General features: G+C 41.9%; 2 protein-coding genes across 8 annotated transcripts in view; both read right to left on the bottom strand.

Moving 5' to 3' along the window:
* Positions 1 to 8,769: 8,769 nt before the first annotated feature.
* On the bottom strand, positions 8,770 to 164,937 carry GTF2IRD1 (GTF2I repeat domain containing 1). 3 transcript variants are annotated; one of them, XM_083349393.1, is made up of 27 exons: positions 164,106 to 164,937; positions 102,775 to 102,903; positions 93,432 to 93,573; positions 88,607 to 88,753; positions 86,973 to 87,156; positions 82,722 to 83,032; positions 77,357 to 77,446; positions 74,190 to 74,273; positions 71,769 to 71,952; positions 71,156 to 71,181; positions 69,355 to 69,475; positions 67,912 to 67,949; positions 66,764 to 66,844; positions 58,713 to 58,766; positions 56,362 to 56,427; positions 54,886 to 55,069; positions 53,694 to 53,752; positions 52,250 to 52,309; positions 47,345 to 47,428; positions 45,635 to 45,818; positions 41,524 to 41,552; positions 36,910 to 36,957; positions 21,586 to 21,663; positions 19,979 to 20,171; positions 17,102 to 17,139; positions 13,709 to 13,848; positions 8,770 to 9,412 (listed from the first exon to the last, which is right to left on the bottom strand). In XM_083349393.1, the coding sequence occupies exons 1-27, from the start codon at positions 164,262 to 164,264 to the stop codon at positions 9,344 to 9,346; spliced, it is 2,982 nt and encodes a 993-aa protein (XP_083205519.1). In that variant the 5' UTR covers positions 164,265 to 164,937; the 3' UTR covers positions 8,770 to 9,343. The 3 variants fall into 3 exon arrangements, with proteins under 3 accessions (XP_083205519.1, XP_083205521.1, XP_083205520.1); XM_083349395.1 differs by lacking the exon at positions 164,106 to 164,937 and adding an exon at positions 163,932 to 164,085; XM_083349394.1 differs by lacking the exon at positions 36,910 to 36,957.
* A 30,851-nt stretch (positions 164,938 to 195,788) lies between these two features.
* CLIP2 (CAP-Gly domain containing linker protein 2) overlaps positions 195,789 to 250,591 on the bottom strand; it is a 99,472-nt gene continuing 44,669 nt past the window's right edge. For 2 of the 5 annotated variants that reach the window (XM_083349389.1, XM_083349388.1), the window contains exons 4-16: positions 236,798 to 236,922; positions 230,387 to 230,600; positions 228,881 to 229,078; positions 227,135 to 227,238; positions 225,832 to 225,892; positions 218,525 to 218,635; positions 215,780 to 216,724; positions 212,757 to 212,814; positions 212,265 to 212,348; positions 205,825 to 205,981; positions 204,329 to 204,488; positions 203,320 to 203,505; positions 200,381 to 200,533 (exon numbers count right to left, since the gene is read on the bottom strand). In XM_083349389.1, coding sequence (XP_083205515.1) covers positions 200,411 to 200,533; positions 203,320 to 203,505; positions 204,329 to 204,488; positions 205,825 to 205,981; positions 212,265 to 212,348; positions 212,757 to 212,814; positions 215,780 to 216,724; positions 218,525 to 218,635; positions 225,832 to 225,892; positions 227,135 to 227,238; positions 228,881 to 229,078; positions 230,387 to 230,600; positions 236,798 to 236,922 — 2,526 coding nt within the window. In that variant the 3' untranslated portion in view covers positions 200,381 to 200,410. Of the gene's footprint in view, positions 198,432 to 200,380; positions 200,534 to 203,319; positions 203,506 to 204,328; positions 204,489 to 205,824; positions 205,982 to 212,264; positions 212,349 to 212,756; positions 212,815 to 215,779; positions 216,725 to 218,524; positions 218,636 to 223,667; positions 223,773 to 225,831; positions 225,893 to 227,134; positions 227,239 to 228,880; positions 229,079 to 230,386; positions 230,601 to 236,797; positions 236,923 to 250,591 lie in introns of those variants that run through there. The other 3 variants (XM_083349391.1, XM_083349390.1, XM_083349392.1) reach the window with 3 other exon arrangements.

Here is a 250,591-nt window from a genome sequence, read left to right as displayed (position 1 = left end):
CTGCACAATGAGAGAATCTTGCTGCAGAGGCCGGAGATTCGGCGAGGGAGAGGAAGGCCTCAGAAGGGAGGTCCTTTCACGTCCTCCATTGATCCACTTTCTTCAGGATCACCTTTTCTCGTCGCTGATTAGGGTTGCTCTTAATGAAAACGACAAGGGCCGCAACAGTAGTAGTTTGCCCCATCTCTGGCTATCGTCGAGTTACTGAAGAATGAAAATAAATCCAAGCATTTTTTTTAAAAAAAGCCACTGCCCAAGTACAGTATTTTTCTCAAGGTCATTGGGACTGGAAGCAATTTAGACCCACTATTTAGTTTTTTTGTAATGATCATTTGCCTTACACTTTGAGGAGTCACCCATGTTAGGACTGCAGCTTTGCTATGCTTTTTTAAATCTGATTTATCCGATTTCTGGATATAATTTAGATAAATGCATAATATTTCATGTTCTATTTAAAACAAGGTAGAGAAATGCATGTCGATTTTGAAACATGATAGTGGACTGCATGCTGATACAGTGCTTCGTATTAAAAATAGTGTTAACATAATGAAGTAATTGTGTCAAGTGTGACTCCACACTAATACTGTAGTAGTGTGATAGCATTGATTTCAATGTACAATTATTACGCATGTTTCTATAATTTATTATAATTTATAATAAAACTTGTACCCTTACACTTAATATTTAGTAATACTTTTGTTAACAATAAAACCAACCATCCTGATTTAACCAAATCTTCAGTACAAATCTGTTGACAGAATTTCTGTTAATTTCATGGGGGCTGACCTAAGCATGGCAATCTGGACCCAACCTCGTAAAAATTAAAGTATATTCAGACTGGTAAATCAGAACTGTTACTGAGACCCTCCATTCTATCTGGTTTATCACGCTTGCCATATTTTGTCTTTTATTTATTTTACTGTTATTTATTTTTATGCTGCCTTTATTATTTTTATAAATAACTCAAGGCTGCAAAAAATATATGGTATGTACTATTTCCTCCTATTTTCCCTACTACAAGCCTGTGATGTAGTTTGAGCTAAAAGAGGGTCACTGGCACAAAGTCACACAGCCAGCTTTATTTATTTGATGGCTATTTGTTGCCCAGACATTTTGAAAGTCAGGCACTATACTAGTTTGATACATTATTATTACTATTATGGTTGGTCACAATCAGATGTTTAGACTGGATTTAGCATTTTTATCCACCTACCCAATCCTTCCCAAGGATCTGAGATAGGCAGATGTTGTTTGGTGATGTTAACTGTACAGAGTCCTAGGATGTAAATTGTTCAAAGTAAAGCTGCCTTTTGCAATTGACTGATGGTGATCAAGTGGTGCTCCAGATGTTTTGAGATTGCACCCAAGGCATCTATTACTATTGGTACTATCTTTGCTTTCTTTTGCCACAATTGTTCTATTTGATGGTCTTTGTATTTTGTTATCTTCTCCAATTCTTTCTCTTTTATTCTGCTGTCTCCAGTGCAGCTTGCTGAACAGTGGTGTTACATGTGGGGCCTCCAGAACTGTCTGTGCCGCAGCATTCTGAACCAATTATAACTTCCAAATACTCTTCAAGAATAGTCCCTTGTAGAGCGTGTTGCAATAATCCAAGTGGGAGATGACCAGGATGAGAGTGACTGAGCACATGGCCTCGTGATCCAGAAAAGGATGCAATTGGCGCACTGCATGAAGTTGTGCAAAGTCTCCTAACCAAAACTGCCAAATTAGTTTCAGAAATAAGAATGACAAGCAAGAAATCGTTGTTTTTTTACTTATAAAACAGCTGTATCCTTTGAACATCCTACTGTGGTTATAGTGTTGGTTATGGACTTAAGGTTGTAGTATATTATTTTTTGGAAATGATATTTTGATCCTTTTTTCTCTAGCTAAATTAGTGCTTTGGAGCAATCCAGATCTCAGAATTAATTTTTAAAAAATACCCACTGTTAACAATACTGATATCCCAGGTGGACGTTACAGTCTCAGCCACCATCTTTACATTTTTTTTGACATTCACACACCCCACACGTCCCTGGACACAGCTCAGTTTCCTTTTTGGCAAAGCTACTGTATCTGCTGCTTTCCTACGGTCCCCTGGGTCCTAGAATGCGCAGAACTGATCGAGTACAGGAGACCTGGATTTTTGTTTTGATCTGCATCATGGCTTGCCCTGGAGCAAACTTTAGCACTTCTAATATGTTCATCTACTTGCACCCTCTGTATTAACCACAGTCAATAAATTAAACTCTACGGACATCTTTTTTGTAATGGAATTACTTGGCTTGCTGCAAAGGTTGGAATCTATTGACATATCAATGTGAACTTAGCAAACATTTACTGTTGACAGCAAGGCCTGGTAAATCTGTTGTCCTCCTGTGGTTTTGGATAGTGTTATATTGCATATCCCGGATTTAGACTCTTGCCTGATAGGTTTGTCATGTAGCTTCATTGTAAATCAGTGTTTCCTTTTGCCATATTAAGATGATGGAGTGCAAGTCCACACATCTTAAAATGGCAAAGATTGGGAAACACTGATTTACAATGCAGCTAATTATAAAATGGTGTTTGGCTGTTCTCCACACAACAGCTGATTGCTTTAAAGCTCTTGTTTAGTCAAAACACTTCAAAATTCTTGAAGTTCTGTGACAGAATTATATACAGGTAATCCCGAGTTCAAAGTTACGTGATGAGCACCCCCTAGTGCTTACGAGCAAGTCCCAAAGTTACGAATATTGCAGCACCACAGCAGTTGTTTGCCCTTACAAGCGACTGCAGTGGTTCTGTAACATTCACCCTGGTTATTCCCCCCACCCACCCTGGGCCTCCCTAGGCACCAGGCCTTCAGTACTCACCCTGTGAAGATTGAGATCCTTTGCTTTCTTGGCTGCTCCAGGCTTCTGCGTTTGCAGAGAATGGAGGCCTAAAGTAATGCAAGATCACGTGAGATCAGTAGGGCGAGATCTCAAACTACTGATTTCGCGTGATCTCATGGTACATTAGGCCTCTGGTCTCTGCAACAGAGAATAGAACCGAAGCTGAGGGATGCTTCCATGTGCCTCTGGAGGCTGGATTGGGGTTCTGGAGGCCTTTTCCAGGCCTCTGCCACCCAGATCTGAGGCTGGGGAATGCTTCTGTCCCCCCCCCCCCCCCCCGTGGCCCAATCTGGGCTCCGGAGGTGTGTTCCAGGCTGCTGCGGCCTGGAACAGGCTGGGGATGCTTCCACGTCCCACCACAGCCCGATCCTGGCTCTGGAGGCATTTTCAAGACTGCTGCCGCCTGAACCTGAGGCTGGGGAACACTTCCAGCCCCCCCCCAGCCCCTGTGGCCTGATCTGGGCTCCGGAGGCCTTTTCCAGGCTTGATCGGACCATAGGGGGGCTGCGGAAACGTTTGCCAGCCTCAGATCTGGGTGTCAGTGGCCTGGAAAAGGCCTCCGGAGCCTGGATCGGACTGCAGAGGGTTGCGGACCTCAAATCCAGGTGGCAGCAGGAACCGCGGCAGAGAGGAGACGGATCTTTTCCAGGAGAGTCCTGCGCGGCAGGAAGAGAGGGGGAAGCATGCAGTATCTTAATGCAGGGCTTTTCAACCAGTGGTACGCGTACCACTGGTGGTACACGAGCACGTGGCTGGTGGTACACGGCGTTGCCTTCCTCCCCCCTCACCTCCCCCCACCTCCCCCCTGCTCCTTCCTAGCTTACTTGCTGCCAGAAAACATGCTGCTGCAGGAACCTACCAGGACGTGCAAAGAACTCAGGTGCAGAGTGAGGCCCCGCCCTCCCCTGGGACTCATTGTGCAGCAACCATATTGTCCTTCCCCCAGAAACAAGCGCGAGCCTGAAGGGGACAGAGCCATCCACTCCCTCGGCAGGTAGGTGTTATCGTCCACTCACGTCCATCTTCTTTTCCTCCCCCCCGCAAGCTTGCGATACCCCTCACAGCCCTCACATTGCCTCCCTCCTGGGGCTCGAGAGATTTCCCCCTCTCCTCTTCCCGATGTGCAATGCAAAGGGGAAAGCAAAGTGGCCAGACGGCGTGCGCCCTCCTCGAGGATTCATCCTGTGGCAGCAGGTGGGAATTGAGGCCCACGTTTGTTTTCCTGATGCGCGCCAGGGCAGGTGAAGCCATCAGAATGTGGGTGTGGAGGGAAAAACGCGCCCAACTCCCTCCCCCCCACTGTTGGCAACTCCGTACAGCTGGCCCTGACCTCCACTGACCAGAGCCCATTGGCAGAGGTCAGGGCCAGCCGTATAGAATCGCCAGCTGATCCGTATGGCCAGCCCTGACCTCAGCAAGTGGAAAGTGAGGGAGATTGCCAGGAGCATGAATCAGCACATGCTGAGAAACGCCGATCTCGCGCTGCTGCAATCTCCCTTGCTCGGTTTCAGCTTGCCTTGCTGCAAGAGAAAGCAAGCTGAAACGGAGCGAGGGAGATTGCCAGGTGCTGCTGCAATCTCCCTTGCTCGGTTTCAGCTTGCTTTCTCTTGCAGCAAGGCAAGCTGAAACCGAGCGAAGGAGATTGCAGCAGCGCAAGATCGGAGATTCCTGGCAATCTCCCTTGCTCAGTTTCAGCTTGCTTTCTGCAAGAGAAAGCCGGGCCACAGGGCCGCCTCTGCGAGTGCTGCTCTAGCATGGAGAGGGAGAGGCCGGTCCCCATTCGGCCTGCCAGCCCCGGGAGAGCTCCGGGAGAGTGGCTCGCCAGCTGCCGAATCCTGTCTTTCGAGCAGGAGCAGCCTTCCCTGCTTGCTCTTAGTTAGCACCGGGAGCAGCCACCGCCACCCGCCCCGCTTTTCGCAAGCCCTGCTATGCCGCCACTGCAGGTTTCCAGCAGCAGGAGGCTCCGGGACGAGGGCCTTTCGGTGGTGAAGGAGTTGGGGCTGCTCTGGCGGGCCACTTCTGTGGCAGTGGGGCATGCTGGTGCCCTGCGCTGCGCTCCACTGCAGGGGCTACCCTGGGAAAGGTGGAAGCACAGCTGTAGTCCAGGACGGTCAACTGCTCTGAGCCCTGTCTGGCCGGCTTTGTGCCTCCGTCCCCCAAGAGCAGCTGGTTGTGAGTTGCTAGCGTGCACTTCCCTGAGTGTGCCTCAGCCCCGGATCTCCCCCCACCCGGGACTACGGCCACGTCTGCAGAAGGCGAGTGGGGCAAAGGGTGCTTTGGTGCATCTTCCATCCCTCTCGTGTGAAGGGTGCCTTCCTGCCCCGCGGTCCACAGCAGCATTGTTGGTGTGCGTGGTTTGACTGAGCGAATACAAGGTATTTCTGTTGCTGGAATAAAGCTTATTAAATGAGCTAGCAACCTCCAAGTATCATTGATAGATCTTCCCCAACTTTCCTCCAGTGCTTCATAAAGAGTTAAGAAGTGGGCGTCAGGTTTCTTGGTAAAAATGGATTTGGAAGGAAGGAAGGAAGGAAGGAAGGAAGGAAGGAAGGAAGGAAGGAAGGAAGGAAGGAAGGAAAGAAATGACAATGGGAGGGAGGAAAGGAGGAAAGGACAAAGAGGGAGGGAAGGAAGGAAGGAAGGAAAGGACAATGGGTGAGGGAGGGAGAAAGAAAGAGAGAAAGAGAAAAGGAGAAATAGAGAAAGGGAGAGAGAAGGAGAAAGGAAGAGAGAAGGAAAAAGGGAGAGAGAAAAAGAGGGAGAGAGAAATAAAGAGGGAGAGAGGGGGAGAGAGAGAAGGAGAAAGAAAGGGAGGGAAATGGAGGGAGAGAGAAAGGAAAAGAGGGAGAGAAAGAGAGAGACAAGGAGAAAGAAAGGGAGGGAAATGGAGAGAGAGAGGGAGAGGGAGAGAAAGGGAGAGAGAGGAGAGAGAAAGAAAGGGAGTGGGAGAGAGGGAGAGAGAAATTAAATTAGTAACATGATTGTTAAGTGAATCTGGTTTCCCCACTAACTTTGCTTGTCACAAGGTTGCAAAAGGCGATCACATGACCTTGGAACAATGTGATCATCCTCGATTGCCAAGCATCTGAATGTAAATCACATGACCCTGGGGATGCTGCAACGGTCATAAGTGTGAAAAATGGTCATGTCACTTTTTTCAGTGCCGTCATAACTTTGAACAGTCACTAAGTGAATTGTTGTAAGTCGAGGACTACCTGTACTTTATCATATTTTTTTCCTCTTTTTTTTTTGGTCAAGTTTTTGACACCTTGCTGGGCGACTGGTGATACTCGGACATTGCCTTGTCCTAAAAGTGGTACAATGGATGAAAAGGTTGAAAAGCCCTGTCTTAATGGGTCGGGGAGGCCCTGGGGGCCTGTTCCATCACTAGGCCCTCCATGGCTTTCCCCATGTTTGCTTAACGAGCCACCTGCGTTTTAACAAGCAAAGGAGTGATCTCATTCGAGGTCCAAGGTTCATTCTACGAGTTTTCAAGTTACGAGTGGAAAGGGCAGGCTCCATTACACTTGTGACTTGAGGACTACCTGTATACGTACAGTAATAAAATTGTGAACCGAGATTTAATTTTCAGAATTGTTCATAAGGTTGAGAGTTAAACGCAACTGTTAGTGGCTTCTTTCGGGAATGCAGCCTTCCTGCTTTGCTTAGCCCAGGGGTGTCCAAACTTGGCAATTTTAAAGACTTGTGGACTTCAACTTCCAGAATTCAACAGCTGGCGTGCCTGGCTGGGGAATGTTGGCGGTTGAAGTTCACAGGTCTTAAAGTTGCCACGGTTGAACACCCTAGGCCAGGGGTAGGCAACCTCGGCTCTTTTATGACTCATGGACTTCAACTCCCACAATTCCTGAGCCAGCCAAGCTGGCTCAGGAATTCTGGGAGTTGAAGTCCATGAGTCATAAAAGAGCCGAGGTTGCCTACCCCTGCCCTAGGCTTAGACTGAGAAAGCCTTGCAGAAAATAATGAAGATTGTCTGCTGTTCTGTGTGACCTTTGTATTCCTGATGGTCTGCAATGTTCACTCATTCAGCAACCATATGAAGTTACGATGGTGGTGAAAAAATGGTCTTGTAACCATTCCTTGAACTTTTGATCATTGCAAAGCCCTCCCCCCTCCCCAGACATATGATAAATATTCAGACTAATCCTCCTCCTGCAGACTCTCATAGCTGGCTTTCATCGTTGTTCCCAGCCACACATGGAAAGCCCCCCCATGGCTCCAGGGCTTCTTACTGCACAACAGCCCTGGGGTTGTCTGCATCCCTGCAAGCTCTCCTTCACCCAGCAGCAGCCACTCCCAGCACTGCCACACCTAGCCATCCAATGCACATCTTCACAGCCTCCCTCAGGCTGGCTACACTCACACCCTGCCTTGCCAGTCTCTCGTGTACCCTCTTTCACCTGACAGCAGCCACGTACCTGCCTGCTAGCCTGTCTGCAAGCCACCTGGGACTTGCCAGGTTCCACTAACTTTGCTTGTGAGAAGCCGTTAACAAGTTGTGAAGAAGTCCTCACTTATTGACAGCAATGGAACTGCTGTGATTGTGGTTGTAAAAACGATGCAGTGACATGTTTCGCTTTATAAGTTCAGCATTTAGTGAAGGACATTCCAGTCCCAATTATGGTCATGAACTGAGGACTACCTGTACCTGTTAAATTTGGGTTTGCTTCGATGGGCCACACCACTTTGCTTTAAAGAAATGAAACAGAATTTACAAATAAGATAAACGGACCGCCTTCATATAACTTGCTCAACTCCATTTTCTGGGTTCCCACGATACGTTCAGTTGTACCTGAATAGGGCTGGGTCGATAGCGAGTTTAAACAAATACAGCCTAACACACTGCAAGGTGTTTCCTAATCACTGCAGAGCTCTGCTAATCCATAATAACAGTAGACACCCAATGATGTGACACATTGTTAAGGCACTACCTATTTTCTTAACACATATGTAGTTTCTGACAGGCACCTGGTTTTCTTCCCACTATTCCTTGATAAAGGAGAAGGATGGACAGCCAAAGCAGGGGACAGCAGCATCAAGCAGACTTTGAAAAATCTAAGCAGGATTGGATGTATTTAATCCTTGATGGGCAGCTTACAAAAAAAACCCCGAAGGAAAGTTAAAAACCCTAGACTGGAAAGTAAAAAATACATTTTGGAAGAAGGCAATGGCAATCTGTTCTGAGCTATTGCCAAGAAAACTTAAATGTCCCAGAAGATAAATTCAATGTTTGTTGCCTCTTAGCAAGATGGGTGCCATGCAAGTTTAATAAATAAAATAAAATCTTGTTGTCTAACCAGACTGAGAGCCAACGACTTGTTGGTATAATGTTGACTACACAGAATTCTATTAATAGATTCAGATTTGCCAAAATCATTTGATATTACCATGGTTAGGGACGGGACAAAGGCCCAGAGACAGTGACAAAAGTTTAAGATAGAGAACAAGAGCAAGGTGAAGGAGAAGAGAGGTTGTTGGTCATGAGGTGAAAGTTTGGCAATTCTAGGATAACACTGAAGGCTACCTGAACTTCTGGCAAGTTGTTGAGTTGGGCACATACAGGGTAGATGAATGTTTCTGAACGTTGGCAACTTTCAGATGTGTGGACTTCAACTGCCAAAATTCCCCAGCCAGTCCGTGCATCTGAAAGTTGCCAAAGTTGACAAACTCGGAGCTGAATTAGGGGAGACAGCCCCCTTGCCTACATAGCTGACCCCCAGTCCCGTTTCCCAATTGGTATCGTTTTTCAGGGATATAAAAACAAGAGAGATTATGCCTCCAATATGCTGGATGCACCTATTTATTATTTTTTTAAAAAATCTTTCAAAATCCAAAGAAGACCCTACATTTTCAAGCACAATCATTGCCTTGCTTCCTTCGTATATGCCAGGGGTAGGCAACCTTGGCTCTTTTATGACTCGTGGACTTCAACTCCCAGAATTCCTGAGCCAGCACGTCTCAGCTTGGAAACCTCTCCCTTTCCCCTCAGCATGGCTGGCTCAGGAATTCTGGGAGTTGAAGTCCACGAGTCATAAAAGGGCCAAGGTTGCCTACCCCTGGTATATGCCTTTCCCCTAAATAAGGTTCACAGTCACAGTACCTCCTTTATCTGGGATAGATGTACCAGCGAGTTGGTTGGATAAACATTGTTTCTTTGTTCTTAGCAAATAACCAGTTTATATTTTGATCTTAAATTCTTGACTCTATGTGTGTTGAAGTATGCAACTGTGGTGAAGAATAACTTTAAAACGTTTTTTTCAGAGCAAGGCAACACTTCCTTTCTTTTTTTATTCAAAAAGGCCCTGGTGGCAGGAATATAGTGTAAAAATCATTGGAAAAACTAAAAGGCATTGTTACATATTGGAATATACACTTTGTACAAAAAAAAATTACACATCACGAGCAGTTCTTTCTTTTTCTTTGAGGTTCATCTGCAGAAGATCGAGGGCTCAATAATTCATAGGTCCTGGGATCTGAACATTGAGACCCCCATAGTCCAACATGTACATCGGCCATTGCTGCAGGGACAAAGGAAGAGGAAAAAGGCATTACAAACTGTCTATTCAGAAGACATTTAAAAACTCCAACACAGAGCAACTGCTGCCCCGAGCAAAGACTCTGCATATAGCTACATTTAGGAGGCCTTTTGTTATTATGAGTTGCTTACGAGTTGGGCTGAAAAATCATTCAGGTTTTTTTTTAATCATATGTTATTAAATAAACTTGGCATTTTTAAAACAAAATAACCTCCTCCCCAAAATTAATCAGTCGAACTGCCTTATTCTGCCCTGTTATGGCCACCCATCTTAGAGATGTGGCCCTGCCTAAGAACATGTTCAAAATAATACAAAAACACTAATATCGATGACACATTAAACACTTGCAATCATTACTGAGAAGAAACCCGCCAACACTCTCAATAATATGATTTTATTTCACAAGCCATTTAACCTCCTAACGCCCAGGCCTTGGAAAACATCCAGGTCTTCAGTGCTTTCCCAAATCTAATCCTGGTGGGATGGTGTTCCAGAGGGCAAGCGCTGTGACACAATTAGATCCCAGGAGATGGCATTATTTAATTGAATGGACCTTGTCTTAGGTTCAGAATGATATACACCGTCTACTTCCCATTAAGCTCTCAGGTGAAGAGGTATAGATGTGATATTATGTTATGTCAGACATGTCAAACTCGCGATGTCACGTGACATCGCACAACGTATTGGGACAGTTTTGCCATTGCTGGCAATGGGGTGGGCGCGGCTTCCGGATGATGCGTCCGGCCCACCGGCCGGCAGTTTGACACCGCTGTGTTATGTGATCATTTTAAGGATTTTACATGGCTTCCACAAACTTTCTTGGAGGGTGTGATGGAATGTTGTCCAGTTCCCCCCGGGAGGGAGGGGGTGAATTCCAAAGAAGCAAGAGACATTGCAGTTTTGATAGTTTGTATGAGAGAAAGAGAGTGAAGACAAGGTAAAGGTAAAGGTAAAGGTTCCCCCGCACATGCGTGCTAGTCGTTTTCAACTCTAGGGGCCGGTGCTCATCTCCGTTTCAAAGCCGAAGAGCCAGCGCTTGTCCAAGGACGTCTCCGTGGTCATGTGGCCGGCATGACTAGACACCAAAGGCGCACGGAACGCTGTTACCTTCCCACCGGAGTGTTCCCTATTTTTCTACTTGCATTTTTACGTGCTTTTGAACTGCTAGGTTGGCAGAAGCTGGGACGAGTAACAGGCGCTCACTCTGTTACGTGGCACTCGGGATTCGACCCGCCAAACTGCCGACCATTTGATCGACAAGCTCAGCGTCCTAACCCACTGGGCCACCACGTCCCTTAGAGTGAAGACAGCTCCTCCCTAATAGCTCCCAGAATATATGGTTCATGGTGCAAGTCACCTGATTTAGTTGGAGAATATTTCTATTAGTGAGGAACTATAAAGAAAACTGCTTAGAAGAATTTCAGTGAATCTATCTTGGGTTTTGGAGCCTTATAGGTTTCTCTATTCTTTACATTAGTTTTAAATTGTTATCCTGGGTGATGTTTTTACTTGTCTTAGCCACCAGGGGGCAATATATAATTTGTTTTATTTGGAACTCAACAAATGTAAGTAGGCATTGACCCTACTATATGTCATGGACAACTGTAGACTATGTCCACCTCATCAGTGTCAAATTTGTTCTAAACCCAAATGGGTTTTGCCTTCTGGTCTAAATACCGGAATTCTACTTTTCAGACATTTCTTAATGTACAGGGTGTGCATTTAAAGTTTTGATACTGAGCTGCTTTGCAGCATTGTCCACAAGGAAGTGATCAAAAAAGTCAAGATAGCAACTGTATACAAAAAAATGAACAGGGCCTTGGCTACAGTCACGGCTACCATCTTGACTTTTTGTTACCTTCCCCACAAACACCTCTGCTACCTTTGCCTTGTAAGCAAAGCAGAAATGTAAAGTTCTCTTGCCCGTTCTTCTAGCGATGTAGGATTCTTCTCTTTCTTTGGCATCGCTCTCTTTCTTTGCTGCCTCTCACTGGGATGAACCCTATCCTGACCTTTTCACTTGCTGGGCAACACTGCTGCCTTTGCTTGACAGCCAGAAGTGGTGGCATTCTCCAACAAGCAAGGAAGTATAAAAAAGGAATTGTGGCAGTAAGAGGCAGCAGAACCTACTATAGGAATATTCATTTTGTAGAATACCTTCTGCAAGGTCAGCCTTCCTACTGGAGCCATACATCCGCAAAGAAAACATTGGCTGCCAGGCACAGTTCTGCCTTCTCTGGTAGCCAAAGGAGACACGGCCACAGAGGTACAAAGCCCCACGGGTGGATGGGAGGGGCAATCCAAAGAAGGCCAGCTAGAGTCTTCTCTTAGGTTCTTGTCTCATAGGTGTTTTTTCAAAAGGCAACTGGACTTTTTTTTTTCCTTGAGGAAGAAGAAGTCGTTTCGCTTCTCATCCAAGAAGCTTCACCCTTTCATCCCCAACCATCCAGTCACAACTGATGGAGCTTCCTCAATGAGACGCAAAACAACTTCTTCTTCCTCAAGGAAAAAAACCCGTCCAGTTGCCTTTTGAAAAAGCACCATCGAGACCTGGATGACTGAGAATCTCTATAGACTCTCAGGTCCTTCCTCGAAGGAAATCTGAATCTTCACATACAAGAACATTTCCACTCGAAAATGCCAGTTTCCTAGTGGGTCTTTTTGATCCGGGTGGTCTCCCAAAACGACCGTCAGGCAGGCCATTGGGTTGGGTTGGGGCAATGAATCTTAAAAGGTTTGCCCTGGTCTACTTTCCCCTATATCCCCATGAGCGTTAAGAATCATCTCCATCAGAATCAGTGCTAAAGCCAGGGGAAACGAGGAAGATTGGGCAGAACTGCTCATTGTGATAGGATATATCTGCACAATGATTCTTCTCACTTAAAAATGCCCAGTTATTGCAACCTGGCATTGGACGGGTGATTCCTGAAGACTCGTCATCTCAGGACTTTCTGTTTGACATGGAAAGAGATATGTGTATGACGCTAAAAATGTCTATGGGGATTCTCAATCATCCAGGTCAGGGTTGTCCCAAAGGTGCTTTTCCCAAAGGCGACTGGACTTTGTTGGGTTCTTTTTCTTTAAAAATGTTTCACTTCTCATCCAAGAAGCTTCAGAATTGAAGAAGCTTCTTGGATGAGAAGCGAAACTTTTTCAAAGGAAAAAAAAAACCCAAGAAAGTCCAGTTGCTTTTCAAAAAAGCACCTTCAAAAACTTATTTTTCAAAATTTATACTCGACCTTTCTTTGGGGTACTCCAGGTGGCACGCACAGCAGTATCCTCTCCAATTTTTCACCACAGTAAAAATCTTCTCAAGTTGGTCTAAGAAAGCCTGACTGGCCCCAAATAACCAAGAAGGCTTCCACAGCAAAGGGCAAACCTGAAACAGGCCTTCCTAGATCCTAGTCCAACACTTTAATCATTACACCACACTATGTTTGGGGCTAGGAGGATTGTTTTGTGGTCTGTACTCTGTTCCCAGGATAATCTATGCTCCTTTTGGTCCCAGAGTCTTATTTAGGTCCAGTTCAAATTAAAAATGTCCTTGTTCTTGGGTAGAAGGCAGTCCTTTCTTTTTGTCTTTAGTGTTGGCTAGGACCTCATGTTGGGTCTCTCAGAATATGGTTCTCAAATTAGCACTCACTTGAAGTCTACATCCACGCCAGCATCTGCTCAAATATCTGAATGTTGGACAAGAAGGAGAGGAAACTAGGTGCTCCTGTTTTTGTTGGATGACCAGCTCTCTTCCCCTTGTGGTAGCAACCTAGGCTTCAACCCTGCATGACTGTCTGGAGGTATAGGGAGACAGTGAGTAGGATTGCAATCTGATTTAGCTGAGGCACACTATATCCAGTTTTCCATCCTTCCTACCCCCCAGAGTTTGAATGATCACTTGCATAAGCCTGATCCATATTGGCTCAATATGAAAAATTATGGCCGGCTCTCGGAGTTTCTGGGAACAAAGGCTGATAGAGTTGGGGGGCGGGGGGGGGAGGAATTACTTGGCAAACCCAGTTGAAAAGATCAGAGGCTGCTGCCTCTGGTCCTGGTGACCAACCCAGATTGGATCCTCCAGATGAATCTTTGCCTGCAATCTGAAATCATATAGCTTAGACCAGGGGTAAGCAACCTTGGCTCTTTTATGACTCGTGGACTCCCAGGATTCCTGAGTCATAAAAGAGCCAAGGTTGCCTACCCCTGGCTTAGACAATATACAGTAATTCAGGCACAGACTGATGCCTTCCTCCCTCAAAGCCAAGCTGCAGTGATTGTATTTACCACAAGTGAGATCTGATTGGTTGATGAGGTGGACTCTAGATTTGACAAGGAGGAGGATGACGATGATGACGAGGAGGAAGAGACAGAATTCCCTTCTGAGATCCTCTTCCGCTTCCGTTTAGGAACGATGCTGTTGTTCTCTAGTGGCATTCAAAGGAGAACGAGAGTTTTAACTGGGATGATTCTTCTTCTTTGTCTCTAACATCTTCTCCATAAATGTAATGGACAAGCCTCCAGAACATTAACTATGGAGAAGTGGTGTGCTAGAGGAGAAGTTACGAATCCCTCTCCTCTACTTCAAACCATACATTCCTCATACAACATTTTAGCAGAGACACATTACTTCAATGAGGCTTCCCTAACCAGCTACCATACCTTCTGGATACATGGGATTGCAGCTTCCAGAATTCATAAGTCATTTGGCTCAGGAACAATAGGAGCTGAACACTTGGTTGGAGATGGCATATCTGGGATTTTGGCCTCTACCACATAATGACTGCAAATGTCTCAGACATCCCAGCCTCATATGCCAGTTGTCCCCAGGATGATGCTGGACATCATCCATTCCCACAACATCTGCTGTGCGCTCAGGGTAGTTGTAGTCCAATGCTTCTGAAAGCAAGAGGATGGTGAAAGCTGCCAGGTAGGTGCCCTCAGAGGACAGTCTTCCTGGAGCAGGGAATTAAAGACTCCGTGGCTGCCGTGGTTTGTTTCTTTGTGGCTTACCATATTGCTATGAGCTCAACACAGTTGCCTCAATTATGGATTGTGCAAGCCAAGGAAATGCATTTGGTCAATAACCAAGTTAAGTAGCTTGGTTGAACTGATTTGTTAATGACCTACCACCTTCTCTCTGGCTGAATTCATATAACACACTTAACTTGGTTACTGGCTTGATCTGCTTTTGCAGAATACATTAGACCATGAATTACCTGAGTAGGTTGGGCTTCTGCAAAAACGTAACTCACCCCCCCAAAAAAACCTAACCAAGGTTGAAGCTAACTAAGCTTAGCAAATACTGCAAACTCAGCCGCTGTCTAACTCAATGTTTCTGCAAACACAGCCAGCAAAGATCCACAAAAGGAAGGACTTGTTTCTCTTGGATACAAGCCTGTAATCTAATCAGACTTATTCCCAAGCAAATGGGGTCCACTGGAGTAGTATTTTATCCTGATTTCCAGAAAACGATCCTCTGTCTAAAGGGCTGTCAAAGTCAGCTTTAAGATGAAACAGAAAAAAAAGCAGGCATCTGCAGGGAAGGTTTAAAAGAAGTCAGAATTTTAACCATAGCTGCAGAAATGAAGCCCAGCTCCTTTTTTTACACATGTCATCTGCTCACAACTGCCATTTTGGCTTTTCTGACTTCCCTTGAAGATATTCCTGGCAAGAGGCCCTTATCTTGATCCTGGTCAGAACGAGAGTACAGTATTGCCATTTAAACCCAGGATGGTCCTGAACCTCCTTTTTATGGCTCTTATGCCCAAAATCAATAGTATGGTTTCTCACTGTTTTGAGTTGCAGAATGCAGAAAAAACTCTAATCCTAGTGTGACCCAGGTCCCACGGGAATGGGACAATTCACCACATGACAACTCAATGTGGCCAATTTGCCACAGGACTTGCCATGGGACAACATGCCATGGCCAATTCGACAACGGGACTCGACACGGGACAACTCGACGTGGCCACAGGAAGGCCACTGTAGAGCAGAAGCGGAGCTGCAAACTTCAGCAAGCTCGACGATGGCTGCAGCGGTGCTGGGGGAAGAGAGAAGCGCCTGTCCAGGGCAGCCAATATGGGGGAAGCACACCTGTCCTTTGTTGTGGCAGCATCATCCTGGCTTGCGCTCCCTTCTCTACTGGGAGAAGCTGGAGGTTGAAAATGATGCTCAGTGGGGAAGGAGAGTCCCCATGGCTGTGCAATGCCAAGGCTGCTCCGTAGCTGTCTTCCCCTCCGGCCTCGCTTGTGCCAGATGAACTACCCCCGTCCCGTGGCTGAGTCAAGTTCCACTTTGAGTTGTCCTGCAGGAAGTTGGCATGTCGAGTTTTTCCCACGATGAGTTGGCCATGGTGGGTTGACTGCAGCAATGTGGCCATGGCAAGTTGTCCTAGATCCCCTTTTGGAGTCACTGCCCTTCAGATAGATCCTTTGGGTTAAGTGTAACCTGTCCCTTTGCAAAGGTTGCCTGATTCTCTTTTAATCGGCCAGAATTATTTTCTGCTAAAGGTAAAGGTAAAGGTTCCCCCGCACACGCGTGCTAGTCGTTTCCGACTCTAGGGGCCGGTGCTCATCTCCATTTCAAAGCCGAAGAGCCAGCGCTTGTCCGAGGACCTCTCCGTGGTCATGTGGCCGGCATGAACTAAACGCCAAAGGCGCACAGAAACACTGTTACCTTCCCACCGTAGTGGTCCCTATTTTTCTACTTGCATTTTTACGTGTTTTCGAACTGCTAGGTTGGCAGAAGCTGGGACGAGTAACAGGCGCTCACTCTGTTACGCGGCACTCAGGATTCAACCCGCCAAACTGCCGACCTTCTGATCGACAAGCTCAGCGTCCTAACCCACTGAGCCACCGCGTCCCACTATTTTCTGCTAGACATGTCCATATACAAATCAGGGTCTACTGTACTTGTATTCAATTTTCTCTAGACCAAAACAGACTTCATCCTGTAAGTTTTCCAATCCTCCCCGTCGTGGCTAAAGTAGCTTTAGGAATGGGAGCAATTATGAGCAAAAATGCAGCTCAAGGGGAAAGTTAAACATTCATTCTTGTCTTACCCTCCCCCCACGCACTCTGAGGCTTTCCTTCAAAATTAAGCAGCCAATTTATGAAGAGTCATTCAGACTGCAGGGTTGTCTGCCTCAGACATTAATCAGACATTAATGCAGAACAACTGTATATCAGTCCACGAGTATAGCAAAAATGTTATAAACAAAATATATGCCCATTATAAATGGATTAAATCTCATGGGAGTTCATATGATTAGAACACAAAGATCATTCAAGATGTGGCTTATCTTTCCATCTTTTTTCCTTTTCTTTTTCTTAAAAAAATCAAGAGTCAGTGGGCATCATGTCATGGTATTATGGGTGCCTTATGAACATGCAAGACTTACATCATTCGCCCTTACTTTAAGCAGATATTATTTTTAGAGATACAGCAGAAATGAAATCAGTTATTTTCATTCCCTTTGCCCTGTCCAGGATATGGGAGCTGCTTTCTTCTATGAGTAACCCAAATCTTTAAATATCTCATTGGAAGCTTCCTGAAATGTGGACCAATCCTACATAATTTGAAAAGAATCATAAGGTTCCTTTTACATGATTATGAAGAAGAACCCAAAACATTTTTTTTTTTAAAAAAAGTCTCCTGTTTGCCTATTTTTCACCTTACCTGGTGGTTTGGCCTCAGGACCTACATCTGCAAATGGCCTAAATGGAAAAAGAAGGGTACGAATGAGATGGCATTTAGAAATTAAGGTTGATGACAATGCTTAAAAATATCTCCACCTGCTACCAGCTAATACTGATACTCCAGATGAATCGATCAATCAGAATAGAGCCGGAAGGGGCCTTGGAGGTCTTCTAGTCCCACCCCCTGCTCAAGCAGAGTGCCTGGAGTTTTGGAAGTTTGTATGAAACATTCTTCTAAATCAGGGTTATGAAACCAGAAAGCTAATGATTATTAGCTCTGGGCTTAATTTTCATTCAGTTCCGGCACTGATTTCAAAAGCTTTTGCAAGACAGTAGCTGAAATCTGTTCTCATCCTCTGTGCCAGCTGGTTAGGGCAAAAAAAGAGGAAGAGAGAAAAAAGGATACCACAAAGAAAAGGAGTTTTGTCACCTACAGGTAAGTTCTCAACTTATGACTGTTTGTTTAGCAACCATCCAAAAATTATGACAGTGCTGAAAAATGTGATTTAAGACCAGCCCTCACATTTTTGACTGCCACAGCCTCTCTGCTATGATCACAATTTGGGTGTTGGGCAACCAGCACGAATTTATGACAGATGTGTGTCATTGCCATTTACAATCTTCCCAGGGAGCTCCTGACAAGCAAAGTCAATGAGGGAAGTTGGATTCAGTTAACGATTGTACAATCCACTTAACGACCGTAGCAAGAAGGTCATAAAATCGGGCACAACTCACTTAATATCTGTATAACTTAGTGACAAAAGCTATGTCTCCAGTCCCAATCGGGTTATAAACTGAGAACTCTCTGTATTCTGACTCAGGTTCTGTCATTGATAACTTATCCCCATCTACCATGTGTGCCCCCCCCAATATACATCTCTTGTCCAAAAAAGTTGGCTAAACATCGACTATTAAAAAAGCCTCCAAAGCTTCTAAAAATGCCATGCATTTGAGATTAAGTTAGGTTAGCAAAATATAATTAGTATATTGTACCCCAAACAAATAAATTATATTACAGCTTCTATTTGTTAGTCAAACCTAGTACAGGTGGTCCTTGACCTATGACCACAACTGAGCTTCAAAGTTCCATTGCTGAACAAGACAGTTGTTAAGTGAGTTTTGCCTCATTTTACAACTTTTCTTGCCACAGTTTTTTATTTTTTATTTTATTTTAATTCCATTTATATCCCGCCCTTCTCCGAAGACTCAGGGCGGCTTACAAGCTTAGCAGTAGCCTTCATTCTATGTATATGCCTGCTTATTAGGGCTTTCACACACACACCCCCCAAGCGGCATTATTGCAAAGTCAGCTTAATTGCCCCCAACAATCTGGGTCCTCATTTTACCTACCTCGGAAGGATGGAAGGCTGAGTCAACCTTGAGCCTGGTGGGATGCCAACCTGCACTAATTGCAGGCAGCTGGTGTTACTTAAGGAGGCATCAGCCCACTGCTCTTGTTGTTAAGTGAACCACTGCAGTTGTTAAATCAGTAACACAATTGTTAAGGGAATCTGGCTTCCCCATTAACTTTCCTTATCACGGACAGTGGATTAATATTTATATGTTACTTACTGTATATGTAAGGGTGTAGGTGTGTGTGTATGTGTGTATAGTATATAGTATGTTTAAATGTGTGTTATGTATGTGTACACTTTGAGAGCAGGCAACTAAATTTCATTTTTAATGTGTGTCATTGTGCCCACAGTAAAAAACGACAATAAAGCTTATCTATCTATCTATCTATCTATCTATCTATCTATCTATCTATCTATCTATCTATCTATCTATCTATAGGTTACAAAAGGTGATTACGTGACTCCAGGACACTGTAACCATCATAAATATGAGACAGTTAACAGGCATCCGAATTTTGATCACGTGACCATGGGGAATGCTCCAATGGTCGTTAAGTGTGAAAAATGGTCATAAGTCACTTTTCTCTGTGCCATTGTAACTTTGCATGGTCATTAAATGAATGAATGTAAGTCAAGGACCACCTGTATGTTGTCCAAATCCAGTCATTAAGTAGCCAGCAAGAGCAGACTGACAGTAGAATCAGTGACCTGCAGAGGAGATGGGTTCAAGCCCTGACTAGACAAAGATATGTCAAGAAGGCTTGGGCTGTTGCATTGAACAGAAGGTTAGTCATTGAATGGGGGGATGGGGGGGAGTGGAGATGGTTCCTTTCAACTTGAGGATTCTGTATGTGAAACACTATTTGGGTAGCTTAGCCTTGGATATGCCTAGCATTAGTAATATGCTGATGGTTCCAGAGTCAGATCACAATATTGAAACTGAAGCGAGCCTTGGGGAGCAGGTGATGGAAGGAGACCTCAGCTCAGCCTTTGCAGATCAAACCGTCAAGCACAGTTGCTCTGTATTATGCTTTTTTAACCTAGACCAGGGGTAGACAATCTTGGCTCTTTTATGACTCGCGGACTTCAACTCCCAGAATTCTTCAGCCAGCCATGCTAGCTCAGGAATTCTGGGAGTTGAAGTCCACGAGTCATAAGAGTGTCAAGGTTGCCTACCCCTGACCTAGACAGATAAATGGTCTACTGGTACAAAGACAGATTTAAATATTAAACGTCTTACTTTTGCTAAGGTAACCTTTGGCAAATATTTTGGCACAGCAATCTCACAATTCTCTTTGGTGGGATTCCAGGAACCGCTGTCCTGGAAGTTCTGGTATTTGGGGGTGGGTGGGTGGGATTGTTGATTCAGTGAATTGTGTAGTTATATTTTAATGCCAGTAGAGGGCACTGTGACTTTACAGATCAATTAAACCGGCATAGTAATATAATTGCAATAAGTAAATTCTATAAAATTAAAAGGAAGGTTGGGAATGGAATCCTACTGGAGCTGGCTAGTAATTGCCATCCGGATCCGGTCACGTGCTTTCAGAATCTTCTCTAGCCGATGGATATCGTAAGTATTGGGATTCCGAAATGGGATATCATCCGGCAAACCAGTCACTTCGATAGCATCAGGTGTGTCCCTGATCAGTTTGTAGGGTACCAGAACAGGCCGGTTCAGGCCTAAAGCTTCCCCTGAAACAAAAGGAAAGAATTTCACAATCACAAAACAGAAGAAAGCCCACCTTGCCTCTCAATCTTATTCGTAGCTTCTACAATGTAAAATGAGACACAGGTTGTAGTCCTTGACTTACAACCACAGTTGAGCCCAAAATCTCTGTTGCTAAGCAGCGCAGTTGTTCGGCGATTCACAGCCCACTTGGTGGCCTTTTTGCTACAGTTAAACGAATCACTGTGGTTGTGAAGTGAATTGTGCAGTCGTGAATCTGTCTTCCCCCCCCCCTTTGCTTGTCGGAAGCTGCTTGGAAGGATTACAGAGGGTGATCACATGACCCTGTGACAGCACAACTGTCATAAACATCAGTTGCCAAGCACCTCACCAGAAGGATGCTGCCGTGGTCGTTAAGTGTGAAAATTGATCCTCTTCCTTTTTTTCAGTGATGTTGTAACTTCAAACGGTCACTAAACAAGTGGCTTGAGTTGAGTACTATGTTTGTATGCTGAACCCTAAACTAACTGAATAGGCTGAGTGTGGACAACATGATAAGTCGCAGATAACTGACTTATCAAGGTCAGAACTATTAAAGCTAAATTAGTGGTGCCAAAGCATCCACTAGATCTCTAACTGAGCTGATTAAGCACACTGTCAGATGAATACAGGATTTGAGAAGTTTTTTTTTCTTCAAATAAAGCAGGTCACAGCAAGAACTGTGCTGGGAGGATGGAAGGCTTAAATCTGGCTTCTTCCCAGGAAGTCTTTATATAAGGTAACAAACCACTGAAAATGCTGTTCTTTACAGGTAATTCTTGCTTACTGCCCACCTTGTTTGAAGCTTGAAGCTAGAAATGGTTGGAAAAACAAAAACGAACTTTGCAACCAATTCTCACATTTACAGCCATTGCAGTATTGCACCGTTATGCAATCACACGAGCTTTACAACCAACTTCCAACCAGCAGAATTAATGGAGAAAGCGGAAGTGAAAATGCAAGTTGTGGCCACAGGATGTGTCACTTAACAACCATGATGATTTGCTTTATAAAGGAAGTGGAAGCGATGTGATGAGTCCAGTGTGCTCTTGTGGGGGTTTTTTGTTTTTGTTTTGCTTAGCAGCTGTAGCATTTAGCGACACCGTTGCCGTTCCCAATTATGGTTGGTATATGATTTGCACCCTGACTTTCGATCACAGAGTTAAAGGTAGTGCTATCAGCAGCTTTTGCATTAAGTCTCAGAAGAGCCCTGTGGAAAAGGTGAAGCAGAGACGTAGCGACCAGCCACCCCATGATTAGGGGTCAAGGAACCAGAAATTCAGACTGAGAGATCTGCTTTGCCTTTGAACTATGGATCCAGAACTTCCAGCTGTGCTTTCACCATTTGCCCCCCAAGCCGACAAGACCATCAAGCCCTGTATTCAAAATAGAGCAACCCACCATATTTTTCATTGAACAGTTCTTTCACTTGCTCTCGGAGAATCACCTTCTCGCCCAACCGGTTTGCATCATCCTCATCTGCCGAGGAAGAAAAGGCCAGGTGTTTAGTAATTCTTTCTCATGAGTATTCCAAGAGAACCAGAAAAGCGTGGCAGAGAAGATGTTGGACCAAGAATGGCGGGTCCAAGCCTACCCTCACTCATTGGAAACTACCTATCCCACGGGTCGGGAACCCATGGCTCTGGAGCCGCATGCCTTTCAGCCTTCTCCTGCGTCTCCCAGTCCTCCTCTGCCATTTGCAGAGAGAGAGATAGAGAGAGGTACTTGCGCTTCCCTTTCTCTCTCTCTCTCTCTCTCTCTCTCTCTCTCTCTGTGAGAGAGAGAGAGAGAGAGACAGTGTGTGTGTGTGTGTGTGTGTGTGAGAGAGAGTAAAAAAGAGAGTGGCCTCACGCTGATCTCCAAGAAGCTGACAAGCTTATTGGGTGGGCCTTCTGCCTTTGCTGCGTCTCCACAGGAAGCAGGAAGCAGCAAAAAGCAGGGCAGGAGAGCCAGCCCAATAAGAATGTGTGTCAGCTTGTCTGAGAACAGTGTGAAGCCAGCTTGCTAGGTAAGCAGAAGATCGGAGAGAGGGAGAGGGGGGGAGGAGAGAGAGAGAACTCATGCACAGCAGCCTCTATTTCTTTTTAATTAAACTCTTCAATCAAGTTTCCCCCCTTGCATGTGTGCACGTGCACACGCAAGTTTTGCGGCTCCCCGTGTTTTTTCCCCTCTGGGAAACGGGTCCAAGTGGCTCTTTGAGTGTTTAAGGTTGCCAACCCCTGACCTATCCTATAGGTTTCTGGCGGTGAAAAATTGAAGGAAAATGCATTACCATTTTGTGCTCTAAGTGTCTTCAGTGGTTGAGACAATTATACAGAGCAGGTACTGCAGGAGGATTTGGGGGTGTTCCTGTGTTTCACGTGCTCAAATATGAATTGAAACATAACTCTATGAACACACGCTACAATTTGCGGGTGTTTCCTGTCTCAAACAGCAAGAAAACCTGCCTCTGATTTTCAGCAAGTCTGCTTTTGAAGGTACTGCTGGAACTGTAGGTAGCCTTGGGTCTTGGATTGCCACAGATGGACTAGAAGATCCTTCTCCAACCTGTATCCTGAGTCTTTAGGATTCAGAACTCTTAGGCAGCATGGGAGATACCGAGTAGCCCCCTATGGAGGGCACCACAGGAGTGTCTGGTCAATGAATATGCAATCAACAAAACCATCTTCCTGACATTTAAGCCAGGAGTCCGCCGACTATAGGGGGAGGTCATCCCAAAGATGCTTTTGAAAGTCCAGTTGCCTTGTGAGAAAACATCTTTGGGATAACTATGACCTGCATGACTGAGAATCTCCATAGACATATAGGGGGAGGTGCTCATCTCCGTTTCAAGGACACTGAGCCAGCGGTCTCCGAGGACATTTCCACAGTTATGGAAGCACTGTTACCTTCCCGCCAAAGTGGTACCTATTTATCTACTTGCATTTGCATGCTTTCAGACTGCTAGTTTGCTAGCAGCTGGGGCAAGGATGGGAGCTCACTCCATTGAGTGGCGCTTGGGTCTCGAACCTGAACTGCCGACATTCCAGCCAAAAAAATCCAGCATCTTAACCAATGGGTCACTGGTGGTGGGTTCTTGTTTTTGAGTAGGGATTTGGTTAGAGTGGTTGGCAACCTTGGCTCTTTAATGGAATAAAAAAGGGAAATCATTCCAGACATAGCTAGAGAATGATCGTAAATGGAAGGAAAATAAACAGCTTTTCTCTAGAGGCCTGTTGCACTAAGGGCCAACATACTCCTGGCAAAGATCAAGCATTCTACACCACCTGTCTTGATAGAAGAGAATAATTGTAGCTCTGGGTTGTAGCTTTGGTCTCTCTGAGCTTGGTTGTTTTCTTGCAGGTCTTTCATTACCCATCTAGGTAACACCATCAATGCTGCCTACTAGCACTGATAATGTTATCTAGTTTGGTAATAAAACGTCTACAAGAAAACCACCAAACTCAGAGATCACAAGGGACTCTGCACCATCTCTCTCTCTCTCTCTCTCTCTCTCTCTCTCTCTCTCTCTCTCTCTCTCTCTCTCTCTCTCTCTCTCTCTCTCTCTCTCTCTCTCTCACACACACACACACACACACACACACACACACACACACACACACACAGCCCCCTTAAAGCAAAGATATTCAGTTCCTCCTATAACCAGCTCTTAGGTCAGGCCTCTGCACATTAACATCCTTATCTTTGGGTGATGAATTTATTCTCAAAAAATCCTAGAATTGGAGGGAACGGTAAAAGCAAGAAGGTTCAGGGCCCATTTGGGGCACCAGTTTTACTACTTCCCCCTTGGATATTTTTTCCCTTACCCTGCAAGAAAGTATGGTGAGGCTAGGGGAACAAAAAAGTGAAGGTAGCCAGGATAAAATCTAAGCTGTATTTACTTTTTCCATTTAAACTTATTTAAACGGGATTCTTATTCACTTCTAATGAAACATCAACTTAATTAAGAATAATTAACACGATTACTCCCAGGGTATTTAATACATTTCCTCTTCTGCTTTACTAAAAATTAAAATTCAGTGGCAACTTTCAATTTCTGGGGATTACATTACAGAATCCCTTACAGAAGGACTCCATTGTCTGATCCTGACTCCATTGTCTAACCCAGGGGTAGGCAATCTTGGCTCTTTTATGACTCGTGGATTTCAACTCCCAGAATTCCTGAGCCAGCATGGCTGGCTCAGGAATTCTGGGAGTTGAAGTCCACGAGTCATAAAAGAGACAAGGTTGCCAACCACTCTAACCAAATCCCTACTCAAAAACAAGAACCCACCACCAATTAGATCACTGGCTGTATTGAGCTCAAAACACATGCAACTTCAGATATTCCTCTGTAAAGGTAAAGGTAAAGGTTCCCCCGCACAAGTGTGCTAGTCGTTTCCGACTCTAGGAGCCGGTGCTCATCTCCGTTTCAAAGCCGAAGAGCCAGCGCTTGTCCGAGGACGTCTCCGTGGTCATGTGGCCGGCATGACTAGACACCAAAGGCGCACGGAGCACTGTTACCTTCCCACCGCAGTGGTCCCTATTTTTCTACTTGCATTTTTACGTGCTTTCGAACTGCTAGGTTGGCAGAAGCTGGGACGAGTAACAGGCGCTCACTCTGTTACGCGGCACTCAGGATTCGACCTGCCAAAGTGCCGACCTTCTGATCGACAAGCTCAGCGTCCTAACCCACTGAGCCACCGCGTCCCTGCTATTCCTCTGTACCCCATGTGAAATCTTATCTGCTACAGGTACTCCTCAACTTACAACCATTTAGTGACCATTCAAAATTCCAATGGCACTGAAAAAAAGTGACCCATGACTGTTTTTCACATAACCATTGTAGCATCCCGTGGTCAGGTGAGCAAAATTAGGATGTTTAGCAACTGGTATGCATTTATGATGGCTGCAGTGTCCCGGGATCATGTGGTCACCTTTTGTGACCTTCTGTCAAACAAAGTCTATGGGGAAGCCAGATTCACTTTACAACCATACTACTAACTTAACCACTGCAGTGATTCACTTAACCACCGTGGCAAGAAAGGTCGTAAAATGGAGGGAAATTCGCTTAACAACTCTCTTGCTTAGTGATGGAAATTTGGGACTCAATTGTAATCATAAGTAGAGGACTCCCTGTATACCTTAAGGTCCTAAGATCTAGTCTTGTGACTCAGGCAGCAGAGAAAAAGTGTTTGTTCTCACATTCATTTCTCTCTAGTGTGCTACCCTAGAAGGAAGGGAATTGATAAGGGCTCAAATGTATACTGTGAACAGCACAAGTTATCTCCTGGTCCCCCAGCAATGATGGCAAATATTTAGTTAACATTAACTGAAAAAGCTCTGCTGTATCCTATTGAATCAGTGGCCAATGAGCCATACTACAAGCAGTTTAAAAAATGCTTCTATTTTATTAATGGATCTTTTTATTCAAGGAAAGCCGATGTGAGATTTAACACTCCTTTTACCCGGTTCCATCATGACCTTACAAACTAAATCTTTAAACTCTCCCTCATTTTATTCTTTGCAACAACTGAGATAGTGACCAGCCCAAAATTACCAAGAAAGCTCCTTGGTCAAGCAAGGATTTGAATCCAGATTTTCCTGGTCTTAGTCTAATACTTTAACTACTGTAATGACATTCTCTCTTGAGGTTCAAGTATAAGATTTTTTTCCAACACAGCTTGAAAACGCCAGTGATTAAAACCTGTTTTAGGAGCAATTCTAAAATTAAGAGGGGTGCCAATAGTCAGGCAAAGCTTTTGAAAGCATAAAAATATGCATCTGTTTGGCATGGAGTAATGCAAGCTATCTTAAGGAAATAGGTTAAAGAATAACTGAACATTTTAGTTCTTAAAATGTGGCTGTTTTAGAGAGGGTGACAATGCATAATAAAAGTATTTTTTATTACGATCACAGACAAGCATTACAAATAAGGAGCATTAAAAAAAATAATAGTAATAGGGTAAAAAGACAAGAGAATATATTACACATTGTGGTGAATTATCAATGGGCAATCAAAGTCTGCCTAATTTTGCAGGCAATATAACATTTACCTATATTCAAAAAGATTACACTGTACTGATATGATAATAGCAGTTGTATGTGAAAAAAAATCGATGTTCCCCAGTTATTTTATCAAGTGAGGTGTTAACAAGTGGTCTGTGAGCCCTATGGAAGATATAGTATAGTAAGATGTGAGCAGATGGCAATGCAGATGGAGTACAAGGACAACCTATTGTTGCTTTGGGACCATGATGGGACAAGAATGGGATTCAACTTGATTTAGAAATGGGATTCTATCTATGGCAAGAAAGCGTTCCTGCACTGTACTGGATAGTCTATAGGGGGAAGATCGGTTGATTTAATGAAGAAGAGCCTCAAATCAGAATGGCACAAGAATAAAAAGTAACATGGATGGGGAAACAATCAGACTGGATTTGAACAGGGGCATACTCAGAGGGTCCAAATGTCAAGATGGCCATCATCATGACCACGTGAATGAAACCCCAGCTCCATTTAAAGTGGTGGGATTTTGCTCACGTGATTATGGCGTCATCTTGACTCTTTGGACTCTTCCCCTTGTGGACACATTTGGATCAGTGGCGTTTAAAACAAACCATCAAAACTTTTATTTCTCTCTTAACCCAATAGTTCTTCCATCAAGATCCTCATACCTTACCTATTCACTAAGCCCTATCGTCTACGAATGGAATTAATAATGTTCTCAAGAGCGATGGGTGTTTAGAGAAATGCTAATGGAAAGAACGACAGTCTCATTAAGGCATTTGTGAGGCTCTCCCCAATTGCTTTTAAGTGACCAATTAATAAATAGATAAAATTAGAAATACTGATTGGATTCATCACAACATTCTCTTGTTTGGAATCACAAATTAAAGCTTTTGAGAATTTCAGAAGATGAGCTTCTTTCTGGTCCTTTCTGGACTGCTTCTCCCAGCGCTGTTCCATGGAACTCACATTAAAGCTAACATAAGAGATCTTATCTGTCTGGTTTCCAGGGGCTGGACAAGTTGCAGGGATGGTTTTGGGAAAAGAAGTGTGAACCAATCGTACATAACTCAACAACTTCTTTTCTTCAGTCAGCCCTACTCAATTCATGCTCATTTTGGCAGAGTGTAGGTGGTAGCAGACAAAAGCAATGCAGAATAAAAATGTAAAACTAGGCATGTTACTGAATTTCATACACTCAGGCCAGTTACGAACCATGAACCATCAATTCATTCTAGCCAAGAATTCGAAAATATTCTGGGTTCATAAATATTACATATGGATTCTTGCAAGGATATGGTTTCTAAAGTTTATCACAATGGACCTTCACGTACAATGGGATGTAGAACATAAGAGTAACACGGGTGGAAAGGATCTTGGAGGTCTTCTAAAGGAACCCCTTTTGTCAATCAGGAGACTATACCAGGGGTAGGCAACCTTGGCCCTTTTATGACTCGTGGACTTCAACTCCCAGAAGGCTCAGGAATTCTGGGAGTTGAAGTCCACGAGTCATAAAAGAGCCAAGGTTGCCTACCCCTGCTCTATACTATTTCAGACAAATGGTTGTCCAATCTCTTCTTGTAAACCTCCAGTGCAGGAGTACCACAACTTCTGCAGGCAAACCATTCCACTGATTAATTGTTCCCACTGTCAGGAAATTTCTCCTTAGTTTTAACTTAGATCTCTCTTTAATGATCTTCCACCTGTTACTTCTTGTCCTGCCCTCAAGTGCTTTGGAGAGTAAGTCGACATCCTTATCCTCTGTGACAGCCTCTCAAATATTGGAAGACTGCTATCATGTCACCCCTAGTCCTTCTCTTGAATGTACAATCATTCTGTTTTAATGTGATACTGCTCCTAACCAGCCAGGCAGTCATGCCTTCTTCCAGGGTGTGTCATTTCATTCCTCCCCAGTTTTCTACTCCTGTTCTGCAGCAACAAGCAATCAATCATTTCATGGCCATGTTTTTTGACATTTCTCCTTCTTTGTCTCACTTCCAAACATCAAGCTGCAGGGAATGAGGAAATAAATCTTCCCTAACGTCTGAATTGAACTTTTGGATGAAATTAGCCTAAGGGCTGCCCAGAGCCCCAGCCAAATATTGCCAACCTCTGCACGATATAATTTTTCTTTGTTCTGGGCCTGTCAGGGCTTGATAAATGGAAATCCTTGTCCTTACTAATTAGTGCATTGCAACAAAGAAGGTGGGGGAGAGAGAAATAATTGACAAGTTGCTGCCTCTAAAAGATCCTGCAGCAACAGTCACCCAGTTGGGTATGTTTTTTGTTGCTCTGTAATTTTTCAGGTTGCGCTCAAGGCTTTGGAGATACATCAGCGCATGTGCTCAGAAAGACTTTACCACAGTGCTTTGTTTGTTTTCCGTATTTCATCAAGCCTAGGAAGCTTTGTGACAAAGAAAAAGAAAAAGAAAAAGAAAAAGAAAAGAAAAGAGGCCAGGTTGCTTCAATATTAGCCCAACCTTCTCTAACTGGTGCCCTCCTAAGACTCTCATGTTTTACAACAGTTTTGCCAAACAGCAATATTTACTTCTGGTTTTCGGCAAAAGTGACCCATAGTGAACCATTGGTTTGCTTAATGGCCGCGGTGTTCACTTTACCACTGTAAAAAAGTTTATACAATCAGATCAGTTACATGGGTGAAAAGATTTATGACCACCCTAACTAGGATGAGCAGGATCAATTATGGTCATAAATCAAGGACTACCTGAGGTATAAAGTATGGTTGGGCTCAGAGATGTACACAGGGAGGGGTAAACAAACGCCAAGATGGCAGTCACAACCATACAACTGAAGTCCCACTCTTTTTGGCGGGTCTTCAATCACGTGTGATGGCTGCCATTCTGGGTTTGATTCTCTTTCTCTCTTCCATCTTGGGGGAGATGGGGAAAATAATAATAATTAATAATAATAATAATAATAATAATAATAATAATAATAATAATAATAATAATAATAATAATAATAATAATAATAATAATTTTATTTGTATACCGCCCTTCTCCCGAAGGACTCAGGGCGGTGAACAGGGCAAAATGGCAAGAAGTGGGGCATAACATGTAGAATTGACTTCAGTGTCAGTGAAATCCTTAACCACAAGGAGGGCTTTCTCATAGAAAAGGGAGCAAAGAAATATGCACAAAGAAAATTGCCAACCAGAGTTACTACAGGAGTTGTGATAAACGTCAACTTGGCAGCTATGACTGCACAATCAAACCCCTGGCTTTTGCAGCACACATATAAAAAGGGGAAGGGCTTTGATTATGCCATCAAAGCCAGTATCTTGACTTTTCCCACTCCTTCATCAGCAAATGCCCCTGCTACCAAAGCAACTTGCCAAAGATTCAATCTTTGGTCAAGAGAAGGTGACTCCTTCCTCCCTATACCAAATGGTAGATATCCCAGCAGGAGCTGTTTCCTTTCCTGGGAGTGTTGCAAATAAAAGAAATATTTTTGCCCCATGATATTGATTAGTGATCAAAGCTCATGCTGTTGCACTTACTCACATCTACTGTACTGTTTCTTGTAAAGCAGAGGTGTCCAGCCCTGGCAACTTTAAGAGTTTTGGACTTCCAACTCCCACAACTCCCACAACTCCCAGCAGTGTGCTGCAGCTGCCAAAAAAGCCAACACAATGCTAGGCTGCATTAACAGAGGGAAAGAATCAAGATCACGTGAAGTGTTAATACCACTTTACAATGCCTTGGTAAGGTCACACTTGGAATACTGCATCCAGTTTTGGTCACCACGATGTAAAAAAGATGTTGAAGACTTCCGGTGGCTGCGCGGCGCCGGAGACAGCCTTCCTGGGCTGCCCGCGGCTCAGCTGAGTAATTTTCACCCGAAACAGCGCCGATCAGCTGTTCGGGTGAATTTGAAGCCCCCTCCTCGGGAGAAGAGGAGGGGGTGAGGCCCCAGGTAGGGGTCGAGTTCTCCGGGGCCGCCTGAGCTTGTAGCTTGGGCGGCTGAAGGATCGAACTCCCCCGTAGCCTGGGTCACTCCCAGCTGGTCAGCGTCTCTGCTCTGGATTTCTTGGAGCAGAGCCAGGCGTTTGCGACCACCCCTGCCTGAAGGAAGGACTATGGAATAAAAGGAGCAGGCAGAGCGGTACAAGAGGAAAAGGTGAAGAGGATTATTATATTTTACTCTCGAGCTTGATGGATTTTCTAAAGTTAAAGTGAAAGTGCGCCACAAGTGAAAGTAAAAGATGGCGGCTAAACCTCCCCCAAAAACTCTTCGGAGTGCTGGAACTTCTCCGGTGCAACAATCATCATTGCAGGCGTTGCATCCTCCTGATGTATTGACACCGAAGGATTTACAAGATGCTCTTGAAAAACATGCCCAGGTAATTCTGGAATCAATGGGTGATAAATTTGCACAGATGGAGGAGAAATTGGAGAAATTGGAGGAGAGAATGGAAGAGAGGATGGAACAGAAGTTCAGTGTGATGAAGGTAGACATTTTGTCTTCAGTGCATAAAGTGGCTGAATGTGTGGAAGATCTGGATGAAAAAGTGGAAGATTTGACTCAAAAGAATGCCATATTAGAAGTAAAAGTATTGGAGAATGAAGATTTAAGAGACAAAATGGACAGAGAATTGAGTCTTGCTCAATATTACCAGATGCAGTTTGCTGTTAGAATCAGAGGCTTAAAAGAGAATATTAAGGAAGATCTAAAGCAGCTGATTTCTGAGGCTCTGGAAGTGGTATTGAATCAGCCAGCATCTGAAATAAAGGGAGGCATGGATAAAGTGTTTCGTGTGAATTCATGGATTGCTAGACAGAGAAAGCTGCCTAGAGATGTGGTGGTTTATTTTGCTAAGAGGGAAATTAGAGATGAAGTTATACAAGCTGCCTATGATTCTAAAGTTGTGATTGCTGATCAAGAAGTTTTGGTTCTAAAAGAAATTCCTCCAAAGATTTTAAGGAGAAGGAAGGATTTTACATTTCTTGTGCAAGAGCTCAAGCAACGAGATATAAGGTTCAGATGGGAAATTCCAGTTGGGTTGATGGTGATGCATGAAGGTAAAAGGTACCGTCTGGTTACTGTGATGCAGGCGCGTGATTTCTACAATAATGTTTTAAAAGCAACCCCATTATCACTTCTGGAAGCTGCAAAGGGATCTGGAGAAGGAGAACATCAAGAGGCTGAAGATGGACAGACAGAGGAGAACGGTGCTGGAGGAGATCAAGCTACAACTTCTTTGGATGATCCTAGAGAGCAGAGGGTGACGCGTGCTGCTTTAAAACGATCAAAAAAAATAAAAGAACAAGACCAGCAGAAGTCTGTGGAACTTCCACAACGTACTTACAGCCAAGCAGTGGGAGGAGCACAGCCTAAAAAAGATAGTCCTATCAAAGCAGTGCTCCAAGAGCTTTGGGATGATATGCATGGCAACTAAATTTTTAACTTGGAACGTTAATGGACTAAATTCACCACAGAAGAGGAAGAAAGTTTTTCAATATTTAAAACAATTCAAGATAGATGTTATATGTTTGCAAGAAACGCATATTAGGGTTGTGGATCAAAAGTATTTATCGAATTCAAGACTGGGTACGCAATTTGTTGCTTCTGCAATGAATAAGAAAAATGGAGTGGTTGTTTATGTCAAAAGTGCTTTAACAGTAGACTTAATTGAAACAGATAAGCATGGAAGATACGTTATGATAGAGCTGCTGCTAGAAGGTAAAAAGACGCTTTTAGTTGGATTATATGCTCCTAATCAACAACAAGCTGACTTTTTTAGTTTACTTCATACAAAGCTTACCCAGTTGGATTATAAATCTTTTATTTTTATGGGGGATTGGAATGGTGTTTTGGATGTACAGATGGACAAGGCTGGAGCTTTTAAGCGCCTCCCAAGTCATGCTAGACTGCCTAAATCCTTTTTTGAAATGAAGGATGACTTGGAATTGCGAGATATTTGGCGCGAGAGACATTTGCAGGAAAAGGATTATACTTTTTTTTCTGACAGACATCAATCTTTTTCCAGGATCGATTTTATTTTGTTGACTAATGATTTTTTTTAAGGACTAAGAAGGTGAAGATTTGTGCAAGAACTATTTCCGATCACAGCCCAGTTTGGCTAGAGATTGATAAGGAGAATAGAGATAGGCGCTCGTGGCGCGTAAATGAGAATTTGTTTAGAAATCAGAGAAATGTGGAAGAATGCAAACAGCGGATGAAGGATTTTTTTGAAATTAATATGAATAAGGGCACCTCTATGGACATGGTTTGGGATGCTAGTAAGGCCTATATGAGAGGGGTGTTGATATATATGAATAATAAACATAGACGTGCTGTGGAAGCTAGGAGGAAAGAACTGGAGAATGAAATAAAGGAAAAAGAAAAGGCTTTGATTTTGAATTCGGAGGATGTGAAGATTAAGGAGGCTATTAAACTGTTAAGAGGACAATTTGATAAATTAATGGCTGACCAAGTGGCAACCAATTTGCAGTTTGCCAGGCATAATACCTTTTGCAACGCCAACAAACCAGGTAGATGGTTAGCTTATAGATTGAGGAAAAAGCAAAGGGCTTCTAATATAGACAAAATTGTGCACAAAGGTAGGGTTGTGTTTCAACAGGACCTTATTAAGGATGCTTTTCTGGATTTTTATTCTAAATTATATGCTAAGGAGAAGATTAATGAAAAAGACATTGATATATATTTGGAGAATGCTAGCATCCCGGTTCTTATGCAAGCACAAAAAGAAGGGATTAATCAATTAATTACAGAAGAAGAAATTTTTACAACAATTAAGGAATTGAAGAAGGATAAAGCACCAGGTACGGATGGTTTGTCTGCGGCTTATTATAAAAACTTACAATTAGAGATGATAAAACCGTTAAAGGAACTGTTCCAGACAATTCAGAGGGGGGGAAAGGTGCCACCGTCTTGGAGAACAGCTTTTATTTCCTTGATTCCGAAGGAAGACCAAGATGCTACTCAAGTTAAAAATTACAGACCGATATCGCTTTTAAATACAGATTACAAGATATTTGCTAAGGTGTTGGCTAATAGACTGATGAGGGTTCTGCAACAGGTGATTCATGGGGACCAAATGGGGTTTATTAGTGGTAGGCAAATGAAAAATAATGTGAGGCATATAGTTGATGTGTTAGAGTTTTTGGAAAGGAACAACCAGATCCCTGCGGCGCTAATCTTTCTAGATGCTGAAAAAGCTTTTGATCAATTGAATTGGCAATTTTTGATGAAAGTTTTAGACAAAATGGATTTTGGGGAAAATTTTTTACAACCGATTAGGGCATTATATCAAAAACAAACTGCCCGAATTATAGTTAATAATAGTCTGACAGAAGTATGTAATATTGAGAAGGGCACAAGGCAAGGGTGTCCGTTATCGCCCTTGTTATTTGTGTTAACATTAGAGATATTATTGGTTAAAATACGGAATTCGGAAAAAATTAAGGGTATACAAATTAGAGATCAGGATTATAGATTGAGAGCATTTGCAGATGATCTGGTTGTTACAGTGACCCAGCCAGAGAACTCTGTTGTGGACCTGATGGAGATAATAACACAATACGGGAGGGTTTCTGGATTTAAAGTTAATATACAGAAAACCAAAATTTTGGCCAAAAATATGACAGTTTCGCAAAAGGCTCTCTTAGAAGGATTAACTGGATTTGAGATTGTTAAAAGGGTTAAATATTTGGGGGTGCTTTTGTCGCCCTCTAATACAAAGTTATATAAAAATAATTATGAAAAACTATGGGGGAAAATTCAAAAAGAATTGGAGAGTTGGGGAAAATTGCAATTGTCCTTGTTGGGACGGATCGCAGCAGTGAAAATGAACATCCTGCCTAAATTCCTATTTTTATTTCAAATGATACCGATTCTTAAGAAAGATTCTAATCTGGAGGAATGGCAGCGAGGTATCAATAAATTTGTTTGGGCAGGGAAAAGGCCACGAGTTAAACTTAAGATTATGCAGGATACTCGTGAAAGAGGTGGTCTTAAAATGCCTAACTTTAAATTATATTATGAAGCTGCTGCGTTAGCAGGTATAAGTGATTGGATTAATTTGACACAAGAGAGATTATTAAATCTTGAGGGCCACGACTTGTTGTTTGGCTGGCATGCATATTTGTTGTAGAGACAAGAAGGTAGATAATGTGTTTAGAGTGCATATTTTAAGACAGGCTTTGCTGAGAGTTTGGAAGAAGTACAGACATAAGTTAGATTGTAAGATACCATTGTGGGCAATTCCAAAACACGCAATAGAAAATATACATGCTGGTTTCAAACATGATGTGACTACGTATAAGGAGATTTTAAGCTTGGAAAGAAATGTTTGGTGTTTGAAGCCATATAGTCTCTTGCGAGACGAGAAGATTGTTCAAAATTGGTTCCAATATACTCAGCTACGGGCCAGGTGGAAAGAAGATCAGAAAAATGGTTTTACAATGACTGATGAAAATCTGATGAAGCAAATTAGAAATCAGGGACCAGCACATATTAAACGGATATACCTTGCATTGATAGAGATTGATTCAGAAACAGAACTTGTTAATGATTGTATGATAAAATGGGCCCAAAACATCCAGGAAGTTATCACAATGGACACGTGGGAAAAGATTTGGGTGAGGAACGTAAAATTTACACAAGCTCAAAACTTAAGAGAGAACTTTTATAAAATGTTTTATAGATGGCATTTAGATCCTAAAAAGCTTGCAAGTATGTATCCGAATTATCAGCCAAAATGCTGGAGATGTGGAGATGAAGATGCAACATATTTTCATGTATGGTGGACTTGTAAAAAGATCAAGGTTTTTTGGATAAAAATTTGGTGGAATATGCAGAAGATTTTTAAGCAAAGGATAAAGTTTTGTCCGCAACTTTTTTTGTTGTGAATAATTATGGACGCTACGGTTGTGGACACTAAGTTGATGTTAAATTTAATTACGGCAGCAAGACTTTTGATAGGTCAGTATTGGAAGAAAGAGGAACTGCCGACCATAGAAGAGTGGACTTTAAAGGTCTCCGACCTGGCAGAGATGGCGAAGATTTCGGCCTATTTGAAAGATCACTCGCAAGAACGTTATATTATGGAATGGAGAAAATGGATTGAGTTTATCCAGAACAAGTATAGGGTTAAGAAGTTTCATGTAGCATTTGAATGAGTCTTCTTTCTTTTTTTTCTTTTTCTATTTTAGTTTTTCTATATATATTTAATATTACTAAGGTTTGTCTTATCTTATATAAGCTAGAGAGTGATGGATTTTAGAGTTTATGGTTGTTAGTATATGGTTGTTTATGATTGTTTTTCTTTTTATATATACCTTGTATTTAGCTCTGGGAAGTCGGGGGGGGAGGGGGGGAGGGGGGAGGGGTAGGGGGGAGGGAGGAGGGAGGGAGAGGGGGGATTCTTAAAGAAAAATTGTATGTTAAAACTTTTCAATAAAAAAGATGTTGAGACTCTAGAAAGAGCAACAAAGATGATCAGGGGACTGGAGGCTAAAACATATAGGGAACGGTTGCTGGAATTGGGTATGTCTAGTTCAGGGGTAGGCAACCTCGGCTCTTTTATGACTCATGGACTTCAACTCCCAGAATTCCTGAGTCAGCTGACTCAGGAATTCTGGGAGTTGAAGTCATAAAACCAGGGGTAGGCAACCTCGGCTCTTTTATGACTCATGGACTTCAACTCCCAGAATTCCTGAGTCAGCTGACTCAGGAATTCTGGGAGTTGAAGTCATAAAAGAGCCGAGGTTGCCTACCCCTGGTCTAGTTTAATGAAGAGAAGGACTAGGGGTGACATGATAGCAGTGTTCCAATATCTCAGGGGCTGCCACAAAGAAGAGGGAGTCAAGCTATTCTCCAAAGCACCTGAAAGCAGGACAAGAAGCAATGGATGGAAACTAATCAAGGAGAGAAGCAACCTAGAACTAAGGAGAAACTTCCTGACAGTTAGAACAATTAACCAGTGGAACAACCTGCCTCCAGAAATGGTGAATGCTCCAACACTGGAAGTATTTAAGAAGAGACTGGACAGTCATTTGTCCGAAATGGTATAGGTTTTCCTGCCTGAGCAGGGGGTTGGACAAGATGACCTCCAAGGTCCCTTCCATCATCATCATCATCATCATCATCGTCATCATCATCATCATCATCTTCTTCTTCTTCTTCTTCTCCTCCTCCTCCTCCTCATTATTATTATTATTATTATTATTATTATTATTATTATTATTATTATTATTATTATTATTATTATTATTATTATTATTATTATTTTCCCAACCAGCCATGCTGGGTGGGGAATTATAGGAGGAGGTTGGACACTTCTCTTTTACTTTTTACTTCAAAGGGAAGTGAAGATGCGGCCTAATCAGGACTGAGTCACAAAATGGTAGGAAAATAATTTTTAAAGGCCTTTTCACCCCATAGTATCCCCCAGCTTTTCTCAGCCGACCAATCAGTCTCCCTTTCATTCAGCATTTGCTTCAAAAATGAGAAAAAGAATGAGGAAAGAGGAAAGCTACACTTCTGTGAAACAGCATCCAGACCTTCTTGAGAATTCCAAATTATTGAATATTTTCTGCCAGACCGTCATCTGGACTTTATAGATACATAAATAGAGTTTGGAACATACAAAGGAACGTCAAATGGACCCCCAATAATCATATTATCACAGCAACAGCATAATACAATGTCTTGTCTGCTACCATCTATTAGTGCCTCATCTAAGCAACATACCGTTCAAAGTGGCGTAAGCTTTTTCCAAGGTGGATATCCGTCTAGGGGCTATGTTGTACATCAGGGAAAGAAAAGAGAGAAGGGGCAATAAGTGAGTAGGATTTTGCTCTTTTTGCAAGCAAAAAGAAAAAGAAAAAAGTAGAAAATCAACGTGCAATGGTGTGGCTGACACGCACACACATAAGCAGAGATTCTGGAAAATTCTGGGATTGGGCCTAACTTACAAAGCTGAAGAGAAACTCAGGTTTAAGCAATTAAAGATTGAAATGGCAGAGGCACAAAGCATCCACTAGCTTCCTCGGTGTTATCGTGGACTAGGGCTAAATGAATTTTTCTGAAGAACTAGGGACTAACTTGGATACAGAATGCCCTGATATGTCTCTTTAAAGTGGGAGCTGACAACTCCACCTAGCACCCCATTTATGCCACAGCACTAAGATTGCACTCTTGAAATACAACCCCCAAATGGCCAAATTATGATAGCTTCACTTCTACCTATTTTGTTGGTTTGGGGGTAATGGGCAGACTCAGCTAGCAAAGAACTTCTATCCCCACCCTTAACATACCAACAAAACACCAGAATTTTGGCCACACCTTTTCCCAATTTAGAACATCACAAGATGGCTTCTTCCAGCACTTTGGAAAATCAAGAGACTGAGTTGTGCTCTCTCCCACCTACCCATTCCCACTTTAGTTTCCCAAATCAACAGGCATGGCAGAGATCCTAGAGAGCTATAGTTAGTCAAAACAAGTAATACAAAGACTAAAGAGACGTGGTGGCACAGTGGTTAGAATATAGTACTGCAGGCTACTTTTGCTGACTGCCCACTGCCAGCAGTTCAGCAGTTCAATTCTCACCAGCTCAAGGTTGACTCAGCTTTCCATCCTTCCAAGGTCAGTAAAATGAGGACTCAAATTGTTGGGGGCAATGTGCTGACTCTGTAAACCGCTTAGAGAGGGCTGTAAAGCACTGTGAAGCGGTCTATACATCTAAGTGCTATTGCCAGAGCAACTTTCAGTATTTTTAGGCAAGAGATGATAATTATGAAGGACCCTGTGCTTTGCAGGCAAAAAGTCTCAACTTCATTTCCTGGAATCTCACTCAAAGTACAGGTAGTCCTGAACTTACGACCACAATTGAGCTTAAAATTTATGTTGCTAAGCAAGACGGTTAAGTGAGTTTTACCCCATTTTACCTTTCTTGCCATAGTTGTTCAGTGAGCTACTGCAGTTGTTAAGTTAGTGACACCGTGGTAAAATGAATCTGGCTTCCCCATTGGAAGGTCGCAAAAGGTGATCACATGACCCCGGGACACTGCAAATTTCATAAATATATGCCAGTTGCCAAGTGTCCAAATTTTGATCACACAACCACAGGGATGCTACAATGGTCATAAGTATGAAAAACGGTGATACGTTGCTTTTTATCAATGCCACTGTAATTTTGAACGATCACTAAACAAAAGGTTGTAAGTCGAGGACTATCTGTACTTTGATATGGTGAAATAGGACACTGTGCCAAGCAACGGGGAGTAGCGTAAACTGAAGACATCAAGCCAAAGAAACACTTACATCTAAATTACAGGTGGGCAACTAGGGCCCATTTATGACTTGTGGACTTCAACTCCCAGAATTCCCCAGCCAGCTCAGAAGTTGAAGTCCACAGGTCGTATAGAGGCCATAATTGCCCACCCCTGATCTATATACAATAAGCCATTTTTAAATCAGTGACACTGTTGACTTGGTGGCAGCAACAGCAGCATAATTCAATTGGGTATGGCACCAGCATTATCCTGAGGTGTTTTAATCCGCTTAGGAGCTCATGCTGGAAGGTTCTGTCATCACCACTAATCCCTGGGGCCTCTGTGGGAAGGGATCAAAAAGTCATCTGACACTCAGGGAAAAAAGAGCCTTGACTCTATGGGCATGGCCACTCTCTTGACTCTTTTTTAACCTCCCCTGGATGCACCTGCCTGATCCCATTTCCTATTTCTTCCCCTTCTTCCCATAAATAACTGTTGAGCAAAGGGTTGGAAGATTACAATGGCAATCTCCCTTATCCAATTTTCCTCGGTGCCGGAAAATATGTTCTTTTGATCAAGCAAGAGGTGTCTCTCCGACAAAGAGCCCATTTTTTAAAGTTGGATTTATATCTCACCCTTTTTCCCACTAAAGCTCTGGAAAGCGTACACAGCATGTATCCAAAGTCAGGTCTCTGTAGACAGAGTTAAGCCCTGTAGATACTTTATTATAGAATTTACATTAATTGTTCAAACTGATACCCATTTTCCTCTAAACACTTCTCTACTCATTTGACACATGACTTTGGAACATTCCTAATTTGAGTAATATTTTTTTTGGCAAAAAATATATTGAAAGAAGAAAGGAAAGAAAGAAGTGAATGGCAAGGGAAGGAAAGGGAAAGGGAAAGGGAAAAAAAAGAAACGGAAGGAAAAGGAAAAGGGAAGGGAAAGAAAAAGGGAAAGGAAAGGGGAAAGAGAAGGGAAAGGAAAGGGGAAAGGGAAAGAGAAAGAAAGGGAAAGGGAAGGGAAAGGGGAAGAGAAAGGGAAGGGGAAAGGGAAGTTGGAGGGAAAGGGAAGGGGGAAGGGAAAGAGAAAGGGAAAAGAGAAAGAGAAGGGAAAGGAAAGAGGAAAGGGAAAGAGAAAGAAAGAGAAAGGGAAAGAGAAAGGGAAAGAGAAGAGAAAGGGAAGGGGAAGAGAAAGGGAAGGGGGAAGGGAAGTTGGAGGGAAAGGGAAGGGGGAAGGGAAAGAGAAAGGGAAAAGAGAAAGAGAAGGGAAAGGAAAGAGGAAAGGGAAAGAGAAAGAAAGAGAAAGGGAAAGAGAAAGGGAAAGGGAAGAGAAAGGGAAGGGGAAGAGAAAGGGAAGGGGGAAGGGAAGTTGGAGGGAAAGGGGAGGGGGAAGGGAAGCAGAGCTACGACTTTCTCATGGAAATCTATTGTTACAAAAGCTCTTTAGGCTTGCTTCATCCTTCATATATATGAGGATTTTTTTAAACCCTGCTTTTTGCATAAACCAAGAGTCCGATTTGCACATCACAGAGCCGATGTCTCAGTTCACATCACGCTAGCTCCCAAAATAACCAACCCCATTACGGTTTAACTTTACCGTATGACGTGACCACTGTGGAACTATTTCCTTTTTAAATTCATAATACGCTTTTCTTCTGCTATGCCGGGGCAGCAGTAACCACAGGGAACTACAAATGGAAGAGGAAGGCCACTGCCTGAACTTCCTGCAAAGCTCTGTGAGCCAGACAAAGAGTTTCCTTACTTAAAGAGCTTTCACTTTACAGCAGAGGTGGGGAACTACGGCCCTTTTATGACTTGTGGACTTCAACTCCCAGAATTCCTGAGCCTGGCTGGCTCAGGAATTCTGGGAGTTGAAGTCCACAAGTCATAAAAGGGCCGTAGTTCCCCACTCCTTCTTTACAGCATTCTTTAAGAATCCCAATAAGCTGCTTCTTTACAAAGAACGACCGCAACTGAGCCCAAAATTGCTAAATGGGACATTTGTTAAGTGAGTTTTGCCCTGTTTATGACCTTTTTTTTTGTCACAGTTGTTAAGTGAATCTCTGCGGTTGTTAAGTTAGTAACACGACTGCTAAGTGAATCTGGCTTCCCCGTTGACTTTGCTTGTCAGAAGGTTGCAAAAAGTGATCACCTGACCCTGGGACACAGCAACCCTCAAAAATGCGAGTCAGTTGCCAATTTTCTGAATTTTGATCACATGACCATCGGGGTGCTGCAATGGTCGTAAGTGTGTGAAAAACGGTCGTAAGTCACCTTTTCCAGTGCTCTCGTAACTTTGGTCACTAAATGAACTCTTTGTGAGTTGAGGACTATCTGTATCAAAGTTAGGGCTATCGTGCTATATCCTGGTTTGGAGGGAGTAACATCAGCATGTCTGATCACCCTAGGGCAGGGGTAGGCAACCTCGGCTCTTTTATGACTCTTTTATGCTGGCTCAGGAATTCTGGGAGTTGAAGTCCATGAGTCATAAAAGAGCCAAGGTTGCCTACCCTTGCCCTAGGCCAGGGGTCGGCAACCTCGGCTCTTTTATGACTCGTGGACTTCAACTCCCAGAATTCCTGAGCCAGCTGGCTTAGGAATTCTGGGAGTTGAAGTCCACGAGTCATAAAAGAGCCGAGGTTGCCGATCCCTGCCCTAGGCATATCAGGTCATTCAGCATGTAGCCTTAAAATGAACAAAATCCATGAAGCAACAGAACCACCATGGAAATGTGTAATAATTAAACAACTGAATGTGTTTAAACAAGAAATAGGGTGGCAGTTGCATTAATTGTTATCCCTTGCTCTCTGATTCTAGACTGGCAATTTTGTCCTGCTATATGACAGCACAACCAATCCAGGGGGACACAGCTATCTATCTTAATCAAACCCACCACGAACCAATTCTGGTAACTCTTTTATCATTAGGGATTAATGATATACATTATGGTGATAAGTAGCCCTAGGATACAAAGAGACCTATAAAAGTGAAACAGCATTTCTTCCATAAACCACCCTGTTAAATTGAATCACAAAAGGATGGCAAAACACACTTAGCATTTCACTGTTAGGACTTTAAGCACTTACCAGGTTTAGGAATGAGTCCTTGAAAAGGCCTGAAAAGAAAAAAAAACATACTGTTGACTATGAAACAGAAGTAGGCTTTAAACTGTCCTTTGCGGCAAATATTAGGATCTAAAAAGATTGTGGACACCCCCACCCCCACCCCCCAAGAAAGATTGACACACAAAAAAGAGGATCTGGTTGTAGCTGATAAGAAATAATTGAGAAATGCAGGCAGAGCAGGCACGTCTTTTATGGCAGAGGGAATCAACCTAAAGATCCCAACCTAAGATTTCTTTTAAGAAAAGTCTGAAACTGCAAGCCAACCAATTCAGACCATAAAGAGTGTGAGCTTTTTGTTCAGTCAAGAGTTGGTTGTGAAGGCAGAGAAGGAGAGGAAAAAGAAGCAAGTGTATCTTTTATTTCCAGGCGAGCTTGGGTGGGTACTGGATTGAGTTGAAGGACGACCAGGAAGCAGCAGGCACAGTTTAACGATTTATTTTGAACTCGTTATACACAAAACTTTGTAACAAAAAACCAATCAGCTGGCGGCATTCTCCCACCACGCGGCGGCAGCCAATCAGGCGAGATCAGCTGTGGCAGCTGCGGCTGTCAACGAGCTGTTGCTGTGGCCAGCTGGCAGCTTTGACAGCTCCGGATGTTCTGCGCATGCGCGGCCCCAGCAACTTTGACAGCTGTCAGTGAACTGCACCTGCGCGGCAGTTTGACAGCTGTCAAAGTCGGCCGCTTGCTGCGCCGGCGGGGGTGAGAGGCGGCAACCCTTTTGACAGCTGTCAACGGGCTGCCGTGTCTTCCTCAGGAACGTGTGAGGAGATTTAAACCGTGTTTCCCTCACGAACGTGTGAGGTGAATAGTTAGTTTAACAGCCGATATATAACACCTACGTCTTCCACGTGATGCAATTGGCCCGTGGGCCGGCAGTCTGACACCCCTGCAATAAGGTATACTGTATCCCTCAATAAAACAGAGGGACCCTGTTATAGGCATGTTAGAAGCCATGATGACTTGGCATCATTTTGTTCAACATGATATCTTTGACACAACTCACCTTTCCTTATTAAGCCTATATACATAACCTCCATCGCCTGGGCTGATTTATCAAGATAAGTGAAGGTTGCGTGTAAGATATCTTGCCTTCGGAAGTTGTGGATGCTCCATCACTGGAGGTTTTCAACAAGAGATTGGACAAGCATTTGTCTGCAATGGTATAGGCTCTGCTGCTTGAGCAGGGGGTTGGACTAGAAGACCTCCAAGGTCCCCTCCAACTCTGTTATTCTGTTAAGATAATGCTTTCCTTTCAGAAAGATTTTTAGAGATATTTTGCTACCACCGAAAATGATATGTATTAACTGTTATTGTTATGAGTGTTCAATTATTATTAACCTATGAAATAGTTGTATTACAGCAAGTTGGAAATTGGTTCGTGAGGTAAACTCCCGTTTGACAGTTCAGCACGTGGCAATTTGACAGCTGTCAAATTGCCGGCAGCCAACACGCAGGCGCAGCTTTTGACAGCTCCACACGCGGTCCCTCGCTGTCAAGAACCAACGCAGACGATTGGCCCTGCCGTCAAGCGGGAAGCTGCGGGTCCAGTGATTGGGGGAACCAACATTCTGTGGACTATATAAGGGAGTTGTAACCCCACTGTTCTTGCCTTGGTGTTCCCCAATAAACCGAACAGCTGAACCTGCTGTCTCCGCGTGATCCTTGGTCAGACAAACCAGAAAACAAGCTGTCTCAGTATTGTTTTGCCTTTGTTTTACCCTGAGGTGTCAATTTTGGATAGAATTCCCCCCTCTATGCTAAATCTAATTTTCTTTCATGCAGATTACCAAGGGAGAACTCATAATTTCATAACACAGGATATAAGGTATGATAGCAGGTATAAAATTCAAACAGCAACATTTTCAGTAAAATAGCATCTAGGATAAGAAGCAACAGGAAAGAAACTGGTTATACTTCATCTAAGCATGGGATTGTACAAATCAGCTAATATCTCACCCTAAGTCACTTTTATATATGGCTTTTATGTAATCCACCATGTCCAGATTCACACATAATGCTAAGTCACAGGTCAGGATTTTCAAGCCACAGAAGCTGGAAGCCAAGCCCAAAGTAAGAAAACCATATTAAGGCTTTAGAAAATGTTTGAACATACCAAAATTCAAAACCTATGTAAATCATTAAGAATTTTGTAGGAAGAAGATCCAATTGAGATATCCAATGTCTATGAACCAAGAGCCCAGAAAGTCACTGAGGATCAGGAAAGTTTAACTCAGGGGTGTCAAACTGCCGGCCTGCAGGCCGGTTTCATCATACTGAAGCCGCGTCCACCCCATTGCCGGGAATGCAAAAAGAGTCGTGATATGTTGTGACACGTCACGTGGCGAGTTTGATAACCGTCATTTAACTAATCAGTCTGACTTCTGCAACCCTACACACTGATGCATTTCTCAGCTGTTTTGGTTTTACATACCACATTAAACCAGGCCAATTACAAATCAAGCAAGCGCATTTTACAATGTGCAAAGTTTTGTTAGCATCTAGATTTGTACTTGTAAGTCTTAGCTGGTTGTACAGATAGCATAAACCTATCCTGCTTGCTTATAGTTCATTGTACTGTGCAAACTCAAAGGGTAAATTTAGTTCAGTGCGCTCCCACAGAGAGGGCCTCCTTAGGGTGCCGTCGGTCAAAGAGTGTCGACTGGCGACCCCCAGGGGGAGGGCATTCTCTGTGGGCGCGCCAGACCTTTGGAACCATTTACCGGTTGAGCTCCGGATGGCTCCCGACCTTCGCTCCTTCTGACGTGACCTAAAAACATACTTATTTGAACAAGCCGGCCTGGTCTGATGGGTTTGGGGTATTTTAAATATTACTGTACTAATTTATTGGATTTGGGCTGCAGTATTTAATTTTTTTAACTTTTGTATATTGTATTTTTATTGTATTGCCCTGTACACCGCCCTGAGACCTTCGGGAGAATGGCGGTATAGAAATAAAATAAATAAATAAATAAATAAATAAATAAATAAATAAATAAATAAATAAATAAATAAATAACCAGATTAAGTGAATTGTATAAATGCAACCACCAGATGGCTGCTGAGATCATACAATGGTATTCTAACATACTTTCCCCTATTGAATGCCATTTTATACTAATCTAGTGAGCTGGCAGACCAAAAATAAGACTTCTTAGTGGAAACCCTTAAATGTCTGGGATTCTCTCACCAAAGAAAGACATTGGATGGTATTGGGCTGTCTTTTTGCATATTGTTGTTATATTATTCCCAGGCTTCATTGATTCCAATGCTTTTACTGCAAGGCATCCATCAAATAAATTCAACTTTCTGATATTTTTAGGTGGCCATTTTAAGGTTTTATCAATTGATTTTTTTTTTAACTGATGACTTCAGTGTTTAACTGTTTTTAGTTTACATTTTTAACTATCAGAAGCAAAGCTTCCATGTAACAGACTAACTGAGTGGAGGGGTGTCCATTTTTTTCATCTATTAAATGAGACAGTACATCAATCATGGTAAATGTCAGCAGGCAAACAATACAAATTATTCTCATCATTTATGTGATGTGTGTAATAGCGTATTTAGGTAAATGACACATCACTGCATACTGTCTACAATTATGCAAATGATATAAATTCAGGGAAAAAATGTTTCCCTTGCATGCATAGTCTATTGAGGTGAAGTCCATATTTGTCCAAAAGGTGCATTTATCCAAAAGGAAGGCTATCTTGACTTTAAGACAACATCTCTCAAGAGACAATGAGACTGAAAATCATATTTTATTCCAAAATCTACATGCCATACTTATTGTATTCCCCATGATAATATCACAATCTTTTTAAAAAATAAATTATCTGGAGGAATGGAGAGACCTAGCTGTGTATTCAAATGTAAGATTTGACTACCCTCCACTTTGGGAAAAGTTCTTTTGGAAGATAGGTTAAAATATTAGACAAATAAAAATGATATTTGGAGAAATCCTTGAAGTATCTACTTCAGATGAAAGACTTAAACATAGGTGAGAAAGCAGACTAACACCCCTACAGATACCCACTGCTGCAACCTGATGCGTATTCCTAAGGAGAAATACCTTGTAACTGTGAATTTGATCTTGTCCGCCACGGCTAAAATCCTCTCCAAATTCTGAGACCCGAAGGTGCAAGGTTTCCGGAATGGGATTCCTGGTGGCAACCCTTCTATGATCACTGAACCTGGATTGCTTTTGATACGCTTATATGGCACTTGGACTGGGTATTTGATGCCCAAAGCCTCACCTGAAAGGAAGGTATTACGAGGAAGGAGTTAGTCTTTTGCCACCCCTGATGTTGTTCTTGTTCAGCTTTGAAGAACACTTAAGCAGGTTTGGAAAAGGTGAGAACAAACATGTCTGTCTTCAAACCTCCCGTGTCAGATGGTAAACCGCAAGAATTTAATACTGAAATATCTATTTTTCTTAATTTCATCATTCCTATAAAAAGTGCTCGTTAAAGGAAAGTGCCAAAAGCAGGAGTGTGTATAGTTTGTCCACTGTACAGAAACAGTGATGGCAAGGATCACTCCCCCAAAGACCGTATGCTTTTAGGTTATGTAATCGTTAAGAAAAAAAAACCAATCAAAAATTCATGCAGATGCTTGCCTGTAAGTAGTTTGCAAACTAAGGACCAGTTTCACACAACGTGATGTGATAGATAACACTCTGCTCTGTCTGGCCCAGTTCTCCTACCAACTGGGGCCTAATGCCACACCCAACTCCCCAGCAACGGGCTCTGTCAAGGTTCTTACTAGGCATATTACCTGAACTCCAGCTACACAAGTGAGAGCTTACTCTTGGGTCCCCACAGGCTCCAAGGAAACTGTGTCTCCTACTTTTACTTTCTGAATTTTCCGGTAGAGATGGACTCCATCTCTTACCCCTGAAATAAACCATACCCTCCTTTGGGGCCTTAACAGGGTGAATTATATATATCCTTTCAAATTACAATTCCTCATGTTGCAGGCAAACCATAGTTAACCCAATCTAGAAATTACTGCCAACTATAATTTGCTCAAAACAGGAAAAAAGACTATTAGAGGCCATGGAAAGCTTGGCTCTCATTTATCGCACCCAGCTTGGAAGAACTAATAAAACGTCTAGGCTTGGTCAGTGGCCATTTCCCCAGAGAATCTAAAGTTTGATGATTTTATGGCTACAGACGCTGACAAGAATTGCGCTGAATTGTTTTGAAAATTGGCCAGAAGAACAGAGACACACTTAAGAATGACTCAATTCAAAACATCTCTTAAGGCAGCGGTTCCCAACCTTTTCTATATCCCGCACCCCTAGAACGTTTCTGATATATTCTCGCACCCCTTACAAAAGTTCAAAACAACGGCAATGAATTATGCATATAAACTACAATTTTGAAATTTTAAACCCAAGTTTTCGCACCCCCTGGAATATCATCTCGCATCCCCGGTAGGGAACCCCTGTCTTAAGGCATGTACAGTTTCTTTTTTAAAATGTTTACATTTTAATCCAATCTATTCTGCAGGCATCTGAACATAAAGCAAGACCAGTAAAACACCACCTCTACTTTAACTCCATAGGTGGTGGATCCTTTAAGAGAAGCCTGGGTAGCCACATCTCCTGGATGGTTTAATTGATTTTCCTTGTAAAGGGTTGGACTGGATGATCCTTGGCAACTCTTCCAAGTCTTCAATTCTAAGATTCTATCATTCTGTGACTGCTAACAGCCAGTCATTTTCTCAAATTAATGGCTCCTCTTTGTGCCTGCTAGTGACTTTACGCAAAAACACTTACCATACTTCTTGTTGAACAAATCTTGAACCTGTTCCCTGAGTGTATTTGCAATGTCTATTCTTGACAGCCGAGTATCATAATTTTCTGTAAAGAAAGATGGAAACCATAATAGATTCTGTCCTACGTAGATCACAGGTTTTGCCAAACACAAAGAAGACCTAAATACAAATTAGAATGTATTGGACTCTCCAAAGACTGTGCTTGAAAGGGTGGACATCAGATTTTCTGTGTTGGGTGACTGTAACTTGGTAATCTTTTAAAAATAAAGAAAAACATTGGGGAGGTGGCAATTCAAAAAACACATATTTCAGCTTTAATATAGCCACAGAAAATTCTTTTAAAAGGAGAATCAGCAACAATTGGACTTTTGTAAGAAGCTTCTTGGATGAGAAGTGAAATGTTTTCAAAGAAAAAAAAAACCAGGAAAGTACAGTTGCCTTTTGGAAAAGCACCTTTGGAACAACCATAACCTAGAATGATTGGAATCTGCATAGACAATTGGACTACAAAGTAATAAAAAGTTTTAAAACTATTTTTCATACATGTTTATTTTCATTTATTAGGAAAAATGAAATCCATGAGCACCAGGTAAACTAAAGCTTAAACCAAGCAAACTAAGTCTTCCCTGCCAAGTAGAATTAGGATCCATTACAAGCCACCGTTTGAATGCTTACAAAGGGACAGGAAACAACGGTTTCCTCCATTGAAGTTGTGAGCAAGGAATAATTTTTTCCTCGTTTTAGGAAGAAATACATTAAAAAGTACCATACAAAGACCTTTCTCTTTCAGCAAATATTTTTTTCAACTTACTTTTTTTTGATAATTTCCTGCTGACCTTTTGTTGTTCTGAGATTATTTTTGCAATGTGCCCAAGAGTTTTGCCGGTTGAGTGGCACAGAAAGCCAGGCCATTAAAATTAACAGAGCAAATGGGGAAGGCTTTTGGCAACTAGGTAAAGATGTTAATATAATGTCTAGTTCTCCCTCAGATGGCAAATGTTGCTGTTGTTAGTTGCGAAGTCGTGTCCGACCCATCGCGACCCTATGGACAATGTTCCTCCAGGCCTTCCTGTCCTCTACCATCTTCTGGAAGTCCATTTAAGCTCACGCCTACTGCTTCAGTGACTCCATCCAGCCACCTCATTCTCTGTCGTCCCCTTCTTCTCTTGCCCTCAATCTTTCCCAGCATTAGGCTCTTCTCCAGTGAGCCCTTCCTTCTCATTAGGTGGCCAAAGTATTTGAGTTTCAACTTCAGGATCTGGCCTTCTAAAGAGCAGTCAGGGTTGATCTCCTCTAGGACTGACTGGTTTGATCGCCTTTCAGTCCAAGGGACTAGCAGGAGTCTTCTCCAGCACCAGAGTTCAAAGGCCTCAATTCTTTGGCGCTCAGCCTTTTTTTATGGTCCAACTTTCACAGCCATACATTGCAACTGGGAAGACCATAGCCTTGACTATATGCACTTTTGTTGACAGGGTGATATCTCTGCTTTTTAGTGTGTTGTCTAGATTTGCCATGGCTTTTCTCCCAAGAAGCAAGCGTCTTTTAAATTCTTGGCTACAGTCTCCATCTGCAGTGATCTTGGAGCCCAGGAAAATAAAATCTGTCACTACCTCCATTTCTTCCCCATCTATTTGCCAGGAATTGAGAGGGCCGGATGCCATGATCTTGGTTTTCTTAATGTTTAGTTTCAGCCCAAGTTTTGCACTCTCCTTCTTCACCCGCAACAAGAGGGTCTTTAGTTCCTCTTCACTTTCTGCCATTAGAGTGGTATCATCTGCATATCTTAGGTTGTTGATATTTCTTAATTCCAACTTTTGATTCATCTAGCCCTGCCTTTCTCATGATGTGCTCTGCATATAAGTTAAATAGGCAAGGCGACAGTATACAGCCTTGCCGGACTCCTTTCCCAATTTTGAACCAATCAGTGCTTCCGTCTCCAGTTCTCACTGTTGCTTCTTGGCCCACATATAGGTTTCTCAAGAGACAGATAAGATGGTCTGGTACTCCCATCTCTTTAAGGACTTGCCACAGTTTGTTATGATCCACACAATCAAAGGCTTTAGCATAATCAATGAAGCATAAGTAGATGTTTTTCTGGAACTCTCTAGCTTTCTCCATGGTCCAGCGTATGTTGGCAATTTGATCTCTAGTTCCTCTGCCTCTTCGAAATCCTGCCTGTACTTCTGGTAGTTCTCAATCCACATAGTGCTGGAGTCTAGCTTGTAGGATTTTAAGCATAGCTTTACTAGCATGAGAAATGAGTGCAATGGTGCGATAGTTTGAACATTCTGTGGCACTGCCTTTCTTTGGAATTGGAATGTAAACTGATCTTTTCCAATCCTGTGGCCACTGTTGAGTTTTCCAAATTTGCTGGCAAATTGAGTGTAGCACTTTTACTGCATCGTCTTTTAAGATTTTGAATAGCTCAGCTGGAATACTGTCACCTCCACTTGTTGCTGCTCAGCTTTTCTAAGGCCCACTTCACTACACATTCTAGGATGTCTGGCTCAAGGTCAGTGACCACCTCATTGTGATTATCAGGGATGTTAAGCTCATTCTTGTATTGTTCTTCTGTGTAATTTTGCCACCTCTTCTTAATCTCTTCTGCCTCTGTTAGGTCCCTGCCATTTTGGTCCTTTATCATGCCCATTTTTGCATGAAACGTTCCCTTCATCTCTCCAATTTTCTTGAAAAGATCTCTGGTCCTCCCTATTCTATTGTTTTCTTCTATTTCTTTGCACTGTTCATTTAAGGAGGCATTCTTATCTCTTCTAGCTATTCTCTGGAATTCTGCATTTAATTGGGCATATCTTTCTTTTTCTCCCTTGCCTTTTGCTTCCCTCCTTTCCTCAGCTATTTGCAAAGCTTCCTCAGACAGCCATATTGCTTTGTTGCATTTCTTTTTCTTTGGGATGGTTTTGGTTGCTACCTGTTGTACAATGTTGCGAACCTCTGTCCATAGTTCTTCAGGCACTCTGTCTATCAGATCTAATTCCTTAAATCTATTTGTCACCTCTACTGTATATTCAACAGGGATATGATTTAATTCATACCTGACTGGCCTAGCACTTTTCCCTACTTTCTTCAGTTTAAGCCTAAACTTTGCAACGAGAAGCTCATGGTCTGAGCCACAGTCAGCTCCTGATCTTGTTTTTACTGACTGTATAGAGCTTCTCCACCTTTGGCTGCAGAGCATATAGCCAATCTGATTTCTGTGTTGACCGTCTGGTGATGTCCATGTGTAGAGCCGTCTCTTGGGTGTTGGAAAAGAGTGTTTGCTATGACCATCGTATTCTCTTGACAAAATTCTATCAGCCTGTGCCCTGCTTCATTTTGTACTCCAAGGTCAAACTTGCCTGTTATTCCAGTTATCTTTTGGCTTCCTACTTTAGCATTCCAATCCCCCATGATGATAAGGACATCATTTTTTGGTGTTAGTTCTATAAGGTGCTGTAGGGCTTCATAGAACCGGTCAATTTCATCTTCTTCAGCACCAGTGGTTGGGGCATAGACTTGGACTACTGTGATATTGAATGGTTTGCCTTGGATTCGAACTGAGATCATTCTGTCATTTTGAGGATTGTATCCCAGTATTGCTTTTCCTACTCTTTTATTGACTATGAAGGCTACTCCATTTCTTCTGAGGGATTCTTGCCCGCAGTAGTAAACCTGATGGTCATCTGAATTAAATTCACCCATTCCTGTCCATTTTAGTTCGCTGATACCTAAGATGTCGATGTTCAGTCTTGTCATCTCTTGTTTGACCACGTCCAGCTTTCCTTGATTCATGGATCTTACATTCCAGGTTCCTATGGAGAAAAAATCTTTACAGCATCGGACTTTCCTTTCACCACCAGACACATCCACAGCTGAGCGTCCTTTTGGCTTTGGCCCAGTCGCTTCATTCTTTCTGGCGCTACTAGTACTAGCCCTCTGCTCTTCCCCAGTAGCATATTGGACGCCTTTCAACCTGAGGGGCTCATCTTCCAGCATCATATCGTTTTGCCCTTTGGTACTGTCCGTAGGGTTTTCATGGCAAAGATACTGGAGTGGGTTGCCATTTCCTTCTCCAGTGGATCACATTTTGTCAGAACTCTCTGCTATGACCTTTCCGTCTTGGGTGGCCCTGCATGGCATAGCTCATAGCTTTATTGCAAGCCCCTTCGCCACGACAAGGCAGTAATCCATGAAGGGGAGATGGTAAATATATATATTTAAATACAGTCCAGAACAGATGGGAGCTCAGACAAAAGAAAATTCCCTCACGCGAAATAATTACATCCCTAAGTATAGATTAGCATGTGAAAAGTACAGCCAGAGAAATACTGTCCTTCCTCAGATAACTAAATTTTCCACTTGCAGAGTGATTTATTCCTTTTTTTTTTAAATGGAGTCGTATTCAGTCAAGGGACCTTTATTTGAAACAAAAGAAATATAATACAATCTCTCTCACGCTAAAATTTCTAAAACAAAGCACACCATCTCCACCAACAAGGCAACAGCTGCACATTTCTACAAACTTTTTGAAAGAATGGCAAATCCTACTGATTGGCAATCCAGTGGGAGTGCCTTAAAGCAGGGATCCCCAACCCCCGGTCCATGGACTGCTACCGGGCCGCAGCATGCCAGCAACCAGGCCACACAAACAAGCAAAGCCTCATCTGCAAGATGCAGGCAGCACATAAAACCTCGCACCCTCCAATCTGCGGAGAAACTTCTCTCCATGGAACCAGTCCCTGGTGGCCAAAAGGTTGGGGACCTCTGCCTTAAAGAGACAAGAGAGCTAATATGCAGAAAACTGTCCTGCAAGTTACACAATCAATTGAAACCACAACGTACCCAAAGGAAGGAGGTGTCAAAAAAGTCAACATGACAGCCACAAATCCTACCTCATCCCCGTTCTCACCTTGAAATCCTGGTCTTTTTACAGGTTCCTCAACAGGCTCAATGGAGACTCTATCATTGGCTGCCAACACAAAGGAAGGGTGTTTAGATTTATTTTCACTTTTTATTTTCCATCTTAAAATTTAGGAATTAGCCATATGGCACCTGCATGCAGTTAAGGTACCCGTGGTACCACCAGACTGTGTCCGACACTGATTATGTTTTCAAACATTAGAAAGGGGTGAAAAGATTACAAAATCACCAAATCATAGGAAATTTAAGTGCTGGTTTAAGGTTTTAAATAAGAACAGGATCATTTTTGTGTAAATTGATAGAAAATGCCGAATTTTTTATGAGGTTTTGGTGGGCTCACCTCAGATTATAATCTTTTCACCTGAAATTGCACCAGTGTGAGGTTGCCAAATTCTTGCAACACTTGGCATTTTGAAGATTGATTATGTGCCATCAAGTCATTGTTGACTCTTAGCGACCACATATTTTCTCCATCGGCAATTTGAGGCACTCTTGATAAGTTTATTCTATCTATGTATCTACTTAGCTGCCTACTTGGTGTACAAGGCCACAAAGGCTGCCCACTCGTGCTGAACGCTTCTTCGAGAACTATATATTTTTAAAGCAGAAAATGATGTTACAGAGTTAGTTTTGTCTAGTGCAGGGATCTCAAACTGCTGGCCCGCGGGCCCAACGCATCATCTGGAAGCCGCGCCCACCTCATTGCCGGCAATGGCAAAACTCTTCCGATAAGTTGCACGACATCCCGTGACGTCGCGAGTTTGAAATGTCTGGTCTAGTGCTTAAAGCACCAGCTAGAAAGTGGGTGACAGTAAGTTCAAGTACTGCCTTAGCTATGAAAATCAGCTGGGTGACCCTGGCTCAGTCATTCTCTCTTAGCCCAACCCACCTCACAGGGTTGCTGTTGTGGGGAAAATAGGAGGAGAAAGGTATGTTTACCACCTTGAGTTATTGGTAAAAATAATAATGGTGGAATATAAATCAATCAATAAAAATAAATATTAAATGATCTTCAATGCTTGGACAAAACTCTTTTGTTTCTTTTTGGCTTTGCATTTGATAAAAAAAAAACAATATAGCCTTGTGGGTGGCTGTAATTCTTTATTGAAGCTTTAATGTAGTGATAACAGTCAGCATTTCTTGTATCTTGTTTTCTTTTGTTACCACCTTTGGATTCAAAGGTGAAAAGGTGCTTTGGTGCATGCAGGGAGCCCTGCATGGTGCTAATATACATGCCATGCATTATATATCATGCACATATAATCACATGGGTTCCAGTGCCAATCTAGGCTAATATTTCATGCTTATGAGGGAAAGGACTCTAATGAACAAAAATGTAGGCCATAATAAACTTGCCTATTTTTCAGTTGATTTCTTGATTCTCTTGATTTCTTCAAAGACAATAACCAACTGCTAGGAACCCACATCCTTACCTATTGCTCCTGAGCTATCTGAAGTCATCTCTTTCATTCCTTCTGTAAGAAGTTCTGGCCTAAAAGACAATATCAGAGAAATAATGCATTAAAATCAGTGGTTTTTACATTGGCTAGCAGCAGCAGCAGCTTTCTGGGTTTACAGAAAGAATATTTCTCAGTTCTACCTGGGCATTTAAGGGACAGAAGCTGAAGCCTCTGAAAAGACTTTACTATTTTGCCCTCCTATTAAAAGTGTTATTCCATCAGATTATCACTTCTACTGGCTTGTCATTGTCTCTAGCAGAATGGAGAAGTCCTTTTTTTTTAGACCAAGATCTGTACAAGATTGTAACCCAAAAGGTCATTAAATAACTCACAGGCAGCTAAATTTAAGTCATCTTTAAATCTAATCCAAATTAAATGTAATCAATTAAATAGGCTGAATTTACTTTCCATAAATTTCATATCTTTTCTTTTCCTTCCGTCTCACTGAAAATTAATATTTGGTAGCAATTTTAAAGGGACCTTCTGTCAGGTACATCTAAGAGAATCCATGGAGACAAAATTCTGCTGTCAGAAACAGGCAATATTATAAGATTAAGATTTTTACTTAGGGAGAAAAATACTGAATAATCTCAAGGCTTGGGCTTAGAAGATTTTTCCTGCTGCAGATTTTTCAGGCAGTGCACAACAGACATTTTCATGCTGTTATGAACTCTGGCAAATATAACATACCGTAGTTTCAGAAACTATACATTTGAAACTCCAGAATTTTGGGGCTGGTAGAATATCTTCCTGTCCAAAGTGGAAAATATATATTGCCTTATACTAAATCAAAATGCAAACCTTTCTGGTTTATACTTATTTCAGCACCTAAAACAGAAAATTCTGCACACATTCATTCTTATGTTCAACAATAAAAATACAGTAATAATGGAGAGTAAGCAGCAAACAATTTGCGAATATTCTATACCAATGAAATCTTGCCATTGAAGAGGCTATTTTATTCTGTCTCTCAAATAAAGCCAAAGCTATTAGATTTTTAAAAGATCACACTGAATTATTAACTTCCAGCAAGTATGTCTGGGGATATTAGTTGCAAGACGACCATGATATCATGCTCTCATGCTGCAAAAAAAATAATAATTTAAAAAGCGGCGGGGGGGGGGAAGACAAAGAGAAAAATCAATTCTGGCAACATTCACCTTACCTCTTGATAACAAACCGAATTCTGCTGCTTGCTTGAAGAATCTTCTTTAGCTTTGCAATCCCAAAACAGTTGGGCCGTCTGAGTAGGATGCCATCAGGCAAGCCCACCACAAAAAGGTCTTCTGGGTACATCAAGAATTTGGAATACGGGACTTTGACAGGCTCAGAAATTCCTATGGCTTTTGCTGCAGAGGCAAGCATGTCACTTCAGAAAGGAACATTCCCATGGTCTCCGTTAAAGAAAAGTCAAAGTGGAACTGGGGAAGGAATCTGCTTTGGAATGAACTGCTAAAAGTAGAGGTCCATTGCTTAGGAGCTCTCCTAGATTTATGTCCATGACCAGAGGATCAAACCATGTCACTGATCTCTCCACACTAAGGAATCATTATCAGGAAAGAATTTGGTCAGTTGATGAAGATCTGCATCCCTCTCTCCCATCTTCCATTCAAAATCTGACTTGCTAACTGAACAAACATGTCTGACTTACAGTTCTTGGCATCCCACTCCACTAGCCATGCTGGCTGGGGTGACTAAGGAGTCTGGAAATATAGTTTAGCAACATCAGCACCATCTGCAGATGTAGACTATGAAAGGAGTCCAGTGAATTTCACAGCTCATCAATGTGCCAGTGGTTGCCAATTCCAGTTTCCTTGAGACAGTTTCTTAGATCCTGCTTGTAATGATCTATCCAGAGGGCCATTAAAATCAGAGCACATGGAGGGGGAATTCAAATTTTGTGCCTAACCCCTGTGCTTTTTGTATCTTGGTGAAGTGGTTGTGGAGAGGAATATACCTGAAAGTTGTCACAAGGAAAATGGGAGTAGATTTGTTTTCCCTAGCAACTGAGGGTAAGATAACAACCAATGGGTGAAAACTTTACAGAGAGGTGTCCAAACCTGAATTAAGGAGGAATTTCCTGACTGGGAGAATTATTAAGCAATGAAACAGATTGCATCCAGGTGTTGTGGGGGCTCCATCACTGGAAATTCTCACGAAAAGACTGGGCAGCCCTTTGTTTGGGATGATCTGAGGACTCCTGCACAGGGCGAGAGGTTGGCCTAGAACAGTGTTTCTCAACCTTGGCAAGCGTACGCTGTATGGACTTCGACTCCCAGAATAGGTTGGCTGGGAAATTCTGGGAGTCCAAGTCCATACAGCTTAAACTTGCCAAAGTTGAGAAACACTGGCCTAGAAGATGTCTAAGATCCCTTCCAACCATATGATTCTAAAAGACGAATTCCATAATCTTTTTAATGAGTCCTAAGATTGGGAGGGAGCCATTAACTCTATTGAGTCCAATCTCCTCATGCAGTGCAGGACAGGACAATCAGTCAACTATCCTTTGCTATCCAGTAAAAGAAAACTTTCGAGCAATAAACTCTAGTAATAAGAATTTCAGAATGACAGGTAATTGAACCCACGTCGGTTGTGGTGGGGATAGGATTCTTAACTTGAAAAAAAAAGTCAAATAACTCACCATATCTTGCATTAAATAAAATTTCTACTTGTTTTCTCAAGTGACTTAAAACGTCATTGACACCATCTGGAAGACAAAAATAACAAGTGCAGCAACGGCAAGAAAAGAAACACTCATACAGAGGATGAAAGTATATATGCGACCATATATAGGGCAGCTCATAAATAATGCGTGTTTAGTAACACTGGAAGAAAAAAAAACCAGAAGATCAAAGCAGCAGAAAATCCCAACAGTCAAACCAAGAAACTTTATAAGGTCTGGAAAAGAGAGAAAGAAACATAGGGCTGCTTAAGAACGAGCCTTTCTGCGTTCCTACATGAAGCTAATAAATAGGCATCGGTTGGACCAATATATTGATTGGAATTAATTATTTGCTGATTTTGCACTTTTCAGGCAAAGTGCTCAGTAATTCAATTCTATATTAGCATACCATTAAATGCTCTATTTCCCAGAACGGAAAAGTATTTCAGACACGCACCCCTCCCAAAAGAGCTCTTTCATGGATTATTAGTTCATAGTAATCGAGGGGCTTTTGTATTCAAATGACTATATGAGCTGCAGTGCTGAGAGTACTGTAGTGTACATTCCCCAAAGGGTCATCCATTACTGGCAGGTCATAGATAGGAAATCAGATGAAACAGGACCCCTTGGAGAATGAAATGGCAACCCACTCCATTATTCTGTTAGAATAACCCGAAATGGGCATTAAGAATCAGGATATGGTCAATGTGATACTGGAAATACCCATCAGGGTAAAAGATATTCAACAAATTATTATGGAACAATAGCGGGTGACCTCAGCTATCGTGGTGCTCATGAGGTGGCTAGCTGATGTGTCCAGTGGCAAAACTGAACCTAATTCTGGAAAGATATATAAACACACACACACACACACACACACACACACACACACACACACACAAACACCACTGCTATGTGGAATGTCAGGAGCCATAAACCAAAGCAAACGTGAATGTCAAACTGAAATGGACTGGAATGTAGTTCTCATCAGAGGAACATCAGATCTTCTTCTGCGTGAGGAAAACCATTGAAGATATGGAGTAACTATCATTATTAATAAAAGGATGTCAAAATCAAATGACAGAATGATATCAATATCATGTCGAGGGCGAGCCAAATAACTTTATGGTTATCCAAGACCATGATCCAAAGGAAATAGAAGGGGAATTGTTATGTTGACTCAAAAGTTAGAAAAAGAGATGTCATACTAATTAAAGAAGGCTAGAATGTTAAAGACAGAAATAAAATACTCCTCGACTTACAAAGGTTCATTTAGTGACCAAAGTTACAACAGTACTGAAAAAAGTGACTTATGATCATTTTTCACACTTACAACTGTGGCAGCATCCCTACTGTCATGTGATCAAAATTTAGACACTTAGCAACTGACATGTACTTATGACGGTTGCAGTGTCTCAGGGGTCAGGTGACCCTCCAACAAGAAAGTCAATGGGGAAGTCAGATTCACTTAACAACGGTGTTACTAATTTAACTGTGACAAGAGAGGGTGTAAAATGGGGCAAAACTCACTTAATTGTCTCACTTAGCAACAGAAACTTTAAGCTCAATTGTGGTCATAGATTGAAGACTACCTGCAGCTTCTGGAATAATGTGAAAAGTTGGCTTCAGTTTACAAAAGAAAGCCCAATGGAATATTTATAGTAAATTCAATGTTATAGTAAATAACTTCTTTCTTCAAAATAACAAAATGTCCCTACATATGAAGATTACTGGATGGAAATCAAATGGATTATATACATTGCAAACAAAGTTGCAGAAACTCCCTACACCAAGCAACACCATGACTTGATTCTGGTTTAGATCACCAACTCCTCCTTTAAAAAAAATCACAATAAAAGAAAACAGAGATCCACAGCAGAGACGTTTGCAGTTATTTACACCTGTGTTGAATTTTGAGTCTTCAGAATAATCTCCTTTTCAAATAGATCCCCAGCTGTTCACAGGTAATTAAGGGAAATCAATAGAAGAATATATTTTAAGAAGAATTTAAAAACAAACTCAACCAAAGAGAGAGATATATACATACAAGGAGAGATTTTTGGCTATCTGCTGCTGAAGTTGGGTAGTATGAATTTTGAGATTTTTAAAAGCTAAGAAGAGGCCCAAGGGTACAGTTATTGATTTATTAAACATATATGCTGCCCATCTCATTGATAGTGACTTTCCATTCTCCAGCTGTATAAAGAAATCAGCAGGATTTTTTAAAAAGACAAATCCATTCCCCTTTTCATACTAATTTCTCAGACACAAAAGAGATTCACTGAAGTTGCAGGTGACTATTTTGGTATTTAAAAACCAGACAAACTCACCTTTGCCTTCCATTTGCTTTTCGTCATGCTGCAAATCAATGCTGGGGCCTTTATCTGAAAATCAGAGAAGGCTGATATTGAGCGGAAAACAAACCCATAATTGTTTTTTTGAGAAAGTACTCTGTTACATTGAAAAGATGCGTATATTATAGTATGGAACTTTAGATGGTTATAAAAAAAAAACTATTTACTATCCCAGGGAACTATTGGTTATTGTCCCCTGCTATGTTCACATAACACACTTATCCTGGTGACTTTTATAGAAGCAGGCTGTCTTAGCTGTGGGAGGCTTTAATCACCCCAAATCAGCAAGAGACCAAGTCTTCAAAACATGTTCTTTCCAGGAAAGTTCTGATTTGTTTTACTAAAAACATTCTCATTCACAGAGTGGACAGCATAGTGTCCAATGTGTCAGATTCTTTTCGCTTCTAATCACTCTTTTTTAAATTACAACTACAGATATTACAATATATAACACTCTTTACATAGTACTAATAAGATGGTGCTTATTCCAAGTCTTACACAAGACTATTCAAACACTTCCTACTGTACGCCATTAAGCCATTCTGAGCTTAAACATCTAACTGCACCACTCTGGAGGAGTATTTACCCATTGGATTACTATGGTTATATTTCTGCAAGCAATTAAATGACATTTGAGGGAAAGAGCCTTTTTAGTGGCAGCATCCATTTGTGTTTTTTTTTTCTTGTATGGTACTAAAATACATGTTTTTCTGGCATCAGAGGACATTTTCATATTTGATTTTGTAGCTGTTTTTTTTTCCAACAGAGAAAAACAGGAGAAGAGAAAGAGGAACCAACAGGCCAAAAACAAACAGGTCTATTCAGAAGAGAGAACTTGCCACAACCGACCCAGTTTCATATCATTTATGGCAGTATGGTTTTTATCATATGCATTCAAAATTATTATTTATTTATTTGTGGTCACAGACCAAAGTACAAGTACAACAAAAGAAAAACATGGGGAAAGTAAAATCATAGACAATTGGACACCAGAAGCTTGGTTGAAGGGAATTGCAACGTTCTCCTCTAACAGTTACAGCTCTTAAAAGAAATTTAGAAACCTGAGAAGTGATGTATGAGGAGCCATCCCCGCCTAGACAATATAAGACTAAATTACTAGCATTGGGACCAGAAGGGTCTATTTCAAGGAAAGACAGTAATTTAGTTCTGCCTGCGTTATACATAGGGCAGTATAAAAAGACATGCTCCACAGTTTCAACCTCAGCCCTATCACAGGGGCATAGACGCTCGCTAATCGGGAGCCTCTTAAATCGCCCGTCGAGTACTGCTGAGGGCAAGACATTGAAATGGGCTAGGGAGAAGACTCTTCTATATTTGGGGATGGTTAGAGTGTAGAAGTATGAAGCCATCCTCAGTCCATAATTATTAGATTGGCTGAAGATCAGAGGGGAGCAGGTTTTGTTAGCTCTGGCTCTTAGATATTGCAAATCTATGTCCACAAGCCGTTGGACTACCCTAGACTGGGCGTCCTTGAGGCCATAATCTCCCAAGGCATCCCCCGTAAAACCTAGCAAGTGGAGTTTCTTCGTCAGCTCCCTCTCCCAATGAGAGATATGAGGGTCAGCAAACACCAGGGAGAGGTAGCTTACCAGGGACTGCCGAAAAGAGTGCCCGACACCACCACATTCAAAATTCAATATACGAATAGCTTTGACAATGAATGTCTGAAGAAAGGAGAAAGGTAGATACAAATTCACCCAATCAAAAAAAAAGAAAGAAATTGAAGATAGATTTATCTTTGAATTAGAAAATGGTTGTTTTCATCTAAGCTCACAGCTGTTTCTAGCCTATCTTTTGTTTTAATTTATTTATAGCCAAATCCTAGACTCCAGAATTGTTAACATTTGGGAAAGACCTGGAAATCAACTACATTAACCCAACCTGCTGCTTAAGGGAGAATTTACAATCTAGCATGCATTTATAACCCAAGTCATCAGGTTAACCCACAATTTCAGTTTATTCATTGGACACAGCATGTTATATGACACAGCAACTGTTTTTTGTTTAGCACAAAGTTATCAAATCTATTTCTTATCCTATTAAAAGTTCTTCAAATCAGGCCTTGCCTCAAACTTCTCTTCTTCAAACTAAACCAACCAACTCCTTCAATTATAATATTCACTCTGGAATTTAAACCACATTGTTTCATTAGGCGTGTTCTCATGTAACTTATACACGAAGCCTGAATAAGTTAGTCAGTTCTTTATCACAGTCACAGATCAGAATTCTGCAGAACTTTAATCCAGGAGTGGGCAATTTTATGACCTGTGGACTTCAATTCCCAGAATTCCTGATTCCGCATGGCTCTGCATGGAGAATATTTAATTTAATTTAATTTAATTTAATAATATTTCTATACCGCCCTTCTCCCTGAGGACTCAGGGCAGTTCACAGGGCAAGAGTAAAATACAAAATACAAATATTAAAAAGAAATTAAATGATTGCCCAATTTTAAAACAATTGATATACAATTATAAAACCCCAAAGATAAAATTAAGAATACAAAAAATAAAAAACCCCACCAATCCCCATCAGGCTAGGCCGGCTTGTACAAACAAAAACGTCTTGAGATCGCGACGAAAGGAGCGAAGATCGGGCGCCATCCGGAGCTCTACCGGTAACTGATTCCACAGCTCTGGAGCGCCCACAGAGAAGGATCTCCCCCTGGGGGCCACCAATCGACATTCTCTGATCGGTGGCACCCTGAGGAGGCCCTCTCTGTGGGAACACACAGGGCGCAGGGAGCTCGATGCCGGCAGCATTTGTAGCTCAGAGCTGAAATGAAGGGTCCTTGTGCAGCACTGATGAAGTTACTTAGAATGAAACATCTGCAAGAAAACAACTAAGCTCAGAAAGCACCAAGGAATCCCCTAAAGTGATCTCACACTGCAGTAAAAGTGTCAAAGGAGACTAGATATGACGAGAAACTATTAAGCACCAAGTTAAGGTCAAATTCCCAGCTTATAATGCCACTACGAGCTGTTGCCAGGAGATCCTAGAAAATTCTCTTTTCTTAATTTGGAGGCATCTACAGTATACTGTTTTTTCAGCAAATTTCTGTATAGAATGCAAAGCTGGATCTATTTTGAGTTGCCTAACTAGTTCTTTCCTAACTTCTTGGCATTCGGAATCAAATGAAGGCTGAGTGGGCTAAGTCTTGCTCTCAGCTTTTGCTTTTTTATTTGACCCCAGGTTTGGCTTAGGAAGCTTAAACAAGTTTGTTATATTATTGTAAGATGCCATTTCTAGGCCTACCTTCAGCTATTGTAGAAAATATCTGCAAAGCTGTATCAGGAAAGAATAATTCACTTGTCTCTTCTCACTGTGATATCCATTTAGGACTGCCTAGCCTTGAATCTGGTTTCTCAGTAACTGCAGGGTTTAATTCACAGAAGAAATTATCAAATACTTTAATTACTACAATGCCATGAAAATGATCACTTCAGGTCAGCTACTTATATAACATTTCTGTACAAAGGGGACTAGATTCCTTGAGTGTCTATGGAGATTCTCAATCATCCAGGTCATGGTTGTCCCAAAGATGCTTTTTCCAAAAGGCAACTGGACTTTCTTGGGTTTTTCCTTTGAAAACATTTCACTTCTCATCCAAGAAGCTTCTTCAGTTCCAATGTCTAGAGCACAGGTCGGCAACCTGCGGCTCCGGAGCCGCATGCGGCTCTTTGAGCCGTGTCTTGCGGCTCCCAGCCGCCCGGTGCGCGCGCACCTCTTCCAACGGGCAGTGGTGCGCGCGCACCTCTCCAAATGGAGAGTGGCACCGCCCGTTTGGAGAGGTGCACGCGCACCTCCCCGAATGGGCGGAGGTGCGCGCGCACCTCCCCAAACCTTTGGAGAGGTGCGCGCGTACCTCCGCGCGAATGGGCAGCAGTGTCGCTCTTTGAGGAAGCTGCTGCGGCCCGTCTGCGAAGCTGCCGCTTTCGGCAGCTTCGCAGACGGGCCGCGGCAGCTTCCTCAAAGAGCGGCGCCCCTGCCCATTCCGAGAGGTGAACGCGCACCTCTCGGAATGACCGGAGGTGCGCGCGTACCTCCGCGCGAATGGGCAGCAGTGTCGCTCTTTGAGGAAGCTGCTGCGGCCCGTCTGCGAAGCTGCCGCTTTCGGCAGCTTCGCAGACGGGCCGCGGCAGCTTCCTCAAAGAGCGGCGCCCCTGCCCATTCCGAGAGGTGAACGCGCACCTCTCGGAACGACCGGAGGTGCGCGCGTACCTCCGCGCGAATGGGCAGCGGTGCCGCTCTTTCAGGAAGCTGCCGCGGCCCGTCTGTGAAGCTGCCGAAAGCGGCAGCTTAGCAGACGGGCCGCGGCAGCTTCCTCAAAGAGCGGCGCCCCTGCCCATTCCGAGAGGTGCGCGCGCACCTCTCCGAACGACCGGAGTTGCGCGCGCACCTCCACAAACCTTTGGGGAGGTGCGCGCGTACCTCCGCGCGAACGGGCAGCGGTGCCGCTCTTTGAGGAAGCTGTCGGCAACCTAAAAAAGAAAAAGAGCCACTGGGAACCGGTTCCATCACAAATTAAAAAAAGAGGGAGCCGCGTGCGTGTGTCCATGCACGCGCATGCGCAAAAAGGTTTTTTGCGCATGCGCGGATGCACGCGGCTGCCATTTTTTTAAAAATGAGATGGAACCGGTTCCCGGTTGCCCGACGGCGACGGCCCGTCTGCAAAGCTGCCGCTTTCGGCAGCTTTGCAGACGGGCCGCGGCAGCTTCCTGAAAGAGCGGCACCGCTGCCCATTCGCGCGGAGGTACGCGTGCACCTCCGGTCGTTCGGAGAGTTGCGCGCGCACCTCTCGGAATGGGCAGGGGCGCCGCTCTTTGAGGAAGCTGCCGCGGCCCGTCTGCGAAGCTGCCGAAAGCGGCAGCTTTGCAGACGGGCCGCGGCAGCTTCCTCAAAGAGCGGCACCGCTGCCCATTCACGCGGAGGTACGCGCGCACCTCCGGTCGTTCGGAGAGGTGCGCGCGCACCTCTCGGAATGGGCAGGGGCGCCACTCTTTGAGGAAGCTGCCACGGCCCGTCTGCAAAGCTGCCGAAAGCGGCAGCTTTGCAGACGGGCCGTCGCCGTCGGGCAACCGGGAACCGGTTCCATCTCATTTTTAAAAAAATGGCAGCCGCGTGCATCCGCGCATGCGCAAAAAACCTTTTTGCGCATGCGCGTGCATGGACACACGCACGCGGCTCCCTCTTTTTTTAATTTGTGATGGAACCGGTTCCCAGTGGCTCTTTTTCTTTTTTAGGTTGCCGACCCCTGGTCTAGAGATTCCTTGAGATTATAGTACAGTCAAGCAGGAATTTCATCGCACAAGCGTAGTGTGAAAATTCAGCGGGATAATTGCTGCTGATCCTCCATTCAGTGGACATAAATTCAACCTGTTACAAGTAGTCCTCAACTTACAACCATTCACTTAGTCGCCATTTAAAGTTACAATGGCAATTTTAAAAAGTGACATGACCATTTTTCACATTTACGACCACTGTAGCATCCCTTTATGGTCCCCTATTTTGTCCTTTGATAGCTGAGTGAGTAAAGGGAAAGATGTATTTGAATGAGGAGGATGCTGATAGAAAGGTCTTCTCATCTGACTCCCCCCTTGCATTGAAGTCACCATAAGAATAAGCTTTCATTTATCATGAAGCAGGTGGCCTTTCGCTCTTCCTCTGATAGGCTACATAGAAAATGTCCTTTCAGACTGAAAGGTGAAATACTAATTAAATAACAGAAAGAACAATTATGGCCCTAAGCCAAATCCCTTAACTGCCTGGCAGCATTACAGGGCTCAGCAAAAATAACTCAAAAGAGAATGTGAGAATTCAAAAGCTAACATACTCTTTCGTGTTATTTTGATTCATCACCCAGCTTTTGGATCAAATGAATATCTTTCTTTCATCGGAGTCCCTGAAAATGCCACGACCCAATTGCATGTCGAAACTTCTGATGACAAGATGTCTTCCCGTGTAACAGCAAGCCAAAGTGTTACAGTTGGTGCTTATCACCACTTCTCCAAGTGCAAGTCTTCAGAGATGTCATTTATTCGGGATGACAAGTGGCAACTTGTGGCAAAGAGTGGCAAACAATTGGCAGTGATCCCAGAGGGCAGGATCTCTTAATGAGATGGAGGAGACGTAGCAATCTAGTGCCAGCTTTTATGTAGGTTGGTGATTCAGCTCTGGCCCAAAGGACCGAACCACTTGAGGCAGCAGGTCTCATTTAAAACCTGTAGCATCACTGGTATTTAGATCACTGCTGGGACAGGAAGAATTCCAGAAGGCTCACATGTTGCTTGGAAGCTGCCTCTTAGCCCTTCAAGATAGATATTCCATCCCGAACAAGATGCTTAAATGGAACTGCTTATTTATTTTAGATTTTTTAACACCCACCTTTTTATTATTGTTATAAATAACATAAGGCGGCAAACATATCTAATACTTCTTCCTCCTTCTATTTTCCCCACAACAACTCTGTGAAGTAGGTTGGACTGAGAAAGAGTAACTGGGTCCAAAATCACCCAGATGGCTTTCATGTCTAAGGCAGGACTAGAACTCAGTCTTCTAGTTTCTAGAATGGTGCCTTGAACCACTAGACCACGGGTCGACAACCCGCGGCTCCGGAGCCGCATGCGGCTCTTTGAGCTGTCTCCTGCGGCTCCCAGCCGCCCAGTGCACGCGCACGTCTTCGAACGGGCAGTGGTGCGCGCGCACCTCTCCAAATGAAGAGTGGCACCGCCCGTTCCGAGAGGTGCACGCACACCTTTCCGAAGGGCGGAGGTGCGCCTCTCCAAGCCGCCGCCGTCCCGTCTGGAGACCTGCCGCGTTCGTCAAACATTGACGAACACAGCAGCTGTGCAAACGGGATGGCGGCGGTTTGGAGAGTGCGCGCGCACTCGCCAAACCGCCGCCATCCCGTCCGAAGACCTGCCGCATTCGTCAAACATTGATGAACACGGCAGCTGTGCAAACGGGATGGCGGCGGTTTGGAGAGTGCGCGCGCACCTCTCCCAAGCCGCCGCCGTCCGGAGACCTGCCAACATTTGGGGAGGTTTGGGGAGGTGCGCGCGCACCTATGGTCGTTCGGAGAGGTGCGCGCGCACCTCTCGGAATGGGTAGCGGCGGCGCTTTTTGCGAAAGCTGCTGCGGCCCGTCTGCAAAGCTGCCGCTTTCGGCAGCTTTGCAGACCGGCTGCGGCAGCTTTCCCAAGAAGCGGGGCCGCTGCCCGTTCGCGCGGAGGTACGGAGACCTGCCGACGTTTGGGGAGGTTTGGGGAGGTGCGCGCGCACCTACGGTCGTTCGGAGAGGTGCGCGCGCACCTCTCAGAATGGGTAGCGGCGCCGCTTCTTGCGAAAGCTGCTGCGGCCCGTCTGCAAAGCTGCCGCTTTCGGCAGCTTTGCAGACGGGCCATCGCCGTCGCGCAACCGGGAACCAGTTCCATCACACATTAAAAAAAAGGCAACTGCGTGCGTCCGCGCATGCGCAAGAAAAATTCGTTTTGTGCATGCGCAAAACATTTTTTGCGCATGCGCGTGCATGGACACACGCACATTGCTCCCACTTTTTTTTATGTGTGATGGAACCAGTTCCCAGTGGCTCTTTTCCTTTTTCGGGTTGCCGACCCCTGCACTAGACCAAACTAGCTTATCTAGTCTGGTCGACCAGACTAGTTTCAGAACGACCAGCGGTTGCCAAGGCAGGGCCCCTCAATATCAAGACACCCGTCAGGACTTGAAGAGGCAATCACAATAAAAGAGGCCAACTTTCTGAAATCTTGCCAAACTTACTTACTCAAATCTTACTCATCTTTTTTGAGAGTACCGTTAACGTTTTACAAAAATCCAGATTTGGTTTGAGGACCAGGCCTGAAAAAAATCGCCAACTCCTGGCCTAGATTTTTTTAGGGCTCAACCTGTCAACCTCTAGTTATTTGGGTGTAGCAAAATCTAAAAGAAGTCAGGATAAGTCTGAAAAGAGAAAGCCCTAGGGAATCTTCTGTTGTGTTATGTACTGACCTGGAACAGTGATCTGAATTATGTCCACTTCATCGGGTTCTATTTTGATGCGTTTAATCCCTCCCAGTTCTCCTGAGGTACCTATCAAGGAAAGCAGAGCAACAGTGAAAATTTGGAACAGAAATAAAAGAGAAAGAGAGAGACAGAGACCCAGAGACAGAGAGCAGGAAGCTTCTTAGACAAATAAAACTATGAAATCTGTAAGAAGAAATGATTCTTTAATATCTTTTTCCCTCTTGTTCACTACTGTGATACTTAAAGCAGTGTAATCAATTAAAATACTACGTTGGGCCATTTATTCTTCTCTCTCAGTTTCCCTTATTGATTTGCAACTTTGTGTAACTTCTTATTTTTAAAACACCTAAAGTAGTTTATAATAAAGGCTGAAGATCTCAGACAGGAGCATTTCCAAGTCCATTGGAGATGCCAAGGATTGAACCTAGATCTTTTCTACAGAAGCATATTTATTTATTGAATAAATTTATATAGCATTGCATCTACTGAAGGGAACTCTGGTACATATGCTCTACCACTGAGTTAATAGCTCTTCTGTACAAAAATAAAGTAAGACTCTAGTCCTCATGGTGCTGAATAAAGGATTTATGTAAACAGGAATGCAGAAGCTGCCTTAGAGTAGGTTGAGATCATAGCAATCAATGGTAACTGCCTGTAGTTCCTGCTAGGAGCCTTACTTACCTCTTTCTGAACATACACAAATTGAATCTGGAACCCCAACCCATATATCAAGTTCAAGAAGGGCAAGGATATATATCAAGGGAAGAAGCTCCTCTCAACTCCTTTAGAATTCTTCTCCATAATAGTCATGAGGATCAGAATCTTTGTTCTAGGCAAACCAATGCTTGGCATTTTTAAAGAGAACCTGAACTTTATGTTATTGGTTATCTACTACCCTAATGAACTTAATACATTTATTAGGTCACATGTTTATAGTTATGTGATTTGTGAGCTCAGCAGCTATTTAAATTGGACAAATAAATAAATAGATAATAGTACATAATTCATTACATTACATCATGAAAACTACGGCAATGCTACATAATTAACTCATTATATTCAAATGCAGACAGTCTCTACTATCTTCTTCTTACCATTACTTGAACAAAGCAGTGATTGCTGGTAAGTTTTACCTGGTTCACAGTCTCCAGACATGGGCCATTTTTCAGACCTAGCAAATGAAAGGAGGGTCAAGCAGGTTTTGTGATTTACAGATTACAGGTAATCAACTTACAACCATTCATTTAGTGACCATTTTTAGTTACAACGGCACTGAAAAAGTAACTTACGACCATTTTTCAAACTTACAACCGTTGCAGCATCCCCATGGTTACGTGATGCTTGGCGATTAGTTCATATTTGTGACAGCTGCAACATCTTGGGGTCATATGATCCCCTTTTGCAAAGTCAATGGGGAAGCCAGTTTCTCTTAACAACCATGTTACTAACTTAACAACCACAATGATTCACTTAAAAACTGTGACAAGAAAGGCTGTAAACTGGGGCAAAACTCTCTTAACAAGTATCTCACTTAGCAACATAAATTATGGTCTCAAATTTGGTCATAAGTTGACCAAATGTTTCAGTGTGTTACATTCTTTGCATTCTTTTTGCATTCTGCATTCTTCTAAGTAACATTTGGATCTGGAATCTGTCAGTCAAATAAAGTATTCAAGGCTGGAAGATGGGAAAATACTTCATCCTATTTATATCAACCCTTTAATCCTTCCTTCACATCCTTCTCAAAAGAATAAAGTCTTCTAAGATAGAAGAATGCTTCCTGTGCTAAACTGCAATGAATCTTAAATATATTACTATAGTACCTTGTCTTTATGCTTGGCAAACTGAGATGTGAAATTGATTTATTTTATGAGAGATCAATAGAACTGACAAGGCAATAAATGTACATAAATATCCCTGTTCAGTGGTTTATGGAATTACGTCTTTCTCTTAACTTAATCATGTCACTGGGCCCTTGTATCAACAAAACAGCTTTCTGGGGGAAAAATGACATTGAAATTTAAGTAATACGGATGAACATTTAGTGTAATTCTTTTCTTGATTTTATCAAGAACAACGCTGCCAAATCTAAGCTGACAATATGACCATTAGATGGCAGCAAAGAGGGGATGGTTGTATCTGCTGCCAACTAGTGACCTGAACATAGAAAAAAACAAAATGGTGACAGAATATCGCTGACAAAGATATTTCTAAGAAACACAGGTATAGGCCAACTAAGAAAGAACACCTTTAATCAAGTAACAAGTATTTGTGGCTTTACAACTCATGCTGTTAATAAAGTCACTGGAATCCCATTCACTTTCCATATAATGGCTTGATACATTTCTTAACACAAAGTATAATCAAAGTATGCAACTCTTGTCCCAATATATCATGATGGCTGCTGGACTATTTGGTTTAAAAAGTAATACAATCATGGAAGAAATTTATAAATATGTATCAGCTATGTTAATTAAAATATAACCAGATGCAGTATTTTATCAGCTACATATCCCAGCAATGATACACCATGGTCTTCATGCTCCACCATTTAAACAAGATAAAAATGACCTTACCTGTGATTACCTTGAGAGGTCCCTGCTAAATCAAGAAATGCCATTCTATGTGGTTCTGGGGAGACTTCCCCAGAGGGGCTTGTTGGCTCAATCTTGGTTGCATCTTTGGTAAATTTATTTCCTGGTAGCATGGGCAGCATAGGGAAAGAAAAAGAAATATATTTTGCTATTGCCCAGTTTAGAAGAAAAAAGAACTATATGGTCTAAAAGACACATCAAGGCCTTTGAAAGTTTTACCCTTTTGGCATCCATCAGCAACAGGAAGAATGGGCGTGGCTGGATAGTCAATCTATCAGAAATGTTTTTGTGGAGGCTGCTTTGAACAAGGGGTAGGACTGGATGATCATTAAGATAGCTTCCAACTCTACAATTCTATGACCCAGCAGATTATTCCAAAGAAATGCCATCCTCCAGAGAAAGGAAGAAAAATGTTCCCCTTCAGAATTTCTTAAAACCAATATCAAGCCTTAGAAAACGTAAAGGACCACACTGGACTCTGATTGCTCTGGGGAAAAAACTATGTAATCACTATGAGTCAACAGTGACTTGACGGCACATAATTAATCAATCAGTGCTAATGTCACAGCATAATCTCATCTCATCCAATTTGCCATTTGGGGAAGATGTTTTCATTATTGGTAGAGCTTATAATGAAAACTGTTCCATAGGCCTTTGGGAGAAAAATTTGGGCATCCACTTCTCATTAAAAGAAAAAGGCCCAAATCCTTTCCGATGGATTTGAAAAGCTTCATCACACTCAAGGGAGGTTCTGAAAATTCCATTTACTTACAGAACTGCTCTATGGAGCAGAAGAATCATATATGGTATTTGGGTCAGAAGATAGAGATGTTAAGATCTCTTACCTGTTCTGCACTAGATAATTTGTTCTTAGCAGAATATCTTCAGTCATTGTTACAATTTTGAATCAAAATAAGTCTTAATTTTTAGTTTTCCCTCACATGACCAAGTGTGGAAGATTTCATATTCATTTCTGACTGAAGATTTCCCTCTTTCGACCTAACCTAACACCAACCTAGTTTGAGAACACCTGTTTTCTACTGTGACCCCATGATGTTGCCATCAACTCGTTCCCAGTCTAGAAGTGAGTCAAGCTTATGTCATTCTTAGAAGTTCCAGTATTAAAATTGCACCTTTTTATTCTAAAAGCATTGAAGAGCAGTCTCTAGGTATGCAAAATCTGTTCCTCTCTGTCACCTGTTACCTTGGAGGGAAATCAGGTGACTGACAATGACTGGGAATAGGGACAATGAAGGCAAGATAGGGTTTGGCAACAGGGGAATCTTTATTCCTTCCAATTTGTTCATCTCAATATTGTTTTCTTCCACTTCAACCATGGGTGGACAGCATTTCAGCTAAGCAATCAATTCTGAAAAACTATGAATAATTTTATTATGCATTTTAATTACTTTACTAAATGAGACAGATTGAGGCCTTGGGTTATAAAGTGGACTGCTTACAACAAACCACAGGTACAGTTAATAGGTTTAACACAATCTTATCCCATTCTCCACATTGAGTCAATTTGCTATGACTCAAACTAAACGGCAAATCACATTTCAGTGTCACATGAAGAATTCTATACTAGTATACGTGACGTGTTGCGACGTATCACAACTTTTTTTGCATTGCCGAAGTTTGGGTGGGTGCGGCAGTTTGACACCCTGCTCTAGTACAGATAGTAGTAGTAACACATCTTTTTTAAATTCAGAGAAAGAAAGAACTGCAAAGTTTCTAGCTGCATTCTGTTTGACAGGATCTTTGGGGGAAATGTCTGACATACCTGTAAAAATTCTTTCATCAAACATCCTGTAGAAGAAGGAGAAATAATTCAGATGCAAAGAAGGGGGAAAATAACAATAAAAAAGCAACTATCTGTAATTACTATGCGGATAAACCTCACCACCCTCCAATCGGCAATTCATGTCACAAACTTACCAAAATGACATAGCCATTTTTATTCTTTCTCACATGGAAAGAGAGCTGAACTTCTTTACGATTATTAGAAAGTGACTTTTAAAATTTATCAAGTCGATAGATAACTAAGATACTGAATCTCATTGCTGATTCCCAGATTTGTGGGACCATAAACTGAGCATGTTTTTCTAATGTAATACAAACTTGTGCTGCCTTTTTGGGTGAACACTGACAAATTCTGAAATGCGCCTCAAGAAAATAAAGTTGGAGAAATGCTAGATCCATTTACAAAGCCTTATTTCCACTGGAATCAGAAGTGTGTGGGAGGATTGTGTGTGTGTGTGTGTAAAAAATCAAAATGGATAGAGATAACACCTTTTTTTGACCTATCCAGGGATACTACTGATTGGAATGGAAGGTCCCAAACTTCCCAGTCCCTTCCAACATCCACTTATGTGAATGCTCAAGCAATGAAGTACCTTTTGATCATGAAGTGGATATTGTGCCTTTCTTCCAAGATCCGCTTGAGTTTGGGGACCCCATAGGTGCAGGGCCTCTTGAAGGGGATTTTGTCTGGAATTCCAATGATTTCTACTGCTTCCGGATCACAGGCAATTTTCCGGTATGGGACAGGGACCATGTGATCCAGCCCCAAGGCTTCAGCTGAACATGGTAGAACATAGAATCTTTAATATAAGAACAGGCAGAAGAATAAGAACATAAGACAAACCCCACTGGATTAGACCAAAGGCCTCTACAATCCAGTCTTCCGTGCCACAAATTTGACCCCTCCATTTCTCTGGAATACCCTCAAACCGGACATCCTCTTGTCCATATTCCCCAGTGACTGAAACTGAGAGATATGTTGGCTGTGTACATTCAGCACGGTTCAGTTGAAAACATAAGTCTCTCTACTTGCTTATTTTTAACCTTGGTTAGTTGTTTATGGCTTAATGTACTGTACAAATCCACTGCTTAATTGAATGATTTGGTGATTTGGATATGCCCAGAAAATGAGATGATTCAAGTTAAGTATGTTATGTAAACCCAATCATTGACTGTCTTCAAACACTGCTTAAGCTATGATTTAATTATTTATTGAATAAACCACAGCAATTTACATATCATGATAAACTAAAATTATTAACAAACTAGAATGGCTAGCTTTACAAACCACATTCCTCCTAAGCCAATCTACAGTGTAAGCTTAGTATTTGCGTATTCCCCAGCTCTGCCTTTGATATCTAAGGTAATATATAATTATAACTTCAGAGGCAGCTGATGATCCATATTGAGGTGAGCCCGGTTTTGCAAACAGGTCTTGACCACTGATGCTGGGATCACAACCACCCAGGATTACTAGGAGTTGGGCAGCATATAAATTTATTAATGATGATGATGACAATGATTATGATGATAATGCATTGGCCCCTTTGAAAACCACCCAACATTAAAAAAAAACTCCAAACAAGTCAGAATCCCATTAAAACAAAGATTTTTAAAAGTGTAATCATTCATGCAGGAGGTCATTGTATAGAATCCACAATCTGCATGTGATTAAGTACTATTTTTCATTTCCAACCCAATCTGCCAGAAATTATGCACTTAAATTTTAAAAGGAAATTGCTAAGAAGAGCAAGGGATTCTCTTGCTAATTTAGATGCAAAACAACATAGATTTGTCAAATAAGCCTTTAACTTTAACTCTTCCAAAGTTGCTTTGCCCAATGTAATCAATGGTTCCCCCACGACATAAATTGCATAAGTATTACCTACTTTGGCCATAGTATTTCATAGATCAATTGATATATCAGAACATTCCAAATTCAAATCACCCTCCCATTTTGGGCTTATCCCAGTTTCTTAGCCTCAGCAATCCAATTTTAAATGTGGGCATAATTGCACTGAACTATGTATTAAGGTCAATGCTTGAGCCTTTGTTGAAAATAGATATTTTTACTGCTGTGTATACCAGTGCACTTTATACAAAGAAACACAAATCACTTGTGCTATCCCAAAGGTATTCTTCCTGTTTATCTTTTAATGTTTAACCCAACATAACCTTTAGAAATGAAAATACCAGAGGAAAAAAGCCAGAGAAGGGGAGGAAGGAGAAGGGATAGGAGGAAGAAATAGAAGTGGAAAAGGGAGGGGGAGGAGGAGGGGGAGGGGGAGGAGGAGGAAGGGGAGGAGGAGGAGGAAGAGGAGAGCTAAGAGAGAAATATTTGCAAAAAATTCACACAATTCAGAAGGTAACCATGAAGATAATCATGATGGATGATGCCATCTTAGTGGCAGAAAGAAAATTGTAGCAATTAGTGTCTTTCCTAAAACTGGCAAGTTACAGATTCAAAAACCCAATTTACCACAGGGTGGGGATAAAAGAACAACTGCAAAGGGGCAACTATCATCATGGTAAAGTTATTTATAGAAGACCAAGCATTCCTTGTTATATTCACATAACAGGGATCCTGTGGTCTTCTGTTTTCTGTTGGAAACCAGCTCCCATCAGCCCCTCCCAGCACTGACCAGGAGTGGCAATCCAAGCAACATCTGGATGGCCGCTGGTTTTCTGCCACAAATATAACTGCATCCCTCATAGATGACATCCTTGCTGTTTTGGCTTCCAAAGGATTTGCCACTGAGAACGGCCAGTTTAGAGATTGATAAAAGCTGACTTTTCAAATGGAGTCCCCACCCCCTCCTGAACTTCCTTAAAAGCTGTATCACCCTCCAAAAAAGGACGTGTTAACACAAGCCATCTATTGCAGTTGCAGCGAGTAGAGGTTTTGTTTAAAAAAGCTCAGGATCCAGAGGAAAAAATTGCCTTAAAATTGCTTTGTAATTATATGCCAGCCACAAGCACCACAGATGATAAACAGGAATTTCACACCCACTCACCATATCGACTGTTAAACAGAATTTGCACACATTCCCTCAGGGTGTTGATATCTTCGGTTTCTTTTATAAAACTGTCCCATTTATCTAGGAAAACAAAAGAAGATTCTGTGCTGCAGAGACCAGAAATCTACTCTCTGTGAAGCAAGGTTTGCCTTCCTACCCCATGGCAGGCGCTTTTCTTTTGCAATGGCTAGATCAGATAGGAACCCTTACTACAAATAGTTTCCAAATCATCACAAAGCAAGGCAGATACAGCAAGCATCATTCAAAATTGTAGGCCTTAATTATCCGTCCAGATACATTTAGTCTGCAGTAGTGTGGGGGATTTTTTTTTTTTTGCATTCATACAGATGTCTCCACGGGTGACTTTTTCAAGGGTAAAAAGATTTAATCTTTTTTCAAGTCAAACTTAACTTCATGAACAACTCCAAGTCCTTTCTCAAACAGCAATATGGAAGTGATCCCAGGGTAGTATACAGCCCTGGGATTTTCTGGTGGTCTTCCATCCAAAGAATAACAAAGCAGCCCAGCCAGGTCACCCAGACACTGCTACCGGCTGTATGCATCATTTTTTGCAAGTGAACTTTACTTTTTTTAAAATTTATACAGGTCACACCCAAGCAGTGGGAGGTCTGTGATGCAAAAATGGGCACTGAGATAATATTAAAGCCATCTGCCCAGGGGAAAGAATTCATATAGAGTACTGAGTCCTTGAGGTTTGAGATCCATCTGAAAGTGAGATCCATCTAAACTGGAGTTGATCACTGACCTAGATATTTCTCAGTTCAGTTCTTTCTCTTCTATCATAAAAGGGGGGGAAAAATCAGTTTCCTGGATTGAGAGAATTTGGGGGATGAGTTGCAGGGGCTGTGCCTCTACCCCATTTCCGTTTATGCAAAACCATGGTAAAGTGATTTGACATTCTGTTGCCTCACACTTCTGCAGGAGGTGGGGCTGACAGAAATCCATCTGCTGTCCTCCAAAATAAGATCGGCCTGGCAGCAACTCTTGTGACGCCAACTTCCTTGACTGATTTGACTTTGTTTTAGTCCCTGTCTTTTTATTCAAGTGAATAGTCTGGGTGGCCTAGGCGCATAATTTTTTTTTGAAGTTCCTGGCAAGCTCAACTGTATGTACTTGTATTATAAAAATATTTACATTCCGCAATTAGACTTGGCATCTATAGAAAAGAGTTAAACTAGAGCTGCGTATTACAAAAAATTTATCATCGCTTTAAAATGTGTTATAAAAGCTTGTAAGAAACTATCTCAAGTCAGAAAAATGAGAAGAAGCCAATGAGAAAAGGGTAAGACACTGGAGTGCTGTCAATTTTGAGCAAACAATATTCCTGTTTTAAATACGATAGGGAAATTAGTGGAACGCACATGTTTAGCTCAAACAACCCGCTAGATTGATCTCCTTGATATTTCTAGTGTAGAAGCAGGAAAACCTCTGGTCTGAAAGCTTGGGAAATCACTGCTAATCAGTGCAAACAATATTGCTCTAGGTAGTGCACAGAGAAACCAAGAGCTCAGTTAATGCTGAGGAGCTTTGGGGTAGAATTAAAGTGAAGATGGGAAGGCATGCTTCCCATATGCTACTGCTTCCATTATCAGCTTTAAAAGCCTCCCCAAACGGGAATAGCAGCAAAAGAATTGGCCCCATGCCTTTTTGTGACCCCATCACTATTGCAGTGACATGATCTGTGAACTGCCAGATACACTGGTGTAGGAGTGGTAGATCAGGTGTGTTTGAATATTAGTACTGATATTAGGAGTGGTAGAACCTGGAGGTGGAGTCAAAAGAGGGATCAGCCTAGAATCTCTAGGAAGCCACAAACAAAGTCCAATTCCCTTGAATTCCATTGACCCTTATCTAACTTCTAGCAAGTGCTAATCTTAGTTGAGAATATTCCCGTGCATAGGCATGAGTAGCAATAAATCAGTTTAACTGGACCTTCACATGTGGACCTGATCTTTTGCGCCTGACAGGAGGCAAGTTGCAGACCCCCAACCCAATGGTCTTGCATTAGATGTGAAGAAAGTGTACATTAATGTACAGCTAATGTACATTAAAGGAGACAATAATACAGAGAATAAACATAGGATTCACTTGCAAAAGCTTGCAAGCTTATTTGCAGCATCTCTGTGCAGGCGTGAGAAACTCCAAAGAGTTCCTGTCACTTAAAGCAGGCAGTTTTGATCACCTTAAATCAATTTCCTAGATGCCAACATGTACAGTCCTCAATTTACAACCATTCATTAATGGCTCAAAGTTACAATAGCACTGAAAAAAGTGACTTAGGACCAGCCCTCACACTTACAACCATCACAGACTCCCCAGTCACATGGTCAAAATTTAGGCGCTTGGCAACCACTATGTATTTACGACAACTACAGCATCCCAGCATCATGTGATTCCCATGTGCGACCTTCCCAGCAAGCTTCCGACAAGCAAAGTCAGTGAGGGAAGTTGGATTCATTTAACAACTGTGTGATTCACTTATCAACTGCAGTGATTTGCTTAACAACTCTGACAAAAAAGTCATAAAAATCAGCAACGACCACCCTCAACAGAACAGAAATTCTGGTCCCAATTGTGGTCATAAATTGAGGACTACCTTCAGTTAGTTACCTGGTCTAGTTTATTTAGTAAGGCTGACTCTACTTCTGTGGAGGAGTGCTTCCATTGTCCAACTGTTCCTATTGTTATATATATATATATATATATTACATTCAACCAAACTTTGTCTTTCTATGATTTAGACTAGGGGTCCCTAACCTGCGGTTCGTGGACCAGTACCGGGCTGCGGCATGCCAGCAACCGGTCCAAATAAACTATCAAAGCCCCTTACACAAGATGCAGGCAGCACACAAAACCACATGCCCTCCAATCCACAGAAAAACCTCTCTCCACGGAACCGGTCCCTGGTGCCCAAAAGGTTGGGGACCTTTGATTTAGACCAATTATTAATCCATTTATCTGTAATCCCAAACCTAAGATCAGTCACTTATGGCTTTATCTTCCTTCCACATGTTATTTAGTGTTACCTTTCTAACACTTTTTTTCCCTGATAGAAGTCCTATATGAAAGAACTCTATAATCTGAATTTACACTCACCTGTAAAATTTTGGGGCAGTTTCTAGGACCAGAGAATGCAGCCTTACCTGATTTGTCATGGACTATGGAGAAAAGGATGCGCTTGGAGGAGTGGACATTTTGGATGAGTGGACCACCAGGAAGGATAGATTTTTGTCCTGCACATAAAATAGCAAGGAAACCAACATGAGATTGAGAGTGGGGAGGATGAGTGAAAAAAAATCATTAAAACAAGAGCGAAGGAAAAGAGAACTCTTGGACAGTTTAAGCAAAGTGAATTCTATAGCTCACCAACAACCTGGAAACTATTCATCCTGACCCACATGCACTTCACTTTGATCACACGTGTAAAGATCAGTTGTGACAAGTTCAGCTGCAAATAAAATGTAGCACCAGTTCATAGCACCTTCAAGCAGTTTCTTGAGCCTCTGCGTTACAGTGAACAGGCATTATGCTCAACTGTATTCTACAGGTATTCTAATCCTCATTTATTAACCACAATCGGGACTGGCAACTCTGTCATTAAGCAAAGTGGTTGCTAAGAGAAACTGTGATTGTGCTTATATCTTATTTCAATTTTCCCGCTTTACAACCCTGGGAAGGTTGTAAATACAAGGATTGTTTGCACGGTTACTTTTCCATCACCATTGTAACTGCAAATGGTTGCTGTACAAGACAGTTTGCTAAACAAGGACTATCTGTAGTTTGACTGAAACGTACTATGGAGAAGCGTTTCCCAACCTTGGCCTCTTTAAAATGTGGGGACTTCAACCCCCCAGAATTCTCTGACCAGATTTGAAGTCCACAAATCATAAAACTGCTAAGATTCAGAAGAACTGCTTTAGAGACCAGATAATGGTTTAAGTCAGAGAGTCTGGTCCATTGCCTAAAACCATGGCTTGTTCCTAGGCCTACTGCAGAGAGGACCAACCATTTGATAAAGAGGGGACATAGCTGAAATTGGGGATGGGGGAAGCTTTGATGTCCGATTACTTTAAACGATGGTATTTGTGAATTTCCTGTCTCAGTGTTCATTTAGTGACCAATCGAATTTACAACGGCACTGAAAAAAGTAAGTTATGACCACTTTTCACACAACCGTTGTGGCAAACCCCATGATCACGTAATCAACAGTCAGACACTTGGCAACTGACTCATATTTATGACGGTTTCAGTGTCCCAAGGTCATGCAATCGCCTTTTGCAATCTTCCGACAAGCAAAGTCAAGGGGGAAGCCAGATTCACTTAACAACTATGTTACTAACTTAACAACGGCAGTGATTCACTTAACAGCTGTGGCAAGAAAGGCCGTAAAATGGGGCAAAATTCACTTAACAAACGTCTCACTTAGCAACAGAAAATTTGGGCTCAATTGTGGTCGTAAGCCGAGGACTACCTGTACCATAATATCTGATGTGACATCCACAAATATATTTTTAAACAGGGCTAATCCTGCAGAGTTAAGCGAGTTGCACAAATGTGCTATAATCCTGTGGCCTGGTTCCACCTGCTTTAGAGATGGAGCTGTATGCTTAGAGCAGCAGGAGCAAAGAGAGCTACCCTCAGGGCTGTGTAAAGAGAATCCCACTGCCACAGATAAACTATGGTATAAGTAGTCACTGACATGACTGTGAATGAGCTCACAATCACAGTCCTAAGTTATTGTGATTCTAAGTCAAGGCATCACATGACCGACCCTGCTTTTGCATTTCTTGCAGCAGTTAAATGTATGCTGCAGTCATTAAGTAAATCCATTTCCCCCAATGGACGTTTTCTGCTGGAAACTGGAAGTAAACGCCAGGAACCTGGCAAAAGCTTTGCAAATTATTATTATTTTTTTAAATTTTAATTCCATTTATATCCCGCCCTTCTCCGAAGACTCAGGGCGGCTTACAAGCTTAGCAGTAGCCTTCATTCTATGTATATGTCTGCTTATTAGGGCTTTCATACACCCCCCAAGCGGCATTATTACAAAGTCAGCTTAATTGCCCCCAACAATCTGGGTCCTCATTTTACCTACCTCGGAAAACGCTGCAAAGATGAGCCACTTGCCAAGCACCCAAAATGTGATCGTGCGTGTGTGTGTGTGTGTGTGTGTGTGTGTGTGTGTTTGTGTGTGGTCATCATAACTTGGAAAATGGGTCACAAGTAGCTCTAGGGAGGTCTGTCATAATGTCAAACAGTTGTTAAGCAACTGGTCAGGAGTTGAGGACTATCTGTAGAAGGAATATTGTCTGTGTTGCTTTTTGTTGCATTTGGGATTTCAGTTCAAAAATTTCAGCAGCAGATGTATGGTTTTCCTTACCCAAAGTTAATGGCTACCGAAACAAACTAGGCTAAGAGATGTAATTCATGGGTGAAGGCTAGTTATAAAAGCCACAGTTTTATTTAAAAATTAGTATAGGTTTCCTCATTTTTAAAATAATGCTTTCACCTGCTTACATGACTCTCATAAAAAACTGTCATCATCAAAAGCCCTTGAGTAAATTATGGAATAAGAAGAATTGTCTTTTTGTTAAGGGCTAAGTGACTGAAAAACAGGAAAAAAAATGTATGGCAAAATGGGCAGTTTTCTAAATGGAGGTATGTAAGAAGTGGAATTTCTTAAGCATCTGCATTGGGACTGGCACTTTTAAATAAATGATCTTGACTTTGGGGCTAGCTGTGAGGTGGTAAAGGTTGCAGATACTACTGAATTATTCAGAATGACAGCGTAGAGGTCTACAAGGATCTCTTCAGACTGAGTGAATGGTCAAACAAATGTCAAATGTAATTCAATTTAAGTAAATGTAAAGTGATTCTCACTTTCCTTATGAGAAGAGGCTAGCATATTTGGGACTCCACCGAGGAAAAAAGATAAAACATGACTGAAATGTATAAAATCATGAATGGCCTGGAAAAAATGGACAGGGGGAAGTTTCCCCCCCCTCTCTTAAAACGCTAGTACCAAGACATATTCAATGAAGTTAAATGGGAGGCGACTTAAAACAGAAAAAAAGCAACCTCTTTTCCAATGCATAATGAACTTGAGGAATGAATTATCCCCAGACACGGTGATGACTACTTACTTAAATGGCTTTAAAAGGGGATTGGATAAATTCATGAAGGGCAGGTCAATTGGTCATGAAGACTCAATGCTACATTCAGATTAAGGGCAGCATGTTTCAAGAGAACAGCAGGGGGACAGGAGCATGTCACTGTCTCCTCTTGTTTGGACCCTTGAGACCAAACTGATAGGCCACTATGAGAAGCAATATGCTAGACGTAGCCCAATCCCATTAGCAACAGTTCACAGTTATGACAGTGATGAAAAAGTAACTTTATGACCAGCCCTTGCATTTACTATCTTCGTAGGTCTTTAAAGCAAAGGAAAGATAAAGTAAGATTATTACTGTGCTTCAGTTTGAGATTCAGACAGCAGAGACTCATCCCCAATAGCCTGTCTTCAACAGTGAAGGGACAGAGGGCAGAAAAGATCCTGCAGCCAAGAAGGCTCCACACTCATTTGCACTACTCAGGTGAGTCTGAGGACACAGGTAAATCTCCAAATGGCCCCAATGACTCTCTAAAGCAGGGGTGTCAAACTGCCGGCCTGCAAGCCGGACGCGTCATGCAGAAGTCCCGCCCACCCCACTGCCGGCAATGGCAAAACCGTCCCAATACGTTGTGCGATGTCACGTGACATCACGAGTTTGACATGTCTGCTCTAAAGGAATTTTAAATGACCATCTGTCTACAAGCAATATCAGTCCTTCCACTCCCCACCATCTAGTCAGAGCTGAAGAAGCTTCTTGGATGAGAAGCAAAACGTCTTCAAAAGGAACACAAGAAAGTCCAGTTTCCTCCTGAAAAAAGCACCTTTGGGACAACCATGAGCTGGATGACTGAGAACCTCCATAGACATTAAGATTATAAGTGCAGTTGCTGCTTATAATTAGTGACTGCTTCATTTAATGATTGAGTTGCAGGTCCCAATTATGGTCACTAAATGTATTAGAATGGATCTTTGTTTGGAAGTTGTCGAGATCTGTCCTATGCTTTGTTTGGACTTTGGCTTTCTCTTGCTGGAACCCAAACTTTCTGCAAAAACCAAGAGTAATAAAAATTTGAGAACTCTGGGAGAATTGAAACAGAGATGCCTCTAAGATTACACTGCTAGAATCTTCAATGTCTATTCACCTGAGGGCAGCATCAGGCTCAGGCATCATGACTGACCACCACTTTCCCAAACTAGGACAGTCCAGGGTCCATTTGAGGAAGGACATTCATGAGATTTCAAGGTTGAAAACAGATGCCTTAATTACGAAACAAGGCCCCTTGTCTTACAATTTTAGCCCTTGCCCCTCTGGAAAGGCTCCGGGAGACCACAAAAGGGATGCTGGTAAGCTGCATGTAGCTTAGATACTGACTTTGCAGTATGCAAAATCCTAATTTACTCTTTTATAATGTCTGAAAAGGGACGCGGTGGCTCAGTGGGTTAGGACGCTGAGCTTGTCGATCAGAAGGTCGGCAGTTTGGTGGGTCGAATCCCTAGTGCCGCGTAACAGAGTGAGCGCCTGTTACTCATCCCAGCTTCTGCCAACCTAGCAGTTCGAAAGCACGTAAAAATGTAAGTAGAAAAATAGGGTCCACTACGGTGGGAAAGTAACAGCATTCCGTGCGCCTTTGGCGTCTAATCATGCCGACCACATGACCACAGAGACGTCCTCGGACAAGCGCTGGCTCTTCGGCTTTGAAACAGAGATGAGCACCGCCCCCTAGAGTCGGAAACGACTAGCACACATGTGCGGGGGAACCTTTACCTTTACTTTTAATGTCTGGAAATGCACATTATTCTCCTGATCACCTTCATCTCAGAATGAAAAATAGTCTACTTTCAACACTAACAGCACTAATAGTTGGGTCAATTACCTTGATGGCGAAGAGAGGGGAGGGGAAATCTGTTGTCCATTATAAACTTAATACATCTGATCAAAAAGAAAACAAGATGGGTTTTCATTCAATAATGCCCTGAGAATATTTGTAAATAAAAAGATAACTCCAAATGGAGTCAAGACTTCACCCCTTAGAGTCCAAGGGGGCATTCCATCCTCGCTCTAAAATAAGCATCATCAACATACCACTTACCTGATCCCAGAATTTGAAGATGAAGCATATCTCTGACTCCTTTGTCCTTCCTTGGCTAGCACCACGATATAAAAACCCAACTATGGTCTTAACCACATCCAGCGTCCAGGAATCATACCTGGTTGACTAAATACTACTGTCCCTTCCTACATAAGGATGGCCTTGTCAAAACCATCATCAGTAATCCAATCAAAGCCATCATTACACAATTCCTATTCCCCCTCTATTTTACTCCAAGGCTACACCAACACCTTTCCACCAGCTTTGGGCAGCCATTCCTGGGTCAGCAAACATGAAGGCCATTACCACAGCAGTCACCGAACTCCTGTGGCGAAGGCACCTTCGCTTCTCCTGATGGACGGGGCCTCAGCATCTCGCCGACTGCATTCATCCCATGACGACTGGCTGAACCTTCCTGCTTTATCTCCATGGCAATCTGTGTGGGCAGTGATACGCCATACAGGAAACTGCCGGTGGTGATTCCAGGAAGAGTGTCTTGATTGGCCTGCTTAACACACATGTTATTAAGGCCCGGCTCTCGGTTCCCCTTGGAGAGGAGAGCAGAAGAGTTCATCTCAACCGAAGGGTTGGGATCCCTGATAGACTCCTCTGGTGGCCTAAGAGGAGGAGGAAACAGCACATGAGTTCATGTTTATTCTAAGTTGGTGAAATAAACTATTTACTACAACAATGAAGATCAAAATATTGGAAGCATGCTGTAAATTCAGAAATGGGTTGCTGAGCATCAGTCAACTGCTCAAGACATATAATAAAACTGTCTTCCTGTCCTGCTTATGAACTTCCAAGAGGTATTTGGTTGGCCATTCTAGGAAAGAAAAACCCTGGTCTAGGTGGAGTTTTGGCTTTATCTAGCTGAGCTCTTCTTATCTTCTTAAAGAAGAAGACCTTCAACCTACCTCTCTCACCCACAATCTGGACTAGCAACACACTCTCTGCCTGTATAATAAATATATACTGCTCAAAAAAATAAAGGGAACACAAGATAAGGCATCCTACTATTAAATATAGTACATTGTGTTGTTTAAGTGTTCCTTTTATTTTTTTGAGCAGCATATACGTATAGCATATATACTGTATATACTGTGTGCATACAGTATGTGTGTGTGGAGAGAGAGAGAGTGCATATATACATACACATACCTCAAATTACAATTACAACGTCTAAAAGATTTTAATGAAGGAATGACAGATGTGGAAGACAGAGAAAGTATTGAAATTTAAACAATAAATGACAGACCAAGAGACAAAATTGGAAAAATACACTTTGCTGAATATACAAAAGAAACTGGCTGGATGAGCATCTTTCAACACCTTTTTTCCTGGTGCAAAGGAAACCAGAGGTGAATGACAGCAAGTGAAATTACTAGGGAATGTTAAAATGATGAAGGACAACGAAACCAAGGAAGAAAGGGAGTGAAGACAGAAAAGAAAGCATTATAGTTCCTTCTTCTAGGTAGCACTGAAGCCATGAAATCTCAATCCAGTTGCTCACTAGGCAAAGTTCCATCCTAAATAGGAAGTATTTATAGCCCTTCTGTCAGGCTTTTCATCAGCCATGGCTATAAATCTCAGTACTCCAGATACTTAACTCCTTATTCAGACTTGCTTTTCTCAGCAGAGGCTCATGGCTATGACTTGGCAAGATTAGTTTATTGCTGACAGGAATGAAGACAGGAGATTTGCCTACTGCAATACGCAGAGGTCAAAGCCTATATATAGGTTTAAACTCCAGGGTTTAAATTGTAGGCTTTTCCCTCCCGTCTTTCCAAATCAATGGATACCTGGTCGCTCTGCTGATGGCTTTGAAAGGCACCTAATCTATGCTGACATATTAGATCTCTCTAGCCTGGAACTGCTGATTCCTACTTCATCAGCATCTTTCCTGATCCTTTCCCAATCAGGGTCAGCCAATGGCTGGCTTCAATCACTCAAGAACACTCAATACATTTTGTCAGTGTATATCTACCATGTTTCCCCGAAAGAAAGACCCTGTCTTATATTATTTTTGCCTCCAAAAGAGGCATTAGGTCTTAATTTGGGGGGTGTCTTATATTTTTCGTGACACCTGCCTGGCAGATGGGATGGGCGGGGTAGGCCCAGTCCACCTCCGCCATTTCAGAGCCAGGAGGGAGTGACGGAGAATGGCTCTGCTGCTGCTGTGCGCCACTGGAGGGACTTTCTTTGAGCTTCGCCCCGCAGATCACCTGCCCGGGTGCAGCTGTCACCTCGTCCTCTGCCAACTCTCCCATGGCTTGCACCGTGACCGGGCAGCACAAGCCTCCCTGGCCACCTGCCTCCGCCAGCCCTTTGTCACCTGTCTCATGGAGAACGGAGAACGCAGCAGCTCTGCGCAGGGATGCAGAGCAGGGAACAGCATTTGCTTGCTGCCCTGCATTGCCCCGCGTCTCCCTTCTCCCTTCTGGAAACAGCAGCCTCATTTCCTGCTGTTTCTCCTCCCGGCGCAGCTCCTCCCTCTTCCCGAAAACATATCTTTGCTAACCTGCTTTCCAGCTCTGGCGCGTTTCTCTTCTGCTGCAGGGAAATGGAGTTTTGGGGACTAAAAAACGTTTAGTTAGACCTTCCAGCTTCTTGCGGGGAAAAAAACATACCCCACCCATCCCATCCGCCATAGCATGGCAGTCCAGCTAGGAAGGGGAGTGAAAGATTGCCAATCAAGGAATGGCCTAGCCTGGAAGGTGGGGGGGCTGAAGTACCAGTAAGCGGGTGCGGGGCGCATGGGGCAGCTCCACCCTCTCCCCCACCTGCCTCACCTTGTTGTGGCGGCAGTGGCACAATGTCTGCGCGGCCTCCTGCCCCACTGCAGCAGTGAGGTGGGACTGAGTGGGCAGGATACTAACTAGGGCTTATATTAGCCCCCCCAAAAAAATCTGGGTAGGTCTTAAGTTTAGGGGAGGGGCTTATTTTCAGGGAAACACGGTAGTTATATTCCAACAACTGCAAGCAGGTAGAAGCACTTTTGCAGCCCCGACATAAAATATCCTTCTCCTACTGACTCAGTGGGTGCGCACATACAGCATATTATAACTTATGTTGATCTTAGACCATAATAAATATTTGATTTGATTATAGTTTCAGGTAGTCCTCGACCTATGACCACAATTAAGCCCAAAATTTCCACTGCTAAGCAAGACGGTTAAGTGAGTTTTGCTCCATTTTATCACCTTTCTTGCCACAATTCTTAAGTCAATTGCTGCAGCTGTTGTTAGTCATGTGATTGTTATGTAATTCTGTCTTCCCCATTGATTTTGCTTGTTAAAAAGTCACAAAAGGTGATCACATGAGCGTGGGACACTGCAACCATCATAAATGCCTACCCCCTTGCCAAGTGTCTGAATTTTGCACTCATGACCATGGGGATGCTACAATGGTTATAATTGCAAAAACAGTCATAAGTCATTTTTCAGTGTCATTGTAATTTTGAATGGTCACTAAACAAATGGCTGTAAGTCAAGGACTACCTCTACTCCATAAGCCCAATTTTCCGGGTGCATATGAATTGCTACATGAATATTCACTGGCTGCTTTCACTAAGACAGTGTTTGTTGGACTAGAGTCCTGAACTGCATAAAAGATACATAATATGAAAACTACATCATTAACCCTAACTACACCTTCATATCATGATTAATGATGTGATACTAAGAAATACAACTGGCTCCCATTCCTTTCCCTCCAGCAGAGCCACAGTGCAGAAATTCCCCAAATACTCTTTTTAAATTGAACAAGGTCCAGAACAGAAAGATCAAAGAGGTCCTTCCTCTTTGTGGGGATCGATGGTACCAGTTAAATCCATGGAAACCAAAGAGTGTTTGACCATGAAAACAGATCAACAGAAATAATGCCCACCCTCAGATTACATCTTAGCTTTTGAGAACAAAAAATCAGTGTTAACATGTGGGTCAAATCCATGTCAGACAACATGTCTGAATTGCAGTTTAGACCTGTTGTCTGTCATGGATTTGACCCACAGAAAAGCAGAAGCTGGAAGTTCTAATCCTATCATCACAATTGCACCAAAACAGGGCAGAAAGGTGTCAAGGTAATAATTTAATAGCTAAACATCTTATGTAATAATGTAATGGAATATAAGGTGGATGATGCAATGATGGGAATAACTCAGCAGGGTCTGTGTCTCTTTAAGAGCCTGAGTATAAAAGTGAAGGTTTTTGCTGGCATGTCTCTTTCTCGTCCATTTCCTGCTGTAACTGCTGTGTTTTGGGAGATTGCTGTATTAACGGGTGTGTATGTTGCTCCTGGTGTATGATATTGTAGATAGTGAAAGATAAACCACCATTTAATATAGACCACTGTTTATTGTGTTTACTCCTGGGTTATCTCAGCACAATAAGACTGTGCATGCTCTGACATGGTGGTAACCCTGAGTGCAGTCTTTACAAGGCAGTACTTTTTATCTCCCTATCATGGATTAGCACAACCAAAATGATCAACATAAAGCAACTGAAAAAATACAAGGGAGTCCAAAAGAAAAAAAAATCCCAAACACCTCACTCTTACCTTTTTATCCTGAAACGCATGTTGTGGCTATGCTCTAATATGGCCATCAGGGACTTTGCATCGTATTCAATGGGTTTCCTGAACGTGAGTCCATCGGGTAACCCAACCACCGTTAACCAGCCAGGCTCTTTCAAGAACTTCTCATATGGCAGTGGAATCACACTGCTCTTCCCCAAGGCCTCACCTGGACAATGTGGAAGAACAATAAACTTTGAAAAACATACAAATAGGTGTTGGCCACAAGGCATCCCTTGGTTCTGTCTATCACATTGTGCTGTTGTTATAAAAGAGAAATTGGGCTGCGCTACCCAAAAGGGAGTATATCAAATGTTTGTAAGAGCCTTCCTCAGATCTCCCGATGCACCAATTTTGAATCCCAAAATCTCCCAGCCAGCACTACCATTGCTAAGAATTCTGGGATTTTAAAGTCCACATATCTGGAGGACACTCAAGTTGGGAAACGGTGCTTTATAATGCTCTCCATTCCTCTAGATTAGTGTTACTCGACCTTGTCAACTTTAAGTTATGTGGAGTTCAACTCCCAGAATTCCCCAGCCAGCTTGTTAGCTGGAGAATTCTTGGAATTAAAGTCTCCACAGCTTAAAGTTGGTAAAGTCGAGAAACACTGCTGTGGATTTAGGCATATATTCTCTGCAGCAAGACTTAGGCAAAGGTACCAATGGCAGGTAAAGGCTTTACCTTGGTACCAATCAGACCTCCAAATATGAACTTGTATGCAATAAAAATGGCATTGTCTATATACAAGGAGAGAGAAAGCAGAATTTTGGGGGGACTCACTAAGTTTTGCAGAAGTATACCCCTCACTTCTAAAAACAGAGCAAAACATGCAATAAATGTTTATAGTCAGCGAGGGTGAGCAACAGAGCAAGGAAATGAAAAACAATCAAATGGATTGTTCAGAAAATAACATTTATTTATTTATTTATTTATTTATTTCTGGCATTATTTATTTATGAGATTATTTATTTATTTATGCAATTTATAAGGCCACCTAATGCAAACAATGTGACTTTGGATGGTGTGCAGCATGCCTAGATGGCTGGCATAAAACCACTCAACTGCAAAAATACTAGCAGTAAAAACAATAATTGGAGTAAGAGTGATAGTGGTAATAGGAATACTTAATGATGAAGCTGGTATATAGGACATTAGGATCTCAAAGTTGGAACATTTGTAGCTGTCTTACTTTCTACACCAGCTTTCCTAACCTATGGCCTTCAGGTGAATACAAAAAGTAACAGCCAGGACTCTCAGGTAGCATGTTTAACTTCTAGCCATCTAAGTACACCCAACAGTAGGGATATTTGGATTTGTAATTCAACTATATCCAGAGGTTTGGATGTTTCCCATCCTTCCGTAAAGCCTTCTGACTTTGGCCTAGTTCATTCATTCTTTGAATAAAGGTTAAGATGTCATCACAGTGCCTTAAAGGAATTACTTTCCTAAAGAGGAAACCACCACTATTTTCCAGCCTAATGGCTTGTCAGTTTCCCACCCGTTAAATCCAACCCTTTGGATCTTCCATCCTTTCAGCCGTACACGTAAGGAATTGGCCAAAAGGTCCCCAAAACCACCAAACCAAATTCCCAAGGGAAATCAAGGCTATTCCTTACTATAAAGCACATCAAAGACTTCTTCTACCATCTTCCTGAGGAGATAAACATCTGATCCCTGATCTGGGGAGATCCGAGGAATTGTCCGACCAAAATCTTTTGCCTTCTTCTGGCCATCCAGATCATGCTCTTTGCTCTGCTGGACTTCTGCCGGCAGGGACATAGCAGGAGATAGAGAGAAAAGATGGAAAATCAGGAGATGTTGTGTTATATAATTAGTTAATTCTTCAGCTTTAGGGCAGAGCTGTATTTATGATAGACAAACGCAAAACACAGAATCCCCTATTTGATACTCTGAGATTGGATGATACCCTATGACATCACTGCCAAGCCTATCAGCAATCCCATTCCCATCATTTCATTCTTTGGAATCTGCCTACCAATTAATTTATATTTTGGTTTTCTCCATTGTTTTCCCCTGGACTGGCAACAAGCACTATAAAAATCATGCCAATATGGTTTTCTGTTGATTCTTGGATGGGTAGAGAGCACCAATTCTGCAGCCTGGAAAAACCTGAAAGGCTGTATTTAGGGATACAGAACCTGCTTCTTAGGGATGTCATAAGTCATGGGAAACCATGCATCTTTGGATTCAGAGATCTATATGTTGGTGCATCCATGCAGATGGTATAAGCACTTTCTTGAAGTATATTACTATCTTTCTGCTTGTCCCTTACTATACTGTTATAGCAGTGACTGCCATCAACAGCATTATGATGATCTATTATTATTTTGAATTTGTCTAAGATTAAATAGATCACAAAGGTACACTAAAATTACATAAAAGTACATAAAATGTAGTAACAAATTCCACAAGAAAAATATAATTAAATATAAAACCTACTAGTTCATAATAAAATAGGAACGTTTTTTTTAAAAAACCCTATAAAAATTTGCTTAGTTGTGTGATTTATTGTCTAAGTTTTTCAACTTCCTTTTATTTTAAAAGCACTAGTGTCTTATAGTCTAAAGGGGAGATAGATACCATCTATTATTATACAAACTACTCTAGGCATTATTATGAATTATGTCTCTCATAGTTTTAATTTAGAACTCAAACGATAATTTATCTTTACTTATCTGTTCATTGGTCCATCCCTCCATTCATTCATTTAATATCTACAAAGTCTTTTAAGATTAACACGGGTAGCCAAGAAAACAAATGAATGTATCATAGAGCAAATCAATCCAGTGTTCCTACTCAATACACAAATTACCAAGATGGAATTATCATATTATCTTATGACACATAATGCAAAGACCTAACTCTACTGTGAAGTCTATAACGGTCTCTATGTGGTTGCAAAGATTCAACAGTGGCATGGTGACACATAATCATCATCAATATTTCTTTACCACCTTATTTCTCGAAGACTCATAATTTCTATGCTGTCTCATCAAACAATTCTAACTGACATACAGTGATATAAGTAGACAGAAGAGCATAAATCTACCTGGAAAATACAGTAACATCCCCAATCAAGTATGTTAAGTGAACTAATTAATTATATCATGAATTAATAACAAGATTCTCCAAACAACCAGTACAATACATTCACTGAATGACCTCAAAAATCTAATTTTCATGAGGCCAAGGAATGCAAAGGCTATTCCAGCTATCTACATCTATAGTACTAAAGGAACAGATGTGATTAAGTAGAGAGATGATAACTTTATTGTCACTTTGAATGTACACCAATCGGCATACATCAAAATGAAATTTCATTGCATACAGCTCTCAAAGGGTCACCACCTCCGATATATACTCCTTGTTCGGGGCCCGCTCAAATTTCACATTGTCCATTTTAGTCTCTAGGGAGTGAACGATGGCAAACAGGACAGATGGAAATGGGGCTCCATGTGGATTAGCGCTCAAGTTAGCTTGTATTTTGACAACCTCGCCTTCTTTCCTTTTTCTGATCCTGACTCTTCCATCCTTTCCTTAAAGAGGCCTTGCTTCTTTTCGCCCCTGGAGCACGCTGCCGCCGCCACCAACTCCTCCAAAAGCCTCTCTCTCTTCCTCTGGGCCTGCCGACAGCCTCATCCAGTTCCTTCGCCCCATAAGCTCCAGGTCCTCTCCTCTGCCTCCTCTGGAAACAGCCCTGATTTGCAGTAGAATCCATCACTGGGCCAGCAGTCAGATCTTGCTGCTGGTAGAACAAATTCAAACAGCGCGAACGACTTTTAACGGTCTCACCAACAGTTTCAAAACAACTAGAAACTCGCCAGGCCAGCAAAAATTGTCGGTCGTATGTCGTATGTTACCTTAGTTCCACCATGTTGCTCAAACACATTAAAATCTTCCTGATCATGTGGCCTATAGCCCTTACTATCCCTCCCAAAACTATTCACCTTCAAGAGCCAATGCAGCCGCAGCCATTCCAGGCGTCGCCATCTTAGAGAGATATAAACAGGAAGCAGCAGTCACAATATCAGACAGATAACAGCCACGGAAGCATTGAAAATGTAACTATTTCTTCACAACATTATTATTGTTAAACATTGTGTCTGTTAATGACAGCAATGTCAGCATAAGTTAATTGAAACCACTTAAATCCAGGATCTACATCAGCTTCCCCAACCAGGTGTCCTCTAAACACATTGAAAGACAATATGCTTCATCCTAATAAACAAGAAATTTGGAGATGTCTTGTATTGTAATGTAGCCCATTCTTTCTGAAGAATGTCAGCGTGGGAAGAAGCCACTTTTAGTTTGTAATAAAGGTAAAGGTTCCCCCGCACATGCGTGCTAGTCGTTTTCGACTCTAGGGGCCGGTGCTCATCTCCGTTTCAAAGCCAAAGAGCCAGCGCTTGTCTGAGGTTGTCTCCGTGGTCATGTGGCCGGCATGACTAGACGCCAGAGGTGCATGGAACGCTGTTACCTTCCCACCGTAGTGGTCCCTATTTTTCTACTTGCATTTTTATGTGCTTTCAAACTGCTAGGTTGGCAGAAGCTGGGACAAGTAACAGGTGCTCACTCTGTTACACGGCACTCGGGATTCAACCCGCCAAACTGCCGACCTTCTGATCAACAAGCTCAGTGTCCTAACCCACTGAGCCACCGTGTCCCTCAATTATTAGTTTGTAATACTGGGAGTCTAAAGCAGATAAAAAATCAAGTAGCAGGAGAAAAATTCAATGTGTCCCAACAAGAAGAAAAAAAAGACCAACTTCTTTGTGACTGCTCCCAAACAGATAAGACTATGGACAAAATGAATAGGTGAAGCACATTCAGCCTCACCTCAGATAATCAAGTCAGTGTTGACCTTGACAGCAAAGCAAGACTGATATTTGCATGCAGTTCCACCAAAGAGTTAAAAAAGCAGATGCACTGCCTTCTAGTCACAAGCATACAGGTCAGCATCACCTGCCTGCAGTTCTTCTATCACATTCAGAACCTTTTGCTTATAATGTAGAAAATAACAAGAACAACAAAACAACAACAATGTTGGAAGGGACCTTGGAGGTCGTCTAGTCCAACTTCCTGCTCAGGCAGGAAACCCTATACCATTTCAGATAAATGGCTGTCCAGTCTCTTCTTAAAAACTTCCAGTGTTGGAGCATTTCACAGCTTCTGGAGGCAGGTTGTTCCACGGATTAATTGTTTTAACTGTCAGGAAGTTTCTCCTTAGTTTCCACCCACTGCTTCTTGTCCTGCCTTCAGGTGCTTTGGAGAATAGCTTGACTCCCTCTTCTTTGTGGCAGCCCCTGAGATAGTGGAAGACTGCTATCATGTCCCCCCTTGTCCTTCTTTTCATTAAACTAGACATATCCAATTCCAGCAGCTGTTCCTTATATGTTTTAGCCTCCCATCCCCTAATCATCTTTGTTGCTCTTTCTGGAATCTCAACATCTTTTTTACATCGTGGTGACAAAAACTGGATGCAGTATTCCAAGTGTGACCTTACCAAGGCATTGTAAAGTGGTATTAACTTCACGTGATCTTGATTCTATCCCTCTGTTAATGCAGCCTAGCATTGTGTTGGCTTTTTTGGCAGCTGTAACATCTCTGTGGGTTTTTTTTATTGCTTTCCACTGGCTGTGGCTGCCTGTGTATTCTCTAGGACCTCAGAAGTTGCTGCTAAATTGGACAAGGAAACTCATGCAAGCTTCCACTTCAGATCTCTGACTTTAAGGTTTGAAGAGTACTAATTCTGACTGCCAGGTATATGATGGAGAGGGTATACTCCTAATTTCCCCTCTCCTGCTTATAGTCAAGGGTTGGGCTCACATGCATGAGTTCCCACAAGGAGGAGCAAGTAATAACATGTGCACATGACATCATGGCAGCTTGCACTAAATGCCTTGACCATTCACTGAGCAAAGCCATGATGTGATTTGTAGGAATTTGACACAGGCCCACCTACTTTCCCAACATTGGTGCCTCCAATTTTCAGTCCGAACAATTCTGCTGGATGAGATCAATCATGGATGCAGTAATCCAACCCTATTGGGCATGTCAGACTGAATAGCTGATTTGCACAATATACTTCACCAAGTCAGTTAAAAGCCTTGCATAATATGCTACATTAAGTCAGCTCCAGTTCTCTTCATGGCACAGCATGTTGTGCAAGCCTAATCAGTGTTTAGATAACACACTTAGTCAAAATAGGTAAAAACCGAACCAGTTAATAAAACATAAAACTTCCACAAACCTGAAATATAGTCACCCCTGATCAAGCACATCCAGGTTTAAGTGGACAACCATCAGACAAGTCAATGACAGGAATTAAGCAGTTACGCCTGACATGCATCAGATGCTGACATTAAATTTGGCATACGGTTACATAACTGCTGGTTTTACCGAGGCAACTCGAATACTTACTGCAGAACTTTTTGAAATCTGCCTGGACCTCCTTCCTTGTGTTCATGAACAGCCTCCCCTTTTCTGTTCCAACTACAAAAGTATTTTCATCGTGGACAGCAACACAGGCAACCTCCGTGTTGAGTTTAGAAAGAGCTGAGCACTGGGGACAGAGAAGGAACAGAAAAAGGAAGAGTTGGTATTTCGATTTATTTTTAGCTTGCCTTTTTTCCAGTGTCAATAAGTATATTTTAACAATGGTTTTAAAACAGTGTATTCCTATGTAATTCCACTATGTATTCCAGTTGGGCTACTGGAATGACACTGTATGTGGGGTGGCCCAGGAAGACTGCACTTACTTCAAAATACAGCAGCCATGTTCATCTCTAGAGTTGGCTATGGGGTGAGGCATAAGAGCTCCACTATTTGCTAATCTGTGTATTTAAATTCAAGTTTCTGGTGCTTGCAGTATTTTGTGCAGAATTTGCCTTCCCACTTTTTAAGAGCTGATTGCGAGAGATCTTTAATGGTATCATTCTTGGTTATGAATAAATCAGCTAAATATCAGAACTCATTTCTTATATCCCCTCTTAATACAAGCCATTAAGAGCACCATTTTAAACATAAGCCTTTCAAAATTAGTTGTTTTATATTATTTTTATTATTTAAACAATAATTTAAGCTTTCTTTTGAGGGCAGGTCAATGTCTCTAAACATCATAGAGCATTCTCAATCTATGCCATGAGAACACCATTTTGGTAACCATTCGTTTTAGATGAGCTCGCAAACCACAGTAGTGTCTGCCAAAAATACTGTAGTTTGGCTTGACATCCAAGTTAATAAAATTAAATTGTCAACTGCTCTGCCTTTGGGGTGCCCTGTACCAGATTCACAGATGCTGATGGCTGAAACAGAAGCAGACAAATTGGTTAAAAACTATTATTTGCTGAAGCTGTTGGAAACACTTTGAGTTCTAAATTATGCTGCCATAAAACCTAGTTTGATGCAATCTCTAAAATGAGGAAGTTGAATCACATATCAAGGTAAGCCATAATGTTGTTTTGGTTTGGCTTAACATGCTGTGTAAATTTAATGACTGTGACTAATACAATGGTTCTAATGCACAAAAAAGCAAGATAATTACAATTCATTCAGTAAATCATGGTTAAATCTTAGCACAACATGTGAACCCAACCACTGGCTCTGTGAAGACCACTTTAAATGTATTTATTTGATCTTCTCAACATAATTTTAGCCAGGTTTCAAATTCAGTACTCTGTTGTAATGATCACAATATGTTTAATTGTTTAATTAGACTAGTTAATCTTAGTGATAGCTAAAGATACTGAAAATTGAACCTAGGCTGTTTTGTATGCAAGATGTAAACTCTTGTCACTGAATTACCATTATTTCTTTAAATAGTCTTGTAAATCTGCCCAGTCTAGAGACTATACTGTTTGTGTAACACTTTGAAACTGGACTAGAATCAGAAGAGATGGGCAGGTTAGCAAAAATCTCAGAGGATACTTCCTCTATCAAGATTCAGAAAGAACTTGACAAGCAGGAACTCTCGAGCAAGAATCAGCAGGAGGAATTTCAACAGAGACTAAGTCCTACTCAAAAGCATGAGTATTGGATGGGGGAATACCATTCTGGGGGAATACCATTCTGGGGGAATACCATAATAAGCAGTACTGCATGTGAAAAGCATCTGGATGTCTTAATAGATCATTACTGAACATGAACCAACAATATGATGAAGTTAAATGCTATCCTAGGCTTTATCAAGGGTATGCAGTCAAGATTTACCCATGTAGTAGGCTATATTGCTATTATCTTTCTCATCTTTTTCTCATCTTCTCTACTATCTTCTCCTATTGGTATCTTATGATTTATCACTTATTGCTTGTATCTTATGATAAATGATTGTAACTATAATTTATGATCTATGATCTATCACTTTGTTGTTGTATGTATGTACACTGAGGGCTTATGCACAGGAGACAAATTCCTTGTGTTTACAATCACACTTGGCGAATAAAGAATTCTATTCTATTAAGAAAAGTCAGCTTCCAGGTGGCAAGACTCCGTCAATGGCAGTCATTTCTGACCATCAGCCCCGTTGCTCCATTTGAACCGCGAAAACAGCAACAATCAGCTGTTTAGCGGTTTGGGAATCCTCCCCTCGGGAGAAGAGGGGATGGTGAGCATTCAGGTAGAGGTAGAGCTCCCCTAGACCCCCAGAATTATCAATCTGGGGGTCAAAGGGTGAGAGCTCCCTCGGAGCCTGAATTAACTCCGGACTCGGGGACTCCTCTGTTTTAAGGCTTTAAAACAGAGCAGGATGCTGCAACCATCCCTGCACTCAATATTGTACTTTGGATTACTTGGACGCAGGCAGACCTGAGCAGGAGAATATTGAAACAGCAAGTATATGATCTTTAACTCCGGTTTAATTCAAACGAAGGGGAAGAAGATGGCGCCGGAATAAACTTTTTGGAGAAAGCGGGAAGAACAAAAGAATAAGGAAAATAAAACAAAAGATCAAGGAGGAAGACAGAAAGTGGATTTTTTTTAAAGCTGTAAAAGACTCTGTTAAAAACATTTGAAGTTGGCTTAAAAGAGATTTAAAAGATTTGGATATTTAACAGTAAAGCAACAAAGTTGCAATTTGGGTGGAAAAGTGAAAGTGAGAAACAAAAGTTAATTGGGTGTTAAAATGGCTTCCAAACCACCTAGATTTACTGTCTCTAAAAGCGTGGGGGCATCACCAGTTCAACAACCTGGACTTCAGACATTGATGCCATCCCCCGCAGCACCTACACCCACATTAACACTACAAGATTTAAAAGATGCCTTAAAACATCTGAGCAAATATCTGAGCAAATGGCAGAGCTTATTAATGAGAAAAATAAGGAAATACGAGAGGATATTTTGCTGGCATTTCAGGGACTGAAAGTTTGTATTGAGAGTCTGGATGAACGTGTGGAAGAAGTTAAGCAAAATAATTTGATATTGGAGGCTAAAATGTGTGAAGCTGAGAATAAAATGGATAAAATTGATGATGAGGTGGTAATGATACAATATAGAGACATGGAGTTTGCCTTGAGGATAAGAGGTTTGAAAGAAAATCCACAAGAAAATTTGGAAGAAATATTGGCAAAAGCTGTGGCGCCTATTTTGGGTTGGCGAGCTGAAGATTTTATATTGGAAATAGATAAAATATTTCGTGTCAACTCCTGGATTGCTAGGCAAAGAAAATTACCAAGAGATGTGGTTGTTTATTTTACAAAGAGAATGATCAGAAATGCGATTATTCAAGCTTTTTATAATAACAGATTTAAAGTGGCTGATCAAGAGGTTTTAATCTTGAAAGAAATTCCACCAAGAATTTTAAGAAAAAGGAAAGAGTTTGTTTTCCTGACAGATGAATTAAAAAAACAACAGATCCAGTTTAGATGGGAGATACCAACTGGGATAGTGGTGAATTATGCTGGTACAAGATATCGTCTTAATACAGTTCTGAAGGCACAAGACTTTTATTGTAATATACTGAAAGCAGACCCACCGCCATCCCCAGAATTTAAAACAGGAAAGGAAGAAGGAGTGCAACAGATACAATCGGAAGGTATGCAGCGAGGTGAAGAAATCACCTTGCTGATTCCAAAAGAAGTACAGCAAACTTTGGAAATTGTGCAGCCCCTAGTCCCATTAGAAGAATCAAAGGCTCAAAGAGTGACACGGGTTGCAACCAGACAAAAGGAACAACAACAACAGCAACAGAAACAGTATCCTACAATTACAACTCAAGAATCTAATAGTGAAGCAGTAGGAGGAGCGAGACCAAAGAGGCAGATGCTTGTGGATCTGCAAGATACGCTCAGAAAGCTTCAAGTCGCAAAAGATGGTGACAAAGTTTAATGGTTTAAATTCATGGCAAAAGAGAAAGAAAATATTTCAGTATTTGAAACAATTTAAAAATGATGTTATATGTTTGCAGGAAACGCATATCCGTGTATCTGATCAAAAATATTTGATAAATTCCAGACTGGGTGTACAGTTTATTGCATCTGCTCCAGAAAAGAAAAATGGTGTAGTTATTTATGTGAAGAACACTTTAACAGCTAACCTAATTGAAGCAGATAAACAAGGAAGATATATTATAATTGAACTTTTAATAGAAGGGAAGAAAATACTTTTAATTGGATTATATGCACCTAATCAACAACAAGGAGAATTTTACAAACTTCTACATAATAAAATAATTCAATGGGATTATAAATCGTGTATTTTAATGGGAGACTGGAATGGAGTGTTGGACACACAGAAAGATGGCTTTTAGATCCAAACAAATTAGCATGTATGTATCCAAATTATCAGCCTAAATGTTGGAGGTGTGGTTGTGAGGATTCAACGTATTACCATATATGGTGGACTTGTAAAAAAGTTAAAGCTTTTTGGATTAAAATTTGGTAGAACATGCAGAAGATATTTAAGAAAAAGATAAGGTTTTCTCCACAGTTATTTCTGTTGGGTATTATTACAGATTGTACCGTTATAGAAACTAAATTGATGTTGAATTTAATAACGGCAGCAAGACTTTTGGTTTTGCAATATTGGAAGAAGGAAGAACTGCCTACTATAGAAAAATGGACTTTAAAAGTTTCAAACTTGGCAGAAATGGCAAAAATTTCAGCAAATTTGAAAGAACAATCGCAACAGAGATATATTTCATAATGGAGAAGATGGATTGATTATATTCAGAATAAATATGGGACTAAAAAATTTCATTTAGCATATGAATGAGTATTAGAATTATAAGATATATTATTATTTAGTTATGTTTAAGTGGAGTTAAAGTGCGATAGGATTAAAGTGTATTTATAGATGGTTAGCATATTTTACCTTAAGTTTGTTAGAGGCAATGCCCTGTATTCAGCTCTGGGAAATTGGGGGGGGGAGGGAGGGGAAGTTTGGGGGGAGAGGGGGAGGGAGGGGAGGCTGGGGGGAGGGGGGGAAGGAGTTTATGCTTAAAATGTATTGTAAAACTTTTCAATTAAAAAAAGAAAGAAAAGTCATTATTCCTCTTTCTATTGCACTGGATAGACCACACCCATAACATTGTGTCCATTTGTGGGCATCAGATTTTAGGAACAGTATTGAAAACCTGGAATGCATCCAGGGCAGAGAAACCAGGATGATAAGAGGATTGGACAAACAATTGAAGGTAATGGAAGTGTTTAATCTGAAGAAGAGAAGAATGTGGGGAGACATGACAGCTCTCTTCAAGTATCTGAAGGCCTGTAGAAGACAGGGCAGAGCATTCCAGAAGGCAGGACAACAAAGTACTGTGTGGACTTAACTGTAAGGAAGTAGACTGCAGTTGGACATCAAGAGAAAAAAATCTGAATAAAAGCTGTTTAACAGCAGAATCGACTGTTTCAGAAAGTGATGTATTCCCTTTCATTGTTTAAACAAAGGCTGGCTGGATGGCATTTGTCTGACATGACATATAATAATATTGGATTCTTTCACTGAATAAAGACTTGGACTAGATGATCTCTAAGGAACCTTCCAAGTTTCATATTCTATGACTCTAAGTGGTCCATACTCATTCATGAAGAGCATTGGATTTGGAGTTTGTAGCAGGACTAATTCGAACTTGGAAGTCTCAGAATCAGAATCTGTCCGTTTAATTTACTTCACAGAGATTGTATGAGGAGAATAAAATGAGGATGCAAAGGACCATGAATAATATTTTGGAAGAAAGGCAGTACAGGTAGTCCTCAAATTAGGACTGGTCACTTAGCGACTGTCTGAACTTATGACTTTCCTGAAAAGGGGGACTTATAACTCAGACCCAAAGTTTCAACAATTCCTCCCCCCCCCCAGACATTTGACCGCACTAGAGAACTCAGCACATTTTATGGACATTTGCAATGTTCTGTGATCATGTGAAGGTAGTTTAAAATGGTATTTCCAAAAAAAAGGCAACTACTTCCAGTTTTCTGCAAAACTGCGCCCATAGCGAACTATCAGTTTGTTTAATGACTGTGGCACATTCGTTTTGCAATTGTGACATTTGCTTAACAACAAAAGTCAAAATATGACCAACCTATTTTATAACTGATTATTGTAATAGGCAGGTTCCATTATAGTCTTAACTCAAGGGCTATATATCAAAATAATTAATAAAAATAGATGGACTTTACCAATTCAAATACAGCATTTTCTATATGCAATCAACTTTATAAAACACAGGTGGGAAGATGACTGTTCCAAGGACTATTAACTAGTATAACAGAACTGTTAACTATTATTATATAAACTATTAACTATAGCTCAGCACAGAATTGTCTCCTACTGTCCATGGGTTTAGGAGAGTTTGACAAGTCATACCATTTCAGTCAGTTCCAAACAATTTTGAATGTTCAGTCTAGACATATTCTTCTGAATTAGGCTTTATTCAGTACTTTTTTTATTTTTTGTTGTTGTTAGCTGCGAAGTCGTGTCCGACCCATCGCGACCCTATGGACAACATTCCTCCAGGCCTTCCTGTCCTCTACCATCTTCTGGAGTCCATTTAAGCTCACGCCTACTGCTTCAGTGACTCCATCCAGCCACCTCATTCTCTGTCGTCCCCTTCTTCTATTGCCCTCGATCTTCCCCAGCATTAGGCTCTTCTCCAGGGAGTCCTTCCTTCTCATTAGGTGGCCAAAGTACTTGAGTTTTAGCTTCAGGATCTGGCCTTCTAAAGAGCAGTCAGGATTGATCTCCTCTAGGACTGACCGGTTTGATCGCCTTGCAGTCCAAGGGACTCGCAGGAGTCTTCTCCAGCACCACAGTTCAAAGGCCTCAATTCTTTGGCGCTCAGCCTTTCTTATGGTCCAACTTTCACTACCATACATTGCAACTGGAAAGACCATAGCCTTGACTATACGCACTTTTGTTGACAGGGTGATGTCTCTTTTATTTTAGTCGGCTGCAAATTTATGCACACACACACACACACACACACACACACCCTATCTCTCTCTTCCACATTAAAGATTAGTTTCAAAGACTATACAAGGTATGTATCTTATTCAGAAGGGGGGGGGAAGGTTGACTTATGTAATATTTCTACAGAGAATTAAAAAAACTAAGAAAATAGGGGGTGGGAAATTAGGATTTAAAAAAGGAAATTATTCTTTCATAATAGAAAATAAAACTTGTCTTTTTGGGTGGGGATAAGCAAACACCATAGTTGGTAAAACAAGGACATCTGAAACATTATATGGAGACATGAAGGTTAACAGAAATCACAATATGTGTTTTTATGGATTGATTTTTAGCTACAGATAAAAAACCATTTCCTTTTCAGAATCAAGCCCTTGAAGCAATTTTTCTGCAACAGCCACCTAAAGTGACACAAGCTCTTTGCTTCCTCCTTAAATCTGTGGCCAGATTTTGAAACAAAGCTAAAGAGTCTTTGTTGGCCTGTAGACTTTTGGATGAACTAAGCAGAAAAGATAAAAATTCAGAGGGAGTCCTCTTATGGGTTAAAGTTTGGTGAACAACTGAAAACAATAAGAATAAATGTACAATTTTCACAATCGAGGGAGGTAAGAAGCAAAGACTGCTTTGAATATCTGCTTTGGACTCCGTGTTATTCAACTTATTTAGTTAAATAAGTAGATAAATAAATGTCTGGCTTCTAGGGTGGTGGAAAGGACAAATTATATAAAAAGATGAGGATACATATGGAATATGATCCAAAGTTGCTCCTCTAATCTTGATGATTAGACCACAATTTGTGTAAACTTTTTGCTCCAACCAAGCTGACTTGATTATCGTTTCTCTTTTTTTTTGGCAGCTGGAATATTTGCAAACATGCTGTGACATCACAAAAAGAGCAAGCAATGGACACTTGTTCAAACCATATAAAAATGAAGATTGATCAATGGGATTAATCCTAATGGTTGAACTCTAAAAGGAGGGGGTTCCCTTAAGATTCAGCATTTACATGAAAATTAAGACAAGTTAAAGATCTAATTACTGCATTCTTTTAATATACCAATCTTGGTTAGTTTTAACTCTGTGGAATAGTATGTTCTGCAAACCCAAACTTTCTGTTTTCTTATGCTTCAGTGTGCTGTGGAAATCAGGAAAAGAGGTTAATTCAAAACTAAATTACCTCTGTTGTGGGAACATAGAATTATGAGATTCCTAAACAGAGGCTGGGTTCCTACTGTAGACTAAAATAGGGTTACATAATTGTAATGCAGCAACTTGAGGGAACCTAGCCATTCTCTAAACAGATTGTGTGAACAAGTCTTCACACTAAATCGGCATAAGATTTTGTTGGGGGTTATTGTTTCATATGTGAACCCAGCCATTTTGTCTCATTAAGCTAAGTTTACTCAGTTGAGTTATGCTAACCTAGTCTGGGGTTCAATTATATAGGCAAAGATGGAGATAAATCCATAGGTTGTGTGGAATTGGAATCACATTAGGAGTACAAAGCCACTTAGAGTACAAATGGGATTGTGAAATAGTGAAAAGGCAACATCTCCTTCATGTTAACGGGATAAAAAATGGATCCAAAAAGTATAAACATTTCATCTCCCTTGGCTCCAAAACCAACTAGGCCCTATAGACAATCTTTGAAAATAAGATAGGACGGGGGCTTGGAAATACGCCCCTGTGTCCAGAAAAGAAGACAGAAGTAAGCTGAGCTGGGAGAGAGAAAAAACTTGGAGTGGTGAGGAAGCCATACTTGTTCACCCAAGCTTCTCTAGAGCTTCAAGTCCGGCCTGCCAAGAACAATCTTTATTAAAAAAAACTTTTTAAATAAATTGGTATATTCCTGATGATGGATTCATTGCAAGTTATTTTAGCTAAATATTTTTAATAGCTTTTGTTTTTACTACTTTTTTGAGGTACACTGCTCTGCACTCATCAGGGAAGTAATTATAATATGGTATATCATATAGTAAATGGATATTTTTTGATCTGCTCTACTCCCCAAAGCAAGCATTTTGCAAAGAGGTAATCTATTTATCTCCAACTTTAAAAAACCCCATACATATTTTCAAAATCCTTGGTGCCGCTTATAATTAATTTGTATTTTGCTTATATCTGGTCTTTTCTCTAGGATCTCAGGCTGGTTTACATGACTTGAGAGAAAATATTGACCCCAAATAACTCAGTGAATTCCTCTGGATGAGAATAAATGTAATTTTGGATCTTCCAAGACTTAGTCCAAAGTCTTAACCAAAACACAACACTGGCTCTTTACTGACTAACAGAGGTACCTTGGTCCCCAACTACATCCACTGAAAATACAAGTTTGTTGCAAACTTACAATTCACCAAAAGCTTACCATAGAGTCTAATGCTGATACTAAGCTGGTGATAACTTCATCTTTTTGAGAGAACACCAAGTGCCATTGGTCAGGTCTGCAGTTGTTAAGAGGCCCATCGGAAAGCTTCCCCAGAAGTGCCATGATTGCCTGAAATCAACAAGAACCAACCAAAGGTTAGATAAGTCTTGTGCTGACTGGACATCAAAAACCACAACAGAATAACCAGATAGTCTCCAAATGTTATACACTGCCCTGTTATAGAGCTCAATTCAATTCAAGCATTATGGTGCTTGCTGGAATTCAGAGGTGAAAATATTTTCCCCTACGCAGTCTACCCCCAGTCTTGACTCTGCCCAAAGGCATTCTCCAAAACTGCTACCAAATTGCAATCTAAAAACATGCTACAAGAACTTTATTAAATACTTAATTTAATATAATAATTATTTTAGCTAGATTTCATTAATTTCACATAAATTTACTTTTAACTGAAATTTCATTTTCACTTGGTGATTTCTTATAATATATTCTACCTGCTGACTACTTAAACATTGCTAAGAGAGGGGGCCTGGAAAAAAAAGTTACATACCACTATTCTACAGAGAGAAAGGTAGGGATATGTCATTGATAGATGTTATTACTTCTTCCTCTCACCTTCAGTGAGAGACAGTAAATGAACTCCACCCACCACCAGGCTAAAATAATAATAAATTAACACAAGGACCACCTGGACTGTCTTGGCAGGTCCCCATTACAGCCAATGCTTGGACCCCTGGAATTATGGCCTACAATGAAGCAGCAGCTCTCTCTTCAAGATGCAGAAAATCCATGTGCAAAATCACACTTTCAGGATTTCAAGCCATTTTGCAATGCTTGCTCTGCTTGAATTCAATTGTTCCTCTTCTTCCTTCTCCCCCACCACCCCATCGCCATTCTCCTGCAACTATCTCCTGGCCCCCAAACAGACTTCCTGTTGCACAAGATTTTTGTTCAAAAGCAAGAACATGCATTAAAAAGGAAAAATAAACAACTCCTCACTACTAGATAGATAGAAGATATAGACAGACAGACAGACAAACAGATAACCTTTATTGTTTATTTATTTATTTTATTTATTTTAATCCCATTTATATCCCGCCCTTCTCCGAAGACTCAGGGCAGCTTACAATTTAAGCACAAACCAATGTGCTTAGCAATAGTTATTTTTTATTGTGGGCACATTGGCACACATTAAAAATGGAATTTTGTTGCTTGCTTTCAAAAGTGTATACATACACAGCACACATTTAAAAATGCTATATACAACATATGTATAAACCTACACCCTTACATATAAATACATATAAATATTAACCACTGTCCATCTTGAATACATAGCGGAAAGAGGAAGCTTGAGAATCTACAAAGTTAATACTGTATGGCAGGGGTCCCCAACCCCCGGGCCGCGGACCTTACCGGGCGATGGCATGCCAGCAACTGGTTCGTATAAACAAGCAAAGCCCCATCTGCGGGATGCAGGCAACACACAAAACCATGCCCCCTCCGGTCCACGGAAAAACCTCCCTCCATGGAACTGGTCCCTGGTGCCCAAAATGTTGGGGACCTCTGCTGTATGGAACAAAACCGCTGCTGAATCTGGATGTTCTGCTTAGGATACCACGAAGCCTCCTCCCAGACGGTAACAAGGAAAACAGGTCGTGAAGAGGAAGTGTAGTGTCTCAGACAACCTTGCGGACCCTGCTCAAGCAACACTTATAGGGAACTGCCAATAATCTTTTCTGCCATCTTTTCAGTCCATACTTTCAATGAAAGTCCATACTTTCAATGGACGTCTTCAGTCAGGTTCTCACACAAGTCTCATCATTACAGACTACTGGGGAAAGCCTATGGCAAAACACTCCCTCTTGTTGCAAAGGAGGGCAGAATTCCTACAAGTAATAAAACACCTACCCTGAAAAGGAGGAGGAGGAGGAGGAGGAGGAGGAGGAGGAGGAGGAGAAGGAGGAGGAGGAGGAGGAGGAGGAGGAGGAGGAGGAGGAGGAGGAGGAGGAGGAGGAGGAGAAAACAATCAAGAATCTACAAATGAATCTAACAGTTGGCTGGTTTGTTTTCATTCTAATGGGATGATCTCATCCTTTCCCTAAGTCATGAACTTCTGAAAAACTAAGAAAGGTGGAACTGGGTGAAGGGCAACACTTCCTGGAGATCATGCTAGATGTTCTTCTAACCAGGATGAGAAAAGTAGCAGTGCTAGAAAAGTAGCAGGGCAGTCATAGTGAAGTTGGAGACATTGGTTTCAGTTTAGGCCCTAGGATAGGATAGGATAAGGAATAGGAATAGGAAAGAATAAAATACTTTATTGGTCAAGTGTGATTGGACACACAAGGAATTTGTCTCCGGTGCATAAGCTCTCACTGTACATACAAACAACAAAGTATTATAATCACAAGATACCAATAGGAGAAGGCAGTAGAAAATATGAGAAGGGTAATAGTAATACAGCCATACTATATGGGTAAATATCCTTAGACATATGACAGTACTGTGGTAATTAAGCGTTCAGCAGAGTGATGGCATGAGGGAAAAAGCTGTCATTGTGTCTAGTTGTTTTGGCATGAAGAAAAGAAGAAATGCATCTTCTCTCCAAAGGGATAAAAGGCATGGGTTTGCCTCAAATTTCTATATACTGAATTTATGTGTCCAGAGACTAATTCAGAAATAACTACTTCTGCAGCATTATTAGCCAGTCATCAACACCGAATTAACAACTAAAAGCTACACACAACCAGGAACCATATAAACACAACCCATAGAATAGCCCAGTGCACATAATCTGCAGAGAGGTTCCCTGATGATGGGCTCCAGCAAAAGCTTGGAAGAATAAACCTTTGATCACGGTGACCAACTCATATTGGATCCTACGACGTTATGCTGGGACATATTTACCTTCATTTGCATAACTAGTGCTATTTACCGGTAAGTAGAAATATAATCCATTTTATAATGGTGGAAAAGCAACGACTAAATGAGCTGAGTACATGCTCAGCTGGACTCTCAGATGTTGTGAATGAACAACTGCTATTATCCTACAATATGAATTTTTCCCTTGAAATCATACACATGCTGCACTGCCTTACAAGGAATACAAATGCAATCCAAGGTTAAGAACAGCGATGTCACATTGACCATTGAGTGATGTCCTAATCAAAACACCGACTTTCCTCATGGAGCTCTAAAAACCAATCAACTCCAATGGACACCTATTGCAACCTTCAGTCCTTGGCCTACTACATTTTTACCCACAGAGAATTGATTAAAAGAGGTCAAGGGAAAACAATTCGCAGTACGGTCTCTCATCTCTATTCCCACAGATCCAGATTCATGTACCCTTGAGAAGTGTTAGACCTATAAGTGTCATTAAGAAATCTCTTTCCCTGCCATTCTTAATATAGAACAGCATTTTGCCCATGATGGATATGCTTTCCGTCATTGTTGTTTTCAAGGAGAAGAAGCTTCACTAGGCCTTCCTCTCACTCTTTGGTTAGTCCTTCCCTCCAGACCTAAATAACCTCACAGGGTTACTTATATTATTTTAGGAAAAGTAGGACATGGAAGGCTGAATGAAAGGCACTGGAATGAAAGGTGTGATATATGTGGGTCTAATAAATAATACAAAGACTTTATTTATTTTACAATATTTATAGACACTTGGCCACTGACACTCTAGGCAGTTAAAGAATGCAAACTATTAAATCCAGAAACAGAAATGTGAAACTTAAAGGCCGTTCTACGAAACAAACAAACAAACAACTAAATAAATAAAATATAGACTTATTCATATGCCCAGTCCTCATTAGCCTATTACGGTGGAGGAATCCTCTTATTTAGGTTTTATTTTCCTCTATCAGTATATATTTTTTTCTGCAGGCATCTATCCCTCCTCCTTCTGATTTTGTTTGTTTGCATAAATAATGCCTTTGGCAGCCTGAACATCAGAAATAGAGAGAGTGTTAAATTGCTGTTCCATAAAATTGTTCAATCCTATTTGAAGGCCATCTTGTGACAGACCCCATTAATAAAATGGGAGGTTGAAAGGATTTGGTCCAACCTAATTCTAGCTGCAGCCAGAAAAGAACCATTTTTTAAAAGGTTTGGGAAGGCGAGGGCTAAGAGGGAGAGTGAGTCTCTAATGAAACAAGATTGTTAAACCCAGGATGCCTATCTACAGAATAAAAATGAAGCAAGCTCAGTTAACTCAATTTGTTTGCCAGACTACCATGGTGTCAAGGATTGCTTTAAGCATTCAGAGGGAGGGAGGGAAGGAGGGATCCAATGTCCTTCCCAACTATGCGATGGAGAAAAAGAAGCATTTTTGCCAAGAGAAACAAAAAAACTTGATTGACCTTGTTGGGAAACTTAAGACTATTTCTCCTGAGCAAACCATATGATTGCGTCCAACTAAAATGGTATTATTCAAACATACAATCGCTTGAATCATATCTTTTGATGGCAAATATACTAAGCTGGTAGGACAGGCATCAACTTCCCTCCGCCCTCTGCGTTCCCACAGAGAGGGCCTCCTCAGGGTGCCACCGGTCAGAGAATGTCGTCTGGTGGCCCCCAGGGGGAGGGCCTTCTCTGTGGGCGCCCCGGATTTATGGAATCGGTTGCTGGTCGAGCTCCAGATGGTGCCCGACCTTCACTCCTTCCGACGCGATCTGAAGACTCACTTATTCGAACAAGCCGGCCTGGCCTGATGGGGGATGGGTTGGGATCTTACTGTTGTTTTTAATATATCTATTTATTGTTTTAGCTTGGGCATTGTGTTTAATTCTTTTTTAACTTTTGTATCTTTGTATTTTTATATGTTTGCCCTGTTCACCGTCCTGAGTCCTTCAGGACAAGGGCAGTATATAAATAAAATTATTATTATTATTATTATTATTATTATTATTATTATTATTATTATTATTATTATTATTATTATTATTATTATTATTATTATTATCTTCTTGTGGGTAGGTACAGTTTTTTCCCATCTACCAAGGACGGAGGGAGTAAGAAAACAAGACAGTAAAAAGGTTTTGCCGACTATAGAAGAATGGACTTTAACAGTTTCCAACTTGGCGGAAATGGCAAAGATTTCAGCGTACTTGAAAGACCAGTCGCAACAGAGATATCTTGTGGAGTGGAGAAGATGGATTGGAACTAAAAAGTTTCACCTAGCATTTGAATAAGTATTGGATTTATGTGATATATAAATTACTTGTAGTTATTTTAATAAGAGTTAAAGTGCGATAGAATTTAATATTTTATTGTTGTTTGCATATGGTAGATTATGATTGTTTGTATTTTTATACCCTGGATTTAGCTCTGGGAAGTCGGGGAGGGGGGAGGGGGAGGGGAGGGAAGAGTTGGGGAGGTTTGGGGAGAGGGGAGGGGGTTGGGAGGGGTTTTGTTTTTTAAAAAATGTACTGTAAAACTTTTTTTTAAAAAAAAGACATTGTGGGCTGTCCCCTGACACCATTGGATGACATCGCCAGGGCTCGTTGCCTTGGAAGAGTGAGGAAGATTCTCAGGGATGACTCACACCCTGGACGGTATCTCTTTACTCTCCTACCATCCGGTAGGAGATATAGGAATATAGCCAGCCGTACCAACAGGCTGAAAAATAGCTTTTATCCGTGGGCTGTTAGGCTTTTAAATGGGACATAATCTTATGCAGAATTGACTTGGGAGGCCGGTGTGTGGTGTAGTTGGTTCACATAGTGTGGTGGGATGTTGTCACTGTATGTTGGGGGAAGAGAGCACGGGGGGAGGCTCAGCTAATCTCAATGTACACATGTTGTACTTTGACAATAAAGGTTTATTATTATATAGAAACAGTTGTTGTTTTTAAAAAAGAAAAAGATCAAATAAAGTCTCCCAAAGACGGCTGACCCTCTCCTGTACCTATCGAGACAGAAAACAACCTCCCCCACTCCATTACTGACCCCAAAAGCTTTATTGTTTTATTTCTTTTAATGGATGGCAAGGAAGGAGCTATATGAATCTCCAGGGGGATGTTATTCAACTCTAGAAGACAGGTGCTACAACGCTGAGGCCCACCTTCTAAATGACAACGGTTAATTAATAGGATCAAGAAACAGCCAACTCTGCCAGGCCTTACATCATGGGAGACGGGCAGTCAGTCCTTCAGATAACTGGCCTTAAGCTCTATAGGGAGAGCCAGCTTGGTGTAGTAATTAGAGCAAAAGGCCAGAAACTGGGAGACTGTGAATTTCAGTCCCACCTTAGGCACAAAGCCAGCTGGGTGGCCTCCGGCCAGTCACTCTCTCTCAGTCCTAGGAAGAAAGCAAGGGCAAACTACTTCTGAAAATCTTGCCAAGAAAACTGCAGGGACTTTGAATCGCACCCAGAAGTTAACTGGTAACCGGTACAGGTCACAGAGCATAGAGAAATTCAGCTTTTTCAGTAGTTCCCTCCCTCAGCTGTATAAAGTTTCCCCCAGCTTGCTTTGTCTCTTCTGCGCTGGGCATTTAAGATGCATGTCGATATTCTACTTCTCTTAAAAGAGTTTGGAGACCTTTCTAGGAGGAAGGAGAGATGGGGAACCTACATGCAACCAGGAACCAGACCTGCCATGTTGCACCCAAAATAGATTGCAAAATCATAGATTTTCAGCAACAGAATGGGGTTGGGCTATTTGGGATGTTTCAATGGAAGCTGTTTAGTACAGCTGCTTTCAAACTTTCAACCTCTATAAAATCCCCCCCAAGACACGGTTGAAACTTTTTAGCTCTCTCCCAGTGAAACCGCTGTGTAAGGGCCCACTTCAACTAACCACCCAACAAAGCAGAACTCTTGAAACCGGCACTGTCTCAAAAAGGATACTTTTATTAGGGTCAGTGACAGGGAAATCAAGGCGAGATCTGGGGAAAAGCCCGATGAAACGGTATAGTTAAGCAAGCAATCTTCCTCCTCCCACCAAAGTCATAGTGCCCATTTGAAATCCGGCCAATCCACAGGTGGCAGGATGTGCGGGTAACTGGCACAGTTGGCACGCATCTCAAGGTCTTCTCCAGTTTCGTTTCTCTGTAACCGTCTCCTTGAGAAGGAAGACACATTCCTTTCTCAAGGGCAGGGCTTTTTTTCTCATAGAACGCTCAGAACGGCATTCAGGCACCTTTTCTTTTTTTTTGCAAAAAAAAAAGCTCCCTCTATTGGCTTTAGGAGTAGGCAATCTTGGCTATGACTCGTGGACTTCAACTCCCAGAAATCCTGAGCCAGCCACGCTGAGGGGAAAGAGAGAGGTTTCCAAGCTGAGCCAGGCTGGCTCAGGAATTCTGGGAGTTGAAGTCCTTGAGTCATAAAAGAGCCAAGGTTGCCTACCCTGCACTAGAGGAGGACATTAAAATTATTTACAAGGTTACTTCTTTAGGAACTAAACTTTTAGAATCTAAAACAGCTAATTCAAAAAAGCCAACAGGAAAGAACCTCACATTTTTCATCTGCTTCTGTCTTTTGGAAGGTAAAATTAGATAACTACAGTACTATATTAACATCTCTGCAATGAAAACAATAAAGGTAACAGGAAAGAAATGAGAAACATTTTTTCTCAATGCAATATGTCTAATTTAGCTGATGCTAGAAAAAATAGTATCTTTTGTACACTCTTGAAAACTATTTTGAATCTATAACCATCTATTACAACTAAACCACTTTAAATTAAACAATTCTTAAGAATGATTCTTAATTTGGACTTTACTTTTACTGTTTGGACTGTTGTGTGTTTTGAAAAATAGATTATTTAGAATCTAGTTATGTTGCACTTCAGTCTTTAAATAATTAATCTAGTATATACATAACAATATATGATGTTTTCCATGGTGAGCAACATTTAACAACAACATTTATTAAAAAGGCTAAAATAATTTCTGGTGGTACATTAAAATTGTACATTAAAATTTTGTTTAGTCACAATCTTTCACTTTTCACATTCTGGACAAGCAGTGGTCATGTATCCTAGCAAAAGATGTTACATATGTGCATAAGTGTAGTCAGCAGCATATGCCTTTTTAAAAATATCAAACATGCAAAGAAACAAAAATAAGTCCAAAATATCTGTATTACATCCAGAAATGCCAACTTTGCAACCAATATTTCTCATCCATAACTATGGTACCCTAAGGATACCTGCATACATGCAAATGCTTATCTGGGATCAGTAACGCAGCAGGGATCGCTTTTTCCTTCCAGTAACAGATTGCTGGGAAATACCAAACATGGCCTTGAGAATTCCAATGTTTGTTACAAATTTTTCAGGATGTGGTTGGAAAGAGGCTGTTTGGCACTGGAGACCACTGCCATGGGGAATACAGCTCTGGGTCGGGGTTCGGAGCAGCTCTGGGTGGGGGCTCAGCACAGGCTGTGGCATGGCAACTGCGGGGAGGGGAATCCCACAGCGGCTGTGGGGAGGGGAATCCCCGCGGCATGTGGCTCTGAGCCGCAGGGGCGGGGGTGCAAAGGACGCCGTAGCAAAACACCGGCATCGCTCCCAGTGACAGCACCTCTGAGTTCCAGCACCTTTTTTTTTTAGAAAAAAAGCACTGCTCAAGGGGATGGGAACAGCAAGAGAAAGTAGAAACCGAAAGTTATCACAAGCTAATGCAAAGCTCCCCCTCCCCCAACAAAATGGCAGGCCCCAATATATCTGGTCAACATAACCTGGATGGAAAACAAAGCCATCATGTTGCCGCCAACACCTCTTGCCACATAATGCAATTTTTGCAGGTGCATTTATTTCTGCAACTTCTAATACTCCATCTATCCTCCTCATGGACCACTGGCCTCTTTCTTTTCCTTCCATCCACTCTGGCAAGTACTACAATCTTTTTCGTAGATACATCAGCCTTCATGATGTGTCAAAAGTATCATTTTTGTTTCATGCTTCCAGGAAACATTCTGGGCTGTTCTCCTCTAATATCGACTGTGGTTCTCTTGGGTGTCCAAATACTGAGAAGCAGCTTTCTCCAGGACCACAATACTCAAAAAAAAAAAGTTATGTACTCCATATTTAAGAATTCCTGATTTTCTTCTACTATATCGCATTGTTTTATTCACTCTATTAATACAATCAACTAGAACCTGTGATTAAAAAAAGCCGAATGTTCTCATCAGCCATTGCGTTCTTCTATTACATTTCTCATCCTGTTTTCTGGATTATTCTCCAAACACATGCCAAATAGTTTGACACTAATAAGCACCAATTGCTTTGTTTGGCTCTTTAGGTTCCCTCTAGAATTTTTTCCCTTTTGGATTTTTCAGGACTTCTGCACATTTTGAGGTTTCCTCAATCCTGTCGATACCTGTTTTCTGTACAAAGGGCTGTCTAGATATAGAAATGGTGTCATGCCCAATCATCAAAACCCAGATATGTTATTTTGCTTAAATACAGTGTACGAAGAATCTAGATGAGTTTCATTTTTAAGGCAGGATATAACTTTGTGCTACATACCCAATTTCTGCAATAATTTCATTTCCAAAATAATGTATTTTTTTATTGTAGACATTAATTGACAGTGAAAAATGCAGCAGAAGCTCCTGGCCTATGTGTCTCAGTCTCGTGTCTTTTCAGAACAATAACTATACTGAGAGTTGGTCTTTTGATTACAGTGGAATATAATTGAAAATGCAAATGATCTGCAAGCTCTAGTAATGAAAGTCAAGGAGCACAATGGGAAAATTAAATGTAAAGACCAAATGAATGACAATGGAACAGCAACCAGCCTTAGAATTCACAATGAAGATATTGAAGTGGTGGACCTCTTCTGCCTTTTAGATCAATTATCAACAGCAAAGGAATCTGCAATTAAGAACTTATTTATTTCTAGCATTTCTAGACTTGCACTTGACAGCATAGCAACAAAGGCCTTGGAAAAGATAGTCAGATGCTGTGTGATGTGTCTATATATACAAATATCAGAATGACGCAGGCAGGTTTTTTTTCCCTGTGGCTCTCTACAGAAATGAAAGTTGGTCTTTCAAGAAGCAGGATAAAAAAAGGATTGATGTGTTTGCACTTTGGTGAGGGAGAAGACTCTTAAGAATACCAGAGATATCGAAGAAACAAATAAATGGATCACAGAACAAATCAACCAAAAGTCGCATTCAAGGCACAAATGATGATGCTCGGATTATCCTCCTTTGCAAAGAACGACTCTCTGGAGAAGTCTGTAATTGCTAGGAAAGGTGGAAGAAAAGAGAAGAGGATGGCCTTCCTGGAGAATATCTATTTATGTAGTTGTTAAAGAGTTGATACTGACTTGATAGCACAGATTTTTCAATTGTGTGCCCATCGTCTATAACGAAGTCCATCCACCTGAATTGCTGGCCATTCCCTTCTTTTTCTTTTTACCTGTCCAGCATTATAGATGAGCTAGGTTTTGCATAGTAAACTGGAAGAGGGACATTAACATTTTCCATGTCAAAGACTGAACCTGGACTCTACGTAGCTTGCAAATGGCTGTACTCCCAAAAGGAGAATCAAGTAAAGCTAAAAGTTTCCCTCATGTTGATCTCCATTCATGTGTCTGCATGGATTCACCTATGATAGCTCTTTTGGGAACAATATGGAAGTAATTTGCTTTTGCTGCCTTCTGGGAGTTTTCAACTTCATCTCACTTAGAGCTCTGGGATTTCATGCTGGTCATTAACTACCAACATATTAAGAAGTCCTACCTAACTTTTTCAGGATTAGCCAAGAGTAGCTAAGTGCTACCACACTAAAATTCATTTCAATTAGTTTTACACAATAGCGTATTAACATGAAATACCCTAATGACCATGCTTCCCTTTCCAGGTCTGTATTTCATAATTTTCTCTATCTACTATAGAAGAGCTTAGGCTCCATATTATCATCTCAAGTCAAAAGGTTCTCAGAGGGGCTGAGAAGGACTCCTCTGCACTCCACAAAGAGCTTTATAGATACCAGAGCAGAGAAAGTTAGGGTGGAAAAGGAGCCATCAGAAGCATTTTGGTGCAAGAGGAGATGATAGAAGGATACCAAACTTGCCCCCACCCTAATTGTATGTATTATAGTGGTTGAAAAAATAAAATGCAAGTAGAAAAATAGGGACCACTACGGTGGGAAGGTAACAGCGTTCCGTGCACCTTTGGCGTCTAGTCATGCCGGCCACATGACCACGGAGACATCCTCAGACAAGCGCTGGCTCTTTGGCTTTGAAATGGAGATGAGCACCGGCCCCTAGAGTTGGAAACGACTAGCATGCATGTGCGGGGGAACCTTAAACTTTACCTATAGTGGTTGAGACTACAGGTAGGCATCATAATTGTTCCTAATTGAGATCGGAATTATGGTTGTAAGTCATGGAGCTCATTCAGTGGTCACCAAGTGACCACACCTGATTTTACAACCTTTTCTGTAGTGGTCGTTAAGTGAATGCCATGGTTGTTATATGATCACCGTGATCATTAAGTGCATCCATTATACCCAATGGGCATTTTTTCACTGGAAACTGGCAGTGACCACCAGTTTCCAGCAAAAAATGTTGTAAATTATGGTCTCATGACTGTGAGACACTGCAAACAACTGTAAATGTGGGCTAGTTGCCAAGCACCCAAAATGTGATTAGAGTGGCGTGTGACCTTCGGAACTTTTCAAACTGGGTTATAAGTAGCTCTGGTAAAGTCCCTTGTAACTTTGAACAGTTCCTAAGCAATTGGTTATAAGTTGAGGACTATCTGCAATTGGAAATCGCCAATGCTGAGCCAGGATTATCCAACAGAGATGGAGATGACACTGCCTACATTTCAAATGCATCTCTTTCATTTTTCAACTAGATAAAGCAGCCAGAGACAGAGCTGCCACCTCATCCTACAACACCTTTCTCCATCATCTCTTAGTTGGTACACCACCAAGTACCTCTGGACCCCTAAAGATGGTTTCCTAAGTGTACATTTGCTGGATTTTTAAATTTCTGAAATAACCAGCCACTTATAGCAGGTTGGGGGTTGGTCCTTTCTTTTGTAATTGGAAAAACAACAAGAAGACATTTCAGAGAGGAAGAGTGCAAATGATGAGATGACCATGTTTTAGCCGTTGGAGACAGATATCCGGCAGCAGGCAAAGAGGGTGGGGGAGACAGAAAGAGAGGAAGCATCTGGAAATGGAATTGAGGAAATGGGGTGGACTTGTGGCATAAGGCATGATAGGCAGAGAACTTGACTATCTTGGAAAGAGAAGAGCTTTATTTGCAAAGATTCCAAAAATGTTTCCAACTGAAATATTTTATTTTTTTCTTTTTAAATAGCAAAGTTCAAGTCCTCCCGGTTAGTACCTGGGCTTCCAAGCATGTGGAGAGTATCTAGTGAATTCTGAAGCTATGATACAGGAGTGCAATTAGTTCCAGAAACTAGAGAAAAGTGGACAGAGGAAAACAGGGATTTTATTTTACAACTTTGCCCCTACTATATCTAAAGCTTACAGTCATGTTAATACTAAGTTGCTAAACTTGGTATGACTACTTTAAATTTCCTTCAAATAGCATTAAACCTGACAAGGATCTCAGTCTTTGGTGGTGATTTTAAACCTGGAGTCTCTCAAAAACCATCCCTTGCAAATACAATCAAGTTTCTAATCTCAGGTTGCTAGACGAAACAAATAAAAACAAACCTTTGAACTCCAATTTGACCTGAACTTTTGCAAAGCTCCTATTACTGTTTGGCAGCCATACATGTGAAAAAGATCTAGGCTGCTTTGTTTCTCATGAGCTGAACAGAAGACAGCAGTATAGCGTGGCTGTTTAAAAAGCTGGTGGCATTGCCAACTGCATCAATAGTAGGACCAAGTTTGTTAACACCCCCCCCCCCCACACACACACACATTCAATTCTGCACTGGTGGGAACTGAAGAACACTGTTCAGTTCTGTAATCCCCATTTTAAGAACACTGTGGATTATTCTAGGAAAGAGCATCCATCATAATGAAGGGGGCTGGACACCAAGCCTTCTTTTGAATGGTTAAAAGAGTTGGGATGGGGTTAGGGAGGAACAGGATCTTGATTCAGGCTGGCAACAGGAGATATAGATAGAAGAGAATATTTGTAGCTCAGGGTTTAACTGGAGAACTGATGATGTTACCTAGTTTTGTAATGAAACGTCTGCAAGAAAACAACCAAGCTCAGAGAGGACCAAGGACTCCAAAGGGGTGATATGGCAGGAGGCTGGGAGCAGGCCACATCTGAGAAAGAAGAATTCTGTTATCTTTGATCAGCCACCTCTTCTAGCTCTCAGGCCTCATACCAGGAACCAGTGCAATTACATGCCAGGTCTGCCAATAATAATAATAATAAATAGTAAACCTTGTATGCTGCCCAACTCTCAATGATTCTGGGTGGCTTACGACAATTAAAGAAATTACAGGTAGTCTTCAAAATACAATCATTTGTTTAGTGACCATTCAAAGTTACAACAGCACTGAAAAAAGTGACTTATGACTGTTTTTCACCTACAACCATTGCAGCATCCCCATGGTCACACGATTAAACTTCGGATGCTTGGCAACCAGCTCATATTTATGACGCTTGCAGTAATCACCATGGGGAACATGTGATCCCCTTTTGCGACCTTCTGATAAGCAAAGTCAAGGGGGAAGCCGGATTCACTTTACAACCGCGTTACCAACTTAACAACTGCAATGATTCACTTAACAACTGTGGCAAGAAAGGTCGTAAAATGGGGCTAAACTCACTTAACAAAAGTCTCATTTAGCGACAGAAAATTTTGGGCTCCCTTGTGCTCATACGTCAAGGACTACCTGTACAGTAAAATTAATATAACATAAAAGAAATAAAAGTAGAAGATAAAAAATGACAAGCACGAGAGAAAAATGGAATGAAGGGAGGAGTTTCACTCTCCCTCATCAAAGGCTTGAGTGAACAGCCAAGTCTTCACAGTTTTCCACACAACAGCAGAGTGGGTGCCTCCTAGATCTCAGAGGTAACCTCACGCCAGAGAGCAGGTATGGAGAGAGCATACTTTCAAGGTCCTGACCCAGCTATACAACTTGTCCTGTGCAGAACAGGTGATGTGGTAGAAATGCTGGCTCAGTTTCTGGGCTGCCAAGGTCTGAGTGAGGAAGAAAAGACTCTGACTGAATCCCACTGAGGTAAAGTTTTTATCTTGATTTTTTAACTTTCTATTTAATTTTCCTAGTTTTAATTGCTTTGTTCTGCCTTTTCTACCTTTTAACATATTGTATAAGCCAGGGGTCCCACTCAGCTATCACGCAGCAATGCTACAAGTTCAGACTTTCATTAAATGTCTCTCTAACGCCAGGGGTCTTCAAACTTGGCCCTTTTATGACTTGTGGACTTCAACTCCCAGAATTCCTCGGCCAGTCATGCTGGCCGAGGAATTCTGGGAGTTGAAGTCCACAAGTCATAAAAGGGCCAAGTTTGAAGACCCCCTGGTATAATCCATCCCGAGTATCTGTATCAATGAGATAGGCAGCATAAAAAGTTCATAAATAAATAATAAAGTGAAGTTGGTTTGTGGACATTCCAGGCAAATCTCCTCCACTGTCACACAAGTGGTCCACAATTTAAGAGTATTTGGTCTCATAGTTCCTGTTTGAAGAATCCTAGCTGTGGCACCAACTGTGGCCATTCCTGGATCTGGTAACCCTGCTCACAGTCGGACATGCCCTGGTCGCCTCCCTTTTAGATTCTGTAACTCACTCTACATGGGGCTGCCCTTGAAGACCATTCAGAAATTACTGTTGGTACAGGATGTATTGGTTTGAGCATTGATTGGCATGTCCAAATGCATTCAGAGGATTCCACAGCCAGTTGTTTTCCAGGTGCAGTTCATGGTTCTGGCTATCAGTTTAAGAATCTTGATAATCTGAGGGATCATCTTGCCCTGTATTTATCTGCCCATTCAAACAGGGTCAATTTCTGCCTAACCCAAGAGATTGCCATCTCACAGAGCCTTGGAAGTGGGCGTTTTCACTGCTCCAACTCTTTGGAATTCCCTCCCAAAAAGTCCTACTTGCCTTCATTTCTCTTTGACTCTGTCTTGCACAGGAGGAGGATGTGTTATAACTAAAGGCAGAGTTTGCGGAAATGTAACATTTGCATCTTTTATTTTTAATCTTCTTTTGATATGGCGGTATGTTTGGGCATTATAATTTTATTTTATCTTAACACTGTTGGCTGCCCAGAGCCTCTGGGAAGCAGACAGACTGAATTAATGAAGTTTAGCCTAAAAAGATTGTATTAGGGGGAATATAAAAAACTGTCATGCAGAGTTTAAGGCATATTGCTTATCTGCGGATCTAATGGGATGAGCTCCAACAGTGCATAAAAAGTGCAGTGAAACAAATTTCTTCTCCAAATTAGAGAAACATCCAAACGATAAGAGCTGCTCATCAATGGAGTAAACCACCTTGCAAGCTGGTAGATTTGTACTGAATTTGCTGGAACAATACAAATAGCAATTGCAATAGCACTTAGACTTATCTACCATCCCATGGTGCTTTACAGTAATCTCTGGGTGGTTTACAATGTCAGTATATTGTCCCCAACAGGCTGGATCCTCATTTACTGATCTTGGAAAGATGGAAAGCTGAGTCAACTTTGAGCCCCATCAGGATCAAACTCCGGACTGTGGGCAGAGTTAGCCTGCAATGCTGCAATCTAACCACTGCACCAATAGAAGACAGACAGTGAATTTGCCAAGGATAGCACTATTTCATCCTGCATTATTGACCCCATACATGTAGTCCACTAAGTGAGTCACAACAGTTAAGTGAATCGAGTGTTCATTAAGTGAATCCAGCTTCTGCCATTGTCTTGTCAGAAATCAGCAGAGAAGGTTGCAAATAGCAATCACATGAACCTGGATGCTGCAACCATGCCAATTGCCAAGTGCCCAAATTTTGATCATGTGACCATGAAGATTCTGCAACAGTCGTAAATGCACTTTTTCCAATGCCATTGTAAGTTTAAATGGCCCCTGAATGAATAGTTCTAAGTCAAGGACTACCTGTATTGAACAGCAGGTTGGACTAGGTGATTCCTGGAACCCCTTCCAACTCTGTTACTCATGTCGAAGACCAATAACAAGCAGTATTACAGTATCTCTGATCTAGCAAAGCCATAACTGTTCATCCTAATTAGCAATAATATAATCTGTTCAAGACCCAGTAAATCCCAAAACAAAGCAGGCTCTGCTCTATGCTCAGTGAACTGCTTTCAAGATAAAATCAATCACCACCTGAATATTCAGCAATATTTTATTTTTCCCTTCGTAGTCATGCTTCCATGATCATTTTTTTTTTCTTGTCTCTTCCACCACTGGTTCCTCCTGACAACAGTTCCTCCTCTTCTCATGCATGAAGATGGCCACAGATCCATAGGAAACAGTGTGCTACAGTTTTTTTCCAATACTTCTGTCCTGTTGAGCAACAAAATTTTCAATAAATCCATCTTGGGCCCTATTAACTCAGGGTAGACTTGTACTGTTTAGGAGGCAGAGGTACTTTTAGGATTTCCCCTGACACATATAATTTTTTTAATAAAACTTCTACAGATGTATTTTAACGTTACATGACTTCATTGTGCAGCTCATTTCCTTGTCTTTAAAAGGAACAAAATGCATGCGTTCACACACATGCACGTAAGCATCATTTGCCAATATTTGTGCCAGCATTTGAAGATTCCCTGAGGTACCAAGTCTAACAGAATCTAAAAAGTTCTATTTCTAAGATCTGAAATGAAAATCAGGGTTCTAATTCTCAGTTTACAAAATCAAACACTGAAAAATAGTGAGTGGCTAGAGACATTACAAAAAATAGGGTATCAGAAAGGCATTTTCAATACCTTTCAACCAGTTCATATTTACTTGCTTTCTGTTGGAAAACTTCTCCTTTTTTACAACTCCTTCCTCCAAAAAAACATTCCCCAAATTCAGTGGTTACCCTGGATGCATTGCAAGCGATTAGTTGCTCCATCGCATCAAACAACTGGCCTTCTCTGGCCTGTTAAGGTCCAGATGTGTTGGAAAACAACCCTCCAGGTTGTAATACACTGAATACATCTGTAGAGCTTTAGGTTGCAGAAAGGTGGTATACAGAAAACTGCAGGTCAAAAAATAAAAGGGGTCTAAAATAAAGGAATTCTTAGGCTTAACACTTTCAACCCCAAGATATACAGTTGGCTAAAAACACCTCTTATCTCAAAATAGCCCATAATGTGCTTCAGTAGCTTTTCTCTTAACAGAATTCTGAATTCCCTGGTTTTTTTCAATTGATTTTGGGATCCTCTAACACCCCCTTTGCAACTAAATCAATAGATATTGGCTAACCTGATTTTCTGCTCAAAGAAGGAAAAGGAAATGGAAAGGTTCTCTTTCATGTGCTAGAGTTTCTGTCTGCCTTCAAAACTGAAGATCCTTTTACATTAATTCAAAGCAGCTCTTAGGCTATCTTAACTTTCATTTCTGCAGGAAATAAATAATTGCTCCCATATGCCCAGTAAAAAGCAGCAGAGCAAAATATGCCATGGGGGAGGATCTGTCAGGTAAAAAGAAAATGCTGTGATTCTGCAGCATTTTAAGTAAAGGCATATTTGAAAATAAAGTTTTTATCCAAGTGTGGGGGGGGAGTGGGGGTGGTAGAAGAGAAGGGAGAGGGAATGGCAACTTTAACAAAATGCTGAGTAAAAAAAAATGTCCTATATCCGTGCAGCAACTCTGGCTAAAATGGAAAGTCTTATTATAAAAATAAAAAACAGAGCGTTTGAAGTACTGCCATGAAGCAATTAAAGATTAATCTCTCCTCCTACGCACGCACACCACTACACACACAAACACACACAGATACACTGCTCCAGCCTCAAAGTCAGTAACAAAGCTTGTATTGATTTGCAACAGGGCAAGATTTGACCTTTACTGGAGATTTTGCTAAGCAACAGAGGAGAGTTAGCCAGAGAACCAAGCACAGATGCCCCTATCCCTTCACAAAGGCCCATTGGGGAACGATTATCTAATTGACTCTTAGTCAATGGCAGAGGCTTTGCACTGCTCAAACCAAGTGTGACTCTGTTTGCAGAACACACTTAACCTGGTTGGTTAAAGAGCTGACAATTGTATGTGTGATTGGCTAGTTTAATATTGGTTGGTTTGCTTTGGGGGCTTTATGTGATCTGCAAACCTACTCCACTTTATTGGTTTATAAGAAGACATGAAATGGATGGGAACTTTTTTTCCCTCTTTCAGTAATTGTTCTTAGGACTTGTTGTTGTTAGCTGTGAAGTCGTGTCCGACCCATCGCGACCCTATGGACAACGTTCCTCCAGGCCTTCCTATCCTCTACCATCTTCTGGAGTCCATTTAAGCTCACGCCTACTGCTTCAGTGACTCCATCCAGCCACCTCATTCTCTGTCGTCTCCTTCTTCTATTGCCCTCAATCTTTCCCAGCATTAGGCTCTTCTCCAGGAGGAGAAGAGGACTTAGGACTTAGCTGTAGGCAGATGATAGAACATTGCTGGCAATCTGGAAGGTGGGAAATGGGAAACCAGGAGTTGGGGAAGCACTCAATATAGCATGCCAAAAAGGTTCCAACAAGTTCCCAACCCAAACCTAGATATCTCCTATCCAAGATGACTCAGTAGCCAGGTTGGGCTAGCATAGCATCAGACAAGCCTTCCTAAATGAGGATCACAACATGGAACATATATAATATTCCTTGTTCTTCTCTAGCACTTCTCTGGAGACTGTGACTGTATAAGGTCATTTGAAACATCCTGAAACACCTCTGGACATTAAGATAATTAACGTGAGACAGGGAAAAGTGAACACTTCAATTCGGCTGATTATTGTTTTATGTGGAAAGGATTTATTCTTAAAAAGAGGGAAAGCACAATCACCTTTCATAGCAACAGAGGGGGCTCATTTATAACAGGGCAACAATTCCCATCAGCTAAAAATCAATATGTTGTAAATTATTATCATTCAGATTCTACCAAAAGTGAACGAGAACACCAATTTCACAGCAAAGAGGGCAGGGTTGAAATTGCTTGTGAAAGTGGTGGCAGTTGTTGTTGTCATTGCTCTTACTGTTGCATTAAACCTACTGGAAACTGAGCACCCCTATTTTATGCCTTAGTCCAATGGTTCTCAACCTGTGGTCGGTGGATCCCTGGGGTCTCACGATGTCATCACAGGAGATCTGTGAAGGGTTGAAGAAATGTTATGATTTAAATCTTGAGTTAGGTTTTGGAGGTCTGTGGCCACAAAAGGTACTTAAAGGGGGTCCATGGTGAAGAAAAGGTTGAGGACCACTGCCTTACACAATTCAAATAAAACCACCACTACCCCATCTGAAACCAGTCAAAATTACGATTTTGGGCAAAATATAGTTAACCTGATCATGACAGTCCAATGTTGGAATGCATAAGAATGAGAGAAGAGGCTACTAAATCAGGCAAAGGACCATAAAATCAGAGTTCTCTTCTCTTAACTGACTCAATCAGATGCACTCAATTAGTATTCTCTGTTGGTAGAGCAGCATATAGTTGTGATGTCTAGGAAGCATTAATAGTCTTAATTTTCCCATCAGTCTCCTAATCTTACTTCCTAGTGGCAAGTACTCTTAGAGGCTCTGGTTCAAATCCCAATGGGATTAGGAATTTATGGTCTTCAGCATGACCTAGTTTGCAGCATACCAGCTTCATCTATTGAGACTCATATTTTCTGGACTTCTAGAGGGCCATCAGTTTCAGAACACTTACAGCAAATCGTCTCCTATGACACGGAAGTTTAACACAAGAATGTCAACTAGCTGTTAAAAATCGCTAGAGTCCGAGCAGCGGGAAAGTCTAACAAACCACATTAAAACAAAACTTCATAGAACACAAGTTGTGAGGTGTTTTTTCCCCAATCCTTAGGGAAAGATTGATATCACAATGATGAAAGAAACAAGTGCACATCTGTGGATTAGCAGCAAAAAAGAGAATAGTCACAAATGATAGTTACATGTGTTGTGCCAAGAGGCACGTGGTAGTACGTTTTCCAAAACTATAGGTACAAGAAAGAAAGGGCTTGGGGGAAATAAAAAAGATACAGGCACTAATTTCAATGCAGAACTAGTGTGTGGTACAGCAAGCTGCCTTTCCATTATGTGCACACACACTTGAAATGAGATCCAGACATTACATTTATCAAAAAACTGCCAGTAATGAAAATCGTGGCTGTAAATGTTGCTGGAATATAGCATAGATCTTCTCCGACAGGCTATGAGGTGGATTACGGAAGCTGACATCCAATGCATCTGGGAGATACCAAGTTGATGGGTGAGGCGTAATGGCCCAGCAGTTAAAGAAGTTGGCTGGAAAGATGACAACCCGGGTTTAAGACTCAAGCACCGTGCAATGTGCTGAGCTCCTGTTCCTACCACAGCCCCTGCCCACTTAGCAGTTCGAAAGCATACAAATGTGAATAGATGAATAGGTATCACTTTGCTGCGTTTCATATGCCTCGGTGTATAGTCATAGTAGCCACATGACCATGGAAGAGTCTTCCGACAATGCTGGCTCCCTTGGGTAGGAGACTAGCACCACCTCCTAGAGTTGGACACCACTGAAAAGGGGAAGCCTTTGCCTTTAAGTTGCGGGAGCTACTTATAACACTGTGTTATGATTTTTGTCACTGAAGCAGTAGGCGTGAGCCTAAATGGACTCCAGAAGATGGTAGAGGACAAGAAGGCTGGAGTAACGTTGTCCACGGGGTCGCGATGGGTCGGACACGACTTCACAACTAACAACAACAAATGATTTTTGAAGTACAGCTATGGTGCCACACTGACAAGATTTGAACTAATGGCAAAAACAAAGGGTCTTTTTACTAATGACTTGAGACAGGTAGAAACCAGCAAATGTGGACCACTGCTCATAAATAGGCTTTCAACATTGCTTCTTGGTTGCAGCATAAAAATCAAGGAAAGAATCTGGGGAAGCATGTTCCTTATTTTACAGACAGTTTCCCCCCCCCCCCCAGTATTTTCCAGTCTACTGCCTAGAAGAGAATTTTAGGTAGTTTTTAGGAAGGAGAGGTTAATAACACAAAAATAATATATTTTCAGAATGTTCATTAGGAAAGTGTTATCTTTTTGCCTCTACTGTAAAACCTACGAAAGATACTGTATGTGCAGGATGTTTGTGAGTGAGTGAAATTAAATTACTACACACTGCTCCATTTTAAGATCCCTTGATATGTATGTTTGTCTCCCATCAGTCACAGGCTATCTGAAATGGGTAGTTGGCTGCAACTGTTTCCAACAACACTACAGTGTCCACATACTATACAAGAAAAGGCCGGGACCTGCTGCTCTCCTTGAAAAGATGCAAACTCAACTGAAAGATCTGTGAAATGGAGAAAAGATCTAGAAATCCACTGTAATTTGGACCAGGAAAGTAAACTAAGCAGTAATACCGGTCAAATATTTAAACTTTTCCCCAAATAGAAATACACAAGCACATGAGACAGTTGCAAACAGAGTTGCTCCTGATGACATGGACAGCAATAAATAAACGTTTAAAAATTAGCATTGGTCATCTAAACCAGTTGCCCCCAACCTTTTGGCCATCAGGGACCGGTTTCCATGGAGAAAGGTTTTTCCATGGACCAGAGAGGGCATGGTTTCGCATGCTGCCTGCATCTCATGGATGGGTCTTCGCTTGTTTGCGCGGCCCAGTTGCTAGCATGCCGCGGCCCAGTCCTGATCACAGACCAGGGGTTGGGAACCCCTGATCTAAACACATCTAAAGAGGGATATCTATTTTAAAGATCAGTGGTGCCTTTTTCCTAGCTTTTGGAAAGCTTTCATTTGTTGGTTACTAGTCACAAACAAATAGTCATCTTAGGAAATCTTTAAAATTTCAACTCTTATTTGTTTTCCATTGCATTTTCAGAAAGAGAAATGATAACTTTCCCATGGCAAGGAAGATTATAACCTGGCCTCTTCATCCAGAGAAGATGTGTTCTCAACAGTAAATTTCCTCTGCCTCTTCATTCCTTTCTCCTTTTGCATAATACGCATCAAACCACGAGCCTGCAGGGAGCAACTGCCTTATCAGTGCAATGCATATAAAACATTAGACCTTTTATAGGTGTCACATAATAATAATAAGAAATGCAAAAGCACAAGTCTGTGTCAAGAGAGAGCTTAAATATTGAATTAGAGAATACAAGAGGAAAAGAGAAGGGAGAAACAAAAGGAAAAAAAACTGGAGGGAAAATGAGTGTTGTCGTCATTTCTGGAAATCTAGAAGGATTCACTCAATGTGGCTTTACAGGAAGCCTGTGGGTTTTTTTCTGAGACACTGGTGCACAATTCGCCCAAGGGCCTGGTTGCACCTTGGAATAAGTATGTGACAGGAGCCTTGAACCAGATCACCTCCACGCAGACTTTCTCTGGTTGCAGATTTCATAGAGTACCTTAGTTTACCAAGGAGCTCCAAGAGATGAAGCAACCCAAAAGATATTTTATTTATTTATTTATTTATTTTATTTTATTACATTTATATACCGCCCTTTCCCGAAGGACTCAGGGCGGTTTACAGGGTGATTAAAAAACAGAGATACAAAAGTTAAAAACAGATTAAAAAAATTATATTCATCCCTGCATAAGTAAAACCCCAGTTAAAATTAAGATTAAAACTAAAATTAAAATTCTCAGCCTGGGCCAGAGAGCTCGAAGAGCCAGGTCTTTAGGTCCCGGCGGAATGAACAGAGGTCGGGGGCAGTCCTCAGCTCCACTGGCAGCTGGTTCCAAAGGGCAGGCGCACCCACTGAGAAGGCCCTATCCCTGGGTGATACCTAAGAATGCCATTGGAGGAAGAAAACAATGAAGCAGACCTAGCACAGGTAAGAGCCTTTATTAGGACTTACCACCTTGACAATAAGAGCAGCGAAGCAAGCCTATGTCTCTGCTTATCACATCCCCGTTTCAGGTGATTAACAGGAGGGACCAGGGGAACTGAGCATCTACAGACAAAAAATGCTGAGAATACTGTATTGCTATTGCTGAGATGTCCAAATAAAGCATGAAAAGAAAAGAAAAGAGAAGAAAAAACCCACCCGGCTCTCAACAAAACTTTCATATCTCTTGTTATCCTTTTTTTTTTTCAAATATCCAACTCTGCATGATTCCAAAGCTTATATACCTCATTTTTTAAAAGATGAGCTGTTCCCTTCATTATGAGTGACTTTGAAAGTTGTCTCTTGATTGGCACGGAATTTAACAGCCTCTCAAGGGAATGCAGAAGGCAATCTCTATGATTAGCAAAAGTGTGGGGGCAAAAAGGGAAGGAACTGGCTCGGGTTGAGGAGTTGGCATGGTTCGCTAATGCACCCTGCTAATTTTAGTCTTGTAAAACTGCTGGTTCTGTGAAATGCTGAGAAAATCCTCCTTTGCCACTTAGGCACATGAAGTTTCTACTGTTCTTACGGAAGGATGACCATGAAGCCCAACTGTGCAATCCATGGCTATTTCCCAAACCTGGGTTGCAGGTTTCCACTTGAAATCTAGCATCCAGGGGGAAAAAATACAACTATACTTTATTTTACAGACTTAGTATTTTGTCAAACCCCACCCCCCGAACTAGAAATTTCAATCAAGGAGAAACTAAATTGTGCCAAGGTCTGTCAATAACCATTTCCCATCAAAGACCTTTTAATATAATCACCATGGTATTGTCTGATACTTTAAATTACTCTATATAGGAAAGTGGTTATTTTTTTTAAAACAACATTTATTATTTGGCTTTTTGTCCCAATGCTCCATGGCAGGGAAAATATAGGTAGTCCTTGACTTACAACCATTTGTATAGTGACCATTCAAAGTTACAATGGCACTGAAAAAAGTGACTTATGACAGTGTTTCACACTTATGACCATTGTAACATCCTCATGGTTCACATGATCAATATTTAGATGCTTGGCAACTGGCATGTATTTATAATGGCTGAGTATCCCTGGATCATGTGACTACCTTTTGTGATTTTTCTGACAAGCAAAATCAAGGGGGAAGCCAGATTCACTTAAGAACCATGTTACACACTTAACAACTGTGGCAAGAAAGGTTGTAAAATAGGGCAAAGCTCTCTTGCTTAGCAATGGAGGTTTGCAGCTCAATTGTGGTCATAAGTCAAGGACTACCTGTAGTCTATTGTTCCTCGCACCTGGTTATTTTTTCATGATGAGAAACGTGAGAGTAAGAGAAATTAGTAAAGTACTGACTGGGGTTTAAAATCTCATTTTTCTAACCTACAATGCATTTGCATTTCACTTCTTGTTCTTTTAATTACATTTTATATTACAAATATATGAAAATGCCTCATAGCAAGTGGGACTGTTGATATATCAAGTTCAATAGCCTCCTAATAAAGCCATGCTGTTTTATAATTGTATTTATATTTGTTAATATAAAAAGCAGTAAGAACACAAAGCAATACACACATAAAATACACAGATAAGCTGATCCCATCTAGCTTAATAATATTTACATAGACTGCTCACAATTCTGCAGAGTTCCACTGTTGTTGTTTTTTTGTTATCCTTGCCTAGAGATTTTTGGAATTGAACACAGAACCTTTTAAGCATAGGTCTTTCCAAGCTACAGTCATTTTTGTGGGGATTTTTCCACAGCTCCGAATCCAGGATTCCTCCCAATGTTTGAGAAACTTATAAAATCAGGTTTAGGCAACCTAATTTCATTAGTGTTCTTCAAAAAAACAAGTTGGGATCTCTGACAAGTTATTTTCCCTTAAAATAACTTGTCAGCTAAGAGGGACAGAGGGAGGAAAAGAAAACAAGAACGGAGACAGAGAGAAAGGAAAGTGCCATTCATGTCTAATTTTGGCCCTATCCACTAAGGTTCAGGCTCTGGACAGGTTATCTCCAATAAAAAACAGACATCAAAAGTTAAATCAGAAGTCAGACTAATATTTGGTGCATGGTGTCTATGAGGTTGTGTGTGAAAAAAAGGCTAGATGGTGGTTGCAGAAGCCAGATCAAAGCATCACCATCTTGCTTTTTTTATATTAACTTTTCTCCTCAAAGTACACTGCTCTCTTTCATTGTTTAAAACAGAGATGCACATCCTTTGCAACTTTAAGACTTATGGACTTCAACTCCCAGAATTCCCCAGCCAGCCCCAGAGCACTCCTACAAATTCCACAAGGCTTAGGGCAACCTTATGTTAATGTAGAACTTGTATTGGCCAGGAATCACTGCCCAAAAAGCAATGGATGGGACCAAGTTAAAAACTAAATGTGGTTGCTTCAGTTATACTTAAATATAATTAAAATGAATTGCAATTAATATGAGTACTCTCCACTCAAGTGTTTAATCATTTCCTTCCTGTGACACATCCAAATTTTTGGGGAGGTCTCTGGAAGCCACATTTAAGGTTGTTAAAGGTCCAAGTGAATAACAGACAAGCCACTTCATTTATTGTTCCTCTATGTCCTTCACAGAAGCCGGGCTGTTTTCCAAGGAAGGGAAACTCTCTCAGCACAAAAAGAATGAATTCCGCTGAATAGTTTGGTTCTTTTTAAAAAAGGAAAAAAATCTTGCAATTCATTTTTATGGGCGCTTTTACAACTCAGGATTAAGGAGGAGTAAGTGCTTGGAAAAATCCAATATTTCAAGCTACTGTATGTGAGCACAGGTAGGATAGAACTGTCTTTGTAGAAATACATAGTGTGTGCATAGTGTGCGTACACCACTATAGATAATACACACCCTCATCAAAGAATCACAAAGCCAGAAGGAGACAGTTGGGCCATGAAGTCCAATGCTGTGGCCCACTGTGAGTACAGGCAGTCCTCAACTTACAACCATTCATTTAGTGACCGTTCAAAGTTACAATGGAGCTGAAAAAATGGCTTACAATTAGTCCCCACACTTATGACCATTGCAGCATCCCCATGATCATGTGATCAAAATTTGGGCACTTGGCAACCAGACATGTATTTATGATCATTTCAGTGTCCTGGGGTCATGTGATTGCCATTTGCATCCTTCCCAGCCAACTTCTGATAAACAAGTCAGTGAAGGCTGTTAAGGAATTTGTTGTGCAACCAAAGAGTTGCACAGACAAGGAAGGGCACTGAGAGCAGTAAAAGTCACACAAGAATACACTGAGTTATAAAAACAAAAAGTAGTTTACTTTTGAGGTGTTGTAAGAACAAAAATGCACAGTCAAAAAATAAACAGTCCAGGTCATAAACAATAGCAACAGTCCAAGAAGTAATCCAAACTACAAAGTCTTCTTACCGGTCCAGAGGTCAATACACAGTTCAGGTTTACAACAGTAGTAAACCAACAGCAGAGCAAAAACAGTAATAGTAGAGATCAGTGAATTCAGAGAGAGAGAGAAGCTACATTCCTAGCTTCCTCTTATGGCCATGAGAACACTTACACACCCATTGGCCAATTAACATCTTAAAGACATAGCATTATGGTTAATATATTTTCAACCCAACATTGTAGGCTAACACCATATGCCTAACATTCTCCCCTTTGGGTAGAATAATATATAACTCTTACAATCTTATGCACATTCTTTCACAATTAGCATTGTGTTTCACAGCACTTTGTACCTTCGTAAAATGGTCTGCAATATTTACATCAGATGAACAATACTCTAGCTGTATTAATTTATCTTTGACACATTGTCTGACATTTAAATAACAAAGATCATTATGTTTAGATCTTGTTCTTACTGCAGCATTATTAGCCATCTTTATCGCAGCTTGATTGTCCTCATACACAATAAATGGATCATTTACATTTAAACCCATATCTAACAATAATTGTTTGTACACTAGTAGTTCGGTACATAACACTGATAAACATGAAAATTCAGCCTCCATTGTAGATAAGCTTATGTGCTTTTTGTCTGATGGACTTAAAGTAGTTGCCCTCAGACTGGGTGCAAACACCTCGTCATAATCCTCAGTAGTTTGGGCAAAACCTTGTGCAACCAAACGTGCCTTATGGGTTACAGTCCCATCTACACCCTTCTTTATCTTATATATCCATTTGCAACCTATAGCTTGCTCACCAGGTGGCAGTTTTGTTTTCTCATAGACCTTAAGATCTTGCAAAGACTTCAACTCCCTGTTCATTGAAGCTTTCCATGATGCCTGTTCCTTTTCAGGATACATCCTGATCTCATCATAGTTAGATGGCTCTACACTAACTTGACATATACTAGCTTCATAGTGATCAGGTGGATGTCTGATACGCGTTGAACGCCAAGGAATTACAGGGCTTTGAATTTCTGACTCCTTTTCTTCCTCTGATTCATTTTTAATCTCCCCTATCTCCTCTTCATCTTTTATATTTACAGGAGATGTATTATCATTACTAGTTACATTATCAGAGGAGTCCTCAAACACTAGAGGATCAGTATTAACAGTTACTTGCTCTAACCTATCCCAACCAACGTGCTCAAGGAATTTTGCACTCGCACTGTTATATACATTAGTTGTGCCCTGTTCCCAGAAACGATAGGATCTGTGATTAGCTTCGTAACCTACGAAATATAATTGCCTAGCCCTATGTTGGCCTTTACTCCTGAGTTGTGCAGGAATGTGGACCCAAGCTGGGGTGCCAAACGTGTGCAGGTAATCAAGGTTTGGTTTTTTACCATGCCATATTGTGTATGGTATTTTACCAGTAGAAGTATTAACAACTATATTCAGAACATGGTTTGCACATTTTGCTGCCTCCCCCCAGTCTATCTGTTAAGCCAGAATCTTTTATGATGGTTCTAATCATGGCTTGTAATGTTTGCCCACGTCTCTCAACAAATGCATTATGTTGAGGCCTATAAGGGGCTGAACGTTTATGCTCAATGCCAGCTGATTCTAGCATATCAACAAAGCGCTTATTTGTAAATTCAGTACCATTATCAGTAATTATGCACTGAACCTTTTTCTTTGTTTTCCTTTCCACAAACTTCAGCCAGTTTGCAAATTGTTGGAAAGTGTCTGCCTTTGACTTAAGCAGATAACAAAAACCATAACGAGAGTAGTGATCCAATATACTTAAAATATAACATGACCCTCCTAAACTTGGTTTCATGGGTCCAATTAAATCAGCAAACGCAACTTCCAAAGGTACAGTTGTTTTGAAGCTGTTTAACCTGTTTGCAGGAGTTGCCTTACTCTTTTCCTGATTACAGGCATTGCAATTCAAATACTTACTACATGGCTTCAGTTTAATTCCTTCTACTAACTCAACTGTTTTACGTAGTGAGTTAAAGTTTACATGCCCTAACCGCCTATGCAATAAATGTATACATTCATCATGTGGCTTCTTGTTCTCACATATTGAGTTAGCTCTAACTGTACTAACCTGGTTACTTGTGAGAACGAATAAACCATTTTTCAAATTAGCAGTTACACAGGTTTCATTCCTCTCAATAGTGCATTGCTCCCCTCTGAATGTTACCACAAACCCAACTTTAACCAATTCCCTTACAGATAACAGGTTGAATCTTAGTTTAGGTATATATAACATAGGTAACTGTTCATTAATGCATGGACAATAGGAATTACCTTCACCAGAGGCCTTCATCCTCCAACCGTTTGCTAGTGAAACATATTGGGTGCTGTTTTTCATAGTAATAAACCTCTTTTTCTCTTTAGTAATGCATTGTGAAGCCCCACTATCAACAACCCACAATTCATTATTTCTGGATGTTGGTTCACCAGAAACAGCCAAACCAATGCCCTTCTTAGCCTTCCCACTGCTATTTACATTCTGTTTTCTTCCCTTTCTACAGAATTTGGCTATATGCCCTCTAGCCCCACAAGAATAACATTTCTTGACGTTGTAAGCAGTGGTGAATGGCTGCTCCTCTCGTGGTTGTGTCTCTCTCAGCTGGTCTCTGTCACGCCTCCTTCTGGACTCTTCAAACAGTCTCCCAGTAATGTTAGTCAATGTCAGTTCCTCTCTGGTCAGGACTTCCAAAGAAGAAACATGCCCATCATAACTCTCATCCAAAGAGGACAAAATAATGTAGACCTGATGCAACTCTGAAAAAATCAGCTCCTTTTCATGAGGCTCTTGAAAAGTTGCCTTCATGTAATTTAAATGCGTCAGCATATCTCCATTCTTCTGCAGACGAGCCCTAAACAGCTTACGTGTAAGGTGTATATGTGCACCCACACTGTCTCGAACATAAAGCCTTCACAAAACGCCCCAACACCTAGCAGCAGACTCCTCACCACGAATATGGACAAGCTGCTGGTCATTCAGTGTTAGTCCAATAATGCAAAGAGCTTTCTCATTGTTACGTTTAAAGTCGTCTATCTTCTTTGCATCCTCTTCGTCATCTGGATCCCAAGCAGTAGTATCTGGTGGGTTATTTACAACAGTCCATAGTCCTTCCTTGCGCAAAAGCAAGCAGCATTTTGTGGACCAGGAAACATAGTTTGTCCCATCCAACCGGGTTATCCAGGAGATGCCTGACAACAGTTCTTGTGCCATTTTACACCAAAATAGCTAACACAAACTCAGCTAGGAATACTGTGTGTACTAACTCTCAGTACAGGCCTGGGCCCATAACCAGTGTTAAGGAATTTGTTGTGCAGAGGTCTCCTTGTGCTACCAAAGAGTTGCACAACCAAGGAAGGGTACTGAGAGTAGCAAGAGTCACACAAGAATACACTGAGTTATAAAAACAAAAAGTAGTTTACTTTTGAGGTGGTGTAAGAACAAAAATGCACAGTCAAAAAATAAACAGTCCAGGTCATAAACAATAGCAACAGTCCAAGAAGTAATCCAAACTACAAAGTCTTCTTACCGGTCCAGAGGTCAATACACAGTTCAGGTTTACAACAGTAGTAAACCAACAGCAGAGCAAAAACAGTAATAGTAGAGATCAGTGAATTCAGAGAGAGAGAGAAGCTACATTCCTAGCTTCCTCTTATGGCCATGAGAACACTTACACACCCATTGGCCAATTAACATCTTAAAGACATAGCATTATGGTTAATATATTTTCAACCCAACATTGTAGGCTAACACCATATGCCTAACAAAGGCCATGCATTTCACTTAACAACTGCAGTGATTTGGTTAACATTCATAGCAAAAAAGGTTGTAATATCAGGCACAACTCACTTAAGAACCATCTTGCTTAGCAATGGAAATTCTGGTCCCAATTGTGGTTCTAAGGTAAGGACAACCTGTATACATCTTAGGTAGCTGGCTCTCAAACCTCCACTTGAATTTATCCAATTAAAGGAAACCCATCAGTTTTGGGAATAAGTAATTCCACTGTCCGAGAGCTCTTACTACAGTCATCCAGAAAACCAAGAATGAATACTTTTGTGCCTAGAACAAATCACTGCATTCCAGAAGATTTGCCAAACTCTTTTAGATCAGTTACCGTTTGGGATAACCGAAAGCCGAGACTACAATAGCTGCATTTGGCTGCATTGGATTTTGGATAAAATTAATCCAGGTGGAGTGAATTGGGCAGGTTTGGTCCATGTCATTCCTTTTTTTCCTCCATAGCTGTTCATATTGTGTTTCCCAAAAATAAAACCGGGTCTTATATTAATTTTTACTCCAAAAGACACATTAGGGCTTATTTTCCAGTTAAGTCTTATTTTTGTGGAAATATGGTACTAAATGCGTCCATCTGGCTGATGATCTTAACTGGGTCTTATTTTGGGGGTGGGGCTTATATTACGAGTGTCCTGAAAAATCATGCTAAGGCTTATTTTCCAGTTGGGTCTTATTTTGGGGAAAACACGGTAGCATGGCATTCTGCAATGACCTCCCTGTCCATAACTTTTCCAGCACCTTCCCTTCCCCAGCAACCTTAGTTTTATTTCCTATGTTTTTCCCTTGGATCAGTTGTCCCAGATCAAACAGCCCATTTCATTCTAGGCTCAGACCTAACAAGTCCAAACATATAGTATGCTAGACTGTAGATTCCATGCTGCCTGGGAATTCTGGAAGCTGTAGTTCAATTCATGTGGAAAACATCAGACTGTGGAAAGCTGGATTAGAATTAAGTGGAAAACTGGATTAGAGTTAAGCTTGGGCTCGGAGGAACAAACTCATGACCCAGGTCAGCCTCTGAGTTCACTGAGTGAATTCAAGGGCACATCTGTTTTAGGATAGCCTTCCTCCCTGCTTAAAATTGTGAAGGCAAACAGAGATGGGACAAAACCATTCAGAGGGTTTTAATAAAGATGGAGGCAGTATAGTTAAGTGGGATAGACGCCAGCCAATGTTGTGTTAAGGCTAAAGCACTAAGGATAATTTTGAAAAACTCATTAGTCACACCTTCTCAGCCAAACCTACCTCACTGGGGTGCTATGAAGATAAATTGAGGAGAATAAAAACACTATATACCAGACATGTCAAACACAAGGCCTGGGGGCCGGATCCGGCCCATGAAGTGGTTTCATGCGGCCCGCGAAGCCATCCTGGAAACAGTGAGGGAACGGCCCCCACTGCCTTGGCCCTGGCCCAGAGACCCTCAGATCTGTCCCACTCCTGCCCAGGCCCCCATAGGCACCCTTGATGCGAACGATGTAGAGCTGGCCACGCCCACCCAGTAGGCCATACGCACTCTAGCCACGCCCACCCAGTAGGCCACGCCCACCCTGGCCATACCCACCCGGCCCCCTGAGGGCAACCGCAATGCTGATGCGGCCCTCAATGAAATTGAGTTTGACACCCCTGCTATATACTGTACTCCTAGAAGAAGCTCAGTAATAAATATAATAGTTTATAGTTTAGTTTATAGTTTTATTTAATTTGTATACCGCCCTTCTCCTTGGTAGGGACTCAGGGCGGTTCACAGGGCATATATAAAAAAGACAATACAAAAATTAAAAAAGATTAAACCCATGCCCAGTTAAAAACAGTTATACAAATCTAAAAAGACGAATTAAAACCCAAAATCCCCCGTCAGGCCAGACCAGCCATTTCAAATAGGTGGGTCTTCAGGCCACGACGGGAAGTTCGGAGGTCTGATGCCGTCCGGAGCTCCACCGGCAGTTGGTTCCATAATGCCGGAGCGCCCACAGAGAAGGCCCTCCCCCTGGGGGCCACCAGTCGGCATTCCTTGACTGGCGGCACCCTGAGGAGGCCAACTCTGTGGGGAGTTGATGCCGGCAGCAGGTGGTCCCTGAGGTATCCCGGACCCATGCCATGTAAGGACTTAAAGATCGTAACCAAAACCTTGAATCTCACCCGAAAGACAACTGGTAACCAATGCAGCTCGCGGAGCAAAGGTGTAACATGGGAGTACCGGGAAACTCCCAAGACAACTCTCGCGGCCGCATTCTGTACCAGTTGGAGCCTCCGAGTGGTCTTCAAGGGAAGCCCCATGTAGAGAGCATTACAGTAGTCAAGGCGAGAGGTCACGAGCGCATGAGTGACCGTACACAGGGCATCCCGGTTCCAATAATACCTATATAATACTCCATGGGGCATTGTATGGTAACTCAAGTGTCTGCAGAACAATTAACCATGGTCCTACAACAACCCATCCAGAATCGAAACAAGTACAACCCCCCTTGCTCTGGAGTTACACAATCCCACAGCCAAAATCCAGGTGACTTTCTGGGATTAGCTCTGTCATATCTATAATCTGTTTAACCCAGCTGGATTGATAAACCTGTTCCCAAAAAACAATAATCATCTTTCTCCTTTGCTTTCCACTGAAGTCAAGAGGAGTGACAGAGGAAGGCAGATGGAGCAAAAGGAGAACACATTTCAAAAAAGCAAATAGTAAAATCCAATCAATAAAAAATCAAGCAGTAAAATCCAATAAATAAAAAATAATAAAATCAAATAAATAATAAAACAAACATTAAAAGGGATATTTTTTTTACAAAAATGTCAGGGGGAAAGGGTCTATTTTGCAAAAACATTGCTGAAATGGAGGCAGGGACACTAGTTAAGAGAAAACTGAAATGAACTGAGCAGAGAAGATCAAAACCACTGCATTGTTATTTATTATTACTATTATTACTACTATGCTGATAACGATGACGGATTTGCTAACAATTTCATAAATAACACTCTGGGCAAGATGCCTTGGAAAGGCATTCTCAGCCATCCCCAAATTAAACCTGAGACCCCAAAGATTCAGCCTCGGGCCCATTCACGTTTCTGCTACCCAAAAGGTGGGCCAGCTCTTATTACGGAACTACAAATATCCTTCTCTACCTCATTTTGTAAAACTCAACCACACATGTGCAGAGACAGAGCGATACATGTGTGCGGCTGCCATTTGATTCAGCTCCTGTTTGCGTGACCAGGGTAAAAAAACACCAAATCTTAATTCCAGGCCCCATGGTGCCTATGGCAACTGGCATCCGTCGCCTTGGAAACTAATCTCGTGGTATTTGAACAATGTAACAAGGGCCTTTAATCTCTCAAACACTGTAAATCTTTATTCTCACCCAGCTTGGCGGGAAGCCGGAGAGGAAATATAAAAAGCCTGTTGTTTTCTACCTGGTCAGGGAGCTTTCCTTAGCTCCATTTTATGTGTGTGCTTAGGGAGTCGAAAAGAGAGGCTCACGTACAAGTAAATTATTAGCCATATTTCAAAGGATCCAGAATTCATTTCTTGAAGGAAGAACTTTAGAGCGTTTTCCATTCTGGCCTCCCATTCTTCCACCATCACCCCTAAAAAAATAAAATAAAATCTCTTTTGCGCATTCATCTTACACTTCCACCAATATATTAATGGTGCTGCACAGGCTTCTGCTCACACAATAACCCTGCAAGGTAGCTATGGCTCAGACACAGAATCTGCCCCAAGTCAGTGAGTGGGTGGAACTTGGGTTTGAACTGGACCTTCGATTTTTATTTATATATTTATTTATTGTTTTATTACTTTGCAAGCATCTCAAGGCAGCAGACATATCTAACACTTCTATTTTCCCCACAACAACAATACTGTGAGGTTCCTAAAGCTGTGTTCACACAAGACACTAGACTAAAGAAAAGCATGAATGACAGTACTGAAACTTGGCACTACAAAGACACAGGGAAATAAAAAGAATTAATCCAATGAACTGTGATGACGCTAGCAGGGACGATAGAGAAATATGCTGTGTTCCTTTTAAAATAGCAATTGTTAAACCAGAAATAGGCTCCATAGGAAGGAAGGCTAAGCTGAACAGACAGGCTATAGGAAAAGCTAAGTGTCTTAAGAAAAGCTGCTATAACCTTGTCTTATTTTATTCTGTCTGTCTGTCTGTCTGTCTGTCTGTCTGTCTGTCTGTCTGTCTATCTATCTATCTATCTATCTATCTATCTATCTATCTATCTATCTATCTATCTATCTATCTATCTTCTGCCTTTTATAATTTTTACAAATAACTCAAGGCAGCGAACATGCCCAATACATCTTCCTCCTATTATTTGCCTCACAGCAAGAACCCTGTGAGGTGAGCTGGACTGAAAGTGACTAGCCCAAAGTCACCCAGCTAGCTTTCATGGCTAACACGGGATTAGCACTCACAGTCTCCCACTTTCTAGCCAGGTGCCTTAACCACTAGACCAGGGGTGTCAAACTCAATTTCATTGAGGGCTACATCAGCATTGCAGTTGCCCTCAGGGGGCCGGGTGGGTATGGCCAGGGTGGGCATGGCCTACTGGGTGGGCATGGTTAGAGTGCGTATGGCCTACTGGGTGGGCATGGCCAACTCTACACCGTTGGAATCAAGGGTGCCTATGGGGGCCTGGGCAGGAGTGGGACAGCTCTGAGGATCTCTGGCAGAAGGAGGGTCTCTGGGCCAGGGCCAAGGCAGTGGCGGCCGTTCCCTCACTGTTTCCAGGATGGCTTCGCGGGCCGCATGAAACCACTTCGCGGGCCAGATCTGGCCCCCAGGCCTTGTGTTTGACATGTCTGCACTAGACCAAACATTTACCATTTATTAAAAACTGTAATAATAATATTGAAAAAGTCATCAATTAACAATGTGTATGCTTTCACACGATTTCACAGATTTCAACACAGAGGCCTTACAAGTAATCCTCAAATTATGAACAGTTGCTTTGTGAGCATTCAAGGTTACATCGGACCCCCCGCCAAAAAAAAAAAAAACTACTTTCAACCTGATTTCAAAGTTCCAACAGTCCCCCCCCCCGCTGGATTGGGGATTGGACATTGGGCAATTGGCTGGCATTTATGGTCTACCTGCAGCATCTTGTGGTCAAGTGACCGCAATTTAGACAGCATTCTGATGGTGATATAATAAGAATAATGCTTTCACAAGGTCCTGTTTTCACAAGGTCCTATACCAGGGGTGTCAAACTGCCAGCCCATGGGCCGGATGCATCATAGCAAAACAGCGCCCACCCCATTGCCAGCAATGGCAAAAAAGTTGCGATACGTCGTGACACGTCATGTGAAGCGAGTTTCACACCCCTGTCCTATACTGTATTGACTAGGTTTTGAGCGAAAGTAGTGGGCTATATAAATATGACTCTGAGACAAATGCTCAACATTTCAAAGGTTGATATTCTCTTGAATTTAAATACTTATTACATGGAATTTGACAACTTGACAATGGATTCTCTGTGCCCTTCCTAGGAACCAAAAGACTAATACTGCAGCATTGAAGAGATATATGGGCCCATTTAATCAGTGGATAAATTACCTGATGACCTATGAACTGACTGACTGCAAACATATTGTATGGACAAGTACAACGAAATATGGAATTAATTCATACAAAATATAGTAGGTTAATATACAATGATAGTTATATAAGTGTATTACAAATACAACATATGAACAAATATTGTATATAAAACTGTAACAATTGACTGTTATAATGATATTATAGTTTGTTTCTTTTTCCCTCCATTTTTTTAAGAGGACTTTTTATGTGTTGTTTTTTTTTCTTGAGAATGTATGTATTTGCATTGTAACTGTATTTGTGTTTTGCTATGTTTTTTCTATTACTACTTAATTTAAATTATAAATAGTAATAAAAAATCACTTTGGCTTCAGGCAAGATGAAAAAAACATATGAAATAACTTATTGAACAATGTAAGTTTTGGGATTGTCAATTACATCGAAAAAAATAACTGTTTGGCCTGTTGTTCGCCATTAACAGTGTGGGCAAATATGGGAATACCAAACTGCACAGCATAGCAATAAACAGTAGAGTTGCAAGTATCTGGGTTTTAAGGAGTTGTTTTAAGCACAACTTCAGCTGGTGTTTTAGAGTTTTTTTGACAACCCACAAAGTTGTCTAGGGGAAGTCTTGAGTACTAAGGGGTTTCAACCCAGTTAAATAGGAGAGCTGGTTTGGTGTAATGGTTAAGGCACCAAGGTGTAAACCAGGAGACTGAGAGTTCTAGTCCTGCCTTAGGCACAAAGTAGCCGGATGACCTTGGGACTCTGTTTCTCAATTCTAGGAAGCTGACAGTGGCAAATCACTTCCAAAAAACTTGGCCAGGGAAACAGCAAAAATTTGTCCAGACAGTTGACAGGAGTCAAAAATTGATTCAAAGGTGCACACACACACACACATACACACACACGGACACACAAGGAGAGGAACTGCTATTTCACAGTGGTTCTGAACATATATTTCCTGCAAAAATTACAACGGGTACAAAAGGTGGTCTAGACTCCTCTCTTCCTATTTCCCCAATTCAAGTTCAATCTGTTTACAAGCCAAAAGTTGTAAAGAGATTTTTCTCAATTAAGATCCCCAAATTAAGAAACACTGTTAAAAAAAAATGTAGGGAGCAGTTGAGGATACAACCCATGCATATCACAAAGGGACAGTTTAAACAACTGTCATTTGCAGAAAACAAACAGGTAAGAGTCTCCTCCACAAAAGGATTGGTCCTGAAGAGTCGGGTAAATAGGCACATGGTGATGGCCATTGAGGAAAATCTGTAAATGGAAGTGAAATCCAAATGTAGGACACGTAGATTTGCTCAGTACTAAACATGGGCACCCATCAAAGAAAGGAAAGGGGGAAAGTGACATCTCACAACACCATCACACAAAGGACGCATATTATATGTGATGCAATTGACACAAGTTACATATAGGTAGTCCTTGAAATATGATCATAGCCCATTACAATAATAAGTCATAATGGTTGTAAGACATATTGATTTTGCAATCTTTTTTTGCAGCACTCGTGAAGCAAACACAGTGGTTGTAAAGCAAATACTGCAGTCATATGTGGTTCCCTATTGCCACAGTTTTGTCAAAAACCAAAAGAGCTAGTTTTTGGCAAAACCATCATAAAACGTCATGTGACTGTAGAACACTATAACCAGCTGTAAATACAAAGTGCAAAGAAGAGCAACTAAGATGATCAAGCCCTGGAGACAAAAACATATGAAGAATGGTCGCAAAGATTGGGTATGGCCAGTCTAAAAAAAAAGAAGAACTAGTGGTGACATGATATAGTATTCCAATATTTGAGGGGTGCTGCAAAGAAGAGGGGCCCAACTTATTTTCCAAAGCACCAGAAGGCAAAACAACAAACAATGGATGGAAATTAATCAAGGAGAGCAGCAACCTGGAATTAAGGAGAAACTTCCTAACAGACAGAACAATTAACCAGTGGAACAGCTTTCCTTCAGACGTTGTAGATGCTTCATCCCTGGAGGTTTTTAAGAAAAGACTGGATAGCCACCTATATGAAATAGTATAGGATCTCCTGTTTAAGCAGGGGATTGGACTAGAAAATCTCCAAGGTCCATTCCAGCTCTATCCTGATTGATTGATTGATTGATTGATTGATTGATTGAAATATAGCCATGTTGCAGAGTGCCCAAAATTCAATCAGGTGACTATGGTGGGGCCACACTATTGGAACACTGAATCTGGGTTGTAAGTCCCCTATTTTGGGTTGATTGTATCTTTGAACTGTTGCTAAGCAAACCAGCTGTAAGTCATGGACTACCTGTAATTTGTGTCACTTGCAAATTTATGACCCTTCATAAGCTAATGTTCTGGACACCCATGATAACAAAATCTAATCTCCTGCCATATCTTTTGAAAGACTGGCCAATAACAGAAAAGATACAGTGGAATCTAAATAAAAAGTATGCAATTTAGATAACAAGCTGGTAAAGTACAAGAAGAAAGTTTAACATTTATTTATGATCCTAGACCAAAATATAAATATAAAACATCAATAACCTGTGAACTAAAACATTAAAAACAAATGAGGCTTAAAACTTCTAATATGGGATAATATAACAAAACTTGATTATGCCCAATGTTTCCTTACTGCGATCATGAATTAGTGGTATCTTGCCACCTTTTTTGACATTTCTGTAGATTTATCAGCTAAGAAAAAGGATATGTTCTCTTGAAAAGTACATTGGATATAATGTATATTTGATATAATCTGGAAGGATAAAATTAATTTAGAACACCATGTAGAGTTCAGTGGAAAACTTGGCAGAATGTGAGATGTTGATTCCATGCAAAGACAGATTTGCTTCTGGAAGAAGAGATTTCTATGCCCCCCCCCTCTTGCAAACACTTGCAAACACTCCATCAACACCCCACTAAGTGACTATAGATGAGGACAAAATCACACTTATTTGATGTCACAGCCCTTTCCAAGTCCATAGATCTGTAATTAGCCAAAGAATCTATGACCACATTGCTCCACAGCACATGTGACCGCAGCACACCTGACTTAACCAAATACATGAACATGGAAACACCCAAAATTATGGATCTCATAAACCTCTGCCTAACCACATATTCCCAATCTGATGGACAAAAGTACTAACAAATTAAAGGTACATCTATAGGATTACAGCTTGCAGAACTTATTATAGAAGCCACGGCACTTCCACAAGTACAAATTAAAATATGCATCAGATATATAGATGAAAACTTCAATGTTTTAGTTCGCCATTCAACACAATCATTCCTCAGCATCTGGTGAACAAACTGGTTCTATTAGGTTTTAACACTCCTTTATGTAATTGGATACTCGATTTTCTTATTGATAGGCCTCAATTAGTGCAAGTTGGAAAGAAAGTTTCCAACTCCATTTCTTGAGTACGTACAGGTTCCCCACAGGGCTGTGTCCTGAGTTCACTACTGTTCACCTTGATGACTAATGACTGATGTGCCGAATCTGCTACGAATCATATTGTGAAGCATGCAGATGACACGGCAGTGGTGGGTCTTATCCAGGATAACAATGAAGATGCTTATAGGGAAGAGGTGAAGGTTCTGGTGGATTATGAAATAAAGGTAACCTGTTTCTAAATGTTGATAAAGCAAAGGAGATCATTTTAGATTTTAGAAAGTATCAAGGAGTTGGTCAATAATATTAAGTATTTGGGGGTGCAAATAATTAACAATCTCAAATGGTCTCTCCATACCTCATCCTTAGTGAAGCGTGCAAACTAGCATCTACATTTCTTGCGTCGGATGAGGAGAGCACATTTCTCTCCTTCTGTCCTAGCCACTTTTTACAGAGGCACGACTGAGAGCATTTTAACCAACTGCATCACTGTCTGGTTTGGTGGCAGCAGTGCCCCAGATAGAAAGTTCATACAGAGATTGGTAAGGAAAGGCGAGAAGATCATAGGAAGCTCGCTCCCTGGCATTCAGGATGCTGCTTATAAGCGCTATGTGCTTAGAGCTCAAAGCATTGTTAGAGACCGCACACACCCACTTTAAGGTCTGTTTCTATTGCTGCCCTCTGAGAGGAGGTTTTGAAGTATTTCTAGCAGGACTACCAGATTCTGTAATAGCTTTGTTCCTTATGCCATCCTTCTGGTAAACTCGCAAGATTTCTTTTTCTCGCCATGCACATGTATACATACCGGTAACCTGAAATAGACTGTGTTGTTTCTCTGTGTCATATAATATATGCAGGTATATGCATAATTCTGTGTTTATTTATTTATTTTTTATATTTATTTACTGTATATTGGAGGTGGCAATGCTTTGAGAGCTGGATGAAATGAAATTTCATTTTAATGCCAATTAGTGTACATTCAAAGTGACAATACAATTATTCTATTCTATTCTATTCTATTCTATTCTATTCTATTCAAAAAGGACTAATTTCAGAACACCTACAAAACCATCAACAACATCTTCAAAGGAATCCAGTTTACTACAGCAACAACTCACTACCCTTCCTGGACATCCTGATAAGCAGAGACCAGGGTAAACTAGAAACACAAGTCTACCAAAAAAACCACCCACACCAACCAAGTGCTCCACTACCAAAGCAATAACCCAACCTTCCACAAGGAAAGCTAAGTAAGAAATTTATTTAGATGAGTACAAACTCACTGTAGCAATCCTGAACAGCAGAAAAAGGAAACAGAGCATCTATACATCTTCCAACAAAATGGATATCCATGAAATTTTATCAAAAGGTGCCTGACCACTCAACCCTATATAGTACAACCAAAACAAGCCATAAAAAATAATACTGCTATACATCAAGATCATCTCAGAAACCACCAATAGACTACTACAACCACATGGATTCAGTGTAGCACGCAAGCTAACTAAAGTCCTTCAAAACATGCTAAGTAAACCACAAGACCCAACAACCCCAGAAGAAAAAAACAGGAGTCATCTACAACATATAATGTGGTAACTGAAACAGCCACTACATAGAACAAATAGGCAGAAGACTGACAAAACGCATTCATGTACACCAAGTAGTATACATGATGAAAAATGTTTAATTTCACAATATGTGGACACACTTAACCGTAATTTCAACTGGAAAACAGTGACCATCATAGACCATATAATAATAATAATAATATATTATGACCAAGGCAAGTCCAAATCACTAGGGAATTTCTAGAAGCCTGGCACTCTGACAAGTTAGCCATCAATAGACACATGTTGTTGTTGTTAGTTGCAAAGTCGTGTCCGACCCACTGCGACCCCATGGACGACGTTCCTCCAGGCCTTCCTGTCCTCTACCATCTTCTGGAGTTCATATAGGCTCACACCTACTGCTTCAGTAACTCCATCCAGCCACCTCATTCTCTGTTGTCCCTTTCTTCTCTTGCCCTCAACCTTTCCCAGCATTAGGCTCTTCTCCAGTGAGTCCTCCCTTCTCATTAGGTGGCCAAAGTATTTGAGTTTCAACTTCAGGATCTGGCCTTCTAAAGAGAAGTCAGGATTGATCTCCTCTAGGACTGACAGGTTTGATCACCTTGCAGTCCAAGGGACTCGCAGGAGTCTTCTCCAGCACCAGAGTTCAAAGGCCTCAATTCTTTGGTGCTCAGTCTTTCTTATGGTCCAACCATACATTGCAACTGGGAAGACCACGGCCTTGACTATACGCACTTTTGTTGACAGGGTGATGTCTCTGCTTTTTAGTGTGCTGTCTAGATTTGCCATGGCTTTCCTCCCCAGGAGCAAGCGTCTTTTAATTTCTTGGCTGCAGTCCCCGTCTGCGGTGATCTTGGAGCCCAGGAAAATGAAATCTGTCACTACCTCCATTTCTTCCCCATCTATTTGCTAGGAAATGAGAGGGACGGATGCCATGATCTTGGTTTTCTTAATGTTTAGTTTCAAAATAGACACATAGACATAAACAATATCTACATACATCAACAAGCCAAAAAGGGGACAAAAAGACCAAAATACCTCCCCACCAGCAGTCAGTACCCAGATGAGCATAGATTAACATCAGACCAACAAACAAGAAGTAAACAATATCTCAATCAATTGCCAAACAAGCAAACATTAAACAGCCGAACCAAAGAACTTCTAGGATTACTCCCACCAACGCTGAAAGGACAAGCCACCAGAATATAAACTGACAGCGGACCTCACTCCTCACTAGCACTGATGATGTTGCCTAATTTGGGTAACGAAACATCTGAAGAAAACAACCAAGCTCATAGAGCACCAAAGACCCCTCATTTCAGCCCTGAGCTACAAATATTCTCCTTTATTGGTAGTAATGTTCATAGATAGCAGCACTGCATAAAAAAACAAAAAAAGATGCTGGACCAGTTAAATGAAATTTCAATGGGTTAGCACGCTGTGTGAAGTAGGTCACTTTGCTTTGTTTGGGGAGAGCTCATAATATTATATGGCTATGACAATGGGGTTTTGTTAACTTTGGTTCGGTCATTTTGCCGTGTCTAGTGTTCATTGACCAGATGCTGCTCCAAAGTTCACAAAGAGGACACGATTGTGGTTGCTCAGGTTCCTTCTCACTAATTCAAAGGGATATTCCTCTGAAGATTTATTCCAGGGTATCAAAAGAGAAGTCAGAGGAAAAAATGACGCAACAAATCACTCACACATGTGTATGAAGTATGAAGTGTCACTTTTAAAGCTAACATTTGTGACAATCCAGACAAGACAATAAAATCCGCTTCTGATGAATTAATTAGCTTCTCTGCAAAAAGAGCAGAAATGTTGATTTTTGACTTTTAAAAATCTAATACTACCAACTTCCTTGTTCAGTGACCGTTCCAAGTTACGACAGTACTAAAAAAAGTAGGTTTATGACCAGTCCTCAAACTTGTGGCTGTTGCAGCATTCTGTCATTCCAGGATTTTGATTCAAAGGCTTTGCGACCAGTGTGCATTTATGACAATTGCAGGGTCCAGCAGTCACATGATCAGCATTTCTGACCTTCACAGCTGTCTTCCAACAAAGTCAATGGAGAAACCAGCAGGAAGTCTCAAGTCAAAGTCACATCACATCTTCATGTAGCAGCCCACAATGATTTGCTTAACAATTGCAGCAGAATTGACGCTATCGATGGGACATGGCCATATGACATTGCATGTTATGATCGCAATGTTTGCCAATGCCACTTGCAGTTGATAAATGAGGATTATTTGTTCAATATTGTCGATGCTTTCAAAAATGTTTGAGCTGAAGAAGCGAAAAGTCTTCAAAGAAAAACAAGGAAGTCTAGTCACCTTGTGAAAAAGCATTTTTGGGACGTTTGAGCAATACTTTCCATGTGTTCATTCTTGTTTTCCCCTCTACTTTTTGCATATTTATATAGTGTTTTAAATTTGAGTAAGATCAATTAAATTAAGGTTTGTCTCAAGTTGAGGTTTTACTGCAAATTATGCTATTTTACATCAATGACATAATGAATCAAATAATGTAAATTACTACGAAGAAGCATTTGGATTTAGTACTTGGATTTAATGGACATGGCCTCTTCCTGAGTTAGGTGAGAATTTACTTATATATGATGCGTTTTATTTTCTAACCTACTTTCAGATATTTTGCTAGGAAGTGGTAATAAATATTAATAGCAATTATTATTCCAAGAATCTCTCAAGAATGAGGAATTCTGCGAAGTGCAGTCTGAAATTTCAGGAAGACACCAAGTTGAAGATGCCTGCTAGGATTTGAGTTTTTCCTCCATTCATGACAATTTGCTGCAACCCTCTCAGCATTAGCATTACATCCCACCCCACTAATTCTCCTTTATAAATACAACCCAACATTCATTCTAATAATGTTTCATGCCTTGCTAAATAAAGGCCATCTTCACCCTGGTCTAGTTGCAACAACTTTAGCTTTGATGGCATCATTGCTACAGAGTTTCATAAAAGTTTGGCAGAGCTTCTCAAATTTTAAAACAAGAAGCCTGAGCTGAATAAAAGATAGGAGAATAATAACTAACAGTACCATAAAAACCAGTCAAGGAGTGTTGCAGTAGACAGCAGGAACAAAAGACAAAAAAAAGAAAGGAAAAATAAACATGCACTCAGACAGACTTGCATCACATATTAATTCATAGTTTGACTAGGAGTTGTTGAATAAGCACACAACGTAGCAAACCAAAACCAACAAATCATGTTGTACATTTACTTGAAAATCCTGTATGCTGACCACTCCTGTTTTATGGCTGTTGTATTATTGTTCAACATACTGTAGGTTGACCAATAATTTTGATTTCACACGTTAAGAAACATTGCTCTGTGGTAAATACTGTCATAAAAATTCTTCAGTATGAATGTCAATGCTATTTTTAGCTGGGACATGAAGAAAGAAAGAAAGAAAGAAAGAAAGAAAGAAAGAAAGAAAGAAAGAAAGAAAGAAAGAAAGAAAGAAAGAAAGAAAGAAAGAAAGAAAGAAAGAAAGAAAGAAAGACTTTTTCCTGGATCCATCTGTCATGGATCATTTTAATGCAAATTTTTATGTTGCACGGGCAATGTCCTAAGTGGCCCCTTTCAAATCTATCAAGCCTTACAAAGGTAGACCAGACAGGAATCATGACCAGATGAGCTAATTCTACTTTATTGTAAAACTACATTAACGGCATATGGCAACTCTGAGAGTACTTCTCCACCCCACATTGCCTTTACAGCCCAAGAAACCAACAACCCAATGTTGTTGAAAAATAAGGTCATTCACGAAAAAGGCCCTGGGGCTGCCCATCCACAATTAATCCACAGGTAACTGGCATACAGTTCTCCCGACAACATTTCCTTCTAAAATTACATCACACATTTGTTAAGATTGTCTTGAGATACTTAAATTAATCCATACAAACTTTAATATAGACTCCTTTCTGGTGATGCATTTCCCTTTTTTTAATGATAGTGAGGAAGTAGCCATCCTTCTAGGAAATGCTTAAAGAGCAATTAAATACAAACAAATTTCACGCAACCTCATGTGAAAACACTGGTATCTTAGCAAATATGACTACCTCGCAAGACTAGGGTTATTTTTATTGGAAAAGAAATGAAAAAAATTATTGGGAATGCCTCTTGTAGCACTAGCTTGCTGACCATCACCCTGGGTAGAAATAACATAAAACGGTCTGTAATGGTACTCCTCAATTTTTTTCTGGTTTTGAAGTAGTTAAATGCGGACATGCCTTTCTCATTCAATTGGCATCATAGCAAATTCTAACGTCTTCTCTTTAATTCTGTTTCATCAAAGTTCTCCTTTAAACCTTTTCTCTTTTTTAATAGTCTCTCTAACAGCAACTTTGGGGGAAATTATACCTGGGGCAAAGAATCTGCAGGAACCTTCTTCTGTAATGCTATCAAGCACCAACTTCTTTCTTCTGATCTGACAAGGAAAAACAATCACAAAACTCAATCATCCATCTGTTGACCTTGCAGGTGGGGCATGAATAAAGAGCTCTATAGATTCTGAGCAAATATGGTGGAAGTACAAAATCATCTGGTATTAGGCATAAGCTGTATTTCTTTTTGCAATAAGTTCCTAGTCCTCATGGATGCATACATTCCAAGCACATCCTTTTGAGATACAATGTATGATGTAAGCCATAAAAAGTAGCATCCTAGTCTTTTAAACTGTTCCTTTTTCAACAAACGTCTAGTTCACACAGTTAGGCCTGAAAATTATTATTATTATTATTATTATTATTATTATTATTATTATTATTATTATTATTATTATTAATTTAATTTCTATACCGCCCTTCTCCCGAAGGACTCAGGGCGGTGAACCAAGACCATGCCCATCATGTCAATTGTTGTAGCAGTCATAAAATGTGTCATCTATGTGACCCACCCAATTTTGCAATCTTTCATATGGCAGTTTATTTTGGCGACCACTGCAATTGTAAAGCGAACTCCACAGTCATTAAACAGACCAAACTGTGTGCCGGTTTTGCCAATTTTCAGCAAAACTGTGGTAAAACTTGGTCATGTGACTATTATGTAACAGTCATAAATGTGGCCCGGTTGTCAAGCACCTGCCACCTGTCACATAAGCGCAAAAAGGGGGCTGTCAGAATTTCAGAACTGGGTCATAAGTACCCCCAAGGAAGTCTGACATAACTTCAGTCACTAAGCAACTGGTCATAAGTCAAGGACTACCTGTATTGGATCAGTGCCAGATGACCAACAGAACAAAGGAACAGAACTGTAATGTATTGCTCTATACTCCATACAGAACATTGCTCTATTTAATATGATATATTAAATATTTTTTTTAAAAAACACAGTAGCAGCTGAAAGCAGTATATTCTGAAGCAATTAGCAGTAATGTATAATTTTGTATTTAGGAAGCCAGTTCTAGTTCATCAGTTCAATTTCATAATGTGCGATGACTAATCATAACTGTACAGAAAAGGAGCTGTATTAATTTTGCCATAACGAACAAAACCCACTTTAACACATTCCCTCTCTATGACTGTCTCAATACATTTCCAATTTTGTGCCACCATTAACATTTGTACCTTTGTTAATACCCATAAACTACCAATAGGTTAAGATTCCTAGGGAAAAAATCTGAAGCGAAAGGAATAAGGAATTTAGAATGATTGCTTTAAGGTTCTCCCAAACAAATAGAAAGGCAATATTTAAAATAATGGCAATTTTTCCTGCCTAAAAAGTGGACCTAACTGAGTTCACAATTTAGAAAGCATTGCTGCAACTTAAAAAGAAAAGTGATACATTTCTCCACCAGAACACCAGCCAAACCAGGAAACCAAAACCAAGGTGGGTATTAATTCTACCTTTATTGTACAGTGACAGTTACAGTAACAAAATCTTGCAAGTCTGAAAGCGCTTCCCCCTCCCAGGACTTTATGTTCCAGAGAACTAGGAACTGAGTTTTGAAATGCTTTCTGTGTTTAAATTGGACTCAGACCATTCAAATGGAGTATTCTCTGTGAAAGACACATGGCAATCCCTAGACAGTTTTAGGCCAAGTATGAAACAGCGTCTCAGTGTTTTATATTTCCCATCTGATGCTCTTCAAATGAATGGGATTACAACTTACATCAGGGCTTTTCAACCTTTTCACTCATTGTACCACTTTTAGGATATGGCAACATCCGAGTACCACCAGTCGCCTAGCAAGGTGTCAAAAACCTGATGACCAAAAAAAAAAGGAAGAAAGTGATTAAGTACAGGTAGTCCTCGACTTACAACAGTTCGCTTAGTGACTGTTCGAAGTTACAGTGGCACTGAAAAAAGTGCCCCCCCCAAGCCGCAGCCGAGCAAGATACCTGCCTGCCTGCCCAGCGGTGCTTTTCCTCCTGAGGTTTTCCTTGTTGTGAGCATTTCTGTTGAGGATTGGCAGCGGGGGTGGTGTGGGGGGGTGTTTGGCTTTTATTCCCCCTCCCATCTGCTGGGTGGTTGCAGCAGGTTTTGGTCACTTCACATGACGCTGGGACACTGTGACCGTCATAAATATGAATCAGTTGCCAAGCATCTAAATGTAAATCACAAGAGCCTGGAGATGCTGCAACATTCCAGCTGATCGGCGCTTCTTCTGGGCTCAGAAGCGCCAGGATCAGCGTTGAGCTCCAGCTGGAGCCTGGCACTGATCCTGGTGCTTCCGCTGAGCCCTGACAGCCCTGCAGCTCCAGCCGTCTCTCGCTCAGGCTTGTGCGGTGCTGCCACCAGTTCAGCTCGTTCCCCTTCCCCACTACCACTTTTCTAGGATGGTCGCCTACCACCTGCCAGGTGCCAATGTACCACAGGTGGTACCCGTACCACTGGTTGAAAAGCCCTGACTTAGATCATCTCCAGCAAGCCTGGCCACTAGTTAACCTTCCTGCGTCGGATGAGGAGATCACATCTCTCTCCTTTTGTCCTCGCCACTTTTTACAGAGGCACAACTAAGAGCATTTTAACCAACTGCATCACTGTCTGGTCTGGTGGCAGCAGTGCTTCAGATAAAAAGTCCATACAGAGAATGGTAAGGAAAGCCGAGAAGATCATAAGAAGCTCGCTCCCTGGTATTCAGGATGCTGCTTATAAGCGCTATGTGCTTAGAGCTCAAAGCATTGTTAGAGACCCCACATACCCACTTTAAGGTCTGCTTCTATTGCTGCCCTCTGAGAGGAGGTTTTGAAGTATTTCTAGCAGGACTGCCCGATTCTGTAATAGCTTTGTTCCCTATGCCATCCGTCTGCTAAACGCGCAAGATTCATTTTTCTCGCCATGCACATGTATACATAACTCTGAACTAGACTGTTGTTTCTCTGTGTCATATAATATATGTGGGTATATGCATATTTATGTATGTATGTATGTATGTCATATTCATGTAGTGTATATTGGAGGTGGTGATGCTTTCAGAGCTGTATGAAATGAAATTTCATTTTAATGTATGCCGATTAGTATACATTCAAAGTGACAGTAAAGTTATTATTCTATTCTACATGGAGATGATGGAGGTTGTAATAAAACTTTTCCAGAAAACACTATGCTGGGTTTGATTGCCCTAAATGTTTGACTCTTTTGCTGATTTGGCAAGATCAAGCAAACAGCAGTATTTGGGATCGGGCAGAAAAGGAGGGGATCATCAAAGGTAAGCTTTTGTAGGGAGGAATGGGCCATCTCTACAGAACATCTTTTCACACAGGAAGAATGCAAAACAAGCATGGAATAATCAAATGAAGATCATTAATTAAGGCACTTGGCCTCTGTCAACCAACAAGGAATGTCACATTCAAACTTTAGCAAGCAACATTGCTGGAAGAGGATGCTGAGCCAGAGAGCAAGGAAACATGTTGAAAGCATTTATAAACAACCTCATTAATTATAGAGGAGCAGGGAGATGGCCTTGAGGAAGAGATTCAACAGCATTTATATAAGCATAGATATAGCTCAGATAGAGGAAAGGGGGAAGAAAAAAAACTCAAAGATTGGCTCACCTTGATTCGCTTTAGTGTAAATAGAAGGAGAAAGAATCTCTATCAAGCTTACAAAATTCTGTTATACTTTATAACAACAGAGTTACAGTAATTTATGAAACATTTGTTTCCTGGACGGATGACATTAAATCTGTGGTCTGAACAGTATTTGCCTAACATACCATAGGTAGGCATTTGCATAATATACTAAGCTTGATGTATTCTGCAAACACAATCCATTTGGTAAGCTTATAGTTCACACTGTACAGATAGTCCTCAACTTACAACAGCTCATTCAGTGACCGTTCAGTTACAAAATACTGAAAAAAGTGACGTATGAGTGTTTTTCACACTTACGACTGTTGCAGCATCCCCATGGTCATATGATCCAAAGTCGGACACTTGGCAACTGGTTCATATTTATGACAGTCGCAATGTCCCAGGATGATGTGATCCCATTTTGTGACCTTCCAACAAGCAAAGTCAGTGGGTTAATAACCCAGTCACTTAGCAACTGGGTTCTTAACTTAACAACTACAATCAACTACAATGGTTCACTTAAGAATCATTGGCAAGAAAGTTGTCAAATGAGGCAAAACACACTTAAAAAATGTCTCACTTAGCAACATAAATTTTGAGCTCAATTATGGTTGTAAATCAAAGACGTGTACTCTGAGAACCTCCAAAATTAGTTACTTCAGTAAACCAGGTTAAGGGTGTTGTATGAATGCTGCCATTGACTGCCAGCCACAGCCCAGGTTTTCAAACACAGATTTCTTCCAACTGCCCCTGACAGTACAAAGAAAGGTTAAAAGTACTTACAATTCTATGCTTTGACCAAGGACAACAAAGTCCAAATACTCACTTGGCCTTAAAACTGGCTTAATGTAATTGGGCTATAGTCCCTTGCAGCACATGTGCTATCCCGCTGGCTTTGAGGGATTATAAAAAGGATGCAATTTCTGCAGATTAAGAAAACCTTAAGGCCAAGATTGAGAGAGGTCAAGTCTCACAGTGTCATCCAAGATCATGGTAGCAAGAACTACCACGTTTCAGTAAGAAATTTGAAATGCTATTTTGGGATAAACAAAAAATCAATCAGAATGGAGCTGGAAGGGACATGGAGGTCTTCTAGTCCAACCTCCTGCTAAATCAGGAGACCCTATAACAGGGGTAGGCAACCTTGGCTCTTTTATGACTCGTGGACTTCAACTCCCAGAATTCCTGAGTCATAAAAGAGCCAAGGTTGCCTACCCCTGCCCTATACCATTCCAGACAAGTGGCTGTCCAGTCTCTTCTTAAAAACCTCCAGTGATGAAGCAACAACAATCGAATGTCTTTCAAGATATATTTCCCATTATCCTTAAAATAATACTGTCAGATTAAGAGACCCTGACTGGCCTAAAGAACCTCAGTGAGCTTCATGAGTAAGTGGAGACTGAAACCTCACCTTTCCGCCTCTAGTCCAACACTCGCCAATCACTATAATATGAAAAAAGAAGCCAAATTATAACAATTGGGCATGTTTATCCAGTTTACATAATATTGTTGAGAAGTGTAGCAGGCTATCCTCAAAACAATGTATTGATTACTGGACAGACATGTTTCTCCAGAATAAATCATGCCAGACTAATCTGTTTTTAATTTTTTTATTAATTTCCTTAGTAGAGTGTGGGAATGCCATTAACATATTATATTCTTGACCTAAGAAAGTATCTCATGACATTCTGATTAGTAAGTAAAGTATGATCATTAGATGGATTTATTATTAGATTAACAAATATATAAGTATGCTTAAAAAGTACATTTCAGTCCTGAGTAAATAACTATCAAGTAAATAAATGAATAAATGCTTTTCATCAATTATTCTTCATCAATACAGTTAGCAAGTGGGTTGCTACAGTGTTCCATGCCGGTCATCACTTAAATAAAGAAGTGAAGATAATATTTATAAAATAGAAAAATGATATACCCCTGATTGTTAGTTCTTTAAAAGCCAGAAATAAAAAAAGTCAAAATTATCTTTACTACTTTGAGAAAAGGGCTGAAAATTTAACAGAAAGAAATGCAAAGTTATTAACATAGGAAACAGAAATTAAATATGCACTATTAAGTGAGAGGTATCTGTTCTGGCAATCATATCTATGTACGATACCATACAATTGTCATTTAAAATCCAATTTTAGATCATATCAATAGGAATCTACTTTCAAATGATAGGAAATAATGGTTTCACTATATTTTCATTGGTCAGATCCCCATGCATTGGAACATGTAGATGGTAATGAAGGAGGATCAGAAGACCAGAAACAAAATTTATGAAGAGAGATTAAAGAGAAATATTTTACTTAGAAAGAAGAGAGACTGAGAGTAAGCAGAAAAGTTATTGAGCATATCCTTATTCAGAGAACAGAATACCGGTCATAAATACAGGAATTGAGATTCCAGCCAAATATTTAGAAAAAGAGCTGTTCAACAGTACATTCAGTTGCCTAAAATAAAGTCCCTTTCCCTGTTTCAACTAGAGCTGGACAACCAACTCCAGGGGATACTGTACTTTAATTTGGATTTCTGCACTAGGCAAAAGGCAGGTAGGACCTGAGGTACAAAATGGTTCTTTCTGAACCTATTAATCTATGAGAATTATAATATCAAAATACCACAAGAAATGATGGGGCAGTTTATTTCCTACCGTATGACACAGTATAATGTTGTATGGGAAAGACCTTGGGACATGGAGCGAAGAGATGCTGCCTAGGACAAGAGTTAGATAAGAGACAGCATAGCCCGCAGCTGGACAGTGGGCAGGACAAGAAGCCCAGAAGGGACCCTCCCTCATTTCTTGGGCTATATAGGAGATGGCAGAAGAACTGTACTTTCAGACTTGCAAGATACTGTTAATGTAGCTTTATAGTAAAATAAAATTAGCTTATCGGATAGTATTTTCTTCATGGTTTACTTGGTAAGGTTGACAAAGGGTCACTTCAGCTCATAGTTAATATTAGCCACGGTTCCTGAAGATGATGACAGATGTAGACTGCCCAAGGAGATAATGTGTTAATCTAACTGGAATAAAAGAATAGAAGTGTGTATAGCTTTAAAGTCTTTTCCTTCCTTCCTTCCTTCCTTCCTTCCTCCCTTCCTCCCTCCCTTCCTCTGACATTGGCATATCTTGAAAAGCAAAGCAGGGTTGGACCTGAATAGTACTTGGAAAGGAGAAAAAGTCACAAAACGTAGGCCCAGATGGGAAGTCCAAAAGGCATTTTGGACAAAGGCAATCATAAATCACTGATTGGACCATATTTTATATTTGGACTGTTGAGTGCCCCAAATCTTCCAATTTCAGCCTCTGTGGTATAGCATTTGGAGTGGCACCTGGGAAGACCCAGGTTCAGTTCCATTCTCAGCCATGGAAGCTCACCAGGTGACTTTTGGCCAGACACTCTCTTTCTGGTCCTCATCATCTATATCCCTGAAACTTAAATTCCATTTGCTTGCCTCTATAGTGATCCTCATTCCTATTTATGCCAGGGAGATCTGGAAGGCGTTGGCAAGTATTAACAAAAGACTTGATGTCTTCCAACAAAGATGCCTTCTCCGAATCCTAAAGATTTGCTATTTTGACCATGTCACTAATGAAGAAATGCTCCAAAAGTGTTTCTCCTGCAAATGACATAACACTGTTCATATACTCCGTGGGGAGAATAATCGAATTCCCATCTGGGCCTACGTTTTGTGACTTTTTCTCCTTTCCAAGTACTATTCAGGTCCATCCCTGCTTAGCTTTTCAAGATAGGCCAATGTCAGAGGGAGGGAGGGAGGGAGGGAGGGAGGGAGGGAGGGAGGGAGGGAGGGAGGAAGGAAGGAAGGAAGGAAGGAAGGAAGGAAGGAAGGAAGGAAGGAAGGAAGGAAGGAAGGAAGGAAAAGACTATAAAGCCATACAAACTTATACTCTTTTATTCCATAATAACACATTATGTCCTTGGGCATCTACAAGGCAATAAAATGGACTTATCCCCACCCCGATGCCAAGTGACCAACAGGACACCCTCAAAATATGTGGCAAACAACGTTCATAGACTTAAAGATTTTAAACATCACGTGGGAAGATGCTGAAGTACTCGCCCCAAGCTGAAAATATTGGAGATCCTTTGCTGACTGATATGCTACACAGCATGGGAGGATTTAATGCTAATGTTAATAACTCTCTTTCTCAACCTAACCTACCTTAAAGGCTTGTTGTTTTTGTGGGGGAAGTTAGGAGAAGGAAATACTATGTATGCCATATTGCTCCCGAACAATAAAGAGGATATGAAACTAATAAAGCAATCCACCTAAACAACAAATAAATATCTAATGTCCCAAAAACATTACATTTCATATCCACAGAGGTTGAAAAAAACAAAAGAGATTTTATCTCTTACTTCAACGCACAACTTCACTCTTGAATCTTCGGTTTTCCTCAACGTAAGGCTCTCTACTGTTATAGGGGCTGAAATCTCACTGGGCTAAAACGTTTGGCAGATATAATCTCAATATCTATGGAGACCACCAAGTTACAGAAAATTATTTATTGACATTTATTCACTGGTACATTTAAAAAGCAAATTGGTGTAATAGTGAAGGCATCAGGCTAGAAACCAGGAGACAGTGAGTTCTAGTCCCACCTTGGGCATGAAGCCAGCTGGGTGACCTTGGGCCAGTCATTTTCTCTCTCAACCCTTGGAAGGAGGCCATGGCAAACCACTTCTGAAAAACAATTTCTGCCAATAAAACTTCAGGAACTAGTCTAGGCAGTTTCTGAGAATTTGACATGATTGAATGGAAGAAAAAAACATGAAATATTTACAGTCTAATCACTAAGCATAGGATCTCAAAAGTTAAACACCAGGTTAGATTTTCCAATTGGTGGTCAGGGCCCACACATACAGGCTCCAAGATCTTAAGTAGAGTCAATGGCAAAGCCAGATTCACTTAATAACCATGTTACTAACGTAACAACTGACTCGCTTAACAATTGTGGCAAGAAAGATTGCAAAATGGGGCAAAACTCACTTTAACAACAGCAACATAAATGTTGGGTTCAGCTGTGGTCATAAGTCAAGGATTACCTGTAAACCAGGGGTGTCAAACTCAATTTCATTGAGGGCTACATCAGCATTACAGTTGCCCTCAGGGGGCCGGGTGGGTATGGCCAGGGTGGGCGCGGCCTACTGGATGGGCACAGCTGGAGTGCGTATGGCCTACTGGGTGGGCATGGCCAGCTCTACATCATTGGCATCAAGGGTGCCTATGGGGGCCTGGGCAGGAGTGGGACAGATCTGGGGGTCTCTGGCAGAAGGAGGGTCTCTGGGCCAGGGCCAAGGCAGTGGGGGCCGTTCCCTCACTGTTTCCAGGATGGCTTCGCGGGCCACATGAAACCACTTTGCGGGCCGGATCTGGCCCCCGGGCCTTGTGTTTCACATGTCTGCTGTAAACAATCAGAAGGGAAGGCTTTGGTGAAGGAGTCCTAATATAATTATGTTACAGTGATTTTTTTTAAAGGCAGCACATACACACACACACAGAGGAATATGCCAGTCCTGTCTTTCCTTCAGAACACTAGTAAAGATAATTCAACAAGCTTCCCCTTTTACCTGCTTTTGAAGAAACCATTTTGATCACAATTTGATTATTTTAAGATGTTTTAATTACTGTCTCTGTGTCAGATTGCTGCTGGCTTTTTTTCCTGAAAGTTCTATAATACAACTATACTCTTTTAATTTTTATCTGATTTGGGGCTGAATTTCATATTAGTCACGTTTTATTTCATTTGGAATGTAAGATGTACAGGAAAATTTCCAAGGCGGAGCAGAATTAAAATGATAGAGAAACAAATAATATTGACTTTGTGTTTGAGGTAAATTCTTCCAAAAGAAAACAAATAAAATACTTCTTCTCCTCCTCCAACAAATAAACTTGCTGGCCAAGACTTCCTTATTTCTTGATTTAGTTTCATTTGGTTTCTCTCCACCTCTGATTTTAATATATGTTGTTTTGGTTTACCCTTTGCTCAGTCATAATTCTTTGAGTTTGTACATTGTTTTAGTGGTTCTCCATTGACTTGACCCACAATAAAGTTTAACTGGAAGGGCAGGGTATCAACTCTTTTCAAAATATAAAATAAAACAAAAGTCACAACCTGTACAGTAGTCACCCTGGGCAAAAGGCAACTGAAGATTTAGTGTTTCATCTGCCTTCTTGGATCACTTAATTAACAGCCAGCTGTTTTCCACTGACTGAAACCCAATACGGGGTTCTTTCTGGCAAAAGATATTTCATCTTCATGAACAAGATGTAATTCTCCTAGGTAGTATTATCAAAAGACTTCAGCCACGGCTCCAGAGCACAGCATTTGACATGTGCAATTTAATGACAGCCACTGTTTAAGACAAGGCACATTCAGTGCTTCCTTACCCTCTGAGATTTAGTTTCCATAAGCCAGAGAGACCATGAGGCCTCCTATCAGTTTGCGCTAATCAAATTTTATCAAGCCAGAGACAGTTGCAGCCTGTTTAATGGAGTATTATTACCATTCTAGGGGGCTGCAAAAATCCCTTTGTTATCACTATTACTTCAGCATTTGTTTGCTTCAGCTTACCCCCACTTTGCTGCTACCCAGATGTCTTGCAACTTGCAGAATTCCTAACCATCACTGGCTGGGACTCTGGGAAATCTTATTCCAAATACTGGAGGGGTGATTTACATTTTAATTGTGATTGGACTAATGGTCTTAGCCAATTACAAGTGTTACCTGAGCAAAATATGGTCAGATGGAATGTTCCTATCCCTATACTCTATATTCCATATTCCATTCCCGACTTCCATACAATTTCCCAATTCTTCCACTTGTGCTAGTTGATTTTCACTATGTGTTTTTACCTGCTAAGTATAAGAATTGGATTCTTGGATTTACTATTGCACTCTTGGATATAAGAATCCACACCTTTGGATTATGACTGTAGTATTATTATCCTTCTCGTCTTCTCTATTTTCTTTGGGGCAGCCCCTCAAATATTGGAATACTGCTATCATGTCACCCAGTCCTTCTTTTCTCTAGATTAAAAAGGTAAAGGTAAAGGTTCCCCCGCACATGCGTGCTAGTCGTTTCCGACTCTAGGGGCCGGTGCTCATCTCAGTTTCAAAGCCGAAGAGCCAGCGCTTGTCCGAGGATGTCTCCGTGGTCATGTGGCCGGCATGACTAGACACCAAAAGCGCACGGAACACTGTTACCTTCCCACCGCAGTGGTCCCTATTTTTCTACTTGCATTTTTACGTGCTTTCGAACTGCTAGGTTGGCAGAAGCTGGAACAAGTAACAGGCGCTCACTCTGTTACGCGGCACTTGGGATTTGACCCGCCAAACTGCCGACCTTCTGATCGACAAGTTCAGCGTCCTAACCCACTGAGCCACCGCGTCCCTTACTTCTCTAGATTAGCCACACCCAATTCCTTCAACTGTTCTTCACATGTTTTTACCCTCCAGGCCCTTAATCATCTTACTCTTCTCTGCACTCTTCCCATTGTCTCAACATCTTTTTTATATTGTGGTGACCAAAACTGGACGCAGTATTCCAGATGTAGTCTTACTAAGGATTTATAAGGTGCAATAATACTTCACGTGATCTTGACTCTATCCCTCCATTTATTTATTTATTTATTTATTTATTTATTTATTTATTTATTTAATCAAAAAAGGATTTCGATTAGGATCAGGCTTGGGGGTTATGGAAAAAATATTCCTGAAAAATTTCTCCAAGATAAATCCTATAAGGGAGGGAAAGACTGATAATGTTGCCGAATGGTCCACTTTGAACCTGTTGCCCCTTCAATCACATGACCAAAGTGGAATATATACAGCTTATCCACCCATCTCTCTGTTCACATAAAAAAGAACAGCAAATATACAGGTAGTTTTCAACATACAGCCACAACTGGACCAGCAATTTCCATTGCTAAGCAAGACAGTTGTAAAATGAGTCACAACCAATTTTTTGACCTTTTTTGCTATGGTTGTTATCCGGCTTCAACCATTGTCTTTCTCTGTCGGCTGGGATGGTCACAAATGACAATCATGCGATCTCGACACGTTGCATCTGGACAAGCACCCAAATTTTGTTCACATAACCATAAGGATGCTATGACAGTCATACGTGCGAGGACGGTTGTCACTTTTTTTAGTACCATGGTAAGTTTGAGTGGTTACTACACAAATGGACATAAGTCAAGAACTACCTGTATCATTCTGATTAATTAGATTGCCTTTCCAAATCAGATTCACGGGCTACGTCAGATTCATGTGGATTACCATAATTGGACCCGCATCAGAGGTGGATCCTAAACTTCTACTTTGAGAAAATTAGCGATATTCACTTATTTAATTTCTAGAGAATCTCTGGAGAAAGCACTGAAAGAACAGCTTTAATCTGGGATAGAAATGACTTGTTTGGCTGAGGACTGTATTTAACCTCTGAGTAATTTATGAGGTGCTACCCCAAAAAATAAGGAGCCAGGAATTTTTTTTTAAGAGAGGGTGTCAGAAATATTACATATGATTTAACAAGTTATTACTAATTAAACTTAATACTACTGCTGATGCTTGGAAGGTCTGTAGAAACCAACCCAAGCCTTTCAGAAACTATATGCAGCCCCAGATTGCAGACCACTGGTCTATAACAGTACACTGTTTATGAAAATGTGAGCAAGAGAAAAGCAAAGCATTTGTAAAATGCAAAACAGAGATACTAATTTACAGAGGGACCAGAAAAGGGTAACAATAAGAAGAGATTCTTGGACCTTGATCTGTCTGTTCAAAATTGGCTGCATTTTGCCCTCTGCACATGTTGAGATGCCAATGTATAGCTTTATTGGGTACACAAATTAACACCTTGTGGCCAGGCAGATGATAGAAATTTCAGATAATGGCAACAAATTACTCAGAGGGCCTTTGGTTAATGGACATACACAGATATAGATAGATGACTGGCAAAGCCTCTGTTATTAGCGAAATTAGGGAAAATGGCAGCACAAAAATTGTACAACTTTTGGAAAAGTTTTTTCTATATCAACTGTCCCAAATCCTCAGCTGCTTCTTTCACAGTATGCTGCTCCACTACAATAGAGCTGCCCCAAAATATTGCTTATTGCCCTAAACAATCAAATACAACCTCAATGATCCCACCGGCCTCCTGGACATTGGTGACAAGCAGAGAAATCCACCATAGTAAATCAACTTCTTAATCTCTTATGGCCCTAAATGTCAAGTTTCCACAACTGACACACTCCCCTGAGCAATTAAACTATCTCTTAGCATTCCATGACGTTGGGAAAGTTCAGCCAATCAGGTAACCTGTATTTGTTCCATTGATTTATATAACAGAATGCCACTGATTACTACTGTAGCAAACTTTAAGGAAATAGCTTTACCCCATGGACCAATTAAAAAAGTAATACACTGCCTCAGTCATCTCAGCTGTAAAATGGACACAGATCGGTCTCCCAGGTGACTTTGCTATTGAATGTGTAGTTGCATTACATAATCTACTAGCTCAAAATTATAGAGAATATTAATACTTTCACAATGCTGATTTCTCAAGGCTATCTTGACTCAAGCCTTTATTCTTACCAATATTCAATGTTTTTTCCAATGAATCCATAAGTTACTCTACAAATTTCCTCAATTTCAAACATAAAATGCTGCCATAGTCAACACTGAATTATATGTGCAAACAATCTGTTTGCGCATATAATTCAATGTAGCCTATAGCAATAACACTTAGACTTATATAACGCTTCATAGTGCTTTACAGCCCTTTCTAAGCGGTTTACAGAGACAGCATATTGCCACCAACAATCCGGGTCCTCATTTTACCGACCTTGGAAGGATGGAAGGCTGAGTCAACCTTGAGCCAGTGAGGATCGAACCCCAGGCAGTTGGCAAAGTTAGCCTGCAATAGTGTATTCTAACCACTGTGCCACCACGGCTCTTTACTTGGCTTCCTCCTGTAAATTAATCAAATAGCCTCTTTCATGACTACTTATCTTTTAAAAATAGAATACAACCCATCTGAAAATTGTAACTATGGAGGCTCTCATAAATAATGAGATGCAGGGGTTTCAGTAAATAACGCACCAATGGACCCATTTTACAGAAGACTCATCCTGAGAGTATCTCACTTATGATTGCAAAATAATGTACAATAATTAATTCTCGGTGTATTTTATTATCTGATAGGAAAAGAAACAATCTCCTGTGAAACATACAGAAAAGCAGGTCCTTTGAGCTTGCTGTTCAAAATTTGTTTGGACCTACCAACTTCCTGATAATTGAGTCAATTAACTTGGTAGGTTAGAAGCTTATTAAATTTCCATTCACAGGGCAAGCTGAACGGAGAATGCGCCAGGACATGCAACAACACATTACAGCAAAGAAGGCCCAACAGAAATCCTTTCCATTCACCACCTTCCCTGTCAAAATTTCATTTTTCAGCAGGGATTCAGACTATGCCAAGGTGGTGTTTCCCATCCCCACTGCAGAGTGCCCCTTCCTACCCTACAAGTAATTGCCTTGCAGAAGGGCAAAGCATACTGGTTAGATCTCTCTCTGGTCTGGTTAGTGGTTTTGCTGGTAAGAAAAAAAAGAGGGAGTGTCTTACCAGTTAAACACTTGTTTCTATTTTTAAATAAGACTATGTGTGCTGCCTTGGTTCCTCTCCCTCCTTCCCTTTCTATCCTCCACACACACACACACTCCTTTCTCCTGCAGCCTTTGCTTGCTCATGGATTAATCTGTTCAGAGTGTTTTGTTTTGTTACTAGTTTATTTAGCTACAGCCATGGATAACACAATGATGGAAATTGTGAGTATTGGTTCATTTGCACCATAGACTATTGGTGGCTGTATCTGTCTTATGTTTCTGGTTTTGATGCATATACAAAAATAGCAGCGATTAGCATCTGTTAGAAAATAATCACATCCACCATATTAAAGTACTGTTTAGGAAGCAGTTTTCTTACAGAGTTCCGATTCCATTGATAACAGCACTTCATACTGAGTGTGTATTGAAGGCTAAATGCTAAAAAAGAAAAAAAAACTTTCTTCATCCAATGCACAGACACACAAACAAATCAACTAGCTTTCTTTTATGTTGTATCCAGTATAGAAACAAAGCTGGACTCTCAAAACTCTACAAGATAGAGCCTCTGAGCATGTACAGATCTATTTCCCAGCCACAGATCTAACCACAAACAGGCCTTACAAGATTATCATTTTCTAGATGTTATCAAGATGTTATCATCTTGACACCTGGTTTTAGAACATTTTAACATACATTTCAATCACCTGGCAATTCAGATTAGAATAGAAACACCAAGTGCATGAAAGAAGCATCCGTCTTTCTTTTAGACGTCAGGCACAATTTGAAGTATAGCCTGGCATGTTAAAATAGAACATCCTTAATTATAAGCAAACGTAACAGGGCATCAACATGGATAAAAATGGTATTCAACCCACGCATTTATTATTTGTTTAGGAAATGTCAGTGCTGCTTGGAAATTGATGCTTCCTGAAGTTCAAACAAGAAAAAGAAAATACATTCACCCTAAAGAAAAAAGAAAAAAAAATCAATGGGTGAAGCTTCACAAGAGAACCAGCCATATTCAGACTGAGGGGGAGGCAAAAGGCAACCAGGTGTGCTGAAGTGGGAGAACCAAAAAGTGGTTTAAAAGCATCGCAGAGAATGGAAGAGAAAGAGGGAATTTCAGTTATCAACTCACTTGCTTTTTCACTTTGACCTCATTCCCCAACCGCAGCAGAAAAGAGGGGAGGGTGTTCCCTTTCCCACACACCCCTCAGCATCTACTGCAACCCAGGATTTGTGCAACTCAGCCAGGAAAGCCCTCCTCCCCTACTTCTGCTTCCCCTCTCCCCGTAAACACACACACACACACACACAGAGCAAGAAAATATCGCCGGAGAAAATGACAAGTCAGAGACACCGGTATATCGAGAGAGAAATCTCCTCTGGGCATCGAAGGGGAGGAAGATGACCAGCTTCGATCTCGGGTCACCTCCCGGAAAGCAGATTCCGCCGTCCCCGGCCTCTCCCCACCCCGTAACTTCTTTCATTGAAAATAATCCCATTTCTGCCTCCCTCCCCAAAGGCTGGCCGAGCGGCCGCACCATCAAGGAAAACCGGAGAAATCAAGGGGAGGAAAGGCAAAAGAGCCGTCGTCGATCCCTCTAATACTACTACTACTACTAATAAATAATAATAATAATAATAATAATAATAATAATAATAATAATAATAATAATAATAATAATAATAATAATAATAATAATAATATTTTGTGCCTATAATGATGATGAGGATGATGAGGATGATGAGGATGATGATGATGCAGATTATTTGGGAGATTAGGGATGGGGAAAGCGGGGCTGGAGGATTGAAAAGTTTTTCTTACCGCAGGGATCAGCCTCTCCCCGGCTCCTCCCGCCCGGATTGCAGGGTTGAATTAATCTGTAAAGACGAGGAGGAAGGAGGAAGGAAGGAAGGAGAGCGAGCGAGAGAGAGAGGAGGAGGAGGAGGAAGAAGAAGAGGAGAATGGGAGATTGGCGAGGGGGGGTGCAATTCTCACCCGGGCTGCCTCCGGGAGGGAAGGATGGATGTAGAAGGGAGGGGGTCCTGGGCCAGGCAGAGGCCCCCCATGCAGCCAGCCCCTGCTCCCGGGGGCTGCAGACAAGGCGAAGGGGAGGGGGCCTCTTTGTTCTGTAATCCCAGTAAGATTGCAAGCCATTCGCCCCGGCTCTAATCCCAGCCCAGCTCAAGAGCCGCCTCCATTGGCTGTCATTTACATACAGGATTAAGAGGCAGGCAGGCGGGCAGGCAGGCTGGCGAGGGAAAAAGCCGAGGAGAGGGGAGAGATCGCAGGAGCCGCCGCCGCCCGCCCGCCCGCCCGCCCGAGGTTTCGCGGCTCGCGGGCTTCCCTCGGGCACTCTTCTCCAAAGCCGGAGCGAACCAAGGGTCAAAAGCGGGAAGATCTGACTTAGCGATGGGAGCGAAGTTGCAGGATTATTGCTTGGGATAACTGTGTCCAGGTAGTCCTTGACTTACGACCCTAAATGAGACCCACCTTTCTTCTGAGACGTCGGTTAAGGGAATTTTGCCCCATTTTGCGACCTCTCTCGCCGCCTTGCTTAATTGAATCGCAGCAGTTGCTAAGTTAGTAACAGGGTTGTAAAATGAATCTGCCTTGCCCATCGACACGGCTTTGTCAGAAGGTTGCAAAAGCCGATCGCATGATCTTGGGACACTGCAGTTGTCATACATGTGAGTCAGTTGCCAAGCATCTGAACTTTGATCCTACGACCATCGGGATGCCGCAATAGTCATAAATGTGAAAAATGGTCATGAGTCACTTTTTAAAGTGCCATTGTAACTTTGAACGGTCACTAAATAAACTGTTGTAAATCGAGGACTTCCTGTATTTCTCACCTTAATCTACAAATGCCCATGGGTCGGCTAAGGGGAGGGCAACGCAAAGGGCAGTGAGTGGGTGGGTGGGAAATGGCTTTGCAGACCAAAGAGTCAAGATTTCACCCTTCTCAGCATCTCCAGGTGGTTGTTTTTTAAATTGATTTCTGGATTATTTTTCCAATCCACCAAATAACTGAAATGTATTCCTTTCCTTAAAAGTTTCTGGAGGAGGAAAAAAAAGACGGATCATAAAAGAAATATGTCTGCAGAGCTGTTGATGGTAAAGCCACTGAGAGTCCTTAGGGCTCCCAAGACCACAAGTCTGACTCAGAATGTGAATATGTCTCCCACGGCTGATGAAAAAGGTGACCCAGTTTTGGTTGCCACCATATAAAAAAAGATGTTGAGACTCTAGAAAGAGTGCAAAAAAGAGCCACAAAGATGATCAGGGGACTGGAGGCTAAAACAGTGGGTTAGGACGCTGAGCTTGTCAATCAGATGGTCGGCAGTTTGGCAGGTCGAATCCCAAGTGCCGTGTAACAGAGTGAGCACCTGTTACTCGTCCCAGCTTCTGCCAACCTAGCAGTTCGAAAGCATGTAAAAATGCAAGTAGAAAAATAGGGACCACTACGGTGGGAAGGTAACAGTGTTCTGTGCGCCTTTGGCGTCTAGTCATGCCGGCCACATGACCACGGAGATGTCCTCGGACAAGCGCTGGCTCTTCGCCTTTGAAACGGAGATGAGCACCGGCCCCTAGAGTTGGAAACGACTAGCACACATGTGCGGGGGAACCTTTACCTTTACCTAGTTTAATGAAGAGAAGGATGAGGGGGGACATGATAGCAGTGTTCCAATATCTCAGGGGCTGCCACAAAGAAGAGGGAGTCAAGCTATTCTCCAAAACACCTGAAGGCAGGACAAGAAGCAACGGATGGAAAATAATCAAGGAGAGAAGCAACCTAGAACTAAGGATAAACTTCCTGACAGTTAGAATAATTAACCAGTGGAACAACCTGCCTCCAGAAGTTGTGAATGCTTCAACACTGGAAGTTTTCAAGAAGAGACTGGACAGCCATTTGTCTGAAATGGTACAGGGTTTCCTGCTTGAGCAAGAGGTTGGACTAGAAGATCCCCAAGGTCCCTTCCAACTGTTATTCTGTTAACAATTTTGGTGTTAACAACTCTGATTATTTGTGCTGAGAAGACACTCCAGATTCCATATTGCCAACTTAATCCTCAAGATGAAGACTTGCTGTCATGAAGAGCTAAAAATGGTGTAGGAAAAGAATCTTTAGGATGGGTTGTTGAAAGGGTGGTTGGTGCACAGCTATAAAAGGCCCTGGATGAAGCGGATTATCGAGGTTTTTCAGTCTGGTTCCAAGATAGGCATACTGTAGCACTGAAATGGCATTGGATGCACATAGTGGATGACCATTGGAGATCTCAAGATGGAAATGGTGCAATCATTCTGGTCCTCCTGAACCTCTCAGCTTTCAGTATTATTATGAAATCCTTTTGGATCAGCTTCAGGAGCTGGGAGTGGGGAGGGCGCTGTGGTATGGTGGTTCTCCTTCTTCCATGGCTGGTTCCAGGCAGAGTTGGTGGGAGGGGAGAGGTCAAGATCTAGGTCCCTGCAATGTGGGTACTCCAGGGCTCAGATCTTTTACCACTGTTTTTGAACTTCTAAATCAGAGCTGGGCAACAATGGTCCCTTTACAACCTATGGACTTCAACTCCCAGAATTCCTGAGCCAGTAACTATGACTCCTTTATGACCTGTGGACTTCAACTCCCAGAATTCCCGAGTTAGTAAGTATGGCCTCTTTACAACCTATGGACTGCAACTCCCAGAATCCCTGAGCCAGTAACTATGACTCCTTTATGACCTGTGGACTTCAACTCCCAGAATTCCCAAGTTAGTACCGTAAGTATGGCCTCTTTACCACCTATGGACTGCAACTCACAGAATTCTTGAGCCAGCCAATCCTGGGAGTCCACAAGTCGTAAAGGGGCCATATTTGCGCACCCGATATTCTAAATGGAACTGCCGGGGGAGGTAATCTGTCACTAAGGGGTATGCTGATGATACTCAGTTCTATACCTCCATCCCTAGCCAGACAAGTTTCGCTTTGGCAGTGCTGACCAAATATCTGAAGGCTGTAAGTGGATGGCGAGGAGCTGGTTTTGACTCAACCCTGGCAACATGGAGTGGCTCTAGGTTCTTGGCCCCACAGGTCCAGATAATATTTCAGTTTTGACTCTGGATGGGGTGGCACTTCCCAGGACTGAATTGGTGAGCATCTTGAGGGGGGGTGGGGTTCCTCCTGGACTCACAGCTGCTGCTAGAGGAGTAGGGAGCAATTGTGCTTAGGGGCCTTTGCACAGATTTGTCTAATGCAGCTATTGTTCCCTTTCTTGGACCTGGAAGCCTGGCTCATGGTCACCTATGCCTTAGTTACCTCCCATTTAGATTACCGCAATGTGCCCTACGTGGAGTTGCCCTTGAAGACTATCCAGAAACTTCAACTGGTCCAAAACATGGCAGCACACACTCTGATAGGTGCCCCTAGGTTTGCCCATGTAATACCTCCGTTGTGCAAACTTCACTGGCTTCCAGTTTCTTTCCCTATGCAATTCAAGGTGCTGGTCATCGTTTTTAAAGCCCTATATGGCACAGGGCCAAGATATCTGTCAGAGCGCCTTTCCCTGAGGACAGCCATCCATCCTACCAGATCAGATAGAACGGGCACGCTTTTAGTCCCTTCCTTTGAACATTGCCATCTGATGGGAACTAGGGAGCGTGCCTTTTATGGGGCAGCCCCTGTCCTATGGAACACTCTGCCCACCTGAGATTAAGCAGGCCTCTACCCTCCTAGCCTTCTGCAAAACTCTGGAGACCTGGCTTTTCCTCCAAGCACTGGGATAAGATGATGTGACTGCATATCAGAAGCTTGACTTGGTGCCAGGTTTTTGTGATTTGGTTTTAATATGTGTGTATGTTATTTTAATTTTGATTGGGAGCTGCCCAGAGTTTTTTATAAGATTGGTGGCTATATAATTTTTTTAATATTGAAATAAATAAATTTGAGGTGTGCCTTAATATCATGCATCGAGTGGAAAATGTCAAAAGTAAGTCATTTTTCTTCCCTTTCTCACAAGGTAAGTACTTAGAGGCGTCAACCATAGCAAATGGAGGGACCTACAGGATCAATAAAAGGAACCATTTCTTAATAAAGGACTGAACAATGGTGTCCGCTGCCATCAGATGTGATGATGCTCACCAAAATAAATAGTGTTAAGAAGGATGAAGGCAAATTCATACAGAAGCTGGCTTCCAGTGGCTTGATGCTTTAATACCTAAAACAAATCCTTGCTGGGAAATCAACAACACAAGAGAATTCTCCATCCATTTGTGTGGGCCTGATAACATCTTAGATGCCCCGATTGATCATCTTATGAGCAAAATGTTGATCTAGGGCACAGGTCTGCAACCCGCGTCTCCTGCGGCTCCCAGTCCTCTGCCATGTGCAGTCCAAAAAAAAAGTGGGACTAAAAAGTTCAACCAATCAATTCAAATATGCAGGGTAGGTGCATATCTCGCCTTGGCTCCACTCTTCAGTCAAACCCTGTTCTGCACATGCGCGCATGTACATGCATGCGCACACATTTTTTGCGGCTCCCAGTTTTTCCTTTTGTGAGGGAACCGGTTCCGAGTGGCTCTTTCACTGTTTGAGGTTGCTGACTCCTGATCTAGGTGATCCAACAACGAGGTTCTTTTTAAATCACATGCTAGACAGGTATAGATGTGGATAGAAGTGCAGAGAAATGCTTCTATTCTGGCACATTTTTCAAAGTCAGTAGAAGCTTTTCCCCGCGCTGTTCTCTGATGCAATAGTATTCTCTACATGAAGTGTTGTGAGTGTGGGACAATATCTCAAGCCTGGTCAATTTTAGTGAGACCATCCAGAATATGTCCCTGGCAGTTTCCGAAGTGATATTTCACACCTAAATATATCTACTGTGTCTATGACTCTTCTGAACGGTGGACTACAGGTGGTCCTCAATTTACAACCATTCCTTTAGTGACCATTCGAAGTTACAAAGCACTGGAAAAAAGTAACTTATGACCATTTTTCACACTTAATGACCATTGCAGCCTCCCCGTTTGTCACGTGATCAAAATTCAGAGGCTTGGCAACTGTTTCATATTTATGATGGTTGCAAGTCCTGGGGTTATGTGATCCCCTTTCGCAACCTGTCAAACTGAGTCAATGGGGAAGCCAGATTCACTTAACAACTGTGTTACTGACTTAACAACTGCAGTGTTTCACTTAACAATTGTGGCAAGAAAGACCGTAAAATGGGGCAAAACTCACTTAACAATTGTCTTGCTTAGCAACAGAAATTTTGGGCTCAATTGTGGTCATCAACCAAGGACTAATTGTAGAGATGTTTACACTGTGGTGCCCTAAGGATTCATGGGAATCTATGAATGCAACTCTCAAAGGCCCTCCCTACAGATGGTTCATATAACAAAAGGAGGAAATTATTAGTCTAAGCAAAACAGCATAAAACTATACCAGTGTTTCTCAACCTTGGCAACTTGGAAGATGTGTGGACTTCAACTCCCAGAATTCCACAGCCACCCATGAGCTCTCTTGGCCCTCTTTCTCAACCTTGGCGACTTGAAGATGTGTGGACTTCAACTTCAGCATCTGCTGGCTGTGGAATTCAAGAAGTTTGAAGTCCACACATCTTCAAGTTGCCAAGGTTGAGAAACACTGAGCTATATACCATTTCATGCTGGAGAAAAATGGCAATATCTTCCCAGTAATGCAAGTGCTCTTGCTGGACTTTATCTAGAAAGAATTATCTTCTTAATGAAATATCCTTTTCTGTTTGATTTCTTCGTTGATTGTGATACATCAGCTTCTAAGATACGTTAACACTTAGTTGAATCCATTCTCTCTTCCACCTGGACAGTAGGTGGCAATGGCTACTACACAACTCAAACCATAAAAGAGTCACTGTAGTTAGCAAGGTGTTCATTCCATCAAACACTTCAACTTTTTTTTCTCAAATGCATCTTATTTGTTTGGGGGGGGGGAAGTCACGAAAGCTTCTGCTGTTTAATAAATTTGTTAATCAGAAGAAGTGGCTCCTGATTCTTTGCCACCATAGAGCTTTCCTGTAATATCTTGTAGGATGTTAGTGGTTGAACAGTTTTTATTTTATCAGTCCAAAGTGCTTTGTCCCAAACATTCCAGACTTATCAAAATTTTGTTTTGCATACCTTACTTAGACTTTTATGATAAACTGGAGAAAACATTTCCTTCTGTTAACTCTCCCATGAAGTTCAGTGTTATAAAAGCAACACCATGCTGCTGATCGTGGATAATTATTTCAGCATGAGCTAAACTTTCCAGTACATTGTTTAACCAGTTATCAACCACTTTGTGGGCAATTCTAGCAGGGCTTTTCTTGGTCTTCAAACTAATGCCTGATTTTTCAGTGAAGCTGAAAAGAAGTTTGGCTATAATAGTCCAAAACAAATCTCCAATCAATCGTGAATGTTTGTACATTCAAGAGAAGGGCTAGGGTTGACATGATAGCAGTATTCCACTATTTGAGAGGCTGCCACAAAGAATAAGGTGTGGAAAGAATCCAGAGAAAAAAAGAAATATTTTGTGGAATATTAAAAAGGCAAAATATATTTCTACAAAGGAATAATGGAGAAGATCTTTAAAAGGCAGAAACTTCTCCCTTCCCAACCCCCCACCCCCGCCAGAAAATTCAGCAGAAACCAGCTTTTAGAAATGCAGATGTAATAATCCATTCAGGAAGGCTGGGGCCAGGAAGCTAGAAGCTGATGAGATTAGGAAGTCAAAGACCTCTAAAATCGACATACCCCACCCAAACTCTAAAAGACATGACTTTTGGGGACATAGTAGGATTAATCCACCAATACTAAAAGGGCACACTCTGACTCAGGCCAAAGTACATGACACAGAAAATACAAAGGCTCAAACAGAAATGGGAAACAACCTCAAGAGCCCCAGAAGGTATAAAAAACCACAACTCCCAGGAACATGTGGTCAACTACTCCAGAGCCACGCTTCTGTCTGGCTTTACTCATCAATAAACTCCAAACTTCTTTCTAAAGCTGGCATCAACTTCCCTCCGCCCAATACGCTCCCACAGAGAGGGTCTCCTCCTCAGGGTGCCACCGGTCAAAGAATGCCGACTGGTGGCCCCCAGGGGGAGGGCGTTTTCTGTGGGCGCGCCGGATTTATGGAACCATCTTCCGGTTGAGCTGCGGATGGCGCCCGACCTTCGCTCCTTCCGGCGTGATCTAAAGACGTATCTTTTTGAACAAGCTGGCCTGACCAGCTTGGGAGGGGGAGGGGGTTGGGTTTTTATTACTTTTAAATGCGTTTTAATCTATCTAAGAGTTCTGGGCACTTGTTTAATCTTTTTTAATTTTTGTATTCTGTCTTTTTAACATGTATTGCCCTGTTCACCGCCCTGAGTCCTTTGGGAGAAGGGCGCTATACAAATAATAATAATAATAATAATAATAATAATAATAATAATAATAATAATAATAATAATAATAATAATAAACAGTCTCCATTTTGTTTATTCCCAGCTTGAACTGGACCCTGATGAAGATTTTTCTTTCTACAAAGGTGTCAACCTATTCTCCAAAGCACCTGAGGGCAGGACAAGAAGTAACAGATGGAAGATCATTAAAGAGAGATCCAACCTAGAACTAAGGAGAAATTTCCTAAAAGTAAGGACAATTAATCAGTGGAACGATTTGCCTTCAGAAGTTGTGGCTGCTCCGTCACTAGAGGCTTTTAAGAAGAGACTGGACAGCCATTTGTCCAAAATGGTACAGGTTTAAGCAGGAGGTTAGACTAGAAGACTTGTAAGATCCTTTCCTCTTATTCTATGTTCTGTGTTGTTTACAAGAGAAAAAAGGGAAAGATTTGAATGTTATTGAAAATATGTTAGTCAATCTCAAATGTTAATCTCAAAGCCCTATGAATATTTCTGAGCTAGAAGAGTTCTGGAAGGACAAGAAGGAAAAAAAACCTGTCTCTAAGCAGTCTATAGAAAATATATGGACACTGTCATTTCTGCTGAAAGAAGTTTTATTTATTGACCAAAACGATGTCTATATTTCCTTGCTGTTGTTGTTGTTCTTAGTTGCGAAGTCGTGTCCGACCCCATGGACAACGTTCCTCCAGGCCTTCCTGTCCTCTACCATCTTCTGGAGTCCATTTAAGCTCACGCCTACTGCTTCAGTGACTCCATCCAGCCAACTCATTCTCTGTCGACCCTTTCTTCTATTGCCCTCAATCTTTCCCAGCATTAGGCTCTTCTCCAGTGAGTCCTTCCTTCTTCTCATTAGGTGGCCAAAGTATTTGAGATTTAGCTTCAGGATCTGGCCTTCTAAAGAGCAGTCAGGGTTGATCTCCTCTAGGACTGACAGGTTTGATCACCTTGCAGTCCAAGGGACTCGCAGGAGTCTTTTCCAGCACCATAGTTCAAAGGCCTCAATTCTTTGGCGCTCGGCCTTTCTTATGGTCCAGCTTTCACTGCCATACATTGCAACTGGGAAGACCATAGCCTTGGCTATACGCACTTTTGTTGGCAGGGTGATGTCTCTGCTTTTTAGTGTGCTGTCTAAATTTGCCATTGCTTTCCTCCCAAGGAGCAAGCGTCTTTTAATTTCTTGGCTACAGTCCCCATCTGCGGTGATCTTGGAGCCCAGGAAAATAAAATCTGTCACTACCTCCATTTCTTCCCCATCTATTTGCCAGGAATTGAGAGGGCCAGATGCCATGATCTTGGTTTTCTTAATGTTTAGTTTCAACCCAACTTTTGCACTCTCCTTCTTCACTCGCAACAAGAGGCTCTTTAGTTCCTCTTCACTTTCTACCATTAGAGTGGTATCATCTGCATATCTTAGGTTGTTGATATTTTTCCCGGCAATCTTAATTCCAACTTTTGATTCATCTAGCCCTGCCTTTCTCATGATGTGCTCTGCATATAAGTTAAACAGGCAGGGTGACAGTATACAGCCTTGCCGGACTCCTTTCCCAATTTTGAACCAATCAGTGGTTCCGTGTCCAGTTCTCACTGTTGCTTCTTGACCTTCCTTGCTGTATTGTTTTCTTATTTTGAATCTGTAAACAACTGCATATAAATGCTAACGAAGGCATGCAGTTTTGCAAAAAAAAAAAAACACAACAACATTGTGTTTAATTTTGTTGCACGTAGAGGCTGTGTTGACTACTGATCACTTTGGGATTTATTGAAACATACAATTTGATACCTTCACTTTTGCATGCATACAAAAAAGGGGAGGTAGGGGAGTGGGGACAAGTTTTAAAGGAAGATGACAGACCAGCAGCCAAGATCTACAGAAGTGTTAAGTGAGCCAAAGCTCAAAAGAAGCTGGTGTTAATGAAACACACATAAGCAGACAACAAGAAAAATGTCCGTTAGTTATATTTTTTTTAAGGAAAAGAAAAGCCTATCAGCTGCTTAGTGGAGATTATAAAATGGTAATTAGCTCAATTCTCCAAGAAAAATGTACATTCCACCAGGGAATTGTGAAGAAAAGAATGAAGGAGCAAAGAATTAAACCTTGAAAAAGATAGAATCATGATCAGGGAATGTCTCTGAATTACTTTATACCTTCCAAGTCAGGTTATTTGTATTCTATTCTAAGTATAGTAATGGTCTGGCTGAACCTGTAAACAGTGATATATCTAGACGGAACAAAATTTGCAGGCAGTGGAGTGAATTTCCATTATAATTTACATCAATTGCCTAATGATAGTATGGCATAACTCATATAGGTTTTCTGATATCATTTATTTATTTGTATATTTAGAGACCACCCCTAGCAATGGGATTCCAGGCAACAAATAACACAACTGCTCTACACTTAGTTAAAACCATAAGTCCAAATAAAAATGAAATATACAATCAGCTTCAGGATAAACCCAGACTAAGAAATAAACACTATGTAGACCTAAAACTGTTTATATTGGAACAGCTATAGTAATAGAGCCTTGCAAGTCTGAATATGCTTCCCTTTTTCCCTCTTTTATGTCCATGTGAAAAGTGGGGGGGGCGGACTATATCTGTTTTCCTAAACTACTTCCTTAGTCTAGGCTCAAGTTAGAACAATTAATCAGTGGAACAACCCACATACAGAAGTTGTGAATGCTCCAACACTGGAAGTTTTTAAGAAGAGACTGGACAACCAGTTGGACTAAAAGACCTCCAAGGTCTCTTCCAAATTATTGTTGTTGTTGTTGTTGTTATGTATTGGCCTTAATTGCTGTAATCAGTTGAGTGATTGCTTAAGGCTGTGTTGTTTGAAACGCAGACTGCTTGTCTCCAGGACTGTTAACTGTGTTTGTGCTGGGAATTAATGCTTTAATTCTATTGGTTGCCACCTAGTGGCAATCCGTATAAATAGCAGTTTAGCAGCAGTTAGGCTGCTTCTGTTGTTACTGAATAAACTTGTTCCTGTTTTCACTGCTCTGCCTCATTCAATGCCTCACTGAACCAAGAACTTAACAATTATTATTATTATTAATAGTATTGTTGTTGTTGTTGTTATTGTTATTATTAATGATTATTGCCTTATTAGTAGATCTTCTGTCCTTTAAGACCATCCTCTATACTGGCTGTTCTCAGAGCTGTGGTCTGGTCATCCCTGGACATCTCTGAGACCCTTTTAAGAGATCTGAAATGTCAAATAAATAAAATTTAAACATTCCTCAGCTTCTTATACAATAAATATTAATAGACAGATCCCATGTAAACTAGAGCTCTTGTAGTCCTCAGTCATTTTTAACAATGTAAAGAAAACCTAAGACAAAAAAGTTTGAGAGCTGTTGCTCTATACAACAATAACAGTGAAGAACCATCTGTTTGGGGATCATTGCACTGGTTACCAATAGTTTACTGGATACAGCTCAAAGTGCTGCCTTGATACAGGTAGTCCTCCACTTATGACCACAATTAAGCCCAGAATTTATGTTGCTAAGTGAAAATTGCCCAATTTTATGACTTTTCTTGCCACATTTGTTAAGTGAATCAGTGCGATCGTTCAGTTACTAACACGGTTGTGAAGTGAATCTGGCTTCCCCATGGACTTTGCTTGTCAGAAGGTTGCAAAAGGTAACCACATAACTCTGGGACACAGCAATTGTCATAAATATGAACCAGATGTCAAGCGTCTGAATGTAAATCACACGACCATGGGGCTGCTGCAATGGTTGTAAGTGTGAAAAACGGTCATAAGTCACTTTCATGAATGAAGGCAAATATGCATGTCCCAGGATAATGTTGCAGGATCCCATCTGCGTCGGTCACCCAAACTCAGAGGTTTTTGTCTTCTGAGCTTTTGGACTTGTGCTGGAGCCCATTTCCAGGGAACTTCTCTCTAGCAACGTCTGGTCCCAGATTTGATCCTCCAATAATAACTCAATAATAACTCAGATTTAATCCTCCAATATGTCACTTTTTTCAGTGCCGTTGTAGCTTTGAATGGTCACTAAGCAAACTGTTGTAAGTTGAGGACTACCTGTATTTCTGTGGTTGTGTGGAAAAGCTGTTCTTGCTCTCCCTATATACTGATGATCTATTCTTCAGTGGGAATGGATCAACACAACACTAAGACAATCGCTCAATCCTTAATGTCAGAATGGGACAATTGGCCGCAGCTGCCTGGGCCTGGCCACTTCACCTCACCCCACCCCCGGCTCCAGCCGACCCACTATAGCCATCCCTCCCCCTCTACTCCTTCCCTGTTGCTCCTCCACCACCGCCTCGCCCCAGGTGTTGCGACATGGGACAAATCACCCCGGCCAATTTGCCAAGTGGGACTATTAGCTGAGCATCCTAGCGGTCAATCCACATGTCGAGGGGTGGGTGGACCTCTGTCTTCCCATTGGACAGGGCACACAGAGAGGGTGCCAGGTGGGGTGGGCAGAGGCCTCAGGCGCAGGGCTTTTTCAGAAGGATGTGCGCTGGGAGGTGGGACCCTGAGGTGGTTGCATGGACCCACTTAATGGGATGAAGAAATAGCCCCTCAGGCTTAAGGGAGTTGATTCCAACACAGTTAGAGGACACAAGAAAAACTGATAAATAATAACTTCTTGGGATAAAAGTCATTGAGAACATGTTCATGGTTTGATACTCCCTAGATTGGACTACTAGTGGGAAATGCAATTAAAACCACGAGATTGAAACCAGGAAGTAATTTCGTGCTTCCTTAAGCAAAGGATTATAGTGAGCAGGATGGGGAAGAAATTTTGCCTTGTCACCACAACACCCTGAACAAAACAGCTTAGCATGACCGTAAAGAAGGTCAGTCTTATATTCATTGATTTTTAAATTGGGTCTTAGGTTGAGTTTACAACTGGAAGTTTTCCTCTTTCTCTCTCTTCACCACAAAATCTCTGGGTAGAAATAAAAGCTGAACAATATTGTTGGGAGTTTTTGAACTAGATAATTTACAAAGCTCTCTGGTTCCTTGGCAACATTGTGGAGTGATGTACTTGTCTAAAAAGCAAATAAGTCACGAGATTTAGTGACAATGTCAACATTTGATTGGCTGTAATATTTATTTTAACAAAATCAAGATGAGATTGTGATCATTTGGAAAAGATCAAGGGAAATAAGATAGTGGCTGTTTTCTGCGTGTTTACAGTAGAAATGCATAGTTTGGTGCACATTACTGAATGTATCCTGAAAAAAATCCCAAGTGTTATTAGAGGTAGTCCTCAACTTACAACTGTTCATTTGGCAACCATTCTAAGTTACAACAATGCTGAAAAAAGTGACTTGCGACTGATCCTCGCACTTACAACCATCGTAGAATCCCCATGGTCCTGCGATCAAAATTCAGGCACTTGGCAACTGGAATATATTTAGGACAGTGGTAGCATCCTGGGATCATGTGATCACCATTGTGATCTTCCCAGTGACCTCTGACAAGCAAGATCAATGGAGGAAGCCATAGTCGCTTTAACAACCACATGATTTACTTAACAACTGCAGTGATTCACTTAACAACTATTAGGGTTTCTGCAGTTTCACAGTCCAGAGAGGCTTCGAGAAAGCCATTACAGGAAAGATTTGCTGGGCATCTTTGTCCATGTGTACAGGTAGTCCTTGCCTAACAACTATTATTACTATTATTATTATTATTATTATTATTATTATTATTATTAAAATTTATATGCCGCCCTTCTCCCTAAGGACTCAGGGCGGCTCACAACAATAAAAAATTAAAAAACATAGAATACAAAGATTAAAAAAAATTAAACAATAAATAAAAAATAAAGGACAATTTAAGCCGATAAAAACCAAATTTAAAAAACCATGATCAGTCCAGGCCCGCTTGTTGGAACAACCATGTTTTCAGGTTGCGGCGGAAGGATCGAAGGTCAGGGGCTGTCCGCAGCTTCGGAGGCAGTTCATTCCAGAGGGTCCGTGCACCCACAGAGAAGGCTCTCCCCCTGGGGGTTGCCGGCCAGCATTGCCTGGCCGACGGCACCCTGAGGAGGCCGACTCTGTGGGAGCGAACTGGGCAATAGGAGGTTGACATTGGCAGCAGGTGGTCTTGCAAGTTATGACAGATCCCACCCAAAGCTACTTACAACCCAGTAATAAAGTTCCAATGGCGGCACAATCCTCCATGGTCACATGAGGGTGTTTGACAAGCGGCTCACTTCCACAGCTGATCACAAGATTCCATTGTCATATGAACACAATTTATGACATTTTTTTTCTGGGTTCAGGCAAAAAAAACCCCAGCCATATAAATTCATAACTGTATCATTCATTTAGCAACCCCAAAGTTCACTTAATAACAGTCACAAAAAAGTCATAAAATTAGTCTGGTTACATGGATGCCATGACTTATCATTGTCATGACTTACAATAAAAATTCCAGACTCCATTACAGTTCATAAGTTGAGGATAACCTGTATGTCAAAATAGAGTAGAAAGGAAACTAAATAAACTTTTATCTTACATGAGACTTGGAAAATGTTTTGGGAATGTGTAAGGTCGCGTGCTTCACATAGAGACGGGCACAGAGCTGGGTGAAGATGAGTTTATTCTGAACAGAACAAACTGGGGAAACAGGGAAGCCTGGCGTCTATTTGTACCTGCCCAGGTGGATGGCATCCAATCAGTTCAAACCTGGGCTTCCTGCCAGTGCAGGTGACAATGGGTGTAGATCCTGGCTTCCCACCAGGCTGACCATGCCTGGGGCTGTCAACAGCTTAAGTCATTAGGCTTATCCTGAGTGAGCAGTCATCGCCCGGAGCTGTCCAGCCCCTCTGCTGATCTGCACCATCAGCCTCGTGCTGTCCTTTGTGTATGCTGGGAGGCATACACTGCAGAATGTATTCCCAAATTTCACAGAAGTTGTTCTCAATCTCAGCAACTTTAAGATGCATGGACTTCAAACTCCCACAATCTGCCAGCAGATTCTGCTAATTGAAGTTGGTTGGACTAGAAGACCTCCATGGTACCTTCCAATGATGTTATTCTATTCTAAGTCCACACATTGTAAAATTGAACAGGTTGAGAAATACCGCTCTAGAAAACTAGAAATTTATCTAGATGCTAAAATATTATATTATTGCATCATATGTTTTTTAGGTTTGAGTGTAAGTGACCCCAGTAAATATTTTTTCTAAAGAAAATTTGGAAGCTTCGGTGTAGGGCAGGGCTTTTCAACCTTTTCACCCATTGTACCACTTTTAGGATATGGCAACATCCGAGTACCATCAGTCACCTAGCAAGGTGTGAAAAACTCGATGACCAAAAAAAAAAAGAAAGAAAAAGAAAAAAGTGATGAAGTAAAGGTAGTCCTTGACTTACAACAGTTTGCTTGGTGACTGTTCGAAGTTACAATGGCACTGAAAAAAATGCCCCCAAGCCACAACCGAGCAAGACACCTGCCCGCCCGGCGACACTCTTCCTCCTGTCCAAGGTTTTCATTGTTGTGAGCATTTCTGTTGAGGATTGGCAGCAGGGGTGGGGTGGGGTGGGGTGTTTGGTTTTTATTCCCCGTCTGCTTGGTGGTTGCAGCAGGTTTTGGTCACTTCACATGATCCTGGGACACTGTGACAGTCATAAAGATCAATCAGTTGCCAAGCATCTGAATCTAAATCACAAGACATTCCAGCTGATCGGCGCTTCTTCTGGGCTCAAAAGCGCCAGGATCTGCACCAAGCTCCAGCTGAACCCTGGCACTGATCCTGGCGCTTTCTCTGAGCCCTGACAGCCCTGCAGCTCCAGCCGTCTCTCACTCAGGCTCGTGCGGTGCTGCCATTCCCCTCCCCCGCTACCATTTTTCTAGGATGGTCACGTACCACCTGCCAGGTGTCAATGTACCACAGGTGGTACCCGTACCACTGGTTGAAAAGCCCTGGTGTAGGGAAATTGAGGCATAAATATGGAGGCCTGAGGCTAACATGTACAGGCAAGTACAAGCAATGCTCAATTTATGACCTGTCATTTAACATTGGATCAAAGTTATGACAGCCTCATAAAAAGTGGTTTATGACCCACCACCCCTATAGTTATGTGGTCGCAATTTGGGAACTTGACAACTGGCTCACACTTGATGGTTGTAGAGTCTTGTGTTCACATGATCGTGATTTGCGACGTTCCCAGCCAGTTTCCAACGAGCAAAGACAATGGTGAAAGCTGGATTTGCTTAATGACTCTGTGATTCGCCCTAACAACTGTGGTAAAAATGGCCATAAAATTCGATCTTGTCACATAATGACTGGCTTAAAGAGCTCAGTATTTACTGACTGAAATTCTCGTCCCAATTTTAGTCGGAAATAAAGATATACCTGTATAGCATTCCTATCTCACAGAGTTGGTATAATATAAGGATAAAAAACAGAGAAAAGGAGGAGGATGCTCCGATTCCATCATGGAAAGGCAGGTGATGAATGAAATAAAAGAAATGGGGTGGCTCCTCAAATCTGTTGGATTCAGGGATCTCAATTCTCACTGTTTAACAGATTCTCCTCCAAAGTAGGCAATTAATTTATCTGGAAACGTCAGACACCTCTAGCAGAAACCGGCTTCCATTAGGGTTGGTTTCCCTTCTATTTCTCTTTCTTCTTCCTGTCACCCCCAGGCCCTCAGTTCTAGTTCATGCTATTATTTTTTTTCCACAGCTCCCCTGGCTATTTGTAATCCTGATGCCTTATTGAGATTCACAGTCACACTTCAATTCCTTCATCCTTTGCATAATTCTTTTTAATTAATACTTCAAAAGGTTTAAATGCAAGAGCTGTATAATTCCTGCAGCAAATTTTGACAGAATCGTATGTATCCTTAAGCTTTCCTGTTGCTTTGGCTAAGACCTAAAGCTTCATTAATATGCTTTTAAAAGGCAAAAACACTGAAGGGAATGGGGTAGATGGTGCATTGCCTGGATTTCTCCTTCATAGAATCAAAGGGTTGGAAACGTCTTGTTGGTTATGAGGTGCAGCTTTCTTTCCCCTCTCTGAAAGATCATCATCCAGAGTAAAAAGCACCCTTCAGAAAGGTTTTTGTATAAGGCAGGGGTGTCAAACTCAATTTCATTGAGGGCCGCATCAGCATTGCGGTTGCCTTCAAGTGGCCGGGTGGGTATGGCCAGGGTGGGCGTGGCCTACTGGGTGGGCGTGGCTAGAGTGTGTATGGCTTACTGGGTGGGCGTGGCCAGCTCTACATCGTTCGCATCAAGGATGCCTATGGGGGCCTGGGCAGGAGTGGGACAGATCTGAGGGTCTCTGGCAAGAGGAGGGTCTCTGGGCCAGGGCCAAGGCAGTAGAGGCCGTTCCCTCACTGTTTCCAGGATGGCTTCATGGGTCACATGAAACCACTTTGCGGGCCGGATCCGGCCCCCAGGCCTTGTGTTTGACATGTCTGGTATAAGGTCTTACCTTGGACTGGCGCTGCTTTACTAGCTCCTGGGTCAAGACCGCAACAGCAATACCTTTCTTAACATATGCATGACAAAGATATGAACAAATCGGGTATCAGATTTATAGTAGTATAGCCAACAAGGGCACGGGGACAGTACGAATCCCACCTCTTTTGTCTTCCAGTGTTCTCATTGGCTGTGCACTCTCAAGGGCAGCAGCAGACTTGTTTAGCTTGTTGCCATTCATAGACAAATTATTTTAATCAGTGGGCAGTCTCTGCAATGGCCAATTGGTACAGTTTGTGCCATTGTTGAGGTAATGGATGGGCAGAAGAAATGGACAAGGGAAGAGGGCCCCAAGAAGGCTCTTGACCAGGGTCCTGTCCAAGTGCTTCTTTCAACAAATGGACACACAGGTTCTGCTTGAGGACTTCCAGGAAAGGAGGGCTTCCTGACTGAAACCCAGTAACTGCTCTTCCAGTTAAAATGTTTCTTCTAAAGTTCAGTTAAGTCCTCCCTCTGGGTATCTGTTCCTGACTTGGTCGTTCAAATCTTCCAATGGGCATCCAGTGCCACACCTGGAATACTGCATCCAGTTTTGGTCACCACAATATAAAAAAGATGTACAGACTCTGGAAAGAGTGCAGATAAGAGCAACAAAGATGATTAGGGGGCTGGAAACTAAAACATATGAAGAACGGTTGCAGGAATTGGGTATGTCTAGTCAAGTGAAAAAAAGGAGTAGGGGAGACATGAAAGGAGTGTTCCAATATTTGAGGGGCTTCCACAAGGAAGAAGGGGTCAAGCTATTCTTCAAAGCACCTGAGGGCAGGACAAGAAGCAATGGATGCAAACTAATCAAGGAGAGAAGCAACCTAGAACTAAGGAGAAATTTCCTGACAGAATGATTAACCAATGGAATGACTTGCCTCCAGAAGTTGTGGGTGCTCCAACACTGGAAGTTTTTAAGAAGAGATTGGACAACCACTTGTCTGTAATGGTATAAAGTCTCCTGCTGGAGCAGGGATTGGACTAGAAGACCTCCAAGGTCCCTTTCAACTCTGTTATTCTATGTTCACATTGCTTCTGATTCTCCTGTTCTCTTTCTTTCCACGTTTCCCAGCAGTGACTCTCATCCAGAGAGGTGGATGTTTGCAGAATGTGTCAGCCTGGTTGTTTATGCCTCTTCTTATATTTCATTTGTCCCATTTTTTTTTCATTGTTACTAGAAGTTTACAACTGAAGCTTGCAGATCCTTTGTGTTTTGGGATATCAAAGTAGTTTAATTGGCATAGTGTGAATTATTGATTTTTCTTCCTCCAGTTTAAAACCATGCTCATTTTCTTCCAATACAATTGCTCCTTAATATATATTCAGCATTTAAGTTGAATAAATAAAAGGAGAGTCTCCTTTGCCAATCATGTTCTGCCTGTATTGTGGCTTCCTGACCCGTATATGCGTTTTAGGAGAACAATGAGATCTGCTGGCATTCCCATTTTTCTGAGCACAATCTACAGCTTGACATGATCAACCCAATTAAAGGCCTTTCTATAATCAATGAAATATAATCATAATAATCATAGTAATACCTGATTATAGAAAATTATAGACTAGAGCTATATCCAGTAGTTGACCCATTTTGCCTACCTTCTTCTTTTCCATATGAAAAACACCCAGACAGAAAAGGTGGTTGAAAACATGTATTATTATTATTTTTATAAAATTCACTGCCAAAGCCTGGAAAGTTCTCTCAAAACCTGGTTAGTTGCAGGGCCAAGTTGTTTTGTTCCTTGCTGAACCATCAGGGAAGGATCTGGTGTTGCCTTGTAGGCAACTCTGGCAGATGCGTTCATGGGACATCATGCATTTCCTGGAGAATGCAGGATTTTGTAAGGTCAAAATAGTAATTTTAACCCACTTATTGTGATTATGCCTTATTAGAACTGTCAGTGAAGATTTCTAACTGAGTTAGCTGCTAATCTGGTTAAATGTGTTATGAAAACTCAACCAACATATTTTTGCCTTTTCCTGGGTCTGAGTCCTCTTGGTCTTCAGAAGTGATATTGTTTTAAGAGTTGGAACAACTTGTTTTAACTTGATTTGTAGATAAAGAAATTAGATGGATGATTTGATTGGATTTCCCCAGGAGAGAAATTTTCCAGCCATTTCTCAAAGGTAAAAGTCCCTCTTAACAGTAAGAACATTATAATTGAAAAAACCTCATGGGAACAGTTCTCTCTTGAGAGAATTTGTTTAGGATTTAATGGAAGAGTTGGATCCCTGGGAATCTGCACACAGATCATTCACAAACCCTTCCCTTCACCATAGCTAAATTATTACATCCATATAACACGCTAATCAAATTCAGATTCAGGAATATAGCTGGAAGGGACCTTTGAAGTCTTCTAGTCCAACCCCCTGCTCCAGCAGGAGACCCTATACCACTGTCCAGTGACTGTCCAGTCTCTTCTTAAAAGCTTCCAACTTCTGGAGACTGGTTAATTATTCTGTTAGGAAGTTTCTCCTTAATTTTAGGTTGCTTCTCTCCTTGATTAGTTTCCGTCTGTTATTTCTTGTCTTGCCCCCTGATGCTTTGGAAAGTTGACCCACTCTTCTTTGTGGCAGCCCATCAAATACTGTAATACTGCTATCATGTTACCCCTAGTTCTTCTTTTCCCTAGACTAGTCACACCCAAATCCTGCAACCGTTTTTCACATGTTTTAGTCTCCAGGCCTTTAATCATTTTAGTTGCTCTTCTCTGCCCTTTTTCCAAAGTCTCAAAATCTTTTTTGTAATGTGCTGACCAAAACTGAATGCTGTATTCCAGGTGTGGTCTCACTAAGGTTTTATAAAGCGGTACTAATAATTCACATGATCTTGATTCTATCCCACTAATACAACTAAGGATTACATTAGCTTTTTGGCTAATTAGCTTTTTTAGCTAATTTTTTAAAAAATCAATTAGTTAAAGACCTAGCAATCTTAGATGTTATTCCCATTTTGGTAATTTTTTTATTTATTTTTTTGTTTTGTTAGTATTGTGTGAAAACTCAACCCATTTGGTCCCTATGATTCAGTGTATAGTGAAACCCAGGAAAGTATTAATGCAGTAACCAGATTAATCACGTTGATTGAATCCACACAATAAATGAAAGAAATTCTCTTTTCAAACATCTCTGATAGTTGTTTGTTTTTTAGTGGAAACAAGCCCTATTCTTCAAGCTTGAACCCTTAATATCATCCTTCATTCTATCTACCCTTCTTGCAATTCTTAAAAGTATAATGTTTTGCAATTTATTTTCACCTTAAAGCAGTCTTCCTCAATCTCAGCAAACATAGAAAACTGAGAGCAGAAAAAGACCTAGTGGTTCATCAAGTCTGCTCTTTGAGATTTTTTTTAATTGTTGTCAAATGATGGACGTATGTTTATCCCAAGAGTGTTTAAATTCAGTTGCTGATGATTGACCCACTAACTCTGCTGGAAATTGGTTCCAAGTTTCCACTCCTCTTTCTGTGAGGTAATGCTTTCTAATGTTACTGTTGAACTTCCGTCCTGTCAGTTTGAGATTATGTCCTCGTGTTTCTAATTTTTGCTTAATATTGAACCTTATGCACACCCTTAATATACTATTTAAAAGTTTCAGTCATGTCCTCCCTTTCCTATTTGTCCTGATATGTTTTGTCCCTCAGACTTTGTCCCATTTTTATTGCCCATCTCTGGACTTCTCAATCTTATTATTATATTTTTTTAAGTGAGGTCTCCAGAACCAGACACAGTATTCCAAATGGGGTCTGACTAAAGCCCTATAGAGCAGGGTTAAAGGTAAAGGTTCCCCCGCACATGCGTGCTAGTCGTTTCCGACTCTAGGGGCCGGTGCTCATTTCTGTTTCAAAGCCGAAAAGCCAGCGCTTGTCATGTGGCCGGCATGAGTAGACGTCAAAGGCGCACGGAACGCTGTTACCTTCCCACCGCAGTGGTCCCTATTTTTCTACTTGCATTTTTACGTGCTTTCGAACTGCTAGGTTGGCAGAAGCTGGGACGAGTAACAGGCGCTCACTCGGCTACGTGGCACTCAGGATTGGACCTGCCAAACTGCCGACCTTCTGATCGACAAGCTCAGCGTCCTAACCCACTGAGCCACCACGTCCCTAATGGGTTGTTGTTGTTGTTGTTGTTAGTTGCGAAGTCGTGTCCGACCCATCGCGACCCTATGGACAATGTTCCTCCAGGCCTTCCTGTCCTCTACCATCTTCTGGAGTCCATTTAAGCTCACGCCTACTGCTTCAGTGACTACATCCAGCCACCTCATTCTCTGTCGTCCCCTTCTTCTATTGCCCTCAATCTTTCCCAGCATTAGGCTCTTCTCCAGTGAGTCCTTCCTTCTCATTAGGTGGCCAAAGTATTTGAGTTTTAGCTTCAGGATCTGGCCTTCTAAAGAGCAGCCAGGGTTGATCACCTCTAGGACTGACCGGTTTGATCGCCTTGCAGTCCAAGGGACTCGCAGGAGTCTTCTCCAGCACCATAGTTCAAAGGCTTCAATTCTTTGGCGCTCAGCCTTTCTTATGGTCCAGCTTTCACTGCCATACATTGCAACTGGGAAGACCATAGCCTTGACTATACGCACTTTTGTTGACAGGGTGATGTCTCTGCTTTTTAGTGTGCTGTCTAGATTTGCCATGGCTTTCCTCCCAAGGAGCAAGCGTCTTTTAATTTCTTGGCTACAGTCCCCATCTGCGGTGATCTTGGAGCCCAGGAAAATAAAATCTGTCACTACCTCCATTTCTTCCCCATCTATTTGCCAGGAATTGAGAGGGCCGGATGCCATGATCTTGGTTTTCTTAATGTTTAGTTTCAACCCAACTTTTGCACTCTCCTTCTTCACTCGCAACAAGAGGCTCTTTAGTTCCTTTTCACTTTCTGCCATTAGAGTGGTATCATCTGCATATCTTAGGTTGTTGATGTTTCTTCCGGCAATCTTAATTCCAACTTTTGATTCATCTAGCCCTGCCTTTCTCATGATGTGCTCTGCATATAAGTTAAATAGGCAAGGCGACAGTATACAGCCTTGCCGGACTCCTTTCCCAATTTTGAACCAATCGGTGGTTCCGTGTCCAGTTCTCACTGTTGCTTCTTGGCCCGCATATAGGTTTCTCAAGAGACAAATAAGATGGTCTGGTATGCCCATCTCTTTAAGGACTTGCCACAGTTTGTTATGATCCACCTCCTTTTTCCTGCTGTGTGGCCTTCAACACCCAGAATTCCCCAGCCAGCATCTTAAAAATTGCCCAGGTTGAGAATCACTGCCTAAAGTTGTGGCACTCAGACGTAGTTTCACATTATTACCTAGATGGGATTTGACTAAGGCATAATTATTTTCCTTTGTATTGTAAGCTTGATCTGTTTCTGTCATCCAAAATTGCATTAGCCCTTTTTGTAATTACCTCATTGGTGATATTGATTTATTATTATGCTGAGGTAATTGGCTGTACATTATGAACCTATATTTCTAATGGTCTAATTTGGACTAAGGCCAAGAAGAGTACTGTTCTTTTAATTGAAAATGTGTGGTCAATCCTCTCTGCAGTATTTAAAAAATTCTTTGAGAAACCATTTCTCACGCATGTTTTTTCCTGTGTTGCATTTGAACTTTTACTGATTTATCAATACAGATAGTCCTCGACTTACAACCACAACTGAAACCAAAACTGTTGTTAGCATTGAGTCATGCCCCATTTTATGACCTTTTTTGCCATGGTTGTTAAGTGAATCACTAAAGTGAATCATGTGGTTGTTAACAAATCTGACTTCCCCCACTGACTGTCAGTGTAATGCTCCAATAGAAGATTACTTGTGTTTTATTGTGTTTTACTAATCTAGATCAGGGCTTTTCAACCAGTGGTACGGGTACCACCTGTGGTACATTGACAGCTGGCAGGTGGTACGCGATCATCCTAGAAAAGTAGTAGCAGGGGAGAGGAATGAGCTGAACCGGTGGCAGCGCCACACAAGCCTGAGCGAGAGACGGCTGGAGCTGCAGGGCTGTCAGAGCTCAACGGAAGCGCCAGGATCAGCACCGCTTTCCAGCTGATCTGTGCTTCTTTGGGGCTGTCAGGGCTCAGTGGAAGCACCAGGATCAGCACCAGGCACCAGCTGGAGCTCGGCGCTGAGCCTGGTGCTTCTGCTGAGCCCTGAAGAAGCACCAATTAGCTGGAAAGCAGCACTGATCCTGGCGCGTCTGCTGAGCCCAGAAGCACCGATCAGCTGGAATGTTGCAGCATCTCCAGGGTCTTGTGATTTACATGCAGATACTTGGCAACTGATTCATATTTATGACGGTCACAGTGTCCCAGGGTCATGTGAAGTGACCAAAACCTGCTGCAACCACCAAGCAGATGGGGGGGGAATAAAAACCAAACACCCCCCCACCCTACCCCCGCTGCCAATCCTCAACAGAAATGCTCACAACAATGAAAACCTCGGACAGGAGGAAGAGCGCTGCCGGGCGGGCAGCCATCTTGCTCAGCTGTGGATTGGGAGGGCACTTTTTTCAGTGCCATTGTAACTTCGAACAGTCACTAAGTGAACTGTTGTAAGTCAAGGACTCTGTACTTTATCACTTTTTCCTTTTTTTTGGTGAGCAAGTTTTTGACATCTTGCAAGGCGACTGGTGGTACTCAGATGTTGCCATATCCTAAAAGTGGTACAATGGGTGAAAAGGTTGAAAAGCCCTGATCTAGATGAAATGTTAATATATAATGCTAATCCATGTATGATATGCCATATGCTAAATAAATAAATATGGTTACAAATGACAATCCCAGGGCACCAGGATGCTGCCACCTTCATAAATATATTTATTTATTTATATTTATTTATTTTATAATTGAATTTCTATACCGCCCTCCTCCCAAAGGACTCAGGGCAGTAAAAGCTTTACATACAAAAGTTAAAATGAAATTAAATTAATTAAGCCCTAACAATAAATAATTAAAAATACCCCAAACCCTTAAACCAGGCCGGCCTGTTCAAATAAATAGGTTTTCAGATCCCGGCAGAAAGAGCGAAGGTTGGGAGCCATCCGAAGGTCACCCGGTAATTGATTCCAAAGGGCTGGCGCGCCCACAGAGAATGCTCTCCCCCAATTGGCAAGCACTCAAAGTCTGACCATATGTCCATGAGGATGCTACAACGGTCTTCAGTGTAAAAAATGATCATAAGTCACTTTTTTTCAGTGCCATTGTACCTTTGAACGGTCACTAAACAAATGGATGTAAGTCAAGGAGTACCTGTATTAAGAAGTGTTGTTGTTTTTAACACTGATGGAATTATATTTTTATATATTAAGTTTTTTCTTTTTGACTTGTGGAAAAGAATAAGATTACCTTTTGTAGTTTTAAATTAATAACTTTTAAGAATTTGTATGTGACTCGTGTACCCTTTTAGGCCGAACTTGCCTTTTTAAGTGAGTTGCCAGATGACATTACAAAAAGTGAATAAGCGAGGATTTAAAAACAAAATGATTGCAGCAAGGGCAAGGACAAAAAGTAAAGTTGATTCTGTTAAATTGAATTACAATGAACAAATATTGCCTGGTCTCATATTTATATTTTCCTCTACTATTACATTAAAAAAATTCAATTTGTTATTTATTTTTTGTTTACAATTGTTATTTAGAAGATTTATATATTTGTGATGGCTCTCGGGGGTGCATTCAAGATTTCAGGGATGGGTAATGGGATATAGCATAAGGGTGAGTGTTGTGCATCAATTCAAATGATTAAAACTTGAAACCATATTCCTTTTTTTCCTATAGCATGCAACCAAGAATTGCCAACCAAATGTCAGTATTTCTTCTAAGCAATTTTGCAGGTATGGAATCAAGTCATGGCCATTCACTGGAATTTATTTTTGATTAACAGATCAAACATCACCTGCATTGAGAGAGCTTGGAAAAATCCCCCACAGTGCCCTGAGGCACATCCCACGCCCGAAATTTCAGGCATGTCCTATTGAAAATCAATGGGAAATTCATTATACAGGTAGTCCTTGGCAGACAATTAGGGCCAGGATTTCCATTGCTGTGCAAGGTGGTTCTTAAGTGAATTGTGCTGTTTTACCTTGTCTGCCATGGTTGTTAAGTGACTCACACAGTTAAGTGGCTCCAACTTCTCCCATTGATTTTGCTTGTTTGAAGTCACCTGAGGTTGCAAATGGTGTTCACATGACCCCGGAACACTTTAATACATGCTAGTTGCCAAGTGCCCATATTTTGATCATGTGTCTGTGGGGATATTGTAATGGTCATAAGTGTGGGGCTCAATCATAAGTCACTTTTTCCAGTGATGTTGTCATGTTGCTAAATGAATGCTTATAAATCAAATACTATCTGTACATAGTAAAGGTAAAGGTTTCCCCGCACATGCGTGCTAGTCGTTTCCGTCTCTAGGGGCCGGTGCTCATCTCCGTTTCAAAGCTGAAGATCCAGCGCTTGTCCGAGGACGTCTCCATGGTCATGTGGCTGGCATGACTAGACGCCAAAGGCGCACGGAACGCTGTTACCTTCCCACCGTAGTGGTCCCTATTTTTCTACTTGCATTTTTATGTGCTTTCGAACTGCTAGGTTGGCAGAAGCTGGGACGAGTAACAGGCGCTCACTCTGTTACGCGGCACTCGGGATTCGACCTGCCAAACTGCCGACCTTCTGATCGACAAGCTCAGCATCCTAACCCACTGTACATACAACCTTCTATTATTGGAAGCTCCTTAGTCCATGAATGGTTAGACACTTTCCAGCTCATCAAAAAGAATTAATCATAGGATATCACTTTCTGATAAGCAACTGTAAGTGGAAATTGGATAGTCCTGATTTATGTCCAGGTTTGTACACATGTGCCGTCTTAAAATGGGGGGGGGGCGGAGATAACAAATGTAATGAAAGATACTGAGTTGACATGGCCCAGTGGACCAGAAAATTGTTATTTACAGCTAAGGGACCAATATTTGATTTACTGGATTAAACCACAGAGATGCATGAGCAGAGTGGTCTCACAAGTTGTTCCAGAACTAATGTAATAATTCATTCAGGCTAACTAACTGGATAGGACTGTATTTAGATAAGGCATCTAGTGCCACCTAGTGTTAGATTAAAAAAGTAGCAACAATCATATCAATTGTTTTGGATTTTAAATCCCACATGATTGCTTCATCACAGACAGCATCAAGGAATTGTACCTGCAACATTTGGAAGACATCAGCTTCTCTCTTTAGAAACACATTTTGGAACACCATCAGTGCAAGGAATTGTTACGGCCCTTGTGGAATTTCAATATTAAATATTAAAATGAGGAATGCAGATGGGGAAAGTCCACCCCAACATTGTCAGTTTGTCAGCGGCTCCTGTTCCATTGGACGGCCCTGGGGTTTCAGGTGTTGGATCCCTTCCGTTACCCCTCCAGTTGCGACCCCAGGTGTTGTGTCGGTTGCGGTTTCCAGCTCTCTCCTCCCTTAGTGAGCTCAGGGTTGTTTTCATCAAGTCAATAGCTTTTTCCAGAATCCGCTCTTCCTCACTGGCGTGCAGGGAGTTCTCCATCTCTTGTTTCCATTCCGGTTGGTGGTCGCTCCGTCTCAGGGTCACTTCTCCCGAAGCCTTTTCCCACTCACTTTTCCTTCCAACGCCCATCGACCACCGGGGTTTTCGTTCGTGCTGCTCCGCCGTTTCCTCCCAGGAGGAATATGACGCTTCAGCTTCCCAATGTTTCTGGGAATTCGGTTGGGAGGAAGGCTCCTTCTCCGTGGGTCTTCCCTCCCTTCTTGCTTCATCGTCAGACATCATATTTATTTGCAAAGTCCCCCAGTAAGGTTCCTCTTCCCAGGTTGACTTTCAGTGCAAGTCCTGTCTAATGTCAGGACCCACCTCAAACCACGTCTTAGGAAGACAAAATTCTTGGAGTCAAATCTATTCCAAAAAAGAATCTTTACTATGACATGCTTGGTTGTAGGAACGAGACAGGACTTAATATTATTCCACGAAGTAAACCCTTATAAAGAGTTCCTGGTTTAACCCCCCTTAACGCCATTTGGTCAGTCCCCCATCCTTTCTCTCGTATCATCCATCTCATGGGAAAAAGGAACTTAGGACCCTTCATGTTTTATTGCTGTCTTCCGTGACAAAAACCAGATGCTAGCCCCCCCTTTTGTTTCCCCAGTTCAAAAGGCTTCTCCTTTCCTTTGAAATGCCTATTGCCGGTTCAATACACATCTATTCTCTTCTCTTCGGGAGATGGCAGAATCCATGGAACAATGTTTGAAACATTCCATTTATGAATATGATATAAATGGATTCTGACACAGTTCTTCTATTCTGCAACCAATTATAGGTAGTCCATGACCTGCAATCACAATTGGGAACAGAATTTCCAGTGCAAGGGAAGGAAAGTGAGTTGGGCCTGATTTTCTGACTTTTTTTGCCACGGTTAAGCAAATCACTTGTAGTTAAGTGAATCACATAGTCCTTGAGTAAATTCCATTTCCCCTATTGACTTTGCTTACTGGAAGCTGGCTGGGAAGGCTGCAAATGGCAATCACAGGACCCCAGGACATTGCAACCATCATAAACACATGCCAGTTGCCAAGCACCCTACTTTTTTGATCATATGATCATGGGGATGCTGCAACTGTTGTTGTAAGTGCAAGGACTGGCTATAAGTCACTTTTTCAGTGGTGTTATAACTACTTTCACAGAGTTCACTATATAGTTCATATATTGCACAATCTCAGAAACACTAGGATGTCACATTAGCTTCAGCTTCACCCTGTCTCCGGACTGATGTGAGGATAAATAGACAGAAAAGGCAAGTAAGCAGCAAAATGTGAGGCTTGGAAGTAAGTCATATTTTCTGTGATGAAAACCCAGCATTAATATACAGTGACCATGTGTTAATTTATTTCAGAAATCTGTCCCTTATATTTATTTTCAAAAACAGATTGTCCTTTATTTTGATCATTCAGTTTTTACCATACTGATGATAGCCACTTCATGCAATTTTTCAATTCGTGTGGAAAATATGGAAGCTAATTTTTCAAAATAAATAAATAAATAGGAACCTATTGTTTGGTTTTAGATATTTTTATTAGAATATGCATTTTTCCTCATTTTGCTCTTGAATTCCCTTTTTCAGATTTGTTTCTTTTTAAGGTTTGTCTTTTTTCCCCCCAAGAAAATATGGTCACCATATATTAATGGATGTTGAAAGATAAAAAGCACCAGGTTAGAAACCAGGAGATTGTGAGTTCTAGTTCTAGTCCCACGTACGCATGAAAGCCAGCTAGGTGACTTTGGGCTAGTCACTCTCTCTGAAGCCAACCCACCTCACAGGGTTGTTGTTGAGGGAAAATAGGAGGCGGAAGGAGTATTGGGTATATTCGCTACCTTGAGTTTCTCATTTATAAAAATAAAGCTGGGATAAAAACAAATCTGAAACAAAAGCTTTTTACTAATTAATAGTGTTCCTCTTTGGAACTTTAATTTCTTTACTCTGTATTTAACTGCAGTAAAACATTGGTATTAAAACTAATGCTGGGTTAGAATCTTTTTTAAAACCTAAAAACATTTCAGAATGAGGATGGCCGAAAAGATCATTGGCAGTTCCCTCCCTCCCATCCAGGACAGGGCACAGAAGCGTTGCTTGAACAGGGTCCATAAGATTGTCTGGGACACGACACATCCTCTTCACAGCCTGTTTTCCTTGTTACCTTCTGGGAGGAGGCTTCATGCTATCCGTAGCAGAACATCCAGATTCAGCCATAGTTTCATTCCATAGAGCATTAACCTTGTGAACTCTCAGGCTTCTTCCTTCTGTTAGATATTCAAGATGGACAGTATTTAATATTTATTTGTTATGTATATGTAGGGGTATGGGTCTATACATATGTTGTATATAGTATGTTTTAGGTGTGTGTCATGTATGTGTTTCACTTTGAGAGCGGGCAACTAAATTTCATTTTTGATGAGTGCCGTTGTGCCCACAGTAAAAAAAAATGACAATAAAGATTATCTTATCTTAGAATGTTGCAACATCTTCCGATTCATCGGTTTTGTGCCATTATTCACCATGGAGAGGGACAAGACGCAACTTCTCTTCTGCCACAATTTTTATTGGTTTAGTATGAGTTCATCACACTATAGAAAGCCAGTCTCGGGGCCTGTAATACACGAATACATAATCTGTAGAAGTAGTTACACTTTGACTCCCATCTGTAAAGCTTTTTGTACAGAGGAAACAAACAGAAAAAAAAGTGATAATAAAATAGACATTCGCTGACAAATCAATTTTCTTCTTCTAACAAAATTTGATAAGTCAAAAAAGTGTCTAAGACTACAAAATTAGGATATGTGCCACATGGGTTAAAAAGTTATCCATTTTTTTTATTATTATACTTAGTTTTGACTGGATTCTCTTCCTGTTCAGGAGCCTGATAAACTGGACTGGCAGGATTACTGGATTAATATCTCTCTTCCAAGAATAAATGCTGAATGCTCTCCATTGATAGATGCACTGGAGTTGGGTTTTGACTTCCTGTGAAATGGCTATGTGTACATTTATTTGTAACAGAATAACAGAGTTGGAAGGGACCTTGGAGGTCTTCTAGTCCAACCCCCTGCTCAGGCAAAAAACCCTATACCAGGGGTGTCAAACTGGCAGCCCACAGACTGGATGTGTATCGCGTAGGCCATGCCCATCATGGCTCCGCAAAGGCAAAAAAGTTGCAATACGTCACGATACATCATGTGACACGGTTGAGCTTGACACCCGTGCCCTATGCCATTTCAGACAAATGGTTGTCCAATCTCTTCTTTAAAACTTCCAGTGTTGGAGCACCCATGATTTCTGGAGACGAATCGCTCCACTGATTGTTTCTCCTTAAGTGTTAGGTTGCTTCTCTCCTTGATTAGTTTCCATCCATTGCTTCTTGTCCTGCCTTCAGGTGCTTTGGAGAGTAGCTTGACAAGGAGTCAGGCAACATCAGAGCATTGCCCACAGAATTGTCAACTCTAGCAAAAAGCAGTATTCCCAAATCTGGTCCCCTCCAGATGTATTGGACTATAACAAAATTCTCAGCATGTTATATTGAGAATTACAGACTGGTTAAGTCTGGAAGACATCAAGTTTGAGAACCTAATGTGCACAGGATATAGAAGAATACATCTGCACTTCTGTTTCAAAAGGAAACACGAGATTTTCAACAATGCTGCCAAAATTTTACAAAGTTGCGGCTTCCTACAGGGGGAAAAAAAACCTCCAATCTTCTGGATTTTTGGCAGTCCCACTCAGCTATCACACATCAATGCTACAAGTTCAGACTTTCATTAAATGTCCCTCTAACCCAGGGGTCTTCAAACTTGGCACTTTTTTGACTTGTGGATTTCAACTCCCAGAATTCCTCAGCCAGGCACGGTGGCTGAGGAATTCTGGGAGTTGAGGTCCACAAGTCATAAAAGGGCCAAGTTTGAAGACCCCTGCTCCAACCCTTCTGCTGCTTAAAAGTCAGAAGAGCTAGAAAATAAACCAGGAATGTTAGCATTTTTATGACATTTTTTTATTGGTGAATTTTGCTTTCCTTCTCTCATTTTCCTCCTGATGAAAAGGGTAGGATGAACTGGCCTCTTGCTTGTAATATAGCACAATTACTTTGGCTTGCAATCCTGTGCAGTACAGGGACAGATAAACTACTATCAGTTATTAAGGGTCATAATGGACAATTTTTGCCATTATGTGAATAAATATAGTGAATAAAGCAGCTGGAAAGGACTCAAATAATCCCAGCAATCTATCAGAAGATGGAAAATAAAGAAGTTAATGGAGTCTCTTCTTTCAGTGTTTAGATATAAAAGTAAACTGGAATTCTGATTAATCCTGGCTAATAGTGAATGAATACTATGCTAAATAAAAACTCTCACTTCTTTTTGCCTGTTAGCCCAAGAAAACACATTGTCATTGGAACCTGGATTCTTGGTTAACTACTCCTCATACAGTGTTCATAAACCAAGACCAATCTCTTGTTTAACTGTAGAATAAACCAGGGTTCCATACTCAGACATTAAACTACAGTTTTTATTTCTAGTTAGTTAATCTTATGTTTAGAATTAGCCAGGGCTTTTTTTGTCATAGAACGCTCAGAACGGCGTTCCAGCACCTTTTTTGGATGGAACCTTGTAGGGTAGGCAAGGCGGGTTGTATGACGTGTGAGTTCCGGCACCTTTTTCTTTTACAAAAAAAAGCACTGGAATTAGCCAAGCAGGAACAAACTTTGCATTAATAGGCAGCTCATTTATATTTCCAGGATCCTGGTTATTTACTGGCCATCACTGCAATTCATTTCCCAAAAGGTAAGTTTGCTTAAGAGCATGATAAAACAGTATCAGTGAAAAGAAAGAGATGGTAAAGATTTTTAGAAGTGCTATTTTTTTTGGTTCATCCACAAATAGACATAATTTATCAAAGCCAAAAGAAACCCTGTATTGAGAATTATCACACTAATAACATCTTATTAGAGATCCTCCAAAATATTATTTTTTTTCCTGTGGTCTTACTTGTCAGTTTGCTCCAATTCCTGTCCATCAAAAGAGAATGCAGTAGGAAGACAACTAAATTAGAAAACGTCATCATGATTATTTGCACTGCCCATTTTTGCAGGAAAAAAGATGAAGCAGCAACATTTCAGGCGATCCAAATCAATAAAGGAATACAGAAAAAATGGCAAAGAGCTGAAGAAAAATAGAAGTATATGAAGACAAATGGGTAGCTTATTCTCCCTAATACTGTAAATCAACTTTCCGCATTGTGATGAGTCCCATACAGGCTGGGACTCCAATTTCCGGACTAAGCTAGCATAGTCAAAAGCTAGCCACCTTTATGTGGGCTAGAAATTCTTGGAGGTCCCAATAAAACCAGAGGACGTCAGTGTGTGAAAGTTTACTGTATATACTGGCAAATCCATCGCTATGAAAGTAGAGTACAAGGCCTTTTGAAGGATCATCAAATACATGAAGCTGACAGGGCACTTCCTCCTAGGTAGCAATTTTCATGAACCCAGATGAGAGTCAGTTGGCCACCTTAAAAGAAAAAGCAGCAAAAACCACATTCGCGATCTTAAAATGCCTGATCAAAGCCCGCAGAGATAGCTTCTCAATTGGAACCCCACATTCTCCATCACCAGATCTCTACAACAGATAATCTCATGGAGAGGACACCAAATGTGAAGCTCCAAGATAGGATCCTGCCTCTGTTCAACCCTCTCAAGGAAAGAAGCAGAGCCTACAGTAAGAGGCCTAAAGAAGTAGTAGTCTAGTCTGATCTAAGTAGCAAAGAAAGGTCCAACTGGATTCCATATCTCATTGGAGCAGGCAGCTCACTTGTTCCAAGGTTCAGCTCACTTGTTCCCTTGGTGTCCTGGGATTTTATACTTGAGAGCACAGAACTGGCATCAATTCAACCTGTAGGATACATCTTTCTTTACGCCAGACAGCCGTCTGGACAATTTTTCGCTTTGCTCTTTTCAGCTGGCATCTCCGAGTTTGATGACAATAGCAACGATGTGATCTTGCTTTGGATGGTTACTAGAACCAGGGCTTTTTTTTTCATAGAACGCTTAGAACGGAATTCCGGCACCTTTTTTGGATAGACCCTTGTAAGGTAGGCAAGGCGGGTTGTATGACATGTGTGAGTTCCAGCACCTTTTTCTTTTACAAAAAAAGCACTGACTAGAACTGACAACAATGTGGACTTTCGTTCCTCTGAAATCCTCTCATCCCACAGTAGAAAAACACAATGTAATATTGGGAGAACAAAGGGAAAGAATGGTCTCACCCTCGGGGGGGTGGGAGTAGATCTTTTTGGAGCCCTCTTCTTCTGGACAACTTCTTAGGTTCTCTTTACTTAGCACCAATTTCTACACAGCTTCTTTTAACAAATTGTGTTTACAAAAGAAGGCATTTTGTAAGACAATACTCACAGACACTCATTCTCTCTCAAATCTGCGTACCACTAGCAGAAAAAAAGGGAGAAAAACCATACAAACACACAAGCAGACATTCTTGCTCCAGTCATTCATATATTTGAACACTTAAGACATCTTCTCGTCTGGAGATTCTTCTGTGTCTCAAATTTCTACATGCAAGAAAACCAAGGGAGAACATACTGTCTGAAGATTACTGCCACAGGCTGCAAAGCATTTGTGCTCCAACAGTTAGGTTGAATTCTTCTGACCTTCGCCCCAAACAAGCTACTTTCCTTGTCACAAAAAGATAGTTATTTGCAGTGGTAGAACACACAAATAGACCAACCTGTGCAAAACAGAGGTACAGATGCAGGAAACCTATTCTCCACATATTTTGGATTTCCCCTTATCAATTTTTTGCGGTTCTGTCTTACTGATTGGAAGCTGAAATCCGAAACACTTGAAAGGGTTAGGGTTGCCTAATTTGCATTTTATCTGGGTGAAAAGGGTTTACCTGCATATATAAATGGGGCCTAAGTTGTTTAAACAACAAAATAAAAGAGCCCTTAGGCTATTGGGAAAGCGTTTCAGAATTTCAAGCGTAATATTGTCGAAAGTCAAAGAGAAAGAAAGAATACCAGCCCCTCCACCCCGCAAGACAAGGCCATCTCAACTGGCTCCAGAGAGTTGCTGATTAGTTCTCTAGGTCAATCTCAACTTTAGTTTCAAGGTCTAGTCATCATTGGCTTAAAGAAGATGTATCTCTAAACAGATGAGAGATGTAACTGTACGGGCACCAGCAGAAGTCCACCATTGGCTAAAAAACTCTGAATCACCCATGACTTGATAATTACTGAAGTTAAAATAAGTTAGAGAAGGTCCACCTCAAAATGCCTATCCCATGTTATATCATTAGGTTTAATATATTTCTGACCTCAAAACAGTTTTTTTTAATGTAGAGGACAGAGATTCTTTTCAAACAGACACTGGGTTGCTCCCTATGGTCAATGGCGCTTGATCTTAGCTCTTTTGCAGACCTGTAAAATGGGCCCATCCAGCGGATCTGGAGGGGAAATCTGAATGCTATGTGCAAATTATTAGCTGCTTAAGCAAGTATTCGGGGGGGGGGGCGTCACTTAGAAAAATCTCCAACGTCTTTCAAAAGCCACTCAAATGAGGTATCTTGCCGGCACAGCAGAAAGTACCTCCCAAAAAACCTGACATGATACGCCATGCCAATAAAAATGACCGCCAAAGGCTGCAGGTAGCAAAGGAGAAATTCAGCCACAGGCACAACCGCTGTACCGCATCTTTGGAGGAACTGGACCCAACTTAGAACTAAACAAATCGCCGGGGAGGAACCCTCCTTCTTGACATCCACTTTGTTCATAGAGTGGAAATACTTTTGGTGGTGCTTGGGGGAGGCGTCTCCCAAGTTTCCCTCTTCTCAACTCCAATGATTTCAATATTCCTTTCCTCTCTTCCTTCCTTCTTTTCCATCAGTGTTTCTCCTGTAACAGAAGAGACCAGATTAGGGATCTGAACACTGCTCTCATGATTAAATGCCAGTACTCTTATGACAGTAGAAGCCTGCCCATTATGGTCATAAACGTGATGGCCATAAAGAGGGTCATCACCCAATGGACCCAGTTTTAAGATTTATTTTTGTGACAGTTGTTAAAGGAACCACTATGGTAAGTAAGTGAATCCACAGTCGCTAAGTGAACAATGTGTGTGGGGGGGTGTCCTCCATCAATGTTAGCACTGATGATGTTATCTAGGTTGGTAATGAAACATCTGCAAGAAAACCACCAAGCTCAGAGAGCACTAAGGACCCCACAGTTCAATCCTGAACTACAAATGTTCTCTTCTAAAGCTTGTGATGGCTAGTTCTTTGCTTTCTTTCCAAGTAGCATTGGGGAGGGGGGGGGGAGTTTCCAGAGGCAGTCCAAAATTATAATATCTTGATTGTCTTGAAAGGCCAAGGTCAAAGGTCTTGTTCCCTCATCACAGTCAACAAGCCCTCTTCCTGGTTCAACCTTTGAATGGTTTAGACCAGGGGTAGGCAACCTCGGCTCTTTTATGACTCATGGACTTCAACTCCCAGAATTCCTCAGTCAGCATAGCTGAAGTCCATGAGTCATAAAAGAGCCAAGGTTGCCTACCCCTGGTTTACACCAACATATCTATGAGATCAGCTGGAGTTTTCAGAAAGGAAAGAGTTAAAATGAACTCCCCCCACCCACACACACACAAAAGATAATGAGTTGTTAGCAGCAACCAATTTCAGTTTGGGGAATTAATATTAAAAATAATTAAAACTACAACATCTAATTGTACCCTACCTTACACAATAAGCCAATAATAATAATAATAATAATAATAATAATAATAATAATAATAATAATAATAATAATAAAAAGAAGAAGCAGAATAGTAGTAGTAGTAGTAGTAGTAGTAGTAGTAGTAGTTGGAAGGGACCTTGGTGGTCATCTAGTCCAACCCCCTGCTCAGGCAGGAAACCCTATACCATTTCAGACAAGTGGCTGGCCAGTTTCTTCTTAAAAACTTCCAGTGTTGGAGCATTCACCACTTCTAGAGGCAGGTTGTTCCACTGGTTAATTGTTCTAACTGTCAGGAAGTTTCTCCTTAGTTCTAGGTTGCTTCTCTCCTTGACTAGTTTCCATCCGTTGCTTCTTGTCCTGCTTTCAGGTGCTTTGGAGAATAGCTTGACCCCCTCTTCTTTGTGGCTGCCCCTAAGATATTGGAACACTGCTATCAAGTCACCCCTCACCCTTCTCTTCGTTAAACTACACATACCCAATTCCAGCAACCGTTCCCTATATGTTTTAGCCTTCAGCCCCCAAACATCTTTGTTGCTCTTCTCTGTACTCTTTCTAGAGTCTCAACATTTTTTTTACATCGTGGTGACCAAAACTGGATGCAGTATTCCAGGTGTGGCTTTACCAAGGCATTGTAAAGTGGTATTAGTACTTCACGCGATCTTGATTCTATCCCTCTGTTAATGCAGCCTAGCACTGTGTTGGCTTTTTTGGCAGCTGCAGCACACTGCTGGCTCATATTTAAGTGATTGTCCACTAGGACTCCGAGATCCCTCTCACAGTTACTACTATTGAGCAAGGTACCACCTATACTATACCTGTGCATTTGATTTTTCCTGCCTAAATGTAGAACCTTACTTTTTTCACCATTGAATTTCATTTTGTTAGATAGTGCCCAATGTTTGAGTCTGTCCAGATCCTCCTGTATCTTAAGCCTGTCTTCTGGAGGGTTGGCTGTTCCTGCCAGCTTGGTGTCATCTGCAAATTTGATGAGTTCCCCATCTATCCCCTCATCCAAATTGTTGATGAAGATGTTGAAGAGCACTGGGCCCAGAATAGAGCCATGGGGCACCCAACTACACACTTCCTTCCATGTAGATGCAGTTCCATTGAGGACCACACACTGAGTACGGCGTAAGACATCTATCTCAAAAGTAAGAAGAAGAATTGGAGAAATTCTTACATGAAAGATATTTAGAGTCACCAACCTCCTGTTTGTGAGATTTTTCTTGCTGATGGACCCCGTTAGCAGATTCAGAGTTTCCAATAGTCTAAAATTTTTAAAAAGAGGTTGGTAACAGATGATTTGTGAATTCACGCAATTGGATGATACATTAAAGAGAGACAGAATTCCATTAAAATGAGCAGTTTTATGTGATATAGAGAAAAAATACGAGACATTAGAGAAAAGAAAATCAATAAAAAGTGAAAAAAATGTTAAAGCATAAAGCGAAATATATTGATCTCCTCTTTGCATAAGAAGAGGCTCAGCTAAAATAATACCTCCAATCATTTGCATGTCAAATTATACCCATGTTTAGTAGTTCTCTGACTGCAGGAAAAGAGGTGGTTTTTCAACTTACAACCACAACTGAGTCCAAAGTTTCCACTGCTAAGCAAGGCGGTTGTTATGTGAGTTGTGCTCCATTTTACGATCACAGGAGACTATGAATTCTAATCCCGTCTTGGATATAAAATCCAGCGGGGAGCTTTGGGCCAGTCTCTCCAGCCTAATGGGACGCGGTGGCTCAGTGGGTTGGGACGCTGAGCTTGTCGATCAGATGGTCGGCAGTTTGGCGGGTTGAATCCCGAGTGCCGCGTAACAGAGTGAGCGCCTGTTACTCGTCCCAGCTTCTGCCAACCTAGCAGTTCGAAAGCACATAAAAATACAAGTAGAAAAATAGGGACCACTACGGTGGGAAGGTAACACAGCATTCCGTGCACCTTTGGCGTCTAGTCATGCCGGCCACATGACCACGGAGACGTCCTCGGACAAGCGCTGGCTCTTCGGCTTTGAAACTGAGATGAGCACCGGCCCCTAGAGTCGGAAACGACTAGCATGCATGTGCATGGGAACCTTTACCTTTTACTCCAGCCTAACCCACCTAACAGGATTGTTGTTGTGGGGAAAATAGGAGACCAATGTCAGGCACAAACAACCAGACACACATCAAACTAGTTACTTTATTATTCTATGCCTATTTCACAGGAATCTCCTGTTTTTTGCCTGGGAAAAACTAGGTAAGGTTCAAAGCATTAACAAAGGTCAGATCTTACCCTCTTGTGTTCACTTAATGAATCCAGACTAATTCCCTGCTTGAGGCTTTCTCCTGACTGGGATGATCTTGGGCTCAACTGGTCATAAGTCAAGCACTATCTGTATTTATTTCTCCTTCCTTATTGGAAAGCAATAAGGAAGGAAGATTAAGTACAGGTCATCCCTGACTTATGACTACTAAAGGTAAAGGTAAAGGTTCCCCCGCACATGCGTGCTAGTCGTTTCTGACTCTAGGGGCTGGTGCTCATCTTCGTTTCAAAGCCGAAGAGCCAGCGCTTGTCCGAGGACGTCTCCGTGGTCATGAGGCCGGCATGACTAGATGCCAAAGGTGCATGGAACGCTGTTACCTTCCCACCGTAGTGGTCCCTATTTTTCTACTTACATTTTTTTACGTGCTTTCGAACTGCTAGGTTGGCAGAAGGTGGGACGAGTAACAGGCGCTCACTCTGTTACGTGGCACTCGGGATTCGACCCGCCAAACTGCCGACCTTCTGATCAACAGGCTCAGCGTCCTAACCCACTGAGCCACCGCGTCCCTTTATGACCACTAGGGAGCCCAAAATGTCTGACGCTAAACAAGACAATTGTTAAGTGAGTTTTGCCCCATTTTGTGACCTTTGTTGACATAGTTGTTAAGTGAATCACTGCAGTTGTTAAGTTAGCAACATGGTTGTTAAGTGAATCTGGCTTCCCCATTGATTTTCCTGGCCAGAAGAAGGAGAAGGAGATCACATGACCCTGGGACACTGCAACTGCCAAAAATACATGCCGGTTGCTAAGTGTCCAGATTTTGATCTCATGACTACGGAAAAGATACAATGGTCCTAAGTGTGAAAAACACTTACTTTTTTCAATGCCTTGTAACTTCAAACAGACACTAAACAAATGGTTGTTACGTTGGGGGACTATCTGTATGTTCCCTGCTTTGAATTGTTTATAAAAATAATAAAGGTGCGATGTGGTGGTGCAGTGGTTAGAATGCAGTACTACAGGCTACTTCTTCTGACTGCCTCTCACTGGCTCAAAGTTGACTCAGCTTCCACCCTTCCGAGGTTGGTAAAAAAAGTCCCAGATTGTTGGGGGGCAGTATGCTGACTCTCTAAACCACTTAAAAGGTAAAGGTTCCCCCGCACATGGGTGCTAGTCGTTTCCAACTCTAAGGGCCGGTGCTCATCTCCGTTTCAAAGCCGAAGAGCCAGCGGTTGTCCGAGGACGTCTCTGTGGTCATGTGGCCGGCATGACTGGACGCCAAAGGCGCATGGAACGCTGTTACCTTCCCACCGTAGTGGTCCCTATTTTTCTACTTGCATTTTTACGTGCATTCAAACTGCTAGGTTGGCAGAAGCTGGGACGAGTAACAGGCGCTCACTCTGTTACGCAGCACTCGGGATTCGACCCGCCAAACTGCCGACCTTCCGATCGACAAGCTCAGCGTCCTAACCCACTGAGCCACCGCGTCCCTTATCTAAACCACTTAGGGAGGGCTATAAAGCATTGTGAAGCGGTATATATGTCTAAGTCTAATGTAAATTAACATTAAAATTTAGAAATAGAACTGCACATCCTATTAGCCCAAAGCCACAGAGTAAACTAAAGGGATGGCCCCTCCATTTGTGAATTCTGTAAACAAGCCAATACTCCAGGATCTCTCATTGCAGGGGTTGAGAAACCAAGATTAAAAGTGGTCAGTTCTTAGTTTCTTTCAAGAGCAAGTAGAGCATCCACATCCAACTTTCCTAACCTTCTGGTTCAGTCCAGATACGGCTATGAAAGACTGACCTGTACTTTTTCAGAACAGCTGCGCATGGCTTCCATCAGTTTTTCCATTTGTTGGCCCTGCTCCAAGGCGTTCCTCAGGACATCCTCAGTGCTGACCAGCCGGTGTTGCAACCGGAGAATCTCTGTCTCTGAGGAAGGATCAATAAGGGAATACCGCCGCTGATCCGTGACTGCTTTTTCTTTGTCCTGGATATTTAATTTTAAAAAATAGGGATTTAGAGACATGTCTGCTCAGATCAGAATTTCTGTTGCTAAGCAAGGCAGTTATTAAGCAAATTGTGGCCGATTTTACGACCCTTCTGCCATGGTTGTTAAGCAAATCATTGCAGTTGTTAAGTGAATCATGTGGTTGTTAAGCAAATCCAGCTTCCCCTATTGACTTTGCCTATCACAAGCCAATTGAGCAAGTTGCAAATGGCAATCACATGGCCCCAGAATGCTACAACTGTTGTAAATACATGCTGGTTGTCAAGCATCTGAATTTTGATCACATGACCACGGGCATGCTGTAATGGTCATGTGAGGATTGGTTGCAAGTCACATTTTTCAGGGCCGTTGTAATTTTGAAAGGACGCTAAATGAAACTGAGAAGGTGTGGTAGCACAGTGGTTAGATTGCAGTATTGCAGGCAAACTCTGCCCACTGCCAGGAGTTCAATCCTGACTGGCTCAAGGTTGACTCAGCCTTCCACCTTTCCAAGGTCGGTAAAGTGAAGACTCAGATTGTTGGGGGCAATATGCTGACTCTGTAAACCGCTTAGAGAGGGCTGTAAAGCACTGTGAAGCAGTATATAAATCTAAGTGTTATTGCTATTACATGTATTGGAAGCTTGAGGAAGGTACAGAATTGATACCAAGGTGATTCATGCAATTATTCTTCTATGATAAGATGAATCATATTTCCTCCACAATGTACCTCATCAAGGCAAAACGGCCTTGCTGAAGCTTCGCATATGATGCCTATCACCTGGGCTAACCACCTCTAAATTCTCCACCCTCCCTGTCCTCACCAGGATGCTGAGTTTTTCTCGCAGTCCTTTGATGTCATCTTTGAGCTTCTGCTCCTTCAGCCTCCACTCGGCTTTGTGTACCTCACGGCTTAGGTCTCTCTCTGGGCCTGGTGAATGCCGGTTGGCTTCCATTAGCAATGCCCGCAGTTCATTCAGGCTTCTGCAGGAAGAGTAGAGAGAAGATCGGAAAGAGATCTTAAGCTGTGAGAGAGAATCTATCAAATATCTTCATGAATTTGATTCTAATACTGCTTTCAGTTGTTCCTAGATGCTAGGGAGTGAGTCAGCATTCACAACATGTGGGAGGTGTATGTATATGTGTGTGCATTCTGTACACTACTCTGGCCTCCTTTAGGAGGAAGAGATTACAAAAATTATATAATTTATTTATACTTTTAAAAGTGCTATCTGACAGCTAAAAAGCCTTCCATCAATAACGAGATACTACTTAACCCAACAGAACATTGTATTTGATAGTTGCCATCTAAAAGTTAATAACTTGGGAGTCAATTATCTAAGAAGACAGTTCCATAACTGAAGTAGTAGCTGTGAGAAGGCCCTGATGCAAATCAAGGAGAGGAGAAGGAAGGGGGAGGGGAGTTGGTAAATGGGTGAAGAAGGGAAGGGACAAAAAGGAAAGGAGGTAAATAGATAGGGGAAGGGAGGGGGAGGGGCAGGGCAGGGCAGGGCAGGGCAGGAAAGGAAAGGAAAGGAAAGGAAAGGAAAGGAAAGGAAAGGAAAGGAAAGGAAAGGAAAGGAAAGGAAAGGAAAGGAAAAGGAATATCATTTTCTTTTTGCTACTCTAGACCAGGGATGTCAAACTCAATTTCATTGAGGGCCGCATCAGCATTGCGGTTGCCCTCAAGGGGCCGGGTGGGTATGGCCAGGGTGGGCGTGGCCTCCTAGGTGGGCATGGCTAGAGTGCGTATGGCCTACTGGGTAGGCGTGGCCAGCTCTACATCGTTCGCATCAAGGGTGCCTATTTGGGACCTGGGCAGGAGTGGGACAGATCTGAGGGTCTCTGGCAGGAGGAGGGTCTCTGGGCCAGGGCCAAGGCAGTGGGGGCTGTTCCCTCACTGTTTCCAGGATGGCTTTGCGGGCCACATGAAACCACTTCGTGGGCCGAATCCGGCCCCCGGGCCTTGTGTTTGACATGTCTGCTCTAGACCTTTCCTAAGCTAGTTTTTCTTAGTATTGTTTGGGATGGTAACTCCTTCTATTTATAACCTGCTTACTCAAAGGTTGAAAATTCTAGGTGACGTTGTCTGGAAGTTTCTGAAAAATTACTCCATTCAGGAAATCCCAGAATCATCTAATGTTTTAGTAGTCATTTCCAGTTTTAGAGTTCTACCAAACATGAACAGCCAGTATTCTGCATGGAAGTCCAGGTTTCCTTGGAAGCACTTCTAGATTCTATTATAGAACCCTGAAATCATAACTGAGGTTCCTAATGCTCTAAATGTGTCATACGTTCTCTGGGTGAAGCAAAGACTGACCTTTCTTTTTTTAATAGCTCCTGGCTGATCAGAACCAGCTGACCAGAAGCATCGTGGGTTTTTCTTGACATTGTTTCTACATCTGCTTCCAGCCTTTTTTTTTCTTTCAACACAGAATCCGCCTTCTTGTCAGCGCTCTTGCATCTATTTTCCAGTGCTGGCAAACAGAAACAGAGAGAAGATGTGTTCTGAACCAGCCCTCTTCTCGCACCCCTAATCAAAAGAAGAGTCTGGAAAGCGTCCAAGACCAAAAGGCTTCTGCCAAGTTTTAATTACACTGTTACAAAAATACAAGAGCTTGACTTCTCAAACGGAAAAGTTGCTTTCAGCAACCAGCCCCTCCCCAAACACTTCTTTTATAGAGAGCTCAGGGCGTGGTCTCCCTGTGCCTCCTCCCGAGGAGTCCCATAGCCTTTCTTTGTTTGTCCCTGCTCGTCTGCCTCCTGCGTCGGGCGTCCTTGAACAGGGCCAGCTGTGGGTCATCCTCCTCCGCACTCTCGGGCTCACACAGCTGAGAAGAGGTTCCCGGCTGAGGACTCTGCAAAGCCTCCAAATCATCATCAGCCGGTTCGTTTCCCTCCTCCCCCACATCTGAGTCCTCCGATACATCGGACCCGGCTGTCGGACCCACAGGCTGGCCCTGAGTCACAACACTATCCCGCACCGCAGGGCCCTTCCCCCGGGTCTGCCGATCCGGATGCGGTCGGGATGGGAACTGTTCGTGAAAAGCAGTCACCAACGCAGGGGCATGAACGGCGGTCGCGTCTTCCCATGTGAAGTCCTCCGGCCCGTACCCTTTCCACTCGATCAGGTACTGGAAGCGACCTTTCAGCCAGCGGGAATCCCTGATGCTGGCGACCTCGTACTCGGGGGGGCTGTCGCCATCACGAGGTCCTGATGGGGGAGGTTCCGCTTGGCGAAGTGGACAAGCCGGTTGTTCGGGGACCAACAAGGACCGATGGAAGACGGGGTGCACGCGCAGGGAACGTGGCAGAGTTAAACGATAGGCGACCGGGTTGATGACGGCCTCGACTGGGAACGGTCCAAGGTAACGGTGGTCCAGCTTCCTCGCCGGCCGAGTGGATGGTAGGTTCCTGGTGGACAGCCAGACCCGATCCCCCACCGATAATGGAGGCGTATCCCTTCTCGACCGATCGGCGAACCTCTTGTAGTCGGCCTTGGCCTTCTCCAGCTGCCGTCGCACCAACCGATGGATCGCCTGTAACTCCGCCATGAATTCGTTCGCTGCCGGCTCCGGTGAGTCCACGGGAGAAAGGGGGAAAAACCGAGGGTGATAACCCACATTGGCCAAGAACGGTGTCATCTGCGTGGAGGTGTGCTGCGAGTTGTTAAAGGCAAACTCGGCTATGGCCAAATAGTCCACCCAATTGTCCTGCTGCAGGTTAACGTAGCAGCGCAGATACTGCTCCAAAATGCCGATGACCTTCTCGGTACCCCCGTCGGTCTGAGGATGATGCGCGGACGAGAGGCAAACCTTAATGTCCAACGCCCGCATCAACTCCTGCCAGAAGCGGGCTGTAAACTGGGCCCCCCTATCGGAGACGACTCTATCGGGAAGGCCGTGCAGCCGGAACACCTGTTGGATGAACATGCGACTAGTGGCGCGAGCTGACGGTAAGCCGCGACAGGGGATGAAGTGCGCCATCTTGGTCAACATGTCCACCACCACAAACACTGTCGTGAAGCCGGAGGATGGGGGTAGATCCGTCAGAAAGTCCATGGACACAGCCCCCCAGGGACTCTTGGGCGTTGGCAAAGGCTGCAGTAAACCAGGCGGGGCCCCTGTCGCTGACTTGGCCTGCCTGCATGGGACGCAGGAGGTGACATAAGACTGGACATCGTGTCGGACTCGGGGCCACCAGAATGTACGGGAGACCAGGTTCAGAGTCTTGAACAGGCCAAAATGCCCCGCAGCCGGGTTATCATGACATTGGCTGAGGACGAGTCCCCTGAGTGGCCCTCCTGGAACATAGAGCCGGTCACGATAATACAGGAGTCCATCCGTGACCGACCAAGGCGAATCTGGCCCCACCTCTTCCTTCCGCTGAGCCACCCACGCCTCCTGCTGCTGCGCCTCCCGGATCCGAGCCCGTATATCCACCGGCTCCCGCACCGCAGCAAAAGACTCGACGGGGATCACGGTCCTGGGCGGAAGCTTGTCTTCCACTCGGGTGTACTCGGGCTTCCTGGACAGAGCATCCGCTCTCTGGTTGTGCCCGCTTGGTATGTACCACACCCGGAAGTCAAACCTCGCAAAGAAGAGGGACCACCGGATCTGGCGTTGGTTCAAATTCCGAGCGGTCTGCAGGCTTTCCAGATTCTTGTGGTCCGTCCGGACCTCGATTTGATGCCGCGCCCCCTCCAGATGATGCCTCCAAGCCTCGAACGCCGCCTTGATGGCCAGCAGCTCCTTCTCCCAGATGGTATAGTTGCGCTCCGAGGGATTCAATTTCCGTGAGTGATACGCGCAAGGGAAAAGGGTACCGTTGGGCGTCGCTGCCTGGAGTAACACGGCCCCAATGGCAATGTCGGAGGCGTCCGCCTCCACGACAAACGGCCGTTGCGGGTCAGGATGCTTCAAGATGGGCTCCTTCATGAAGGCGTCCTTCAAAGCTTGGAACGCCTGTTGTTCGGGGGCGTTCCACTGGAACCGAGTCTTCTTCTGCAGGAGCCGGGTGAGGGGGGCTGTCAAGGCAGCAAAGCCAGGGATGAATGTCCGATAGTAGTTGGCAAATCCAAGAAGTCGCTGAATATCCTTCACGCGACGCGGGGGTTGCCAACTCTGCAACGACTCAACTTTACTCGGTTCCATGGCGATGCCCTCAGGAGAAATGCGGTGACCCAAGAAATCAATGGTCACCTGGTAGAACTGGCACTTCTCCAACTTGGCAAACAGCCGATGTTTCCGGAGGCGCTGCAGGACCTGACGGAGATGCTGATGATGCGCTTCACGCGACGGGGAGTAAATCAGGATGTCGTCCAGGTAAATCACAACAAACTGGTCCAACAGATCCCGAAAGATGTCATTCATAAAATGCTGAAACACAGCGGGGGCGTTGGTCAGGCCAAACGGCATCACCGTGTACTCGAAATGTCCATAGCGAGTACCAAACGCCGTCTTCCACTCATCACCCGGCCGAACCCTGACGAGGTTGTAAGCTCCACGCAGGTCCAGTTTCGTGAAGATCTTAGCCTCCCGGAGTCGGTCCAAGAGCTCGGGGATGAGGGGCAGCGGGTAGCGGTTACGCACCGTGATAGCGTTGAGTTTCCGGTAGTCACAGCAAAGCCGTAACTCGCCCGACTTCTTTTTGACGAAGAGCACGGGCGCAGACACTGGCGAGGACGAGGGCCGGATGAAACCACGAGCCAAGTTCTTCGTCAGGAAGTCCCGCAATGCAGCCAACTCGGGCTCCGACATGGAGTACAAACGCCCCACTGGGAGAGGCGCATCAGGGACTAGGTCAATGGAGCAGTCGTAGGGCCTGTGCGGGGGTAATTGGTCCGCCTCTGACTCGCTGAACACGTCAGCAAAGTCGGACAGTTCGGGAGGCAAGGAAACCCCTGGGGATCCCTCCACCTGGCCGGCACAGATATGGCGGGTGTGGTCCACGCACTGCAAACTTGGGAAGGTGACCAAGTTCTGAGACCAATAGATCTGTGGATCATGCGCCCGGAGCCACGCCAGTCCCAAGACCACGGGGAAGTGTAGATCCGAAGTGACGTAGAACTGAATGGCCTCCACATGGGTACTGATGGCCATACACACGGGTTGCGTGGCGGCCGTGATAGGCCCGGACAGGAGCACTCGACCATCGATGGTCTCCACAAGCATGGGCGGATCCACTGGACACTGGGGAACAGCCCATTTGGCCACAAAGGCCGAATCCATAAAGTTAGTGGTAGCCCCAGAGTCAATCAAGGCATGGACCGGAATCCCCTCTGGCTTGCCAGGGAGGATCAGTCGTGCCTCCAAAATCAAATGCCGCGGAGGTTCACAGGCACCGTCGGAACGGCGTCGCTCGGCGTGATCGTTGTGGGTCGCCCGATCTGTCACACCGTCTAGATCGGGCTCGGGCCGTTTCCCGATAGCAAAGCAGGGGACTTTCTCGGGGCAGGCTTGGTCACTGACGCCCGCTGACGCTTCTTCGGGCAAGAAGCAGCCAAATGTCCAGGGTCCCCACAGTAAAAACACAACCCCTCCGATCGTCGTCTGTCCATTTCCGTCACCGATAGACGGGACCTGGCGGCACCCAGCTCCATTGGCTCCTCCCTCTGGACTGGGGGCTCACGCACAACAGGGGCGGCAGGGGTCTGTGGGGTGGCACGGCGACTCTTACGCTGCTGCAGCCGGGCATCGATCCGCAGACAAAGATGGATCAGCCCATTCAGGTCTGAGGGAATGTCCACGCGGGCCAGCTCATCCAACATCTCCTCTGACAAGCCATCCTGAAAGGCATCCACGAGCGCAGCCTCATTCCAGGCGGAATCCTGGCTAAGCAGCCGGAAATCGCTGATATAGGCCTGTAGAGGGCGCTGACCCTGCCTCAAAGCTTTCAGGCGTCGGGTGGCCGTCTGCGCCTTAATCGGGTCCTCGTACATGAGGCGCATATGGTCACAAAACCCCCCAAAGTTATCCAACAAAGGGCTAGGCTGTGCCAACAGAGGCGTGCCCCAACGAGCTGCATCTCCCGACAGAAGGCTCAATACGAATCCCACCTTATCTCGGTCAGTGGGGAAATCAGCTGCTCTCACGCTGATATAAAGCTGGCATTGTCCCAGGAAGGCAGGAAACAGTTCTGGATTACCAGCAAATTTATCCGGCATAGCTATCTGACATTTCCTCCTGGGTGGGGGGGCAGCATGTACCTGAGCCTGCAGTTGTGCCACCTGAGTGGCCAGCAAGGTGAGTTGCTGGTTGAGCTGGGCATGCTCGGCAAGAAGCTGCTCCATCGTAGTATTAAGGGGTGGGTGGCTGAAAGCAAACTGTTCTGAACCAGCCCTCTTCTCGCACCCCTAATCAAAAGAAGAGTCTGGAAAGCGTCCAAGACCAAAAGGCTTCTGCCAAGTTTTAATTACACTGTTACAAAAATACAAGAGCTTGACTTCTCAAACGGAAAAGTTGCTTTCAGCAACCAGCCCCTCCCCAAACACTTCTTTTATAGAGAGCTCAGGGCGTGGTCTCCCTGTGCCTCCTCCCGAGGAGTCCCATAGCCTTTCTTTGTTTGTCCCTGCTCGTCTGCCTCCTGCGTCGGGCGTCCTTGAACAGGGCCAGCTGTGGGTCATCATCCTCCGCACTCTCGGGCTCACACAGCTGAGAAGAGGTTCCCGGCTGAGGACTCTGCAAAGCCTCCAAATCATCATCAGCCGGTTCGTTTCCCTCCTCCCCCACATCTGAGTCCTCCGATACATCGGACCCGGCTGTCGGACCCACAGGCTGGCCCTGAGTCACAACAAGATGGTGGGGGCTGGAGGAACAGAATAAACCAAACTGGAGTCTTTGGCAAGGCAAGAAGAGAAAGGTGTTTGTATGAACCTGGTTGGGATGATACATCTGGGGTGGGGAATTTGAGACCTCCTAGATGTTGCTGAATTACAACTCTCATCAACTCTAGCCACTATAGCCAGCAGATCAGAAGCAAATAAGTTGTCAAGAATTGGTGCAAAACAGATTGTGTCTCCAACAATAGAGGCACAGTATCACCTAAAAAAAAGGGACGCGGTGGCTCAGTGGGTTAGGACGCTGAGCTTGTCGATCAGAAGGTCGGCAGTTTGGCGGGTTGAATCCCGAGTACTGCGTAACAGAGTGAGCACCTGTTACTCGTCCCAGCTTCTGCCAACCTAGCAGTTCAAAAGCACGTAAAAATGCAAGTAGAAAAATAGGGACCACTACGGTGGGAAGGTAACACCTTTGGCCTCTAGTCATGCCGGCCACATGACCACGGAGACGTCCTCGGACAAACGCTGGCTCTTTGGCTTTGAAACGGAGATGAGCACCAGCCCTTAGAGTCAGAAACGACTAGCACGCATGTGCGGGGAAACCTTTACCTTTACCTTTACCTTTTTTATCACCTAAATTTGGCCACAAACAGTCATCTTAAGTGGGAGGGGTGTGTGTGTGAATTTTTCAGCTCCACCAAAGGGCCACTCATTACAAATCCCCTCCTCTGACCCAAAACATAAAAATTGTTGAACCTATGGAGCTGACGTTTTAGCCTAGTCTACCCTTCCTTTCCAACCCATTTGCTTGTTTTCTACATGTAAGGAAAATTCTTCATTAGCGTTCTTTCTTATCAGATCATCTCTATTCTGAGGGGATGCAATTTTGACACTGCATAATCTTTCCGATGCAAATTCGCAAAAATGTGGTGGTTCCACCAAAAGAGTTCCATGTTAACCAACACCAGACCAAAGAGACTTACCACTTACTTGGGCCCTTAGAGTATCTGTCTGGGAAGCAAGCGATAATACCTCTTTGTCCTTTTTACTCAATTTGTCCTGGAGATCTGTAGAAGAAAAGGAAGAGCTGAAAACAATACTTTGAAACCCACCCTCCACTTCACCCCACCCCCAAGCACAGAGGGATCCACATATTTAGAAGGACCTCTGGGTGCTGAGGTCCAATGTATTTAGGAGAACACCAAACTAAGGAATTATTTTTCGTCAGCCTGTGGGCAGGCTGTTTTCCAACTGCTGCATCTAACCTTCTAAAGAGGAGCAGACTGAACATACGCCAGAGTTGTAGCCTTGCAGTAGGTGACAGTACCATTTTGGGGTGAGAGGGCTGAGTTCTGAGCAAAGCATTTAGATGAAAAGAGTGAGGGATGACCCAGGCAGGTGGGTCAACTTCAGTCAGATGAGTGACACATTATTTATATTTATATCCAAGATCCCCCAAAGTGATGCACTCTTACCTTCCATGGCTTGTTTCATCTTGATTTTTTCTTCTGAAATGTCATTTGTTTCAATCATCTAATGTAAAAAAAAACCGTAAGCAAACTAATAAATGGTTGGCTTTGGTTAATATGAATTGAATGAAGAATGTGCAGATTTGCATATCCATCAGACCTTTTGGATAACGCTTGAAATCAATTCTACTGGAGCTTTTCATGTTTAGGCCTACGTGTGCCATCGAATCAGTTTTGACTCCTGGCAACTGCCTAGACAATTTCCTGAAGACTTCTTGGCAAGGTTTTTCAGAAATGGTTTGCCATTGCCTCCTTCCTAGGGCTGAGACAGAGTGACTGGCCCAAGATCACCCAGCTGGCTTCATGTGTAAGCAGGACTAGAACTCCCGCTCTCTCAATTTCTACTATGGTGACTTAACCACTACACAAACTGGCTCTCTTCCATGTTTATGTCTTCCACTAATTTATGACAGACATGGTCAGTTTTATACATACTCTCCAGTAAAGGTCTAATGTTTTGCTTTTATTGTATCAAAGTCAACCTCATGAACTATTCAAACAAGCTTTGTAACCTCTGAATGAATAAATGATGCATCTTAATAAAACATACATAAGCTTTCTATCTTGCACGCAATCAAATTTTGTGGCTTGCAACAATCAAACCAGAAGTTGTGTAGCTAGCAGTTATCACCTGTGGACTCAAACTGACCTATGAACCCTCAAATCAGTTTCCTGTCTTAACAAAACCAATGTTTCCAGCTTCAACAGAAGCTATATTCAATTCAATTCAAATCATAATTTCATAGCTTGCCTTATTCCAAAGTTGAGGAACAGGGAGTTATGCCATAGCTTTACTGATCATCCTCAATTTATTGTGGTCATTAAGCAAACCCCTTATTGACTTTGTTTGTTGGAAGCTGTCTGGGAAGTTGCAAATGGCAATCACATCACCTGGGGGAATGCTACAACTGGTGTAAATACATCCCAGGTTGCCAAATGCTCCGATTTTGATCACATGATGGTAAAGATGATGTGACAGTCATAAATGCGAGGGCTGGTCATAAGTCATAAGTCACTTCCTTCAGTGCCATTCATTACAAGAGCCTTGGTGGAGCAGTGGGCTAATGCCTCCTTAAGTAACACCAGCTGCCTGCAATTAGTGCAGGAAAATAAAATCTGTCACTACCTCCATTTCTTCCCCATCTATTTGCCAGGAATTGAGAGGGCCGGATGCCATGATCTTGGTTTTCTTAATGTTAAGTTTGTTGTTAAGTTAGCAGATATTTAAAGTTTGAATTCCTTTCTCTGTTGGATTCCACCAAGTTGAGATTACTGAATGTCTTCGTACTGCAACCATTCAGCTATGTTCAGAATAAGCTCTCTACAGTCCTCCCTATGTTACCATTGGCACATTCTTCCTCTTATATTTCTCCATTTTCTCTTACTTTAATCCTTGAAATAGACTATGGTATCTCCCTTTTTAAAAATTACTTTTGACTTGTTTCCTTAGCTATGCCCTTCAATGAAACCTCAATGCTCTCTGAGCTGGGTTGTTTTCTTGCAGAAATTTCATTACCTAAACTAGGTAACATCATCAGTGCTAATGATGCTCTAGCACTGATGATGTTACCTAGTTTGGTAATAAAATGTCTGCAAGAAAACAACCCAGCTCAGAGAGCACCAAGGATTTCTCATTTCCACCCTGAGCTACAAATATTTTCCTTTAATGAAACCTCATTTTGAAGAATTAATTGGGGGAAGGAGGTCTCCAGAATTCTAAAAAAATCCTTTGAATTTAAGAATTTGTCAGAAAATTGTAATTGATGTCGCTTGAGTAACAAGGTCATGAAAATGACAATAATGACAGAAATCATGCAATTCAATAAATTACAATAGTATGCTATTATTATGCAAATGATACACACAATGATATGACATTGTGATAGCAGTGTTCCAATATCTCAGGGGCTACCACAAAGAAGAGGGAGTCAAGCTATTCTCCAAAGCACCTGAAAGCAGGACAAGAAGCAACGGATGGAAACTAGTCAAGGAGAGAAGCAACCTAGAACTAAGGAGAAACTTCCTGACAGTTAGAACAATTAACCAGTGGAACAACCTGCCTCCAGAAGTGGTGAATGCTCCAACACTGGAAGTTTTTAAGAAGAGACTGGACAGCCATTTGCCTGAAATGGTATAGGGTTTCCTGCCTGAGCAGGGGGTTGGACTAGATGACCTCCAAGGTCCCTTCCAACTTTATATTAATTATTATTATTATTATTATTATTATTATTATTATTATTATTATTGTTATTGTTATTGTTGTTGTTGTTGTTGTTGTTATTATTATTATTATTATTATTATTATTATTATTATTATTATTATTATTATTATTTAAATTTGTCCACTGCATGAAAATTCTGGAAAATTAAGGTTTTATGGTTACCCAGATTTAAAGCAATAGATCACCATCCCAGTCTGTTCCCCTTCCTCCTCATGAATAGTTCCTCAATACTCTGAATTAGTTTGTAAATGCTCAAGAGAAGAACTATCCTATTTCAGTTCATAAGGAGCAATAAATGTTGATTCATTAATTTAAGAATTAAATATGGCAAACAAAGTAGAATCCTGAATGAAAATGTCCAATTAATCCACCTGCCTTGCCAGTGGAACTTCCCATTGAAGGAATTCAAGCTGCCCCACATAGTGACCAGTTTTGGGGGTTTTTTTGGGGGGGGGGGAAACCATCTAGCTTACACTGCTTAAATATTGTATTAACTTATATATTAATAAGTAAAAGCAGGGCTTTTTTTCTCATAGAACGCTCAGAACGGAGTTCCGGCACCTTTTTTGGATGGAACCTTGTAGGGTAGGCAAGCCGGGTTGTATGACATGTGTGAGTTCCGGCACCTTTTTCTTTTACAAAAAAAGCACTGTGTAAAATAAAACATAAAAGAGAAAAGGAAGGAGCCATGGCAAATTTCTTTTAAAAAGCAAAAGCTTCTCATGGTCTTTTAACTCAAATACTCACATTGGTAGGTTGGGAACAGTGGAGTGGCTCTGTGGAGTGCAGTTTATTCTCTAACACAAGAACTTTCTCCTGTAACCGCTGAATCTCCTGTTTACTCTGAAGCTCAGTTTTCTGCAGCGTCTCATAGTCCAGCATCTTTTTCTCAGCCAAGGAGATCTGCTCTTTCAAGAAAGCGATGGCTTGTGCCTGGTCTTTGTAATCACTGTGTAGCTTCTCCAGCTCATGAACTCTGAGGTCAGCATCTCGACACTTATCCTTCAGGTCCTGAAGTTCCATAAGCTGCTGGTTTGTTTTGGTTTCCAACTGGGTCTTCCAATTGTTGTTGCTTTCTTCCATTTCCTCCTTGACTTCTCGTACCTTCAGCTTAAGGCTTTCCTTCTCTTTAATATGAACCACCATCTCAATGTCGTGCTTGGCTTTTAGGTTCTCCAGCTCTAACTGGTGCTCCAATTTGATACTTTCCACCACAGCTTTCAGCTCCACTATTTCCTTATGCTGGCTGTCAGGGCCTGTGTTCAAAGTAGCCTTGAGGTCCTCCAGTGACTTCTGATGGTCTGATGCTAACGTATCCAGCTTTGACTTCCAATTGTCCATTAAGCCCATGTTCTCATTGGTGGCCTGCTGAACTTTTTGCTTGAGATCCACAATTTCTTGGGAGTACTTTTCATTGAGAGCTTTCAACTTTTCAACCTCCTGCTGGTGCTTCTTCAAAGTCCTCTCATACTTCTCTTTCAGTTGGATACTCTCTTTCTGGTGCTCTTTGTTGGCTGAAAACAGCTGGTCACGTAAGCGGAAAGTTTCCGTCTGAAGGCCCAGGCTGTGATCTGGAGACTCTGGCTGATGGGAATTCTTTAAACATTGCCGCAACTCTTCAACCTCACTTTGCCTTAAGGTCAACTCTTCCTCGAGCTGAAGGATTCTTGACTTCTCTGCCACGGTAGTTAACTGAAAGAGATTATTAAAAGGATAAAGGCATGCATTGGAATCAGTGCCTACATTTTCATATGCAATTGTGGGTAACCTGCAGCCCTCCAGTTGTCATTAAAATGCAGTTGACCATCATCCATCCAAAACCACTGGCTAGGACTGATGGAGTGCAACAACATCTGGATGGCCATAGTTTCCCTGTACCTGAAAATCCAAGAGCTTCTTCACTCATCGTGGAAGCTTTCTTTTTTTTAAAGTATATTACTGTATTATATAAGATCTTCTAGGGATGCATAAAGGTGTTAACCAGCCCTTCCCAATCTAATGCACGATCAACATCGCTTTCTGGGTTCTCAAAATACCCCGAGCATAAATTAGCAAATAGGCTGTAGTTACAGTAGGTTACATTTTAACCAACTTGCCTAAATAAATTATGCAAATGACTTTTGTGTTGGTATCACTAATATAGTATAGCCTGGACAGAAGAGCGATTACAAATATCTTAAGTAGCATATTGGCATTTTTCGGCTACCAAATGTGTGAAAAAGCTCTTAGAAAAGGAATTGCAGCTTACAGATACCTATGTATGCAGTAAAATAGATTTCATTCTCTGAAGGCTTCAGATTTTTGTTTTTTGTTTTTGCACCAGGGTAAATTTTCCATTGAGCTTTCTTTCTTTTGGAATTAGACCATGTTCAATTCTGTCTTTTGCAATTTTCTAAAAAGCAATAGGAAAAACTCTTTTGCCTAGATACATCACCGCTTCTCCTTAAAAATACAAACATGGTCTGTACACCAGTCTCCTGTAATCTGGCGATATCCCTACGGTAGGGATGAAAATTCCACAGTTTGCAATCAGAATAGCCACTGGAAAAATGAGTGGAGATGAGACAGCAAAGTTATGAAATGGCAGGATGGCATGTACCAATTCAGATATCTGATGAGAGACCACAGTTGAGATATTTGTGAAAATATGGATCTATGTGGATACAGCTTCTTATGAGAAGAAAAACTGTCAAAACTTTGCAGCTTCTAAAAATTACTTCCTTGGGAAAAGTGTTTCCCATCTTCTTCTCAAGCAGCTTGAAATGTCTTTAGAAATGGTCTTATTTCTGAGCTCAGGTTTAAGTTAGAATTATTCTTAATGATAGTTGGAGATGTTGTCCTCTGTGGCCTCTTGTTCCAGCACCCCAAAGCCTCCCTCACTGCCCACACTTTCCTAGGAAGAGCCCCCACTGATGTTGTACCTTGGGATTTAATAGAAGTATGAGAAGGCATTGGGGACAGTAGTGTACAACAAAAGACAGGATATTGACATATACGCTTTGGCCTCTTTGTAATAAAAAAATGCAAGCATAACAACACTTTACCCATAAGAATTTAAGACATGTCTCTTCCACTTTAAAGGGAATGTTTAAAAACATTTTTTTCTCAGATTAAATGAGAATTGGAAGAAAATAACAGAGGATGTGTTTTCTGCACAAATCCCCTTTCCCCTCCCCATAAAACATTAGTCACTTGCTGTCTGAAATACCACAGCTGAGCCTCCCCAAATTAGGATTCCATTGCACCACTGGTGTGATGCTGCAATGCAACATTTTGACCATAGTCTATTCCCTCTATCAACTCTGCCTTCCCAGGTACCATCTTCACCACTTACAGAGATCAGTGTTTCTCAAACTTGACAACTTTAAGACATATGGACTTCAACTCCCAGAATTCCTCAGCCAGCATGCCAGCTAGCTAACGAATTCTGGAAGTTGGAAGTCCATATGCCTTAAAAGTTGCCAGGTTTGAGAATTACTGCAGATTAAATACCTCAAGACTTGAGTGATTAGCAGGTGTGCTGGGCAGCTTTTGAAAACTTACTCCTTCAGTCCCAGCATTCTCCATCTTGAAAACAAACCTTTTGTTCAGTACAGTGGACTGCTGAAAGTATAAAGTAAAGTAAAGAAAAATAATAATAAATACCATCATTCTTGTCCACTGATATACCTGATTGTTCCATAAGGCTATTAAAAGGCATTTCAACTCTCAGCCCTAACCTGCTAAATTAGGTAATGTCAAATTTGGGTTTGCTCAGTTGTTCTATAGCAGGGGTCTTCAAACTTGGCCCTTTTATGACTTGTGGACTTCAACTCCCAGAATTCCTCAGCCAGGCATGCTGAGGAGTTGAAGTCCACAAGTCATAAAAGGGCCAGGTTTGAAGAGCCCTGTTCTATAGTCACTGACTCTTTGTTCACCACATAGTTTACCCTGGTGTAAAAGGAGGTATAAGCCAGCCAGCCAACCAACCAACCAACCAACCAACCAACCTCCCACCCACCTATGGAAATTGGTTAGAGGTCATTAACAGAAATGTTCGAAAGGAATACGTAAGGAATGGTGCTTGATGTATAAGCAAACAGCTGACTATGGTTAATGTTTAATGATGGGCTTAAAAGCAGCTGGGAAACTGATGGGGCACAGCACATTTGGTTTATGAATCATGGTTAAAAAACGGAAATAAGAGAAAAATCTGGCAATATGGGCTGCTTCACTGAATTGACTCCAATACTAGCTCTAAACATTCAGAGTTGAAAGTTAGAGAAGGGCTCAAGTTTCTGATCCAAACCTCTGCTTAAGAGAGGAAAGTCCTAGCATCTGCCAAACAGCTACCCATTTGAAGCAACAGCAAGGAAGTCTCTGCCTATCTGCCACACAATAATCAATGTCACTGTTGAACTGCTCTTATGTCTCCAATTGTTTCTGCTGGGGTTCATCTGAGATCTACTCTCTTCTATCAAAATCTCATGAAATTTAATCCTGAGATGAGGATGGCTCTAACCCTGTTTTGGAAGGTCTTAAAAACCTGGCAATATGCCGCGCCTGGAGTCCCAAATGTGTGAAGGATTCTGTTTCCTGGCTTTTTTGATACTGATGAATTCTAACATCTCTTGACTGCTATTTATATTTTATATTTTATTTATATTTATTTTATTTAATATTTAACTTCTTTTTGTATTGTGTTTTTAATTGTTTGGCTTTTATGATTGTTTGCAGCCTAGAATCACTGGTTTGAGGTGGGCGGATATAAACATTGAATAAATAAACACCAGAACTCAAAAAGCAAACAAACAAAAATATAAATGTAAACCTACTCCTTGGGGTAGCAAAAATTAAACCTTTGCCTCTTCCCATGTTTTACAGCAGCAGATCACACTGATTAGGTGATAGATGATAATCTTAAAATAAGCCACATTATATTTTAGTGTGATAGATGAACCTTATCAAGAGAAGGAATTTTCCTAAGCGAAATCCAACTCAGAACCCTCTTTTCCTCTCTGAAAGTTTATTAATAAATGAAGTAAATTGCCGTTCATTCACTCCAAAAGAATGCTTTTGGCAGAACCAAAGAGCCAGACTTCATTTCCATAAAATCCCTCAACTGGTGAGAAGGAATAAATTGATTTTAAAACTAAAAATCTTAAGAACAGACATCAATACAGGCATGTCAAACTGCCGGCCCACGGGCCGGATGCATCACACCAAAAACACGCCTATCCCATTGCCGGCAATGGGGAAAAAGTCACGATATGCTGCGCAACATCATGTGATGTCGTGAATTTGACATGCCTGCCCTAGAGAGTTAACATCTGGACAGTAGCATTTACACAGATGACACTTTTCTACATAACAAAGAGACGTAGCCCTCCATTTTGAACAGCAACTGCGTTTTGGAAATTACTTCCTTTATACATATGAACTAGTATAGCTCCGTTTTATGCATATTGGCATTACCTTTTGTACTGATAATTTTTAGGGGTTTTTTTGAGGGAAGAATGGCTATAGCAGCACAACCTGATTTACTTTTATTTATTTTTGAAGTTATATTCCACTCATCTCCAGTAGCTTGAAGTAAAATTACAGATACTTAACAATAATTCAAATTCAATCTAACAAAACCATAATAAAAGACACTAAGGAGAAAAACTCCAAAGGACTATGTGAATAAGCCACTTTCCCAGTTTTGTATATAGAGATAACAGTGAAAGAAACAAACAAAAACTGAATCATTTTTGTATATATATGAGTCCTATGTCCAGTAACAAAATTACCATACATCTCTGATCACAACCATGGGTAAATCCTGGCATCATAAAAGGTGAAAATCACAAATTAAAAATACTGCACATCATAAAGGCTTCTTTTCCTTTTAAAGATACTTCAGATTTCACAAAAGATTTATAGATGGGGTTGAGAACCAGTGGTTGGTACAGTGGCTAAACTGGACTAGAACAGGAGAGACCTGGGTTCAGGTTAACCTCACTCTCCATTAGAAATTCGCTGGGTGACCTTCAGCTTCTATTCTTCTCTCTCAGCCAATATAGTGTAATGGTCATCATGCTGGACTAGGAGTGGGAGATCCAGGATCTAGTCTCCCTTAGTCACAGAAGTTTCCCTGGAGACTTTGAGCCAATCCCAAGGGTCAATGCGGCACACTGCTACACGTGGTGAACTACAGCAGGGGTCCCCGGCCTGTGGGCCGCAGCCCACTAGTGGGCTGTGAAAGGTTTGCAACCGGTCCGCAGAAATGGCTGGTGAGAGCATGCACATGCACATGCATCCTCACTTGCGCAAACAGCAGGCGAGAGGGCGTGCACACGCTCCATTGAAGTGAGCGGCAGGCACGCATGCATGCCACTCACACAAATGGAATTGTGCATGTGCTTGCCGGCCACTCACATGGAAACAGCCTCTCTCCCCTCTCTCCGCCGGTCCGCAAAGCTGGAAACATTGGGGAACTCTGAACTACAGTACTGCATGACTTTCAACCATTCATTTAACAACCATTCAAAGTTCTAATGGCACCGAAGAGAATGACAACCAGAACATGCATCCTCAAAGTCACGTGACTAAAATTAGGGTATTTACAATGGTTGCATGTCCCAGGGTCATATGATCGCCATTTATGACATTCCTAGTTGGCTTCCCACAAGTAAAGCCGGGGGGGGGAGAGCTGGATTTGCTTAAGGACTGAAGTGATTTGCTTAACAACTGTGGCAAAAACAGGTCATAAAATTGGGCACAACTCACTTAACAACTGCCTTACCGGTACTTAACAATAGAGATTCCACAATTATAACCCAATTGTGGTCATAAATCAAGGACTACCGGTACAAGAAACATACCCCTAGTCCAGGGGTCTTCAAACTTGGCCCTTTTATGACTTTGGACTTCAACTACCAGAATTCCTCAGTCAGACACGCTGGCTGAGGAATTCTGGGAGTTGAAGTCCACAAGTCATAAAAGGGCCATGTTTGACGACCCCTACCCTAGTCTATCTTCAGCCGTTAAAATCCAACCTACTTCAAGGGGATCCTGTTGTGGGGATAAAATAAAGGAAAATCTCCATGGAAACTATTTCAATCTCTTGGGAGAAATCTAACAAAAATAAGTCTAATGAGTAATTTTTTTAAGAAAGTGGTACTCAGAAGCTATGTCTAACTATGGGATTAAGCATTACACATAAAAATATAACATCCTAGAAGACTAAGCCCCAAATCCAGAATGCCTGATTCTAGTTGCTGAGTGGGATTTTAATTTGGAAAGTTCATATTTTTCTGAATCTTTTGTAGAATTTAGGTAAATTTGTCAAATTTGAAAACAGTCCATAAAAAGGACCTATCTTGAACTTTCCATAAAGCCTGATGGCATTTTTTAGTTCATGGTGTTATAGCACTTAGCAACTAATATACCGTTTCACAGCCCTCTCTAAGCAGTTTAACAGAGTCAGCATATGGCCCCCAACTTTCTGGGTCCTCATTTTACCAACTTCAGAAGGGTGGAAGGCTGAGTCAACCTTGAACTGCCGAACTTTCAGGCAGAATTAGCCTGCAATATTGCATTCTAACCACTGCGCCACCACGGATCTTTATCATGAAATACTATTAATGTGTCCTAATACCTATGTATCTACTACACTTATCTGCAGCTTGATTGGGCCTTTCAAATCCCCTGTTCCCTTGGATGACTCCACAGGAACCAAAGCAGGGTGCCAGGCATGAAATAAACTCAAGATTTTGAATATGACTTGATGGTACATGATAAAGACAGCATTTCTAAGCCTATTCTGAGTTAGTATCCAAATGAGCAATTATAGGATCCTCTTGCACTCTAAGATCCAGAATTTAAAAACACGCAGGCTATTCATAAATTAAGTTAGATTAAATTAGGATCAATGAAAAAGGCATAGCAAAGAGATTCTCAGGGATCCAGCTTTATCTGTTTCTAAAACCATTCCTTTGGATAAGAATCCTGACGCCTACATGCTTGTTTTTACCATGCTTTCCAAAATGCTGGACCTGCAGAGTTAAGTTATGGTGCAGAATTCCTGGGTCCCAAGTAACTCTGCATTGGTGATGGGTGAATACAGATTGCCATTTACCAAGTGTCAAGTCACGTGCAGAGAATTGTATGGAAAGAGTTGGTGGCGGTGGGTTTCAGGTGAGAAAAAAAGGGGGAATAAATTGTGCCAGTTCCCTGCTTTCCAACAGGGTGTGATTATGAGGTTAGAGACAAAACAACAGCCTCTTATTTATGGGATACCACCATGAATAGAGAAAAACTGCTTGCAAAGCCAAGTACCTATCATTAGGTAAATAGCTTTCTGTATTCAACCAACGATTATTGTTAAACTGGATAATGAGTGGTAAAGTCAGTCCAATCCAAATGATATGCATGAAAAGCTGCAGAATGGAAATCAAAGGAAGGATTTGTCCGATAGACCAAGAAGGCAAAACTACAGAGTCATCTCCAGAGAAATGGAGAAGAGATTGTGGGGAGTGGGGGGAGTAAAATTGCAAAACAAGACGTTAACATGAAACATGGAAGCTTAATTATCAACATAGCCAGCAAGCAATTGGATCTGCAGGCATTGGCTAGCATGAGATCGGGCAGCGAAGGGGGTTGGGTGGATTACCCTGCTTTCCTCCAATTCTCTGAGAAGCTTTGCTGCCTGGGTCTTCTCAAACAGGAGACTCTGTTCGAGCTCCCGTATTCGAGCATGCTCCATCTGCGTCTGAGTCTGGTCACCCATCAGGAAGGAAACCAAAGGAAGAAAAGAAAGCAAACAGGAGAAAGAGAGTGGAGAACAAGGGAATAATAATAATAATAATAATAACTGTAATGGAGATGCCTGCAAATTATCTTCTTCAATATACAAAGTGAAGAAAGACAGTTTACACAATAAGAGTTGGGGAGAAGGACAAGGTAGGTTAAGACAGGGACAGCCATCCACACAAGATGCAAGGTAAGGAAGTTTTCAAGTCAATCCTCTTCACAACGGCAAACACAGACACAAACTATTAAATGCATTGGTGTACATCCCTCATGTCACAACTGCAGCTGAATTCCCCTCCCAAACAGCTCAAAGAAGCAGCTCCAGACAGTCTCCCCTTGAATCGGTTATTGTTCTAGAGAGACAAGATGCTTAGCCATAATTCAAGTCCAGCCTGGGAACTGCTGCCAACTCAGGCAGCTTTGCTCACCCCAAAATCATGATCTGAGAACCACTGAGTCAGATGCATCAGGGGAGCTGTTTTTGAAAAGCATTGATCTTAGAAGTCTCTTCTTTGCATCCATCCTAGTGTGCACAAGCTATCTATCCATGGGAACATGGATAACATATCTGAGGGAACACCTCCTGCCGGCATCAAGTTCCCTTCGTCCTGTGCGCTCCCACAGGGAGGGCCTTCTCAGGGTGCCGCCAGCAAAAGCCTTCTCTGTGGGTGCGCCTGCCCTTTGGAACCAGTTACCCGTAGAGGTCAGGACTGCCCCTGATTTTCGTTCGTTCCGCCGGGACCTGAAGACCTGGCTCTTTGAGCTTTCCGACCAGGACTGAGAATTTAAATTTTTAACTTATTGTAACTGGGTTTTAGAGTTACAGGGGTTTTATATTTTACTCAAGGATAATTTAATTATTTTAATTGTTATTAACTTTTTTGTATTGTAGTGTTATTTTTAATTGCCTTGTGAACCGCCCTGAGTCCTATGGGAGAAGGGCGGTATATAAGTTCAATAAATAAAATAAATAATAATAAATAACACAAAATATATTGTGGCTATTTATGTGCATTTGGATCACGAACTGAACATTGGAATTAAGATACATTAAGTCTTATTTGTCCAGGTCAGACTGCCAGCAGATGTATGAATGCTGTATTAGTTGGTGCTTAACGTAATATGCATTCCCTTCTGAATTAAATCTAATTTTAATCTAGGAAGAGATATGAGCAATTTCCTATACCAGCCTTCCCAAAGCTTGTGCCTTCCAGATGTGTGGGAACTGGACTATCATGATTGCTAATGAATGAAGCTGCAATTCAACACATCTGGAGCACTAGAGCATTTTCTTGGGAGCAAGTCCCATTGAAATCAATAGGGCTTAGTTCTAAGTACACATATACAGCATGGTACTGATAACCATTCAGAACAGTAAAACATCTCTTAGAACAGGGGTCTTCAAACTTGGCCCTTTAATGACTTGTGGACTTCAATTCCCAGAATTCCTCAGCCAGCGTGCCTGGCTGAAGAATTCTGGAAGTTGAAGTCCACAAGTTAAAAAAGGGCCAAGTTTGAAGACCCCTGTCCTAGAAGAAAGGTGAATATAAGAATCCTGTTGGGTTTTATATAATCTTTGTTGAAATAAGAGTTTACAAAGTAGAGTAAGCTGGCGACACCATTTTCCCTACTTACTAGGACTCAGACAGATTCTGTTTAAATTAGAAATAAAACTAGAATAAAGAAATCCCCATACATGATCTTCACCCTTGCTTATGATTTGATCTGCATACTAATTTACTGAGCCAAACAAGTTCCAAAATTGTTCAAAATAAGCAAATAAAAACTGGAATCCTTCTTTTTAGTTATTGACTATAAGAATATAGTCGTATTCTCTGTGGGGCACTCTTCGATGTTATTTTGCCTATGCTATGCCGCAAAACACACGTAAGAGCCTGCATTAGCCAATCAAAACTCAATTTATTAAAAGACAGTGAGTTAACAAGTAATCAGTACAGAGGGGATCACCAATGCTTCAGGCTAGTGTATAAATGTTAATAAAGAATGGCCATGCTGTCGATTACCTCCAAATCTCCCTTTGTAATGGATTCTTCCTCAACTCGGAACTGCAAATCCTCTACCTTCCTGTAAAAGAAGGGAAAAGTCAGCAGAAAGCAGTAACGTGGAAAAATTTCCAAAGTTATTACATCCGTTCTCCTATAGCAGAGATGGCGAACCTATGGCACAAGTGCCAGAGGCGGCACTCAGAGCCCTCTCTGTTGGCATGCCTGCCGCTGCTGCCAGCAGCTCTCGCAGCTCCATTAGGCCACTGCCGGTGCCCGGAGCAGCAGCCCCGCCCAGCACAAAGGAGGCGAAGCAGCTGGCTAGCAAGCTCGAGGAGAGGTGCACGCACTCGCTGGCCTCTGTGTGGGGGGGCTGATGGTGTCAGGCAGAAGCTGCCCCTGCCTCACCTTGCCTTGCCCTGCAGCAATGGCACCCCCGCCCTACCCCATGCCTCACCCTGCAGGATGAGCCTCCTGCCCACCGCCCCACCCACCACAGACCCCCCTGGATCTCCCCCAATCCTGCCCAGCCCCCACAGGCATTCCCCCAAGAGCAACATCAAGGTGGCCACGCCCACCCTGGCCATACCCACCTAGTCTGCCATGACCACTACAGCCACACCCACCCAGTGGGCCACGCCCCCCCGCCCCACAATGCTGATGCGGCCCTGGCACTTTGCAATAAATAAGTGGGTTTTGGGTTGCGGTTTGGGCACTCGGTCTCTAAATGTTTCGCCATCACTGTCTTATAGCATATAGCTCAAATTATGAAATGGAATTCAAACAAGCTGATTTATTGCTGTTTTAAATAACAGGATCTATTATCGCTTCATAGTGCTTTACAGCACTCTGTAAGCCAGGGGTCTTCAAACTTGGCAACGCTGGCTGAGGAATTCTGGGAGCTGAAGTCCACAAGTCTTAACGTTGCCAAGTTTGAAGACCCCTGCTCTAAGCAGTTTACAACGTCAGCATATTGCCGCCAACGGTCTGGGTCCTCATTTTACCGACCTCGGAAGAATGGAAGGCTGAATCAACCTTGAGCTGGATGAGAACTGAACTGCTGACAAGTCAGCAGAATTAGCCTGCAGTACTGCAATCTAACCACTGCGACATTAAGCTTGTTTATTTGCCTTCTCCTAGGCCAGGGGTAGGCAACCTCGGCTCTTTTATGACTCATGGACTTAGCATAGCTGACTCAGGAATTCTGGGAGTTGAAGTCCATGAGTCATAAAAGAGCCGAGGTTGCCTACCCCTGTCCTAGGCAAACAATCCATATTTCACATTCGTTCTATTTTCAGCTCCCCAACCCTCAAATAGTAGATACCTTTTCTCCTCTTCTAACTGGTTCAGCAGCTCGACTTTCTCCTTCTGTGATCCATCCAGCAAGGCGCGTGCTCTCTGCAAATTTCCCTCGGTTTCAGTTACATACTAAAAATGAAACAAAAAAGAAAGCCCCATCAATCTTCCAACATTGTACAGATTAACACCGACGTAATTTCACTACTGTTACCTTTTATTCTTGCCCATTAAGAAGAGGAAATGACCAAAACAAATGAACCTGGCAAACATTAGTTTTCCATAAACGATTTTACTTCTGCCTTTTTGTCCCCAGAGGCTCAGGAGATATTTGACAAGGCAGCCTGGCAATTTTCCATCACAAGGCCCACCAGACAGCGGCATATTTACTTAACAGTTTTATTCAACATTTAATAATTTCTGCAAGAGTTCTAAAAATCTACCTGCGGCCTTGCGAGCGGGTGTGCACGCACAAATACATGGAAAAGCAACTCGAATCAGAACAATAGCATTATGGGTTTAATCTACCTGGACAAGGCTGTTAGCAGCATGTGAGCAAAATCTGTTAAGATCACCTTATTGGTATAGAAATAGTCCTCGGATTACAACCATCTGTTTGAAGTTACAATGGCACTGAAAAGAATGACTTATGACCGTTTTTCACACTTACACCGTTGCACCACCCCATGGTCATTCGATCAAAATTTGGCCGCTTGGCAACTGGTACATATTTATGATGGTTGCAGTGTCCTGGAGTCATGTGATCATTTTTTATGGTGATCCTCACCATGACCTTCTGACAAGCAAAGTCATTGGAGAAGCCAGAATCACTTAATAACTGGATTGCTAATTTAACAATTGCAGTCATTCACTTAACAACTGCGGCAAGAAAAGTTGTAAAAGGGGGCAAAACTCACTTAACAACTGTCTTGTTCAGCAACAGAAATTTTTGTTCTATTGTGGTCATAAGATGAGGACTACCTGTACACTGTTTAGTGTTTGGTTTCCTGATCTTGGCAACTTCCAGGTGTATGGGCTTTAACTTTCAGAGTTCTCATTGATGTCCCTGCTGATTCTGGAATTCGGGAATTTGAAGGCCATCCACCTGGACATTGTCACAGTTGGGAAAGCTTGCTTTAGGTCAAGGGTAGACAACCTTGGCTCATTTATGACTCGTGGACTTCAACTCCCAGAATGCCTGAGCCAGCCACGCTGAGGAGAAATGGAGAGGTTTCCATGCTGAGCCATGCTGGCTCAGGCATTCTGGGAGTTGAAGTCCACGAGTCATAAAAGAGCCAAGGTTGCCTACCCCTGCTTTAGATAAAGCTTGGTGAATAACAAATAACAAATGATTATTTCTGCTAACAGTGATGGACCTTTTTTGTGCTTGCAAACCGAAATCACACTTAGTGCTTAATAATGAATAATTCAGTGTGTTATAAATCAGATGCTTTTCCTTCCTGGCTTCTTATCAACCTTCTCAGGTAGACCTGACAGAAAATACAACCAGAGAAACTAATTCTACTTTATTGTAAAGCTACATCAAAAGAATCTTGCAGGTCTGAAGGTACAGTTCTCTCGCCATCTCCTTTACAGCCTGAAAACCTGGGGTGGGAGCGCCCCTTTTGAGCCTCTTTCTCTGCTCTTTATGCACCTGTACGCTACGTCTCTTATATGACCATTCTGTAGGCAGCAACTCTTACCCCATCTCTCAAGATCATCCCCACATATTATTGCACTTCCTGTTCGTTCTCACCCACACAGGTCTACCTACTTGCTCGTGCTGAGCTTTCAAGATGGCAATCTCCTTCTCCACCTCACATATGCGGCTGGTTGCCTTAGCAACTTCAGCACGCTCCAGGTCACGCTCAGCCAGGAGCTGTTCGATGTGCTGCTGCTTCTCCTTTAATGCTTCTTGAAGGGCTGTCGTGCCAGAGATCTTCCGGGCATAGCGAGAAGAAGTCTCGGTCAGCTGAAGAGGGAACATTGGAAAACCACAATGGGGAAAATTCAGTTAGCCTCTTCTTTCATCATGTCTTTAACATTGCCGCAAAATTGAGCATCGAAATACAGCCTGAACATATAAATCCATTTAAGCTGGATAGGATGAGCTCTTTCCTGACTAATCTGTCCTCAAAACCAACTACTATCATATCAGGCTTTGGATGCAGAACCGGGAAAGAGAGAAAAGAAAATGGTGCTGGTGCCAGTCAGGCCAAGAAGGCAGACTCAACAACTGAGTTCACACACTGCACTATGTTAAAAGGGGCCTTCAATGGGCTTTTGCTTTAAATGTTATGTGACTCCAATTGCTGTGGCTTCGAAATCATGATTTATGGCTTAGAGCTCCTTGTGACCTCATCCAATTATGATTTATTCCTTAAAACACAGTAAATAGAAAATGGCTCAGTGCCGTGTGTGAACCCAGCCACCATTTCCTCTTTGATCACACTGCCAAGAACAATGGTTGTTGAAGGAGGCCATCTTGGAGGAACTAACATGGATGTAGGTCCCAGCTTGTCCATCTCTCTTTCAAAACTGTGTGTTTCTGAGAAAGCAAAAACAAAAACAAAAACCAATCATAGGCAGGCAGTGTTTTTCAATCTTGGCAATTTGTGTGGATTTAACTCCCCCAATTCTCCAGCCAGCATGCTCACTAGGGAATTCTGGGAGTTGAAGCCCATGCATCTCCAAATTGCTAAGGTTGAGAAACATTGCTCCAAGATATTCCATATACTGTATTTATTTTTTTTAATTCCATTTATATCCCACCCTTCTCCGAAGACTCAGGGCGGCTTACAAGCTTAGCAGTAGCCTTCATTCTATGTATATGCCTGCTCATTAGGGCTTTCACACACACCCCAAGCGGCATTATTACAAAGTCAGCTTAATTGCCCCCAACAATCTGGGTCCTCATTTTACCTACCTGGGAAGGATGGAAGGCTGAGTCAACCTTGAGCCTGGTGGGACGCGAACCTGCACTAATTGCAGGCAGCTGGTGTTACTTAAGGAGGCATTAGCCCACTGCTCCACCAAGGCTCTTTATTTGGGCAACAGTCTTTGTATCAGTTCTCTCATATAACGGGAAGGGAATTGCAAGCTCAGCGATGCTATGACTGGAGCTTATACAATCACTGAAAAGACATTTTAAAAAAGGAGGACGAATGACATCATAAGCATCATGACATCATCCACATCTGTTATGATTGCATAATTCACGGCACCTGCACAGTTACACCATGATGCTTGCGACATCATCAAGGCTTGTTCTGAATCTTACCAGACCACTCCGGCTAGGCCTTCCCCCTACAGAGGAGGCCACGGAACTGACAGAGCTGATGGATGAGCTGCTGGGACTGTGGGTCAAGGCTGAGACACCCATGGCCATCCTCTTACTTTTCTTCGCTTTGGCTGGGCTAGTGGACGGGAACCCAATCCGGATGACTTTATGGATAGGAGCAAAGAGTCCAAACTTTGGTGGGCACTGAAAATATCTGGAGATGAAAGAGGAAGTTGATTTTCAGCAATTTTCCAGCATAAAACATTTCCAATTTCACATTCTCTTCTTCACTGTGTGCATCAGTGAATTTAACACGTTTCACAGAGACCAGCCAAGCTGAGAACATACAACCCTTTTTTGGATTGTGAGCCATGAGTGGGTGGACCAGGTCTAAGCAGCTTGATCTGATTAATTAAAATTAAAATTAAATCCAGCTAATGGAATGACTCCCTGTGCATTTAATGATTTTGTCTTCAGTCATACTAAAAAATTAAAAAGTGATTTTTGAACAATTGTAAATCCATTATCAAATCCCAACTCAGCTTTATGGATAGATAAAATAAAACCACCTCAGCATGTGGATTTATTTACTGGAGCTGCTATTCTCTTTGCTGAATCTGTAGTCACCATTCCTTTGTCCTTAAAGTGTGACATTTGATGCAAAGATCACAAGGATCAGGGTTTCTGGATTATGATCACGTTCAGCTGATTTTACTCTTTCAAGAGATGGAGGCTAATAATTTACAAATCTAATGTACAGGTATTTCCAAAGGAAACCAAAAATATTTTTAAAATACCTGATAATCAAAACAATACAATGAACTTATTAAAATGCCCAATAAGGCATAATAATGAAAATACACACAGGCAGTCCTTGACATACAACCATAATTGAGCCCAAAATGCCCACTGCTAAGCAAGGCAGTTGTTAAGCGAGCTTTGCCCCATTTTATGACCTCTTCCCATAGTTGTTAAGCAAATCACTATAGTTATTAAGTGAATAATGCGATCGTTAAGCGAATCTGGATTCCTCCATGGATTTTACTTGTCAGAGACCAGCTGGGAAGTTTACAAATAGTGATCATGTGATCCAGGGACAGTGCAATTGTCATATGCCAGTTGCCAAGCACCCATATTTTGATCATGTGACCATAGGGATGCTGCAACGGTCGTGTGAAAAACAATCATAAGCCAATTTTTTCAGTGCCGTTGTAACTTCAAACAATCACTAAATGAATAATTCGAGGACCACCTGTAGTATTAAAATAATAACGGCAATATAAAATTTATAAAAGCTATAATGTAGTGCTTGACTTACAATCATTTGTTCAGCAACTGTTTGACGTTATAGTGGCACTATATAAAGGGAATTATGACTGATGCTCAAAATTATGGCCATTGTAGCATCCCGGCAGCCATTTGATTAAAATTCAGGAGCTCAGCAGCGTGCCCATACTTATGACTGCAAGGGTACTTCAATTCTCCTCACCCACCTATCTCCCCCACATCTGGGGATGTTTGGCCACCCTGCACCAGCAGCATTCCTTGGTGACAGCACTGGGGCTGGGACTGAAGTACAGATCCGAGGACTTTAGCAGTCTCAGCCAGCTGCCATCTTCCTCAGGCCTCTACTTCATCGCAGTGCTGCCACTGCCACTGAGAAATACTCCCTCAGTCCCAACATTGTGGCCAGCCACCACAGTGCAAAGGCCCAGATGTCCCCATGGCCATGTACTCCATAGGCCCTGCTAGGCCCAGCTGCCGTTTGGCATCTCCCTCCCACTGCCTCACTATGTGGAGCAGCTGCTGGCCACACTAGGCCTTCTTCCCAAGCCCCCCCCACACACCGTTCTTCAAGTTGCATGTGCCCATTCTCGAGAGACCTGGGAAAGATGGCTTCATGTGGCCAAGAGCTGCCTCGCAAAGGGCCAGGATGGGCACAACTCATCAGCAGTGGGAGCAAGGCGATGATGAAAGTCAGCTGTGTGTGTGTGTGGATGGCAAGGGTGACTTGAGAATGGGACTCCACTGGGGCACTTCCTGCAACTCTGTAGCTTTGTGCCTCACTGCTGGAGCCTCCCAGGGTACAGTGGCTGTGCACTGTACTCTTGAAGCTTCCTGGGACAAAGCAGCTTTGCACCACACTGTTGGACCTTCCTGGAGCACGGCAGTTTTGCACCACTCTGCTGGACAGAATTGGGATGGCTGAAGTTTCCAGGGATGGCTGTGGCTTCCCACCGCTGCTCAGAGGGTTTTTGCAGCCCCAAAGCACCAAGATATCCTTCAGCCGCAACGTGACAAGCAGTCCCAGAGCTGTGTGGTTTGGGGGCTGCTTTCCACCCCTCAAAACAGGGTGCAGGTCAGCCAAATGGGTAGAGATGGGGTGAATAGGGATTTGTGAGGAGTTGAAGGGGAGGCAGTCTCTTACCTGGGAAGAACTAAGGCTGAGGGCTGAGACGGATCAAGGCCAGATTGGCTTGGATGGGATGAAGTTCGGTTAATAATGGCATTCTGATAACAATGGCAACAGAGACTGCCAGATTGCTACCATTAAGCAATGCAATCTCGTGTCGTTGTGCTTTGTGGCCACATCACTTAGCAACTGAAATTCCAACTGCAATTGTGGTTAAGTCAAGGACTAGCTGTATTAATAAACAACAAAGCTACTGCATGATAATATACGCCTATTTAATTTAGCACTTGCGCCCTCTCTCTCTCTCTCTCTCTCTCTCTCTCTCTCTCTCTCTCTCTCTCTCTCTCTCTCTCTCCCTCCTCCCCCCTCCTTATTCCTACCACCAATATATTAGCCACCATTTCAAAATCTGGTGTTTTCTAATAATGGAATTTTTTCATTCCAGTTATCTTCAATGGCCAGTCTAGGAATGATGGGAACTGTAGTCACCCAGCACCTCCAGAGAGCCTTAAGTTTAGGAAAGTTATAGAAGGTGAAGGTTTGGAAAACCAAAGATTTTCAAAAGGAGAAAAGCTCACTCTAGCATTTCCAATGGCTAAACAGCAAAACAACTGCAGCTTTCCCCCAAAAAAGAGAATGAAAATCAAGGCAAGCCGCAGAAAAGTGTCTCTGCGTGTGTGCGGGTGAGGGGGGGAGCCAATAATATGATGTGGCAGCAAGTAGTGAAAAAGCAAGGGAAGGTTTTTATAGTCATGCCAAGTCATTTGCCCAGATGTGAGCAGATGTTCCAGAACATTGCTTCCAATTTGCGGACACCCACAAGCACGCAGAGAGAGCTGGCAGCTGTTCCAAGCTGTCTTGCCTACATAAAGGAGGAATTGCTCAAGCATTAACAACATGGAAAGCTGAAGGAAAACTCTTCTATGCTGGGGAGAAGAAGCCAGCTGCAAACAGCGGCTTCCACCTGCCTTTTCCAAATAAATCCAAAAACACTTGTTTGGATGCTTTCAACGAGATGCCAAGAGAAGGTAAAGAGGTCCAGTGGCAAAGAGATTTCCTTGCCAAGTCATTCCTTGGTCTTCCATACCACATAATGAGAGAGCAATCAACAGACCAGCCTTCTCTAACCTGGTGTTCTCCAGATGTTTGGGGGCTCCAGCTCCCAGAATTCATAACCTCCTGGTTATCACAGACCTTCATTTGCAATCTGACTCAGTCTACAAATCTAATCCTGCTGCCTTTGAAAGGCTGAAGAGAGTTACCAGTATTAAGAGAAAAACAAGAAACTGACTGATGCATCCATGCAGGGCTGAGTCACTGACAAAGCGTATCTATCTGATGAGTGTCCTCCGGTCTTGTGGGTGTATCGTGGTGACAACAGTGGATAGCTACTGTGTAGTGCTGAGTGCCAAGAAACCTAGATACCAGTTTGGTTTTCCACTGTGGCTAGAGCACCCATTACATCAGGGCTTTGTGTGAAATAAAAACAAAAGAAATATAGATATACAGGCAGTCCTCATCTTACAACCATTCCTTTAGGGATTGTTACAATGGCACTGGAAAAAAAAAAGGACATGGCTGGTTTTCACACCTACAACCTTTGGAGCATCCCCAGGGTCATGTGATCAAAATTCAAATTCTTGGCTACTGGCATTATTATTATTATTATTATTATTATTATTATTATTATTATTATTATTATTATTATTATTAATTTAATTTGTATACCGCCCTTCTCCCGAAGGACTCAGGGCGGTGAACAGGGCAATACATAATAAAACAAGATACAAAAATTAAAAATTATTAAAAGTAATTAAACAGAGATGCCCGTAATAAATTAGTACAGATTAAAAGTTAAGCCAATTTATAAAACCCAACCCCATCCCATCAGGTCAGGCCGGCTTGCTCAAAAAGATGGGTTTTAAGATCGCGCCGGAAGGAGCGGAGATCAGGCGCCATCCGGAGCTTGACCGGAAGATGGTTCCATAAATCCGGTGCGCCCACAGAGAACGCCCTCCCCCTGGGGGCCACCAGTCGGCATTCTTTGACCGGTGGCACCCTGAGGAGGCCCTCTCTGTGGGAGCGTACTGGGCGGAGGGAAGTTGACGCCGGCCGCAGGTGCTCTCCAAGGTATTCCGGACCCATGCCATGTAGGGCTTTGTAGGTCATTACTAACACCTTGAACCTCACCCGGAAGACAACTGGAAGCCAATGCAGCTCGCGGAGCAAAGGTGTGACATGGGAGTGTCGGGAAACTCCCAACACAACTCTCGCGGCTGCATTCTGTACCAGTTGGAGCCTCCGGGTGGTCTTCAAGGGTAGCCCCATGTAGAGAGCGTTGCAGTAGTCAAGACGAGAGGTCACGAGCGCATGAGTGACCGTACGTAAGGCATCCCGGTCTAGATAGGGCCGCAACTGGCGCACCAGGCGGACCTGGGCGAAGGCCCCCCTAGTCACAGCTACTATATGGTCTTCTAGGGAGAGCTGTGAGTCTAGGAGGACTCCCAAGTTGCAAGCCCTATCTACAGGAGGTAATAACTCACCCCCCCATAGAGAGGGGTGGGATATCCTGAATGTCCCGAGATGCCGGTACCCACAGCCACTCAGTCTTGTCAGGGTTGAGTCGAAGCCTGTTCCTCCCCATCCAGACCCGGACCGCCTCCAGGCAACGGGACATCACGTCGAGGGCATCACTGGCATGTACTTATGACAATTGCAGTGTCCCGGGGTCACGTGATCACCATTTGTAACCTTCCCAGCCGGCTTCTGACATGTGAAGTCAATGAGGAATCCAGATTTGCTTAACAAACGACCGCATGATTCAACACCTGGGGAACATGAAAGGAGTCACCTTGAAGACTGCATTATTTTTAGCCATCGGGCGCAACGGTGTTGTCACTGGCAAATCCTTTCAACCCAGAAGAACTCTTCGGTTAGCTTTGTAGGTGCTTCTGACACAATTACGGACAGACTTAACATCTGCAGTGATTTGCTTAACAAATGTGGCAAAAAAGGTCGGAAAATGGGGCAAACCTCACTTGCCTTACTTAACATGTTGGGCTCAAAAACTAGTATTAGTACTAGTGCTAAAACTAGGGGAACTGCTTTTTTTTCTTTTTTCTTTTTTAACCCAAAACTGAACTGGGGATCTACCAATTTATTTCAGGCACTCCATGGTCCATGAAAATCAAAGGTTAGAAGACTTTGGTTGTTCCATGTTTCAGACTAAACAAAGCAAGGCAAAGATGGTGTATTTCATTCCCTTTCCCCCCTATCACACCATCACATCTCACTCCCAACCATCTTCTAAGCAGTTGTCAGCATCCTTAGCTTCCTTCCCTCTAGCATATTTTGCTTTGGTTGTAGACCACCCAAGAACACTTACAGTGTACATAGGACAAGTAATGCATGCAATCTTTTGTACTATTCCAAGAAGAACATTTCAAACCTCAATTATTTCAAACAGTGTGGAGGCAGAACACTGTCCGCATCCCCAAGAGATCTCCCAGGATGCTGCAGCTCCAACACATGCTTAAAGATGCTGCACACTAAAATTGGTGGCAGGCATTCATCCACCCTCACAGTATCATGGGGAGGAAAATTAAGCCTGACAGGAAGACAGTGAGGGCATTTGGCCCATCAGGCCTTGAGAACAAATGGGAGTGGGGATGGAGAGATATAACAAGACATCTCCGTTGGCTCTAAAGAAAGCAGGCATCTGCTGACCCTGAGAGTTACGGAGATAAAATAATGAGTTAACTTTTAGAAGGAAGTCTGAAAGACAGCTAGAAGAAACTTTGACCCAACAACCAGAAAGTGATTTTTTCAGTGCAGTTCATTCCCCCAACAGAAATAGGGGTCTTATCTGTGGTTGACTTCAAGCCAAGGCTGGACAGACATTTGACAGAGATGTTTTCATTGGGATTCTTGCAGAAGAATCCACTGAGCAGAAGGTTGGGTTCAGTGGCCTGAATTATTCCAAAGGCGTCTAGAAATACCTTGTTCCAGCAACAGCTCCATCGTTCTTTCCCAGAGGTTCATCCAACTCCACACCACACCATTCCCCTTTGGCGAAATCCGTCTCCCCTACATAGCGCACCACACCGGTTTTTGTTCCACCAACCTGTTAAATCATTTGACGGAAAGAATTTTTTTTGAAATATATATAATTAAAAAGAAGATTAAACAAGTCAAATTAAAAGCAATCATTTTTCAATTCCAAAATGCAATGTGAGACCAAGATGAATGCAGCTAGTCCTTGACCCATGACCATTCATTCAGCAGCTATTCAGTTACAAAAGCAGTGAAAAGTGACTTGCGACTTATGACCATCACAGCATTTCCCCACGGTCATGTGACCAAAATTTGGACGTTTCTCAACTAGCATGTATTGACTATGGTTGCAGCATCTCAGGGTGACGTGATTGCTATTTGCAATCTTCCCAGCTGGTTTCTGACAAAGCAAATGGGGGGGGAAAGCCAGATTCGCCTAATAACGCGGGATTCATCTGCAATCATTTACTTAACAACCATGGCAAAAAGGCCATAAAATCAGGCACAATTCACTTAACAACATTTGTTTAGCAATGGAAATTCTGGTTCCAAATTGTGGACGTAAGTCATGGACTATCCTGTAATAATAGCATTTGCCAAAAAGTAAAAGAAAGCCAAATAAAAATGTTGGAAGGGTTCAAGCTTCCAAGTGATGCGGAAATGCTCATCAGAGAACAAAGAGAGGAAATTGTATTAAAAATCTGTATGAAAGCAATATTTTTACTAGTCAAACTGAATGTCCACAAAAAATATGCAGTCTTTCAAGTGTCCAACAACTCTTCATCAGGCAATTATGCTCAGCTATCTGGAGAAAGCAAAAAAACTTCAATATTATATCATACGACTCCTGAGAACATAGGAATAACTCTGTTGGACCAGCCCAGAGTCCATCTTAGCCGAGCACTTTGTTTCTGACAGTGGGTAACCAGATGTCTCCGAGGTGCCCAAGCATTTCCCTTCCTCCCACTAGGCTTGCTGTCCCTAAATTAGAGGTAACTGTGAGTCTTCAACATTGATAGACATCTTCTCCATTAAGAATGGAATGGAATGGAATGGAATAGAATAGAATAGAATTCTTTATTGGCCAAGTGTGATTGAACACACAAGGAATTTGTCTTCAATGTATAAGCTCTCAGTGTACAACAAACAAAGGGATAAAACATGAATCATGAGATATAATCATAAATCCATTTCCTTTTTAAGGCCGTTCAAATTGGTGGCCATCATATCTTGGAACACTGAACATCTCAATTCCCTTCTTTTTAGTCTTACCATCCACTCAGTTAAATAACTAGTACCTGCAGTTTTCTTTGCTCCATTTTTATGTCCTAGTTTGATATGCAAATCAAGCCTATTTGCTTAGTTTATTGTTCGATATTTCATGTAAATCAAGAAAAATGGTAACCAGATTTAGCGTGTAGTGCAAATAGTCAATTGTAGTATCTGATCTCTCCTTCCATTTACATTTTAACCATCTAAAGCAGAATGTAAATTAGGATAAGGACCTGTTCCATATATGCAGTGTTGTTCCCGCTCCTGACACTGAAGGAAATAGAATCATGGAGTTAGAAGAGATTTCAAAGATCATCTAATCCAATATTTCACAACCTCAGCAACTTTTAAGATGTGTAGACTCCAACTCCAACATATGAAAACTTGAGGGTCAGCTTATTTGTGAATGGTGCATTTGTCATGGTACAGATAGTCCTTGACTTACAACCATTCCTTTAGTGACTGTTCAAAGTTACAACAGCACTGAATAAAGTGATTTATGTCCATTTTCCACACTTATAACCATTGCAGCATCCCTGTGATCACGTTATCAAAATTCAGATGCTTGGAAACTGGTTCCTACTTTATGACGGTCGCAGTGTCCCAAGATCATGTGAACACCTTTTGCAACCTTCTTACAAGCAAAGTCAATGGGGAAGCCAGATTCACTTAACAACCATGTTACTAACTTAACAACTGCAGTGATTCACTTAACAACTGTGACAAGTAAAGTAATAAAATAGGGCAAAATTCCCTTAACAACTGTTTTGCTTAGCAACAGAAATGTTGGGTTCAGTTGTGATCTTAAATAAAGGACTACCAGTATTTTGGTTAAAAATTCAAGAGTCGGCTCATCTGTGGATAAGTTAATCCTTGAGTATATATATATAATAAAAAGCTTTCTGCTTCTGAATTACACTAACAGCAGGGAATCTCGAGGAATTCAAATGTACCTCAAGATAATTACTTAAAATACTAGTGTATATATCTGAGGATAAGCCTATCAGTTGGTAAGCAGAACCCAGTCTTTTTGGTACACTTCATCAGCTAAAATTCTTGGCTTATCCATGAATATATACAGAATTATTATTTTGGGCAGTGGTGTCTACAGCAGTCAGAACCATGATATAGAGAGTATCAGGTCTTAGTAGCTGACTCAGCTGATAGCAAAAACCTCCCAGAATTGACTTTAACTAGATTTATGGAAATGGAATTGGATAAGGTTGCAGAAATTCTAGCCAATGGATGACTCTCACTTTGGTATCCAATTTATCAAGCATCCCAGAATTAGATTAAAAATTTCAATATTTCATTAACTGAAATAACTCCATATATTATATTGTCCTGAAAATTGCAGATTGCTCTTAAAGTCCATTTAATATATGAATAACATAGCAATAATCAACACAGTATAAATCATAAAATAAGATTAAAAGCTACAATAAATTCTATCCCAATACCTGAAATTTATTCTCATCTATCAAATCTAGAAAGTTACAATATTTAGACTTTATATTAAGAGAAACCAAATTTTGGGTGCGACTCAAGCCCATTTATAGAATTATAATCCAAAAATGATTCCCCACATGAGTTCTGTATCAGATTTATTTTTCAAATACAAACTTATTTTAGACACCAGTGTGTCTACTGCCATAATTAGCCATTCAGCATGTACTTTTCAATAATAAACAGAATATCCTTCTAGCAGTTACCATGTTCAATGTTAGTTTATGTACTTTGGGGAAATATAGTAAAGGTTTATGTACTTTGGGGAAATATAGTAAAGCAATATTTAACAAAAGTTTGCAGTTAGAATTGTTTCATTCTAGTATAAATTATTTCCCAAAATTGTTTACAACATTCCAAACAAATATGGGGGGAAAAATGGTCCAACAAAATCATTACATTTCCAAAAAATTTTTAGAGAATGAATTCTCAATCACTACTGAGGTATCCGCAACAAAACAACTTATAACTTACAAGTGTAATAGAGAATTCGTCCATTCATTGCATACCAATTATTTATATACAACTAAAACTGTCTTGCCTGTCTGTAACCTTCAATTACCCAAAACAATGCATCATAGGGCAACAGTGTGTGAAGCAAGGAACCTTGAATGGGGTAACTTAAAAAATGCATTCAAAATCTGCGATCAGCGGAATTGAAATTTCAAGGATCTTCAGAAAGCTTGTACAAGTCCTCGACTTACAACCATTCCTTTAGTGACTGGTCAAACTTACAACAGCACTGGAAAAAGTGACTTATGACCATTTTTCACACATATCATCGCTGCAGCATCCCCATGGTCATGTGATCAAAATTCAGATGATTCATATTTATGATGGTTGCACTGTCCCTGGGTCACGTGATCATCTTTTGCAACCTTCTGACAAGCAAAGTCAATGGGGAAGCCAGATTCACTTAACAACCATGTTACTAACTTAACAACTGCAGTGATTCACTTAACTGAGGCAAGAAAGGGGCATGAAATGGGGCAAAACTCAGTTAACAACAGTTTCACTTAGCAATATGAATTTTGGGCCCAATTGTGGTTGTAAGTCAAGGACTGATGTGTTTGCAAACTTGTGGGTGGGTGCTGCAATGCTACTGTGTTGCTGCAAACAGCCATGGTCACGTCATGATTTTCAATGCTGCCTGCCAGGTTTCCGCAATCAAAGTGATAGGAAAACAGGTAAGAAGTTGAAAATCATTCCCCTTCCTATTGATTTCTTGCCCGTCTGTGGTCAGTCTATAAGGAGATATATCTGAAAGGATGACCCAACGGGTTATGGTCTTCTAGTTGTATCAAAATCCTGCATCCATTTAATCATACAATCTTTACATGTTCAGTTTCTCAGTCGTATTTCACCAACAATTTATAAGTGAGGCCCAGCAATCACTCTGAATTTTGCATTCTATGGTTTTCAGAATCAGTCAAGTCTCTAAGCATTCTCTCTTCTTTTCTCAGTTCTTTTCATTACAACGGTACTTATTTCAAGGTATTGAAACCAACTGGGTGGCTCCAGCCTTTCCGAAGATAAAAGTCTCTTGTCTTATTAATCTCATTTTACAGTCTGTATAATCTGTTATCTCTCTGCTGAGTTAAATAGACTATTGCAAGGTTGTGTGATGATGTGCTGCAGAAACTAGCCAGCTTTGGCTGATCTAAGAAAAGTAAACATAGACAGACCTGGTTAATAATGAATGGAACGTTATTGAGAAATCTTAGAGAGTTATAAAGATAGTCCTCGGGTTACAATTGCTTTTGGAACTGGGATTGGACAGTTAAGCGATGTGTTTGTAAAGCACAACATTTATGTGATTGCAACACTTAGCGAGAGCAATCCCAGCAGCCATCATAACTGCAGAATACACAGGTGGGAAAAAGTGGGAGTCTCAGGTAAGGAACACAGGGGTAAGCAGGGCTTAAGGTGTTCTGCAGGAAGATGTTAGGGAACATGGGAAGGCCGGCAAAGGCTTCAACCCGGCCAGCGAAGGTCACAGGTGGTTCTGCAAGTGGGTGCACACTGGAATGCAGGGACAGAAGCTGCTTTGTAGTACAAGATCCTAGGGGGTCTCATATTTTATAGTTTGCTGCTTGGGAGAAAATGGGGCATGGGGGGAGCAATCTACTGGGGTGACTTGTGAATGGCGATCACATAATGTAGTGCATTGCAATGCGATAATTGTGAGCCAGGCTCCCAAGCACCTGGATTGTGGACACATAACTGCAGAACACTGCCATGGCTGGAAATTCAAGGACAGGTTGTAAGTCCTTTTCAGCACTGCTGTAATTTTGAACAACCACTAAATGAATGGACATAAACCGAGGACTACATGTAGTTCCAAATGTCTTAGGCTTAAGGACTTAAGAATAATGTCTAAGCTCTTCTCTTGCTCTGTAGTAACGCCAGATCTTTTCAAACCCATAAATATGCTCCATCTGCCTTAAACAATAAATAAAAACCAACATTTTAAACAAAATCCAAACATAAAATGTTTCTTCTGAACCCAGCCTAATGCAGGCTTTGGAATCTGGGTCCTCCTTCTCTCCTCCCACTCCCCAGGATGCCCCAGTAAAAGACTAGAGTTAAGTCTTCAAGAGTCTTCAAAGGCAGCTCAAACAGAGACTGCATCTCTCCCGCAACAACAAGAAAATAATACCTCTTAAGAGCCAGGAGAGAGCAAAAGCTTAAATTATCCTGTCTCATCACTGTGAGGCTGTCACTGCTCCGAGACCACCCACACTCAAGGAAGTGCAATGTAAAGCAACCCCTTTTGTTTTTATTCCAGAATTCAAAATGGCCATAGAGAAAGCAGCAGCCTGTTCAGAACTGTAAGAAAACAAAGGTGGATAGTGAAAGATGCACCCTGCATTGCCACTGCCATTAACCATCAATTTCAAGCACCGGTGTGCATTTGCTTTAGAGAAGCGATTCACTGGCTTTTCCCTCTAGAACAGGGGTGTCAAACTCGCAACGTCACATGTCGTGACGAATCGTGACTTTTTTTTGCCATTGCCGGCAATGGGGTGGGCGTGGTTTTGCTATGATGCATCCGGCCCGCGGGCCAGCAGTTTGACAACCCTGCTCTAGAAGTTCATTTCTACAGATCATTCACCAGAGGTGAGCATTAAAAGTGGCTCAGAACTCAAAGTAACACAAAAGTTTTTTTCACAGCTCTATGCCAGAACTTGGTTTCAGCTTCGCATGTTGTACCTACCCAGACACTGTGGTTTATACACTCCAGTTTAAAGGTTGGCACATTGTCTGATCCCAGTCATCCATGGTTTATTTTTGACTATGCAAACCATGGATTCATTCTGTGTGGGAATTCAGCACCTGTAGATCACCTGGGTTACATAGACCAATGGTCTGCCCATTGTTCTAACTAATGACTTTAAAATAAAGCAAAACATCAACTCACAAAAACAGGTAGTCCTTGACTTACAACCATTTGTTTAGTGACTGTCTGAAGTTACAACAGCACTGAAAGCCAGCTGGGTGTCTTTAAGCCAATCACTCAGCCCAACTTACCTCACAGGATTGTTGTTGTGGGGAAAATAGGAAGAGAAAGAAATTGTGTTGGATATGTTCACTGTCTTGAATTATTTGTAAAAATAATAAAGGTGGTGTTAGGAATTAAATTCCTAACCTGGTTTGGGTGAAATACATATAATATGGTTGTGTACCTTTAAGAAGAGAAATGGCCTAAGGGTGTGACTAATTCTATTCAGCATAAATGAATTTCAGATGTTAGACTTATTCTGGCTCTCTCTCCTGTTTTTTCTCTGACTGACTTGTTACTGTGTGTATTGATATTTGACTTTTAACTGGTAAGGATTTTTGACTGACTTTGTTTACTCCTGAACTGTTATTCAACGGTGATTCTTCGTTACTGACCTTGGATTGAAAGCTGGACTATATGTAATTTTGCTTTTTTTTTTGTTTTGTGTTATATTTTCTGAGTAAAAATATTGTTATGATACAACTCAAGTTAGTTTGCCTTTTACTGTTTGCTTCTTAAAGGTCCCAGTACACTTTCCTTTGTGCATTGCAAGCCATATACAACGGCACAAGGGATATTTAATCCGTTTTGTATAACTCGGCTTAATGGGTCAAACTACGTATCCTGGTCTACGCAATGTAGTTTGCTGTTGCGAAGAGAAGGTCTATGGGGCGTAGTTAACAATCCTCCTGATGTGACTGCCTGGAATCCAGATGACGAGGATGACGAGAAGAAAATTGCAGCTTTTAATAGAGACAATGAAAAAGGTTTGTGCTTAATTGGGCTAACGCTAGGTGACCAACAGCTTGTCCATGTACGTGGAGAAGAGTCTGCTGCTCGTTGTTGGACCACATTGCGGAAGCTGTATGTTCGTGACAGTGTGGGTGCACACATACATCTCACAAGGAAGCTGTTTAGGGCTCGTCTGGAAAAGAATGGGGACGTGCTGGCTCACCTAGACTTTATGAAGTCAACCCTTTTGGAGCTACATGAGAAGGAGCTCATTTTTTCTGAGTTACATCAGGTCTACATCATTTTGTCATCGTTAGATGACAGCTACGACGTGTTTGTTTCGTCGCTTGAAGTTCTGTCTAAAGATGAACTAACTTTATCTTCAATAATTGGAAGACTACTGGAGGAGTACAGAAGACGTATTGAAAGAGATCAGCTGAGAGAGCCGCTACCACAGGAAAAGGAGCATACTACAGCTGCTTACATGGCAAAGAAGTGCTATAACTGTGGGGCGAAAGGACATATAGCAAAGTTCTGTAAGAAAGGAAACAAGCAGAGGAACGAAAGCCATAGGAAGGGAAAGAAAGTGGTTAACGTAGCTGTGTCTGATGCAGCAACAACCAGTAATCACAATTTATGGGTAATTGATAGTGGGGCTACCCAATGCATTACTAATTCAAAAGAACGTTTTGAAAAGATAGCTTATAGTAACAGGTACATAACTATGGCTAATGGATGGAAAATAAAAGCCTCTGGTGAGGGTAAGGTTTATTGTTCTTTTATAAGCAAAATTTAGATATGCTTTATGTTCCAAAAATTAATGATAATTTACTATCTGTTAAAGCTTTAGTTAAAGCAGGGTTAAAAGTGACTTTCCTAGGGGAGGAATGTCTTATTGAAAAGAATGATGTGAAGGCTGTAGCTAAGTTGAAAGATGGTTTGTTCGTTCTACACTGCAATCCTATAATGATGGCCAATACATGTGTTAACCAAAAACCACATGATAACTGCATTCATTTATTGCATCGAAGGTTGGGTCATATAAACTATAATGCTCTTAGGAAAACGATAGAATTATCTACAGGAATAAAAGTGAAAGCTTGTCAAAAATATCTACAATGCAACGTTTGCAGTAGAAAAAAGAGCAAGGCAACACCAGCCAATAGGCTAGGTGCCTTTAAGACTAATGCTCCATTAGAATTGGTTTTTGCTGATATAATTGATCCAATGAAACCGAGTTTAGGGGGGGGCTTGTTACATATTAAGCATACTAGATCATTATAGCAGATATGGTTTTTGTTACCTCCTAAAATCTAAAGCAGAAACTGCACAAAAATTTTCTAATTGGCTTAGGTTTGCTGAAAGAAAGACACAATTAAAAGTGAAATGTATTATCACAGATAATGGAAGTGAGTTTACTAACAAAGAATTCACTGATTTGTTAGTGTCTGTAGGGATAGAGCACAGAGGTTCAGCTCCCTACAGGCCACAACATAATTCGTTTGTAGAGAGGCGTGGCCAAACACTGCAAGCTATGGTTAGAGCTATGCTAGAGGATTCTGGTTTACCGAATGGTTTGTGGGGGGAAGCAGCTATTTGTGCTAATCATGTATTAAATAATGTGGTCAGTTCAGCTACTGGTAAAATTCCTTTTACGTTATGGCATGGTTGGAAACCTGACCTCAGTTATTTGCATACATTTGGTACTCCTGCATGGGTACATATTGTTGTTGTTGTTAGCTGCGAAGTCGTGTCCGACTCATCGCGACCCTATGGACAACATTCCTCCAGGCCTTCCTGTCTTCTACCATCTTCTGGAGTTCATTTAAGCTCACGCCTACTGCTTCAGTGACTCCATCCAGCCACCTCATTCTCTGTCGTCCCCTTCTTCTATTGCCCTCGATCTTTCCCAGCATTAGGCTCTTCTCCAGTGAGTCCTTCCTTCTCATTAGGTGGCCAAAGTATTTGAGTTTTAGCTTCAGGATCTGGCCTTCTAAAGAGCAGTCAGGATTGATCTCCTCTAGGACTGACCGGTTTGATCGCCTTGCAGTCCAAGGGACTCGCAGGAGTCTTCTCCAGCACCATAGTTCAAAGGCCTCAATTCTTTGGCGCTCAGCCTTTCTTATGGTCCAACTTTCACTGCCATACATTGCAACTGGGAAGACCATAGCCTTGACTATACGCACTTTTGTTGACAGGGTGATGTCTCTGCTTTTTAGTGTGCTGTCTAGATTTGCCATGGCTTTCCTTCCCAGGAGCAAGCGTCTTTTAATTTCTTGGCTACAGTCCCCATCTGCAGTGATCTTGGAGCCCAGGAAAATAAAATCTGTCACTACCTCCATTTCTTCCCCATCTATTTGCCATGAATTGAGAGGGCCAGATGCCATGATCTTGGTTTTCTTAATGTTAAGTTTCAACCCAAGTTTTGCACTCTCCTTCTTCACCCGCAACAACAGGCTCTTTAGTTCTTCTTCACTTTCTGCCATTAGAGTGGTATCATCTGCGTATCTTAGGTTGTTGATATTTCTTCCAGCAATCTTAATTCCAACTTTTGATTCATCTAGCCCTGCCTTTCTCATGATGTGCTCTGCATATAAGTTAAATAGGCAGGGCGACAGTATACAGCCTTGCCGGACTCCTTTCCCCATTTTGAACCAATCAGTGGTTCCGTGTCCAGTTCTCACTGTTGCTTCTTGACCCGCATATAAGTTTCTCAAGAGACAAATAAGATGGTCTGGTACTCCCATCTCTTTAAGAACTTGCCACAGTTTGTTATGATCCACACAATCAAAGGCTTTAGCATAGTCAATGAAGCAGAAGTAGATGTTTTTCTGGAACTCCCTAGCTTTCTCCATGATCCAGCGTATGTTAGCAATTTGATCTCTAGTTCCTCTGCCTCTTCGAAATCCTGCCTGTACTTCTGGTAGTTCTCGATCCACATACTGCTGAAGTCTAGCTTGTAGGATTTTAAGCATGACTTTACTAGCATGAGAAATGAGTGCAATGGTGCGATAGTTTGAACGGGTACATATTACGGCCTCATTAAGAAAGAAGGGAGAACATAGAGCGAGACAGTTAATCTTTGTTGGCTATGAATCAAATCATAAATCTTTCCGTTTCTGGGAGAAAGGAACCAAGAATGTATATTGTAGTTCAAGTGCTATTTTCCAAGAACAGTCAGGTTGGGATAGGTTAGAAAATGCTGTGTGCATTCCTCCACCAGATTTAACTGATTTCTTAGAAGATTCCAATAGAGAAGAGGAAAAATCTGCCCTTAATATTAAACAAGAGTCATTGTTAGAGGAGGTTGGGGAGGAGGAGAGAAAGGTGATTGTACCCACTAGCCCATTTCTGCTCAGAAGGTCTACTAGAGAGAGACGACCACCGGAACGTTATGAGGCAGGGTTGATCTGTCAGGTAGATGTGGAGCCTTCTACTTTTGAAGAGATAGTAATGTATCCTGAGGAGGAAAGGGAGAAATGGAATGTAGCTATAGTTAAAGAGCTTAAGTCTTTACAAGATCTAGGTGTTTACCAAGAAGTAAAGATTCCTCAAAATGAAAGTCTACTAGGATGTAAATGGGTTTTCAAAATAAAGGAAAGCTCTGAGGGAGCAGCTATTTACAAAGCACGAATAGTAGCACAGGGGTTTGCACAGAGGAATTGTGACTATGATGAAGTTTTTTCACCAACTCTAAGAGCTTCTACTCTTAGAGCAGCGTTGGTGTGGGCAGCTAGTAAGGATTATACTGTAACTCATATTGATATTGAAACAGCTTATTTACATGCTGATTTAAGTCATGATATCTATGTAAGAATTCCACCTGGAGTAACTGTAAAGCAACAAGGTTATTGTTGGAAACTAAGAAAGAGTTTGCATGGGTTGAAACAGGCTGGATATGAGTGGAATAAGTGTTTGGTAAAAGAATTAAATACACTGGGATTTAAAGCAAGTATTGCGGATCCTTGTTTGTTTGTTAGAAAGCAAAATAATAATTTAACATTGTTGTTACTATTTACAGATGATATTGCTATTATAGCAAAAGATAAGGAAACTGAAAGGATTGTTTCAGATTTGGAAGGCAAATTTAGAATTAGAAACCTAGGGGCTATTAGCCATTATCTAGGACTGGATATTGCCAGGACAAATAAGCGATTTAAACTAACTCAAGCAAAGAAAATCAATCGTTTGTTGAAACGTTACAATATGGAAAATTGTAAACCTGCCAAGACTCCTATGTCTCAGGGTTTCGAGAGTTCAGCACCTCCTCAGGGTGCCTCCGATCAAAGAATGTCGACTGGTGGCCCCCAGGGGGAGGGCGTTCTCTGTGGGCGCGCCAGACCTCTGGAACCGCCTGCCGGTTGAGCTCCGGATGGCCCCCGACCTTCGCTCCTTCCGGCGCGATCTAAAAACTTATTTATTTGAGCAATCTGACCTGGTCTGATGGGTTAGGGTTGGGGTTTTAATATGTTTTTAATACTGTTTTAAACTTGGGCTAAATATTTAATCGTTTTTTAACTTTTGTATTTCGTTTTTTATATTTATTGCCCTGTATACCGCCCTGAGTCCTTCGGGAGAAGGGCGGTATAAAAATATAATAAATAAACAAATAAATAAATAATAGCAAACCGTTTGATAAAAACATATACCAATCATTAATTGGGAGTTTGATGTACCTGTGTCAAGAGCTCATATAGCTTTTACTGTAAATCACCTTGCAAGATATTGCGAAAATCCAACAGTAAAATGCTGGCAAGGTGCTAAAAGAGTTTTACGGTATTTAAAGCACACCATACATTATTATTTGTATTTAGAGCCAACAAGGGAAATGGAACGGAAAGCGTTTGCAGATGCCAGCTTTGCATCTGATACTGTTACCAGAAAATCCACTTCAGGTCTGGTTATATTATTGGGAAACGCTTTGATAGGATGGAAATCAAACAGACAGAAACATGTTAGCTTGTCTACAATTGAATCTGAATTCTCCTGTCTATCGTTATTGTGCACTGAGCTACTGGTTTGGAAACAGTTAATGTCTGATATGGGGTTGGAATGTAAGAAACCAATAACTGTGTTTGAAGACAATCAAGCAGCTATTAAGTTGGCAACAAGCGCTGCAGTAAACACTAGATCTAAACACACAGATCTACCTTATCTCAATGTCAGACAATGCATTAAAGATAATTTAATAAAATTGGAATATTGTGCTACAGAAGATAATATTGCTGACCAGTTTACTAAGGCACAGGGTGCTGTGAAACATAAAACTGTATGTAATGAATATAATTTAAGATTGTAAAAGTGTATGTCACCCAAAAGGGGAGATTGTTAGGAATTAAAGTCCTAACCTGGTTTGGGTGAAATACATATAATATGGTTGTGTACCTTTAAGAAGAGAAATGGCCTAAGGGTGTGACTAATTCTATTCAGCATAAATGAATTTCAGATGTTAGACTTATTCTGGCTCTCTCTTGTGTTTTTTCTCTGACTGACTTGTTACTGTGTGTATTGATATTTGACTTTTAACTGGTAAGGATTTTTGACTTTGACTTTGTTTACTCCTGAACTGTTATTCAACGGTGATTCTTCATTACTGACCTTGGATTGAAAACTGGACTATATGTAATTGTGTGTTTTTTTGTTTTGTGTTATATTGTCTGAGTAAAAATATTGTTATGATACAACTCAAGTTAGTTTGCCTTTTACTGTTTGCTTCTTAAAGGTCCCAGTACACTTTCCATTGTGCATTGCAAGCCTTGTACAAGGCATTCTGCACATTCTAATTTTTTTTCTTATTAACAGGTGGGATACAAACAAACAAAAATAAAATTCAGGTCCTTAGTCAAGGACAATCTTTGGTGTCCATAAAGGAGAACTGTAAAGCCAACAACAAAGTAATTATGATCTTATTTCCTTAATGGGGGAAAAAATCTCCATCATGTAAAAAAAAATAGTTGAAAGAAGTTGCAGGTATGATTTTTAAAGATTGAAAAGCATTAAAAAGCTGGAGACTGCTTTCTGCAACTTTAAGTCATATGGGAATTTCTGTGCATTCTACCTCCACAGAAAAAAGGTTTAATACACAAAATACCCAAGCTTGCATTCATAATTATTAATCCCACTGAATTCTGCTTGGGTTTCCTCCATAATTCCCATGTCCAAGAGCATGGCCCTGCAAACTTCATGGCTTCCTCAACAGCCAGCTGCTGTTTCCTAATTACAGAGCAGTCGGTAATTTTATCCATATAAACATGAATAATTCAAGATCAGCAACAGAAGGGACATTAAAAATAAAATTTATAAAGTACATTTTTTGAAAATCCAAAGCGCACATAAATGTAAATTGAGAAGTGGATTAGGCATCTCTGGGGGAGAGGGGGGATTGCCAACACAAGTGTTTTTTCTGCCTTTTTAACTTTTTAAAACTCTTTTAATAATTTCAACTTCACCTTTTTAATTCTATTTTTGATTTTGTTCTTATTTATGTTTTATATTATGGTATTTGTTGTATTGTAAATTACATAGAATCACTTAGCTGAGATGGGGTGGGTGGAAATGGGAGGAATAAACAAACAATTAAGACAGAATCCTTTTTAAGGACTGCCCAGAGAACAAGGCCACCCAACCCCCCAACCTGTTGTCCCTAGCAGGAAATTGGAAGATAAAGACATGTGGCCTAAATTAAGAGTCAGTCATAACATCCACGCTTCCTCTGCAATTTTCAAAT

The sequence above is a fragment of the Vipera ursinii genome, assembly GCF_947247035.1.
Source record: "Vipera ursinii genome assembly, chromosome: 1".
In the NCBI taxonomy this organism is placed as follows: Eukaryota; Metazoa; Chordata; class Lepidosauria; order Squamata; family Viperidae; genus Vipera; species Vipera ursinii.
This window is presented reverse-complemented; position numbering and strand designations above follow the sequence as displayed.

Coding starts and splice junctions, on each gene's coding strand:
- GTF2IRD1 (XM_083349393.1), bottom strand. CDS start 164,264: ATGGCTTGCAATCTTACTGGGATTACAGAACAAAGAGGCCCCCTCCCC. Junction 66,845..67,911: donor GTCTGGAGACTGTGAACCAG/GTAAAACTTACC, acceptor TTTCCTTGATAG/GTACCTCAGGAGAACTGGGA. Junction 9,413..13,708: donor CCAATCAGATCTCACTTGTG/GTAAATACAATC, acceptor TTGTCCCTGCAG/CAATGGCCGATGTACATGTT.